At 37.6% G+C, this 288,358-nt stretch overlaps 3 protein-coding genes across 14 annotated transcripts; 2 read left to right on the forward strand and 1 right to left on the reverse strand.

Annotated features, from left to right (window-relative positions):
* Positions 1–50,652: 50,652 nt before the first annotated feature.
* On the forward strand, positions 50,653–63,662 carry LOC106092511 (protein phyllopod). The gene is made up of 2 exons (XM_013259392.2): positions 50,653–51,260; positions 62,204–63,662. Exons 1-2 carry the CDS (start codon positions 51,123–51,125, stop codon positions 63,404–63,406), a joined length of 1,341 nt encoding a protein of 446 aa, XP_013114846.2. The 5' UTR covers positions 50,653–51,122; the 3' UTR covers positions 63,407–63,662.
* A 20,289-nt stretch (positions 63,663–83,951) lies between these two features.
* LOC106091156 (dnaJ homolog subfamily B member 6) lies at positions 83,952–222,161 on the forward strand. 12 transcript variants are annotated; one of them, XM_059368694.1, is made up of 9 exons: positions 83,952–84,354; positions 85,902–86,025; positions 146,312–146,367; positions 204,202–204,440; positions 204,508–204,617; positions 204,747–204,989; positions 220,761–220,961; positions 221,044–221,335; positions 221,431–222,161. In XM_059368694.1, exons 4-9 carry the CDS (start codon positions 204,376–204,378, stop codon positions 221,534–221,536), a joined length of 1,017 nt encoding a protein of 338 aa, XP_059224677.1. In that variant the 5' UTR covers positions 83,952–84,354; positions 85,902–86,025; positions 146,312–146,367; positions 204,202–204,375; the 3' UTR covers positions 221,537–222,161. The 12 variants fall into 12 exon arrangements, with proteins under 12 accessions (XP_059224677.1, XP_059224683.1, XP_059224679.1 ...); XM_059368700.1 differs by having other exon boundaries at positions 85,973–86,025; XM_059368696.1 differs by having other exon boundaries at positions 83,952–84,327.
* Positions 222,162–245,795: 23,634 nt separating this feature from the next.
* LOC106091157 (E3 ubiquitin-protein ligase RNF25) lies at positions 245,796–255,449 on the reverse strand. Its single transcript, XM_013257592.2, has 4 exons — positions 255,341–255,449; positions 255,209–255,280; positions 254,269–255,106; positions 245,796–246,899 (listed from the first exon to the last, which is right to left on the reverse strand). The coding sequence occupies exons 1-4, from the start codon at positions 255,346–255,348 to the stop codon at positions 246,585–246,587; spliced, it is 1,233 nt and encodes a 410-aa protein (XP_013113046.1). The 5' UTR covers positions 255,349–255,449; the 3' UTR covers positions 245,796–246,584.
* Positions 255,450–288,358: the final 32,909 nt, after the last annotated feature.

A 288,358-nucleotide genomic window follows, 5' to 3' on the forward strand; every position in this document is an offset into this window, starting at 1 on the left:
CGTTGGAAATAAAAAAAATCATGTTCCTCCACGTTGCATCACAGCAGAGTGGTAAATACTTGCATGTAGGTATAGCATTCGTTCACATGAATTCCAAATACTAAAGTTCCAACTGTTCAAAAAATAATACTTTCCCATTACCGGGCTTACATATAAAACTGACTGATAGGTTTTGTGTTATCCAGATTAACTACCGTATTTTGGCGAACGTGGCATGCGTTACGTTAAGCCAAAAATAAAAGCTCGGGGAAATTTTTGACTGGCACAAGCCAGAAATGATATGTAAACTTGATAAATATTGGTAAAATTGATCGGATCGGAAAAATTGTTTGAAGGGGTAGAATTTTATCGAAATGATATCGTGAAACCTGTTGCAACAATGTTATTGGCATAAAAAACTGTTGCATGCGCCGTTGACAGGGCAGAGAAACTATAATTGAGTTCCATGAGATCAAATAGCATGAACAAAAAAAAATTAAATCAAACTGGGAAATTTTCCCCAGTTCCATTCAATATCAGCGTTCTCAAGCATCAGCCAATAAGAAAAATCGTAAAAAATATATACAATTCGACTCAGACATGAAAGTTCTATATACCTTTGCCTAATGGCAACACAATTGAAGTGGGATGGTGATCTATAGTTGACCTATAAATGAAGTGTCCCACGACGTCTTACCGAATCTAGAGAGATCCAACGTCGTTGTAGTGGCTACCTATATATCATTTATCTGTCCCTGTCCAGTTGGACTGGTGCGAAATCAACACCTAATTGAAGTAGTAACTTTCGGCATCATATAAGGTATGATCTTAAACACCAAAAAAAATTTAGGAAACCCGTTTTAGGAAGAAAGACACGATCTTGTGTGAGAGTATACCTGTTGTTAAGGGGGAAATTAATTTCGTTTACTAGTGAACTCTATCTTTTCAAATCTTTTACATGGCATACCCCAATGGGTTTCCCATTTAAGTCTTCAAGAGAATACATGTTGTTTCCTATGGGTTTGACAATGCGACATTTTATAAACTTTCGAGCGAATTTCGCATTAAAGTTTTTTCCAAAATCACTCAGGACATTGTTTCTCTTGTATACTTCCTGGCCAGGTGTAAAGCTGATTACTCGCGCTCTTGCATTGTATCTTTTTGCACTTTGTTCATAGGCTTGATGCATATTTGCCTTTATCTTTTCGCGAATAATTTCCATTTTGTCCTTTCGATTCGTTTGTGATATCTCATGATCAGTCATTGAGAGCAACTTTTTGGCCAGTTTATAATCGGAGCCATGGGTGTACATATTAAACCCGAACAAAGCGAAGAATGGAGTTACTCCAGTAGCACTATGCACCGATGTTCTTAGGGCACATTCGATCTCTGTTAGATAGAGATCCCACTCCCGATGATCTTTTTCCAGGTACGCTCTTATGGCAGCGAGGACCGATTGATTTACGCGTTCAGACGCGTTAGATTGAGGAGCATATGGAGCGGTTTGCATATGGTTTATTCCATATGTGTCGATCATATCCTTGAATGCCTTTGAAATGAATTGCGCCCCATTGTCGCTGTGTACTGTCTCCGGTACACCAAACTTTCGGAAAATATCTTCTACCAGAAACTTTACTACATTGGAAGCCGTCGCCTCCCGCATCGCTTTCAAAAAGGTAAATTTACTAAAATGATCTACAACGATAAATATGAAAGCGTTGCCGCTTTTAGATCTTGGGTATTTACCTAGGAAATCAATGTAGATTTTTTGAAACGGGCGTTCGGTTATGACTTCATTTCCGATTGTAGGCAGTGTGTGTTCGTTCACAGATTTAGTTTCTTTACATACAGTGCAGTTCGAGACGTACTGGCGAACTTGTTTTGCCATCTGGGGCCAATAATATTTCTCCTTTAATCGATAAAGTGTTTTGGCTATGCCACCATGCGCGGAAGTAGTTTTGTCATGTGCTTCTTCGATTAATATTTGGGTAAGTGATTCAGGTACCCATAATTTCCATTGAAATTCTTGACAAAAATCATCATTTGAGCTATGCCCCTTTTTTAAAATCATGTTGTCGATGATGCGTAGATCTGGTAGCTGTTCCTTGTGCCTCTCAATCTCTTCTCTCAGTGCCTTGTATTCATCACTCTCGAACTCTAGCCTCTCGAAATCGAATACCTGGTCCATTTCTATCTCGTCAGCGGTTGGCAAACGAGAAAGCATATCGGCCACTATGTTGTCCTTACCTTTACGGTGTTCAATATTGAAATTGTACCCTTGGAGTTGCAATGACCAACGAGCTAAACGGCCACTAAGGTCTTTTAGGTTCATTAGCCACTGCAAACTCGCATGATCCGTGATTACGGTAAACTCCATAAGTTCAACATAGGGCCGGAATTTTTTTATTGCCATAACTGCTGCCAGGCATTCTTTTTCGGTGACACTGTAGTTCTTTTGGCACTGATTGAGTTTTTGCGAATAAAACGCAATCGGGTGTTCATCCCCTTGGCTGTTCAATTGGAACAGTACCGCACCAATTCCATACTCCGAAGCATCACATTGTATATAAAATTGGTTTGCAAAATCGGCATGGCGCAAAACCGGGGCAGAGGTAAGAGCCTTTTTCAGATTTTCAAATGCCTCTTTGGCTTTCTCATTGATGGTAAACTTTACAGATTTCTTTAGCACATCTGTTAGGGGGGCCGAGATGGTTGCGAAGTCCTTTATGAATCTTCGGTACCAGCCAGCTGTACCAAGGAAACTTCTTACCTCTCTGGCACTTTTGGGTACTTTAATTTTTCGAATTGCCTCGATTTTCTCCGGATCGGTTCGCAAAACACCTTCCCCTATTATGAAGCCCAAATATTTTAGTTGCCGAAAACAAAACTGTGACTTTTTTAAGCCGATTGTCAACCCAGCTTTCTGTAGACATCCAGCTACCTCTCTTAGGAGCCTCAGATGCTCGTCGAAGTTGCCTGAGATGATCAGCAAGTCGTCCAAGTACACGAAGACATTCCCTTTCAATCGCTGAGGAATGACTTTGTCCATCAGACGGCATAATCTTTGTGCGGCATTGCACAAGCCAAACGGCATCACACGGAACTGGTACAATGGACGACCGGGGACCGTAAAGGCAGTATATGGCTTGCTATCTTCATCGAGCTGTATTTGCCAGAAGGCATATTTGAGGTCCACACTGCTTATATAGTGGGTCGCGTCAATACGGCTTAAAATACCATCTATATTTTGCAGTGGGTACGCGTCTTTTACTGTCAGCTTGTTAAGTTTTCGGGCATCAAGGCAAAAGCGGTTTTTGCCGGGCTTTCGTACAACGGTGGTTCGGTTGCTCCAGGGGCTTTCGCTCTCTTCAATCACGTTTAGAGCAAGCATATTATCGACCTCCTGGTAAGTTATCGCTTGTACTGCTGGAGACATCGGGTAGTGGCGATCTTTGACGGGCTCTGCGCCTTCAATCAACTTGATGGTGTGTTTTTCTAACGTTGTGCACCCTAAACCATTCTTCTCGTACGTACTGAACGCCTCTATAACCTCATTTAAACGGGTGGATTGTTCAGGTGATAATTCATGAGGGTTCAATTTATATTTCGCATCAGCGCTAGTAATTTCTTCGGTGATTTTCTCAATGTTTATTTCCGAAATACCCATTATATCGGGAGCTAATTGGAACAGACGCCAAAAATCAATCCCCAGGTATAAATTTTGCTCCAAGTCGGGGCATAGACACAAATGCATCTCTTTTGTATTCTCTTGGTATCTAACTGAGACTTTTATTTTCCCCAAAACTCGGTAGTGTTTTCCACCAGCCGCGGTAACCCTGCTCGAGAGAGGTATAATTGGAATATCTAGTTCCTCGACGATTTCCCTGCAGTTTTTACCCAAAATGCTAACCGTGGCACCAGTATCTAATAGACCTTTAACCATTTTTCCCTCAATACAAACTTCCGCGAAAACTCTAGGATCACTTGGGGCTTTCATAGCTTTAGTTATTGAATCTATTAGGAATCTCCTTTGTTGCCGCCACTCTTTGGACTTTTCCCGTAATTTGGCAATCTTCTCGGGTACTGCTCGAGTCTCAGAATTAAATATTCTTTCTCTTACTCGCTCATAGTTCTGTTTACGCTGCTCCAGTGGGACATAATGCCTCTCTTCGGGTGTAAAATTTTGTAAATTAACCTTAATACTATCCTTAACTCTACGATCTTCATTATTGTTTACAATCTCTACGACTTTATTATCTAATTCTTTTGTTCTCTGGGGTTCTCGTGCGGACGTGGTTCCCCTGTACTCCCCACGCCCTTCCTCTGGTTTCCCAGTTGGCAAACGGGGCATCTGGGAGTCACAGTGTCGGGTTTTCCACACTTATAGCAAAATAATTTTCTAAAGTCCGCTGGGCAATCCATGAATAAATGGCCTGCCTCCCGACAGTTCCAGCATGTGACACGGGTCTTCTGCTGTGGGAAACAAAGAGCCGACACATTCTCTTCTAACTCAATGGGAGTGTCTCCTTCGGACCGATCAAATCCCTGGTCACAAATCTCATTAACCTGCCTTAAGGGTCGTTGTGGCACCGGCATGGGTCTATTTTCTCGTCGTGGAAAATTTCGCTCGGCCTCAATGCATTCGATACGTAATTGTTCCACGGAGGATATCGTCATTTGATACACATGACGCTTGATATCCTCCCTGATGTTACTTTTCAAGATCTTAATCATCTCGTACTCGTATATGGGTTGCATTAAGCGCGAGCGCAATAGTCCCATTTCGTGAAAGTAAACATTTACTGCCTCATTGTGCCTCTGTTTCCTCTCAAGCAAGTCCCTTAATATGTCGAACTTCGACTGGGGTGTTTGATATTGGCTAAGCAACGCGTGTTTCAAACCGTCCCAATCGGTATTCATGTTATTCTGCCTATGGAGCCAATACCATTCTCTGGCTTGCCCAGAAACTAAAAATGAGAAATCTCTCAATACTTCAGCCCATGGTATGTCATACTGGGTTCTCATCTGCTCCAATCTGTAAATAAAATCATTCACCCTAAGATCTCTGGGATCACCGCTGAAATTGAGACCCAATTTATCAACTCTTATTCTGAGTGGCTCATTTCTAATCATAGAATACGAAGCTTGGCAATTGTCTGAAGAGGATGTTTGATTTGAGTTCCCAAACTGTATAATCGGGTAAGGATCGATATTCGACGAAGAACGCCTAGAATTATTTGGAACTCCCATGCCAACCTGCTGAGTTGTCTGGTTATTGGATACGGGTATATTCTGTATCGAGGGTGCCGATACTTGTTTGCGGACAACCTGGGACAATTCGTTCAGCCCTTTCGTCAGAGAATCTATCATCTTGCGAACATCTGCCATTTCATTTCTTACCACGTCTTTGACGTTTTCCTCAAGTGATCTCTGAATTCGCCCAGTCTCATCTAGAACCAAATCCCGAACACCTGGCGGAAAACCTTCGTCCGCGTCATTATTAGACCCTCCATTATTACTTGTGGATGGAGCTCCATTATTGTTCGTGGACGGGCCCGCCACATTCGCGTTATCTGGTTCCCTTCTTATTATGGAATTGGCTAGGTTGATGAACTGAAACCCATTCATATTAGTATTGTCTTCTGCCATTTCGTCTTCGAAGGCTAATCGCCTTTGCTTTCTTGTTCTGGTGTTATAAATGGACCTATTAAAGTCGAATGATTCGTTTCTCACTCTCTTATATTTCTTCTTAGAGCGTGTGTTATAGCTCATGACTCCAATTACCGATCAATAATGAAACTCGTAGACTTACGAGTTAATTTTTTCCCAATATTTGTTATTACTTAAAAGTTAATAAATATTCACAAAAATGTTTTACAGAACAAATATTAATTAATCACGAACATGAATTAAATTACTAATACATAAGACATAAACTACCATTTGTTAATAAAAGATACAGCAATTTTAATTTTATTTGACAATCAAAACATTAAAATATGGGGGCATTGTATTTTCAGAAGCAGTGTGGATTTCTTATGTGGTTTAATTTTCTGAATTCGGTTATAAATTACAGCGCCCTCTATTGAGGTGCATCGATGTTTTCCTAGACATTTGTATAACAAGCTAACGATGACATAAAACCAACACAAACATAACTTCACTGTCCATGACATTTATTTTTCCCTACGGGAAACAAAACAAAAGCTCCTGGCTTACGGTACTCGCAATACAACTGACTTTCGTGTAAGTCCCACGAAACGGTTATTGCACTTTCCCTAACTTGAAGTTATCTTTTGTCTATATTGATAAATAATCTATTGACTCTAAAACTATACATCAAAAAAAAACTGGACGCGTACAATACAATCGTTGTCAAGTATCTAATCAACGAGCTATTGCACGTCCCGTAGTTGAAAATTGGAGAAAATATTCTCTTTAACCTATTGAAACAAAATATTGCACTTCAAAATCACTTGCCTTAGGCAAGGTTGGATGCAATACAAAATCACAGACTGTTAAAGATTCTAAACTATTTCCTTTTGGTCTATTTCTTATCTATTTAGTATTCTATTGCTATGTGCGTCGATCTCATTGCACAGATTCCCTTAACCCGCTATCACAGTGTTCAAAGGCGTCAGAATAATCGCCATTTTACAATGCGCATCAGGTACATTCTTACTTTTAGATTGGGCGCCATCTCTGTTATGTGCGCGCTTAGTCGGCGTTCGAAATGGCTGCCGGTTAGCTGTGGAGAGACAATCAGGGCTAGGGGCCTCAACCCGCCAAATCAAACCCTGCACACAAACATCGAAAATGAGGGGGCACTGTTGTATTCACAAACTTTACTGACTCATAATTACACACAAGGGAAAACATCAACACAGAGATCTTGGTGGAAGGATCTCACGCTAGCCCACCCAACCATGGTCCAAAAAGTCCGGCACATTAGATTATGTTGGACCCCGTACACCACACCTACGAAATCACACACTTACCACATTACTCTGCCCCCCCGAATTTATAAATTTACCAACACATAACTTTTTCTACTATAAACTAAGACATCTCAAAATTTATTAAGATTTTTATGGGTTTGAAAATTAAAGATTTTAAATTTAATATTCTTTTTTTTTTTTTTTTTTTTTTTTTTTTTTTTATTTAACTTTCACTTACAATAATTAAATACACAACACAAAAAAAATAAAGAACAATACTGGTTAATTAGAAACTTTTCGGCTCACTCATTATAAGGCGAGACAAAAACGATAACCTTTATCCCTTGGCCTAAGACGCTGCTCAATTGGCGCGAATTAACAACTTGACCTATCTCCTAAAAGAGCTCTCTTAAAAGACCTTTTCTGCCCTTAGTTTGCTGCAGAATCAAATTACAACCAAAAGACCGGGAATTTAGTAATCCTCCTGGCTACCTTAAGCCTTATTATACGCAAATCCAAGTATTATTCTCTTCACACTTCTTTTTTTTTATCGTTACGCTATTTCCCATACATATTTAACACTAGATATCAATTATTTGTTTGTTTTATGATGAAAACTAATCGAATTTTTTTATTTTTTTTGTTTCCTCTCTTTTAGGTTTTTGGACGGCTGCCAGACAATATTAAAATCTCGCTTATGGGGACTTCACAGATATAGGACACAGACATAAATTGGTAAGACACAGCTTTTACCTTGATTCCGTTAACACATTGATTACAGATTGCCTTTTATTTCTTGTTTCAGGGCTGTTTATATATGGATGATCGCAGACAAAATCACACGGCTGCAGCACCTGGGTCAGGCCTCTTCAGCTCGAAGCTTACACCGCACAACCCTCTCAAGCTGAGAAATTTCGCAGCCGCCAGCAATCAGGCACAGTAAGCTCGGAAAATTGGGGCTCACTGGAGAACTTTTCCACCAATAAAAATTTCGCACTGGCCCCCTTATGCGTAGGTTGGCCAGTGCTTATCGCCACTACAGGAATCAATTTCTATTACACAGAAGAAATAACAAAAATCACCAGTCTACTTCAGATTTTACATGACATCGCCACTCACATTTAAATGTATTTACAGCAAAACACGATCAAAATAAAGTTGTTAATGATGTTCAATATTCTATTTGCCTTTACTGACACTGACAACACAGATATATTTCAATTAAATACACCGACTTTTTTCTTAAATTCACAGAACTAAGTTCGCACTATTACGTCTCCTTGGTTAATGGCTTCTCTCTCTCGCCCTGGCCAGCTTATATAGGCCCATTTTCCTCCCGCCAAATGCCAATTTTCCAAGATCGACCATTTTCCTCTAACTTTCTTTATGCCGCATTTTCATTCTTTCTCCAAAATAAACAAATTTCCTTTGCGGCCCTCTTCTCAAAGACAGGGCCGGTATTAACTATTGTGAATGCCCATTCGGAATCAACTCTGATGCCTCCCCATTTAAATAAACGGACCAACGACTTATCGGACAGATTGTCATATCTGACGGATTCCATACATATCTAAAGTCAAACACCCACTTCCATTAAACGTAATGGAAAATTAATAACGCCAAATGCGCTACGCGTTGTAGGAAAATACCTATCAAATCATTAGTCCTGGGTTCCATGAGCAAACATGTCGCTGCGAATATAAATGACATACAAATGCAATGTAATTTGTCCCGGTGTAGAAGAACTCGTCAGCGCATGATTTCGATACGTGTTGTATCGTCCAATGGTATGCGGATGATTATCATTGGAAAATTTCGGTTCTAAAGGCCTGATTCAGAACAACGTGTAACATGCCGAAGCGACATGTCGCTGCTTCCATGACCCTAGTACCAACCCTGACTTACGCCTGAGTACACGCATGTGCCGTACCATACGTTGAACACTAACTATGGCCAACCCTGTCAACCATTCATTGGACATGTGCAGCCAACCTAAGCCATTTCCGCAAAACCTCACACGCCACCACCACGACAAACCCCATACCGCTGACGAAAATTTCCATCCCATTGGATGAATATATAAAAAAAAACAAAAGGTGCCAATCATCGTCTGTTCCACCAAGGCAACAAGGTGGTGGCGTGTGTAGTGGAGACCAAAGGCGGTATCATAGAAACCCCACTCTTTGGTATTAGGCCACCCACCCCCCTTATCGGCATGACTCCCCTTCTTCTGCCTTCATGCTGTTGCCGTTCGCCCTACTGTGGCCTGCAACAAAACGTCGAGTCCGGCGAGGCATCGATGCCGAAATCGACGTGCAGGGCAATCCATCGAGCAACGTGGGGAACTCCCACACCCTGACTTGTCTCATGCCGGGCTCTACGCCGCATATGGAGGAAGGGAAAAAGGTAAGTATATTGATACCTCATCACGAATAAGAGTGTAATCGTCTCTCCTTACTTCACAGGTATGCAATAAAGGTATAAATGCCTTGACGTCGCCGTGTCTTTGTAGTCCACCTGATCATGTCCCCGTACATATATATCCAGGCACATATCGCCCATGCGAGCCTGTCGCATCACACGGCTGCCACAAAGGAATGGCTGTCCACGACGCAGGTAACCGCCAATGTGGCCTTGGTGTAATGTAAACGTCCTGTAGTACATCTAAGTATATGTGTGTTTACCCCTTTGTAAATCGTGCAAATATCAAAATAATAATATCCCGAACATGCAATATATCATGTGGTCTATTCTCCTTATCCATCCCAAACCATTCCGAATCGAATCAGACATGAATGTATTCAGGAGTATGCAAATGAATCCACTGCTTTCGTAGGGTATTTGTGATGTTAAAGACTCGTCATTAGGGGATAATAATATTAAAGCGCAGGAAGTGTCATGAAATGCCCAGCTGGCCATAAAAAGGATATGTATAAACGCATGCAAGTGCGAGTGTGTGTATGTGGAATTGCTTTGGCCAAACAGACCAATAATCGAATAAAAAAATAGCAAAGGTGGTATAATATGAAATTTGTTTGATATTGTTGTTGCCATATAAATCTTATGGAACATTTATGGCTAGCGCCCTTAGTTCAACCGCGTTGCCAGTTGACAAAAAATTGCATTACGGAAGCTACTTTCAATGGCAATTGCTAATACCAGTCGCTACAAATGGGATCTTTTGCCACCACTTTCTGTAGTTGCTCTGTTTTATCAGTAAATACGCGGTGAAACTAAAAATGAAATTATTTGTCTCTTTCCCTTTTTGGTTCAAATTGTTTGTCTGTCAGTCACAAATGTGTTGGTGTTTGCAGACTTCAATATGGTCAAAATCCCCACAAATCAACAGTGTCTGATGTAAAAAAAAACAAATGGAGACAAATCCACGTCCAGCCCGGGTTATGCATGTGCAACCAAAACAACACCGCAGCATAATCTTGAAGATCGTTGATAGTGTGGAAAATTTTTAACACAAAGACAAAATAAAAACTAGCGGGTGATAAATGAAGAAAAAGGGAATCACAGGCCATTGATCATCGCCAGACATGTCTATTTCCATTATACGGACGGCAACAAATATAAATATACATCTAGTAGGCAAGCTCTTTTAGTGTTGAAAAAACAATTACTTGATTTGAAGAAGCATTGAAGAGGGAAGCAAATGTGACTTAAACTGATCATCTGCACCGTTGGTTTATCTATTTGGTGTCGTTGTTTACTTATTTATTTTCACATTTTCTTGCTGCGGGGCTGCCAAAACGCCATGGCCGACATCAATTGAGAGAAATTGCATTCGTCCATTTAATTAGGTCATTGCCGACGTTGGATATTACAAGAAAAACACAGGTAATAATCTCCTTGAACGTACAGGCTAGCCTTCCTATCGCTGTGATAGACCATCTGATTGATGTGGCTGCGAAGTTCGTCATAATGTATAACGACGGGTAGCTTCTCGTGAATTATATCCACGAACACGACAAAAACTGTATATGTGCAACCAGGTCCTATCCGTTGGTCATGATTCCTAGTCATCAGGATGCCCGTACAAATACTTCAACAATTGGACGTCAGGCTGCAGGTAAAAAAAAAACTCGCATAGTTATAGTTGCGTAGAAGTGTGTAACATCGTGTGTGTGTCTGCCCGGTCCGACAATGCCAGCATCTGGTGCAATTAACGGTATTAACGAAATAAGGCAAAGGTGGTATACTGACACCCCACAAAGTATGTATATTAGATGGATCGTTGGAAATAAAAAAAATCATGTTCCTCCACGTTGCATCACAGCAGAGTGGTAAATACTTGCATGTAGGTATAGCATTCGTTCACATGAATTCCAAATACTAAAGTTCCAACTGTTCAAAAAATAATACTTTCCCATTACCGGGCTTACATATAAAACTGACTGATAGGTTTTGTGTTATCCAGATTAACTACCGTATTTTGGCGAACGTGGCATGCGTTACGTTAAGCCAAAAATAAAAGCTCGGGGAAATTTTTGACTGGCACAAGCCAGAAATGATATGTAAACTTGATAAATATTGGTAAAATTGATCGGATCGGAAAAATTGTTTGAAGGGGTAGAATTTTATCGAAATGATATCGTGAAACCTGTTGCAACAATGTTATTGACATAAAAAACTGTTGCATGCGCCGTTGACAGGGCAGAGAAACTATAATTGAGTTCCATGAGATCAAATAGCATGAACAAAAAAAAATTAAATCAAACTGGGAAATTTTCCCCAGTTCCATTCAATATCAGCGTTCTCAAGCATCAGCCAATAAGAAAAATCGTAAAAAATATATACAATTCGACTCAGACATGAAAGTTCTATATACCTTTGCCTAATGGCAACACAATTGAAGTGGGATGGTGATCTATAGTTGACCTATAAATGAAGTGTCCCACGACGTCTTACCGAATCTAGAGAGATCCAACGTCGTTGTAGTGGCTACCTATATATCATTTATCTGTCCCTGTCCAGTTGGACTGGTGCGAAATCAACACCTAATTGAAGTAGTAACTTTCGGCATCATATAAGGTATGATCTTAAACACCAAAAAAAATTTAGGAAACCCGTTTTAGGAAGAAAGACACGATCTTGTGTGAGAGTATACCTGTTGTTAAGGGGGAAATTAATTTCGTTTACTAGTGAACTCTATCTTTTCAAATCTTTTACATGGCATACCCCAATGGGTTTCCCATTTAAGTCTTCAAGAGAATACATGTTGTTTCCTATGGGTTTGACAATGCGACATTTTATAAACTTTCGAGCGAATTTCGCATTAAAGTTTTTTCCAAAATCACTCAGGACATTGTTTCTCTTGTATACTTCCTGGCCAGGTGTAAAGCTGATTACTCGCGCTCTTGCATTGTATCTTTTTGCACTTTGTTCATAGGCTTGATGCATATTTGCCTTTATCTTTTCGCGAATAATTTCCATTTTGTCCTTTCGATTCGTTTGTGATATCTCATGATCAGTCATTGAGAGCAACTTTTTGGCCAGTTTATAATCGGAGCCATGGGTGTACATATTAAACCCGAACAAAGCGAAGAATGGAGTTACTCCAGTAGCACTATGCACCGATGTTCTTAGGGCACATTCGATCTCTGTTAGATAGAGATCCCACTCCCGATGATCTTTTTCCAGGTACGCTCTTATGGCAGCGAGGACCGATTGATTTACGCGTTCAGACGCGTTAGATTGAGGAGCATATGGAGCGGTTTGCATATGGTTTATTCCATATGTGTCGATCATATCCTTGAATGCCTTTGAAATGAATTGCGCCCCATTGTCGCTGTGTACTGTCTCCGGTACACCAAACTTTCGGAAAATATCTTCTACCAGAAACTTTACTACATTGGAAGCCGTCGCCTCCCGCATCGCTTTCAAAAAGGTAAATTTACTAAAATGATCTACAACGATAAATATGAAAGCGTTGCCGCTTTTAGATCTTGGGTATTTACCTAGGAAATCAATGTAGATTTTTTGAAACGGGCGTTCGGTTATGACTTCATTTCCGATTGTAGGCAGTGTGTGTTCGTTCACAGATTTAGTTTCTTTACATACAGTGCAGTTCGAGACGTACTGGCGAACTTGTTTTGCCATCTGGGGCCAATAATATTTCTCCTTTAATCGATAAAGTGTTTTGGCTATGCCACCATGCGCGGAAGTAGTTTTGTCATGTGCTTCTTCGATTAATATTTGGGTAAGTGATTCAGGTACCCATAATTTCCATTGAAATTCTTGACAAAAATCATCATTTGAGCTATGCCCCTTTTTTAAAATCATGTTGTCGATGATGCGTAGATCTGGTAGCTGTTCCTTGTGCCTCTCAATCTCTTCTCTCAGTGCCTTGTATTCATCACTCTCGAACTCTAGCCTCTCGAAATCGAATACCTGGTCCATTTCTATCTCGTCAGCGGTTGGCAAACGAGAAAGCATATCGGCCACTATGTTGTCCTTACCTTTACGGTGTTCAATATTGAAATTGTACCCTTGGAGTTGCAATGACCAACGAGCTAAACGGCCACTAAGGTCTTTTAGGTTCATTAGCCACTGCAAACTCGCATGATCCGTGATTACGGTAAACTCCATAAGTTCAACATAGGGCCGGAATTTTTTTATTGCCATAACTGCTGCCAGGCATTCTTTTTCGGTGACACTGTAGTTCTTTTGGCACTGATTGAGTTTTTGCGAATAAAACGCAATCGGGTGTTCATCCCCTTGGCTGTTCAATTGGAACAGTACCGCACCAATTCCATACTCCGAAGCATCACATTGTATATAAAATTGGTTTGCAAAATCGGCATGGCGCAAAACCGGGGCAGAGGTAAGAGCCTTTTTCAGATTTTCAAATGCCTCTTTGGCTTTCTCATTGATGGTAAACTTTACAGATTTCTTTAGCACATCTGTTAGGGGGGCCGAGATGGTTGCGAAGTCCTTTATGAATCTTCGGTACCAGCCAGCTGTACCAAGGAAACTTCTTACCTCTCTGGCACTTTTGGGTACTTTAATTTTTCGAATTGCCTCGATTTTCTCCGGATCGGTTCGCAAAACACCTTCCCCTATTATGAAGCCCAAATATTTTAGTTGCCGAAAACAAAACTGTGACTTTTTTAAGCCGATTGTCAACCCAGCTTTCTGTAGACATCCAGCTACCTCTCTTAGGAGCCTCAGATGCTCGTCGAAGTTGCCTGAGATGATCAGCAAGTCGTCCAAGTACACGAAGACATTCCCTTTCAATCGCTGAGGAATGACTTTGTCCATCAGACGGCATAATCTTTGTGCGGCATTGCACAAGCCAAACGGCATCACACGGAACTGGTACAATGGACGACCGGGGACCGTAAAGGCAGTATATGGCTTGCTATCTTCATCGAGCTGTATTTGCCAGAAGGCATATTTGAGGTCCACACTGCTTATATAGTGGGTCGCGTCAATACGGCTTAAAATACCATCTATATTTTGCAGTGGGTACGCGTCTTTTACTGTCAGCTTGTTAAGTTTTCGGGCATCAAGGCAAAAGCGGTTTTTGCCGGGCTTTCGTACAACGGTGGTTCGGTTGCTCCAGGGGCTTTCGCTCTCTTCAATCACGTTTAGAGCAAGCATATTATCGACCTCCTGGTAAGTTATCGCTTGTACTGCTGGAGACATCGGGTAGTGGCGATCTTTGACGGGCTCTGCGCCTTCAATCAACTTGATGGTGTGTTTTTCTAACGTTGTGCACCCTAAACCATTCTTCTCGTACGTACTGAACGCCTCTATAACCTCATTTAAACGGGTGGATTGTTCAGGTGATAATTCATGAGGGTTCAATTTATATTTCGCATCAGCGCTAGTAATTTCTTCGGTGATTTTCTCAATGTTTATTTCCGAAATACCCATTATATCGGGAGCTAATTGGAACAGACGCCAAAAATCAATCCCCAGGTATAAATTTTGCTCCAAGTCGGGGCATAGACACAAATGCATCTCTTTTGTATTCTCTTGGTATCTAACTGAGACTTTTATTTTCCCCAAAACTCGGTAGTGTTTTCCACCAGCCGCGGTAACCCTGCTCGAGAGAGGTATAATTGGAATATCTAGTTCCTCGACGATTTCCCTGCAGTTTTTACCCAAAATGCTAACCGTGGCACCAGTATCTAATAGACCTTTAACCATTTTTCCCTCAATACAAACTTCCGCGAAAACTCTAGGATCACTTGGGGCTTTCATAGCTTTAGTTATTGAATCTATTAGGAATCTCCTTTGTTGCCGCCACTCTTTGGACTTTTCCCGTAATTTGGCAATCTTCTCGGGTACTGCTCGAGTCTCAGAATTAAATATTCTTTCTCTTACTCGCTCATAGTTCTGTTTACGCTGCTCCAGTGGGACATAATGCCTCTCTTCGGGTGTAAAATTTTGTAAATTAACCTTAATACTATCCTTAACTCTACGATCTTCATTATTGTTTACAATCTCTACGACTTTATTATCTAATTCTTTTGTTCTCTGGGGTTCTCGTGCGGACGTGGTTCCCCTGTACTCCCCACGCCCTTCCTCTGGTTTCCCAGTTGGCAAACGGGGCATCTGGGAGTCACAGTGTCGGGTTTTCCACACTTATAGCAAAATAATTTTCTAAAGTCCGCTGGGCAATCCATGAATAAATGGCCTGCCTCCCGACAGTTCCAGCATGTGACACGGGTCTTCTGCTGTGGGAAACAAAGAGCCGACACATTCTCTTCTAACTCAATGGGAGTGTCTCCTTCGGACCGATCAAATCCCTGGTCACAAATCTCATTAACCTGCCTTAAGGGTCGTTGTGGCACCGGCATGGGTCTATTTTCTCGTCGTGGAAAATTTCGCTCGGCCTCAATGCATTCGATACGTAATTGTTCCACGGAGGATATCGTCATTTGATACACATGACGCTTGATATCCTCCCTGATGTTACTTTTCAAGATCTTAATCATCTCGTACTCGTATATGGGTTGCATTAAGCGCGAGCGCAATAGTCCCATTTCGTGAAAGTAAACATTTACTGCCTCATTGTGCCTCTGTTTCCTCTCAAGCAAGTCCCTTAATATGTCGAACTTCGACTGGGGTGTTTGATATTGGCTAAGCAACGCGTGTTTCAAACCGTCCCAATCGGTATTCATGTTATTCTGCCTATGGAGCCAATACCATTCTCTGGCTTGCCCAGAAACTAAAAATGAGAAATCTCTCAATACTTCAGCCCATGGTATGTCATACTGGGTTCTCATCTGCTCCAATCTGTAAATAAAATCATTCACCCTAAGATCTCTGGGATCACCGCTGAAATTGAGACCCAATTTATCAACTCTTATTCTGAGTGGCTCATTTCTAATCATAGAATACGAAGCTTGGCAATTGTCTGAAGAGGATGTTTGATTTGAGTTCCCAAACTGTATAATCGGGTAAGGATCGATATTCGACGAAGAACGCCTAGAATTATTTGGAACTCCCATGCCAACCTGCTGAGTTGTCTGGTTATTGGATACGGGTATATTCTGTATCGAGGGTGCCGATACTTGTTTGCGGACAACCTGGGACAATTCGTTCAGCCCTTTCGTCAGAGAATCTATCATCTTGCGAACATCTGCCATTTCATTTCTTACCACGTCTTTGACGTTTTCCTCAAGTGATCTCTGAATTCGCCCAGTCTCATCTAGAACCAAATCCCGAACACCTGGCGGAAAACCTTCGTCCGCGTCATTATTAGACCCTCCATTATTACTTGTGGATGGAGCTCCATTATTGTTCGTGGACGGGCCCGCCACATTCGCGTTATCTGGTTCCCTTCTTATTATGGAATTGGCTAGGTTGATGAACTGAAACCCATTCATATTAGTATTGTCTTCTGCCATTTCGTCTTCGAAGGCTAATCGCCTTTGCTTTCTTGTTCTGGTGTTATAAATGGACCTATTAAAGTCGAATGATTCGTTTCTCACTCTCTTATATTTCTTCTTAGAGCGTGTGTTATAGCTCATGACTCCAATTACCGATCAATAATGAAACTCGTAGACTTACGAGTTAATTTTTTCCCAATATTTGTTATTACTTAAAAGTTAATAAATATTCACAAAAATGTTTTACAGAACAAATATTAATTAATCACGAACATGAATTAAATTACTAATACATAAGACATAAACTACCATTTGTTAATAAAAGATACAGCAATTTTAATTTTATTTGACAATCAAAACATTAAAATATGGGGGCATTGTATTTTCAGAAGCAGTGTGGATTTCTTATGTGGTTTAATTTTCTGAATTCGGTTATAAATTACAGCGCCCTCTATTGAGGTGCATCGATGTTTTCCTAGACATTTGTATAACAAGCTAACGATGACATAAAACCAACACAAACATAACTTCACTGTCCATGACATTTATTTTTCCCTACGGGAAACAAAACAAAAGCTCCTGGCTTACGGTACTCGCAATACAACTGACTTTCGTGTAAGTCCCACGAAACGGTTATTGCACTTTCCCTAACTTGAAGTTATCTTTTGTCTATATTGATAAATAATCTATTGACTCTAAAACTATACATCAAAAAAAAACTGGACGCGTACAATACAATCGTTGTCAAGTATCTAATCAACGAGCTATTGCACGTCCCGTAGTTGAAAATTGGAGAAAATATTCTCTTTAACCTATTGAAACAAAATATTGCACTTCAAAATCACTTGCCTTAGGCAAGGTTGGATGCAATACAAAATCACAGACTGTTAAAGATTCTAAACTATTTCCTTTTGGTCTATTTCTTATCTATTTAGTATTCTATTGCTATGTGCGTCGATCTCATTGCACAGATTCCCTTAACCCGCTATCACAGTGTTCAAAGGCGTCAGAATAATCGCCATTTTACAATGCGCATCAGGTACATTCTTACTTTTAGATTGGGCGCCATCTCTGTTATGTGCGCGCTTAGTCGGCGTTCGAAATGGCTGCCGGTTAGCTGTGGAGAGACAATCAGGGCTAGGGGCCTCAACCCGCCAAATCAAACCCTGCACACAAACATCGAAAATGAGGGGGCACTGTTGTATTCACAAACTTTACTGACTCATAATTACACACAAGGGAAAACATCAACACAGAGATCTTGGTGGAAGGATCTCACGCTAGCCCACCCAACCATGGTCCAAAAAGTCCGGCACATTAGATTATGTTGGACCCCGTACACCACACCTACGAAATCACACACTTACCACATTACTCTGCCCCCCCGAATTTATAAATTTACCAACACATAACTTTTTCTACTATAAACTAAGACATCTCAAAATTTATTAAGATTTTTATGGGTTTGAAAATTAAAGATTTTAAATTTAATATTCTTTTTTTTTTTTTTTTTTTTTTTTTTTTTTTTTATTTAACTTTCACTTACAATAATTAAATACACAACACAAAAAAAATAAAGAACAATACTGGTTAATTAGAAACTTTTCGGCTCACTCATTATAAGGCGAGACAAAAACGATAACCTTTATCCCTTGGCCTAAGACGCTGCTCAATTGGCGCGAATTAACAACTTGACCTATCTCCTAAAAGAGCTCTCTTAAAAGACCTTTTCTGCCCTTAGTTTGCTGCAGAATCAAATTACAACCAAAAGACCGGGAATTTAGTAATCCTCCTGGCTACCTTAAGCCTTATTATACGCAAATCCAAGTATTATTCTCTTCACACTTCTTTTTTTTTATCGTTACGCTATTTCCCATACATATTTAACACTAGATATCAATTATTTGTTTGTTTTATGATGAAAACTAATCGAATTTTTTTATTTTTTTTGTTTCCTCTCTTTTAGGTTTTTGGACGGCTGCCAGACAATATTAAAATCTCGCTTATGGGGACTTCACAGATATAGGACACAGACATAAATTGGTAAGACACAGCTTTTACCTTGATTCCGTTAACACATTGATTACAGATTGCCTTTTATTTCTTGTTTCAGGGCTGTTTATATATGGATGATCGCAGACAAAATCACACGGCTGCAGCACCTGGGTCAGGCCTCTTCAGCTCGAAGCTTACACCGCACAACCCTCTCAAGCTGAGAAATTTCGCAGCCGCCAGCAATCAGGCACAGTAAGCTCGGAAAATTGGGGCTCACTGGAGAACTTTTCCACCAATAAAAATTTCGCACTGGCCCCCTTATGCGTAGGTTGGCCAGTGCTTATCGCCACTACAGGAATCAATTTCTATTACACAGAAGAAATAACAAAAATCACCAGTCTACTTCAGATTTTACATGACATCGCCACTCACATTTAAATGTATTTACAGCAAAACACGATCAAAATAAAGTTGTTAATGATGTTCAATATTCTATTTGCCTTTACTGACACTGACAACACAGATATATTTCAATTAAATACACCGACTTTTTTCTTAAATTCACAGAACTAAGTTCGCACTATTACGTCTCCTTGGTTAATGGCTTCTCTCTCTCGCCCTGGCCAGCTTATATAGGCCCATTTTCCTCCCGCCAAATGCCAATTTTCCAAGATCGACCATTTTCCTCTAACTTTCTTTATGCCGCATTTTCATTCTTTCTCCAAAATAAACAAATTTCCTTTGCGGCCCTCTTCTCAAAGACAGGGCCGGTATTAACTATTGTGAATGCCCATTCGGAATCAACTCTGATGCCTCCCCATTTAAATAAACGGACCAACGACTTATCGGACAGATTGTCATATCTGACGGATTCCATACATATCTAAAGTCAAACACCCACTTCCATTAAACGTAATGGAAAATTAATAACGCCAAATGCGCTACGCGTTGTAGGAAAATACCTATCAAATCATTAGTCCTGGGTTCCATGAGCAAACATGTCGCTGCGAATATAAATGACATACAAATGCAATGTAATTTGTCCCGGTGTAGAAGAACTCGTCAGCGCATGATTTCGATACGTGTTGTATCGTCCAATGGTATGCGGATGATTATCATTGGAAAATTTCGGTTCTAAAGGCCTGATTCAGAACAACGTGTAACATGCCGAAGCGACATGTCGCTGCTTCCATGACCCTAGTACCAACCCTGACTTACGCCTGAGTACACGCATGTGCCGTACCATACGTTGAACACTAACTATGGCCAACCCTGTCAACCATTCATTGGACATGTGCAGCCAACCTAAGCCATTTCCGCAAAACCTCACACGCCACCACCACGACAAACCCCATACCGCTGACGAAAATTTCCATCCCATTGGATGAATATATAAAAAAAAACAAAAGGTGCCAATCATCGTCTGTTCCACCAAGGCAACAAGGTGGTGGCGTGTGTAGTGGAGACCAAAGGCGGTATCATAGAAACCCCACTCTTTGGTATTAGGCCACCCACCCCCCTTATCGGCATGACTCCCCTTCTTCTGCCTTCATGCTGTTGCCGTTCGCCCTACTGTGGCCTGCAACAACTGAACAGAAATAACATCAGTTTTTAGATTCAGAATATCGTTGATTCAGAATAATCTCATGTGCTTGAAGAGTGGCATAATCAAATTAATAAAAATATATTAAGTTCGGCCGTGCCGAACTTTTGATGCCCACCATCACGGATATAAAATCATCATCCTAATTTAATGTGTCTCCACTATTATATCCAAATGTTTACAGATTCGGATCATTTTTGATTTAGGTGCAGAGAAGTAACAGAAGTCACAGTTTAAGCGTAATGAGCAAAAAATTGCATCTAGCAAACTACGGACTCATGTTCAAACACTAGTGGGGTTTGAACATGGGTCCTCCCAATAAGTAAATTACCACTAATATGGTAAAAATAGTAGAAAATAGGAATTAAAAAACCAACAACATTTTAATTAAAAATAAACAAAAAAAATCTAAAAAAGAGTTTTTTTTATTTTAAGACCTTCTAAAAATGAAAAAAGTGGCCTATTGTCAGCGGTATTTTAGAAGGCATCATTAATGCACTCTTTCAACAAGACTTATATTAGTGCTAATTGTAGAAGTGAAAGGTGAAGCCCTGTTCGCCAATTACACGCCGTGTAAATTTGAAAGCGAGTGCGTATGTCTTTGCAATGCCTTCAAACTTCTTTGCAGGCTGAAACTCTGAAACGTAAACAAACAAATGCCAAATGAGCAACGAGGCAAAATTACAAATGTTTTGACTTTAACACCTTGAAAAGGCACAGAAAAAACAAAAACCTAAATTTGACCGATTAAACAAGGTATTGACTTATAAAACACTATTAAAACAAAGTGTTTATTGCTTTAATTATTTTTGACATTGAAATCGGATTTCTTTTTGTATCATGGCAAGTGATTGGTTAAGAAGACATACGTTGAATATATTTTTAATTGTACGAATTAAATTGTTATTTAATAAAACAAATTGTAACAGACACGTAGTGGCGTGGGTAGAAAAAATATCAAGGAAAACAGAAAGTGTGATTTTTATTTGTCTCTGAATTAAATATGCTTATTTTATTAAATAATAATTGTTATGTAACAACAAATAATATTGGTAAAAATGGTATTTGAGAGCAGGGGAAACTCTCAAATAAATTGGTTTATTGAGTTAATAACTGCTTTAATTAGATTTTTGAGCTTGTCATAAATACAAACTACAAAATTGTTAATCAATAATACAAATTCGTTCATAGGTCCGATTTCAGCGAACTTTTTAATTGAATGTCCACATTTCGTAAATGAACCATGTTTTTAATTTTTTCTGTGCGGGTGTCATTCTGTACTGCCATGTATAAAATAGTGTTTTAACTATTAAGGAGTCAACGCAAAGCACAACGTTCGGGTCATAGACCGATTCAGAATATACTTTACAAGAATCTTGGAGGTCATAAAAGAACCCTTTATGCAAAATTTCAGCCAAAACGGATTAGTATTCAACAGCGGTATTCACTAAACTTAATGTAGACTTGAATTAGGTTTATTTGACATATTTCTTTTACCTATTTTAAAGCTTCATTAAGCCAAAACTTTTAACTGAATAGGGTTTGTAAATAGGCTTAATCGATTCTTGTTTAGATATAGGCCCCATATAAACCGATCTCTCGATTTTATATATACTTACGGCCGTATTCACAAGGCCGTAAGTATATAAAAGATCGAGAGATCGGTTTATATGGGCGCTATATCAAAACAAGAATCGATTCAACCTATTTACAAACCCTATTCAATTAATAGTATTGGCTAAGTGGTACAAAGACGGTCGAGAACGTTTTGATGACTTGGAGCGATCCGGACGACCATCTATATAATTTAAAAATATATTTTTATACCCCCCATAGGGGTATACTAATTTCGTCATTCTATTTGTAACTCCTCGAAATATTAGTCTAAGACCCCATAAAGTATATAGATTCATGATCGTCATGACATTTTATGTCGATCTAGCCATGTCCGTCGGTCTGTCTATCGAAAGCACGCTAACTTTCGAAGGAGTAAAGCTAACCGCTTGAAATTTTGCACAAATACTTCTTATTAGTGTAGGTCGGTTGGAATTCTAGGATCTTGACTTCTTGAGCCACTAGAAGAGGCAATTCTTATCCGATTTGGCTGAAATTTTCCATGACGTGTTTTGTTATGACTTCCAACATCTGTGGTCTTGACCGATCTGGGGTCTTGACTTCTTGAGCTTCTAGAGGACGCAATTCCTACCCGATTTGGCTGAAATTTTGCACGACGTGTAAAGATATGGTTTCCAATAACTGTGCCAAAAATGGTTCAAATCGATCCATAACCTGATATAGCTGCCATAGAAACCGATCTGGGATCTTGGCTTCTTGAGCCTACAGAGGGCGTAATTAATATCAAATTTGGCTGAATTTTTGTACAACGGCTGCTCCCATGACCTTCAACATACCTGTCAAATATGGTTTAAATCGGTTTTGATACAGTTCCCATATAAACCGATCTCTCTATTTTACTTCTTGAGCCCCCAAAGGGCGCAATTCTTATTCGAATTGGCTGAAATTTTACACAATTAGGTCTTCAACATTCAATTCAATTATGGTGCGAATCGGACCATAACTTGATATAGCTCCAATATTCTTTTCTTATATCCTTTGAGATATCGGGAAAAGAACATAGGATATTCGCTTTCTATTACCAGTAGAGCACAAGAAACCCTTGTTTTTTAAATTGTGTTATATTTGTAATAGAAACAGATTCCCCTATCGTCTGCAGCCGGACAATATCCAATTGTATATATGTATAAATTTTATTTAATGGTCTTAGGCTTCTAAAAAAATAAGAATGTCTGTAGTTTCCAACATGAATCTCTCTTCTTTGTCGGCGACACAGTCTATAAAGAGCACACAGAAAAAATATAGACTTAATTATTAATAATTAAACATGATTTTCGATTTATAAAAACTCTTCAAACAGGCAAAAAACTTGAAAAATTAAAAATTCGAACCTGAACCTGGGCACACGGAGCAACAGCGAGAGCCGTTGCCGTTGTCTAGCGTTCGAAGCCATCAATACAACTTCCAACAGGTGGACAAAATCATGTGTAGTATGGAAGAAGTGTAATTTGCCACAGAAAGAATGTCTGTCATTAAAAGTACAGCTAATAGACAGGGTTGTCGAGGGTGGCTAATGTGGCAATTGAATCATAGATGCGTTTTCGCTATTAATACGATTCAAATACAACATACCAACGCACGGCCCATGAAGCCATCACACCTAATATGGTTGAAAAGTCTTCTAACCATACACGAAACGTGTGTTTCTATCTTTGGCTTTCTTTTTCTATTTGCATCTCCGATCATTGAGCTCGTCTCGAAAGAAAAAACAAACAAAAAACAAATTGATTAATTTGATGAGATGTTGGAGCATTTCCCTTGTCATTGCCCAGCTTTCGCGTCTGACAGATACCGGCACTTAGTTGGGGACACAACTTAGGGGAGTGGTATTGAAAACAATTAAGGATTTTGTAAGTAGCACGGAATTCCCAACTAAAATTTTCTTTTTCGAGGTTACGTTTTTTGTATTTAGAGCGCACAACAAGCCTATTACTGGTATAGGTATATGTCCATAGTGGCATGGGGCGGATTAATATCTGCACCATCTTTTCAACCTAACCTAAGTGATTATTTGCTTCAATAATTTTTGACAGAGAAATTCGAGTTCTTTTGAAATGATTGGAAGTGAGACAAACATTGAACATATTTTTTAATAGCTTTTCAATAGTGTACATTGTGTAAATCTGTTTCGGCAAAGAAATGCGAATGAACCAAATATATGTCTAGCTTCTATCACATACAGACACATAGTAGCGTGGCTAGACAAACAAATTCAAGAAATTGAAGAGTGATTTTCATTTATCTCTCTATAAAATATAATAATGATTTAAGTTAAAACAAATTTATTGGGCAATGGTGTAAAACAGAAAAAAATCAAGATGTGAACATATGTAATTACGCAAAAACTCAATGGACATTCGCTGTGTTTTATTTTAATACTATAAAGACTAGCCGGGAAGGACAAAAATCGCAAAAAAGATTTGATTTATGAAAAACATATCATTTTCATACAAATTTCATTGCAATGCACTATATAGTACTAAAATAAAACACAGCAATTGTGGAATGTTCATGTGGTTCTTGACGTGGCAAAACCCCTTTGAGAATCAATAAAATTGGCAAATTTCTCCAAAAACTGTTTTTAAAATTCTGTAGGCTACAACTTTTCTGGGGGAGATTAGACCATACACAGAGGCCTATCTACGATTATGCGTGTCCCCAATAATGAAGAGAGGCTCGCAAAAGAAATGAAATTTGTTGTTATTTTTTTAGAAGAATGAAAAAAAGATACCCTAACAAAAAGTTTTTCCAAAAAATGCAAAAAATTTCCATGATTTACATATTGTGCACTAACTTTACTTTTATTCAATCAACGAAACGTTATTTAAAGAAAGGGCAACTTTCCAATAAGTTAGTTTATTGATTTAATAATTGCTTTGATTAAATGTTTGTGCTTGTCAGTAATTCAAATTGCAAACTTGTTAATTAATAATAAAAAATACCCTGTACCACTACTGTGGTACAGGGTATTATAACTTAGTGAATTTGTTTGTAACACCTAAAAGGAAGAGAGATAGTCCCATTGATAAGTATACCGATCGACTCAGAATCACTTTCCGTGGATCACTCACCGTCCGTCTGTCTGTCCACGTTAATTTGTGTACAAAGTACAGGTCGCAGTTTTCATCCGATCGTCTTCAAATTTGGTACAGGCATGTTTTTCGATCTAGAGATTAAACTGATTGAAATTGAAAAAAATCGACTCTGATTTGGATATAGCTCAAATATAAATGTTCGTCCGATTTTCAGTAATAATGCAACAAAATGGTCATTTGTTAACCAATTATCTCGAAATCTCGGCAGGGAGGATTTCCTCTTGACTCTCGACTTAACTGGTAAATTTCATAGAAATCGGTTCAGATTTAGATTGACTCTAGAAGTTAAATCGGGTGTTTTATTTTAATACTATAAAGACTAGCCGGGAAGGACAAAAATCGCAAAAAAAGGTTTGTGCACGCAATTTATAATTAAATGGATTTTAATTTTATTTTGCCATTCACAATAGATGAGTTTGTGGGTGACTTCTAGAGTCAAAGCAAGCGCATTTATTGACCCATCTTGCCAAAATTTTTCAAAACGCTTTTTTCGACAACTGCCACAGTATCTGAGAAGTTTGATCGAAATCGGTTCCGATTAAGGTATAGCTCCCATTTATATGTTAGTCCGATTTTGAGAAATATTGCGAGAAGTGCTCATTTTTTAACCGATTCTCTCGAAGATTCTCTCGACCCAGATTTAGATATAGCTGTAATATATGTATATCCCCACATTTTCACCCCAAGAGCCACTACAAGCGCATTGTTTGACCAATCTTGCAAAAATTTTGCACAACGCTTTCCTCGACGACTATCACATTATCTGAGAAGTTTGCTCAAAATCAGTGCAGAATTAGATATAGCTCCCATATATGTATATGTTCGTCAGATTTTGGGTAATTTTTTGGTAATGTTGTCATTTGTCAGCCGTAGTTATTAGAGTTTGAACATATTTGCTCGCCGAGGTCCTTAAAAATTGGTTCAGAATCGGATATAGGTCCCACATTGTACTTTGACTTTTGCCCCCTCGTACTGGTTCATTTTTAATTTGTATTAAAATAAGAGAACTACTATGAGAAACGAAGGAATAGTAAAAACGGGCCCCCCAATGTTGACGAGCCACGCAAACGAAAAAAGGACTATGGTTTGCGGATCTGCACCTGGAATGTCCGCAATCTTTATAGAGAAAGTGCAGTATACGCGCTGGCGGATGTATTAGAGAAGTACAAGGCAGATATTACCGCCATACAGGAAGTGCGATGGACTGGGAATGTCATCACTACAACACCAAACAGTGATGAACAGCTGCCATAACACGAGGCATGAATTTGGCTGTGGATTTGTGGTTAGTCGGAGATTGAAACACCTTGTCTCCAGCTTTACTCGTTTACGGTGGGTGAGAGGCTAGCCACAATCCGCATAAAAGCCAAATTCTTCAACAAAGACAAAGACGAGCAGACCAAGGATATTTTCTACGAGCGCCAAGAGAGAGAATATAACCATGATATTAAAATCATTCTGGGAGATTTTAATGCGACGATAGGGAAGGCAGACATTTTTGGTTCAACAGTCGAAAAGTTTAGCCCCCACGAGATAACGTCCATGGTAGTAAGCAGCACCAGATTTCAACATAAAAATATTCACATAGCCACATGGCTTTCAAACGATCAAAACACGAGGAACCAAATTGATCACGTTGTGATAGATGGAAGGCATTCATCCAGCGTGTTAGATATACGATCGATCCGTGGAGCGAATATAGATTCGGATCAGCAGCATACTCAGCATACTATGTCCCGTACACAAGAAAGGAGACAAGACGGAATGTGCCAACTACAGAGGAATTAGTCTCCTCCCCATCGCATACAAGTAACTCTCGAGCTTACTGAGTGAAAAATTAAAACCTAAAGTCAATGAGATAATTGGGCCCTATCAATGCGGCTTTAGACCTGGTAAATCCACCCTGGGCCAGATATTCACACTGCGTCAAATCCTGGAAAAGACCCGAGAAGGACAAATCAACACCTACCATCTCTTTGTTGACTACAAATCCGCTTTCGTAACTGCTTTACGTTCAAAGGTATTACAAGCCATGTCTGAGTTTGGTATCCATGCAAAGATTCTGCAGGATAACACTTGCTGTTACGCGTTCCTCAGTAAGAATAGGAAAGAATCTCTCCGAACCATTTAATACCAAACGAGGTATCAGACAAGGAGACAGCCTATAATGGGATCTCTTTAATATTCTGCTGGATAAGATTATAGGAGATGCAAATGTGAATAGATATGGCACACTAATCACAAGAGAACACATGCTACTTGCATGTCGATGCCGACGACATCGACATCATAGGTCGGTCACCGGAAGTAGAACTGCTGCCTTTGAAAGAATCGAAAGAGAGTCAGTGAAACTGTGTTTGGCAGTAAATGGAGATACGACGAAATGGATGGTTTCAACTCCCAAAACACCTTGTACAACCGAGCGGATAAAGAACATGGAGAAAGTTTGGAACCACAACTTTGAGATAGTCAGTAATTTTATCTACCTCGGCACCGCGTATGAATATAGGCGAAGTATGAACCACGAGCTGTATGACGACGATAGCATAGTAACACGCATCAAAATACAACGGCTGCGTTGGCTAGGTCATGTTGTCAGATTGGATGAAAAAGCTCCAGCAACGAAGTCTTTTAAAGGAAAACACGGTGGTACACGCAAGCCGGGAAGACCAAAAGCCCGATGGAAAGATGAAGTGGTGGGAGACACCTTGAAACTTGTGTCAGAGATTTTAGAATGAACGCGGAAAGTCAAGGCGCTTGGAACGCTATTCTACGTTCGGCTAGTGGAACAAATGCTCTGTCATAGCCAATTAAAGTAAAGTAAAGTAAGTAAAGTAAAATAAAATAATTTGTTTATGTGTATATATTTAAAAAGAATCTTGACGTTATCTTCCGTCTTCAGCGCCAAAGTCAATATAATATATATATATATATATATATATATATATATATATATATATATATATATATATATATATATATATTTATATCAACATATTAAAGTAGGTTAGGTTAAAAAGAGGGTGCAGATATTAATGTGCTCCATGCCACTATAGACATAACCTAATCCAGTAATCGGCTTGTTGTGCGCTCTAAAATCTAAAAAGTAACCTTGAAAAAGAAAATTTTAAGTTAGGAATTCCGTGCTACTGACAAAATTCTTATTTGTTTTCGATACCACTCCCCTGAGTTGGTTCATGTATCGTATCGTGTCCCCACCTAAGTACCGGTGTCTGTTAGTCGCGAAAGCCGGGCAATGACATAGCAAATGCTCCAACGTCTTACCATCTTTTGCCGGGCTTCGGATTAATCACTGGTGTACCGTCTGACCTTTCATTCTCCCTTATTCCGCTATGGCCCGGCACCCAAACGATGCAGATTGTGACATCCTAAGAGAAGGAATTAATCTCTTTTTTACACTCCAAGACTGTTCGTGGTCTTACCGTCCTGGTTGTTATTGCCCTCATGGCCATTTTACCGTTCGTAAAGATGTTCACACTCGACATCCACCACCTCACGCTTTTCGTGGACGCCCGGATCTCTGCCTGCAGGACCGTATTGTGGTCGGGCAGTCTAAAACAGGTCTCACTCAGTCCCTGGGTTTTCAATGTAGACTCCCAGGTCCACTCCATCCCCTAGCTTTGATCCATCCTACACGGATCTTAAAGTAAAGTAATACCGTTAATAGTATTAAAGTAAGATACTATTAATAGTATTTATAAATACCACGTTTACATTCTAAATTTACCATAACAAATTAGCTTTACTTAAAAATTATCATCACCAAATGGTGATTTTATTACGAGTCGTAATAAATAAAATCACCCACTGTTGTCAACTAACAAGTAAGTTGGACAACCATTGGTGTTATAAAATAACTGATCTTGAACGCATAGACCACCAGCCGTATTCACAAAGATTTACTAATGAAGCATCAAAGTGTACAATAGTTAATAAACGATTATTGTGCAATAAACCCACTTAGGCATTTCGTATTCAAAAACCTACAATAACAGCGGAATAACTAAAGTGCGATTATATGCTTTGCTTTGGTAAACCTATGCCATTTTAGTGTTTGTGCCAAAAAATAGCCATTGCTTCTGTTTTGTGACAATCGGTTCCTGGTATTTTCAAACAGTTACTATAAAAATGGTGCAAATCACGAAGATCAAAGGCATTTGTTCTTGTCACAAGCAACTAGGATATATAGGCATGCAATTTTAAATATAAAAATATTCTTTATTATACCCACCACCAAAGGATGGGGTATATTCATTTTGTCATTCCGTTTGCAACACGTCGAAACATCCATTTCAGACCCTATAAAGTATATATATTCTTGATCAGCGTAAAGCGGTGAATGAACACATTTCGAACCGAACACTGATTTTGGTAATAAAATTCAATGATTTGCAAGCGTTGCTCGTTAGTAAGTCTATTCATGATGAAATGTCAAAGCATACTGAGCATCTTTCTCTTTGACACCATGTCTGAAATCCCACGTGATCTGTCAAATACTAATGCATGAAAATCCTAACCTCAAAAAAATCACCCTTTATTTACACTTTTAACCGTCGATCAGCAGACGGCTTTCATGACGGATAACATTTTACGTCTCTATGATGCAACAGTTCCAATACGGATTAAAAGAGCTTCGGCCAAAATAAAGCCATGGTTCAATTCAAGAGTTAAGGCGCTTATCGGGGATAGGGACTTGGTTTACAGTAGATGTAAGCGTTTCAAGTGTCCAGAGCTGAAAGAAGAATTCCTTCTTAAGCATACCCGATATACAAACGGACACGCAATTTTACAGTGATGATAATGTGCCGGCTTTCGTTTTGGATGCCCGCAGTCCTTTTGAGTTCAGATGTGTTAGCCATGAGGAAGTTTATGAGGAAGTTTATGAGGAAGTTTATGAGAGTTTTGTCCGGGTTAAGTCAAATGCAATTGGCTTGGACGGAGTTGATCCTAGATTTGTGCAAATGTTACTTCCATATATCCTACCGTACTTTACGTACCTGTTTAATTAAATTTTGAGCTCCAGTGTGTAACCTACTACAATATTTGGAAGCATGCAAAGATTTTCCTCATTCCCAAATCCAACGTTGATTATCGGCCGATATCAATTTTATGCTATCTCTCTAAGGATTTCGAGAAAGTTCTTCATGGACAGATGTCGGTATATCTTCACCCTGTTGTCAGAAAGACAGTCCGGCTTCCGTTCTGATCATAGTTGCATTACTGCATTGGTTGAAGTGGCTGAATCGATCAGAAATGACATTGATGAGAACAAAATTGGCTTTCTGGTTCTTTTGGATCACTCCAAAGCTTTCGACACGGTTGATCACCTGAATTTGTGCATGAAACTACGGAATTTTTTTAATTTCACATCAATCAACGGCAACGAGTCTGATTATGTCGTATCTGAGCGATGGACGGCAGTCTGTATGCGCAGGGAATATATTAACTTACCCCTTGTCCATACCTAAGGGGGTCTCCCAAGGCTCGATTATAGGTCCGCTTCTTTTTTCATGTCAGATTATGATGTATGCTGATGACGTGAAAATTTTTCAAAGCGGCTTTGTGGACAATGTACACAACTGCATAAGTAAACTTAACGCGGACCTATATCGCGTTTATGGCTGGGCGACTGCAAATGGTTTGTTGGTAAATCCAAGTAAGTTCAAATGTTTGGTTGTTAAAAAAAAACAAGAATTTCAAGATGCGACAACCGGATATTTACGTAAATGGTCAGAGGATTGATATTGTATCTAGTGCGAAGAATTTTTCTGGCGAAAACATACCTAGTTCATACCTAGGTTTGATATATGGTTATGAACTTTTTTCGAATTGTGATTCTTCGAGCCTCCGAAAATTGAATGTAGCTTTTAACAGCATAGTCCGTTATGTGTATGGTTTAAAAAGGAGTCAGCATATTTCACAATATGTAGATTCTCTATTTGGACTTAGTTCCAACAATCTTCTAAATACCAGATCATTAATATTTTTACATAAGATTATTGTGGAAAACAAACCCAGATATTTGTTTGAGAGACTCAGGTTTACCCAATCTGATAGAGGAAGAAAGTTAAAATCTTTTAGAAGACGGAGTCTTATGTCTGAATGACACTTTTATATTAGCAACATACGTCTTTGGAATAATCTACCACACGATATTCAATGCATCAGCAACACGATTACATTTAAAAAACGGCTTATTCAATTTTTCTCATAGTTAATTGTTGTTTCATTTCTTTAAATTTTGCTCCAAAATTTTTTTAAATTATAAATTAATTTGAGCTTTTTTTTTTAATTCCCCATTTTATACAACTGTTTTTTTAACACTTTTTATTTGTGAACACTGTTTTGTTCCACTTTTTATACCCTCCACCATAGGATAGGGGGAATACTAATTTCGTCATTCTGTTTGTAACTACTCGAAATATTCGTCTGAGACCCCATTAAGTATATATATTCTTGATTGTCGCGACATTTTATGTCGATCTAGCCATGTCCGTCCGTCTGTCTGTCGAAAGCACTCTAACTTCCGAAGGAGTAAAGCTAGCCGCTTGAAATTTTGCACAAATACTTCTTATTAGTGTAGATCGGTTGGTATTGTAAATGGGCCATATCGGTCCATGTTTTGATATATCGGTCCATGTTTTTGAGCCTCTAGAGTGCGCAATTCTTATCCGTTTAGAATGAAATTTTGCACCACGTCTTTTGTTATGATATCCAACAACTGTGCCAAGTATGGTTCAAATCGGTCCATAACGTGATATAGCTGCTATATAAACCGATCTTGGGTCTTGACTTCTTAAGCCTCTAGAGTGCGCAATTCTTATCCGATTGGAATGAAATTTCGCTCAACGTGTTATATTATGGTATCCAACAACTTTGCCAAGTATGGTTCAAATCGGTTCATAACCTGATATAGCTGTCATATAAACCGATCTTGGGTCTTGACTTCTAGAGCCTCTAGAGTGCGCAATTCATATCCGATTGGAATGAATTTTTGCACCACGTGTTTTGTTATGATATCCAACAACTGTGCCAAGTATGATTCGAAGCGGTTTATAACCTGATATAGCTGCCATATAAACCGATCTGGGATCTTGACTTCTTGAGCCTCTAGAGGTCGCAATTATTATCCGATTTGAATGCATTTTTGCACCACATGTTTTGTTATAATATCCAACAACTGTGCCAAGTATGATTTAAAGCGGTTCATAACCTGATATAGCTGCCATATAAACCGATCTGGGATCTTGACTTCTTGAGCCTTTAGAGGTCGTAATTATTATCCGATTTGGCTGAAATTTTGTACGACAGATCCTCTCATGACCATCAACATACGTGTTTATTATGGTCTGAATCGGTCTATAGCCCGATACAGCTCGATCTCTCTATTTTACTTCTTGAGCCCCCAGAGGGCGCAATTCTTATTCGAATTGGCTGACATTTTACACAGGTCTCCAACATATGATTTAATTGTGGTCTAAACCGGATCATATCTTGGTATCGCTCTAATAGCAGAGCAAATCTTTTCTTATATCATTTTTTGCCTAAGAAGAGATGCCGGGAAAAGAACTCGACAAATGCGATCCATGGTGGAGGGTATATAAGATTCGGCCCGGCCGAACTTAGCACGCTTTTACTTGTTATTTATAGTTTATTTGTTGAGAACCCACTTAATTCGGATGTACAATATTATATAACAATAAATCCACACTCTTATTATAAGATTATTATCTTGTTGTGTAGACAATAAATCCATAAATTCATATTTTTATATTTTTAGCTTATACGTTCTTTTTATATGAAATTCGACAGCTGTTCACGTGAAAAACCGAATAGAGTACTAACGCCTATATAACGACTTTAACAAATTAAATGAGTTTTTAATGAATTCAACGTATTGCAATAGATTTGCAATCAGCTGATCCACACCGTACCAAAAAGAAATGGGAGACGCCAATTAAAAAATGTTTATTTTTCCTTTTGAATATATGGGAATTTCATGGACATTTTTCAAAAATGCATGTGTGTCCTCTCCAAATTCTTTCGAATATCTGTCGTAGACACAAAAAGAAACTGTTTTTGTCATCTTTTTAAAGTTCTTTAAAAATTTGTGTTTATTAATAAAATAGTATAAAACATATTTATCTGTATATCGTTAGGACATCTCGCAAACATTCTCTTTGATTTTTCATTTATTATTTTGCGAGTGTACGCAGAACTCTGCACACAAAAAATTTTTTCAACGGCTTGTGACTCTGTAATTGCATTCTTTCTTCTGTCAGTTATCAGCTGTTACTTTTAGCTTGCTTTAGAAAAAAAGTGCGCGAAATTTTGTTTACATTTGTTTGTTTGGCGTCAATTTTAATATGGGTACCACATGTATTGAAAGAAATTCATTTAACAAACCGAATCAACGCTTGTGATATGCACCTTAAACGCAATGAATTCGATCCGTTTTTAAAACGAATCATAACTGGAGATGAAAAATGGATTGTTTACAACAACGTTAGTCGAAAACGATCATGTTCCAAGCATGGTGAACCAGCTCAAACCACTTCAAAGGCTGATATCCACCAAAAGATGGTTATGCTGTCTGTTTGATGGGATTGGAAGGGTGTGGTATATTTTGAACTGCTTCCAAGGAACCAAACGATTAATTCGGATGTTTACTGTCAACAATTGGACAAATTGAATACAGCCATCAAGGAGAAGCGATCAGAATTTGTCAATCGTAAAGGTGTCATATTCCACCAGGACAACGCTAGACCGCACACATCTTTGGTCACTCGCCAAAAACTGAGTGAGCTTGGCTGGGAACTTTTGATGCATCCACCATATATCCCTGACCTTCCACCATCAGACTACTATTTATTTCGATTTTTGCAGAACTCCTTAAATGGTAAAACTTTCGGCAATGATGAGGCTATAAAATCGCACTTGGTTCAGTTTTTTGCAGATAAAGAAGTTCTATGAGCGTGGAATACTAAATTTGCCAGGAAGTTGGCAAAAGGTTATCGAACAAAATGGCAATTATATATTTGATTAAAGTTCATTCTAAGTTTTATTAAAAATGCATTTACTTTCTTTTAAAAAATCCGCAATTACTTTTTAGGCAACCCAATATATATTGGGTTGCCCAAAAAGTTATTGCGGATTTTTCATAAAGTCGGCGTTGACCAATTTTTTCACAGCTTGTGACTCTGTAATTGCATTTTTTCTTCTGTCAGTTATCAGCTGTTACTTTTAGCTTGCTTTAGAAAAAAAGTATAAAAAAGGTATATTTGATTAAAGTTCATTCTAAATTTTATTAAAAATGCATTTACTTTCTTTTAAAAAATCCGCAATTACTTTTTGGGCAACCCAATATATATATATATATATATATAAGAGCATATCTCAGTCGGAACCGATTGCTATGAAATACACAAGTAATGTCGTAAGAAAATTCTTCCTGTCAAATTTCTAGTGAATCGGTTAACAAATGACCATTTAATAGTATTATATATGCAAATCGGACGAACATTAACATGGACATACAGACAGACAGACGGACATAGCTAAATCGAAACAGAAAGTCATTCCGAGTAGATCGGTATACTTATCAATGGGTCTATCTCTCTTCCTTCTGGGTGTTACATACAAATGCACTTATACACTGTACCACAGTAGTGGTTTAGGGTATAAAAAATACAGTACATATGAGAATACATGCCGATTAGAGCGCGCTCTATTCGTGTATGACGTGCATAAGACAAATCTTATGAATACAGAAAGTGACAGTTCATATAACATGCCTTTAGCGCCGATTGTAGATGACGTCGTTGACTAGAAAACACATTTTTTACCATTAGCTAGCGAATGCGCCAGCTTGTCAAATGAAACGACCCGTGTATTCATTAGGGTGGTTTTATCTCAAAGAGAAAAACTAGATGTCGATTTTTTTAGGCGGATGTGCATGAAATTCGGTATGGAATGTTGTATAACCCATCTAAAAGCCTAGACATGTTAAAAAGAAAAAGACCTTTAAATTGATATATAGCACGGGCAAAAGGCTTTAGCCGTTTTGGAGATATGGGTCACCGAAGTTCCTAAAGTCACCAAATACCAAAAAATTGAGATTTTCAAAACTTTGAGGCCCCAGCAGCACGTGTTATCTTAAAATCTAACAAAATGAAACATATTTAAACCACCCTAGTATTCACGTTTCTAAAGGTGTATGCCACAATATATGAAAACCATAATTTTGGAACATTTTTTTGGAATTAAAGTTGACGGTATCACTTTAGAAAGATTAAAAAACCAATGCGAAAACGAACACCAGACGAATTTGCTCATGTATAGGATGGATTTCTACCAGGTAAATACCCAACGCTTGGCTATTTATTGGGCAAATACCCAAATAAATAAATACCTTTTTTGGGTATTTAGAGTTTTAGATGGCTACCAAAATGCACTGATTTAAATTTCATCAAAATCTGATAAAATATGCTCCTTTTATGAGCTCAATACTATATGGCAGTTATATCCAATCCCATCTGAACGATATTCAACAAAAAGGTTTAGACGGGTACCCAAAAGCACCGTTTCAAATCGGATGAAAAATACTCCTTTTATCAGCTCAATACTCTATATCGGGAGATCGGTCTATATGGCAGCTATATCCAAATATGGCCCGATCTGGACCACAATGGATAGGAATGGGTAGGGATCTGCCAGAACTCACTGTGCCAAATTTCATCGAATTGGGGAATAAATGGATCTCTTATAGCCCCAATACCCTATATCGGGAGATGGGACGGTCGATCTATAGGGCAGCTATATCCAAATATAGTCCGATATGAACCATGCTTCACATAAATGGTAAGGTAGGCGTCTATCGGAACTCACTGTGCCAAATTTCATCGAAATCAGATGAAAAATGAACAATTTATTGCCTCAAGCGGCTATGGAAATGCACTAAGGAACAGAGGCAAACTTCTCACATATCATTGCCGTCCGATTCAAGTTTTAATCGAAGGGCTTAACGCGGTGCGACATCTCTTTGAAGAAAAGTTTTACATGGCATAGCAACTCACAAACGTTGCCAGCTTTAGGAGGGGAAAACCACCGCTGAAATTTTTTTTTGATGGTCTCGTCAGGATTCGAACCCAGGCGTTTAGCGTCATAGATGAACATGCTAACCTCTGCGCTAGCGGCTATATATAAATAAAAGCCGATTTTATGAGATCAGAAGGTCAAGTTTATAAACAAAAAATATGCAACCATAAACAAATGTTTGTAAAATGTTTTTATACCCAAGCAAAGTTATTAATACCCAGCTTAATGAATAAATACCCACCCGGGTATTTACCCAATTTAGCCGGTAAATACCTTTTGGGTATTTACCCATCGCCCATCGCTACTAATGTACCTTCTTTAAGAGATACATTTCTCGAGTTAAGGATTTTAAATATCTCCCTATCATGATTTATCTTGCGTATGAATTTCTTAATGAATATTTGTTTTAATTTTCTTTTATCTTTTGAATATAAAATCCGTTCATAAAGGTTTCTGAGAAATCTACTTTTTTGAGTTATATCACTCTTCAAGGACAAGAGAGAAACGGTAAGTGTTGAAGGCCAAATAAAACCAAACATCCAATATTTTAATTGTGCCTTTTGGCTGCCAGATGTCGTTATTAAAAATGTACCCAATTTTTAGTTACATTTTAGTTACAAGTAGTGGTCACAAATGTCGTTGGTCTGAATGGATCTAATCATTTTTAGCGATTTTTCTAAAATTGGATAACTATAATTTTGCATAAGCGAGCCTTTAAAGCAATATTATCATGGATTAAATTAGTCCGCAAATGTACTATAATGGAAATATAATGCAAATGACGTATCTTGTTGTATCATCATTGCCAACAGTAAATATTTGTTGCCAACATCCGGCTAATTGTGCCACAGACATCGTGGTGAGTTTGAACTATCCATGTTCTTCTATTAGCCTCTAGGTGGATCTGCTAGCTGGTATGGAACATGAAACTTCACGTACAGATGGCACTACGCGTTAAAAAGCTATTAACTCACCATGCTAGCACTTGAGTGCACAAATGGCGCTTCTTACTAAAAGTGTTACACTGCGACAATCCAAAAAAAAGGATTAGACGACATTAGATGTTGACGTCCATTATCCTTTGACTGAAATGCAGCTGATATTTGATAGAACATCTATGATTTAAAAAGACCTTTGGAAGGCCATTCGGGCAAACGCCATGGGAAGCTCGGCCGCTTATTTCATAAATTTCATTTAGCAGTTTGTTCTATTTGCCTATGGAAGAAATTTTATTTTCCACGCCGGTTGATATTGAAATAGTTGCCGTTAAGATCCGAATGAGACTCGACAATATTTATCACTTGTTCATATATGAAACATATTTAATTTATTATTCATGTCTGCCAGTTTGGCGATTTTAATCTATCAAAGGATTGAAGGTTCTAATAATACAGATTTTTTACCCACTGAAACGAATGAAAGTACATTGTATTGGTCTATTATAAAGTCTTGGTCTATAACACATTAACAAAATCCACAACATATCTTTCGGAAGACTCCTTGATCTTATATTTGTAAGTCATCCTTGCGATATATTGATTTCTCGCTAAAAACCCCATTACAACCCCTAAGGATAAATATCACCCTACTATTCAGATTCCTCTATCGTTTCTCTCAAAATGCTCTAAAAAATTCCTTCAATTACCAGAAACTGACTTATAGCGATGGAAGAATGAATTGAGGATGGAAGCAGCTCATGCCATCGCGGTATAATCGAGGCGACGATAGGAAACCTGGAAGGAAAAAAGAGGTTTCCGATCGAATAGCTGAGACGACACTCGAGTTCGAGTGCGAGGCACTGCTGCCAGCGTCACAGTCTTGAACTGACGGAACCCTAGTATTGCCGTCTGGAAGATCATGTTATACGGATGGTAGGGGACGGATGCTAGGGGACAGAGTGCGCCTGGGAGTCTACATTGAGAACGTAGGGACTGAAATCTGTTTTTGACTGCCTGACCAGGCGGAGATCCGGGCGACCACGGAGTGAGTGAGGTAGTTGGTGCTAACGCGAGGAACGCCGAGTGTGAACATCTTTACCGACAGTAAAATGGCCGTAAGGGCAATAGCAAACAGGAAGGTAAGGTCTCGAACAGTCTTGCATGTAAGATGGAGATTAAAGCTTTCTCTGAGGATGCCAAAATCCGCATCGTTTAGGTGCCGGACCAAAATGGAGTAAGGGGGACGCAATCCGATTTAAGGGCGTGGGCGACGAATGCGCATGCAACCCTGTGGTGTTTAGGTTAGGTTAGGTTGAAAGAGGGTGCAGATATTAATCCGGCCCATGCCACTATGACCATACACCTTAACCAGCAATCGGCTTGTTGTGCGCTCTAAAAACTATAAAGTAACCTCCGTGCTACTTACAAAATCCTTAATTGTTTTCAATACTACTCCCCTAAGTTGGTTCATGTCTGATATTATATCTTCACCTAAGTGCCTATATCTGTTGGACGCGAAAGCCAGGCAATGACAAAGGAAATGCTCCAACGTCTCATCATCCTCCCGCATGTCCTACACAATAGCTATACTGACCTCCTTCTTGCTTCCTTTCAGTAATAGCCTCGTCTGCATCCCCACCATAGGATTTTCGCCGTCCTACCAACCGTTTCGCTGTTCCACAATGTTGCATGCGCATTCGTCGCCCAGTCCCTTAACTCGGACTGCGTCGACCCGAAAGGCTTCGGGTTAACCAAGTATTTTGACGGCAGTCCTCTGGCATTCACCACCAAATCGTCTGCCTTTCATTTCCCCTTACTCCGTTATGGCCCGGCACCCAAACGATGCGGATTTTGGTCATCCTCAGAGAAGGCGTTAATCTCCTTCTTACACTGCAAGACTGTTCGTGTCCTTACCGTACTAATTGTTATTGCCCTTATGGCAATTTTACTGTCGGTAAAGATGTTCACACTCGACGTCCTCGCATTAGCACCACACCACTTCATGCATTCCGTGATCGCCCGGATCTCCGCATGCAGAACCGTATTATGGTCAGGCAGTCTAAAACAGATCTCAGTCCCTGGGTTCTCAATGTAAACCCCCAGACCCGCTCTGTCCACTCTCATAGCCGCAGTGGCTGCCTCACACTTAATCTGTATGTCAATGGGTCGAATATCTAGAATAGTCTCCAGTGCCCTAGTGGGTGTGGTCCTCACGCTCCGCCTATGCCAAGACAACATGTTCTCTGAACCTGTTGTATGTTCCTTATGTTGCACTTTGGTCTAAGTATTGGTCAAATCACGCTCCTGTAGAGCCTGGGAACTATCCTCGGATTCAGGCGCCATTTCGAGCCTACGGCCCGTCTACATAGTGCCCAACTTCTGTGAGCCTTCTCAGTACGCTCCTGAATGTGACACTTCCAATTCAGTTTCCTGTCCAAGATAACACCTAAGTATTTGACCTTGTCAGATATCGAAATCGTCTTATTGAGGAAACGTGGTGCGTTCGTCTTCCTCGTGAACAAACATTTCAGTCTTCTCTGGGTTAACATTGAGACCTCTGGGTCTAGCCCAGTCATATGCCATATGCAAGACCCTTGCGGACCTTCTGCATAGCTCGTCACCCGGATTGAGGCAGAGACTATTTTTACTCGTTCATTTCTGAATTGCTTTATATCGCTATTACTATTATCGCTATTAATAATTGTACACAATTTGGTTTAGTGCTGGAGAAAAGCGGAACATCGTCAGCATACATTTGCACATTACAATGCATCGGAATATCGGGTAGATCGTTTATGTATACAGAGAAAAGAAAGGAACAAAAGAAAGAGCCCTGTGGAACACCTCTCGATACATCAACTGCTGCAGATGTTATATAACCAACATTGTTATATAACCAACGGAGACAACGAAAAGTTTGTCGAGCTTCGAGATAAGAATATTATGATTAACTGTGTCAAAGGCTTTACTGTGGTCTAGTAGAACTAGAAATGATCAGAGATAGTCCGTAAGACGATTTTTTAGGTTTCCGACTGTCAAAAAGTTGTAAAAGTCGAAAACGTCGTATACTTGTATAAAACGTAGAAAAAGTCGCAAACGTCATAAACCTTAATAACTCAGTGTAAAAGTTTGATTTTTAACAAATATTATTGTCACTTATTTGTTGTATATAGAAATTTCACAATAAAAGAAATATTTTTTAATTTTTGCATTTACATTTTTCACACAATAAATTGGAAATATACGCAAATTTCAAGTCAATTTATAAAGTAACGTTTAAGGATTTTTTTTGTGAAGCAAAAAATCAATAAATTATTAGTTTTCATCAATTATATTTAGAAATTGCAATTATTTTGTATCCTTTTGCAAAATTATTTGCTTCTCCCGTTTTAATTTGCTTTTTGAAAGTTGTTGTAAACGACATATGTTAAAAATGCATGACATCTGATGAAGTGTCAAGTGAAATGGTACATGGAGTGTTAATCGTGTAAACCTACGGTAGCTTTTTCTAATTCTGAACCGATTTTTTCCAATTTCAATATTGTTCATCTCCAGGAGGAAAAAATTACTTATGCCAAAGTTTTTAGTAAATCAGATCAAAAATTCGACATATTTTCGTTCGAATTTTTTTTCTGTCAGAAACCCAGTTTTTTGGCTAGGTTTACGACGTTTTCGACGTATGTAATATACGTCGGAAATGTATGTCATATACGTCACTGTTTCTGACAGGCCATCTCTGGAAATGATACCATGTTATTATCCATATTTTGCCTCAATTCCCACGATGTAATTTTGATCGAAATCCAGATTGTCTATCAGTCAAAAGCGCTTTCAAATTTGAAAAGGTTACCACATATGATTTTTTGGGTCTCTTTGGCCAAAATGTTGCCATTTACATATAAAAAATAATATGGTTTCAAACAATTTATCAGCTGGTTACGAGCAAGTGTGAGTGTATGGGTCGTACTGAAATTCATGTATGTTTTTGTAATTTCAACCAAAGCCCACCCCTTCGTAATTAATAATGAAACACAAAACACTTTAAAAAGAGACAAATGCAGAGTTTATTTGTAAAAATAATTAGATTTTGCAGTATTTTCACTGTTCTAAGTTAAATAAGCACAACTTTCCAAAGCCCTTTGTCAGCATCTTCCACTTTTATCCAAATATTGTTGTTGTAATTGCAAGACCAAAAGCGCAACACATTCTATCACAAACCTTACTTCGTACAGATTGATTGAGTTGCTTGTTTTGAAAGAAATATTTATTTTTCTTTCGAGTATATTTACTTATATAAAAAAATACTTTCTTTTTTATGCATCCACAAACACTTTAACACCAGTGTAAATACTTGTGAGCAACATCACTAACACTAACAAACACTCAGTTACAATTAGAAGTTGGCGATCGCGTTTATTTTGCATAAGAAAGTGACTTGATGCGCAGCGACTGTGGTTGTCCTCTCAATGGGCGTCCCAAAATGTAAATTTTCCCTAGATGAAAATACAAGTATTTTCCGTTTGTTTTTTTTTTATGGAGTTTCAACGCGAAACCCGAATATAGTACCGGCCTTAACAGGTAAATCTTGCAAGGATAAGGCTCCTTCCTGGAATATTGAATCGCGCTACTGCAGTCGCCAACACTACTAGTTAATAGAGCTTCGTCTATAGCTGACACTAAATATTGCAGCCACTGCTGTCTAATGTATAGAGGCACCGCGATTGGAGTATGCGTATGACATTTGACATAGCTTTTGATTTTACTCCATATTATTATTTTAATAGGAGTATGGAGCCAATTTTAAAAGAGATACAGGAGACTGTGAAAATCTACTACATAAAACAAGTTCTGGGAACTGGTTTTCCATGTCCACCCACTTTGAGAAACCCGACTGGACCTACAAATTTACTCCCATTACTCCTGAGTACATTTTTATAGATAAATTATCGGAGACAGATGCTATGGTTGCTGATTTTGAATTTCAAATGGAATTTTATATATAATTTAAAAAAAAAACAATCTCAAAAATTTATTTTTATTTTTATTATATATATATATAAATATATATATATATTTATATATATATATATATATATATATATATATATATATATATATATATATATATATATATATATATATATATATATATATATATATATATATATATATATATATATATATATATATATATATATATATATATATATATATATATATAAATTTTAAAAATTACATTGCAGTTCGGCCTTTAAAGAAAATTTCATTAAAATGTATTGAAAATTGTCCTTTGAAAATTTTTTTTTGAAAATGCAGTTTGAAAATTAATTGAAATCTTTTTTCCGGAAAAAAATTTCAAGTGGACCTAGGTCTGAGGTCAGCATTTTGTCTCTAGGCAATATTTAACAGTTTTGCATTTAAACAAAATTTCATGGCATCTGGACAAAAATGTATTAAATTGTTGTCAACAGAAATTTTTTATTTTATGGAGGCATTATAAACTGCTAATAGGAATATGCATCAAAAATCGTATTCACAAACTTTTAATAGCCCTCCTCCTGGGCTGCAATATAGACCGATTTTGGGTTTCAGGTTTATGATTTCCTCATTTATTACCCGATTTCGATTAAATTTGGAACGACGAGTTGCAGGACGCTCCGCTGAGTTCACGAATGTTTATATCGGACCTTTTGAGCTCCTGGAGGGCGCAATTTTTATACGATTTGGCTGCATTTGTGTACATATTGTTTTGTTATGACCTCATACATTGAAAGTATGGTATAGATAAGGTTAGGTTAGGTTTAAGTGACAGTCTTCCATCAGACTCACTTAGATGTTTTCGTCCATTGTGATACCACAGGAACAGAAGAAGGAAGATGCCTTCTATTTCCTACCGTTGAACCAGCCAGATCGCTTTAAAAAGCCCAATAACTTGCGAATGTTCACATACGCTCAATCAGACAGGTTCTCAAAGAAATGAGTACCTAATGTGGAACTCCTTCTGACTGCTAGTGCGCGACACACACACAAAGGGTGTTCTATAGTCTCTTCTTCTTCGATGGCCTCACAGCTTCTGCAAAAGTTGTTGCTGGCAACCTTCAGTCTGTCAGCATGTTTTCCGATTAGACAGTGACCTGTCTCGACGGACACAATGACTGAAACGTCTGTTCTAGCCAATGACAGCAAAGCAGTAGACCTCTTCAAGTCCAGATTAGGCCACATAGTTTTGGAATGCTCACAGCCCCCTATTTGTGGCCATCTATCATTCGTTGTCCTTCGGGCCTGGTCCTGAAAACTTAGCCTACATGTCGCTAGAGGCATACCCACAGATTACAGTATCCCTGGAATGTGTAAGGTAGTTTCTTGTCTCGCAAGCTCATCCGCTTTAGAATTCCCTGGGATATATTTGTGACCCGGCGACCAGAACAGGTGAATTTAAAACTGTTCAGCCATCTCCTTGAGAGATCTGCGACAGTCGAAGGCGGTTTTTGTGTTCAGAAATATGTTCTCCAGGGATTTAATGGCTGCCAGAGAAGATATTTATGCCAATCGTCGTAATGACATTATATCTTAGCCAATCCACCACTTCATTTATTGCAAGGATCTCTGCTTGATACACACTGCAGTGATCGGATAACCTTTTCGATATGACCAATTATAGATCTTTAGAGTACACCCCAAAGCCCACCTGGTCGTTTTATTTGGAACCATCCGTATAGAAGTGTATGTAACTTCTGTTACCAGGGATATCGTTGTTCCAATCGGTTCTATCAGGAATAGTGGTACAGTAATTTTTATCGTTGTTCCAATCGGTTCTATCAGGAATAGTGGTACAGTAATTTGTATCAAAAAGCGGCAATTTTCGCAATTTCTATCAGGAATAGTGGTACAGTATTTTTTATCGTTGTTCCAATCGGTTCTATCAGGAATAGTGGTAAAGTAATTTTTAGCGACAATTTTTCGTTTTTTTAGAACCCTGGGACCATTAAGGAAAAATATGAATATTTTAAAGCAATATATTTCATGTTTTATTCGCAATTTAATCCAATGAAATAAAAAGTTTTTATTTATTCATGTGAAAAATATCAATTAATAATTTTTATTAGAACAGTAAAAACGCTATGTTATAGAAATGGCAAATTTCAAATAAATTGGTTAATGTCATAAATCCAAAATGCAAAATTGGTAATAAATAAAACAATTTCCGATTTCAGCAAAATTTTTAATTGAATGTACAAATTTCTTAATTGAACATAGTTTTTGATTTTTTTTTTTATGCAGAGAAGGTCAATGGCCTAGGCAATTTATAGGGACGCGAAGATAAAATAGGTTCGGCCTCGTCCTGACACTCGACTCCTTAATACTTCGACAAAAGCACCTGCTGACCAGATATCTGTCGCCTGGAGAGCCTGTCACAGCCTGTTAGGTGTTTGGAGTCCATTCTAAGTATACTCCCGGGCTCTAGATCTCCCGCTCCACTGGAAACAGACGCAGATCATCAGCTGCCTAATGGATACCACTATCCTATCTATCCTTGAGTGACTTAAAATTTTCTCCGAAAATAACTATACGAATTACAGAAAACTCTTGCGGAACGAAATAAAAATACGCCGGCTCCACTCAAAGGTTCAGACAAGAATCTACTGTTTGCCCATCAAAAGACAAAAAATTCAATTCAAACAATAAAAAATTATACGATCAGAGAAGGTTTGTTGAGTGAACGCCAAAACGTAAATAGGCAATTTGTAGCCTACGTGGACAAAAAAAGTCATTGCTCGAGAGATTGTTGAAAGATTAAATTTCTCAAATTTACTTAAATGTTTAACACAAAAAATGGGATTGTAAATGAACAAAATCAGTCCTGTTCAAACCGATCTACCGATCTAATTCTTGACTCCAGAAGAAGCAGTTCTAATCCGATTTGGCTGAGATTTTGTACCATGACTTCTGAAGCCACTGTATCGGAAGTCGAATATAACCTAAAATCAGTCTATAAATTGATAAAAAAAGAGTGATTTTTTTAAGCGTAGTTCTTTTAAAAATCTAATAAAACTCTAAAGTTTACATCAAATATTCAAATTTACATCTTTTTGGTGCACGCTGGTTAAGTTCTTGAACGGGCCAAATCGGACCATTGTTGGATATAGCTGTCATATCGACCGATCTGCCGATATAGGGTCTAATGCCCACAAATGCTTTATTTTTTATCTGATTTTGCTGAAATTTGAAAGAGTGGGTTATTTTAAGCTGCCATACAGACCGATCTCCCGATAAAGGGTCTGAAGACCATAAAAGCTTTATTTTTTAACCAATTTCGCTGAAATTTGAAACAGTGAGAAATTTTACACTTCCCAACATCCGATATAGCTGTCATATAGACCGGAATGCCGGTTAAGGTTCTGAAGCTCAAAAAAGCTTTGTTCATTACCCACTTTTTTATGTTTGATATACAAAATTCAACTGTGACTTATAGTTATTAGACCACTCAATGTTCGTGCGGAATTTGGGTGCAAAACTATCCAATTTTTACTGGATTGTGATGAAAGGGGTTTTACATATATTCCCGAGGTGGTGGGTTTCCAAAGTTCAGCCCGTACGAACTTAATGCCTTTTTACTTGTTAAAAATAACTTTACTTATGTATATGTTGCCCTTCTACTCCGGTTCAAATAGTCCATTCGTAAGGTCAATTGCAAATTGTGCCCATGAACGTTCCACTAAAGAACAGGGGCAAACTTCTCACATATTAATGAGTGCCGTCCTGCTTTCTAAAGGCGAGTCCAAACGGCGTCCCGCAGTGGGACACCTCTTTGGGGATAATTTTTTACATGGCATAGTACCTCACAAATGCTGCCAGCATTAGGAGGGAAAACCATCCCTGAAAAAATCTTTTTTTTTTGATGGTCTCGCCAGGATATTCGAACCCAGGCGTTCAGCGTCATAGGTGGTCATGCTAACCTCTGCGCTACGGTGGCCTACTATTGAAATTTGAAATAATAGGTTCATATTTGGATTTAGCTCCCATATATATGTTCGTCCGATTTGGACTAATATTGCAACAATGTGGTCATTTGCTAACCGATTCTCTCGAAATTTACCACGAAGGTTTTCCTTATGAATCCCGATCTTGTTATTGAGTTTCACAGAAATCGGTTGGGATTTAGATATAGCTCCCATATATGTATATCACCCGATTTTAGCTTTTTGTGCCATTTTCAGAGTTTTTCTTGACATATTTTCTTAATAACCTTTACTATGTATACTGATTTTGCTTGAAATCGGTTCAGATTTAGATATGGCTCCCACATATATTTTCATCCTATTTAGACTGGAATTATTTATTGATTTGTCAACCGATCCTCACGAAATTGGCACGAAAGTTTCTCTTATGTATTTTATAATCACTGGTTAATAATATAGAAATCGGTTTAGATTTAAATATAACTCCCATGTATATTTTCTTCCGCTTTTCACTTATACTGCAATAATTTGATGATTTGTAGACCGACCTTCAAGATATTTGACTAGAATGTTTCTCTAGCGACTCTTCGGATCACTGGTGAAGTGATCTATAGAATGAAAGCTATTGAATATGAAAACATTTTTCTAACGTTAAACTTAACTAAAAATTAAATTTTTCGTGGTTACTTTTTAGTTTTTAGAGCGCACAACAAGGCGATTACTGGCGTAGGTGTAAGCAACCTTCGAATGGTTGGCAATGGAGTTGATTATGTCAGGGGGCGATTTTGCACGAGTACTTCCTATTAGTGTAGGTCGATTGGGATTGTGGGCTATATCTATTCATGTTTTGATATACAGGGTGGCTGATGAAAGCCGCTACCAAAAAAAAATGTAATAACTTTTTTTCTATTTAATAATAATAATTTAATAATTAATTTAATTAATTAATTAATTAATTTAATTAATAATAATTTAATAATTAATTTAATAATTTAATTTAACATGAATAAAAGAAAAATGTATTCCATACACCGAAAAAAAAATGTAGCAATATTCATCATTGTAGCAATATTCATCAGCCACCCTGTAGCTACCATAAAAACCGATCCTGCATCTTGACCTCATGAGCCTCTAGAGACGCAATTCTTATCCGATTTGGCTGAAATTTTGCATGAGGTGTTTTGTTATAGCGAGAAATGTTCTGTCGGAAACTCCGAAGTATATGGCATACATTTTCGGCGTACAATACATACGTCAAAAACGTCATAAACCTAGGGAAAAACTAGTTTTTGACAGAATTGAAATATAATTAGAAAATCGTACAATTTGTTTCAACTTTTGTGAATTTATGAATATGGCAACACTGAAGCATAGGTTAGAACCAGCGTTGCCGTTTTGAGCTTTCTCTACCATATTGGGTAGCATTTACTTTCACTTTTTGGATTTGGTCGAATAGACGGCCCATTTCGATTTTGGTAGATTTTTAGCGAAATTGTATTTTTATACCCACCACCATAGATAAGCAGATATATTCATTTAGTCATTCCGTTTACATTCAGAAATTACGCAACAAATATGGTCAATATCCGACTGATTTAATGGATTGAGCGATGTTATAACCTGATTTTGCTGAAATTCGGTACTGTGAATTGCATAAGACCCCTGGATATCGAGTATGGTTAAGATCAGATCATATTTAGATATCGATTGTTGTATTAGACGCTAAAAAGGCGATGAGGTCATAAAAGCCTCCAAAATTTGAGGCAGAACAATGCCGGATATATAGCGAAGAAGATAAGGAGCCAACATGCATGACAATAATGGGGGCTAAGCGGGCTGGAAAAGTTCCCTCCAATCTGTCATTTCAAGCCCTTATTGTAGTCATGAAAATAATTTAGACAGAAAGAAGGGTGTTCGTTAAGGCTTAATTCCGCACCTACCCTCGCAATTTCGGAGAGGTCCCCTGAACATACCAAGTTACATCATATTGGTGAATAGCACCGATTTCATCTTTCGGGGATATACGTCAAGCCCATTGGCCGATCTTGGCAGCATACAATATGCACTATGAAGGGGCATACACCAAGATGAAAACATCATCCTCGTAGCCAACAAACTTTTATCCCTTCATTTTCAAATGACCTGAAAATCCCACAAATATCCAAGAACCTCAAAAAGAGTACAAAACCCGTCCTTGTGATGATTGAGCTCTAGTCACAATATTCTTTTTTGAGGCCTTTGCTAGTGGTAATAATATCCTGCACTAATTATCCTGCCCACCAACATCGTATAAACTCATTTCAGGAGAAAATTTCATGTTCACCAGAGAATCAGGCACTTGACACATGTGATGTGTGGTCCCTGGACACAATCGATACCAACGTCTACGAAGTTGGAATCAATCCCAGCCTTATTGGACTTAAGGCAGAACCACCCTGGTCTGCCGTGGAAGGTTAAAGCATTTACTTGGTAGCTATTTTACGTAGTGAAAACTATTTAAACCTTCCAACAACTGTGCCAAGTATGATCCAAATCGGTTCAAAACCTGATATCGCTGCTATATAAACAGATTTCGGATCTTGACTTCTTGAGACTTTACAGTGCGCAATTATAATTCGATAGGATTTGTCAGGTCATTACACGTATCCAATACCTGAGAACGAATACGAAATGATTTTTCACTATCCTCGTTAACACTGATCGCTACTGCTGCAATATTATCGTCGGTGCGCATTCTATGAACACGATGGGTGATAAAAACACGAATTGTTGATTCACTTGTTCGAATATGACGACCATAAAAACGTTATAACATAGGACGGACATTTTAAGGATTTGTAGTCGTTGCTCCTTATTAGTTCCCCATGATGAAATGGCAGAGTATACTGAACACTTTTCACATTTGCTGATGACGTTTGAACACTATTTTCAACCAGTGCTGCCATTTAGTTTTCAATATTCATTAATGTCTTAAAGCAATTTTTAACCAAATATTTTAAGAAATCTCGGTAGACTTCGTCGCTACAAATGAAAATATCTTTTTACAAATATATTGTTTTCCAAACATTTGTAAACTGTTGTTGATGATCAAGACATTCTATACTTTGGGCCCTTCTAAGAGTCCCAACTATTGTTTAATTCAGTGCTTATGCTATCTACTCTCACAAAGACCCACAGTTCCCTTCCGTGTCTTCTTCAATCCAAATTTGAGCGCGAAACCTCTAATTGGAGTCCTATTTCCATTTTGAGGTTTTTATGGTGGGCGGCACTCAAACACTTGCCCTAAATGTTGTTTTCTTTTTTGGGATGTAGCGACCCAGGAATGGGTCAACAATTTTTTTATCAAAGTCGAACTCTACTATTAAATACCTTGCATTTGATAGCCATATTGCTCCAATAGGAAGGCACTTCTAGATTGGGGTTGGCTTGTTGGTGGGGTTACCCCGCAGATCCTTAGGGCAAATTTGGTATACCAAATTCGTACTCTACTCTTGAATGCCGTTAATTTGATACAGAGAAGTCTTTTTGTGTGGCTTCTCTGTATCAGAGTGTGGCGCTCCCTCAGGTTAACCGATCTCAAAATTAAAATTCGTGTTTTGAATCTGATGTCTAAGAGTGCAAACAAAATTTCGGAAGACCCATTCTCGAGATATTTCGTTTTGAAAATTATTGTAAGGAGGAATGTCCACCCCCTTCGGATATAAAAAAATTAAGTATACTATTTTGAAACTCTTTATTCTCTGCCGTTTTTGAGTCCATAGGTAACATACAAACAAACTAACAAACAACCAAAGAGCCCACCACCACTTTAACATAATAGATAGTCTAATCCGTAAGATTTGTAATATCGGTTTTCTTCTACATGTAAAGCAAGTGAGGATCAATTTATGAACTCGATTCCAATTAATTCATTCTAGATATGCAAATTTGGCCATGAACATTCCATTAAGGAATAGGAGCAAACTTCTCTCATATCAATGAGTGCTGTCCGATTCAAGTTTAAACTCAATAATAATGACACAGTACCGCAGAAGTTTGCATATCCGCATGTGACTGTGAACGACTGGGTTCGAATCCTAGCGAGAACATTAAAAAAGTTCAGCACTGGTTGTCTCCTCCTAATGCTGGCAACATTTCTAAGGTACTATAAAAATGTCTCCCCAAAGACTCCGTTCGGACCCGGTTTTAAAAAGTAGGCTCCTTATCATTCAGTCTAGATATGAACGTCAACAAATTGACTCGTTCCATGTTCAATTTATGAAATTCAATTACAACCATTTCTTTTTTAACGGTGTATCTTGTTTTGCTAAGGGGAAAAGGACTAGTATTCCGCCTCTATAGAACAATACACCCTTGATAGTATATGTGTATATACATACACAACTACCTACCCAGCCATTCGCAGCAATACCTTTTGTTTTGCACTTCGTTCATGACAATGGATATTCGAGTACAATAACAACACATCCAAAATAGGTAGCCAACATAGCAGCTTGCAGTGGTTGAAAATGTGAAATAAGGTTCAATGCGAGCTACGTTTGAACGGCAGCAGCTCAACTTCATTTGTTTTTGGACCTTTAAACGTGAAGGACGTGTGCAAACCAACAGCGGTGTGTAAACGAGCGAGCGAACCGAACCCTTCCTTTGATACGACAACAACAAACTTTAGCAACGTGAAACCCTATACAATTTCTCTCACCAAGAGAGGGCGTCAAATTTAAAAGTACGAAGGCGAAAGAGAATCCTGAATGACGTAGTAAAATACACAAACTGCCATTGTGTAAGGGAACATGTGCGTGTGTGAGTTTGTCGGGTATTTTTGCGCAATTTTATTTGTGTATCCCGAGGATTGGGGATTGGTATAGAAACCACCGAGAGAAAAATAATTTTCAGGAATACAAAAGTAATTTATTTTCGCAAAACAGATTGAAAATTTTCATACGAAATAGTGAATTTGTCAAAATATACTAGCAACGGAACCGATAGTGATTAAAAAAAATCCAAGCAGAAATGTCGGAAAACTCATCAGAATATCTCAAACGCACCTGCCTCATCTGCGGCTGTCATACAAACCAGACGATAAACATCTATGAACCTCGCAGTGGACCAAACATTGTCCAGCTTATACAGGCTAAATTCAAATTCCAGGTAATTATTGGCAATACGCGAATCACAAAAATGGGATTTTATAACTTTGCTGTGAAACTTACACTTACACGAGAATAGTCCTCTTTGTTTGGGGCACACTTGACTTGAGGGAAAAATCGATACGGTACCAGGACAACCGCGTCTGTCTCTCGACATGTATGAGTCATTGTCATTTCCTTCTAACGGTAGCAGGGGTGATTGACTTTCCGAATGAAAACTTCCACCCACCAACACAATGACAGCATCTTGCCTTTTAACTCGGTCGAAATGTTGCCATAGCATTTGATTTCTTTTTGTGGTGTATGTCTGTGATAGAGATAAAATAACAAAAGCAAGTTTGTAGGTCAATAACGCTTCTAAAGGCGAAGTGTCAATCCCGTTCATCTGTGCTCCGTTCAATGCCAGCCAAATCGTCGAAGCTCATTTCAAAGTCTCTGCTACAAATAGAAGTATGCATTTGAAAGGCGTAAAGTCCTCTAACTAGGCTCTACATGGCGGCAGGATAAGTAGCTTTTTCCCAAAAAGCTTCATGCACACAAACACACTCAAGACTGCTGTGAAAACCATAAATATATTATTTCTTAATACCGGATACATTTTCAATTTCATAAAATAACAGATGTCACTTGTTCCCATGGTTCCCACATATCCAACGTTTGTAACACGACACCGCTCATTCGGCTGGGACAAAACTAACCAGCAAAACACACACACACACTCGAATCACAGCAGAATGATCGATGGTAGAACTGAATTTGTGCAAGTATCCGGGCAGTATGGTGTGGTTGCTGTTGTTGTTATTGTCGTCGACTTTGTTTTGGTATCCTTAAAAATTCAAAAATGTCGATCACATGTTTTTCATAAGCAATACATAATGGTGTTGGCAAAGTAGCTACTATACTTCACTGAAATTTGAAACTTATCGGTGTATACATACTTGTACCTCTTGTATTCCTTGTACGTACCTCTTCTCTATTTGATGCTACTCAGTTACGGTGTTTTTTGTTTCTTGTGATTGGTGCAATATGAACTCTGGAGAGCAGGTTGCATGCCTGACAATCGGCATTGCCTTGTAAAATGGAAGATAATGTAGTCAGATGTCCTCTGCCGGCAATGATGCAACTGAGGATGCATTCGGGTTTTATGGGGGTTTTGCAGGTTCTTTTATTTGTGCAGCACTAATCACGCTAGCAGCTGCTTTTCCAAAGTGGGACAGTGATGCAGGTTCTCGCCAAAAAAGTAGTAATTTTGTACAGTATGTACCACGATGGAAGTGAGTGAACAATAACACATTTTTGAGCTGAAAAGGGCTTTAGCCCATTAATGCCTGACCCATTATTCACTTTTCTATTAAGCTTAAATTTGAGCCGGGTACGCTTTGAAACGCCTACACCCAGAGAAATTAGTCTGCTGATATCAGCAAACAGTCTACTGATATTAAAATAAAAATTTTTATGTCTTGCGTTAGTCGAGCTTAAATCACCACGAGAATGTGTTGAATTTTATGAAAAGGATTGTTGACTGGCGATATTAGCCACGATGACGCACAGTGGGATGGGAAAAAAATAAGTGAAAATAAGCCTGCCATTTAGGAACGGATAGAGATATCTTCATGAAATTTTACATGGTTATAAAGCTTTACATATATAAAGCTGTTTCAAAGTTGGTCTCCTCGGCCCTACAAAATTTTGTTCGGGCTGTCAAAAGCGTATTTATGGTATGGTGGTATTTTTTATTTTTGCTGGAAAGTGCTTAAAAATCCCTACAAAAAACAAGCTGAATATATTTTATAGTGTCCAAGAAATTTGACTAAATTTTTTTTTTGAAAGCATTTCTGAACCGATTTTAATTGAGAAAGCATTTCTGAACCGATTTCAATTTTTTTAACTGATTTGGAAATCTAATAAAATTTATTATTTGTCGCGATATATGCTAAGGTCAGATTCTTCAGTCAAAATTTATGCGAGTTACAAATCAAAAAATGTGAAAACAGTTAATTTTTTGGCATTTTTTCATAAAAAAAGGTAATTTTATTGTTTCATCTCTATACAGAAAACTTGGCCCAGCACTATCAATTTTGCGTACTGCACTGTAAGGAAGACTTAATGTAGATGCGTTTTAAGTGCAATTTTTATAAATTGTGTTAACTCCAATAGGAGATCTGGTATTTTTTTAACAAAAAAACTGGGAAAACCCTTAGATTTCTCAAAACGCAAAGTTGAGACCCCCAACTTTATAACATATTTTCATTGCCCCAAGTAATAACTAATTGCAAGCAAAAAATTTTTTTCGCCATCCAAGGATTGAGAATGCCAACTTTGCAAAAATTTTTCCTCAGCGTGGGGATTTTGGGTGTTTTCATCAAGAAATATGGCCAAAACTTGTACTAATTTTTTTTAAAGATATTAATCTACAAATTTGTGAAAAATTAAAATTAGAACGATATCTTTAGTAGTTTTGGTTTTATGATATTTTCAATTTGAATTTTATTTTTCACAAAAGTGTATTTTTTGGCCTCATTTCGGGTTTTAACCAAAAATACTAAATTTAACCTTTGTTTACATGTTTTCAATTTTATTGTAGCACACCTTTCCAGAAACGTATAATTTGTATATATAAACATGTTATTATATGGGTCAAAATCGATGCACAATGTGCACAGCTCGATCATTTTGGCACTCATTTATGACAGAAAAGTTGTCTCAAAATTGTAACTGTGTACCAAGTTTGTTCATTTCTTATATGTTTGCAATATAAAATTATATTATAATTTTTTTTGGATTATCAGAGGTCAAAGACCTGTAAAAATCCATCGGTTCCTACACGCTGACAGTACAGGGTCCGAAGATAACAAAAGATGTTTGAAAATATCCTCATTCTGTCTGTCTATCTCATTCAATTAAGTCTACAAACTTGCCAGTTTCAGTCCTTCATTTTCATCCTTCTTCTTACACCACATTTCAGCCAAACCGCATGACACAACAGTATCAAAATTCAGAAACTTAGCTAATATTGTTATTTTCTGCACGCAGTTGCCGTGTAGAACCACTGTGCTAATGACAAAGTGAAACCTGAAATTCGTTTAGAGTATTGTTGTGACTGATATTTGGTTGATGCTCCAAATTTGTGCGGGTCAGTTGTTGTGGAAGAAAACAAACATTCACTGGCTAACAAATAATGAATATGCTTCAGCCACATCGATCGTCGTCTTGCAACACACAACAGCGACAGCTGTATTTGTGCCACATCCAGGAATAGCACCTTTGGTGCTGCACTTTGACTACAAAGTCGTAGTTGTTGGTGGACTTTATCACATGTCTGGTCTCTGTATGGCTGTAAACGTATTTTGCACCTGGTACACAGCCGATAACATTTACATGTTTTTAAGCCCTTTTGTCTTGTTATTGTAGAAATCCTTGTGACCCCACGGCACACGCGTCATCTGTCCTTCTTTTTAAGAGCGAATCTAACGCACATGGGTGCCGATATCCTAATTCTAAGCATGCAACAACACCAATGATTTTTACAAATGCTCAGGTAACAATTATAAATTTTTATCAGCCACTATACAACATAGCACATGCGTATGTGTGCTGCCTTCAATCTTGGCAGGCAGACTCGCTAAGCTCCCCAACATAAACAACACAATATTAGCCGGTTAGTGCGCTGCAAGAGAGCAGACTGTAGTAATTTGAAAGGGAGCCCATGCACACACGACAGCTGCTCTTATCAGTCATTGGTAAACCATGTCCGTCCCAAATGTGCTTGGTTGCCGGCTTATGTGCTGCACATTTCTGCTGCTTGCGGTAGTATCTGTTATTGGTGGTCGTCACCTGGTGGCAGGTGGTTTTGCCCAAACGAAAACCATTTATATTTTATTGATATGTAGTACATGCCATATGCCAACCAGCCACGAGACGGACGGATTCTTTTGATAATTACTCCAAATGCAACGGTCATTAACAATAGCACGAACAGACTGCAGGATCGAGGATATTGCCACATGCAACCCTTACTTTCCCAGGCCAATAGGTGGTACATTTATTTATTCACCTTCGTAATTGGTTTGTGATGTCATAAAAGAGGTCAAAAATTTTGAATACAGCGAACCCTTTCTAATCTAGACATTGACCTCTTGCAGCCAAAAATGCCAAAGTAACAAAATTTTTCGTTTTATAATCAAAATTGGTCATTTCTACCGTTTTGATTCTACAACAAAAACAACAAAGACAGTGACACGACAGTGTTTTAGCCAGAAAATGTATCGAACTAATAAAAATTGAAATATTTGTAATTTTTCTTTAAAAAAAAAGGACCACTTTGCAAAACGAACTTAGTATCTACATTAGACCGTCCCATGCTGTAAAGGAAAAAATATCGTTTCCCCAAATTAAGCAGATGCTTTCAGATGGTTATTAAACAATCCAAGCCAATTTCCGTGAAAATCGGTTGAAAAATGCAGTAGCTACGTCCTAATAAGTGTAAATCGGACGAATTGTATGTATATATGGGAGCTATATCTACATATTTGCCCAAAATTCACAGCGCCTGTCTTTGGACTAAAAAATGATGTGTGGATATTTCGTGACGATTGGGTAACAAATGCGGTCTCCTCAGCCGAATCAGGATAAAGCTCTAAGTCAAATCGTATATTTTATCACATGCACAGTAGTGTTGCAGGGTACAGTTTGTGGTTTTATAATAATATCACTTAAAAGTGCTCTAAATCCTACTTTGGACGTCATGTCGGCACGGGTTTTCTTCGTTAACCGACCGCCATAATAAAAAACCTTTTAAAAAGTTAAGGCAAAATGTGGTGTGCTATAAATGCATTGGCAAAAATATTAAGAAACGTACGTATTTTTATAAAATATTATCTACACCCAGAAAAATAAGTTTTGTGATATCAACAAATACTGTGTGCTGATTTAAAATTCAAACTTTTTAACCTTTTAAGGAAACAGTTTAAAATTTTTGAAGGAGATTCGAGACATTTCTGTATATACAAATTTACTTTTAGATACTTTTAGTTTAAAAATGTTAGTAGATATCTTGACTGCTGAAATTTAAAACAAATACAAATTTTGCCCATGAACATTCCACTAAGGAACAGGGGTAAACTTCTCACATATCAATGAGTGCAGTCGAAGAGAGAGAGAGAGATTTTCAACCTTTTAAGTAAACATTTTCTTTTGTAAAAGATATTTTATTCGACAGTAAGCATTTTTTTATCATAAATGAGAGTTTAATAATTCCTTAATTGTGCGCCATGTTATTAAAGACACTTTTAATGAAAGTAAAAATGACATTGAAGGCTAGGAGATTGACTTTTGGGGAAGGTCATATTGTATCTATGTTGAAGGCACAGAGTATCCTTAAAAATTGGAACGTCTTTAAATGTTGATTGTTTTCAAATAATGATATTAACACAAAACTTAATGTAGATTTAAAATGCGTTTATTTGAAAAATTTCCGTAATAGAACTGTCAAATAAACCTATTTTAAGGCTTCATCAAGTTTTGTGAATAAGGCCTTAAGATATTAAATTAAGACAACGAAATTTTTTCTAAAAATTATAATGGGACTGTCATCTGAGAATTAAAATGATAATCTATCAGCGATAGAAATTCGAAACGGATGGTAATGTCTGTTATTTTATAGCAACTTAAATTTGAAGACACCTTTATTTTGAATCATTGAACCTTAAATTTTCACCCAACTTTTTTTCTGTGTAAGAAATTTTCCAATGAAAATACTCTATAAACAAAATTTAAAAAATGTTTTCCTAAGACAAAATTTCGACGAAATGTTTTAAAAAGACAAAATTAAAACGAAATATCCTAAAAAATTTCTTTAAAGACAAAATTCCAATAAGTTTCAATGAATCGTCAAATCGTAGAGGGAGTAAAAAAATCGTCAAACGTTAAAGGCAGATTTTGACCAAAAAATAAAAATACGTGAAATCGTCAAAGAATGGCATTGCAAGGTCATAAATATTGATATTGAATAGAGCATTTATTTTTAATTAAAATCGTTATTATTTCTCTTATATTGTTACTATATAAAATTTGATTTTGTCTGTGGATTATGAAAGGAAAACTATTATATCTATTGAAAATAAAATAAAACCAGTAAAGAAAGGCAAAGTCGGGCGGTGCCGACTGTATAATACCCTACACCTACCCTATAAGTACAATGTGGAAGCTATATCTCATTCTGACCCATACTTTTAATGGACCTCGCCGGATGTTTTCAGATGGGTTATTAAACAAACCGTATCACATTTCGAGCAAATATGTTCAAACAAATCAAATGACAACATTATTGCAAATTACGCAAAATCTGACGACCATTTATATGGGAGCTACATCCAAATCTAGAGGCCACCGTAGCGTAGAGGTTTGTATGTCCGCCTATGACGCTGCACGCCTGGGTTCGAATCCTGGTGAGGCCATCAGAAAAAATTTTCAACGGTGGTTTTCCCCTCCTAATGCTGGCAACATTTGTGAGGTACAATTCCAAGTAAAACTCCTTATCATTGAACTTAAACTTGAATCGGACTGCTCTCATTGATATGCGAAAAGTTTGCCCCTGTTTCTTAGTAGAATGTTCATGGGCAAAATTTGCATATTTTTTACATCTAAATCTGATGAGACCACCGTAGCGCAGAGGTTAGCATGTCCGCCTATGACGCTGAACGCCTGGGTTCGAATCCTGGCGAGATCATCAGAAAAAATTTTCAGCGGTGGTTTTCCCCTCCTAATGTTGGCAACATATGTGAGGTGCTATGCCATGTAAAACTTCTCTCGAAAAAGGTGTCGCACAGCGGCACGCCGTTCGGACTCGGTTAAAAAAAGGAGGGCCCTTATCACTGAGCATAAACTTGAATCGGATTGATATGTGAGAAGTTTGTTCCTGTTCCTTAGTGGAATGTTCATGGGCAAAATTTGCAATTTTACATCTGAATCTGAACCAATGTTGACCAAATTTCTTAGATTTTGTGGTAGTCGTCGAGGAAAGCATTGTGCAAAATGTTGGCAAGATTGATCAATAAATGCACTTGCAGTGGCTGTAGAAGTGAAAATCGGGCGATATACATATATGGCAGCTATATCCGAATCTAAACCGATTTCTATGAAATTCATCTGTAATATAAGAGTCACCAGAAAATCCATTCTGCTAAATTTCTAAAGAATCAGTTAACAAATGAACACTTTATTGCAATATTTCTCAAAATCGGACGAACATATATATGGGAGCTATATCCAAATCAGATCCAATTTTTTCCAATTTCAATAGGCTTCGTCTCTAGGCCAAAAAACATACCTGTACCAAATATTAAGGCGATCGGACGAAAATTGCATCCTGTACTTCGTACACAAATTAGCATTGATAGACGGACAGACAGACAGACGAGCATGGCTAAATCGAATCAGAAAGTGATTCTGAGTCGATCGGGGTCTATCTCTCTTCCTGCATTAAGTTATAATACCCTGTTACACCACCACTGTGGTACAGGGTATAAAAAATGTAAACTTATTGTTTTAATTTAGAATAATCATGGTTACACTCAAAGAACAAAGTCTTCCGATAACAAAAAACACTGTCTGCTGACTGGCCGTTGTTAATTTTGCTGAAATTTCGCAATAGTTGTGCTGTTATAGCAAAATGTTTCTAATTTTAGAATGGCATTCTGACTGCTAAGAAAGCTTTGATTTGCTAAAAATGAATTTCACGCATATAAATGAGTTCTGTCCGATTCAAGTTTAAGCTTAATTATAAGAGAACTCCTTTTTATAGTCGAGTCCGAACTGCGTGCCGCAAAAAGTATAACCACAGCTGAAACGGACATGCTAACCTGTGCGCAACTGGACATCACAGTGCATTTAAACAGACAATTGGATTTGACTAATTGACTAAAAATATAAAAAGTAGTACTGGAAATGGGAGAGTGTGCCGCATTAAATACTATTTCGTACTTTCTTTACGGATTAAGCTAGAGCTCTGGAATTTTGCATGTAGGAACAACTAGGAAATATATGTTGGGTGACAAAATGAATTTTTTACAATTCGTACTATTCGGTACCATAAAGTAATAAATAGTACTAAGTACTTTATCTACTTTTACAGTGAACGGAGACCAAATTAAACAATTTGGAAATAATGATATATGATGATATAATGATATATGATACGTTGTGCTAAGTACGAAATTCTGTAATCGTACCACGCATAATAAAATTTGGCATATAGGTACATCGCAGTATGTACCAGGCGACTGGACGTTTTTGTTTTAATTCGTCTGTTAGTGCACTAAAGCGTACAAAATAGTACTTTCTTTACAGACTGAGGTATATACCGCACAGAAAAAATATGGACCTAAATTTTACCGTTTGAACATGGTATTGACTTATACAAACTTTTCAAACATAGTGTTAATTGCTTAAATTATTTTTTAAGTTAAACATATTTTTAATTATACGAATTAATTTCTTAATTGAACCATGTTCTTAGCTTTTTCTGTGCGGGCAACAAGAAGGATTTTTTGAAATTTGTACATAAGGGTACTAAAACGTACAAGTTTGTACTATCATTGCGTATTGAGCTAGAGGTCTGAAATTTGGGAAACAGGTACACCTTGAAAGTATATATCTGGTGACTGGGAAATTTTTTTAATTTATACATTCAATTACTAAAAAGTACAAAATGGTATTTTCTTTAGGGATTAGGCTAGAGCTTTAAAATTTCGGGCACAGGTTCCTCTTAAGAGTATATACCGGGCGACTTGACGAATTTTTTGAAATTCGTACAATTAAACGTATTAAATGGTACTTTCATTACAATTTAAGCTTTACTTACTTACTATATCCGACTAGAAGATTTTTTTTTCGTATATTAGGTACTAAAACGTACAAAATGGTACTTTCTTTGCGAATTGAGCTAAAGCTTTGATATTTGGGATACGGGTACACCTTGATAGTATATATCGAGCAACTAGAAAATTTTTTTTAAAAATTAGTACATATAGGTACTAAAACATACAAAATGACTAATTCCTTAGGAATTGAGCAACAGCTTTCAAAATTGAGATACAGTTACTCCTTAACAGAATATATGTAGCGAGCGCCAAGAATTTTGTTTTGAAAAAAGTACATCGAACTACTATATCTTGCGAATTGGTACTTTCTTTATGGATGTGTATGCGTATCGGTAATGTCTTCTATGCTTGGACAAATTATGTTTCCAAGTCTTCTTCTGAGTAGACTTCCGAATTTTGGCCAGTTGGGTTTCAACTTATTACGAAAGCTTATCGGATTCGGCGCTGTTCGTGCTATTCTAAACCTAATGGTCTGAAAAGGAATGCTCCATGGAGACCCTCCAATCCTGGACCTCATCGATTAGATTCTCCGAACATATTGTCACATCTAAAACTTCCTGCTTAATCAGACGTGGCGGTGTCGGGGAGTCGAAAGGCAGATAAAGTGATGTCCGGTATGCTCTACCGTCAAATGCCGACAAATAACGCAGGTCCTCGGCCGAATGTACCAGTATAAGCATAGAATAATTGGTAGTTAAAATGTTTCAGTCCAGAAACTTTGTTCCGGGTCGTCCATGGCTCCTCAATTAAGGCAATATGATTTTCTCCATCAGAACGTGAGAGCTTGCCAGGAAATACTACCCAGATTGGCCTAAAACCTACATACAGCCCAGTGCAAAACGATCCCCGGATTCAATTTATTGAACCTCTCAAAGTCTCCTTTTTTACCCAAACTTACTTTACGCGAAATGCGGCCCAGATTACTCCAATAGTCTCATTTATTTCCTGATATGATTTCAGCACCCAAAAAAATAATCAGCAAACACTGTCTGCTGATATTAAACAAAATGTTTAAACTTTTGATTTGAAACTTGTTAACATCTATTGAATTTTTTTTTTCTGTCAATTTTAGGCGTACATTTTTTGTTTAAAAGCATAATTATGATTGGTTATTTTTTCTGCTGTTTTTAAAATCAAAAAAAATTGCAAATTGTAGAAAATTGGAAAACAATTCTTGCACTATTTACCCTTAAATTATAATATAAGGCGAAACATTTAATTTTTAAAGTATTTCTGATGTTGTTAGGCCATTTTCAAATTTGTACCGTCTGAAAACAGCAAAAAACTGTTTTAGCAAAAACTTACTGCTGTCCCATTTTCATCAGAATGCTTAACCAAGATGTAGCACGAACAAATAAAGCGGGTTTTTCTGTAGCGTTCTTTGATAATTTTGATGATACCAACAAACGTTGTATGCTGATTTTAAATTAAAAATTTTCAATTGCTTAAGGAAGACTAAAACGTTTGCTGCTTACTTTTGAGCGTGCACTGTTTGTTAAAGAGCATATATGTGAATTTAGTAGTAATTTTGTATACTATTACTAAAAATAGTTAATTAATGATCAAATTGTAGAAATTTAAATTTTTTGCTGGTTTAGCAAAAAATTACTGCTGTCCCATTTCCAGTAGAAGTTCTGTTGTTGCACCAAACCTCTTTGTTGCTTTTACTAACACATTTCTTTGGGTGTGGCTTATATGAATTAAGCTAGAGTCGGGATAGAGTGAATTAATTATTGCAAAGCCTTTTCACACAATACAGGACCAAAAGCATTCATTTTATTACGAAATTTATAATTTTTTATTAAAATGATTTTTTTCCGTAATTTCCTCTACATGAAAAAGAAAATGGGAGCTTAAAGTGGCATTCACTGAATCGAGTATTCGATTTATACGGGTAATATTATATCAAAGTTCATTGTGAGTTTAGTTCAGGTGTATTTTATAAAAACCTTTCTACCGTACATTTTCAATTCTGTTAATTACATCTTTTTGGGCGGTTAGTGTTCGATCTGTTTTTCAAAACTACAAGTATGATGTATTAATTCTATCTCCTCTTTTGTTACAGCCTTTAAATGAGGACAAATATCTATGCTTCAGTTGCAACAATTGGCTCATCAATTGGCATTCGCTGCAGGCTTTAAATAGCAATGATGCCGAAAGTCCTTCGGGTACCTTTCGATCCCATTTAAATAGCGGCAATGTCATGCAAGACGAAAAGAGTTCCGGTTCCAAAAAGCACGTGGCCGTATACCGACCAATCGCTCGCGTTAGCCCCCAAAACGTAGCGAGCCCACAACAACATGAAGAAACTAGTGGTGGTCCAGCTTTGCAAACATTCGCAACAGCTTCTGCTGACGCAGTCGCAGCAGGCGAAACGCAAATGGAGGTGGATTTAAACAAACTCAGTCAGAAAATAAACTTTAATAAGCGGCATTTTCGAGCACAATTGGGAGGTTTTAGACGAGGCCGACTGCAACATAAGACCATGCAGTTGTGTGCTTGTGGAAAATTAATTGTTATCCGCCGTCGATCAACCAAGCACTTCAAACCCAGGGAGGCAGCAGCAAAGTGTAGCAAATGCAGGGAACTAACACGGATTAAGTCTAGCTATATGCGCAGCATTGTCCAAGTCGAACGGGAGCTGGCATTGCGGGAAGCTCCACTCCTTTGCACAACGCGAAGCCTAGCATCTGCCACTGACAGCAGCACGATAACAGAAAACCAATACTCCACTCCAACTCAAACAAATGAGGATGTGAATGACCAACAGCAACGTCTCTATTTGCCAAAACCATTGGTGGACGGCAAAGTGGTTGCCATGTTAAGGCGCTTAGGAACCCATTTGTCTCGTGAGTCTCCCAGCGGAAGCGGAAACAATATCACCGCCACAGAACGTTTACCACAAATTATGAGTCCTACAAAGTCAACGTCGTTCATGTGGCAGCGATCCCTTGAGGACGATGAAATTTTGCTAAACTTTGATGCGAGCATATCGGAAGTTCTACCCTCGTTGGTAGATCAAATTACGCATGTGAATTCCATTGCAGCAAGAAAGAGGCTAACGTTTCAAGTTTCAGAGACTGCGGAAGTAGTCGACCTGTGCGAAGAAGATGATGTACAAGAGGAGGCCAAAGAAGTTGAGGACAATATTGCTCATGCGGAAGATTATTGTACGACAGAGTGCAAAGATTGTGCACATCGCTCACAATACAAAGATTTGGCATCTACTTTCAACTTGCCCAAAGGACTATCAATAACACTCGCTTAAAGAACGTCGTCAGTTAAATCAATCGGAAACAATTGAATCAATCAATTTATCCAAGCGAACAACCAAAAATGAAAGCAACACAAATTTAGTAAAATTTAGAGTCTTATAATACGTCCTACAATCAACTTACTCCAACCCGATCCCAGTTCACATTGAATACGTTCGTTTGCTCTCCCAATTCACTTAAGTCAGACTGAGGATTCCAATGCCATGTTATAATGTATTTGTTTGTAAATTTATTTAGTTCAATTTGTTATGTATATACATATCTGGATACTTGCAACCCAAGCCAGTACTCTAGTCCATTTACCCTAAGTTGTATATAATTTAGATTACATTATTTAGTTTGTCATTGCCACATGCAAAGCTCACCTTGTCATCTGTAAACTAAAGTTAGAACTCAATTCAGAGAATATAAAATTAATTACAATAAGAAATAAAACAAAATGTTATTTGAAAATCATGTTTAGTTTGCGGCTTACTATTACTTATCGGGGTATCACACACAAACAATTTTCTAAGATTGTTGTAAAAGCGCAAAATTTGGGCCCAACTTTTGCCAATGGCTCTCTTGCAGGTGTATAGGCCAAGAGTTGCCTTTCTTGCCCTTTCCAAAATTTTGGATTTGAAGTTCAATTTCCTGCCCAGCAAAACACCCAGGTATTTTGCCCTTTCTGCAAGTGGCCTTATATCGAAAAATTTTAATTCCCTGGAATGTGTTATGTAGTTCCTCGTCTGCTCGGCAGGTTTGCAACTCCACCACTTAGAATCTCCCCTTCACTTACTACAGTTGTCGGCCAGGTTAGGTTATATTGAAGAAAGGTTGCGGATTCTATTCGCCCTATGCCACAACGGACAAAAACCTGGGCCATTAATCTGCTAAATGTGTGCCCGAAGAGGTCTATATCAGGCATTCAATGCAGCTCACAAAATCTTTAATCGTTTTCCATTCTATGCCACTAAGCTAGCATCCGCACTCCAGTGCCGGAGTCTGTAAGCTGCGAAAGCCGGGCATAGACATAAAAAATGTTCCACCCCATGTCAGTAGCAGCACCTATTTTGCATAAGTGTGCCCTATATGACGCTTAATGAAAACGAAAGCCATACTGACCTCCTTCCTGCCGCCTCTAGTAGTAGCCTCGTCTTCGCTCGCTCCAGATCCCCCCATAGGGATTTCGACGTCCTATCAACCGTTCCACAGTGATACATGCGCGTTCATTGCCCACGCCCTTAATTCGGATCGGGCGGGTCTATCTTCATAAAACTTAGCAAATACACCCAGAGAAAAGTTGATACCAAACGCACTCATTTCAGTACCATACGGTATTGATAGTAAAGCAACACCATATCGTACAAAAACAATACCGGATGGTATGGATGAAACATAAAATGATTAGTACCGTTTGGTACTAGCCTTATTACAGAATTGGAATTGGTTTTAATACCTATCTGTTGTTAGTTTTTGCACCAGACTGTTATTGGTTATAGTACCAAACCGTTATTGATTATTGCACCCCCAAATGAACCAAAGAAAACCATTGAAAATAATTTTAATCTAATTTTATTTCGATTATTTACGTTAGGTTAGGTTTAGACGTTTTCGTCCATTGTGATACCATAGGCACAGAAGAAGGAAGATGCCTTCTAGTTCCTACCGTTGAACCATCCAGATCGCTTTAAAAAGCTCAATAACTTGCGAATGTTCAAATCCGCTAAGTTAGACAGGTTCTCAACGAAATGAGAACCTAAAGTGGAACTCCTTCTGACTGCGAATGTGGGACACACACATAGAAGGTGTTCGGTAGTCTCTTCTTCTTCGATGTTCTCACAGTCGGTCAGTGTGCCCATGGTATCCGTAGCCGCCACATGACCAATGAGAAAGCTCCATTAACCTCACGGCAGTGATTGCTGCAATTTATCTAGTCACAATGTCCAGAGGCATAAGATGTAGCATTTAATTCAGTGCATCAGATGGTGTCGTCCTCAGTGCGGCTTTGATGCACAAACAAGCCATCCTGTGGATCCGGTTAAGTATTGAGTAGTAGGTGAACTTTTGAAGCGCTATCCACTAGACCACAACACCATATAGCATTGTAAGTCTGACAACTGCTGCAGTATATACCCAATGCATAACACACGGTCTAAACGCCCAACTTTTGCCAATGGCTCTCTTGCAGGTGTATAGGCCAAAATTTGCCTTTCTTGCCCTTTCCAAAATGTTGCATTTGAAGTTAAATTTCCAAGCCTGAGGTAATGCATCTTTTAGTAAGTATGTTGTTAACAAACTTTTTAAAGGTAGAGTTGATGCCTAGAAACTCCAACTCCTTCATGATTGACGTCGGTTTTACATTATTCGGAATGAAAATGACCTTCGTGTTCCTCCATCCCATGGGTATATATAATATTCTGATACAAGCAGAGTATATCTTCCTAAGCCAGGGAACCAGTCTATCAAACATAGCTTGTAATTCAATCGGTGATACATGATCAGGCGACTAAAAGAAGTCGAAACTTCTTATCGCCCTAAGAGTTTTCGGCTCAGACAAAATTTCCCCAATAACCTCCGACGAATGCATACGAGTGACAACCTCTTCTAGCACCACGTTGTCCGTTGGGGAATTTCCCGGGAAATGTATTTCAATGAGAAGTTCTAATGTTTTCTAATTAGACATTGTCCATACACACTCTGACTTTTAAATATACCCCACCGTAATAGGTCTCGAGGACAGAATCTTCCTTAGTCTAGTAGCCTTAGATGAATTCCACCCAGGATCCCAATCGTGTGGTGCTCTTGTGGCTTTTGCTCTGTTGAAGAGTTTTCTGCAGGCCTTCCTTAGTGGTCTAACGAAGGCCTGCAGACCCCCCAGCTCTGGGGACCACCATGGCGGACGCTATTTGCCCTTGGCACTAAAACATGCTGACACAAGCGAGTCATTCAGGGATTTACTGATCCGTTTGACCATTTTGTCTATATCCTCCGTAGTTTCCACTTCCTTTTCTGGCCTAGAAGGGATAGTCGTGCAGAATTTGTGCAGATTTTTATCCCAATCAGCCTTTCCTCTGTTAAGACGAGGGACCATTTCTGCAGTATTTTCTCTAAGGCCGTGCAGGCATTGTAATAATTTAATTTTTTAAATAACATTTAACTCATCTTTGTTTAGAAACACCGTTGTTTGCTACTTTGCCGCTTGTTTCAACTTTTTTTCTTATTTAAGGTTTATAGATTTCCCTTAAAATGTTGGTAAAGGTGTTTTTTCAATTATTTTTAAATTGTGTATGCATACCACTTTTTTTGCAAAAATTAATGAATAAATGAATCCATTGCCAAACCAAGTGAAAACTTTTCCAATATAAATAAAACATTTTCTAACTTATATGAAACTTTTTCCATTTCAAATAATTTTGCTTTCCAAATTGAATGAAACCAAATTCGTTATTTTATAATATATAAAATATATTCAAAATGCTGTACTTTACATTGTTGTCGGTGAAGAATGAGTGCTGTACTCTTAAAAAAATGTCTTCAACATTGCTATGAAATATTTTTTTTTCGAAATTGAGTTGTAACCTAACAACAAAATCCTAACTTTTGTATTGCTATGAACAGCTAGTTTCGAACAATTTATTGTAAAATTAATATTTTTCTTAGTACCTTCTAAAAATTTGATCAAGGGAGCAGCTTTTAAATTGAAGGAGATGAGTGACTAGGGTATTAGCTTAGGAAGTTGGCAGCCTGATAAAGGATACATATTTAACAAGCGACTATTATAACGATGATCAAAGAACTATTATAACGATGATCAGAGAAGCTGTGGTCATCCAACACATCCCAGTCGCACATTCTTCAGCTCACTCCTTTCGTTCGCATCCGAACTTCCCTATATCTGGTAGTGTGCATTAGCATCACTTCCTACAATGAGGCTCTCCTTCCCTACGGAAGCGGTTTCAACCAGCGACGTAAGATTTGATGGCGGCATCTCTGAATCGTGTGCTATATATGTGGAAGCCAGCCAGTAATGAGACTTGTTTATTTCAAGGCTGCCAACTACTAAATCTTCAGTGCTTAGCGACGGAAGAAAAACATTTAGACTACTCTTTGCAAAAATACAGGCTCTGTGTCTCCCATTCCCCGTACCATTGAGTAGTTTATATCCCGGAATTCTTAGAACCACGTCAAACCCACCTGCCATCAGAAGGATCTTTAGTGCCGCCGAAGCGGCCTTATAACGGTGTAGATTTATCTGTAGAAACCGGACCAAAGTCAGGATTCAGAACTACCACCACTGTTGTGTTAGCCTCGTCTTCTGATTCCACCAGGAGTTCATCCTCAAAAGATTCGTTAGATTTTGTCATGATGAACTTCCGTACGCATCCAGGAGCAGGTGAGAACCACTCTTCCTCAGGACACTGGACACATGCGGTGTCGACGATTCCTCCTTAGATGCTTCACTAGCTGCTGCTGTCGAAGTACTTTTTGAGTTCCGTCCTTTCTCGCTGGCGAATGCCTTGTGCCCAATCCAACCGGATGGCCCACCCACACAGGGCTTGTCGGGTCCTGTTTCGATGCCTTGTCCTCCTATTTCGATCGTGGCAGGAGACTTTTCAGTCTCCTGCAATCCTCTAGACATTAGCGATGTGGTCGATTGTTCCTCAGGCAAGTGTTCAGCAACAACTGCTGAGTCTGCGAGACAGCCGGAGTTAAGTACGAATACTGCATGTCTCCGGTCACCATCAGCCTCATCCAATCTACCAATCTTCCAGTCGGTGGATGAAAGATGGAGATTGCATTCCCCTAGTTTTCCAAGTATCGATTCCGGATCTGAGGGAATCCTTGGAATCCAAGCATGCACTATTGGTCGAGAAGGAATATCATCCTTCTTGACTAAATCTAGTGCTGAACCTAGCCAGATCTCACCAATCTATTTTAATGCACAATGATACATTTAAATTGAGCACTGATCCCCGAAGGCAATTAGTCTGTATCGCCCCCGATACCAGCCTGCATCGTCACAAACTGGAGGAGAACTAAGAAATTCCGCAAGGACATCGGAGTATACAGATGACCGTCCATTGACTATTCCACTCCAATTATTCCTAGGTATGCAGCCCTGTTCTTCTCCCTTGACATCAGCGACATAAGCAAAGGTTGGTGGACCCTTCTTACTATTATTCGCCCTAGTTCTTTTAGGCATGGGATGCCCTCTAGGTGGCCACATCCTTTTGGCTGACTGCGGTGCAGTTTCTGAATCTAGACGTGTAGTCTTTGGGGTAGCCTGTGCAGCGAAATCCCAAGCCCAATTTAGGGAGTCTCTCTCTCTCTCTCTCTTAGTCTTAGGATCATTCGCACCAAGCCTGAAAGCGATGCGTCTTCTATTATTCCAACCCCTTAAAGAGCGTGTTGGTTTGCCGGGGAAGGCCGATGGTCTAGGCAAATTATAGGCATGCGAACAAGGAATAGGTTCGGCCTTGTCCTTCAGACCCGAACCAGGTATCTTCGTCAAAAGCCCCTACTAACCATTCGTCTGTCGGCTAGTGGAGCCTGGAGTAGCCGCTCCACCAGTTGAGGTTTCAATAGCAGACAACATGCTAAGACTTTGTTACCACCACCGCCGCTGTTGGGTCTTTGGAGTCCATTCTAAGCCTACTCCCGGGCTCTAGATCTACAGCTCCACTGGAAACAGACGCAGATCATCAACCGCCTAATGGATACCTCTATCGCGGCTATCCTTGAGTGACTTAAATTTTTATTCCAAAAATAATGACCTATTACGAGTAACAGAAAAATTCTTGCGGAGTGAAATAACAAAACGTACGCACTCAATGGCTCAAACAATTTTTTATGTTGCTAATTACAAAAAGTAATGATACACCGTGATCAACCTCAATTCTATGTATTCAACAATTGATTACATATCCATTCGTTTCCACACAAGAGACTATATTTTTTTTTGATGTAGAATGTCTTTAGAATTTTTACTATTTCCATTTTCACCCCTTTCCGGTATTGGAGCATGTTTTACGCACTCAAACTGCATTAAAACATTTTATTCATTTGTCTAACAAATATTTTATAATTTTAATATAATATTTTATAATATTCTAAGTATAAAGCTTAACAACACTTCTGGCGCGATGACAAGAATACAAATGTGACGCCGTTAATTCTTAATAGCCTCCTTTGTCTGGTATTGAATTGACACCAAATGGTATTAAAAATCTTTGCCAATGACGCGAACAAAATAATACCAGGTGGTATTACCAAAGTACAGTAATTTTTCTATCATGTAGAGATGTAGAAAGGGAAAATTTCATAAACTTATCTGATATATATGGTTTACAGTATTTAATGATATTACGATGGCGCCATTACAGTGAGGCCCCGAATTTGGGACTCTTTTCAATTATGGTCGATTTTTGAAAATATTATCCACATGCACTCAAAAAATAAAACGTTTTTTTACGACAGACAAAATACTTTCAATACGAGGGTTTTCGTTTACGGTAACTGTGTAAGTTTCGCTTCAGAGGCCCCACCAGCATCGCACAATACATTGCACCGAAGACTGCCAAGTACGGTATAAATATTGGGTTGCCCAAAAAGTAATTACGGATTTTTCATATAGTCGGCGTTGACAAATTTTTTCACAGCTTGTGACTCTGTAATTGCATTCTTTCTTCTGTCAGTTATCAGCTGGTACTTTTAGCTTGCTTTAGAAAAAAAGTGTAAAAAAAGTATATTTGATTAAAGTTCATTCTAAGTTTTATTAAAAATGCATTTACTTTCTTTTAAAAAATCTGCAATTTCTTACCAATATATGGTGGTGGTGCGACTCAAAATCATTTTATCCTGTCAAAGGAATGATTTACTCTGGGAAATTGCCTGACCAGGCACGAGAGTCGAATCAAGGGCTTCAACATTCGGAGAAGTATTTTAATACAGGGCGCACAATTTGGCGCGTACTTTGATCAGAAAGAAAACAAGACAACATGATTAAGCCAATAAAAAGAAGTGCCAGACGGCTGTCATTCCTACTGATGCTGACAAAACAATTGGCACTGCCAAACATAGAGGAACGAGTGTTGAACAACCGTATATCCAAGGATGTGATACGCAATGGAAGCATTTGATGTAAAGGTGAGAAATAACAATTCTAGTGTTCAAAAGCAGAAAAACTACATAATTTTGTTCTTTGTAGATATTGTCAAGACCGTCAGCAGGATCTGCAGCGTCTAGAACGGGCAGACTGTCATGTCGACTATGGCGTTCTGCGAACGGACGGCAGCGGAAAACAAGGGCCTATTGCCATTCCTGTAACAATCCAGTTTGTGCAGAGCATTCAAAACTTATGCATCGATGCTACACCTGCACAGATAATATGTTGGATGAGGGACAATCTACACAACAATAGTATTAAGGCTTTTTTTGATATAATACTCGTAAAAAATTAACAATGTTATACATAACAGTTTTTTTCTTATATTCATTTTACATGCACAACTAGTAAATAATAATAAATCAAAATAAAAAAATGCGTTTTTATATAAAATTCCATACAAAAAGTACAAAGACCCTGTGGACCTTGTACTTTGTATAAGAGAAACGGACGATTCAACCTTCGGAGGGTTAGGTGACCACCATGTTTTCCAAATTTAAACATTATAGAATGAATAAAGTAGGGACTGTTTGTCATGTAAATTTTTCAAGTCGGAAAAACAGTCTTCTTTAAAAAAATAACTCTTTGAGGGAAAAACAGTCTTGGTTCAGCGTAAAAGCCGATTGTCTAAGGAAGTTACAAGTTCTTATATCAAACAGGATAACGCAATGAATCCTTAAGCAGGATAATATGGAATATGTTGAAAAAACTCGTTATCAATTTAGAATACTATAAAAATATTTAAATTTAACTTTCATATCTATTCTAAATTAATTTAGGATGTTCTATTCAAATGACCGAAAAATTTTACTTAAATTTAGGAATTTGCCTTGTTGTATTATCTGAAATTTAATATTGAATTTTGAATTGAGTAGATGCTATTCAAGTGAGTGGCAGTGCACCTGTTTGGATTTGGGGTGCAATTTCCTGGAGAAAAACTTCATACCTCCTATTACAATAACAATTTTATTGGAATTAAGCATATGAAGGCAGATTTTTTAAGAAAATCAAAAATATCTGTACTATTTTGGATCGCCTTCTTTTACAATATATAGAACATAACTATCCATTAAATATTTTCTATGGCAATTAAAGAGATTTTAATAAAATACCATCCTCGGAAAAGGTTCATATATGTCACTTGACTCACAGTATAACAATATAATTGCCTTATTTTGAATCCCGTAAGATCTTTATCGGTCTATAAATTCGCTCAGAGGATTTAGAGTTATTTAAGCTTGGATATTCCCGATATTCTCATGGGGATTTCGGGAGTTGGAAGCCCCCCAAGGTGTTGGTTGGTGGTTGTGTAGACCCCCGGAAACCTGTTGCCGAAAGTGGGTATCAATTCCACCCAGTGATTTAAAGATATATATATATATATCAGATTCGTGTTCTACTCTAAAGTGTCTTTGATTTGAGCCTCATATTGCAATGGTCAGCAAATACGTCCCATTGGCTGTGTTATGGGGGTGGGATAGCCCCTATAAATTCTTTTTCCCGAATTTTGAATTTCGTGCTCTACTCACAAATGTATGTCCGATTTAGGGGTGTTTTGGGGGATGGAATGGTTCTCCAGCCACATAGCCCAGAAAAGATATCAGCAAAATTTTATATCAAATTAGTTTTCTAATCTCAAATACCTTTCATTTGAGCCCCTTATTGCAAAAGGAAGGGGTGGACCCCCAAAAATGTGGCTCCGAAAGTGGGTATCAATTTCATTTGAGCCCCATATGTCCATGGTCGGTAAATAGGTCCGATTTAGGGATGTTTTGGGGAGTGGGGTGGTCCCCCAAACACTTAGCCCTGAAAAATATCGGCATCGTGCTATACTCTCAAATATTTTTTATTTAAACCCCATATTACCATTGGTTTAGGGGGGCCAAACACTTGGTTGGATATCAAATTTGTTTTTTTTTGCGTAGGATAGTGGGTGAGCAATTGGCCTCCGACACATCCTTTTATTTGAATACAAAACATTCTCTGTCGTCCTACTTGACAGTTTGGCGTTGTTTTTATTGGGAGGAGAGTGTCGGACACACTGACGCTAAGACCCAAAAGACAATTTATTTGTATCCCTTATTGTCGCAATCTATATGTCCTGCTGAACGGCAGAACGACCGGACATGACCGAGATACTTGAATCCTTATATCAACATTAGATTCGAACTCCACTGACATAGACCTTGGGACGGCCTTGGTTTTGGGGCGGCCCCCTTGACAATTACACCCAATTTTTGTTAGTTTTTTTTTATTTATGGATTTATTGTCTACGCAACAAGATAATATCTTATAATTAGAGTATAGATTTATTGTTATATAATACATCCGACTAAAGTAGGTTCTTACTAAATAAGCTAGGTTACAATAAATAAAAAGTGAAACAAAACAGTGTTTACAAATAAGTGTTAAAAAAAACAGCCGTATGTAATTGGGAATTTAAAAAAAAGCGCAAATAAAAAATAAATACAAAAACAAAATAATTTAAAAAAAAAATTTAAAGAAATTAAATATCAGTTAACTATGAGAAAAATTTAATAAGCCGTTTTTTAAATGTAATCGTGTTGCTGATGCATTGAATATCGTGTGGTAGATTATTCCAAAGACGCAAGTTGCTAATATAACATTGTCGTTCAGACATAAGACTACGTCTTCAAAAAGGTATTAACTTTCTTCCTCTATCAGATTGGGCAAACCTCAGTCTCTCAAACAAATATCTGGGTTTCTTTTCCACAATATTCTTATGTAAAAATATTAATGATCTGGTATTTAGAAGATTGTTGAAACTAAAATAGAGAATCTACATATTGTGAAACATGCTGACTCCTTCTTAAACTATACACATAACGGACTATGCTGTTAAAAGATACATTCAATTTTCGGAGGCTCGAAGAATCACAATTCGAAAAAAGTTCACAACCATATATCAAACCTGGAACTAGGAATGTTTTCGGCAGAAGAATTCGGATATTTATGGGTGTAAAAGAGTGTGTGATCCACAAAGCATGAAGCTTTGCATAAGTCTGCAATGTTAGCATAATAGAACCATTTACGTAAATATCCGGTTGTCGCATGTTGAAATTCTTGTTTTTGTGAACAACCAAACATTTAGACTAACTTGGACTTAACAACAAACCATGTGCATTCGCCCAGTCACAAATGCGGTTGATACAAAATCAATATTTGTCATCTGCCGAGCGTAGGCAGATCGCTCTTTACGATTGAAATGTGATTCGCACTAGAGTCTCCTAGACGATTATGGCCAGATAGTAGCCCACCATATCGGGCTTGTAAGCAGCCCTTGCCGGCTGCCCTCTACATTGATACTGAAGAATCTGGATTTAACTGGAGTTGTAAGTAGTAAGGTACTACTACTGTCCTCAACCTGTCTTTGAACACTCTTATAGTTCCCGATGCCTGGAAAATGGGCAGAGTGATCCCTCTACTGAAGTCCGGATCCTTTCCAGTGTCAAAGACGCTTGAGGCGTTACTTCTCCCGAGCCTCGTAGGAGAATTGCCATTCGCCGAGCATCAACATGGATTTGGAAGTCGGCATAGCACAACAACTGCTCTGCATGCCATCACCGCACACATTTGCTGTGGCTTCAATCAGCCCAGTCCTTGTGATAGGACGGTCCTCGTGGCACTGGATCTATCGAAGGCATTCGACAAATAGATCGGCATTCAGCCATGCCAAACTATTTGAGGACATCGCCAACACGTCCCTTCAGCCAGGCCTGAAACGCTGGGTTGCGAATTATCTTTGTGATCGCTAGTCATTTGTGGAATTTAGCGATAAGAATTCGGGTGATATCTCCGGCAATGTTTAACCTCTACCTATCCTCAATTCCACCCCCTCCATACGGCAAGGAGATCGTATCATATGCGTACGATTATACGAATCCCCACCCCCACCCATTGTTGACATCTGCGATAGATTGAACGTCTACCTCAACGAACTTGCCTAATATTTTGCTGTAAGAAATCTAAAGATATCTGCCACCAAATCTTCAGCCACATTGTTCACTACACATACGCCTGAGGTGAATGTCGAGCTGACTGTGATGGTCGATGGAGTAATGATTCGACCACCAAGTGTCCTAAAATTCTGGGTGTCAAATTTGACAGTTCTTTCACATTCTCCCCAAATGCCACAGCAATTTGCGATAAAGTCAAAAATAGAAACAAAGTCCTCAAGTCACTTGCCGGCAGCACTTGGGGTGCAGACAAAGATCCTACTAGTGCTAAGACATAGATTACTATTGTCGGCGTTGACAAATTTTTTCACAGCTTGTGACTCTGTAATTGCATTCTTTCTTCTGTCAGTTATCAGCTGTTACTTTTAGCTTGCTTTAGAAAAAAAGTGTAAAAAAAGTATATTTGATTAAAGTTCATTCTAAGTTTTACTAAAAATGCATTTACTTTCTTTTAAAAAATCCGAAATTTTTTTTGGGCAACCCAATACATGCTGTCTAAGCAATACCTCTTGTGCCGTTATCGCAGAGACCATGCAAATCACCATCTTATGGATAGATATCCACCGCCCAGAAGCCTTAAGGTAAATCTACATAATCTAGAGCGTGAGGTCCAGCGCTACAAGAGAGAACATCTAGATCAAGCTGCATATCAAGCAGGTCTAGACAACATTCATGCAGACACGGTAGCAGATGTGGTAAATAGCTACCGGGTGAATGTAGTCCTTGGAGTGCGACCGACTCCCACCTGAAGAAATTGACCTCCCCGTCAAACCAGAGTGGTTCAGGCTCAATTACTTTTCGGCAGATGTAGCCGCCTCAACTCCTGCAGTGCAAGGATTGATGCCGACGTGCAAGATGTATGTTTCCGATTGTGTCCAGGGACCACACGACACACGTCACCTTTTTAACTGTCCAGCCAGACCCACTCGACTCAGACCTAGATCACTCTGGACGCACACCATCTTAGTCGCAGAGTTCCTGGATCTTGACACACAACAGACGACGATAGAACATAAAAAACTGCTACAACAACATGTTTTTGATGTAGAATGTCCAATGTCCTTGAAATTTGTACTATTTGCATTTGCATCGAGTATTTAAACTGGTTTTTACGCAATTAAATTGCATTCAAACATTTTATTTATTTGTTTAACAAATATTTTACAATGGCGTCGATACTTTAAGACTAGACAGAGTTCTTGGAATTCATAACAAAACACTACATGCTCAATTTCACCCAATTCAGACAAAAATTGCGGCTTGTAAGGGCTCAAGAAGTCAAATCGGGAGATTGGTTTATATGGGGGCTATATCAGGTTATAGACCGATTCGGACCATACAAGGCACAGAACAGAACACCACATGCAAAATGTCAGCCCAATCGGACAAAAATTGCGGCTTGTAAGGGCAAAAGAAGTCAAATCGGGAAATCGGTTTTAATGGGAGCTATATCAGGTTATAGACCGACTTGGACCGTACTTGGCACATTTGTTGAAGTCATAACAGAACACCGCATGCAAAATTTCAGCAAAATCGGACAAAAGTTGCAGCTTCCAGGGGCTCAAGAAGTCAAGTCGGGAGATCGGTATATATGGGAGCTATATCTAAATCTGAACCGATATGGCCCCTTTGAAAACCACAATGACTTACATCAGTATTAAGTATCTGTGCAAAATTTCAAGCGGCTACCTTTACGAGTTCGACCGCTATCGTGATTTCGACAGACTGACGAACGAACATGTCTAGATCGACTAAGAGCGTCGAGACGATCAAGATTATATATACTTTATGGGGTCATAGACGAATATTTCGAGGTGTTACACCCCCATGCGATGCATGGTGGAGGGTATGTAAGATTCGGCCCGGGCGAACTTAGCACGCTCTTACATGTTAGTTTTTAGAGCGCACAACAAGCCGATTACTGGCTTAGGTGTATGTCCATAGTGGCATGGGGCATATATAATATCTGCACCCTCTTCTCAACCTAACCTAACTCTTTAAATGCAATATAAAAATTTTTTTAATGTGTCTCGATTCTCAGATATTCATAGAACATGGGACATTAGCTATTATGTTTTTGGCAACACTGATTTAAACAGCTCACGCAAGTTTCGTGTTTAGCTTTACTGTCAAACATCTTCAGTTTGGTCTTTAATTTAACCATGAATCTTCTTACAAACAAATAACGCTTGCAAATTATTGGATTTTTATCAAAATGCATGCTCTGTTAAAAAACATTAGAAAGTTCTTGTGTTCTGTTGTACGTAAATTAGCAGAATTGTCGATTTTGGAGTGAAGATGAGCCAGAAGCATTGCAAGAGCTACTAATGCATCCAGAAAATTCACAGTTTGGTGCGGTTCATGGGCTGGTGGCATCATTGGACCGTACTTCTTCAAAGATGATGCGAATTGTAACGTAACCGTGAATGGTGAGCGCTACCGTTATATAATTATAGTCCAAAATTGGACTAAGCGGATGGACCATTAGAAGCGCATAAAATTAAATTGTATGTACCGTACTCTCGATTCAAATAAAGCTTTCATGAATTTTTCTGAATTTTAGGCGTTTTTTTTTTTTGAAAAACTTTCCTATAACTCCTAAAAAATTACCCTTTATAATATATTATGCTTAATAAATCAAATTTTCTAGACGGTCTGATCGGGACATTGAAAAAAATTCTACTTAGAAGAAATTCTGACTCAATTTTTCCATGGATGATATTCATTACAAAATTAGCATCCAACATAGTTTTCGGCTTGACAATGTAGATAGTTTAATCAGGCCCAGTCTAAACTCACCCATGTCCTCGGAGAAAAAAAAGGAATTGCTTTTGACAGATTCGATCAGATAAGAGTGAAGAGTATAGTAGGGATCTCAAAGTATAGGTCCGTATTCAAGGTTGCAACATACTATAAATAAATTTTTTGTCAGAGTGTATAAATTTTTTGTCAGAGAGTATCATTAAATTGTCTGCTCCAACGTTTCATAAATCCAAGGGCGCCGAAAGCTTTACAACTGCCATAGAGATATGGTTACGAAAGTTTAAACGTGGATCCATAAGTAACACATGGTCTTAAAATGAATCGAGTGATTCAAGCTCAACAGATCCGATAAAATAATTTGTATTTAAATTTCATTATTATTCATTTGGAATTATTTAGTTGCATAACGTTAATATCGCACCATTCATAAAAGAGACCAAGATCGGAGTGGAGATAATACTGATCAGCTGAGTAATTAAAAGACCTAAAGGTTTTCACATCATCGGCAAACATCGAAATATTAGTATGCTATATTATGTGAGGTAAATCACTCACCCTTCGACGATTGAGTCATCCTTTGCCTTTATACGAAGTACAAGGTCCACAGGGTCCTTGTACTTTTTATGGATTGTTATTTGAAAACGCCAGTTTTTTAATTCTTATCTATCGGAGTGGAGATAATACTGATCAGCTAAGTAATTAAAAGACCTAAAGGTTTTCACATCATCGGCAAATATCGAAATATTAGTATGCTATATTATGTGAGGTAAATCACTCACCCTTCGACGATTGAATCATCCTTTGCCTTTATACGAAGTACAAGGTCCACAGGGTCCTTGTACTTTTTTTGGATTGTTATTTGAAAACGCAATTTTTTTTTAATTCTCTTCTTATACGCTCCACTATAAGATGGGGTATACTAATTTCGTCATTCTGTTTTAACTCCTCGAAATATTCGTCTAAGACCCCATAAAGTATATATATTCTTGATCATCATGACATTTTAAGTCGATCTAGCCATGTCAGTCTGTCTGTCGAAAGCACCCTAACTTTCGAAGAAATAAAGCTAGCCGCTTAAAATTTTGCACAAATACTTCTTAATAGTGTAGGTCGGTTGGGATTGCAAATGGGCTATATCGGTCCATGTTTTTATACAGCTGCCATATAAACCTATCTTGAATCTTCACTTCTTGAGCCATTACAGGGCACAATTCTTATATTATTTGGCTGAAATTTTGCATGAGGTGTTTTATTATGACATCCAACAAAGGTGCTGGGTATGGTTGAAATCGGTTCATAATCTGATATAGCTGTCATAAAACCTATCTGTTGTCTTGACTTCTTGAGGGTCTAGAAGGCGCAATTCCTATCCGATTTGGCTGAAATTTTGCACGACGTATTAAGTTATGACTTTCAACATCTGTGCTAAGTATGAATTAAATCGGTCCATAACATTATATAGCTGCCATATAAACCGATTTTGAATCTTGACTTCTTGAGCCACTAGAGGGCGTAATCCTCATCCGATTGGGCTGAAATTTTGCATGTTTTGTTATAACTTCTAACAATTGTGTCAAATATGCTTCAAATCGATCCATAACCTGAAATAGCTGCCATTTAAACCGATCGGGGGTCTTGACTTCTCGAGCCTCTAGAGGGCGTACTTATTATCCGATATGGCTAAAATTTTGTACGGCTTCTTCCATGACCTTCAACATACGTGTCAAATATGATCGGAATCGGTCCATAGCCTGATACAGCTCCCAGATAAACCGATCTCTCTATTTTACTTCTTGATCCCCTAAAGGTCGCAATTCTTACTCGAGTTGGCTGAAATTTTACACAATGACTTTTACTAGGGTCTCCAACATTTAATTTAATTATGGTCAGAATCGGACCATAACTTGATATAGCTCCAATATTAAATGAAGTCTTTTTTTATCCTTTGTTTGCCTGAAAAGAGATATATGGAAAAGAACTCGACAAATGCGATCTGTGGTGGAGAGTATATAAGATTCGGTCCGGCCAAACTTACCACACTTTCACTTGTTTTGATTTATTATTATTTTCTAATTATACATGTATAATGAATGTTAGAAAAATAATTTGTATATACAACATTATTTATGTTTTTATTAGTTTTATATGAAAAAAAGCCTACAAAACTATTGTTGTGTAGATTGTCCCTCGTCCAACATATTATCTGTGCAGGTGTAGCATCGATGCATAAGTGTTAAATCCCTCCAAACATTTGGAAGTGACTTTCTCATTCCCTCCCAGAATAGTCACTTTTTAGGTCCTTTTGTATGATAGTTTGTAGATATTTCAAGATTTACAACAACAAAATACATTACCGTCGGAATTCTATCATTCAAGTTTCGCTAATTAGTTTCTCATTAACAACTGTTATTGTTTCAAATTTAAAAATAGATTTTTTGTCGTTTTTTTAAACTCTAACTCAAAAAACCCCACACAAGTGAATATATGTTTACTTAGCCTCCTGTAAAGAAGAAAAGCGGGTAGCACAGAGGGAAAGCATACGCCTCACAATCGTAAGGTTGGCTGTTCAAATCCCAGTCAGGGAAAATCTTTGCAAATAAAATCTTCCACTTTAAACTCGATTTGAAAAAGACATAAATTAGAAAGAGAAATAAAAATATGGCTCACTCTAACTGGTAAAAAAAAAACACCAGGCCAAAAAAAAAATATTTATTTTTATTAATGACGTTGATAATCGAATTTTAAACTTTTTTTAGTCCCTATTTAGTCACTCATGGGTATATATCGCCAAGTGGCACGTTTTCTCCCGTACCGAGACACTAATTAGTGTAAAAAATTATATCGCCTGAGATTGTTTTCAACTTCCTTGAGTGCAGATTTAGTAACTCGCACGATAGAAAATGTTTGGAGGGATGCTCTGCACAAACTGAATTGTTACAGGCACTTATTTTCCGCTGCTTTCCGCACTCAGAACGGCATAAACGACAAATTTAGGTCTTTATTTTTTTGTGTGGAAATGGCCATCGTCTGTCACTTCTTTTTATTGGCTTCATATCGTTGTATGAAATAAATGCAGCTAATGCAGCGATGTTCACCATATTATAAAACATGGCGAATGGCCAGTGTTTTGTTGAGCGCTTGCATGTATATGTGCCAAGCAACTAGTCCATTGCATCAACGCCCGTTTTGTTGGCGTTGTAATCCAAAATAGCAAACGGCTTGTTCTTTTTAGTTTGCATGTCCACACAGCAAATATTATGTTGTATTGATAGCAAAATTACCGCTTTGTTCTTCTTGGGCACATATCGCCTTCATTGAAGCCGAACAATGTGCTGGACGCGTGTGATTCTTTTGAAATTCCCGAGGCACACATGTCTTATTCGAGATCACTGTTCCAACATTTGCGGGTTTCTTTCTGATAAAAGTACGCGCCAAATCCAAATAACTCTCCGAAAGTTGGAGTACATTCTGCCCTTGATTCACCTCTCGTGACTGGTCAGGCAATTTCCCAGAGTAATTCATTTCTTTGACAGGATGAAATGATTTTGAGTCGCACAACCACCATAACTTTATACCGTACTTGGAAGGCTTCAATGGAATGTATTGTGGGAAGCGGGAGCGGCTTTTGTATGGGAATCACTGCTCATCAAGTTAGACTGCAACATTTGCCATATATTATCAATAGCAGCAGTTTTGCTGTTGATTAGTCGCTGCTGTCGCGTATTTCCTTCGTCGAATCTAATGCATTGTTTTATGCACTTCATACGATCTAATGATAATGCAGCTTTATATATTGGACAGCGCGTTGGGCCCCATAATTCTTCAAGAGGTTCACTATTAGATATAGTGAGTCTAGCATACAAAATAATAGCAAAAATGCATCGAATTCTTTCAAAGTGATTGGTTTCCATTCCTTTATGTTAGTTGAATTTGCCAAATTCCATTCAGCGTTCACTTCCCTGCCGTGATTCGCGTATTATGATGTATGCCATGTCTACGGTGATGAGCGAGCGGAATATGGTAAAGGGATCATATGTGGTCCCAACTGGTCCCGGAAAACAAGCCAAAAGACAGTGCATTTATATACGATTTCTTGAAATTTCAGTACAAGGTTCCTTTTCACACGTCCCCCTATTAAACAGATTTAAATCTCAATAGAAACTAAACGATTTTTAACGATTGTAGATAAAATCTCCTTGGAATACAGGTGGGGGTCGGGTATACTTCCCCTCCATCAAGGAGTAATTTCAGTTTGAAAATGAAAAAGGACCCCCTTCTCCCAAAATAAAATCGCGCCGAGATGGCTACCTTGGGGAAAGCCGGAAGAAACAATGATGGTATTAGATATCGCATTACCAAATTTCACATTTTATGTACGGCCAATCAGATATAAACGCAGCCATTTTAACACAGAATTACTGAAACCATATAAACCTTATTTCATCATCAGAAGTATATGATTAACCATATCGAACGCTTTGCTGTACTCCGTGTATACGATATCAATCTGTCTATTGCATCGTTGACAAGACATGTAAATTCCAACAGATTTGTTGGAAGTGACATGTCAACTCTTAAGATCAGTTTTATTAAATTGATGCAAATACAATAACTCCGAGTCGTAAATTCCTTTTCCAATAATTTTTCTTCGAACTTCACATTAAATCCCAAAGTCCAAGTGACAAAATTAGCTCCCATTTTCAAAAAATATTTTCCTTAGATTGATCTTTGCAGTTTTCATTTACCGAACTCTCTTTACTTTTGGAACCGAAATTTCAAAGTGGCGTACTATTTTGTTACTCCTTGGTTAAGTAAGATATAAAATAATGATAATAAAGTTAAAAATACATATGGTGGGCTACAGATTCTCCGATGGAGGTTTAGCTATCTCCGGGACCACTTTAATTTGTGGCCGATTTGCCACAAATTTTGTACGTAAGGTATACATATCCTCTTCAACTATGTCGGGTTCCCAATGATTCGGCCCAAGTCAGCAAACGGCTTATTGTGCGCTCTAAATATTAAAAAGTAACGAAAAACAAAATATAAGTTCTACTAAAAAATCTTTAATTCTTTTCCTTAAAAAAATCTTTAATTCTCTTCCCTTTTCCCGGTGTCGGGCAATGGCATAGGAAATGCTCATCATCTTTCCCGTATGCCCTACACCGGTTTTGTAAAAGTGAGCTCCTAGTCCTATATGCCCCGTTATGATACCGAAAGCTATACTGACCTACTTCTTACTTGCTCTCAGTAATAGCCTCGTCTCTTCATGATCCGGATATCCCGCCCTCGCTCGGACTGCGCCGATCCGAAAGGGTTCGGGTTAACCAAGTTTATTGACGAAAGTCCTTCACTGCAAAATCGCAAAGAAGATCTCCGATCATTGAGATCGTCTCGAAAGAGAAACAAACAGAAAATTGAAAATTTAAACGATCTTGGACCTAACGGGAGAAGGACAATGCACTGACATATCCTAAACGAAATTTTCGTTACCGATACCGTTATCGGAAATTTCGCTTGCAGATACGCAGCTCAAATGAACTTTTCTTTGCGTAACACGGTGACCTAGTATTCATTTTTTCTTGCAATTACGAAAGAAAATGTATTTTTTATTAGGTCCATGCAACATGAAATAAAGTCATTTGCAAATACAACCGGTAATTTAAGTACTTTGTACTTTATTAGTCAAAAATGATTCAAAATTGGCCAAAATGATAAATTGATGTTTGTTGCCATCTTGTAGACTATACAACTATTTTTCAGAGGAGCCATAAAGGTAAAATTTTTTTCGCGAAGGGCACTATCTTTCAACGAGTTTTGATTGTGTGTTTGTATTATAGTTAAGAACCGTGGCGAAACAATTAAAGGTGGTCTCATTTGTACAACAGCCACAAATCATATGGTGCAATCCGCCATCTTGTTATCAAGCTGATCGACGTTTTGCCATATGTGTACACGTGTTCGTACATGAGCAGAGAACATGCAAGAAAGAAGATAGAAAAACAAGTTATAGCGAAATTAACACTTTTCATTAATATTTTCCGCTAATTTTTTTATATGGAGTTTCACCACGAAAACTGAATATAGTATCAATCTTTATGCGGAATATTTCGTCAAGATTGCCATGATATGTTTTTCATAAATAAGTGTGGCCACCTGCAGAAATACCTCTATTGTGAATGGCGTAAAAAAATGAAAACCAATTATTTATAAAACTGCGTGCATATATTTTAATAAACTGACTTCTTTCGCACACATGTTTTGCAAAATTGATATATAAATTTTAAAAATATTTTCCCTCATTTCTTCGTTTTGCTTTGACAAATTGGCAAATGGCATTACAACCTTATGGCAAACAAAGCGACTTGTACTGGAAACATTTTTGCGTTTTTTTTTCTGCACTTGACGACTTGACTATCCAGTTCTAAAACATATCAAATGCGGCGAAAACAATTAGAAACGCTCCAAATAGGACCTGGCATGTTTAAAGCACTCCATTTCGAGTTATTTTAGTAATTTGCTCTTTGTGTCTTCAAAGTCGACTGTTTGACTTTTTTATTCAGTGAAAGTCGACTTCCACTTTTCGACTATTTTGCACAAAAAGTCGATAAATCGATTTTTTATTGTTAATTATTTATTTTGACCGAATAACTTGTTAGTTTCGGGATGTTTGTTAATTGTTCATTGGAATCGGTTCGGTTGCAATTGCTCTTCAATAGTGGCATTGAAAAGAACCATAATATATAAGTCAATCGTCGTTGAATTAAAACAACAAAGTAAATGTTGCCAATACGAGCTAAATCTAAAAGCGTTTTCCATTTGTTTATAAACAAATGTCTGACCTGAACAACAGCAACCGAGTGTCAATGTGAAACAAAGAAACGCGAGTGTTAAATTGAACTGCTTTGTGGACAGACGGGTTTTAAGTTGGCTTACCTTTTATAGAAAGACCGGAAGTCGATGAAATGTATTATTTGTCTGCCAAAATTGATGCTTCGCCCAATTTATTCTATTCTATGCAAAAAGAGTATGCTAGTGATTTGATCATAATTATGTATGTGTTGCTATCGATAACAAACAAGCATAAATCAACAATTACCAATAAATGTTTTAAATTATGCGACAAAATAAGAGACTTGGAACAAACTTACAATACTTTCTAAATTTTATGAAGTGGGACAATTTAGCACGATTTTATACATTTTATTGTGTCGATTAAAAATATATTTTGTGCTCTCCTTCCACATCATCCCCCAATTTCAATGCTTGCATTATACCATTTACTCATTTTGTTTACTGCGAATAAGTGCTGCCAGATGACTTTGAATCTGGCTATTATTCTCAATAAAAAAGGCTATCACACTATATGTTTTCTTATTATGATATGTCACTTTATCATTGTTGTTGTTGTAGCTGTGTGTAATATACTGAGGCGGCAGCTCTTGCCGATGAAGAACTTAATCCGGTACGTACACCCGGCTGCCATTGGGATTGTTTATGTATCATTGGTTGTTGTTGTTGTAGCAGTGTGTTGTACACTGAGGCGGCAGCCCTTGCCGGTGAAGAAATCCATCGGGTCAATCCGGTACGTACAACCGTCTGCCATTGGATTGATCATTGGTTGTTGTAGCAGTGTGTTATGCACTGAGGCGGCAGCCCTTGTCGATGAAGAACTCCATCGGGTCAATCCGGTACGTACAACGGCTGCCATGGGATTGATGTATCATTGGTGTGTCAAAATTGTTAATTTACATACGATTTATCATTTTTGCTATCAAATTAGTATATGTTATATTTGTATGGCATAACCTAAAAATGTTAGAGCGCACAACAACGCGATTACTGGTGTAACACTATGGGTGTATGCCCATAGTGTCAAGAGACGGATTAATATCCGCACCCTCCTTTCAACCTAACCTAAAAATGTAACAACAGCCCATATTTATTTCGGGGAGCCCAGGGGCCTTTGCCCCAACAACGGTATTCTGATTTGTGTTTCGGGGTTCAACCCACATCTTCACACCACATTTCCGCGAAATCGGAGATGCGCCCTTTAAAGTGAAGTTTTGCCTATGCTAGCTCTCATGCACTCTCCAGCTCTCTTCTTTCTTTTTTTTTCAGCTGGCAAATAAATTACGCGAACAACTTTCAGTAACTATTTGTGCATATTTGCACAATTTTTTGAGTACACGAACAACCTCAATACTACTCATTCAAAAATGGTGAAAAATATGTCAAATGCCAACAATTGCTTTGTTTTATCTGTTCTGACGATAGACAAGCCGTGAAGGGCAAATATAAACAGCGAAAAAACTTTCCAGTGCAAGTCTTTATATTGTAACGCCGTTTATAAGCACTGAGATTCATTTGAAAAAAAGAGTTCATTGTGCATAAGCTGGCATTTCGGCTGTCGTCCCAGTTTTGATTAAGTTTCTTAAATCTGGCAACATTTGTTTGTTTCCTTATTTTTTGGCATTGTAACTTTGTTACTGCTTCCCTCCTTTTCGTGGAGTTATTTCTGATAAGAAACAGTGAAAACAAATCGCGTCTGATTGAACATCGGCTTATTAGAATATTATTTTCTATTTGTGTAATCTTCAGAATAATAGGTCATCTGCAAAGAAATAAATAATTACATTTGTGTGCATTCCTAAATAACTCCAAATCAACAGTTCATATTTTAGAGAAATTCTACAAAAGGATATCGACAGCGATTCATTGAAGGGTGAGTATATTTTCATGTGTACTTAAGAATCCTCGTTTAAAACAATTTTCCTGTAATTTCTCATATCATGCCATATACATTTTTATGAATTCCAAAGATACAGATATCGGATGGTACAACCATGATTCACTGTGTGAATTGTAAATAAAACAAAAGTTGTTCAGAATAGACTCATCAATTGCGAGTAAAATCGAAGGTAAAATTTTTTGGGGGCTGTAAATTTATGTACTTTGTTCGTTTTGGCCTACTTTCAATTCACCGCGCAAATGTGGCGTTGTCTTTTGCTGAAGCTGAGGTGGCATGATATCGAACTGTTAATGTGAGTCCTGAATGGTCATTTTAACGTCAGTTCTTTGACGGCGAGGCGGACTTGCAAGGAATATGACGATAAGGTGTCGGATATGATATTTTGTGCCACTGTCCTGCAATTTTCGAGTAGAATACTCAGAATAAAAGCTGAACCTCTTTCCTTGCCTGCATTCCCCCCAGGCACTTAGTTTCCTCTTCATGCTGGAGTTCCGTATAAGTCTGAATTATTACTATACTATGGTCATACCGGTGAGAGATTGTCCTTTGTTTAATCGATTCTGCTGTTTTGCGTCTTACAACGTGTATCTCTGTTTTTCTTTTTTCTTCTCTTCTACCATCTTCTAGGGCAATCATAATGCTCTCCTTGCGAAGCGGCTAGCAAACTGGGTTGCCAATCCGTGCCTTGCAGCCTAACATAACCAAATGCCTTAAGACCTAAATCAATAAAAAGTATTTGAATGAGAAGTTTCGGCAAAAAGACGGACAAAACCAACAAATCAACAATGGTCGGAGCTTTAGCCGTTTATCGCGTTCGCCACTTACATTATATAATAACTCTACCCGACACAAAATTTCTAAATAATTACATTTTAATCATACTTGCCAATAATACAACGAAGGCATTCAGAGTCATGCTTACCGAGCGCAATGGTAAATTCCGCTCCCTTAACGCGTAGAGCCAATCCGCTATGAAACTGAATTTCTGGGTTCGAATCTTGTCGAGAAATTTAGAAAAAAATTTTGCGATGATCTAATGATGATCCTAATGCTGCCGATAATTGTGAGGCATTATTAAGCCATGTGGAAACTTGGCTTAATAAAGCTGAAAGAGCTGTCACCATGCGCCGCGGTACAGTATTTTTTTGGCGGCTTAGACAATTTGTACTCCACACACCTGGGATATCGGGCATTGTATTAAGGAAAATTTTTATCCTCAGCGCAGTATCCACAATGTCCGGGGATCTAAAGTATAGCATTAAATTCAGTGCATCATATGATGTCGTCCTCAATGCGGCGGTGAAACACGAACAAGCGCAGTTCACGATGCCACACTCTCCACAAACCCTCATGTTCTTTGCGCTTTCAGTAAACAAAACATTATCTCATTCCACGGTGACAGGTGTTAAGTTTCCCTTACTCAAAAGAACAACTTCAATCTTGGAGGAATTAAGAAGTTGTACGAAGTGCTTAATTTCAATTGGAGATTTAACGTGAGCTCTTTAGAACTTTGTTAAAGAGTTTAACCTTTAAAATTTACTTATCCACAATTTTAGAATTTTTGATACTATATTTTGAATTGGTGCCTTACCAAAAGACGACAAGAAGGTAGATTTCTATTATGCAGCTACCTAAAAATATCAATCCAATGCCTATAGAAGAATAATATGGCAAATACATTTAGACGGAAAAGTTAAAAATAGTAGTTATGTCTTCGCACGGATAGGATCTGTGTATACTTATGAAGGTGGTCCACGTGAGGATACTGCCTGTCGCAGTTCAAAGAGCGGCTCTCTGACAGATCTGAATATTATTCCACTGCGTGCAGAACTAGCTACAGACCGGTCAATTGCTTTGTACATGATGAACAAGTTTTCTTTGTCAGCCAAGTACTGCCGGGAAGTGAATTGAGGACCTTGTTTCTACTTTTGGCCCCATTGCAAATTGCAGTTGCCTCATTGCAAATTGCAAATTGCTGTTGAATGTGGGAAGCATGTGTAAGAGCTGTCAAATTTGACAACAAGTATTTTGAGATACTTGATGGTCGGAATCGTTACTCCATCGCTTTTCACATTCAGCTCGTTGGTCGCTCACAAGTATTTGTAGTGAACAATGTGGCTGTATCATACGATCTCTATGCCGTCCAGAGGGGGTGGAATTAGAGCTGGCAAACTATCGATAATCGCAATATTCGATATTTTCGATAGTTTTAATAATAAAAATCGATAGTATCGATACTATCGTTAATTTCCCAACTCCTATATTTCAAGCGAAAATGAGAACTAAAAATCAGGAGTTCGATTTATATAGAAGCAATGTAATGCAAAGACCAATAAAAACCAATGTTTTTAAAGTTAGTTGGAAGTCATGGGAGAAATCATTGTGCAATATGCTAGTCTAATCGGATAAAAGATACATTTAGTATCACATTGCTTATTTTGGCTTAAGTTTGCAAAATATTAACTTTTGCAATAGTATTCATCGGAAAAATATCAATTGATATTCTGTCAAAAAATTAAATATCGATAGTGCCATCGATATTTTAGAAGCTCTAGGTGGAATATATGATGGGTAGAAGTGAAACAGTGCCGAAGATATAACCTCGCCTTGGGATCTCCCTGTTTCACTCTCCGGTATTTCGATTTCTTATCCCTAAATTCCACAAAGGACTGGCGACCATAGATAATTCGTGACCTAGCTTTTCAGACCTGGCTGGAAGAACGTATTCGTAATTTCATTAAAATAGTTTGCCATGGCTCTCAAATGGCTTCGAAAGGTCCAGTCCCACGAGGAGCTCCTGGGCTGAGTGATGGCATGTAAAGCAGGGGCCGAATTATCGCATACGTGAACAAGTAAAATCGTTCCAAATAAAAATAAAAAAAATCGACGCAAATCTTTTTTTACAAAATATTTCAATTTTGACTCTATAGAGCATTTCTCTGTGCTATGGTAAAATGCTGTATGTCGCTGGAAATGATCGCTAGTGTGAGTATCAATGCAGAGAGCTATCTTTGCTGCGATAGCTGCGTTGTTTTTTATAGTTTACATTATTTTTTCGTCCAACTGTCAACAGCCAATTAAGCAATTGACAAATACCCAACAATTTTAAATTGTTTCACATCACAGGTTCATTGACCTTCGCATCTAAAGCAGACATTTTTAACAAAACGATTTGCTATTGTGTTTGATATTTTGTAGGCTATTATGTGGGTGTTGGATAGGTCTAAAAGCATGTAAGTTTCCATCCAACTCAAATATTAAACAGTGTCTATAATTTTTTTAATTTTGTGTTGTAAGTTAAATTTCTACCATGTGATGTCGCTTTGCGCTTGAATGAAAAAAAGAGCCCAGGATCCTGTTTCTATTTTGACATAAAATCGTGAAGAAGAAAGTGAAAGCTGTCCACGGAGGCGCCAATCTCATGACACCACCGACAGATATCATCACTCCTAAGGCCAAAAACACCACATATGTATACTTAATTTATTGTCCCCTTTAATAATTCCGCTAACTACACTCAGATGTGCTTTCTCTTTTAACAACAGACTATTTATGTTCGATTGCGAACGATCGTCTCATAGGTTCTTTGTTTGTTTACATTCGTCCGTTGAATTCCAGCTAGTTAACCATGTATCCTTGTAGAGCTCCTTAATTCCATGAACATTTTTGGATAGTGGTAGCGCACACAAGAGCAAGGTTTACACTCGATCTAAAAAGGATGTCCACCATCTCGTTTACTAAAATATCATTATCAGCCCAATTCTGAAAACTCCCTGGGAATAAACTTCCATATTCTGATTGAATGGGGAGAACAAATATTTGGGAGAGTAAATTTCGAAGAAAAAATTTTAATAAGCTCCAACAAAGAAGCCTTTTGAAGACAAACACGTTGGTACACGCAAAACGGGACGACCAAAAGCCCGATGGAAACATCGAGTGGGGGATACACCTCGAAACTTGGTGTCAGAGATTAAAAAATGGTCGCAGAAGATCAAGGCGTTTGGAACGCTATTCTACGTTCGGCTAGTGGAACAAAAGTTCTTTCATAGCCAATTAAAGTAGGTAAAGTAAGAAATTTATTACGAATTTTAAAAACTGCTGTTTTGCTTCAGCTGTTGTATTTTTGGAAAACATTTGATTGTTATTTTTTGGAATATAAAACACAGATTGGAAATATACACAAAAATAATTTGTGTTATTTGTTACAAAACTTTTTAAGTGTTGTTTTTGTAACATTTGTCCTGCTTTTGTTGTTATTGTTATCGTAGCCACATTTTCATGTGGAGGTGGCGATCCCTGTCAAGCATGCGCACGCATTAAAAGTGCAACTCTGCAAACAGATACCGGCACTTAGGTGGAGACACTATACCAGACATTAACCAACTTAGGGGAGTGGCATGGAAAACAGTTAGGGATTTTGGAATTCCTAACTTAGATTTTCTTTTTCGAGGCTACTTTTTTTATATTTAGAGCGCACAGCAAGCCGATTACTGGCTTAGGTGTATGTCCATAGTGGCATGGGCGGATTAATATCTGCACCCTCTTTCAACCTAACCTAACTCTGCAAACAAATCTCACAAAAGCAACGCTCAAAGATTGACGGATTTTCAATTTTGACGATTGAACTCGAACGCCATTCTGTGTTGCCATACGTGAAGTAGTCTTTTTAAGCGTCAAGTTTGAAATTGTTCAACCTTTGCGCTTTGCTTTTGTGGAATTTGTTGGCAGAGTTGCATTTTAATGGGCGCGTATAGTCAAAGTTAAAAATTGTTTAACTTTTGCGCGTTGCTTTTGTGGGATTTGTGTGCAGATTTGCATTTTTAATGAATTTTTGATGCGTGCGCGTAGTATGTTACGCCACCTTAAATGTAGTAAAACTTGTCAGCTGTTGGTTTTGGCTTATGAATACACATACAAATTATTACCGAAAGTCTGTAGTCCGTAACCGGAATGTAGAATTCAGTAAAAACAAAATTTTACGTTCCGTTTTCGTGCCAGCTAATAAAATTTGAAGTTTGAATAAATTTCAAAACCAAAAATGTATATTTAGAAAACTCCTATACTCCTATTCTATGATTTCTCTGCGAAATTTATTAAAATTTATTGTTAATAGTGTACTAGAACCCACGAAATTGGGGGCCGCCATAGTGTCCAGAACGGAACATTGGCCGTACTGTCTCCTCCAGCATGCCAAATTCCCTCAGCCTAAGCGCAAACTCGGGTGTATCCCCATGCGGCTCAAAGCGGTGACTTTCGACCCATCTCCTCGTTGTAAAATGCCTTCTAAATATTCAGGACGGCCGCCATCGCGTACTTCTTCAGTAAGAGAGACGTTTCGACTTCTCGCATCACAGCGTGGAGAGCTGTCTTCTCCGACTTGCCCTTAAGGCATACATTTATGCCCTTTAGGAATGCCTGTAGTTATCCGACGTCAGACCGTCCCTCACCTACAAGTCTTTTTTTGCTAATAAAATTTTTTTGTTTGAAATGTGAAATGCTTAATTTTGCGTATATCAATTTTTCCTTAATACCTGTTATAACTTCAACATGAACATTCCATTAAGGAACTGGGGCAAACTTCTCACATATCTCTGAGTGATGTCCTTTTTATAACCGAGTACGGACAGTGTGCCCCATGGCATAGTACCTCACAAATGTCGCCACCATTGGAAGGGGATAATCAGCACTTTATCAGGTCAATTCGGCTGCATTAATTGTCTAAACAGTGCAGACTTCTTTATTAACAAATCGATCGGCTAGACTCACGGCAACCTCCAGTGATCTTGTCGCAGAAGTGTCCATAGCCCCATGAATCTCAAGGCAACTCTATTAACTCTGTCTAGATCACGGACATGTGCCACTTTATCAAACAAAGCAAGACAGCCATACGTCAAAACTGCCCTTACCATTGCGGTTGGCACAAATACTAGAAAAAATGAGCTGGTGCTATTCACTAGAAAAAGGACTTGGCACGGATGACAGTCTGGAACTTTGAGCTCCGATCCGCGTGCTGTTCATCGCCATCCCGGGCGAATCGAATGGAGAGTCTCAGTGAGAGGCCGTGCGGCACCGTCTCTTGCTTACTGAGTGCCTATGATGCTCGATATGATAAGGCGAGTTATAGGCATCTTTAAATAGCCAGTGACCATAATGTTCCCGCGGCGACGGTTCTATGGACCAGAAAAAGATGATGTACGTACAAAGGTTTGAGGAGTATCGTTATGGAGTAAGGGATTCACATAAGTAAGCAAGTGTTTGGCGTACCTCTGGGCCAAAGCCCTCTCAGTACACTGAAGGCCCTGGCTGCGGAACATGTGAAGTCAAGCCTTGTCGGAAGATGCTAGGAGCGATTCGGACGTCTGGGAGATGCAGAAAGATATTGGTGGGTCCAGTCCATCAGGAGGTGTCGAGGATGGAGGCGGTTGATGAACTGCTCAAGTTTGGATCGCAGATGGAATCAGGGAGTGCTGCGGTCTAGATTCTCGAAGACGATGTCGTAGACTCTCGTGGGGCAATTATGACTAGCCACTGCGATGTCAGGTCGCTGATATCGTGATAGGCTCGGGGCGATTTCTGCAGGATCTGTGAGGATGAGGAGGAGTTGGAGACGGTCGGGCATCCGCTGTATCAATTTTTTCATCTCTATATAGGTCGAACGCAATGGACCAAAGGTCCCCGAGTGTAAGGACTGGAAACTACAGTTGCAAAGCGAGTGACCTTTAACCTTATTATTTTAACACCTTACAAATGTTAGTTTTATTTTGTTAATATGAAAAGGGTATTTTGTTGCTGTGAATTTGAAATGAGATTAGCTGCGTAGCGGTGGAAACGATGAATGTGTGAGACCTTTGCATTTACATAATTAATTTGAATTGGCTCATAAAGTTTAGTTGCATTTGCAAAAACTGCAGCGTTTTTTCGACATTTTGCAATGAAATTAAAATTTTGTGTTCGTTTTCAAAAAATGTAACCCACCACCGGTTGTAGTTTTCATTTGTAATGATGTTGCCTACAGAGGGTGAAAACCTGTTGCATTTTCTACACCGTGCCAAGTCTACGGTGTATTATTTCATATGCACCTACACCAAAATAACGGCGTGTCATGATTACAATAGGAGACAATTATAATAGAAGACAAAATTTGTTGAATGTTTGGAGAAAAGCTGCAAAATATTAAACCCGGCACGAGATAGCTGTGATCACAACACAGACTGGAACATTAAGGTTCGATCTAGAAGCTTAGCTGCAAGCTACCGGGCCCGTCGACAGGTTGCGAATAGTGGAATACTTCATACGGTGTAGCTGCAACGGCAGTCGCGGACAATCAGCGGTTTCAAGCGGAGTGAGAGGCCGGGCGGCATCGGCCCTTGCACAAATACTGAGTGCCTATGATGCTCAATATGAAAAGGCGAGTTATTGGCGCCTTTAAATAACCAATGGTCACCTTGTTCCCGTGTCGATTTGTCCTTTGGACCGGAACGACGATAGCCACCTCCACATGAAAATGTGCCTACTGCAATAACAAAATATAAAAAAGAAATATAAAAAATGGAAAAAGTGAACGCGTTTTATTTAGCTAACGGCATCCGAAGACTAGGATGCAATTTTTACAGTATTAATTGGTCGAAATGACAATATGTGGACTTATGGGCATGTTCGACTGAAAATGAAAAAAGTGTAATATTATGAGAGGGTTGGGGTGACATTACAAAAATATTTGTTAAATGTTTGCCTTTCGAGCAATTTTTATTGAATTTTTTTTTTTTAGAAAAAATTCCATGAAGATTTTGGTTCAAAAAAATGTTAATATGTTTGTTCTTTAAAGAAAATTTCATTAAAATTTTAACTTTAAAAAATAATTATTGAAATTTGTCTTTAGAAAAAGTTTAACAAAATGTTGTCGTTTGAAAAGTTGTTATTGAAAATGGTTAACATCTTTCTTTTAGAAAAAATAATATAGAGGAGCCGAGGTTAGAGCAATATTTTGTCTTTACGCAATATTTTATTGAAATTTTTTCTTTAGAAAAAATATCATTAAAATGTTGTGAAGAAAAAGAAAAAAATGTCTTTGAAGACAATAATTCATACAAAAGTTTATTATATTGTTGGAATTGTTATCAGATTAGAAAAATGGGGTTTGTTTTTGTCCCTTTTTAGAATAGAAAAACAAACAAAAAAGACTATAAAATGGTTTAGGCAAATTGAAGTGTAGTAAAATGCATTAAGATTTCATTGATATTGGGTTGCCCAAAAAGTAATTGCGGATTTTTCATATAGTTGGCGTTGACAAATTTTTTCACAGCTTGTGACTCTGTAATTGCATTCTTTCTTCTGTCAGTTATCAGCTGTTACTTTTAGTTTGATTAAATTTCATTCTAAGTTTTATTAAAAATGCATTTACTTACTTTCAAAAAATCTGCAATTACTTTTTGGGCAACCCAATATTTTGTCTTTAAAAAATAATTTCGAAGTTTAGGGCCTACCTGGGCAAAAGTTTGTCTTTAGCGAATTTTTTACTGAAATTTAGGCTTCATATTCACAAAATTTATTGCAGCTTTATAGTAGTTTTATTTTACAAATTTATTTTAAATAACTGTCAAATGAATCTACTTTAACGGTGTAATATGTTTTGAGGGCTTTTTTTTAGGTTTTATTATAAGAAAAAATTTATAAATAAAATTTTGTCTTTAGAAGAAATTGTAATGACATTTTGTTTTTTAAAAAAAATATTTTGGAGGGGTCCGGCCCTGGCTGAAGTATTGTTATCAGACAATGCTACGCTGAAATTTTGTCTTCAGAAAAAAAAATTGGTCGAAATGACAACATATGAATATATGAACATATTCGATTGAAATGCAAAAAGTCTTACACTGTGAGAGGGTTAGGGTGACATATGCAAAATGTTGTCCCGTTTAAGTGTAACATTAGTGCAAAATTTTTTTTCAGAATCGAAATCATCATTAGTCATAACATGATGAGTCGATCTAGCCGCGTCTTTCCACCTTTCGAAAGCACTCTAACTTTCGAATGAGAACACCTAGCTGTTCGAAAATTTGTACAAATAATCGTAACTTATATGTTAAGATATATCTTCCGCGTAGCGTTTGATATGACAACATCCATGGCAAGTTTGGTCAAAATCGACCTATAATCCAATAGAGATACGTGCAAATCTGCCTATAAACTCGTTTAATGAATTTGATTATTGCAGAACCTTACTCGCTTTTACTTGCTAGTTTTGAGAATGTCTTCCCGTATGTCAAGTTACTGCTCGCCCTTTCCCCCCAAGTTTCGTTTCGCCATATGGGCCGCTTGTTTTGGCAATTTTTAAGCTTATTTGTCTTTTGTAGGGGATATATCGGATGTTTGCTGGGGATATATCGGATGTTTGTTTTATGAACTGCTTTGCTGTTGTTTGGTAAATGGACAAATTTGTGTCTTTAATTCCTACTTGGGCTGAAGGTCTCTTCTAATCGAGTATCGCTGACAGCGTTTATTCGTTCTTGAGACTCGTGTAGTGATTGTTTTATTGCAGTTTGAGGTTAAAATTGTCTGGTAGAGAATTGTTTTATTACAATATATATTTCACGTTTCTTTTTTTATCGTATTATGCTTAAAATGCAATAAAAAAATTGTGCTTTTTGTACATACATTAGAGTGGTTAACATATGTGTGTAGTAACAATTCTCATATCGATATGATTTAAATTTTTTCCCTTTGACTTTTCTCCCAAAAAACTGTCAAAACACACTATAAAGAAAATGATGGCGAAAAAAAAGCGAACACATTCCGTAGAAGTAGGACTAAGTTCCATGAGTAAAAAGTAGCGCTGCGTCTGCTTCATTGCTGTTTTCTTTATTGTGTATTGCTGTTTGACTTTTGTTTGTGGTCTAGCAAAGCATAGAGTTTGACGGATTTCGCAATAATTAAATACACATTTTCGTTGCGAATGAGGTCAGTCCTAGACTATAACCATAGAAACTTCACCATTAAGCCTAGTACTGACTTTATGCTATATTAAATTATTGCGAAATCCAAGCGTCTTCATTCTTCACCAGACACACAAACAAAAGTCATAAGACAACACACACTCAAATAAAACAACAGCATTGCAGCAGAGTTGATTGATGCTAGCGATATATTGCTAACGATAATTGAAGCGAAATTTATACCGACGCAGTACTGACCTAACAGACAAAAAAATACTTAAAAATAAAAATTCAACGGAGTACGGCCGGGATTCGAAACTGTGCACACGGAGCAACAGCGAGAACCGTAGCCGTTGTCTAGCGTTCAAAGCCATAAATACAACTTCCAAAAGATACACAGAATCATGCGTATGCCATGGAAGTAGTGTAATTGTGTAGACATGAAATCTGCCATTACACAAACACATGCCTTGAGCTAACGGACAGAGGCGAGGAGCGTGGTAAATTTGGTGTTTATATCATAGAGTCGTTTTCGTAATAAAGTGGATATAAATACAACAAACCAGCGTACGACCCTTGAAGCCTACACACATAATATGGTCCATGAGTTATTTTAACCAAATGACGAAACGCATCCCATAGTGGTTGGTGTGTATTTCGATCTCCGGCTTTCCATTTCCATTGCAAAAAAGAATCCCGATTATTGTGCTCGTCTCGAAAGAGAAACAAACAAAAATTGAAAAATTAAAGACCTTCGCCCTCCTAATAGGCAAAAAATATTTCAATTTTTTTTATCTTTTTAATTTTGCCGATGCTTGTCGTTTATTTTGTAATTTGCAAAAGAATTTGAGGATCGATTTCAATTTTTAACTGATTCGGATTCTAATACCTTATTTACGATGAACATTCCATTAATAAGCAGGGGGTACTTCTCTGATTCGGATAGCCTATAAAATTTCCGATATTTTTGAAGCAATAATGTCACTGCCAGATACTTCAGTCAAAAGTTATGCAAGTGAAATAAAATTTTTGGCATCGGACCATAAATGTGCCGATTGCAGTTCGTATATAATTTTGTAGGAACGAGGTTTGGACCTCCCAGGGCCCTGAAACGTTCAACCTAATCTGATCAGCACCACAGTTTCAATCCCATGGCAGCCGGTTGTACGTATTGACCCGATGAAGTTCTTCATCGGCAAGGACAGCCGCCTCAGTGTATACCACACTGCTACAACAACAACAACAATTTCGTGAAAATATCTATCCGTTTAAAAATCGCTCAATTTTTTTCCACAAAATTTTTGTTTCATCCCATTGTGCGACGTACGCGCATGTGTGACCAAAGATTTTTTTAATTTCTTTCGATGCTCTATTCGCAATGCTTGCCATCGGTGTCATAGTTGCTGGAAGGTGGTTCGCAAATAAACCAGTCTAGCAGAGATGGGATTTGGCGAGAATACTCATACAGGCATTTATTCAGCAATTCTCTGTTCTGAAACTCATTATTTGTCATGGCTGGCCGAGTGCTGCCTGCTTAGTCGAGTTGACTCGAGCGCGACTGGTTCATTCTTTGTTTCTAATCTTCGACTTGTCTAATGGGCAGCGTTTTGCTGTTTTTGTGGTAAATCGTGAACCGGCCATTATCGACAGATTACCGAGGGAGTGTGTTACTGTGCCACAAACATCGGTGGTGTCATTGCTTCTGTAGTCATTGCTAATAAGGTAGATTTTTAAAAAGCGAATTGAAATAAAAAGGCAATTTACTCTTTGTTTTTGCTAGCAGTATAGTTTTTGTGTAGGTAGGTGATCAAAGAGCGGGAGTTGTTATATGGCGATGGCTGGCGGTATTTTTTTACCAATTGCATGACGAAATCAAAATCTTTGAATGTCATATACCGATTCGCAAAAATACTATAGATATATTTTTGGCGATATTTCTTTCAACGGCAATGCTAAACAGTTTTGGGGGTTTGTTCCGGTCCGAAAGATGAAAAAAGTCGACGTTCTTTCAAAAAAAAAATAATAATAAACCTTGCACTGACTTGGTCCTTTTCGCTGGTATTGGTTGGAACTTACGAACATTCTGATTGTTTTAGTTTTAGCCAGGGCTGCAGAGTGTTGCATTGCATGCTCGATTCCTACACCGGAATTTTTTGGCTTGAGTTCGGCCACTTAAGTTTCTCTTATACCCACCACTATTGAATGAGTAGAAATATTCGACTCTTGATTGTTGTACAAACCAACGACGATTTAGCGAAGCCCGCGTGGCTGTATGTCTGCCTGTCTGTTGTAGTCGCACTTTCTTTAAACTGTTGTTATCCGCTAAAATTTCTTGTTTCTTGTTTTTTTGTTCAATGGCAGTTTAAGTTCATAGATGGGCTTTATAAGCCGGTCTTAGGGAGTACCATCTAAATTTCATAAAAGGCGCCCTTTTTAGCAGACTTCACTGCAATTTGATATAGAAAGCTGGCATCATAATTTTTACGGAAGATCAGTTTATATAAAGTTGTTATTGTTGTAGCAGTGTGTTGTGTTCTACCTCTCGTCTGCTTGGTTCTGTTGAATATCCAGATCCCGGAAATCTGATCTGGGTCTGAGACGAATGCGTCTGGCTGGATAGTTAAACAGGTGACACATCCTGCCCGTTGGCATCCATCGTTGCTCTGTAGGAGTTGAGGCTGCTGCATCTGGCGGATCGTAATTGGGCAAAAACTACTCTTGTTTGACAGGGGTTGTCGCCGTTCGACAGATCAACGAGGGAGTGTGTTACTGTTCCACAAACATCGGTGGTGTAGTTGCTTTTGTAGTCATTGCCAATAATTTAAAAAGCATTTCGACAGATCTAAATATTATTCCACTGCGTGTTACATAACTTAAGAGACCACATTAGCGCTGCACAATTTACCACAGTCCTTCCAATTCCTTTATTAGTACCCCAAGTGCTGTCGGCAAGTGACTGGATGACCTTGTTTCTATTGTACTTTTGACTCAAGTTCTATTGTACTTTTGGTCAAGTTCGTTGACTTAGACGTTTAAACTATCGTTTAGCAGTTCGTTATTCGCCTCACGCGTATTTGTAGTGAACAATGTGGCTGAAGATTTGGTGGCAGATATCCTGAGAACTCTTGCATAAAAATAAGCGGCAAATGGGTGGGAGGCCCGATGCAATGCTCGTACAATATGATACGATCTCTATGCCGTCTGGATGGAGTGGAATATAGGATGGTTAGGTTTAAGTGGAAGTCTGCTCAGACTCACTTAGACGTTTTCGTCCATTTTGGACAGAAGAAGGAATATGCCTTCTAGTTCCTAATCAGGCAGGTTTTCAAAGAAATGAGAACCTAAAGAGGAACTGCTTCTGACTGCCAGTGCGGGACACACACAGAAGGTGTTCTACAGTCTCTTCTTCTTCGTTGCCCTCACAACTTCTGCAAAAGTCGTTGCTGGGAACCTTCAGTCTGTCAGTATGTTTTCCGATTAGACAGTGATCTGTCATGACGGACACAATGACTGAGAGGTCTGTTATAGCCAGTGACAGCAAAGCGGTACACCTCTTCAAGTCTAGATTAGGCCACCTAGTTTTGGAATGCTCGCTGCCCCCTCTTGGTAACCATCTATCATTCGTTATCCTTCGGGCGTGATCCTGAAAACTTAGCTTACATGTCGCTAGAGGCATACCCACAAATAGTGAACAATGTGTCTGACGATTTAGTGGCAGATATCTTGAGAACTCTTGCAGAAAAATAAGCGGCAAATTCGTTGATGTGGATGTTTAAAGTATTGCAGATGTCATCAATGAGTCGGGGGCCTGATCGTACAATCGTCCGCATATGATAGATCTCTATGCCGTCTGGAGGGGTGGAGTAGAGGATATGTAGAGGTTAAACAGTACCGAAGATATCACCCCGCTTTGGGGAACTCCCTGTTTCACTCTACGGTATTTCGACTACTTGTCCCTAAATTCCACTAATGACTAGCGACCACACAGGGACGTGTTGGTGATGTCCTCAAATAATTTGGCAAAGCTGACCATGTCGAATTTTGTTTCAGAGGTCCAGTGCCGCAAGGACCGTCCTATCACATGGCCTGGGCTGGTTGAAGCCTCCTACGAGACACGGGAGGTGTAGTCCCTCAAACAACGACTCCGTCTTACTCGGGTCCTTCCAAGGCTTCAGTAGCGGGATCACTCTGCATGTCTTCCTGATATCGGGTACTATAAGAGTGTTCAAAGACAGAATGAGGACAGTGGTGAGGTACTCGATAGATCCAGACATTCGTAACTTAATTTAGCCTAAACTGGTAGCTAAGTTACATTGCTCCAAGTGTTGCAGCCGCAAATTCCGTTTATGTTCGTTAACTACCCTGTTTATTTCCAGATTCAACTCGCTGACTCTGGTGTTATATAGGGTAGTTGGTGTGGGCTTTGTTACTGTATGTAACAGATTACTCATTCAGTCAAATCGAATAAAAAATATATAACTTTATAGGGTTGCAAATCCATATTCGGAGGTGAGGATTGACAGCTGTATGATTTTTGTTTTTATTAACAGCTCATTATATTGGTAACACCAAACGCATTTACTTCAAGTGTAGATGTATGATTGCATTATATTTGGCTGGAAAAACACAACCGTCTATTGTTGGCGAACTCAAGCACCTCAAAATGAAAAAATGTTTTTGTATTGCACTATAAATCAGTAAAATTATACGGCAGCATTGCCAGACGTCATGGTGGTGGTAAAAAAACTGCAACAACAATTGGTTCGGGGTCAGAAGGCTAACGACTATTCCATGAAAAAATGTAAAATATATTGAAAAACAAGCTCAATGTAAAGCCTTACGAGATCCGCGAAAACGAAATTATTTTTATTTTATTTGGGGTAAAAATTGATAGTCGGGTTTTTGTTTAAAAAAATCATATATTGTAATAACAAAACAAAGGTATGCATTATTCCATCGTAAGCCTCTATTATTATACATTCAACTACAGGATGGGAGTGTTCCAACTTCGTCATTCCGTCTAAGTACCCATTGTATTTTTATTTGTTTTTAGTTTCACATACAACAAGATTGATAAAAATTGTTACACAAGTTGTCTTAAAAAATAAATAAAATTGCGTTACAAATAAAACCCTAGTGTTTATATAGGAAAATATAGGAAAATTAAATAATTGAGAAAGTAACTAAATTGCTTTACATAAGTGGTTAACTTAAAAATAGAAAAAAGAAGTAAAAGCGTGCTAAGTTCGCCGGGCCAACTCTTATATACCCTCCAGGTTGGATCGAATTTGCCAAGTTCTATGTACGCCATCTCTTTGTAAGCAAACATATGATAATGGATAAGAATTGCTATGCTTTTGGAGCTATATAGGCCGATTCAAGTCGTACCTGGTTGGATGTTGGAGACTAGATTAGAAGCCATTGTGCAAATTTTCAGCAAAATCAGACAAGAACTACGTTTTCTAGGGACTTTAGAATTATAATCGGGAGATCGGTTTAAATGGGATCTGTTTTAGGTTTTGGCACGTGAATTGGAGGTCATAGGAGAAAAGAATGTGCAAAATTTCAGCCAAATCGGATAATAATTGCGCCCTCCAGAGGCTCAAGAAGTATAATCGGGAGATCGGTTTATATGGGAGCTTTATCAACTTCATGCAAAATTTGAGCCGAATTGGATACAAATTGAGTCCTCTAGAGGCTCAAGAAATCAAGATCCGAGATCGGTTTATATGGAAGGTATATCAAGAAATGGACCGATATGGCCCTTTTACAATTCCAACCGACCTACACTAATAGGAAGTATCTGTGCAAAATTTCAAGCGCTTAGCTTTGCTCCTTCGTAAGTTAGTGTGCTTTCGATACACAGACGGACGGACTTGAAATGTCATGAAGATTATTAATATATGGGGTCTTACAACAATTTTTCGTTGCAAGAATATCAGAAACAAATTTTTAGCGGTGGTTATGCCCTCCTAATGCTGGCCACATTTGTGAGGTACTATGCCATGTAAGAATTTCTCCCCAAAGAGGTGTTGCACTGCGCCACGTTGTTCGGACTCGACCATTGATTTGTGAGATGTTTTACCATGTTCTTTAGTGGAATGTCCATGGGCATATTTGCATTTTTACAAAAGAACTGACGAAGTCAGTATACCCCCATTCTATGGTGGAGGGTATACAAAATATTAAAAATGTATATATTCTGAATAGTAGTGGATAGTTTGCCCCTGTTCCTTAGGGGAATGTTCATAGGCAAAATTTGCAATATTCTGGATTGTCATGGTATTGTAAGTCAATCTAGTCTGTCAATATGTCCGTCTGTAACGCTAACTTTCAAACAAGTTAAGCAGCAGCTCGATATTTAGCATAAATAATTCCCATTGCTTTCTAAAGCCTCTAAAGGGAGTTATTCTTATCCGATTTGGCTGAAATTGCGCGCTGTCATATGTTATGACCTTCAAGATCTATATCAAGTTTGATCCGAATCGGTCCATAATTTGGTATTGCCTCCATATTAACTTTTGAGATTTTTATATATTTGTTATCCAAATGTAAGGCTGCATAAAAACACTAACCGAGCATAGAATTTGACAACCGCTATCCATGGTAGAGGGTATATAAATTTAGGTTCATCCGAAATACAGACCCATTACCTTGTTTTTTTCTTACATTCGTGCCAAGTATGGTCCAAATCGGCCAAAACCTGACAATAAGTGATCGTGGCTTCCACGGTTAAGCACAATCATATCGTTGGATTTGGATGTCACTTACGAATCACATGACCCACGAGTGACAATTCAAGGCACGGGCACACCTCTACATTACACTGTATTACGCTCTTTAAAGGCGCTATTACACGGCATGTAGATGTTTTATGACATGTCACTTTTTGTATTCACATGTAATTGAAAATGATTGTCAAAATTGTCAATTTACTTACGATTCATCACTTTTGCCCTCACACCTGTATGTTATTTTTGAATGACACAACCTAAAAATTTGAGCAAAAGCTTACAAATTTTTAAAATTGTGGGAAATCTGGTTAACTCATATAATTGTGAAAACAATTTAATTTGGGATTGCTTTCATTCGACTGACAACAAAAACAGCTGATTTCTTTATGATTTTATCAGAAGGAATAGAGCACGCTGTAATCGAAAAAATTACATGTGCTATTTTGAAAAGTGATTTTCATATGTTAGTTTCGTTTGTATCACACAACATGTACAACTCAACATGTGCTAAATTTAACATGTCATACGACAACTACATGCCGTGTAATAGAGCCTTAAGTTGCTATTTGCTGGCTGGCTGGGTCTCCTACGTATTTTGTGTGATATGGTTTTCTTCTATGTGCATATTTCTCTTGTTGACGATCTTTTAAATGTGTATTTTGTATCGTTGAATCATCTGCAATGTCGTTTTTCTTTTTCAAACAGGTTAACTGTGATGTTTTTTTGCCTTTTATGAGGTTTGTGTTGTTGTTGGACTTATTAAGTTAACTGGCGAAATTATGGTTGCCAAGCGTCAATTATTTGAAAATGGTTTCATTGTTGTTGTTTGTTGTTATCGCATTTTTGTACCGGTCTTTCCCACGAACATCCCTAAGATGAGAGTAGAAACTTATTTTTGAACCTGTTCTTAAAATTAGACATTGTCAGGGATGACTTTTGGGAAATAAAATCTTATGTGTGATGTTTAAAAATTAGTTTTATTTGGATGACGTCCGAACAGTTTGAATGCGATACCTAGACTTGCAAATTTCAAACTGATCATGTCAACGAGAAACAAAAAGGAATTTGTAATAAAAAGGGAATATGTAAATAGAAATTAATATTAATCAGGAGGTAAGGGGTGGTCCGTGGCAACATTATTCGGAATCTGAAGAAATCAAGAAACGGACACACTATGATAATTTCGGGAATTACCAAGTCAAGATGAATAAATATTTATTAGTAAACATAGAAAGCGTAAAAAACTACACTCAACGAAATTTGTTATTGAAAAAAGTAGAAATGTTTTCTAGCAGTTATTGTCTGCTGAAAATGGGAAAGCAAATATTACTGCGGTTCCAGCAAACATAGTGCTGCTGTTTTAGCAAACATTTCGTACAGCTATTTCAGCGAACAAAATGTGCTGTTTTAAAATACAAAAATCTGAAAAAGTATTAAGGCCTGGTTACGTTCTCATACCGAAAATGTAGGAAAACCTGTCAGGTGTTTTGTTTTGGCTTATGTTGAATACACATACAAATGATTACCGAACGTCTATCGACCGTAACCGGAAAGTAGAATTCAGTAAAAACAAAATTTTACGTTCCGTTTTCGTGTCAGCTGACAAAATTTTAAGATTGAACAAATTTAAAAACCAAAAATTTACATATAGAAAACTGTTTTTTCCTATTCTATGATTTCTCTGTGGAATCTATCACAATTTATTGTTAATAGTTAAGGTTTGGGTTGAATGGATAGCCCACCATGAAGAGGTGAGTTCACTCGGTGGCCAGTCTGACCTGGGGTGAAAAGAAAATGAAAAATATGTGCTAAAGAGTAATAAGATCGATTAGCTCATACGGCGCCGTCGTATGCGGTAATCCACTATGTCGTGAAACAGAAGTCTATTCCACACATTACGCCAAGAACTTACCTCCCTTTCCAGAATTTTCTTTGCGGCTATCGTTTTGGCACAGGGCTCTGCCCGAAAGAACATACACTCGTCCGTCAGTCTCACCGACCTACCAATATTTTGTGAGTCGGAGTATGGCCTCAATCCAGTCCCTGTTTCCATCTTGGAGCAATCTATTAAGACCGAGAAGTCATTCTCTTCATATACAGGATTCGCTTCTCATTCCTCCCTCCTGGGAAAACGAATCCTGAAAACACCCCATCATTGAGGCGTATCCCTTATATACAGGATTCGCTTCTTTTTCCTCCCTCCCAGGAAAACGAATCCTGAAACACCCCACACTTGAGGCGTTCCCCTTATCTCCGAAGTCTGCGCCCTGTCACGCAGCATATTCACTCAGGGAGAAACTCAGTTGGACCCCGTGCTGTTCAGGAAGGTGACTGTCGACTCATCTCCTCGTTATTAAATGCGCTCTCAATATTCGGGAAAGTCACCATCACGTACTCCTTTAGTCGGCTCTTGGCTCTTTACATTTACGGTACATTTATTGTAAATTTACGAGAGCATAACAAGTACATTACTGCTGAACTGACAAACAATTTTTTGATTTTTGTTTTATTTTGTGTTATTATTATACCCTCCACCGTAGGATATTCATTCTGTTTGTAACTTCTCGAAATATTCGTCTAAGACCCCATATAGTATATATATTCTTGATCGTCATGACATTTTAAGTCGAACTAGCCATGTCCGTCAGTCTGTCTGTCGAAAGCACGCGAACTTTCGAAGGAGTAAAGCTAGCCGCTTGAAAGTTTGCACAAATACTTCTTATTAGTGTAGATCGGTAGGGATTGTAAATGGGCTATATCCGTCCACGTTTTGATATAGCTGCCATATAAACCGATCTGGGATATTGTCTTCTTGAGCCGCTAGAGGGCGCAATTCTTATCCCATTTGACTGAAATTTTCAATAATGTGTTTTATTATGACTTCCAACAACTGTGCTGAGTATGGTTGAAATCGGTCCATAGCCTGATATAGCTGGCATATAAACCGATCTGGGATATTGACTTCTTGAGCCACTAGAGGACGCAATTATTGTCCGATTTGGCTGAAATTTTGCATGAGCTGTTTTGTTATGACTTTCAACAACAGTGCTAAGAATAGTTCAAATCGATCCATAACCTGATATAGCTGCCATATAAACCGATCTGGGGTCTTGACTTCTTGAGCCTCTATAGGGAGCAATTCACGACGTGTTTTGTTACGACTTCCAACAACTGTATTAAGAATGGTTCAAATCGGTCCATAACCTGATATAGCTGACATATAAACCGATTTGGGGTCTTGACTTCTTAAGCCAATAGAGGGCGCAATTATTATCCCATTTAGCTGAAATTTTGCATGAGGTGTTTTGTTATGACATTCAACAACTGTGCTAAGAATAGTTCAAATCGGTCCACAACCTGATATAGCTGCCATATAAACCGATATGGGATCTTGACTTCTTAAGCCTCTGAAAGGCGCAAGTATTATCCGATTTGGCTGAAATTTTGTACAACGGCTTCTCCCATGACTTTTAACAGTTTATAGCCTAATACAGCTCCCCTATAAACCGATCTCCCTAATTTACTTCTTCAGCCCCTTAAGTGCGCAATTCTTACTAGATTTGGCTGAAAATTTACACAATATTCTTTTATGTTTTCTTTGCCTAAAAAGAGATACCGTGGAAAGAGCTCGTCAAATGCGATCCATGGTGGAGTTTATATAAGATTCGGCTTTTACTTGTTTATGTTAGCTTTTCTGAGGGGTCATGTGTTTTTATTACATTTTTTCCAAAGAAAGTCGAGCTAAAGAAAATGAGAAATAATGTTTAAAGAGAAGATTTTCATTTGCAAAAAAAAAGAAATTATCTGCTCAACATATTCTTTATAAACATGACATCGCACCCATTGAAGTTCATTTCGAAAGATGTTTAAATTTTCTAGTCAATTTAATTCCCCCTTATCTTTGTGCCTAAACTTTAATCGGACTGCACTCGTTGATACGAGAGAAGTATCGCCTACTTCTCAATGGAATGCTTATGGGGAATATAGTAGTTTAGTTAATGTACACATGACTGTCGATGCTACTTATTTCCATATCATATGGAATTTAAATTTCCATTTGCCCACTGGTCAACATCTCAGTCGTGAAACTTCCTTAAATCTACCTGTGCCCAACATTTATACCATTATTGGCCTATCTGTGTATGTATGTGCGCAAATGCATTGACTACAGCCCCTTGTTGTCCCTTGATAGTAAGCACAACAACAATAGCGACACATCACTTATATGCAGTGCAACAAATAAATGTTGTCCCTTGATTTCTATCCCCTGCGGTTGGATGTTATTTTTATTATTGCAATTTTCTATTGAAACACAATAACAGCAGCATCGCTTGAACGTTTTTTTGTTTCGCAGACCACGCATGATTGGTGGAAAGTTGTGCTCTTATTTATCTTATGTTGACTATGACGACCGGTCATGTGTTGTCATTATTTTAGGTATTTTTTCTGGCTGCGAAGAGGCAAGAAAATTAAAATCTTCGATTTCATATTATTACCTCCACCATAGGATGTGTGTATACTTACTTCGTCATTCCGTTTGCAACACATCGAAATATTGGTCTAAGCCACCATAAAGTATATATACATATTCTTTATCACCTTGACCATGTCCGTCCGCGCGACTGTCTTTCTGTGGAAAGCACACTAATTTTCGAATGGCTAAAGCTAGCCGTTGAAATTTTACACAAATACTTCCTAAAGTGTTGTTCGGTTGGGATTGTAAATAGGCCATATCGGTTCATGTTTTGATATAGCTCTTCCACTTAACGAAATTTGCTATTCAAAACAGCAAAAATGTTTGTTAAACCAACACTTTTTTGTTAGCTGAAAAAGGGAAAGCAGACATTACGGCTGTTTAAGCAGACATAGTGCTGCTGTTTTAGCAAAAATTTGGTATTGTTATCGCAACTAACTAAATCTGTTGTTCGAAACACAAAAAATTTTAATTATAAATATATGCTGAAATGAAAGAATTTGTTGCTTTTTATTTTATGCTATGGTTAGCATTTTATGTGTTTTGCTTACTTTGGGCGTTTCTTACGATGGGATTCAAGCCAATGACATCACAAATTATGTTGGTAGAGAAGCTTATAATTTGAGGGATATTACTGAAAGGAAAGTACCTGATCAACAGACGGCCAATGGTATTCGTTTCGAAAGATAGCGAAAAATCTCTCGTCGATTTTATTGCTGTGCTAATGCCCACACTGGTGGCCAATGGCTTCGTATCTCATTTCTACTTATATCGATATTATATTAAAAACCATATGGAATGAATGAACTTCCTTTAATCTGGCTGTGATAAATATTTCGCATCTCAAAGAAAAAATATCCTGTATCTTTGAATAGGTTCTACCTATTACGAAAAAAATTTAAAGCCTTTTTGTAGGCAAGAAATGGACTCCACGGACCCAACAGCTGCGGTGGTGGCGTCAGACCGTAGCGTATTGTCCTCCCCTTCTATAGGTGTGGGTGCCTTGACACCTGTAGTCGAGAGTAATGCTTCAAACGCACAACTAGTCAGAATAATTAATGAGGAAGAGACGGATAAACCAGAGGGATGCACAGTACGTCCCCAGCCATTAAGTAAAGGCGGTCGTCGCAGTCGAATCGAGAGATGAGGGCAGCGGGATGACGGCAGAAGTGAGCGATGGTGCAGGATGCTGGAAGGTACACTTCTACGGAAGCTGGAAAACAATCAGATCTCCCGAAGATCATAACACTGCCAAAATGCTGAAGAAGAAAAAGAGCTCCCCGCTTTCAAGTACTGTGGGAAAATCAAGCCGGCCATCCCGCAATGGAGACTCCAGACAATGTCCTGGCATACAGCCTGCAGGTCGGCAACATCTGCCGCATCGTAATTGAGCCAGAACTAATCTGGTTTGCAGGTGGAGGTCAATTTCTTCAGGTGGGAAGCGGTCGTTCTCCAAGGACCACTTTTACCCGGTAGGTATTCACCGCATCTGCTACCGTATCTGCATGAATGTTGTCTCGACCCGCTTGACTTCAGGTAGATCCCAATTCTTCATTATCAGCATAGAGATTCCTTCGGGGCCCAACGCCTTGGATAATTTGGCGCCACACACACAGAAAACAGATTCGTTGTCTCAACCAATTTTTTTGCCAACCGAATGCTACTAAGGTTCATAAACAGTTCGGTAGCGACAACCAATGTTGAAATTGAGGATATTGCCCTATATTTGTTATTGGTACCAAAAATAATGCTATGTGGAAACAGACTTTTGTTATTAAAAGAGCAGACTTTTGACATATTTTTTATTTATGTTTATTTAAAGAATCCCAATATGTAAATATGCAAGAAGACGATAGCTTTTATACAATAGATAGAGAAATATCCAGCTAGGAAAATTGCTTTCGAGTATCTTGGAACAATTATAAAAAAATAGACTAGGCCAACATGATGAAACAGATGCATCACAGATTTTAATCAACAGCTGAACTATACAGGATTATCCAATAAACTAGTGAGGTTCTCGTAAATAAGATGTGCGCGAATTGAACCACAGACTTCTAAAACTTTTGCGTAGTATAATTATTTAAGTCCATGCGGGACAGTTACTTTTGCACTAATAAATACTACCATACTTTACACAGAGAAGAAATAACTTTTCTTTCTAAGCTTTTGCGAATGTAAATGACAATAACACATTCGGTTAAGATAACTGATTGGTTGCAGTAGTAACAAACAGAAATTATCTGCATATGACTAAAATCGTGGTCGAACTAATTCTTTGTTTGTGCTCCGTTAGGAATTTTCAAATAATAAGTAGTTGATACAACAACTAGAGGCAAAACAAATTTATTTTTAATGCAAATGATTGGCACAACCAACCAGCAGATTGATTATGAACATCTTCATTTGATGCTCTCAATTGTATCGCAATCATGTTAACTACTGAGCTAAGAAAATGACTGATATTTGGTGCTGACAAATAAAAATTATTTTCCATTATCATTAATTTATACTTATAATCGAATTCCAATCAATGATTTCTCTGGATGCAGATTACATTCGTAATCTCGTCCACGGCAAATTGTGTTGGCGCCGAGACCACGGATACAACGAATGGCTCTCCTCCTAGCGTTGTCACTCTCGGGATGCTCAATAAATTGACGGTTGAACAACCTGACTCATCTCTTTTGGTAAGTCACATATACTACTCCAAAAGTGGCTGAGGTCCTGTCATCCCTTCTTCCGAGGTTCGAGAGCGTGTAAACAGTAGACCACATCTCGCCTAAACCGGTACCTAAGTAACATTGCTTCAAGTGTTATAGGCAAAAAATCCGCTTATGTTCGTTGACTTGGATATTCGACCGGCTGGTATAAAGCGAGCGGCTGCTGAGTTAGTGATGTCTCGGAATTTTTTCTCGGCAACTAGCACATTTGAGAGGGGTGTCCGAGCAAGACCAAGACGTGTAACAATATTGATCTTAAATTAAAGTCGTTTAATAGTGAAGACATAAACATTTTGTAAAAAGAATCTGTTTGGCTCCAAAAACAAAACATTCCAAGAGAACTTGTAGCTTGATCAAATGAGTAGTTAAGGGAAGCGTACGAACCTGTCACTGAAATTTAAAGTTTAGCGCCTGAGTGTCAAGTGGATATGTAGCTTGATAATAGCAATATGGGACGAAAATGAAAGGTTTTTGAAGGAATCGGATGACTAGTTTAGGATAAGCCATAATTAAATACAAGAATGTAAACCCAGAAGACCCTTTGAGCCTAGGAAATATTTAGTCCCTAACCTTGCAGGAAACAGTTTAAAATTTTTAACTTTTGAACAATATTGAGATTCCATTGCAGGATATTGTCCGGCTCTAGACCATTGTTTAATGCTTTCTATTCAAAGAATAGTGTTGTTGCTAGAAGCATTTGACTGGTTTCCCGTATCGCTATTTCATTTTCGACCAAGAAAAATCATCAGCGAGAATGTCAAATGGATCATGGTGCTTTGCAACCATTCCAACTAGAGTAAGTTGTTAAGCACACATCTGAATTTGAAGAGGGCTCTTTAAGACGACTTGATTCATAAGCACAATAGAAAACAAATCAAATCTTACTTCCCTCATTCAAATCCAACTTATCCAACGATGCCAATAGCAGCCAACACAAACATCTTTTGTAAAACTCTTTTGTTAACGCATTTTCCACATATGCATGTATACTTTTGGTACTTTTAGACACACATTTTTTGTTTAAAAGCATTGATATGGTTTTACTAAATTTTGCGATAGAATAAAATAAAACTGTGTTCTGTAAAAAATAAAATGAAAATATAAGATGTAAAATACAACATCTTAAAGTATTTTTGACATTTTAAGGGTACATCCAACTTGCAAAAACTTACTGCTGTATCATTTCCACCTGGACTTTCTGTTGTTACACCAAATTTTTTTTTGTTAATTTTACTAAAAAATTTATATGAGTGGAACTTTTTTGCAATATTGTACACAAACTTTCAACGGCAAGATGCAACCGTAAAACCTGGAAGTTTAGATAACAAATATGAGGAAAATTTTTTTCTGTATATTGTATCAAAAAACTTGTATATTGCATCTTATCTTTTAATACTCTCCACCATAGAAAGGGGTATACTAATTTCCTTATTCCGTTTGAAACACCTCGAAATATGCGTCTAAGACCCCATAAAGTATATACAGTAATCAAATAAATCTACGTACACTTCATTTATTCAACAAAAAACCAACTAAAAATGCTGATGATATAAAATTTTTTAATATGACTATTTCTACTTTGCCGAATCTGTGTAGGGCCGGTTGTGTACCACGTTGACTACACAACTCTTAGGGTTGTCGCCATCTTTCTTAGTAAATGTGGGTCAAAAGAGGTAATTTTTGTTTCGGAAAATAATAATAAAATGTGAGAAAAACTAAAGAGGCTTTGGTAAAAATGGAAAAACATATTAGCAGTAAATTTTGCTGCTATTGTTGCAGTAGTTTTGCTATTACAGCAGTAGTTCTGCTATTCCAGCCGTAGTTCTGCTATTACAGCAGTGGTTCTGCTATTATAGCAATAGTTCTGCAATTTCAGAGCAGCAGTCTTATTGCTGAAAAGTCGGTTGTTTGCTGAAAATGACTGCTGCTTGATTATGAAGGGGGTGTAAGAAAAAAAAAAATATAAAATAAAAATGTAACTGTGTGTCTCAGTGGATGTTTATACTTACCACTGATTGTATACTTTCCACAATCTTTTTTTCTTTAAATTTAGAAACAAAAGACCATGCCAGTCATGTACACATTAGTAGAGCAATAACAATGAATGGTTCAGGTAGCTCCTTTTCAAATAAGTTAAGTTAGGTTTTAAGTGAAAGTCTGTCATCAGACTCACTTAGAGAAGGAAGATGCCTTCTAGTTCCTAGCGTTGAATCATCCAGATCGCTTTAAAAAGCCCAACAACTTGCGAATGTTCACATCCGCTAAATCAGACAGGTTCTCAAAAAAATGAGAACCTAAAGTGGAACTCCTTCTGACTGCCAGTGCAGGACACACACACAGAAGGTGTTCTATAGTCTCTTTCTCTTTTTCGATGTCCTCACATCTTCTGCAAAAGTCGTTGCTGGCAACCTTCAGTCTGTCAGTATGTTTTCCGATTGGACAGTGACCTGTCATGACGGACACAATTCCTGAGACGTATGTTCTACTCAGTGACAGCAAAACGGTAGATCTCTCCACGTCTAGATTAAGCCACATAGTTTTGGAATGCTCACATCCCCCTCTTTATGACCATCTATCATTCGTTGCTCTTCGGACCTGATCCTGAAAATTTAGCTTACATGTCTCTAGAGGCATACAACAAACAATGATTGGTACATTTTAATTTTGTACTTGTAAGTAATAAAAAACACTACGTGCAAAATTTAAGCCGGTAGCAATTGCGGTTTACAATGGCTCAAGATGTCAAATCAGGAGATAGTATTATTCGATTTATATGGGAGCTATTAGTTTATAAACCGATTTGGATTGTTAGAAATCGTAAAAGAACACTACACGGATAAAAACTGCAGTTTCTATGGGTTTAGAAAGCAAGTCGAAAGACCAATATATATGGGAGCTATATCGAAATCTTAACCAATATGGCGCATTTTCCAAGTGGGCCAAAATTTTAAGATATAGCTTAATTCTTTCGACCACTATCATGGTTTCGACAGACGGACGAAAATTAATAGATCGACTTATTATGTCCATACCTTAAATAGTTGGAAACCTTCTCAGCTTTAGTACGATGGACTAACGCTTATGCCTCCTAATGGACTAAAACCTAAGTCTATCATCAATCAAGTCCATCTTGAAAAATACGTTTCTATAGCAAACATTAGTATAGGTGAATATGATTTCTATTAAACCACATCATATCTGGGGGTATTGGCAAGTTCTAAACATAATAAAAATTCGTATACCCAAGAAAAATAATTTTGAAGCTTGCTGACGGAATTTCCCCCAGAAAATCCCCAATTTTAACCTTTCCCCCTCAAAATCCCCGTACCCCAAATGAGAAAATGTTTTCCCCAATCACGAAATTTCGCCTAATCTGACAACACTGCTATTCAGCCATCTTGTTGAGAGATCTGCGACAGTCAAAGGCGGTTTTTGTGTTCAGAAATACGTTCTCCATGGTTTTAATGGCTGCCTGGCTGTCTGAGAAGATATTATCCATATCGTCGTTATGACGTTATATCTTACCCATTCCGCCACTTCCTTAATTACAAGTATCTACGCTTGATACACACTGCAGTGGTCCGGTAACCTTTTCGATATGACCAGTTCTAGATCTTAAGAGTACACCCCAAAGCCTATCTTATCGTCTTGTTTGGAACCATCCCTATATAAGTCTATGTAACTTCTATTACAAGGTATATCGTAGTTCTAATCGGTTCTACCAGGAATTATGGTACAGTACATTTTATAAAAAAAGGGACTCAGGTAGGGTGTAATCCACAATGCCTGGAACATCGGACATTGTAACAAGGATAACACAGTGTCCGTAGCCGCCACGTGACCAAAGAGAAAGCTCCTTTATTCTGTACAGTAATATTTTACAAATTAAAATTATCTCTTTCAACAAAATTTCTAAAAAAAATTAATAAAGAATTCAAAATAAGTAACAGGCAAACATGAAACATAGCATAAAGCAGCAGATTTTGTTTACTGATTAATCTGACCGAAATGTTTGCAGCAGCTCTATGTTTGCCGAAACAGCATTAGTGTCTGCTTTCCCATTTTCAGCAGACAAAACTGCTGTTTTAGCTAACATTTTTGCTGTTTTGAATAACAAATTTAGTTGAGTGTAAACAAGAGTTTGAGTTTTTTTTGATTTTTAGGTTTTGTCATGGAACTGAATACACTTAAAAAATTTAAAATGGTAACCCCATTTTAGACCACTACCATTTCTTGTGGTGCAATTGCATTGAAACTTTACATATAAAGGTAAGTATTGAGTTCGTTCCTTTGGAAAATATTCACAAAGCATTGTTTCCCTTATTGTAGAGATGCTCAAAATAGCGTTTTTTGCTATAAAAAGCTTTAAAGGCAACCCTTCCATCATTTCTTGTACCAACATCATTTATTTTGATAAGTAGTATTGTTTGCGTAGTTTAATCACAAAAAATAAAAGTGGAAAGCCATATTTGCTAAAACTTGAACGAAAATGTTACGAAAATTCCTTTTTTTCTAATTTGGCCCAAGTTCAAAAACGTCTCGTTTGCGTTTTTAATGAATACCAAATTTCCACTCTGCGAGGAACTTAGCACCATGCATAAGAACCTTTTCCCAGTACTTTTTCACTATTTTTATTGTGAAAACTGAACTTAATACCCACCTTGATAAGCTTTCGGTTCCATGATAAATAAAAACTGAACTCCATGGTTTTATGTAGTATAGTTCCCGCGAAAAGGATAAGCTAAATTTTATATAATTCCTTAGTCAAATTTTTCCTTTCCTTTATTAAAGTGCAATTTTTTAAAGTCAAAGTAATCCGCAAAAAATTGGATTTTCAATATAAGTTTGTAATATACAGCCAATACAAACATGTAAATGTTCGCCAAGTCACTAATACGAAAACGCAACACTTGTCCAAAATGGGTTAATAAAATCATAAATTGCGTTTGTTTATATTATTCAGACGCTTACTGTATAGAAGTTGATTTGGACCAAAACGTTTCGTTTCACTTTTTAAACGCCTTTATAGCGACGACTGTAATCGGATATGTACTGAAACGTGACAAATACTTGAAATCTTAACAAAGGTCTATCTGCATGGCTTAATCGAACGACGACGATAGCAGCAATGATCATTGTTTACGAATATGTATGGCTGGTTCTGTTGCACAAGCGCGTTACAACGAAAGCTGCAGCTGAAGCAGGCATTCATATTTTCAATTTTTTTCAGTAGTTGCCAACATAATGTATTTAAACGATTAACCGGACTATGTACTGGATTCGCATAACAGCACTGAAAATGTTTGAGTTTTCAAATCTAAAAAAAGTGTGCATACAATATATCAAAGTGTTTCCGAGGGTAAAATATTTTGCAAATGAAAAAGGCAAAGCAGAACCAAAAATTTGCTAGGGGTTTAATGTCTACTTGGTCGCCCCGGTAGCTGTGTCGGTAGCCTGCTCGGATTGACAGTATGGGAGTGGTGGGTTCGATTTCCATCAGAAGCCTTGTCTATCGCTACTGTGTTATCACAATGGACTAAAATAGTGTCAGTAAGCCTGTTTGAAAATGTAGACCGCCATTCTAACTCATCTAATCTAAAGGTCTACTTGACCAAACTTATTGTTATTAGAACTTTTACTTTAAGTCAATAAAGTAATCAGCTGTCTGTTTGTTTTCTCATGCATTTGGCTGTTCATGGAATTTGTAGGGTGATCATTAAGTGAAGCTTACTAAAATCTCAAATGCTTAAAATATCGCCCTGTAAACAAAGCAAACCGAAAATTTTCCTTAGGATATGTCAGTATTTTTTGTATGGCAACGAAAATGATGCTACAGCTGTTCAGTTTCAGTCTAAAAGCCCGGCATGGGATTATTATGAGTATCATACAGGCAGGAACTTTGAGATTCGATCTGTGTTGTGTTTATCGTTGTAACGCTCAGCTCAGCTTGGAGGTACCGGGCGAATCCACAGATTGCGGGTAGTGAAATGCTCCATACGGAGAAGCTGCAACTGCAGTCACGGACAATCAGCGATATCGAGTGTAGTGTCGTCTCAGTGAGTGTTCGTGCGGCACCGGCTCTTGCTAAAATACTAAATTGCCTATGGCACTCGATGTGACAAGGCGAGTTATTGCCGCCTTAAAATAACCAATGGGCACAACGTGTACCTGAAGCTGGATGAAGATCGCTACCTCCACATACAAATGTTGTTTAATTTTGTCGAAAGACATAAATTCAATCAAAATTGCTTTCATGACACTAAATCCGGATTTATGTTCGTTTCGAGATTTAAGTGTTAAATCCTGTGTTTTTTATAAAAAAAATCCCATTTTTGCAGGATTTATTTTTAAATCCAATCCCGGTTTCATGACTGCATAATCGATAAAAGTACTGAAATATGCAACTGTTTTCAAGAAATGCATGTACGCTTGTGTATGTCACTTAAATCCCCAAAAACGCAGTGTAAACGGACAGGATTTGTTTTTGGATTTAGTTAAATCCGGATCATTAAAATTTCAATGTAAACTTGCTATGAGATTTCAAATATTTCCCTGAGGAACAATTTTCACGAAAAGTTTCAAGTTAAGAAGAGACGAAGAAAAGTTTCAAGACATTGAATAATTTATAGTTAAAACTTACAAGCACTATTTACGTTTTATATACCCTACATCATCACTGTGGTACAGGGTTTTATAACTTTGTACATTTGTTTGCAACGCTAAGAAGGAGAAGAGCTAGACCCATTGATAAGTATACCAAACTGTCCATGTATTCTTGTGAATAAAATACAGATCTCATTTACTGTCCGATTGTCCCAAAATATTTCACAAGCCCCTTGTTTGATTCAAGGACGAACTCTAATGATTTTGAAAAAAATGGGATCAGATTAAGATATAGCTCCCATATATATCTTTCATCCGATATAGCATTTTAGGGCTGTAGTAGCCAAAACTTTGGTCCGATCTTTACAAAATTTTGGATAAGATGTTTTCTTTGACGATTACGTGTGCAAATTTTCATAAAAATCGGATTTCAGATCAGATTTCATATAGCTTCCATATATATCTTTCATCGGTTATGGCCTTTTAAAGCTTAAAAATCATACATGGATCTATTCGATATTTCAATAGGTATATAAAGGTATATTTGAGCTGTCACAATTAAATAGTTATTTATCGTACTGGCATTGCCAAATGTGAAAAATGTTCAAATTGCACTCAGCGGTTTCAGTTTTGTTTCAGTGTATTTTGTACTTTTAACAATGGTGGCTTGGACGGCAATCGCGTAAAAAGGCTATACTATTATATTTTTTATTTGGGACACACTACCCGTTCGGTTAACAAAGTCACATAGTGTCAGGTATGAGCAGCAATTGCAAGCGTCATTCAGTCTGTCGCGAGTTTTGCTTGCCACTTAGTGTATTCATTTGTTTGTATGAATAAGCACAATCAACTGCACATGCAAGAAATTTTAATGGCAAAATTGGTAATTTCTTAGAGTTTACAACTTCATTTTCACAAAGGTCGAGAGTTGCCATTTTCGGTTCAAATTAAATTAAAAAAATAATACAATTTTTAACATATGAAACCAGAGAAAATGCATTGTAATAAAAACTGCAGTATGCTACGGATAAACGCACATCTTATTGGGTTATCCAAAAAGTAATTGCTGATTTTTCATATAGTCGGCGTTGACAAATTTTAAGCAAATTTTAAGCATTAATCGAATTGGATCGTCATGTAACTGAGCGTGAGATAGGAGAGAAGTTAAATATACCAAAATCAACAGTTCATTATCACATAAAAAGTCTTGGACTGGTGAAAAAGCTTGATATTTGGGTACCACATGTATTGAAAGAAATTCATTTAACAACCCGAATCAACGCTTGTGCACTTTATGCACATATATGCACCTTAAACGCAATGAATTCGATCCGTTTTTAAAATGAATCGTAACTGGAGATGAAAAATGGATTGTTTACAATAACGTTAGTCGAAAACGATCATGGTCCAAGCATGGTGAACCAGCTCAAACCACTTCAAAGGCTGATATCCACCAAAAGAAGGTTATGCTGTCTGTTTGGTGGGATTGGAAGGGTGTGGTATATTTTGAGCTGCTTCCAAGGAACCAAACGATTAATTCGGATGTTTATTGTCAACAATTGTACAAATTGAATACAGCCATCAAGGAGAAGCGGACAGAATTGGTCAATCGTAAAGGTGTCATATTCCACCAGGACAATGCTACACCGCACACATCTTTGATCACTAGGTGAGCTTGGCTGGGAACTTTTGATGCATCCACCATATAGCCCTGACCTTGCACCATCAGACTACCATTTATTTCGATCTTTGCAGAACTCCTTAAATGGTTAAACTTTCGGCAATGATGAGGCTACAAAATCGCACTTGGTTATGTTTTTTGCAGATAAAGGCCAGAAGTTCTGTGAGCGTGGAATACTAAATTTGCCAGGAAAATGGCAAAAGGTTATCGAACAAAATTACAATTATATATTTGATTAAAGTTCATTCTAAGTTTTATTAAAAATGCATTTAATTTTTTTTTAAAAATCCACAATTACTTTTTAGGCAACCCAATATATATAAAAATCAATTTGTGTTTGTTTGTAGGTTTGTTTGTGTGTTTCTTATAAACTCAGAAACGGCTGAACCGATTTTCTTGAAATTTTCACAGATGGTGCATAATGACCCTGTGGTGAAAATAGGGTACTACATTTTTTGATGTTTGAAGGGGGGCGGACCCTCCCCCTTACCCTAATTTTCAGAAACGCCAGATTTCGGAGATGGGTGGTGCGATGAAAGCGAAATTTTGTGTGCTCTCATATAGTACCCTAAAAATAAAAATATAAATTTCGGATGAGGTACCTAGGGGGGCTGCGAGGGGACCATGTAACTGATATCAACTTTAAGAGCCAACTGTCTAGCGGACGTCCCACCATCATAACAACCCCCAAATAGGACGTATTTGGTCACCAAGACAATTTGGGTCTTAAAGAGAGTTGAACTAAATATCCATAGTTTTTAGGGCCAATACCCCAAACCGGACATATTTGCTGACTTTTGCAATAAGAAGTTTAAATGTGATTAGAAAACAAATTTGATATCCAATTTTGAGGCCAATGGCAATATGGGGTTCAAATAAATGATATATAGATATATGAGAATAGAGCACGTTGCTGATATATTTTCAGGGCTTAGAATTTGGGGGACCACCCCACTCCCCAAAACACCCCTAAGTCTGGCATATTTACGACCATGACAATGTGGGGCAGAAATGAAATGTATTGGGGTGCATAGCAAGAATTGATACCCATTTTCGGAACCAATTTTCTGGGGGTCTACCCCTTTCCCAAAATACCCCACAAACAGCATTTTTTTTCTGACCATCGCAATATGGTCAAAATAAAAGTATTTGGGAGTAGAATACGAATGTAGGACCATATATTTAGGGCATCACCCCTTTCCCAAAACACCCCCAAAGGGAAAAAATTTTTCGGGCATGCCAATATATGGCTCAAATGAACGGTATATGAGATTAGAAAACTAATTTGATAATCTATTTTGGGGCCATGTGTTTAAGGGGCGCCTCATCCTGTAAACTCCTCTTAAGCCAATGGCAATATGGGGTTTAAACAAATGGTATTTGAGAGAAAAGCACGATGCTGATATTTTTTCAGGGCCTAGTATCTGGGGGACCACCTCACCCGGAAACACCACTAAATCAGACATCATGAGAATATCGGGCTGGAAGGAATATTTTAAGAATGGTGTACACCTTACATCCAAACTTAAATTCGTAGACCAATAAAGATCATATGGGATTCAGATAAAGGCACATATTTTGTTAAACTGTTAGTCAAGCGATATACTATATTCGTAGCATGGTATTTCACTAAAAGCTTTTCAATTGTCGAAAATAAATATTCCAAGGAAACTTTTGTTCCATATAAAGTATAAGAAGGCGCAGCGGAGCGGGCCCGGGTCAGCTAGTATTGTATGACAAAAAAAAAAACATTTTTAAAAATAGTTTTCAAAACTCCAGGTCTTTTATTAGATCCTTCATTGCAAAATGATTTGATATAAGAAACAATACTTATAAGAAACAAATGTATACAAAGAAATAATTTCCAAGCATCGAAACTGAAAATTCAGCTTTGAAAAATTTCCTAAAAGAACATATAATAACTCCATAAAAAACCCAAAAAACATGTACAGACGTAAAATTCGTTGTCATGTGGATATTTTCGTGTAGCAGTGATGGGACTCCAGCACATTTGTACAGTACTTACAACCCCACGGGCTTATGCTGTGTACGTACACAAAAATGTGTGTGTGTCTATGTTTGTCCTGCGCTGCAATAGAGCATGAACTTTGAGCTTCGATCTATCGCCGTCTTGGGTAGCTTAGCTTAGAGCTACCGGGCGCGAGTTATTATTGGCGCCTTTAAAAAACCAGTGACCAGCCATCATGTTTCCTTGGTGATCGGCCCTGTGGCCTAGAATTGAATTTCTCACCTGTAGTAGCTTGACGAAGTTCGCTATCTCTACTTGTATGTATCTATTACTGCAACACCAACCTCTCTTATAATTCGATAAGGTTCTATTGTCAAGTGTTTTATCGCATTGTGAAGACAAAAAAGTACTACTCATATAAAAAAAAAACATCTTACATCTTTATGTGTCTATTTAAAAAACTAAGAACACTCATAGAAAAAGGTCTGCTAAAAATAGCAAATACTGTCTGCTTACTTACAGTAGATCTGCAATTACAGCAGTAGTTCTGTGATTTCAGAACAGCAGGTTGACTGCTGAAAGTCTGTTGTCTGCTGAACATTACTGCTGCTTAATTTATGATGGAAAAAAATTTTATGAAAGACAAAATTTTGGGAAAGAAATTGAGAAAGAGGTTCCGGTCACACACCCACACTGCACCCGCTGAGTTTATCCTTTCATTGTGTATTGCGCATGCTGTTTGTAAAAGACTTTTGAGTAAAGGCGTATGTGCGCTGCGTTTAATGACATAATAAAAAGGGTCAGCGTTATTGAAACAATACTCAATGCACATCAGGCATAAACATCAAGTAGGTATGAAGCATTTATGCGGTATTTGCCTGTTTAAAATACCTTTTCACTGTTGTTGTTCTACTTTATTGAACACGAGAGATGGATTGTTGTTTTTGTGTTAAAAGGCAAAATATCAGAAAAACCAAAATAAATGGGTTACGTTGCAGAAACGGAGAGCAATAAGGGACAATAGGTAGGTGAACCAAAAGAATTTTTGGCACAAGCTGATTTAAGGAAATTTTTGGAATGAAATTTTGAATAGTATGTGTCTCTCAAAGGTAGACCAAAAAAAAATTGACACAGCCAGATTTAAAGAAGTTTTTGATTGAGATATTTACCAAATAAGCAGAATACGTAAATAAGCAGAGAGATACCAGTCGAAATCGACTAAGCGGATGGTCCATGAAATAATCTTCAAACATTAAATTATATGGACCGTACTATCTAATCACATAAAGATTTTTTTAACATTCCTATAGCTCTTAAAAAATCACCCTTTAGTTAGTTTATATTAAAATAGGATAATTAATATATTCATGGAGCTGGGTTTCCAAAGTTCGGTACGGCTGAACTTAATGCGTTTTTACTTGTTTTTTAAAATTTGAAAAGTAAAGTCTGATGATCTATTTATATAGAAGCAATAGACACGGATTTAGGGCATACTTGGTATGGATGTTGAAGATTATGGGAGAAATCATCATGCAAAATCTCGGTCAAATCTAATCTCTAAATCTAATATATCACATTATAGGGCACGTTGTGTATAAGAAGAAAATTTATAAATAAATAGTCAATTTAAAAGTAGAGGAGCGTGGAGCGGAGCAGTGCGAAAAAAAATGGTGGAGCGGAAACATTTTTGCTGAAGCGGGAGAGGAAAAAAAGTTACCCGCACCGGTCCCTGGGTGCAATAGTCAAAGATTTATACTATACTTGACATGGATGTTGGAGGTTATAGGAGAAATAGTTATGCAAAATTTCTTACATATCAAAAATAATTGAGCCCTCTAGAGCGAGGTCGAATTTTAGTTAGCGGTCAAAGAAGAAATTGTGGAAAATGTTACCCAAATCGGATAAGAATTGCGCCCTCTGGGGGCTCAAGAAGTACAATCGGGAGATCGGTTTATATGGGGGCTGAAACGGTTATGGACCGATTGAGACTATAGGTTAGGTCAGACTTAAAAGACGGTGCAGATATTAATCTGCCCCATGCCACTATAGACATACACCTAAGGCGGTAATCGGCTTGTGAGCTCTAAAAACTAAAAAGTAACCCCGAAAAGAAAATATATGTTAGGAATTCCGTGCTACTTACAAAATCCTTAATTGTTTTCCATGTTAAGCCCCTAAGTTGGCTAATGTCTGGTATTGTGTTCCCATCTAAGTGACGGCATCTGTTAGACGCGAAAACCGGTCAATGACAAAGGAAATGCTCCAACTTGAGACTATACAAAAATGTGGGAGGTCATAAAAGAAGCCGGTTTGCAAAATTTCAGCCAAATCGGATAAGAATTGCGCCTTCTAGGAGATCGGTTTAAAAGGAGATCGGTTTAAATGGGGATTCATAAGGATATGGTATGATATATGGTGATCTAGAATACATTTATTCGCAATTGAATATTGCTTGATGTTGTAAACGTAATGGCAAAATTAATGTATGATTTCATATGGCACGGTGTGAATGAGAAGAATATTTTAAAACAATTACTCAATCTAAATGTAAAGAAGCGGGAGTTGAGCGGAACAATTTTGGCCGGATTTTGGAAATATCACGAACAGCGGCAGCTTCGAGGATATTGCGGATAACAAACTTCTAAATGGCAATATCTTTGGGCACACAACGAGTAGTGAACAGCGTTTACAAGGCCTCTATTACGCTTGCAGCGGCCTCTATTACGACTCTTCTTGGTTATTTTGTCAGTTTCCTTGGGTCAGAAACCTGCCACTATGGTAGCTTGTTCTCCTGCTGAAAAGAACAACTTCTGTTTTAGACGGATTTTCGCCAAGGCTTTCGGTAGTATATATGAAGTATATCGTTAAGAGTGCTTGGAACATCGCAATAGCATACGCGACCACTTTTACACATTTTTATTCCAGAGACAATAATATATTGTTAATGACTATATTCGAAAGTAGAGGATATTCCTTAGTCTAGAGGCCTCAGATGTATCATTCACGGAGTTGCAGCATTCCAGCCAGGATTTGTTTTGAGCCTATCTCAGCTCGCCTTTATATATTCTTAAAGACGTCCCAATCGTGTGGTGCTCTTGTGGCTTTCGCCCTATTAAAGAGTTTTCTGTAGCTCTTTCTTAGACAAACCAGCTCTGGTGTCCACCACGGCGGTCGCTGTTTGCCCCTTAGCTTGGCTCTAGGACATCCTTACACATGCGATCTTCACATATCTTCAGTCACGTAGAAGGACTTTTAGAGCCTCTGAAGTGGCCTTAAAATTGTGGAGATTTATCTGCAGAAACCGGTCCATAGTCAGGATTCAGAATTTTCACCATTGGTGCGTTAGCCCTGTCTTCTGAGTTTTCTTACGGATTCAGAGGCAATTGTAAAAGCAGTGGAACCACTCTCCTTCAGGACACTGGACTCATGCGGTGTGGCTAATACCTACTTAGATGCTTCACTGTCGAAGTACCTGTTGAGTACCGTCCTTCCCCGCCGGAAAGACGGGTGAAATAAAGGCAACATCGGCCATCGCCGACTTTGGGATGTTGCAAAGGATCTGATTGGTTTGAACTTGGCAATATCCAGGCTTATCTTGGTCTTTCTTCGCCTCAAATGTAATTACAAACCTCTCCGCGGTGTCACCTGAGTAGCTATCTTTAACACCCGTTAAAGGTAAAGTGCTAAAATGGTCCACGAGTTCACCCGTAGAACGATAAAAAGATAGTATATCAACGTAATGGCCCACACCATGGAAAGAGCCGCAACATTCGTACTTTGGTTCCAATAAGCCTCTCTCAAGGAACCCATCCTCATATATTGGACAATAGTACAAGTACACCGTATAACAACTTCTACAAGAAAGGCATATGAGAACAAACAGTACTGTTCAGCATTGTTCATAGATATCTCCCAAGCATTCGACAAGGTTTGGCATGAAGCATTAAAATACAAAGTACGTTGATTGTTATCAGCCTATATCCATGAGTTGTGAGCGAGTTATCTTTCAAATAGGTCATTTTCATTCATCCAGAGGTACTGACTCATGTATCGAAAATACAAATGCCGACGTTCCACAAGAAAGCATATTGGGACCTATTCTATACGTTTTATATACTGCAGACATGCCTACTACAGACTCAACGATCACTTTGACTTTTGCAGATATCACTGCCTTTATTAGCTTTCATTCATTAATTGCGTCTAAAGAGTTACAAATACACATTCGAAAGTCAGAACCATGACTCCGGAAATGGAGAATTGTTGTGAACGCTAGTAAGTGTACCCATGTAACTTTTACTCTCAACAGAGAATCAAGCCCCCCAATAGTAATATTCAACTTTACGATACCCCAAAGTGATAATGTAAGTATCTGGGAATGCAGTTATGGACACCTAACTTGGACTGATCATATTAATGCTAACTTCACCAATTGAAACAAGCCAACTGCATTGGCTTAGTGGTCACTACGCAACTTGAATGTAGTTTTGCTATAATGATCTGCCACTCTATGAAGTATCGTCGGAGCCCCATGGTACGTCAGGAACGCTAATATTCATAAAGATGTAAAAGTCAAACCGGTAAAGAAGGAAATCAATATTTACCCTTAATGCTACATAAGTAAATTAATGTCTCACACCAATGCTCTTACTCGAGATCTTCTGAACTTTGAAAGACATTGAATCTTGAATAAAATTTGCTACAGAAAATGTTAAAAATGAAATAATGTTATGAATAATTGTAAATCCAAAATTATTCTATGTAAATATAAACAGGTTATTTACATTGGTAAAGCTCTTTAGAATTAAATTAATTTCAAATTTTAAACTTATTGTTATTTTAATTTATGAAAGATTCAATAATCATATTACTTATTATGCAGCCAAAAAACGCTGCATACAGAGCAACATTACAGTCAGTAGCAACGCGCCAGGAAAAGGAGAGACACGCCGTGAGTTTTAACGAATCGAGATGTTGGGAAACCAGAATAAAGTCTGAAAATTCTACTAAATAATTAAACTTCAAACCGATGCACGGTGGGTATTTGGGCCTCGTAATGGCTCTTAATTGATTTTTTAAATTTCCGATATAGCAATCGATTTTTGATTTACGACAAAATTCAATGACGATTATCGATTACGATTGCTCCAAAATGAAGCTTTTTAAAGAACAAAACGGAAAATTGCATAAACTAAATTAAAAAAAAAAAATAGTTTAAGTCAAAGAGTTTAGCCTTCAACTTCAGGTATTCAGCAACCTGCAAAAATTATTTTACTTTACAATTGCATCTCGGAATGATTTTTTCCAAATTGATCCAAAAATGATAAAATTTGCACACATATTGCACAATTAAAAAAATTAGAAAAAATCCGTTCTGAGATATTTTAAATTATGTAGTTCTAGCTGTGTTCGTTTTCGTTAAAATTATAACAAATTGCAACATTTTTAGTTTTTATTGATGTTCGACACGTGTTTTTTTTGCTCGCCATATACAGCGGTCAAAAAAAGTATTCATCATTAGCAAAATTGATAATAAATTCACTTATTTTGGGTAATTGAAGAAAATTTAAAGTAAACAAATAATGCAGTTTTATGCAATAGTTTATTTTTCGTAATATGTTTTAAAATAAATTCAAAAAATAAATTTAATTAGCGCAAAAAATGCAATTTTTATATAATAACACCAAAAACAGAACAAAAAAAGTATTCATCATTGATGTGCTATCATCGAAGTCAAATTCAAATATTATTTGGGAATCCCCCTTTTCTGTTTTATTTAGTAAAGGAGGCTTTGCCCTTGACAACAAATATTTAATTTCATTGAAAATATAGTTTTTGTCAAAATGGGTCGTAAGCAAAACGAGGTTTCTGATGAGGTAAAAGTTTTGATAATAAAACACCACAGGAATGGTTTAACTCAAAAAACTATCAGTGAAATATTAAATAGACCACGATCTACTATACAATCCATCATCAGAAAGTGGACAGAAACGAAAACTGTTGACAATAAACCAAGATCTGGTCGACCAAAAGCACTTTCAGTTGGAGATGTGCGTTGGCTAGTGCGGCAAGTTCAGAAAACTCCGAAGACAAATGCGACCATTCTTCGTAAAAACACTATGGAATATTTAGGGAAGGAAGTTACTACACAAACAATTCGAAATACACTCAAAAGGCATAGTTACAGAGGAAGAACTGCACGTAAGAAGCCCTTTATAAATAAAATAAACCGAGTGAAAAGGCTAAACTTCGCAAAAATGTATGTAAAACAGCCCGAATCATTTTGGAAAACAGTCATTTTTGCATACGAGAGCAAGTTTAATCTTTTTGGGTGCGATGGAAAGGTCATAGTGTACAGAAAACCAAATACAGAGCTTGAAGAACGAAACACAGTTGCTACTGTAAAACATGGTGGAGGTGGTTTAATGGTTTGGGGGTGTATGGCGGCTTCAGGAGCGGGAAATCTTGAAATTATTAATGGAGGAATGGATCATAAGTATTACATTGACATTTTAAAGAGGAATTTAAAAGATAGTGCTGTAAAACTTGGGCTTGGTAATAACTTTCAATATTATCAAGATAATGACCCCAAACATTCTGCTTTAAATACCAAGATGTGGATGCTGTATAACTACCCCAAAGTCATTAAAACTCCTCCTCAAAGTCCCGACTTGAACCCAATTGAACATCTTTGGGAACATCTCGAACGCAAATTGAGAACGCGCAATTTTTCGAGCAAGAGTCAAATGCAACAGGTGATAATGGAGGAATGGACTAATATAGACCAAAATATAACCGCTAAATTAGTCCAATCGATGTCAAACCGTTTAAAAGAAGTTATAAGACGCGGTGGTCGAATAACAAAGTATTAATTTTTTTAAATTATGTTATTTATTTTTTTGTTTTTTTGCAATGATGAATACTTTTTTTGTTTAATTTTTTGTGTTCAGCTGTAAAATGGCCCTTTTTGTTCCAATAAATACTATTTTTTTCTTTAAAAACAATGAAATTGTGTACATATATATCACACAAGCACTACTGCATCATTAGTTTAATATGTTTTTATTCCAATTGTCTTTTGTAGACTTATTAAAAAAAAAACATTGAATGATGAATACTTTTTTTGACCGCATATAAAAAAATATGTATTACTGAGCTATATCTAAATCTAATCCCACGTTGTTTTGTACATATGCTAAATTTTGTAAAGATCGTACCAAAACTATGTCGATTTCAGCCATAAAAATGTATATCGGGTCAAAAATATATATGGGAGCTATATCTAAATGTATATCGATTTTGATGAAACTTGACAGAAGTATTAAGACACCAAATAGTATATATGTATGGTATATATGATAGTGTGATAAGGATATGAAAATAACACTTTCCCCAGAACCAATCCCGGATGATAATATCGAATGTGTACCATCTAGTCAGAACGAGCTATACCCAGCAGCTACCAGAGAGAAAAGCAATAAGGCGGGAAGAACACAACCGATAATTGGAACTTTAGCATACTATATCCCATACACAAGAAAGGGGACAATACAGACCATCGTATACAAGTTATCGAGAAGGACAAATCAAACACCTACCATCTTCTCGTTGAATACAAAGCCGACTTCAGAGGCCACTGTGGCGCAAAAGTTTTGACGCCGAACGCCTTCGTTAAAATCCCGACTCAAACATCAGGAAACCATTTTCAACTGTGGTTATATCCTTATAAATGCTGGCGACATTTGTAAGGTATCCAGCCATGTCAACAAACTTCTTTACACAGAAAAAATGTTTGAATTAAATAATTAATTGAATCAATAATTTTTTATTTGGATCGTTATTGAAAGTTAGGCAATTTTCAATTAAAAAATTAATTGATTCAATCATTTTTAATTGAATCTTAAAAAAATTACATATTAAAAATATGATATACAATTTTATCTTTTGCAATTAAAAAATAACGGCGTAGACCACTCGCTTTTTTTGTCACCCAATTCGTTCGCCAATTTATTGACAACAGCATATTTTATAGAGGGGAAAACACAAACAATTTTAGTGTTCTAGGCAGTAAGTTTTTTCAATCATTTTTTAATGGAAGCGGACCCTACAGCACTGTTATGAGTATCCGTCTGGCCGCTCAAAACTTCGATAAATACTTTCTGTATATAGAAGATATAACTTCCTCACAAACAGTTTTTTTTAATAACCTATTTAAATTTCTGGACGCAATTCTAATCTTATTAATGATCAAAATATGCATATTAACGGCATAACGGTTTCATTAGCATCGATCTAATTAAAACATATTCTAGATAAATATTCCTGAAGTTATTGGGCATCTACTCATTCTTTTCTAATTCGGGAAACAATATTTTCCGTTTCATTTTCGGAAGAACCCCCGGAGGTGTCTTGTTTCTAAGGAGTGACCATAAACCAAACATAAACCTTCGTGTTCCAGGAGTTTTCCAGGAGTTTTACATATATGATCCATGTTTCATCGAAATATACAGCGGGCTTTTCGCAACATTTTTAATTACATTTTTATTGATGCAATTAAAATATTTACTGGATATTTCGAAAATGTCAATAATTTTTTTAATTGGATCAATTAAACAATTAATAGAACTTCAAAAATGTTCAATCCTTATTATAATTGAAAATACAATTTTTTCAGTTGACAATTTTTTCAATCACCTTTCTCAAAAACTTTGTTTGATTTTATCATTTTCGCAATTGCTGTGTAGCTAAACGTATCAATATACAACGGTTCCGTTATCCAGGTCATGTTGTCAGAATTAATGCAGAAGCTTTGGCGAAGAAGTCTTTAGAAGACGAACACGGTAGTACACAAAACCGGGAGGACCCAAACTGCAATGGTGTGAACAAGTGAAGAAAAATATCTCGAAACTGGGTGTCAGAGATTGGAGAAGGAGCGCAGAAGATCGAGGCGCTTGTATATCTATTCAACGTCCGGCTAGAGGAATAAATATTCTGCAATGACCAACTTAGTAAAGTAAAGGCGATGACCTATAAACAAAGTGGATTGTTTAAAAAATGATATGTTGGGTGGCCGCAGTATTAAGCGAATAATGCAGAGTTGCGGACATCTTTTAATCTATTCATAGAAAGATGTTTAAATGCATGTTTTAACTTGGAAGTTTTTTGGTGTTAAACATTTATCAAGCCTGCCTAGTGGTACCATGTTTTTGTTTTATCGATAAGGTATTTTTATTTTTATAAAGCCACGTTGAGCCTGGTTGGAGATTAGTGCAGTTATCATTTTAAATGTCACTATTTCCTAAAATCTTCTGGAAGATCTGCCACAGCTAGATCCGCATAGACTGTTTGTATCCAATCGCATGGATTTTGTTTGTATCTATTTTCTCTTTCAAGCATTTTTTCATGCACGTGTGCAAAATTTATTTCTGGTTATGGTTGTAATGAATGACCATTGCTTTGTGGTGAATAACTTTAGGACTGGAACTTTTTCAAACAAGTTTTTGTAAGAAACGAGCAGAATCTAATCTGAAAAGTCAAAATCATTGAAATCGATCTATGACGGTTGGGTTTAATATTTATGATAACTTAGAAGAAAAAAATCAATGGTGGCACATAATAACATGAACGAAAAATCTACCTTTTGCCCAGACCACGAGAAAAACCAAAAATCTTTCGTTTACAAAGTGTCACCATATTTGCTCGTATGAAACTTTCTATTTCCCATTAGGAATATTAACTGAACATACATGTGTCAAAATCATGATGTAATCACACGGTTTAATGAACATTTTTCTGCTTTCGAATATTAGGGAAGTCCATCGTGACAATGAGATGCCATGAGTTTGTGATCTTGATATGCTAAAGTTTCATACTCGGGATGTTCCATATCTCAAATGGTGCGAGCCCTCCATAAAAGAGGATTCCGCCTTGTATTTAACGGCGGTCAATCTATCAGTTGCTTTTGTTTTAGTTTTTCGTTCTTATTTTGCCATTTTGTTTGAGATGTCTTGGTTAGTAATACAATTTCTTTGATGATTGTTTGGATCATTCAGCAAGTGGGTTATGATGTTTTCTATGGGTTTATTTTGCGATGTTAACTTAACTCGGTTTGCCTCGAGGGGCATTTTTAATTGAAGCAACAATTAATTGATGGATTTAATTGGGACGATAAGTAAATACAAACGGCACATACGCTCCCAGGAGGTTTCTTGTTATGAACCTGTTTTTATACCCTTCACCATAGAATGGGGGTATACTAATTTCGTCATTCCGTTTATAACACCTTGAAATATTCGTGTAAGACACCGTAAAGTATATATATATTCTTGATCGTCATAATATTTTAAGTCTATCTAACCATGCCCATCCGTTCGTCAATCTGTCGAAAGCACGATAAATTTCGGTATTACTTCCAATTATAGTTCAAATCGGTTCATAACCTGATATAGCTGCCATATAAACCGATCTTCCAATTAGATTTGTAGAGCTTCTAGAGTGCGCAATTCTTATTCGATTTGGCTTCAATTTTGCACGTTACGTTTCGTTATGACTTCCAACTTCTGTACCAAGTATGGTTTAGATTGATCTATAACCTGATATGGCTGCTATATAAATCGATCTCCCGATTTAACTTCTTGAACTTTTAATAAGCACTTTTACTAACCTGTCCAAAATTGGTCTGAATAGGTTCATACCCTGAAAAAGCTCCCCTGTAAACCGGTCTCCCAATTTCACTTCTTGAGCCTTTGGAGGACATAATTCTTATCCGATTTGGCTGAAATTTTACACCGTAACTGTTTTTATAAGCTCATAATAATTCTTATCTGATTTGGCTGCATTTTCGAACAGTGAATTTTTCTATGACCTTACCTATACGTGCAAAGTTTGGTCCGAATCGGTTTAAACCTGATATAGCTCCAATATAAACCGATCTCCCGATTTTACTTCTTGGCCCTTTAGAGGGCGTAATTCTTATCCGATTTGGTTGAAATTTTACACTATGCCGTCTACTATGTTGTCTAACATGCAAGCCAAGTATTGCCCGAATCGGGTCATAATATAGCTTCGGGCAAAGAACTTGACAAATGCGATCCATGGTGGAGGGTATATAATATTCGGCCCGGCCGAATTTAGCACGCTTTTACTTGTTTTTATTCCATTTCATGTCTCAGTTTATGTTATATTCGTAAAACACAATTCAATGGAAGAGAAAGGTTTGCTTTGTTCGTTATCATGTCGTTTAAATGCCTTAACATGTATGTAATTTCTGGTCCATTTAGGCTCATCACGTTTCAGCTATGAGCTGTAAAAATAGATGCTGTAAAAAGAACTTTGGTAATATGTGCACTTTAAGGTCGGTCATATTGAATGTTTAGTAAATTTTTGACAGCTGTTTTGCGTTTGATTTTACTGCGATATTTCCTTATTCAAAAAAAATGGATAAAGAACTAGCAAAAAATTTTGTGTGAAAAACAAAATTTAGTGCACTGACCCATTCCTAATGTTGACTGTTGCATATGGCGAAGTAAGCTTGGACAAAAGCTACTTTTATCGGATAGATATACAGCGGTCAAAAAAAGTATTCATCATTAGCAAAATTGATAATAAATTCATTTATTTTGGGTAATTGAAGAAAATTTAAAGTAAACAAATAATGCAGTTTTATGCAATAGTTTATTTTTCGTAATATGTTTTAAAATAAATTCAAAAAATAAATTTAATTAGCGCAAAAAATGCAATTTTATATATGTAGACATTAATAAATGTAATAAGAAAAATAAACTTTTTTTAATCTATCCATGTGTGTGGAAAACTAGAATATTTTCAGCCGAAACAAACTATATGCTTACAAATAATTTATACCTTTCTAGAAGCACAGTAGTTCCACTCTTTGAACGAAGTTTATCATCAGTAATTCCTGAATCATGTTTCGCACTTCATTTCGTCTATACAGTGATTGTCCAATTTGACGTATACCAATCCGGTGGATTTTTCTATTTGAAAAATTTTAGAGAGCATGGTAAGGGCTAAATAATATGGCCAGTATGTTCGGAAAATCTAATCGATGAGGTTTAGGATTGGAAGTTCTCCATGGAACGCTTCTTCTCTGAAGAAGAAGATAATTTAGTCTGTCCAATCATAGAAGACATTGTGTGACAGGATTACGACAGCAATAGTGGAGTCTTTTGAAAATAGTTGTCCTCTTCGAGAAAGAAAATCAGCCCAAGAAATACCCTTGATGACCGGGGAGATTCGCAACATTGCGAATGAATTCCGCAGACTTTTTAACAGAGTACGACGTAAAAAGCGTTGGGTTATTGGGAAGTGTATTACACACGGCTCAAAGAATACAGTACGATTATTAGAGCGACAAAACGTGCCTGCTAAAAGCTTTTCTGCAATAGTGCTGCCAAGACGAAAAAGATTCTCTCAGAAACCCATGCCCATACTGAAACGTTAGTAGACGACAAGGGAGTGAGAGCAGAGACAACGGAGGACATGTTGAGGCTTTTGATAAAAACGCATTTTCCACAGAATACGACGGGACTCACGGAAACACCAGAATCTTAAAATAATGAGGTCGATCGAAGTCTTATCATTACAGATTTAACTGTAAATAATGCCTCCAGTATCTTCGAACCATTTAAATCACCTGATGAAATATTTCCAGAGTTACTACAGAAGGAGGCGGACATGTGGTCACTATTTTCACTATTGGCGCCCCATCTGGCCACTATTTTCACAGCAATTTTTCGTTTGCCTAGGACTTGCAAATACTTTGCAAGCCTGTCAGAAGGCAAGGGTTGTATTTATACCCAAAGCCCAGCAAGGCAAATTGTGCGACACCAAAGGCCTTACGTCCTTTCTATTCAAAACCATGAAACGTATTGTGAATATCACGATAAAGAGTAGGACATCCAGCGAACTGTTCAAATACAAACAGAATACCTACACTCAACCAAATTTGTTACTCAAAACAGCGAAAATGTTTGCTAAAACAGCAGTTTTTGTCTGTTGAAAATGGGAAAAGACATTACTGCTGTTTAATCAAACATAGGTCTGCTGTATAAGTAAACATTTCTTACTGCAATTTCAACTAACAAAATCTACCGTTTTGAGTGCACAAGTCTTCTGAAAAAAAATTGTATGCTACTTTTTATGGTTGTCTGTTACTTGTTTTGATTACTTTAGGCATTTTTTAGATTTTATTTTAGAAATTTTATTGGAAGAGTTGATTTTAATATGTGGAATATTGCTGTAAAGAAGCTACCTGATCCATCCATTGGTATACATTTCGAAATGTGGCTAAGCTAGCTCGCATTTTTTTTATTGCTCAACTTATGTGCACATGACTGGCATGGTCTTTTGTATTTAAATTTAAAGAAAAAAATTATGGAAGTATCCATTCAGTGGTGATTATAATTATCCACTGAGACACAATATTTTTCTATTTTTTCCTCTTACATCCCATTCATAATTAAGCAGCAAACAACAGACTTTCCAGCTGTAAGCCTGCTGCTCTAAAATTGCAGTACTACTGCTGTAATAGCAGAACTACTGCTACAATAGCAGCAAAATTAACTACAATACTAATATTCAGCAGACAGTGTTTGCTGTTTTCAGAAAACTTTTCTAGAGTGTAGAGTGATAACTTTTTGAGTTCTTTTCTCAAAAATTATTTTGTGTTGCACGAATGAATGAAGTTTCGCCTATTAATGACTAAAATAAAATTTATTTCATTAAAATATTAAAAAATTTCGCGCACAAATCCCTGTAAAAAGACATTTTTGTAGAATTTTTTAAAGTATTTCGTGTGTGAGATTTTTTTATTGAATCACCTTATATTTTAAATTTTTCTCTTATTTTAAATAAAAATCCATCAAAAGTTATGACTTATGTACATGATAAGTATTAACTAAATTGGTCTATAAGCTGATATAGCTTCTATACCCCATTAGTCTTCTGCGGGTTCGTAAAGCATCAATTTTTGCTCATTTGGCGGATCTCGGTTATTCTCTTAACTATATGTCCATAATTTCGTTTGCTTGTCCTTAATTGACGTTTTAAACCATTAAAATTAAAGAGTGAGTTAAAATAAAACAGTTTTTGAACCAAGAATAAAATTTCAAAAAATCCATTTCCAAATCCAAAAATGAACATTTTAAAGCTCTTTTTAAGTTGTGGTCTGTCCAGACCACGCACTATGGGCCAAATTACCGATAACTCAATGTTCAAGTTGTTTAAAATTGACAAAATTATACGCCAATCAATCACAAACATTCCACGGATCTTCGAAATCGAATCTACATTGATTGATTTGGTCAGGTAGAACAGCTGTAAGAAGTCAAGCCCAACATATGTTTTAGTGGGTGCATACTTAGCATTACCACGTTTTTATTTGCATTATCGAACAGGTTATACATTTGCGTTCGTGTCAACTAATTACACAAAAATTAGTGTTTTTCATTGAGAAGGGTAGGTATTAACTTTTTTATATTATTATATTTTCATGAACTGTGCTTATTTGTTCCATGAACTGGAACTTCGGATTCAATCAAGTTTCTTTTTCATAAATTACTATGATGTCTTGTGATTATTTTCCGATAAGAATCATCTGCTATAACCTATAACTTTATGAGATATTGCATTATTTCGGGAACAAAGTCAGTGCCCAGACAAGAAATTTATATAATACGGTGTAAGTCAAATTGAGAGATTTTATATTGAAGCTATATCAGGTTATGAACCGATTTACACCATACTTGGTGCAGGTGTTAGAGGTCGTACGAGAAGTCGTTGTGCAAAATTTCACGCTCAATAAGTACAATCGGGAGATTTATCGATTTATATGGGAGCTATATCAGGTTATGGGCTGATCCTGACCATACTCGGAGCAGATATTAAACGTCATACGAGAAGTCGTGCAAGATTGTAGCCTAATCGGATAAAAGTTGCACCGTCTAGGGATAAATATAATCGGGATCGATTTATAAGGGAACCACGGTTAATAAGGGAACATATATTGGAGGTCGTAGGAAAAGTCAATGTGCAAAATTATGGCCAAACCGGATAACACTTGCACCATTTAGGGACTCAAGAAGTCAAATAGATCGATCGATTTATGTGGGGATCAGGGGGGCCAAAATGATTTTGTCTAAAGAAAAAATTTTAATTATATTTATTATAAACCAAAAATTACAGTAACATTTTTTTAAATGACAAATATTATTTACAATATTCTACGAAGACAGTATTTTGCTGAGGCCAGTCATAAAAATTTTTCTTAGACTAAATTCTAATGAATTTTTTTTAACGACTAAAATTCAGCGAAAAACTCTAACCTAACCTCGATATATTTTTTTAAAGCCAAAATTTAATTTAAATGTTGCATTTTGCGACACTACATTTTGCATAAACATTTTAAAGTCTTTTTATCATGCTTATCTGTCCCAAACAACATTTTCCTAAAATTTTTTCTATAGCAAATTTCAACAAATATTTTTAAAGACAAAATTTTATATATTCATAATTTAGACAATTTATATTGTATATATTCCCCAATAAGACGATTTCGATATCTGACAATGTCAAATAGGTGTGATCTTGGAAAAACATTTAATTGAAAGTGTCACATTCAGGAGCCTACTGAGAAGGCTCGCAGATGTTGGGCACTATGTAGACGGGCCGTAGGCTCGAAATGGGGCCTGAATCCGAGGATAGTCCACTGGCTCTACTGGATCATGATTAGACCAATACTTACTTACGCCTCAGTAGTTTGATGGACTGCTATGGAGAAAAAGTGCAACATAAGGACCATACAACAGGTTCAGAGAACATGTTGTCTTCGCATAGGCAGAGCGATAAGGACCACGCCCCCAGGGCACTGGAGACTATTCTAGTCTGGGATTGACGGAACCCTAGTATTGTCATCTGGAAGATCATGTTATATGGATGGATCAAAGCTAGAGGATAGAGTGGGCCTGGGGTATACATTGAGAACCCAGGGTCTGAGATCTGTTTTAGACTGCCTTACCATAATTCGGTCCTGCAGGCGGTGATCCGGGCGATCACGGAATGCGTGAAGTGGTGTGGTGCTGACCGACAGTAAAATTGCCATAAGGGCAATAACATATAAATAACCAGGACGGTAAGGTCACGAACCGTCAGCAGTGTAAGGAGATTAATGCCTTCTCTGAGGATGGCAAAATCCGCATCGTTTGGGTGGTGGGCCATATCGGAGCAAGGGGAAATGAAAGGGCAGATTATTTGGCGGTGAATGCAAGAGGACTGCGGTCAGTAAACTTGGTTAACCCAAAGCCTTTCGGGTCGATGCAGTCCGAGTTAAGGGAGTGGGCAACGAATGCGCATGCAACATTGTGAAATAGCGAAACGATCGGTAGAACGGCGAAAATCCTATTGGGGGATCCAGATCATGAGAAGACGAGGCTATTACAGAAAGGAAGTAAGAAGGAGGTTAGTATAGATATTGGTATCATAACGTGACAAATGGGACTACGAACTCACTTATGTAAAATCGGTGCGGCAAGTGATAGCATATATTGTTTCCTTTGTCATTGCCCGGCTTTCGCGTCCAACAGATACCGGCACTTAGGTGGAGACACAATGGCACCCATAAACCAACTTAGGGGAGTGGTATTGAAAACAATTAAGGATTTTGTAAGTAGCACGGAATTCCTAACTTAAAATTTTCTTTTTAGAAGTTACTTTATAGTTTTTAAAGTGCACAACAAGCCGATTACTGTCTCAGGTGTATGTCCATAGTGGCATGGGCGGACTAATATCTGCACCCTCTATTCAATCTAATTTTAATTTCATTTAGATTGCATTGCAGGTTATTTTCTGACTATAGACCATTTCGTTCAATGGTTTCTATTTAAAGAATAGCACAGCAAAGAACTTTTAAAATATTTAATATTGAAAATTTTTGAAAAAAAAAATCTTTTTCCTAAGCCCCTTTACCGAAGAAAGCCGGATTTAATAATTTTAGCATAAAATCGCACCTGCTGTCGGAAAAAGTAGAATTGTTACCATAAATTTATTTTTTAAATAAAGAAACCATCAAATGCAACTATAGATTAAAATGGATTCCAGAAATTTCACTCCTAGGAATTTTGAGAAATTTTTTTTCTGATTTTTGGTATTTAAAAAAATTGCCGGCTTTCGATTTTTCCCCAAAACATGACGGGAAAAATTGTTGTAACTGGTTTCAGTCTTTCCTAACTCGAGCTAGGATAGCTCTATTCATGGGTATTTTTCGCCGTTAATGATTTAATGCAATTTTTTTAAAGACTGAATCGCAATGGATTTTTTAAAAGAAAGTAAATGCATTTTTAATAGAACTTAGAATGAACTTTAATCAAATATACTTTTTTTACACTTTTTTTCTAAAGCAAGCTAAAAGTAACAGCTGATAACGGACAGAAGAAAGAATGCAATTACAGAGTCACAAGCTGTGAAAAAATTTGTCAACGCCGACTATATGAAAAATCCGCAATTACTTTTTGGGCAACCCAATAATTTTTTTAAATGATACAATTTTTGTGATTTTTTTTAAACGAGAAGTTATTAAAAGTTATTTTAAGCCAAATTTTCCTGCAAAAAAAAAATTTATAAAATTGTTTCAAAGCATTGTTTCTTAGATAATTCTATATGAATTTTCTCTTAATTCTTGTTTTATTATTATTTTAAATAAAATGTTATCTGTAGAAAAACTTTTCCAAACAAAAATTAGGAATATTTAGTAATAAATTATTTGAATTACATCAGCAATGAAATGATAAATGTTAAGGACTCCGAAACACAATCTTATAACCCTGAAATGATTACCCAGATTAATTTCGTTGATACGGAGCTCATAGTGATTAAGAGACGAAAAGTCTAGTAGAAATTTGTTAGTTTTGTTGGCTTTGGGACACAGTGAAATTTTGAATTTGAGCACAGTGAAATATTATTTAAAACATTTTAAAATTTACTTTTTGAATTTTTGATTTTCTTCCAAGAAAACCTTTTTACAATGAAAAGATTTTGCGAATAATGATTTCCTTATGTGTTATGTACGAAAATCTTTAATGAAATTTGACGAGTCAAATTGCATGTTCTCGAATACCCAGGTTTTTCACGATTACTTTTTTGAAAAACTACAAAAATATCACTGACAACATAATACTTTTATTAAAATGTTATCATAAATGATGGGACTTCCCCAATGAATAAAATCAGAAAGTCTTTTTGCTTCCAAATCTATTATCAATAAAAATTAATCGTAAAAAATATTAATTTTCACTATGAAACACGAACCAATATTAGTGAGGAAATGTGTTAAAATAATATTAGGCCGAAATTTACAGCAGTAGTACAGTACCAACGACTTTCAAAATCTGTGTCAAGTATGATCTGATTCGTTCTGCAAATGCAAATTTTGCCCATGAATATTCCACTAAGGAACAGGGGCAAACTTCTCAGATATCATTGAGTGCAGTCGGATTAAAGTTTAAGCTTAATGATAATGGGCCTACACATCACACACATCCCCATGTACATCAGTACATGGGGAAAACCACCGCTGAAAATTTTTTTCTGATGGTCACGCCAGGATTCGAACCCAGGCGTTCAGCGTCATAGGCGGACATGCTAACCACTGCGCTACGGAGGCCTCCTCTGAATCGTTATATATACTGATATAAGACTCCTTAAATATCGATAGCCCGATATGACGCAATCAAACCCCGATTTGATTGTTGCAAAATAATTCAAATACGAACTGTATTAATAAAGGTAAATTTTTACCGGAATGCATGATGTGGGTACCCAAGATTCGGCTCGGCCGAATTTAGCACGCTTTTACTTGTTTTTCTTTTGTTAAGAGGTTATGATTTAGATGCGTTTGAAGTGAAATTTAAACAATATTTTTTTGTAAAAAAATTGGAAAACCCGCTCGAGTTCTCAAAACGCAAAGCTCATACCTCATATTTGGGTTGTTGTTGTTTTACTTTATATCTTCCCTAAACTCATGCAAAATATTCGTGGATCCAAACAAAAATTGTAGCCTCCACAATCTTTGCTCGAAATGTGTATTTTGGGTTCTTTCTTCCTTTGTTGTTTAAGGAATCTTTACTCTGCAAAAGAAAAGAAATAAAGAAAATTCATTTGTTTTTTTTTTAAAAATTTTTTAATTTGAATTTCTTTTTCAGAAAATTGGAATTTCTTTTTTACATATTCATACCTCTGACATACCGATCTGGATCACATTCAAAAAAATAGTTGGAGAGGTTTACGAAAACTCACTGTTTCAAATTTCATCGAGATCGGATGAAAAATGCTCCTTTTATGGGTTCAATACTCTACACATGAAGGATATGTTGGGTGTGCGTACAACCCAAACACAAACACAAAGAGTAATAGTAAACTCAAATTCATGACTACTTTCCAAGAATAGGGATAACATAACAGAAGCAAACGACGATACTGTTTGTTCTAAAAATAGACAATGATGTTTGTTTGCCTTTAGCCGCGCACGTTATAAAAAAGTTTTTGGCTGAGTTGGTTGCACATCTGACTTGCAAACGAGAGATCCCATGTTCGGTTCAAACCCCACTGGCGGCAAAAGGTAAATGTAGAACTAATATGGAAAAACAGAAAAAAAAGAGTTTAATAAAAGACCAACAACATTTAAATGCAAAGTAAAAATAAGCAAAAAACCGAGACATTTTTCTTGTAATTTAAGTGTAATTATAAGTGCTAATAGTAGAAGTGATAGGTGATGCCCTCTTCGCCAATGACACGCCGTGTAAATTTGAAAGCGAGCGCGTATGTCTTTGGAATGCCTCCAGACTTCTCTGCAGGCATTATAAAAAGCCTGCTGCACACCTCTTTCCGCCACTGGGATGAAATACAAAAAGAGATTTTGTAAGTAGCACGGAATTCCAGAATTCGATTTTTTTCGAGGTAACTTTTTAGTATTTAGAGCGCAAAACAAGCCGATTACTGGCCAAGGTGTACGTCGTAGTGGCATCGGCCGGATTTAACACCGCACCCTGTTTTCAACCTAACATAACCAAACATTTTTTTGTATTTCCGGTCAAAAAAAGTATTTTTATCTTTTGAGAAAAGTTGCTTAAACACCTTAACTATTACTTTTTGTTTTATAAAGAGGACAAAATATGTCAACTTAAACGGGTGTCATATGTATCAAAATTATGGCAAATTGCTCCTAATTCTCACGCAAAGCCCAGACCCCCTTTTGGGTCAATGTTTTTTTTTTTTTTACTTCATATTTCCGCTAAACACATACAAACAATGTTTGCACCATACAATATTTGTAGCATCCACAGCCAATTTACTAAAAAATGCCGATTTTGAAATCATCTTTGACGGAAATGGGTAATTTGGCGATTTTTGTGAAGAAAATCGACAAAATTTATTTTTTTTTTGTTTTCTAAGGATACTTTCCAGAAAGAGTTTTTTAAAATATATCTCTTCGTTGCTTCCTTAAATTTTTTTTATCTGTATTTTTTTTTCAGATAATTGTAGCTTTAACTCAAACTCAACTAGTTTTTTTCGATTCTATCCCATTGTGCAACGTCCCATTGAGATCATCAATGTTACCCGCCATATGCTCTACAGCTTCTACCATTCCCAAATTATAGCACCATGCGTTTAGTCACCGAAAACTTGCAGATGATCGTTGAAGCTGCTGAATCCGAAAGAATGATCATGAAGTTGTTTAGTGTGCTTTTGCCATTATTGGATTATAAACTGCCCTTGTATGAGGGGGTGTGTACGTTATTTTGTTTATAAATAAATGCGCACAAATCACGGCTCTGTGAATCACCCCCTTGTAGCAGTTTCTTAAAATGCGATTGTAAAGCGTAGCCCAAGCTTAGGCATTGGTGCTTGTGTGTTGTGCTTGTTCGCTTTTCGTTAGGTAAATCCAACTGAAAAGACGTGGGTAAAAGCAGTTTTAAACACTCGCACCATATTTGAGACCAGCTAGATGTATCTACCAACCATTCTCTGCGCCGAAATGTTTTGTATGTCCATCCCTGCGGACACTGAGCTAAGAGCAATAGTCATTTCAAGTTTATTCGTCTAGTCTTTAGAATGTGGAACCTTTTATACCTTCAGTTGCAGTATAAGTTCATTCCATTCCAATTTCTGGTGTCAATTTCATATAATATTGGAAACCTTTTGACGCATATTGTGATCAGAAGATCACAAGAAATTTATTTTTGCCATATGTGGCGGGTATTCCTTTTCGAAAGAAACTGCTGTTGTTAGCTTGTGGGATCAACCTTAGCTTTCATAAGGTTTTCTCTACGAGTTCTAAGTACATTTATGACAAATGAGCACGCTATAAACTATAGGTCGGTAGACGGAAGGCCAGAAAACTCTAAAGTGCTAATGGGGGGTTCTAACCAAGCCATAAACGCCCACTAATGGTGTGTTGTCTGTGAGCTTCTCATACAGCTCGACTCCCTCCTCTTTGGGAGACAAATAATGTAAAATACATGAATTCAATGGCCAGTCGTACATTTAAAGACATTTGCGAATAAAGCTGACAGGAATCCTATATCAGCATGTCTTCAGTATCGAATTGATTTTTTTCTCATTTCTATCTCAATAGATATGCAGCCAAAAAATTAAATATCGATAGTACCATCGATATATTGCCAGCTCTATTGTAGACTGCCTCTTAAACCTAACACAACCTAACGAACAGGCACGCACCCCCAAAAAATGGGGGTTATAAAATCTTTATGTTACATTGTATTATATGTAAGGGAGCAATATATTCCTGATCCTCTTGACATTCTATATCGATTTAGACGTGTCTGTCGGTCAGTGCAAATCCGGATGGTATTTGACGGATAAAGCAATCCACTTGATTTTTCGCACAGATGCTTCTTATAGTAGTGTGTTGCAGATTGCAAATAGGCCAAAGTGATTAGCCCCTGATTTGCCTTTTTGAATTCAGAATGTGAATTACGTTTACGTTACAAGCCCCCAACACCGGCGCTCAATATAGCCGGGAGATGTCCATAAGAAGAAAAAAGCCTCTTATAACCTGATTGGACTTCATGAGCCCAAGAAGACATTCAGCATGTGCTTTCTTCAAAATAATCCTCAGCATGATTGCTGTAATAATGTTCAAAATTTTCGCATAATACTAGGTATTGAGTTTTTGGTCCGGACGAACTTAGCGCTTTACTTGTTAAGTTTCATATGTTCGTTGAACAAGCGAATGGCCAGCTAATCATCGAAATCAATGAGAGAATCACTTGCGTGTTGTTGGAAAGACACCCACAAGATGCGATGATAATGACGATGGCGATGATGCTGTTGATATTGATGTTTATGGGTTGCTTTTTTTCACTGCTAAATTGAAAAGATTTATTTAAATATAGAATATCTCTTTTGAATTTTGATAAAGAAACAACAATTCAACAGTAGCTGACAAAACACTTTTCATCCTTCTGTTTTGTCCTTATAAATTAATCCATACACGTCTGGAAACCGATTTCTTCGTGTGACTTTGATGAAACTTTAAATGCGTTCGTATGTTTGCCATTTAACAACTAAAATTGGTTATTAGGTGTCGGAAAAAGCCTACGTTTTTACTGGCAACAAAATCAGTGCATTTTTTGTAATATTTATCGCCTAATGAGTTGACCACGTGAATGAATATCGCTAGAATGGATAGAAATGGAGGCCAACGTAGCAAGCAAAGATGATTTCAAAATCGCCATTTTTTATAGTAAATTGACCAAAGGGTGATCTTGGCTTACAGGGCGAACATCTCACATATCAATGAGTGCAGTTCGATTCAAGTTTTAAGCTCAATGATAAGGGGCCTCCTTTTTATAGCCAAGTTCGAACGGCGTGTCGCAGTGCGACACCTCTTTGGAGAGAAGTTTTACATGGGATAGTACCTCAGAAATGTTGCCAGCATTAGGAAGGGAGAACCACAGCGGAAAATTTTTTCTGTTGGTCTCGCCAGGATTCGAACCCAGGCGTTCAGCGTCATAGGCGGACATGCTAACCTCTGCGCTACGGTAGCCCCTGTTCCTTAGTGCAATGTTCATGGGCAAAATTTGTATTTTTTGTTATTGTGATCTTGGCTTTTCGTGAGAACTCGCAGCAATTTTCCAATTTTTTTTGATAAAAAATTGCCTATTTTGTAGTACATAGAACATCCGGTTAAATTGACATATGTAGTTCAAATTTTACTTAAAACACATCTTTAAAATACCTCTCTTTGCAAGCAACTTTTTAAAATAGCGACTAAGCGAGGATTTTTGAGCACTATGCAGCAAAAAGCAATTTTAAAAATCGGACCACAAATGATTTGGCAGCCCGAACCAGTTTTCGAAATGCCGGAGTGAGCCCCAGTCAAGAGGCGCTCATTAACATCTGAGCTCTAACCATTTAAAATTCTCATGACGTTCTCAAACGTCAGATTTTTTACAAGTTTTTTCGATTCTATCCCACTGTATGTCTGCCGTCCTAAAGTCCAAAGCTTGTTCATTTGTGGTATATGGGCCTATTGTATTGCATTGTTTGGTTTTTTGAGCCAGGGCCCGCTCTGCTGCGTTTTCATTGCAATATAAGGAGCAAATTTTTACCATGAAAATTTATATTCTACTATTTAAGAGCATTTTGTAAAATACCACACTGCGAGATTTCAAGAATTTGGAGTAGGGTCATCGCAACAAACATTAGTTCTCAGATTTAAATATCATATTAGAATTCGTTTCCTAAATTCCTTTCACTTGGTATCCCCATTGTCATAACTATGATGTTTTCCTATTCTTGTCCCATTTGAGTCGGTAAATACGTCCGTTTTGGGTATGGGCGGCCACCCAAACATTTAGACCTATTGACATAGTAAATATGTCACTTTTGGTGGTGTTCTTGGAATCGGTTTGCCACTCAGATATTTGGCTTTTAAGTAGATATAAAATTCTTATACTATTCTCAAGTATTTCTTATTTGATTCCCATATTTAGATGGCCTGTTTGGAGGGTGTTTTGCGGATCTTAGCGACAAGGTTGGTGCCAAACGAAATCGCGATCTAGGAAACAAGTCAAATGCTATTACAAGCAAACACATTTTCTCTGCCTATCTTTAAAAAAGGGTTTTTTGTTTTTATACCCACGACCGAAGGATTTTGTCATTCCGTTTGCAACACATCGAAATATACATTTCCGACCCTATAAAGTATATATATTCTTGGTCGTCGTAAATATCTAAGACGATTTAGCCATGTCCGTCTGTCTGTTGAACTCACGCTACAGTCTTTAAAAATAGAGATATTTAGCTGAAACTTTGCTCAGATTCATTTTGTTCATAGGCAGGTTAATTTCGAAGATGGGTTATAATGGACTATATCTTGATCTGCCGATTAAAAATCTAAGCCCATAAAAGCCACATTTATTATCCGATTTTGCTAAAAATCGTGTCCTATATGGTTCAGATCGGTCTAAATTTGGATATAGCTACCAAAAAACAATATTATGTTCTACAAAATTGAACAGTGACTTGTATTTATTAATGTCCGTGCCGAGTTTGGTCCAAATCGGAACATATTTCGATATAGATGCTATGATTGCAAACGTTATAAATTTTTCATCGGATTAAGACAAAAGGTGGTTTACATAGGTGGTGGGTATCCAAAGTTCAACCCGGCCGAACTTAATGCCTCTTTACTTGTTCTATTTGTAATAGAAACAGAGAAGCCTACGGTCTGCAGCCGATAATATCCGATTGTATGAATAGTATTTTTTCTTAAACAATTCGCTTTATAAAAAAGGGTGTAAAAGTTAAAAGTAAGAGTGAAATAGAGTATGAATCTTATCTTAACATTTAGTCAAAAAACCCAAACGGACAAAATAGGACACCAATGAAAGGTTTTTGTAGAAGAGTACAAATTTGTAATTACATTTGAGGTGAAATCGACACGCAAATAACTTCCACACACGTTGTATCTTTAGGATTTGGATTTGAAAGTAGAGGTAAGGTTGTAGGTGAGTGGATGGAGGCAATAAATTGGTAATTTGTCATTCGATTTCGATGATGAAATTTGGCACAATGAGTTCTGGTAGACACCTACCCATTTCTCTGAAGTGTGGTTCAGATCGATTTATTTATATTTGGATATAGCTGCCCTATAGACCGACCGCCCGATCTCCTGATATAGGGTATTGAGGCCATAAGAGATCCATTTATTACCCGAATTCAATGAAATCTGGCATAGTGTGTTCTGGTAGACCTCTTCCTATTTCTGTGAAATGTGGTCCAGTCTAACTAAATCCGTTTTAATGAGATCAGAAGGTCAGGTTTATAAACAAAGAATACGAAGCGTTGGGTATTTACCCGGTAGAAACCCATCTCTATACACAGATAATGATAAAAATGTGCATACCTAAAAATCAGATTCAGATTTTTACAACCTTACTAAACATATCAGTTTCTTAATTCCTATGCTATTGCTCATTAGAAATTAACTACATTATTAATCTTGTGGTTTCTTTATTATGCTTACAATATTATTTATAAGTGCTTGCTTTGGAAAGCACTCTCCTTTATCGCATAATAATACCCCAGAATCCATTCTTCACAGAATTGTTTAATTAAATTTCTATGAATTTGTTTTCCCGGTTTCTACATTAGCATTCCAATGGTTGCTGCTTTTAATATTCTTTTACCTGGCCCACGTCCTATGCCAGCGCTCGTTTTGTTTGTGTCATTATTGATATTTTTCTACTTAAAACATCCGCACACGATCGCTAGCCAACACTGACTATTACTCAATGAAACAAAGCTCAGGCGCTGACACTTCCTGCCAAATAGAAGAGACAGAAGAGATAAACAAAGCAAACGAATCATTTCTTGATGTAACAACGCTTCTTTTACTGTAAACAAAACATATTTGACTTAAAAGAATTTTGATATTCCACGTCAACGTGAATAATTTAAGATAAACTTTAAAAGTGGGAGGAAATGTTAGACTGCCACAAAAAAAAAATACTACAATACTAACCTAATAATTTGTTTGTGGCAAAGATATTCCAAACGTTATAATTTTTCTTGTAGATTTATATATATTTATGTGTTTATCTTATTGCAGATTTCCCAATACTACATTCAGAATAATGGAGAAGATCTTTAACGGATTTTAATGAGGTATGTACGAAAGTAAATGTAGTATTCAATCGATATCTTGAATAGCTTACAGACAGGGATGTCCACCCCTATACGCTAGAGTTGAAAGCCAGTCACAGGTATTTATTCTTATTCTCTTTTTTTTTTGCCCACCAACATAGTATGGGGGTACACTAATTTCGAAATCGAAAAAAAACTAGTAATAAATATGCCTTATAAGAACGGGGAGAGATTTCTCTTTGAAATTTGGAATGGTTAGAGCTGAGGTGCTAGCGACATCGTTCGCCATTTCAAGGCCCAATGTCCTCAATTGGCCCACCTCGATATTTCTATATTTTGTTCGGGCTGCCAAATCGTTGTGTCCCGATTTCCAAACTGCTAGCAATTTTGATCTAGACCTGCTTCGCATTTTGCAATTTTACATTCCCCTGGAATGTGTAAGGTAGTTCCTAGTCTCGCAAGCTCATCTGCTTTACAAATCCATGGGATATCTTTGTGGCCAGAGCAGGTAAATTTTGAACTTTTCAACCATCTCGTTGAGCGATCGCGACAGTCGAGTGCGGTTTTTGAATTCAGAAATACATTGGGATGGCTGTCTGTGAAGATATTTATGTGAGTTATTACATTATATCTAAGCCAATATCCCACATATTTAATCGCAAGGATCTTCACTTGATACACTTTACAGTGGTCGGGTAATCATCTCGATATGACCAAGCTTAGTTCATCAGAGTACACCCCAAAGCCCAGTTTGGAAACATCCTTACAAAAATCTAATCTAAAAAAAAATGTATAACCCATCTGATAACATCTGCCGAGTTCCATCGAAATTGGTTCACACATTGTACTTATAGGGTAGGTGAAGGGTATTATACAGTCGGCACCGCCCGACTTTTGCCCTTCCTTACTGGTTTCATATTATAATACTAAAATACTTTCTTTTAACTTTTGGTTTTAACTATTAAAATCAAGTTACAGTTCTATTCGATTGCTCCTGAGCTCACGAGCGGATTTCGAACAGCTGACACTCGAATATGCACTCGTTAAAGAATGCCATAATCTCGAATTTCGATAGTGCTTATTCGATAACGTTTGCGGTAATGCCAAAACAAAAGTTTTCGACCAATTTTACTCGTTCACATATGCGGTCATTCGGCCCTTGGTACTAAAAATTTCTTCGCCAGGTGTAAGGGTGGATTGTGCATTAATCAATGGAAGGAGGGGCTTTTAACAGTGTGCGGACCGACACACTGATCCAATCCTTAGATTAGAACCGGGTGGACCCGGTCCTTAGAGACTGGATAAACCATATGCTTAGGAACAGGTAGATAAATTGTTCGTCCCATGGCATAAATGAACTGAATTGGAAGTGTGACATTCAGGAGCGTACTGAGAAGGCTCACAGATGTTGGGCACTATGTAGACGGGCCGCAGGCTCGAAATGGGGCCTGTATCCGAGGATAGTCCACTGGCTCTACTGGAGCGTGATTAGACCAATACTTACTTACGCCTCCGTAGTTTTATGGACTGCTATGGAGAAAAAGTGCAACATAAAGACCATGCAACAGGTTCAGAGAACATGTTGTCTTGGCATAAGCGGAGCGATGAGGACCACGCCCTCTGGGGCACTGGAGATTATTCTAGATATCCGACCCAGTGGCATACAGATTGAGTGTGAGGCAGCCACTGCGGCTATGAGACTTAAGGCGATCGGAGAATGGATTGAGGATGGGAGCAGCTCATACCATCGCGGAATATTCGAGGCGACGATAGGAAATCTGGAAGGAAGGGAAGAGGTTTCCGATCGGATGCCTGAGATGAACCTTGAAGTCGAGTGCGAGGCACTGCTGCCAGAGGCACAGTCTTGGATTGACGGAACCCTAGTATTGCCATTTGAAAGATCATGCTACAGGGATGGATCAAAGCTAGAGGACAGAGTGGGCCTGGGGGTTTGCATTGAGAACCTAAGGACTGAGATCTGTTTTAGACTGCTTGACCATAATACGGCTGCTTGACCATAATACTGCAGGCGGAGATTCGGGCGATCACGGAATGCGTGAGTGGTGTGGTGCTAACGCGAGGGCGTCGAGTGTGAACATCTTTACCGACAGTAAAATTGCCATAAGGGCAATAACAACCAGGACGATAAGGTTACGAACAATCTTGTAGTGTAAGAAGGAGACGAACGCCTTCTCTGACAATGGGAAAATCCGCATCGTTTGGGTGCCGGGCCATAACGGAGTAAGGGGAAAAAAAGGGCAGACGATTTGGCGGTGAAAGCCAGAGGACAGCCGTCAATAAAATTGGTTAACCCGAAGCCTTTTGGGTCGAGTTCCGAATGAAGGAAGTGGGCGACGAATGCGCATGCAACATTGTGGAACAACGAAACGGTCGGTAGGACGTCGAAAATCCTATGGGGGGATCAGCAAGCAAGAAGGAGGTCAGTATATTTATATCATATGTAGGGCATGCGGGGAAGAAGATGAGACGTTTGAGCATTTCTTTTGTCATTGCCCGGCTTTCGCGTCCAACTGATACCGGCACTTAGGTGGAGACACAATATCAGAAATGAACCAACTTAGGGGAGTGGTATTGAAAACAATTAAGGATTTTGTAAGTAGCACGGAATTTCTAACTTAAAATTTTCTTTTAAGAGGTTACGTTATAGCTTTTAGATCGCACAACAAGCCGATTACTGGCTTAGGTGTATGTCCATAGTGGCATGGGGCGGATTAATGTCTGCATCCTCTTTTCAACCTAAGCCAAAAGTCCGTCAACTTTGAAGTGTCATATTTTCTTAAAAAATATCAGACATAACTATGAGTAACATATTTGGCATCTTTGAAAAGTAAAAATTTTGTTTTTGCAACCTGTTTTCTTAATTTACGCCACTGTGCGAAATGTCCCTTATTCCTTAATAAATGTTCGGGGGCAAATTTACAAAACATTTACTCAATAGTTCTTTTTCTTTGGTAGTTTTCATTTAAGATTGCCTGTTTATTCCAATGGACCCGTCTAGTTCCAATAAGCCGTGGAAGAAGACATCCAAAAGGTGTGATGTGCCGTAAGCAAGGCGGCGCTGAGGCTCATCCACGTAAACATGATTATTGCTCTATTTTTTTTTTTTTTTTTTGAAAAATTTTCAAGTTTGCTATGCGTTGTTTTGATTGTACCCTACCCGCCTTGGCGGCATTTCTCACAAGTCCCAAATACTTACGTGCGATTTGTTTATTTTTAACACCACTTGTGATTATTGGCTAAAAATAATACCAGATGAAATATAATTTTTTTCGCTGCTATTGTTGCCACGATTCCTGGCGATGATGGGTTGGTTGCTCTTGCCATTTGGGAGAACGATTTTGTTTTAAGATTTCTTCTTGCTTTTCATCAACACAATGTTAAAAATATATTATCGTGTTTGTATACTTGTCGATTGCGCTAAAAATACATTTCCAAATTTTGCACACTACGGAATGTTGTCTTGCATAAGAAATAACGAAAAAAGGGTAGCTCACCGAAAAAATTATATAGTCTATCATGGATCGGCTCAATACTAGAAAATGATAATAAATTACCTATTGCAAATAGTTTGCGAACATAGTCAACTATAGCTGTGCTTTTCCTATTGGTAAAACCTCATTTTAATATATTGCAATTTGAAATATCTAAAAAGCAACAACTATAGATCAATTAAAAAAAAATATAATCCCCTGCAATTTACTGCTAAGCAATTGGCCCAATCTAGAGGGTTGCCGTCGTTGACCAGAACATAAGTCTCTCATCGTATCCGTCATGACACTGTCACTGTCTGATTGGAAAACATGCTGATAGACTGAAGGCTTTAGGTAACGATTTCTGCATAACCCTTAATAATAGAACATCTGCAGTGTGCCTTTTCTTCACTGACAGGAGGAAGAATTTCCAATAAATGTTCTTATTTCTTTAAGAACATGTCTGAATATGCGGATTTGAAAATTTTAAGTTTTGGCCTTTTAAAGCGATCTTAATGGTTTAACGGTTCCTGTGGTATCACAATGGACCAAAATGTCTATGTAAGTTTGATTGGTGACTGCCTCTTAACACCTAGTTAAACCTTGTGCGTGGTGTGTTGCCAATAACATTAGCAATTGTTTTCCTAATAAAATACTACAATACAAAGAACATTAATTGGTCCGCAAAACGCAAATTGGAAACTCCCCACCATGGATTACATTTATCAAGTTATTCGCATGGTTTCTCTTTACCAAAATATAATGGGAGATCAAAACAAGATTTTATATATATATATATATATTTTTTTTTTTTTTTGTATAAGAATTACTTCTTATACCTGAACAAGAAGTCATATCGTGAGATCAGTTTAAATGGAATATTATCAGGTTTTGAACCGATTCATGCGAAACGTGGTATTGATCTTAGAGGTCAAAGCAAAAATAATTTTTCCAAATTTCAACCAAATAGGATAACAATTGCGCTCAAGAAGTTATGGTTATGTGTCTATCCGGAATATTCTATACTTTAGAAGTCATAGTTCTAAATAAGTTCAAAAAGTCAAAATCGAGAAATCGAATTATATGCACACACTATCTGCTGACTGCAAGGAGTTAACTGTGCTGCTATTACAGCAGTATTTCTGCTTTTATAGCGAAATTTGCAGTTTCAGAATCACAGGCTGTTTTCTGATAAGTCTGTTGTTTTCTGAAAATGACTCCTGCCCAATTGATGGGATTGTTAGAAGTAGAGTTAACTTAAAAAAAAGAGAAATTTAAAATTTTTGAAAAGAAAATGAGAATATATGGACTGATCAAAGCCAGAAAAAATACCAGTAATAATCAAAACAGGCATAACAACAAACAAGCAAGTGGTGCTGTAGTTGTTGTGTTTTAAAGAAAAAATAGTAATAAAAAACGGGGTTAAAATAACATAACTGAGATATTAATATGACTGGGGCAAATGAAAATGTGTGTCTCAGTGGATATTTACATTCCATATTCTTTTTTTTCATATAGTATAGAAATAAGTTGCCAAGGCAGACATGCACATCAGCATCATATCACTTCTGGGATATGCAACAATAACGTGTTGCCCCTTGCTTTCTATCTACTTGATTTTTATTACTACACTCAAAGCAACAAGTTTGCTGTCTGCTGAATACTGTTAGTTCATTTTGCTGCTATTGTAGGAGTAGTACTGCAATTTCAGAGTAGCAGGCTTACTGCTGAATAGTCTGGTGTTTGCTGCAAATGTCTGCTGCTAAATATGAAGGGGATGTAAGAAGAAAAAATAGTACACATATGTAAACGTGGGTCTCAGTGGATGATTGTAATCACCATTAAATGTATATATTCCATTACCTTTTTTTCTTTAAATTTAAATTGCAAAAAATGCGAGCACGGTCAGCCACATTTCGAAATTTTTACCAATGGATGGATCAGGTAGCTTATTTACAGAAATATTCCACAAATTAAAATCGCCTCTTCCAACAAAAATTCAAAAAAATGCCTAAATTAATCAATGCAAGTAACAGGCATCCATAAAAAGTAGCATACATTTGTTTTGCAGCAGACTTGTGTACTCACTACTGCAGATTTTGTAAGTTGAATTGGCAGCAAGAAATGTTTGTTAATACAGCAGTCCTATGGTTGCTAAAAAAGCTGTAATGTTAACTCTCTGCTGCAAAAAGGCATGAGTTTCAAACAAATAAAATACGAATAGGATCTATCTGTTTCCAAACATAGCATACAACAAATATCGAAGCAATATGTTGGCCTTTTCTATATAAATAAAAATTTTGGGGGAAAGAATTCGATATGTATAATATTGTGACAAAACAAACCTCGATGGTCACCATAAATATTGGAAGGGATTCTCGGTACCCTCGACAAGAGTGCAGCAATCGAAACCATGGCCACTGATCCCTTATGGTATTTGGTGCATTTGGAACACTTGGAAAGTTACAAAAATGTTTTGTTTCAATTGAAATGAATGCAGAATTATATAAAGGCCTCCTAAAAAACACATAATAGAATTTGCTGACGAATTGTGTGGAATTTCCCATAAAACAATGATGCCTCCATGTTGAACGGCTTAAAAAATGCATATTTTAGATCAAGAAACGTACCTTTACAATAGCGGACCGCCATGGATCCAGATTTGATTCACGTTGAATATCTCTGGGGTCTAATATCTGCAAAGGCTTCTGCAAAATGCAAACCATACAGAACGCTTAAGAAGTTGAAACCGGCGATAATGACGAAATAGTGCAAAAGTGATATGGCAACCCTAAAAAATTGGGTGGGTTCTGTACCATGCATACTCCAAAATTTCCTTGTACACAAGGACAAACCAATTTCGTACTAAAAACAAAGATACATTACAATATGTTATGAAACATTTTTTAGTTATGCACATATGAAAGAGGTTTCCGATCAGATACCTGAGATGACACTTGAGGTTGAGTGCAAGTGGCACATTATTGGAACCCTAGTATTGCCGTCTAAGAGATTATGCTATACAGATGGATCAATTTACATTGAGAACCCAGATATGGAGACCTGCTTTCGACTGCCTGGCCATAATACGATTCTGCAGACAGATATCCGGGCGATCACGGAATGCGTGAGGTGGTGTGTTGTTAACTCGAGGAAGTCGAGTGTGAACGTTTTTACGGACAGTAAACAGTTTGGGAGTGTAAGAAGGAGATTAACGCCTCTGAGGATGGCACGATCAGCATCGTTTGGGTGTCTGGCCAAAGCGGAGTAAGGGAGAATTAGAAATTAGACGATTTGGCAGTGAAGGCCAGAGGACTGCCGTCAATGTTAACCCGAAGCCTTTCGGGTCAACGCAGTCCAAATTTAGGGCGTGGGCTACGAAGTCGCATATAATGCAGCGAAACGTTCGGTAGAACGGCGAAAATTCCATGGGTAGATCCGGATGATCAGAAGACAAGGCTATTACTGAAAGAAGTAAGAAGGAGGTCAGTATTGCTTTCGGTATTAAAAGGGGACACCGCAATTCGAGCTCACATATGCACAATCGGTGCAGCAAGTGATAGCATGTGGAGAATATGTTGAGACGTTGGAGCATTTCCTATGTCATTGCTCGGCATTCTCGGCTAACAGACACCGGTACTTAGGTGGGGACACAATACCAGACATGAGCCAACTTAGTGACGTGGTATGAAAAACACTTAAGGATCTTGTAGGTAGCACGGGATTCCTTACTTCGACTTTCTTCTTCGATGTTACATGTTTGTATTCAGATTGCAAAACAAGCCAATTACTGGCTTGGGTTTATGTCCATAGTGGCAAGGGCGAATTAATATCCGCACCCTCTTTTCAACCTACACATTCCGTGATCGCCCGGATCTCCAAGTGTTGCGATTTTATTCGCATTTGGTTGAGATTGAGATATAGCTTCCAGATATATAGGTTCGTCTGATTTTGAGTAATATTGCAATAACCGACCCTCGTGAAACTAACACACTATTAAGACAGGTAACATTTGTATGTAGTGAATTTTATCAAAATCTACATCTGAAAATCAGATTTGATCAGATCTGAAAATCTACATCCAAATGTGATATCTTTCGTTTTCAGCGCCATTTTCCAATCCAAAATAATTTTTATTGGATAATAAAAAATTAAAAAAATATAATTTAAATGAGATAATATTTTAATATTTAGAAATACTACGTTTACATTCTACAGTGTCTTGTTGCGTTTGGAATCGATCCATTCTATTTGTTCAGATCCTAATTTTTTCAGCTTTACACTTTTTCAGGGTAACATTTTTACAATAAATTTGTTTTACTTAAAACTTATGGTTAAATAAATTATATTTAATGTAGAGATAAAAAAACTTTCCATCAGAAATATTTAAAGCAATTAACACCTTGTTTGAAAAGTTGTAAGTCAATAGCATATTTAATCGCCCAAATGTCGGTCTATATATATTCTGCGCGGATAGAACTTTTCAAAAAATGGACGGGCAGTGCTAAATTGATTTTTTAAAAAAAATTTTCAAATTCAATTAAAAAAATTATTGAATCAATTAATATGTTTATTGAAATGGCGAACATGTCTATCCTGAACGTAATTGAAAAACAGTTCAGATTTAATTAAAAAATTATTTATACAATTAATTTTGAAATTGGAAACTCGTTTTACTATCAATTACATTTTTAATTGAAAATTTGTTAGTGATATTTTTTTTGTGTAATAAGATCAATATTTTTTGATCAAAATTTTACTTTATTCTCCAACATAGTTTTCTTCGAGGTCGATACAGCCAGCGGTTCTCTGCCATTTCCATGCCGTTTTTTTAGAACGATTTTTTTTGTCCCAAAAATAGGGTTCATCAGATCTCTCGGCAAATCTCTTTCTTTGCTGTATTTCTCCAGGTTGTTGTAGCCACATTTGTATGTGAAGGTAGCGATCCTCATCAAGATCGCAGTGTAGCCATGGTGGCAAAAAGCTTGTGACAAGGTGGAAATGGGCTACAAATTCCTCTATAAGACTTTTTAAATACATTTTTACGAGAAACACTATACTTTTATTACGAAGTTTTTCTTTTATCGTAACTATGGTACGTTTCGCTTCAGCATATCAAACGTAACCATAAACATAGTATGACCGAACTCTTTAATGGCAAAAGCGTTTCGATAGCCGAAAACGATTATTCGTTTACCGTACCAATAATTATTCTCTTGTGTCTCTCTACTTGAGAGAGAGTGACTATTTAGGCGTATAGACAAGTGATGGATAAAAAGTAATGGGCGGATGGTAAACTGATAAATTGGCAATTTTTAAAGTAAGATTCAATAAATACTATTAGAGTAACATAGGAAGCTTTTAATATAATTGTGTATCATAATATCGAAATAAATCTAAATATATTCTGGAAGAGTTTGAATGGAGACCACCGTAGCGCAGAGGTGAGCATGTCCGCCTATGACGCTGAACGCCTGGGTTCGAATCCTGGCGAGACCATCAGCAAAAATTATCAGCGGTGGTTTTCCCCTCCTAATGCTGGCGACATTTGTGAGGTATTATGCCATGTAAAACTTCTCTCATGGGCAAAATTTGCATTTGAGTTTGAATTACCAAATTAGATTTGCTTATAATTGGTAAAAATTTGGGTTAGAATTGTGTTACAACATTAAATTGAACTTGGTAGACTTTTTAATATGCATAATCCATTTTGAAATTAAAAAGAATATACATAGGAATGACGTTAAATTAATGTTCAAGTAAAGAAAAACTAGTTGAAATCCCGAATAAGATGTTCTATATATCAAGAATGAAAGGAATTATCAGTGAAAAAAAAACTTTATATTTGCCACAAAATCTTGCAAGAATTAATCGCAAAAAAAACGTACTTTTATCGTAAAAAAATACTACGAAATTTTCTTTAAAGTTAAATGAACTTTTTTTTGTGCAGCGAAAAGTGGTAAATTTCTATCCAACTTGGCTGACCCTCCCAAACCCAAATTCACCACAAAGCAGACAAGTATACCTATATACTTAATACAAAACATAATGAATGGTATTTTGAAGTAAGATCCGAGATTGACATTTTAATCTGGTGTCTGAAATATAGACCCTCGAAGAAACAAAACATGTTGCACATCATACAGCACATTAGGACTGTGGAGTATATTTTTAAAAAATGTAAATCCGGTTAGGACTTTTGGTTTTTGAATGTTGATTTTTTCTTCTATTAAAATACCCAAGCAGGAATGTGCCCCAATATCCTTCAGCTTATTGCAGTATGGTACTCGAATGAAATGTGTAGAAGAATAGATATTGACTATGCAAAGCACGCATAAAAAATTGGTTCTGTAATATATTTATGGTGATATTTTCCACCGCAGTTTTTGCAGTATGGTGCTTACAGAATAGGTATTTGAGAGCACACTACAAATAATGACAAGAGATTGTATGTGCTCAATGAAACAGGACATTTTCATATTAGCAATCTTTTGTGGAAGATAATTTAAATTATTTCATCTTGCACCAAGCATTCTGCCTGTCTCAGACCACAGTTTTATGGACAAAAAATATCTTGAAATTCTATAACTAAATTGCAAACAAACCCAGTTCTCTTATACAAATCAATTCATATATTATTTTTTTGATGTTATATATGCACTCTTGACTAAGCGATAGAAAACCTTGCGAAAATTGTCATTATGGTACCACATTTGAAAGACTACTTTCAGGATTTGGTTTATTAAGTCGTTCTTCAGATGTGTGAATAAAACTGAACACAGGACCAAACAATGTTTTAATTGTTCTCCGTTTGTCATTTAGTTGCAATATCAACTATTTTCATCATTCTTTGTTTATAATATTTGTAAAACGATCAAAGAAAGGAAACCTGTCCAAAGCAATAATTGAGTGCTATGCGATATTTTCCAACTCGGAAAATTAATTCACTTAAAGGATTTGGTACAATAGTTGTGATGTTATTGTTCGGTCTTAGTGAATGTTTTTGAGTATTTACTTAATGCCAAGTCATTAACGAATTAAAATTTACATGCTGTGCACTGAATAAAATGAATAAAAAGTAATATCTATTATTTTTATTACTCTAGGCGTCTCGCTGTCTGCTTTAGCTGACTGCCGCCATGGTATCACGATGACGTCTTGATATTCCCAAATGATTTTTTCATAGCCGTTAGATTCATTGCATTTGGAATTTCTCCAACCGAGGACAATTTGTCATTTGCACAGTGTATTCGCAGTCATACTAAAAACCTTTCCATTGTATTTGCCTATTTCGTCTCTCATAATGAGGGTTCAGCATTTTATGCACTAAAAATATGACATATAAAATCGGAAAATAGGTTAGAACAAATGAAAAATATGCACTTCCAAAATTGGGAAAGGAAACGAAAGGCTGAAAAATATAACATAACAACTAAAGCAACCTAAAGAATATTTTAAATGTTTTTTTTTTTCATTTAACACATGGACTGAAAATTCCATTTGTTAAATAATAAAAAAATTGTTCGATTCAAATTTTGCTTTATTCATAAACGTAGTAACTATTTATTACCATGTGCATTGCCTGTCGTTTTCTCAACTGTGGAGGTTGGCGTATCGCAGAGGTAAGCATGCCTGCCTACGAAGCTGAACTCCTCGAATCCTGGCGATAACTTTCAGCGGTGATTATCCCCCCTAATGCTGGCGACATTTGTTAGGTACTATACCAGGAAAATTAGTCTGCTGATGTCAACAAACACTATATGCTGATATGAAAAAAATTTTACCTTTGGAAAAAATTGGAAAATTGGAAAAAAGTGTTACACTACGCCCTTATAAGAAAAGATGAAACATACAAAAATGTTTAAGTATTTATGAAAATATACAATCGGATATTGTCCGGCGGCAGATGGTAGGGTTTTCTGTTTCTGTTACAAATAGAAGTACAAAAAATCCTTTGTTAAAGTTATGCAGAAAATGTGTTTTTGCTTTGTAATAGCATTTGACTGGTTCCCTAGATCGCGATTTCTTTTGCTACCACCAAACTTGTCAGTAGGATTAGTCAAAAATATATGTCTTCTAGGTTGAAACTATGCTCTAAAAAGTATTTTCGTTTTGTAGCGCTGCAAGAAATATATTTCTACCAAATGAAGACATCTAACTATTACAACAAAACACATTTGCCCAACTGCAAGTCGAAGCAGTCGTCGATTGCCATGAGAGTAAGTTTTCAATGTTCGCATATTGCAGCCTACACTGTTTGCGGCGTGCCGTTCCGTTCATTTCTTGTTGCTATACAAAAGGAAAATACTCTTTTTACCATTTGAAATCAGCAGAAAATGTCTGCTTGCTGTTGCTGTCTTATCAAAAAGTTACTGCTGTCCCATTTGTTACAGCAAACATTCCGCACTATGAGCGGAAATGGGAAATTGTAGGCAAAATTCAATAAAACCTACAAAAGTGATCCGATTTTGGAACAAATGCAGAAGACATATTGTATTTTTATATATATGTATAAATACCCTGTAGTGGCTCAGGGTGCAATACAGGGTGTCAAAAATAAACCATTTTTAGCATCGTTTACATTATACGACTTATAGCTTTTGACATGCAAGACCAAATTGCATGATTTGTTTCTCATGGAGATAAACAAATTGAAGTCAAAATATTGCCTTATTGTGCATTATATAGAATGATATTAGCTACCATATATATGTCGCCCGATTTGAACTAAAAATGCTTTGTTATACACATCTCTCAAAGAATCTTCAAAATTTGGCACAGATTTTTTGCTTACGACTCTTAATATAACCGTTGAATTTTATACAAATCGTTTCACATTTAGACATAACTCCCATATAGATGCACGCACGATTTTCACATAAAAGTCAATAGCTAGCAGATTAATTGATAAATATTCACGAAATTTTGCAGATTGTTTTCTTTAGCGTCTTACACTATGTGTGCTGAATTTGGTAGAAATCGGTTCAAATTTCGATCTAGCTGTCATATATATGTATCACACAAATTTCACTTATGGATCCATAACAGCAGTAGTTTTGCTGTCATAGCAAAATGTTTGCCATTTCACACCAGCAGGCTTCCTGCTAAAAAGGCTGTTGTTTGTTGAAAATGTCTGCTGCTCAATTTATGACGGAGTTGTTAGGAGGAAAGCAAAATAAAATAGAACAAATAGAATAAAATAAAACAAAATAAATGCGGTAGCTATTATTCATTGTTATTATTTTACGTTTTGGTAGTCATATTTTTGTATCAAATGCCTAATTTTAGCAATTTCTAATTAAAGTTGGAGTTTTAGGGTCCAAGAACTAAAATCACAACATAAGCGTAAATAGGCGCTTTATTTAAACATAAACGGATACAGCTCATACAAATTTTTCAAAGAACTGCTTAAACAAAAAGGATCTGTACAAAATTTTAAGTGGATACATCTCTACCCTTGCATGGTATAGTGATTTTATTTAAAGACGGACAGACCAAAACGAAAAAAATGCACAAATTCTTTTTGCTGTATAAGACTTTGCTGAAGATCTTCTACTTAAATGTTGATCAGCAGTCGGTGACGCTATGCGTTTGCAGATGAAGTATATCAAATTATTTTGGAATGTCTGAGCAAAAAAGAAAAGGGTTCCGAAAAAACATATTTTAACGCCGAAGAAGTTTCAATTTCAAGCACAAAATTTTATAAAAAAAAAACTAGATTAAGTAGAGAACAAAATAATGAAAAAAATTAATTTATATAAATTAATGTATTGAGACGTAAAATTCAAAGAATTTGTACAGTTTTGTATAAAAAATTTGGGTAATTTTCATATTAAATTTTAGGCAGGCATAAACCAAACTTACCGTCAATATGTATATATATTGATCATATTTTAGAAAAGAACGCTCAAATAAGCAATTTCATAGGCTTAATTTTGATGTATTTAGCATCAAAACACGCAGCCAAATTGTCGTGCATTTTGAAAGTTATACGATCCTTCGATATCTTAAAAGTGTTCGCTAACTCCTTTAACTTTCATTTTCGGTTTCCGCCCGTGTTCGTGCGGTTACGTTTGAAGTCAAGTCACACCTTGCCTTGTGTTTTTTGCCCAACAAATACCAATGAATCCAAATTATCACAGACTTTGAGTTTTTGGCGCAATTTATATGTTATCCAATGGACTTTTCAGCCCATGTATCAAATAAATTAATTTTTTTTTACCCACCAGCATTGGATAGGGGGACAATTAGTTCCTTCAAAACATTGCTTTCCAACCCTTCCGTCGTAAAAATCTAATACGATTGAGCAATGTCCGCGCGTATCAATTTGATACTCGTACAATATTTAAAAATGATACTATTGCCAGATCGGATCATATTTAGATATGCTGCAATGTAGAGCGATCTTTCGATTTAGCGACTTAAGTCCATAATATGAGCATTCGATTAAATTTGGAGCAGGAACTTGTTCATTAAACGAAAATCGTTATTCAAAATGGCGAAAATGTTTGCTAAAGCAACAGTTTTAATTTGCTGAAAAAGGGAAAGCAACCATGACTCCTGTTTCAGCAAATATAATGCTTCTGTCTCAGCCAACATTTCATACTGCTATTTTACCTAACAAAATCTGCTGTTTTAAATACAAAAATCTGGTAAAATATTGAAAAAAAAAATTTGCTAAATTAATTTTTTTTTGCTTTGTATCTGTTTAAAATGTGCAAAAATGTACCTAGCTGAATAGCCCGTCTTAGGCCGTATATGGCTACGAACACTACGTGCAAAATTTCAGCCAAGTCGGACAACAATTGCGGCTTCCAGGATCCTAATATGTTAAATTATATTTACACTATATACCCTTAACGTTTAAAGATGAGATGCAATTTACAAATGTTTGGAATTATAGTTTTTATTTAACTACATAATATACATTCGGTGATGACATTTTGAGTTTTTCCTCAAAAATTATTTCCTGTTGCCAGAATAAATCCACTGTCAGCTGTTTTGTTTTTATTTATGAAAACACATGCAAACGATTACCTAACGTCTGTCGACCGTAACCGGAAAATAGAATTTAGTATAAACAAAATGTAAGGTTCCGTTTTCGTGCAAGCTGTCAAAATTTGAAGTTTGAACAAATTTCAAAGCCCACATTGTGTATTATTAAAACAGCTAGACCAATTCAAGGATTGTTAATGGTTTAGGTTGAATTTGTAGCGCATCATGAAAGCATGATGCAACTCAGTCTGTATTTCCTGGTGTCATCATCAATTTATTTCTCTTAGCCCACCACGACAGTTTTCCTAGTGACCTTTCCGCTATCTCGCTGAAGTTAGGTTAGGTTAGGTGTTAGTGGCAGTCTGCCATCAGACTCACTTAGACGTTTTCGTCCGTTGTGATACCACAGGAACAGAAGAAGGAAGATGGATTGTTTCCGTCTTGACAGGTCACTGTCCAATCGGAAAACATGCTGAGACAGAAGGTTGCCAGCAACGACTTTTGCAGAAACTGTGAGGACATCCAAGAAGAAGAGACTATAGAACACCTGTGTGTGTGTCCCGCACTAGCAGTTAGAAGGAGTTCCACTTTAGGTTCTCATTTCCGATTTAGCGTATGCAAACATTCGCAAGTTATTGGACTTTTTAAAGCGATCTGGATGGTTCAACGGTAGGAACTAGAAGGCAATCTCGCTGATAGTCGACATTAATTTTCTTCGCAGTACCACTTCGTCCGCATTTGCAGTAGTACGACGTCGTCCGCCGATACGATTATACTCACGCCATCTCTCTTGAGATCCCATAAAATTTGGTTTATCACTAGGTTCCAGAGAATTGGCAAGAACGGCCCTTCTCTTGTCATCCGCTTTTTGAACACACTATCTCCGAAGTAGCAGAGAAATCGGTGTGACCTTTGGCGGTTAAAGTAACTATTGACCCAATCGCAACCTTGTGCATTTACCCTCAATATCCGGGAAGAGTGTCATCGCGTACTTCTCGATCTTGCCCCTGAGGAATGTATGGTGTGCACGATTAAAGTGACCGGCGTCAGACCTCCGTCCATAATATTGATTATTTTATGCTTGTTTTATTGCTAACGAGAGCATAACCTCGTATGTAAATAAAGGCCTTACAAATCTTTATGAAGCCTTAAAATAGGTTTATTTGACAGTTTTATAAAGAAAATATGTTAAATAAACCTATAAACCAAATCTTCATTAAGTTTTGTGAACAATACCGTAAAAAAACACTTATTTTATTAAAATATTAGAAAAGGTCACGCACGAACCGCTTTGAAATAATATTTAGTGACATTTTTTAAATCATTTTATGCGCGAGTTTTTTTTTCGAAGCTCTGATTATCTAATCTTAAATAGAAACTCATCAAAATATGATATCAGGGATACGAGGTTGTTAAAAAATGTATCACCCTAATATACAAGCTTTCATACATTTTACAATGATGGTTGCCATAAAAAACATTAATAATCTCGGAAACTGGTTCAATATTTCAGGATCGATAAATGGTCGGGAATTGCGATGGAAATCTCTACCAATGACACGTACACAGATCTTTATACATATTCGCAAACACTTTTGCTTTACAAAAACATTCAGATCTTATTTAAAATAGAGAAAAGTTGTTAGCACGTTTGCACTTGAACTTGAATATTATTCTATTTAAGTGTTAACACACAGATGCTGCATGGGGGCATGTTAAAAATAAATGTTTAAACATATGATTCTTTCGCCGGTTTTCTTGTTTCTTCACTTTTGGCAGCGTGGGAAAATGATCGAATTTTTGTCTAAGTCGTTGTAAATGTTCGAACTGTTGTTTTTAGAACTCATAAAATTTCAATTAAATCGATCGCAACATGCTCATCTATGGCATCTGCTCTTTAGACATGTTAAACATTGAAGTGCGAATTCAGTGTAATATGTACGTTGAAAATATTTAATGGTCGCAAACGTTCAACAACTTTCTTTAGCTCTTAACGCTCGGCATTCACAAGAGGAGAAGGGTAATGTCTTATTGATAAAATGCATCATAGATATACTCAAAAATACATCATGCAAATTGGAGAGATTTTGGATTTTTCACTCATCAAAATTTTCGATGTAAGCAAAAAATGCCCTTTATTGTTTCCAACAAAAGATAAACTCCCTGATCACAAAAAAGTCACAACTGACAAGAAAATCACAATCTATGAGGAGAAACCCCACTCATACAAAGCTGAATGATAAAACACTTCCTTTTCATAGCCGAGTTCCAACGTCGAGCCGCAGTGCGACACCTCTTTGGGGAGATGTGTCAAATGTTACGTGGCTTCCATGCGTGTCATAGTACCACACAAATGTCGCTGGCATTACGAGGGGATAACCACTATTGATAATTTTTTCTGTTGCTCTCGTTTTCTGTTAGTAAAAACAGCAAAAATGTTTGCTGTAACAATAGAAAATCTGCTGAAAATGAGACGGGAGTAATTTTTTGCTAACAGCAAATATTTTCTGCTGTCTTTAGATGGTAAAAAATTTAAAATGGCCTAAAAATGTAATAAATACTTAAAAAAAATGTATGTTTCATCCTCTCTTATCATTAAAGGTCATATAGTGCAGCATTTTTTTCCAATTTTCTGCAATTTGGAAATTTTTTTTAGCGATTTAAAAAAAAGCACTCAAAATAACTTTGGCAATCATATTTATGCTTTTAAACAAAAATGTTCGCCCAAAATTGCCGAAAATGTATATTAGCGTTTAGCAAATGCTTCAATGTTTAGAAGTTCACAATTTTTTTATGGTTCCATTCAAACGTTGAAAATTATTATTTAAATATCAGCAGACAATTTGTTGATATCAGCAGACTTATTTCTCTGGGTGAAGCAAGTAAAAGCTCATTAAGTTCGGCAGGGCCAAATCTTATATACCCTCCACCATGGACCCTGAAATGGCAGCCATTTCGGCCTCTAGCAGCGGAAGAAGTCCGGAGTTGTACTAAAACACCGTGGGCAAGATTTCAGTAAAATCGGACAAGAAATGCGTCGTCTAGAGGCCAAGTTGAATACTGGTATATATAGGAGCTTTATCAGGCTATGGATTAATTTAGACCATACCTAAAACAGTTGTTGAAAGTCACAACAAAACAAGAAATCAAGGCGGTAGATAAGTTTATATGGGAGCTATTGCACCATTTACAATCCCAGCCAACCTACACTTTAAAGAAGTATTTTTGCAAAAATTTAAAGTGCCAAGTTTTAGTCCTACGTTATCAAATATGGTTAGATCCATTAAAATATCAATTCGATTAAGGGTCTCAGATACACACAAAGAAAAAAGTCCTTTGAATGTAGCAAACACTATCTGCTGACTGTTAGTGGTTAATTTTGGTGCTATTTCAGCAGTAGGTTTGCTAATGCAGGAGTAGTTCTGCAATTTTGGAACTGCAGGCGTACAGTTGAAAATTCTATTGTTTGCTGAAAATGACTGCTGCTTAATTATGAAGGAGATGTTAGAAGAAAAAATAAAATACAAATGTAAATGAGTAGATGTTTATAATCACCACTGAATGTATACTTGCCTTAATCTTTTTTCTTTAAATTTGGAAACAAAAGGTCTTGCCAGTCATGTACACATTAGTAGAGGAATAACAAAAAATGCGAGCGAGCTCAGTCACATTTCGATTGTACACCAATGAATGGATCAGGTAGCTTCTTTACAGTAATATTTGACAAATTAAAATCATCTCTTCCAACAAAATTTCTAAAAAAAAAGCTTGAAGTAGTCAAAACAAGTAAGAGGCAAACATAAAAAACGGAATAGAAATTTTTTGTCAGCAGATTTTGTTTGCTGATTTAGCTGACCAAAATGTTTGCTAATACAGCAGCACTTTGTTTGCTCTTAGACACACTCACACACTGTGTGTGTATCTGAGAGAGAGAGAGAGTATGAGAGAAAGAGAAAAGTTAAGGTATATATATATATATATATATATATATATATATATATATATAAATATATATATATATATATATATATATATATATATATATATATATATATATATATATACAGCGGTCAAAAAAAGTATTCATCATTAGCAAAATTGATAATAAATTCACTTATTTTGGGTAATTGAAGAAAATTTAAAGTAAACAAATAATGCAGTTTTATGCAATAGTTTATTTTTCGGAATATATGTTTTAAAATAAATTCAAAAAATAAATTTAATTAGCGCAAAAAATGCAATTTTATATAATAACACCAAAAACAGAACAAAAAAAGTATTCATCATTGATGTGCTTTCATCAAAGTCAAATTCAAATATTATTTGGGAATCCCCCTTTTCTGTTTTATTTAGTAAAGGAGGCTTTGCCCTTGACAGCAAATATTTAATTTCATTGAAAATATAGTTTTTGTCAAAATGGGTCGTAAGCAAAACGAGGTTTCTGATGAGGTAAAAGTTTTGATAATAAAACACCACAGGAATGGTTTAACTCAAAAAACTATCAGTGAAATATTAAATAGACCACGATCTACTATACAATCCATCATCAGAAAGTGGACAGAAACGAAAACTGTTGACAATAAACCAAGATCTGGTCGACCAAAAGCACTTTCAGTTGGAGATGTGCGTTGGCTAGTGCGGCAAGTTCAGAAAACTCCGAAGACAAATGCGACCATTCTTCGTAAAAACACTATGGAATATTTAGGGAAGGAAGTTACTACACAAACAATTCGAAATACACTCAAAAGGCATAGTTACAGAGGAAGAACTGCACGTAAGAAGCCCTTTATAAATAAAATAAACCGAGTGAAAAGGCTAAACTTCGCAAAAATGTATGTAAAACAGCCCGAATCATTTTGGAAAACAGTCATTTTTGCAGACGAGAGCAAGTTTAATCTTTTTGGGTGCGATGGAAAGGTCATAGTGTACAGAAAACCAAATACAGAGCTTGAAGAACGAAACACAGTTGCTACTGTAAAACATGGTGGAGGTGGTTTAATGGTTTGGGGGTGTATGGCGGCTTCAGGAGCGGGAAATCTTGAAATTATTAATGGAGTAATGGATCATAAGTATTACATTGACATTTTAAAGAGGAATTTAAAAGATAGTGCTGTAAAACTTGGGCTTGGTAATAACTTTCAATATTATCAAGATAATGACCCCAAACATTCTGCTTTAAATACCAAGATGTGGATGCTGTATAACTGCCCCAAAGTCATTAAAACTCCTCCTCAAAGTCCCGACTTGAACCCAATTGAATATCTTTGGGAACATCTCGAACGCAAATTGAGAACGCGCAATTTTTCGAGCAAGAGTCAAATGCAACAGGTGATAATGGAGGAATGGACTAATATAGACCAAAATATAACCGCTAAATTAGTCCAATCGATGTCAAACCGTTTAAAAGAAGTTATAAGACGCGGTGGTCGAATAACAAAGTATTAATTTTTTTAAATTATGTTTCAATTTGTGTTTGTTTGTCAGTTGGTTTGTTTGTTTGTGTGTTCCTTATAGACTCAAAAACGCCTGAACCGATTTTCTTGAAATTTTCACAGATGGTGCATAATGATCCCGTGAAAATAGGATACTACATTTTTTGATATCTGAAGGAGGAGCGGACCCTCCCCCTTACCATAATTTTCAGACACTCAAGATCTCGGAGATAGTTATGGCGATTTAAGCGAAATTTTGTGTGCTCTCTTATAGTAACCTAAAGACAAAAATTTAGTATCCAATTTTCGGATGGGGTACCTGGGCGGCCGCCCCAACCCCAAAACATACAAAATATATATATATAGACCAATCATGACAATATGCGACTCAAATGAAAGGTATTTATGATTAGGAACCGTATCTGATATCCAATTGTCGGACCAAGTGTTTGGGGGACCACCCCAACCCCAAAAACACCCCTAAATCGGACATATTTACCCACCATGGCAATATGGGACTCAAATAAAAGGTATATACGAGTAGAATACGAATTTGATATCCAAATATGGGACCAAGTTTCTGGGGGTTCGTCCCTTCCCCCAAACATGACTTATTTACTGATCATGGCAATATGGGGCTTAAATAAAAGGTATTTTAGTGTAGAATACTAATCTGATATCCAAATGTGGGACCAAGTATTTGGGAAGCCGTCCCTCCACAAAAACATCACCCAAAGAAGACAAATTTACAACCATAGCAATATGGAGCTCAAATGAGAGGTCTTTGGGAGTATAGCACGACTTTGATAACCAAATAGGACGTATTTGCTCACGAACACAATTTGTGTCTTCAAGACAGTGGAGCTCGATATTGGTAGTTTTTGGGACCCATATCCGTACCGGACATATTTGCTGACTTTTGCAATAAGGGGTTTAAATGAAAGGTATTTTATATTAGAAAACGAATTTGATATCTAATTTCGAGACCATTGCTAATAGGGGGTTTAAATAAATGATATATAGATATATGGGAAAAGAGCACGATGCTGATATTTTTTCAGGGCATAGTGTTTGGGGGACCACCCCACTCCCCAAAACACCCCTAAATCGGACATATTTACAGACCATGTCAATGTGGGGCTCATATGAAAGGTATTGGGGACTAGAGCACGAAATTGATACCCACTTTCGGGACCAATTTTCTGGGACTCAAATAAAGGTATTTGGGAGTGGAATACAGTGAGTTGTTTTAGGCCAGTCGACTTTCTTCTTCAATTTGGCCCCGATCGGTCCATATTTGGATCGATCTCTCGATTTAAGGTTTTGGCCCATAAAAGGCGCATTTATTGTCCGATGTCGCCGAAATTTGGGACAGTGAGGTAAGTTAGGCCCCTCAACATCTTTCAGCAATATGGCCCAGGTCGGTATAGATTTGGATACAGCTGCCATATCAAGACATCGGTCTCGATTTAAGGTCTTATGCTCATAAAAAGTGCATTTATTGTCCGATTTCGCCGAAATTTGGGACAGTGAGTTGTGTTAGGCCCTTTCAGATTCTTCTTCAATTTGGCTCAGATCGGTCAAAATTTGGATATAGCTGCCATATAGGCCGATCTCTCGATTTAAGGTTTTGGACCCATAAAAGGCACATTTATTTTCCGATTTCGCTAAAATTTGACATAGTGACTTATGTTAGACTTTCCGACATCCGTGTCGTATATGGTTCAGAGCGGTCTATATTTGGATATGGCTACCAAAAAAGACCAATATTTCGTTCTACAAAATTGAACAATGACTAGTAATTATTAGACCACTTAATGTCCGTGTCGAATTTGGTCCGAATCGGACTATATTATGATATAGCTGCTATGGGGGCATACATTATGCATTTTTCACCGGATTATGACGAAAGGTGGTTAACATTTATATCGAAGGTGGTGAGTATCCAAAGTTCGGCCTGGCCGAACTTTGGATACTCACTTAATGCGTTTTTACTTTATTGCAATTCCGTCATATTTAACTGCCCAACCACACCCACTCAATCCCATGGCAGCATCTTCCCTCCTTAACAAATTCAAGGGAACGATGTTGGTTTCATCGTAGCTCTCCGATGAGGATGATTCCATCAAAACACTTAAGAAACCGATAATTGCTCTTTTCTTGGTGTCTGGAAGGATACAATGTTTTACTTTTTCAAGATTTTCCAAATAATTTCGCAACTTTTGCACAATATTACCAATAAACAACGGCTGCCAGTAACCATTACGCGAACGGCTGCCAGTAACCATTACCGACTTTCCCAAGATTCGGAAGATTAGGATATGCAAAGATCCTAATATTAAAACATCAGGCAGTGCAGTAACGGGAAACTCAATGCGGCCTAAGGAACAGGGAGCAGACGATGAGATCATCACCCACTCCCAAGAAGGGCAAGGTCCATATTGGCTTAATTCCGGAGCCATGGACCCGGAACAAAGTTTCTGGAATGAACCTTATCAACTACCAATTATTCTATGCTAACACTGGTACTCGGCCGAGGGCATGCGTTTTTTTTCATAAAAATTTGATTTATATATTTTCCCCAGAGTTGTCAACGTCGGATGCAACAGTGGCGAGAGAGGGAGACGGTGGAGCATACCTGGCATCACTTTATCTGCATTTCGACTCTCCGACACCGCCACCCACGTCGGAGTTGGAAAGGCTGGTGAGGAAAGCAAAACAGTGAGGAAACGAGGTACTAATAGGGTGCGATGCGAACTCTCACCACATTTCGTGGGGTAGTACCAACTCTAATAAGCGGGGCCAAGCCCTGGTAACGACCTAATAACACTTAATATTGGTAACACCGCTACATTTGTTAATAGAATTAAGGATGAGGTTTTAGATGTGACAATATTTTCGGAAAATCTAATCGATGAGGTCCAGGATTGGAGGGTTTTCATGGAGCATTCCTTCTCACACCATGATACTTTAGGTTTAAAATAACACGGTATTGGGATGTGTATTACACACGCCCCAAGGAATACAATAAGATTACCAGAGTGACAAAACGTGCCTCCTGGAAGCTTTTCCGTGACCAGGTCTATAGCGTTAATGACGCCGCAAAAATAAAAAAGTTTCTCTCAGAAACCCATGTCCACACTGAGATTCGCAACATTGGGAAAGAAGTCCGGAGACTTTGGAACAGAGCACGTCGTAAAAAATCGGAAGTATATTGGGATGTGTATTACACCCGGCTCAAGGAATACAATAAGATTACCAGAGCGACAAAGTGTGCCTCCCGGAAGCTTTTATGTCACCAGGTCGATAGCGTTAATGACGCCGCCAAGATAAAAAGTCTCTTAAAAACCCATGTCCAAACTGAAATGTTAGTAGACAACATGGGAGTGAGAGCAGAAACAACGGAGGACATATTGAGGCTTTTGATGAAATCGCATTTTCCACAGGATACGACGGGACTAACGGAGACACCGGAATCTTAGAATAATTAGGTTGATGGAAGGTTTATCATAACGGAATTTATGGTCAAGGAACCCTTGAGGAGTTTGAACCATTTAAGCCACCCGGACCTGATGGAATATTTCCAGCGTTGCTAAAAACGCAGGCCGACTATCTAGCGCTTCATCTGGCCACTATTTTCACAGCGTGCCTAGGACTTGCATATACACCGAGAGCCTGGCAGGAGGCAATCGTGGTGTTTATACCCAAGCCCGGCAATGCGAGTTATGCGACACCAAAGGCCTACGGGCCTATAAGCCTTACGTCCTTTCTACTCAAAAGCCATGGAGCGCATTGTGGACACCATGATAAAGAGTAGGACATCCAGCGAACTGCTCAAATACAAACAGCATGCCTATGTCAAGGGAAGGTCGGTGGAGACTTCCCTGTACAAGGTTGTGTATAAAATAGAAGAATCCTTCAATGCCAAGACATACACATTGACGGTTTGCATTGACATCGAGGGGACTTTTAACAATGTGCGGGCCGACCTTAAACCAGTTCCAGGTGGATCGGGTCCTTAGAGACTGAATAAACGATATCCTAAGGAACAGGTGGATAAATTGCGGGTCCCATGGCATAAATATAAGAGAGAAAGTGACACAGGACACAATAGAAAAACCTGGAAGGAAGGGGAGAGGCTTCCGATCGGATACCTGAGACGACACTTGAGGTCAAGTAGGAGGCACTGCTGCCAGCGGCACAGTCTTGGACTGACGGAACCTTAGTAATGCGGTCTGGAAGATCATGTTACACGGATGGATCAAAGCTAGGGGAAAGAGTGGGCCTGGGGGTCTACATTGAGAACCCAAAGACTGACATCTGTTTTAGACTGCCTGACTATAATAAGGTCCTGCAGGCAGAGATCCGGGCGATCACGGAATGCGTGAGGTGGTGTGGTATGACGCGAGGACGTCAAGTGTGAACATCTTTACGGACAGTAAAATGGCCATATGGGCAATAACAACCAAGGGTGAGGTCACGAACAGTCTTGGAGTGTAAGAAGGAGATTAACGCCTTCTCTGAGGATGACACAATTCGCATCGTTTGGGTGCCGGGCCATAACGGAGTAAGGGGGAATAAAAGGGTAGACAATTTGTCAGTGAAGGCCAGATAACTGCCTTCGATAAACTTAGTTAACCCGAATGATTTCGGGTTGAAGCAGTCCGATTTAGGAGCATGTGGAACAGCAAAACCGTCAGTAGGACGGCGAAAGTCCTATGGGGTACCGGATCGTGGGATCACGAGGCTATTACTGAAAGGAAATAAGATGGAGGTCAGTATAGCTTTTGGTGTCAGAACGGGACACATAGAACTACGAGCTCACTTATTCAAAATCGGTGCTGCAAGTTATGGCATGAGGGGAAGATGATGAGACGTTGGAGCATTTCCTATGTCATTACTTGGTTTTCGCGTCTAACAGATACCGGTACTTAGGTGGGGACACGATACCAGACATGAACCAACTTGAAATTTTTCTTCGAGGTTACTTTTTAGTTTTTAGAGCGCACGACAAGCCGAATTTTGACTTAGGTGTATGTCTATAGTGGCATGGGGCAGATTAATATCTGCACCCTCTTTTCAGTCCAACCTAACCTTACATACTACAGTTTTGAAGTGTGGTTAAAAGGTTTAGAAATAATTGCAAATGGTGATCAAGAATTAGTAAAAAATTTGTTGTGAAAACATAATGAAATACGCAGACGCATTTCGATTGTTGAATATGACCTAAAGTGAAGAAATAAACTTGAAAATATAATCATGAAGAAAGAACAAAGAAATACAAAATTCCCTTTACTTTTTGTACAAACCTCGTAATTTTACTCTTCATCGTCGTAGAAAAGCACACGTGTTCTGTTACCTTTATAAAACAACTAGCGCTTTCTTCAACTCAACTGGTTGAGATAAAAAAAGACTTGATAAAGAGAGAACTAATGCAAGGCTGCCAGATGATTCATTTTTTAGTAAATAATGAATCAAAAAAAAATTAAAAAAAAATATCAGATAGAAACATGGATTCTATACAAAATTTAAACATGCTTATTTATTGTATTTGAAACCTATGGATATGGACTATCTGCTGCATACGCAGAACGAAGAGTTTTTTGAGTTGTTGACTAATATAAAGGGTGATTTTTTTAAAGCTATAGGAAAGTTTTCAAAAAAAAAACATAAAATTCAGATAAATGCATGAAATCATTATTTGAATCGATAGTACGGTCCATATAATTTAATGTTTGAAGTTTATTTCATGCAAATGTTGACTGTGACTGCGCCTTAAATGGTCCATCCGCTTCGTCCAATTTTGGCATATTCTTTCCAACATTTCGGCCGGTATCTCTCGAATTGAAGCGGGCTTTTTTGTATAGTCATGAGCTTTAACATAGCCTCACAAAAAATAGTCTAAAGGCGTTAAATCGCACGATCCAGACGGTCAGTTGACCGGTCTCCAACGTGAAATAAAATGTTCGGCGAATGTCCATTGTAACGCGTGCTATGTGGCACGGTCTTGTTTAAACCACACGTCATGCAAGTCATGCTCTTGCATTTTGGGCAAAAAAAAAGTTGGATATCACGCGGTAGCGCTCATCATTCACAGTTACGTCACGATACGCATCATTTTTGAAGCAGTACGGTCCAACGGTGCCACCAGCCCATAAACCGCATCAAACTGTGACTTTTTCTGGATGCATTGATAGCTCTTGCAATGCTTCTGACTGATCTTCACTCCAAAATCGAATCTAGTCAAAAATAAGCTTCGTCCATAAAATGGAAGAAGCGCGCGGTGAAATTTCTTAACAGAGGACGCATTTTGACAATGAAATTCAATAATTTGCAAGCGTTGTTCGTTGGTAAGACGATTCATAGTTAAATTATAGACCAAACTGAAGATGTTTGACAGTGAAATAAAATACGAAACGTGCGTGAGCTGTTTAAACCAGTGTTGCCAAAAAGATAATTGCTAAAATTCAACCCTTATATGCTACATTGGACTAAATATCGGTACTACATTAACTTTTCGCAGCAATTTTTCGCTACTTATTTTTACAACGATAGGTGTAATGGAACATTTCTTCAAAAGGATTGCCTTACATTCGTTACGTATAAACTTCTCTGGGGCGGTATTAAAAAGATACCTTACTCGATGCCTCCGTGTTGTAACCAGCATTGCGTTTTGGGTTTTTTTTTTTGAAAATTTTGGTAGAATTTAGGATGACTTCCAAAATGTTTGTTGCTTTGTATTCCACCAATATATAGTGTTTCAAAATAACGCGAAACTAAAATTTAAAATGGTAAACTATTCGAAAATGTATCGGAAAAGTATTTTTTACGGCAACACCAAACCCTCTTTTTCGATTTTGGTAGATGGTACCAAAAAAATTAAAATTAAACCTTAGAAAAAATAATTTCGGCTACGTCGCACAGTGAAAACAGGTGGCAGAAATCAACATTTTTATTTGCGCCTTTGTAAGAATTATGCGTAGAGATATTCCAGATATTTGGATTTGAAATTATGATCGTTCAAAATTGACAAATTTTCGATTTTCAAAAAAGACATGGTTCAAGAAATGTATGGAAGTTATGTCCCACATTCTTGTAATAATTCTAAAACATTTGAACGGATAAGGATATCTACACTGTATAAGCTGTATAAGCATCTGGATAATCTGAATATCGCCGTGGTATTCCAGCAAGTCCTAAAAAATGTTGAGGGAAACAAGTTAAATTTACTCCAATAAATATAATTACAAATTGACTTTTTAAAAGTTTATTATTTATTGTTAATCCAGCCTTCTTTGCTGGAGCTTCTTCATCCATTCTGACAACATGACCTAGTCAACGCAGCCGTTGTATTTTGATATGTGTAACTAATCTTCTTCTCCAGCAGGATATTAAAGAGATCACACGATAGGTTGTCTCCTTGTCTGAAACCTCGATTATTATTAAATTATTCTTTCCTATTCTTACTGAGGAACGTGTATAAGCAAGTGTCATCCTGCAGAGTCTTATTAATTTTGCAGGGATACCAAACTCAGACGTAGCTTGAAAAACGTTTGAACATAAAGGGGTATCAAAAGCGGCTTTGTAGCGGATGGTATGTGTTATATTGTCCCGGATCTTTTCTAGGATTTGGCGCAGTGTTAATATCTGGTCTAGGGTGGATTTACAAGGTCTAAAGCCGCATTAATAGGAACCAATTATCTCATGCATATCCAATCATCGGATATGCGTTCTTTTAGCCAAATTGCGCTGATAAGCTGATGCAGTTGGGTAAAATGTTGTTTCCATATCCTCAGCATGTTATCTGTGTCAGTTACTAGATTTCCTTCTTTGTCTCTGCAGGAGGATGTGCCTGCACTAAAGCCATCGGTTTGATGTTTAATTCTTTGGTAAAATTTCAGGACTTCATTCTGACTCTTGTACATCTCAATTCACACTCACGTCTTTACATTTCCTTTTTCTTTCTGCGGAATAGACGTTTCTCTCTCTCCTTTTCTCCCGATAAATCTCCTTCATCTGGCGCGTTGCTCCTGATTGCTTAGTTGCTCTATATGCCGCATTCTTGGCTTCAGTAGCATCTCGACACTCTTGGTCGTATCATGGGTTTTTTGGAGGAGGCTTTCGGTACCCAAGTACGGATTTCGGCATTTTCCATGGAGTGGGCAATAGTTTGCCACTGCGCCATTATATCATCGGAACAAGGAGTGCTTCTATCAAGCAGTCAGTCGATCAGTATGTCGGGTCAGTCGAGTGGAGTATGCCGTTGCCATTTATTGTGTCTGCAGCTTTTTAGTGTCCAGCTTCCGTGCAGTGTCAGATCGTACTTTCCTCGCCATGTTCAAACGGGTGCGAACCTTTGCTGCAACAAGATAATGATACGAATCTATATTCGCTCCACGGATCGATCGTACATCTAACATGCTGGATGAATGCCTTCCATCTATCACAACGTGATCGATTTGGTTTCTCGTGTTTTGATCGGATGACAGCCATGTGGCTTTGTGAATATTTTTATGTAGAAATCTGGTGCTACTAACTATCATGTTTTTTGCCGCGGCGAAATCTATCAGCCTCAACCCATTACTGGTCGTTATCTCGTGGAGGCTAAACTTTCCGACTGTTAAACCAAAGATGTCTTCCTTCCCTATCATCACATTAAAATCTCCCAGGACGAATTTAATATCATGAGCGGGACAGCGGTCATATTCTCTCTCTAGGCGCTCGTAGAAAATATCCTTGGTCTGCTCGTCCTTGTCTTCCGGCAGGGCATGGGCACAAACAAGGCTGATGTTGAAGAATTTGGCATTTATGCGGATTGTGGCTAGCTTGTTTCTCTTTCGAGACGAGCTCAATGATTTGATCATTTGATGATGATCGTCATTTAGTTAGAATAACTCATCGGTCATATTAGGTGTGAAGGCTTCATTCGTTTTTACTTATTTTATGTTTAACTGTTACGAGAAGGTTGCATTTTGACTTAGTTTATAATTTTGATCGGTTGAGAGGGAGTTTGGTTGGTTTTTTTGAAAAATTTTGGTCGTATTTTTTTCGTAATGACAACGCTGGTTTTAACCAGTGTTATTGCTGTGCGTCTATAGTCGGAATATCCGACCGTTTTAGAGCCCAACAACTTTTTTACGGCCTTTTGAAATTGACACTTGTTTGCGATTTTTTGCTTAAATGCGCTACTTTTTCTGCAAAATGCGACTTTTATATAATTTGCAGAAAATTGCTTTTAATTGAACGTTGAAAACTCCCAAAGCGCATTTGTCTTGTGGGTTTTTATTTACTTTTCAATGGAATTTCAGTTTCGATCTTTGTCTTTCCTGCAACTTCTTCGATTCATTCAAATTCCATTCAAAATTCTTGGTGGGTTCTTTCTCAAGACAAAGAGGTAATGGTCAAAAAGTCACATGACAGAATGTCTCGTTGTTTAGTGCTGAATTGTTCGGAGACTTTCTACTATATTTTTACCGATGACAATGGGTGGAATTCGGTTTATATTAAGATTTAACTTCACGAACATACAATACATTACCAAATTTTCATTTATAGAGCCGTAACAAGACCATTTGTCAACAAATATTTACGAAAACTGGACTTATTTTAAATCAATTTGGACTTTCTTCACAAACTCAATTAGACGTTTTCGTCCATTGTGTAACCACGGAAATAGAAGAAGGAAGATGCCTTCTTGTTCCTACCGTTGAACGATCCAGATCGCTTTAAAAAGTCCAATAACTTGCCAATGTTCACATCCGATAAATCAGATAGGTTCTTAAAGAAATGAGAACCTAAAGTGGAACTCGTTCTGACTGCTAGTGCGGGACACACACACAGAAGGTGTTCTATAGTCTCTTCTTCTTCGATGTCCCCACAGCTTCTGCAAAAGTCGTTGCTGGCAACGATTAGACAGTGACCTGTCATGACGGACACAATGACTGAGACGTCTGTTTTAACCAATGACAGCAAAGCAGTAGACCTCTTCAAGTCTATATTAGGCCACATCGTTTTGGAATGCTCACAGCCCCCTCTTTGTGACCATCTATCATTCGTTGTCCTTCGGGCCAGGTCCTGAAAACTTATCTTACATGTCGCTAGAGGCATACCCACAGATTCCAGTATCCCTGGAATGTGTCGGGTAGTTCCTAATTTCGCAAGCTCATCCGCTTTACAATTCCCTGGCATATCTCTGTGGCCCGGCACCCAGAACAGGTGAATTTTAAACTGTTCAGCGATCTTGTTGAGAGATCTGCGACAGTCGAGGGCGGTTTTTGTGTTCTTAAATACGTTCTCCAGGGATTTAATGACTGCCTGCCTGGCTGTCTGAGAAGATATTTATGCCAATCGGCCTAATGACATGTCTTAGCCATTCCACCACTTCCTTAATTGCAAGGATCTCTGCTTGATACACACTGCAGTGGTCGGGTAACTTTTTCGATATTACCAGTTCTAGATCTTTAGAGTTAACCCTAAAGCCCACCTGGTCGTTCAGTTTGGAACCATCCGTATAGAAGTCTATGTATCTTCTGTTACAGGGATATCGTAGTTCCAATCGGTTCTATCAAAAATAGTGGTGCAGTAATTTTTATCAAAAAGTGGCTCAGGTAGGGTGTAATCCACAATGCCTGGAACATCGGATATTGTGTCAGGGATAACACAGTGTCCGTAGCCGCCACATGACCAATGAGAATGTTCACTCAACCTCACGGCAGTGGTCGCTGTAATTTGGGTAGCCACAATGTCCAGAGGCCTAAGATGTATCCTTAAATTCAGTGCATCAGATGGTGTCGTCCTCAGTGCGGCTGTGATGCTCATCCTTTGCAACCGGTTAAGTATTGAGCAGTAGGGGGACTTTTGAAGCGCCGTCTACCTGGCCACAAGACGATATAGCATTATAGGTCTGACAACTGCAGTATATAACCAATGCAATACCCGCGGTCTAAACCCCCAACTTTTGCCAATGGCTCCCTTGCAGGAGTATAGGTCAAGAGTTGCCTTTCTTGCCTATTCCAAAATGTTGGATTTGAAGTTCAATTTCCTGTCCAGGAACACGCTAAGCAGCAAAAAAATTTTTTTTTTAATTTAGTTTAAAACGAAGATCAAAAAAACACGATCCATTTGCCCCATTCACAATGCAAATCGATATATATTTGAGAAATTTTTCAAGAATAAGAAACCCAGTCAACTTATTCGACATCAACAATTACTGGGATTTACCGTTACAGTTTTGGGAGCGTCTTGCTAGTTCTACAGTCCACTTTTAGAAAAATTACACCGGATATGAATCATTTAATTTTCCAACGAGTTGACCGAAAGCAGAACAGATGTGGCCAATCTGGCAACCTCATATTCAAGAGAGTCCGAAGACATGGTACTTGAAGCAGCTGTTGTTAGAGAAGAATTCAAAGCTTTTTGTTTTTGTGTGTTTGTTGATTACATAGACGGTCGCTTGTTGTCTCACCAAGCACTATTTAGTTTTGTCCGAGCATTTGCTGGAGGCGGGTGTATATTTTTGTTTGCTTGAGATGGTGAATAGGTGAATAGCTCGCTTATCGTGTGTGTGAATCAGTGAATCAATCGATTAGTGTAGTGTTCGTCCGCGTGTATACCATAACGTGTGTGATGTGCGTGTCACTGTATGTGTGGCTATACTAGACAACAAGTCACTCTCAATGTCTAAAAAGAAAACAACATACGGACGGACGAATACATGATAGTGGATAAGTGACAAATAAAAATTGAATTAGAAATAAATAGCCAAACGGAAATAGTAGTGTGTCACATTAAACTCGGTCGGTTATTGCCGCATTAACGCCTGCCAGTCGGGTGGTGTGCATGATGTTTGTTTGCAAATGTAAGCACCCGTTTTTGTTTTTGGCTAAAATCGTCTAGGAGCCTGAAATTTACAGCCTAGTTAATGTCGAATTTAATTTTTAGTTTAACATACATATGTAAGCGCGATAATCACCAAAGAAAAAATACGTAAATTGTATTCCCGCTTACTAGCACGGGAAACAAAGGAAACTCGTGGCTTCACATTAATCCGCAATAAATCATCAACGAGTTTGAAACCAATAAAAAAACATTCACTAAAGCAGATATTCATTCGCCAAGAACGGCGACGGCCAGCATCAGTACGTCATTAAATGAAGTTGCAGCGGCAGCGGCATCAAGAACAATAACAAAAAGCATACATATCTTAATGAAATGTTTGTAAGTCAATTCTAGTCACAATGTTGCGTTTGCAAATTTTCCCTTTGCTTGCTAGAATTAAAACGATTGCTTTTTGGTTTGTTCCCCAGCTTTAGAATCAATTGCGTTTTTAGGACCTAATCAGGTCTTGGATTACCGTAATTTGTGTGGCCCTGAGGTTTGGGTACATATCGCTGCAAATACATATATCTTTTAAGGCCGAGAGAGTAATTAATAACTAATAATAATAATAATAAGCCAATGTTAGCCAGCCCAATTTTTTCGCCAAAATTCATGACAACCACTTTTAGATAGATTTTGATGAAATTTTTGCAGTGTAGAGTTTCACGAATTTATCGAAGGTGTTTTCCCTTTAGAAAATTAGCTAACTTCGATAATTTGGATTTTAGCGACAAAATATTAGTGGCTTACACTCAAAAAAAGTGGCCCCATGGTTCAGTTAAAAGTAATTTGCAATGAATTTGAACTTCATATAACGTTAAAGCATTTTTTATTCTATTTTGGATTATGTTGTTACTAAAAATGGCGATATCTTATCAAATGACGGTTAGTTTAACGTTAACTTGATCAAATTAATATTTTCTTCATTCTGTACATATGTACATTATTCCCTCATAGTGTGTGACACTATGAGGGAATAAAAATATTTTGTAGACTTTGGGTTTCTGTTTGGGCCAATTTTAACTAAATCACAAGAAATAATTCGTTATTTCGAGCATATGAAAATTCCATTTGAAACTTATTGTCGGAATGAATTTTTGAAATGAATGAATTTAATATGAATGAATCTCTACAAACATATTGGAAAACCTGTGCTTAAGACAAACAAAATTCCCTATTTTCCGCTATCACTTTACTTAAACATAACATAAATAAAATAACATAAATTATGACAAATGGTGCAATTTGTAGATGAGTCGTAAACGGTTATATGGCTTAATTACATAATGCACGTTAGTTCATGATCCTTACTCACGTTTAATTAAAAATTCGTAAGGGGTTAGAAAATGAACTTTGTACAAATAAAACAAACTTTTCACTCTGAAAGGAAACCCTTCGTAACCAGAATGATATCTTAAATTAATGCAATGAAATTTGTCATTGTTATGGAACCAACATAGACAAGTTTCATTCAACCAATAGAAAATAATTAATTTTCTTCTAATAATTTTTCCTAATAATAATTTATTTTCTTTGTTCGGCTCGCACTGCATGTTTTCGTTCCTTTGCTAATTGCCCTAGGCGTTTTTTTCTGTCACTCTCTACCAATATCCTAGAAACAATTTTGCCACTGCCGTGATTTGATCTCATTATCTCATGTTTGGAGTCTCGCCCGCAAACTCTAGCCCACCGACAGTATCTTTCTTATAATCCAATAAATTAAAAAAAAGGGGAAAACAACTTTTTTTTGAGTACGAAGTACATATTTTATAAAATAATTATTAAATGAAACCATGAGATGACAATATTTATATTGAATTAATGAAAACATAATAATGAAACTGGAAAAAGTTAAAAACTCAGGTGGTGTTAGTAATTTTTCTCAAACAATTTCTTTTGAATAAGCAAGCACTTCACCATACATGGGTAAAAGCATATTATCGTCGACGATACATCTTCTTAAACTTATTACTGAATGAAATACTTAATGAAATTTGGAAATTAGTTCAATATACAGGGTGGCTGATGAAAGCCGCTACCAAAAAAAAATGTAATAACTTTTTTTCTATTTAATAATAATAATTTAATAATTAATTTAATTAATTAATTAATTAATTTAATTAATAATAATTTAATAATTAATTTAATAATTTAATTTAACATGAATTTAACATGAAATTGTAAACATTTAAGTATGTAACTTAAATGTTTACAATTTGTATTTCTCGAGTTCACAATAACATGCCCGGAAGTAAGCATTATTTAATAACTGTTAGTGTTGAACCTGATTTTAAAGTATGAAATAATAAAAAATCCTTTTGGTGGTCCGAGACTTGAAATTGGGACCTTTCGTAGCTGTTTTGAAATTATTGAATTCGTAGCGTACACATAATTCTTTAATACTTCCAAATTTAGTTAATTTGAACTTGTATTGAAGTTCAGTAATTTTTGAGTGTAGGTTCATTTGATTCTCTACTTCTCACTGTTTCTATTTGACTAAGATTTTTTAGGTCCACACTATTTTTAAGATGCCCACCGAGAAAATCGGTATATGCTCGAATTTTATTACTAGTAGAAAATCCATTGGCAAAGTATCAGTATTCTATTTGTCAACGCAGTTAAAAAAAGCAAATAAAATTGTTGCAATTTCTTCGTATTGTAAGTGTTGATGCTTACCGGAACTTGTCAATATCATTGAGCTTAATCTTGTATTGGACATCACTCATTGATATGGGAGAACTATGCCTACTGTTTCGAATACAGTGTTCATAGGCAAATTTGCAAATTTTTTGGTCAATGTCGATGAAGGGAGAAATAAGGATAATCATTATATCTAATTCTATTCTTAGCTAAAGATATAAACAAACAATTTGTATTGGTAGAAGTTATCGCTAACGGAATTTAACGCAAATTTTAAATATACCCTGTTTAATCGAAACATTAAAAGTTCCCATCCGCGATCCATACAGAAATATATTTTTTTTTTGTTTTGAGTTTAGGTTTATATACAATTTAACTTTTTTTCAAATATCTCAAAAATCTTGATTTTTTGACATGTTGTTACACTTCATTTAACCGAAACATTCATGAGATTCTCACGACTCACAAGAAAATTCACAAGAAAATCACGACTCACCAGGCACTCACGCACGGCTCACGGTTGAAAAAATATTTTTCCACAAAGCGCGTCTCGTGAGCCGTGATATTTCTCATGAGTTCTGATTAGTGCCGTGAGCATGATTTCACACACGCACGAAGAATTTTAATCCAATCACTGGCCGTGAGCATGATATCACTCGCTTGCGCACGGAAAATTTTAATTCAATCACGCGCATTCACGAATGAGGTGACTCACTCGTGATTCACGCTTGACACAAGAACTCACGACTCCGGTGCACACTTCTAGTTGCTATTTGTCAAATAATGTATTTTAATTTTTCCGGCGTCAAATCAAAGTTCGCACAACTTGCTCATTTTGTTTCGGCATTAGAAAGTAATTAAAGGAAATAAATAAGTAAATAAATAACTAAAACTAATTTCGATCGTATTAAACTTTGGATAACATCCCATTTAAAGCAAGTCACAGTTTTAAATTTCAGAAAAATCGGGTAATAATTGAGCCTTTTATGCGCTATGTACCCAAAAATGGCAAATCGGTCTATATAGCAGCTATATTTTAGTATGATTGTACGTTTGTGGGATTAAGACTCTAAATCGTCAGATCTGTTTATATGGCAGCTTTATGCAAATAAAGTCCAATCTAGCTTTGTAACAACTCATTACATTGAATTTTAAATTCTATCTTTTACCTTAAATGCCAAATATCTCAAATACTGAGATCTATTTGGATATTCTGCTTAATGATTTAGATCGCAGACTTCCTTCACTATAAGTGGGTATCCCGCATACCTCCCAATTTCTGTTCGTTATGCATTTTTTACCCTGTAACTTAATTTTTTACAATATTTTAAATGTTTGTTGATCTTTTAGTTTGTGTTAATCTTTCAAAAATAGACAACATTTTCCTAATAGTGGGTAATGCTTGGGATAGGCCAAATTTGTATGAACCTCATTGGGAATATGTGAATCATAACTTAAATTTTTGATTAAACGTATTTTTAGTGCCCAACAAGCTATTTATATACATCAATATACTAATTTATCTAATATCTGACAATAAAAATACAAAAGTTGGCCTATTGCCAGTTACTTAAGAAATATTTTTCCCATATACTAATTTCTCGCAGGGATGTATGGCATAATTTGCTACTGAAACTATTCAGTAGTACGTTTTTTTTGGCAGAAAATACTCAATTAAGAAAACAATATTCAGCCAATTCAGTGCAGGTGCATGACTTTAGGGATTGTATGAACTTTTATTTTGATGGTAAGGGATACATTTATTTCTCTGCCCATAACGCAACGGAAGAGTTGATAATCTAACTAACAAATACAAATTTGTCCATGAACATTTCACTAAGGAATAGGAGCTAACTTCTCACATATCAATGAGTGCTGTCCGATTCAAGTTTAAGCTTAATGATAAAGGACTTCCTGTTTATAGCCGAGTCCGAACGGCGTGCCGCAGAGAGAAGTTTTACATGGCATAGTACCTCACAAATGTAGCCAGCATTAGGAGGGGAAAACCACCGCTGAAATTTTTTTCTGAAGTTCTCGCCCGGATTCGAACCCAGGCGTTCAGCGTCATAGGCGGACATGCGCTACGGTGGCCTCCTTCAATCTAACTAACTGAAAAAGGTGATTGAAATAAATATCAATTAAAATTATTGCATATTTAATTAAAAAATTATTGAACGTTTTTGAAATTTCCAATTAATTTTTTAATTGATTCAATTAAAAAAATCATTGCATTTTTTAAACTTTTTCAATAAATTTTTTAATTGATCCAAGTAAAAAAAAATTATTGAAATTTTCGAAATATTCAATTAATTTTTTAATTGGATTAATTAAAAATTTAATTGAAAATATTAAAAATATTCCAATGTTATATTAAAATTGTTGCCAAAAAATCGCTGAAACATGGTTCACATATGTAAATCTCCTGGAACACGAAATTGAGAATTATGTTTGGGTCCATGACCACTCCTTAGAAATAAAACACTTAGGGGGATTTTTCCAAAAACGAAACTGAAAATATTGTTTTCCGAATCATAAAAGTAAGAGTAGCTGGGCAGTAAAAATTTTTTAATTGAAAATGACTAAAATTTCAATCACGATCGTAATTGGAAAAAGTTCAGATTCATTTAAAAAATTAATTTAAAATTGCCAAATTTTCAATCACAATGGTAATTAAAAAAAATCCTAATGTAGCCAGCATTAGGAGGGGAAAACCACCGCTGAAATTTTTTTCTGAAGTTCTCGCCAGGATTCAAACCCAGGCGTTCTGCGTCATAGGCGGACATGCGCTACGGTGGCCTCCCTCAATCTAACTAACTGAAAAAGGTGATTGAAATAAATATCAATTAAAATTATTGCATATTTAATTAAAAAATTATTGAACATTTTTGAAATTTCCAATTAATTTTTTAATTGATTCAATTAAAAAAATCATTGCATTTTTTAAACTTTTTCAATAAATTTTTTAATTGATCCAAGTAAAAAAATTATTGAAATTTTCGAAATATTCAATTAATTTTTTAATTGGATTAATTAAAAATTTAATTGAAAATATTAAAAATATTCCAATGTTATATTAAAATTGTTGCCAAAAAATCGCTGAAACATGGTTCACATATGTAAATCTCCTGGAACACGAAATTGAGAATTATGTTTGGGTCCATGACCACTCCTTAGAAATAAAACACTTAGGGGGATTTTTCCAAAAACGAAACTGAAAATATTGTTTTCCGAATCATAAAAGTAAGAGTAGCTGGGCAGTAAAAATTTTTTAATTGAAAATGACTAAAATTTCAATCACGATCGTAATTGGAAAATTTCAATCACGATCGTAATTGGAAAAAGTTCAGATTCATTTAAAAAATTAATTTAAAATTGCCAAATTTTCAATCACAATGGTAATTAAAAAAAATCCGGATTCAATTAAAAAAATGATTGATTCAATTGATGTTTTAATTAACTTTTCTACTTTAAATTAAATTTTTAATTGACAAAATTTTCTGGAAAATTTTGCATTGCTGCGCAAACAGACAAGAACTTCGTGTGCCAGAGTACTTAGACGCGAAAGGTTTCTGCACGAACAGCGTCTTTGTGCCAAGGTTCTTGCTTCTCCAAGCAACTCATCGGCTATCCCGACTCTCACCAAAGACGACCAGATATTCACTGACCCGATTGATAAGGCTAACCTGCTGGCTGACATGTTTGCGGGAAATTCTTCCACATATCTAGTTCCATGCCTCAGATATTATTTTGAACACGTGGAGTCGAAAGGGTTCTTGCAGATCTCGACGTAAATAAATCCCCAGGCCTGAATAACATATCGTCACTTGTTTTATGCAAGTGTTCTTCGAAGCTCGCTCGCCCTTTACGCAATCTTTTCAACCTTGCTTACGGTGCGGGTGTTTTCCCGACGCGATGGAACGTTGCGAACGAGAAGCCTAACCCCAAGAAGGGTGAGGCAACCAACCCTGCGAATTACCGACCAATAGCGTTATGCTCTGCGCTTTTCAAGGTTATGGAGAGCATGATTAATTACCGTCTTTTGAGATACTTAGAGACTAATGGTCTTCTTAGCGACCGACAATATGGGTTCCGCAGAAATCGCTCCACGGGTGACCTGATGGCATTCCTGTCTGAACGTTGGAGTCGCTCTATCTACCAGTAAGGTCGTGGCTCTGGATATCTCCAAGGCATTTGGTAGGGTCGGGCACGGTGCACTCCTTTGAAAGCTTGTCGCTTTTGGTGTCGGTAATAACTTCGTTTCATTTCTGAGTGAAGTCGAATGAACAGGTTAGGTTTTAATGCACGCAAAACCCAGTGCTGTTTGTTGTCTCACAAACGATTCACTGACACTTCACAATCGTCAATATCTATCGACGCTGTAGATATCAAGCTATCATAGGCTCTTGATGTTCTGGACATGATGATTCAATGTGATGTCCGTTGGTTAAAACATGTATTCGAAGTGTCGAAAGAAGCATTCAAGTGCTTGGGCTTTCTTACGCGATGTAAGAAATATTTCACTCACTCTGATCTTCTTAATATCTACACTACGTACATCAGGCATCAGGTATCAGTACATCAGGAATATAACTCGCATATATAGGCTGGGGCTCCAAAATCGTCCTTGGAGTGTCCAGAGGCGGGCGTTGGTGTTGATTGGAGATGGTAAGGTATCCAACTCTATTGTTTCCCTTGAGCATCGTCGAAATGTGGGTTATGTGGCACTGTTCTATCGATTCTTCCACGGTGTGTGTTCTTTGGAAATCAGTCTTTCGATTCCTGACTTGAGGTTGTTTGTCAAAAATACAAGATTTTCTAGAAGCGCGCACCGGTTTGTAATCGATTGGCCAGCTGATCAGACCATGCACTACCGAGAGAATTCTTTTTTTCTCAAGGACGGTTCGTATGTGGAATCGATTTCCGGCGGATGTTTTTCCCGCTACTTACTACTCCCTCTTTCCCCCCTGCTATCCTTAACTATCCTCTCCAACACAATTCACTGCATATATAGGGGCCCAACAGGGGATGGTTGATTGAAAACAAAATAGTAATAAGCCTTTTTTAAACCATTTCAGCCGGTATCGAGCAGCAAATTGAAAATGTGAGTGAAGATAAATGGGAATAGTTTTCCCCTTAAACTTTGACCACATCGCTCTGACAAATTTGAGTGTTTATAACTGTGAACTTGTCATAATGGTGTAAAGATGCATGTTTATGACACTTTAAAAGTATAGAGTCATAACAAGTGGTAAAGATGCATGTTTATGACACTTTAAAAGTGTAGAGTCATAACAAGTGGTCAGGGTAATTTTAAATAATATGATGTTTGTGACCAAAACCTTTGACTTGTGCGTAAGCTTCCAATTAGTTTTTATGGTTATTGAAATATAAGAACAACAAATTCACTAACAAGCATACACAAATTCGCCCAGATAGGTCCTTAAAATTATGTACCACCCGACCCTTCTTGAAACCCTAGAAGCTACTCATTTAGCCATTTGAATTCTTCGAAAACACTAAAATATAAACTGAGTTCAGTATGCATGATGGTGGATTCCGAAGATTCGTTCCGGCCGAACTTAGCCCGTTAAAAGATGTTAAATTAAGTATTAAATTGGGAGATCGGTATATGTATACGACAGCTATATCCTAATATAGACCGATCTGAACCAGGGCTGCGGGTCGGAGTCGAGCAATTTTGCACGGAGTCGGGAAAATTATTTCGACTCCGATTCCAGACAAAGTAGTAAAAAATGTCTCAACAAAAACAGTTAATTTTCAAGTTTTTTGCCTAGCAGGGCGAAGGTAATTAAATTTCGCAATTTTTGTTTGTTTTTCTTTCGAGACGAGCTCAATGATCGGAGATATCCTTTTGCAAATGGAAAAGGGAAGCCAGACATCGCAACACACACCAACCAGTATGGGACGCGTTTCGTCTTTGGTTAGAAAACTTTTCAACCATATTCTGTGTGACGGCTTCAGGGCCGTACGTTGGTATGTAGCATTTGTATCGTATTTATTGGGAAAACGTCCCTATGATACAAATACCACATTAATCGCGCTCGACAACCCTGTCTATTAGCTGTAATTTTCCCAATGCATGTGTTTTCGTGTAATGACCAATTTTTGTCTGCAACAATTAAACTACTTCCATGGTGCACATGATTCTGTGCATCTGTTGAAAGTCGTATTGAGGACTTCGAACGCTAGCCCACGTCTCTCGCTGTCGCTCCGTGTGCCCAGGTTCGAATCCCGGTCGAGCTCTGCCGAATTTTTTCATTTTTAAGTTTTTTGTCTGTTAGGGCGAAGGTCATTAAATTTCACAAAAATAAATTTATCGTAGAGAAACTTTCATCAAAATATTGTTTGTAGAGAAAATGTTATTAATTTTTTTCACAAAAATTTCATTGAAATTTAAAAAAAAAAGTTTTATAAAAATTTTCTCTTAAGAAAAAAATTCATTAAAATTTTGTCTAAAAAGAAACATTTCATAAAATGTTTGTCTTATTATTTTATTAGAATTTTGTTTAAAAAGCAATTTCACTAAATTTTGTCTTTAGAAAAGATCTCATTAAAATTTTGTTTTTAGAAAAGATCTCATTGAAATTTTATTTTAAGGGAAAATTAAATTTTGTCTTTAGAAAATATTAAGTAAAATATCAATAATGTTATAAGAGAAACCTTCGTGGAGAAGGATCGATTAACAAATGTCGATATTATAGCAATGTATGGGAGCTATATCCAAATCTGAATCGATTTCTTCCAATTTCAAAACAAAAAAACAGATATGAAAAATTTCATGTAGATTGCCTCATTCGTTCGAACACTATCGGGATTTCGGTTCGGTTCGGACGCACGAATATGGGTAGACTAACTTTACCCATTAACGACGAATGGGAAGAAATATAGTCAAAAATAGAACTGTCTTAGAAAGAGGTATACTAATGAAATTTGAATTTAAATGATTGAATTCCTTATAACTCAAAAAATGGAAAAAAAATTCTCAAAATTCTTACAAGTGAGATTTCTGGAACCCTCTTTAGAGTCCTGTTGCATTTATTGGTTTCTTTATTAAAAAGATAAATTAAAAGCTACAAGCAACCTACTTTTGACAGCAGATACGGTTTAATGTCAAACTAAATAATATCAACGTGTCTTCGCGAAATGGTCATAAAATATTTAGATTTTTTTTTTTTTATAAAAGCATAGTGGCTTAAAGAAAATCGATTTTTTATTTTTTGTTTTTAATTTTTAAAAATTTGTTTAAAAAGAAATGTGAAAAAAAATTAAGTCGTCGGAGTCGAGTCAAAATAGTTCGCCTCCGAAGCTCTGATCTGAACAATATATGACAAGAATGTCCAAGAGCTTAACTGTGTCAATTTAACAAAATAGGACAATAAATGCGCCTTTTCTATGTCCAAGGCTTTAAATCGGGAGATCAATCTATATCGGAGCTATATCTAAATATAGACCAATCTGGGCCATATTGAACACAAATGTCGGAGAATCTAATAAAAATACTTTAATGGTCACAAGAACTTAAATTGGGAGATCAGTACATATGACAGCTACAGTGGCACAGAAAAGTCTACATATCCCACTCAAAAAACACGTTTCACAACACGAAATTTTTTTACGTAAACGTTTTTCTGCCAAATGTCTATTGTTGCTAAAATTGTTGACCATGGTTCCCAGTACTAAAAGTAGTTGAGTAAATTTTTTTCCTAACTAAGTTAGTGCCAATTTACGTAACTGCTATTTATGAAAAAGTACGTAGACGTATCTGTGCTAGTATATATCTTTATATAGCCTGATCTTGACCATACTCGGTACGAATGTCAAGAAGACTAACACAACTCAATTTGCTAAAAAAAAAACAATTTGGATTTAAAACCTTAAATCCAAATCTAGGTCGAACTTGGCTATATGGAACTGGGATTTCGAGGGGCCAAATACAGCTCAAATTTCAGTGAAATCGGACAATAAATGCACCTATTATGGGCCCAATGCCTTAAATTGAGAGATCGGTCTATATGGCATTTATAAACCAATTAAGACCGATCTGGGCCAAATTAAAAAAGGATGTCGAGAGCCCTAACACAACTCATTGTCCCAAATTTCAGCGAAATCCGTCAATAACGGCGCCTTTAATGCGCCCAATACCTTAGGTCGAGTGATCAGTCTATATGGCAGCTATATCCAAATCTGAACCGATCCGGGCCGTAGTGAACAAAGATGTTGAGAGTCCTAAAACAACTCACTATCCCAAATTTCAGCGAAAGCGGAAAATAAATGTGGCTTTAATGGTGCTGAGACCTTAAATAGGCAAATCGGTCTATATCATGATATAGCCCCCAAAGTTTCAGCTCAATATCACTATTTTTAAAAACTGTGGCGTAATTTCAACAGACTGCAAGACGTCCGTCTTCGGTCAGACGGACATGACTAAATTGTCTTAGATTTTTACTACGTTCAAGAATATATATACTTTATAGGGTCGGGAGTGGATATTTCGATGTGTTGCAAACGGAATGACAAAATGAATACACTTTCCGTGGTGGGTATAAAAATAAAAATGTTCCATGTGGAAATTGTGTCAATAAAATTCTCATCAGCTTGTTTTCTAACACTAAACGACACCCCGTCGAAGCAAATTTAAACTAAAATTTTTTTTACTATTGTGTTCGCGGCAAATTCTAATCGTTATTCATTACAAGTTTAAAGCTGTTCCCAAGCCGCCTCCGCCAAATGAATGTCTTTAATTAACTTTGGAAACAAACATAGCAATCACTTCTGTCACACGCTAAGCAATAGTCTGTGTTTGTATTTTTAGATTCCTTTCGAAGACTGCCAGTACTTGTAATTAGTAACCCAACTGACCTTGTATCAAAGAACGGTATGTTAAACGCTTTTTTTATACCCTACACCACTACTGTGGTACAGGGTATTATAACATAGTGAATTTGTTTGTAACAGCCAGAAGTAAGAGAGATAGACCCATTGATAAGTATACCGATCGACTCAGAATCACTTTCTGATTCGATTTAGCTATGTCCATCTGTCTGTCTGTGTGTCCGTCTGTCCATGTTAATTTGTGTACAATGTACAGATCGCAATTTTCATCCGATCGTTTTGAAATTTGGCGTAGAGACGAATGCCATTGAAATTGGAATTCGGTTCAGATTTCGATTCTCACGAAATTATGCACGAGGGATTCTCTTATAAGTCTTGGTGAATTTCATAGAAATCGGTATATAGCTCTCATTCCGAGAGATCTGAAATCTGAACCCACGATTTCGTCTATGACACCTATAATATGTACGGATTTTGGCTGAAATACTACATTTTAGTTTCGAGGATTTAGCCTGCATACGCAATGTGGTGTGTGGCACCAAAAGGTCGGCTTCGCTCGAATTTATTCCGTCCTTACTTGTTTTGCTTCAATTAAACTAATTCGGTATCAAAAAATTTTAATATTTATAGGTTTTTAAACGTATTTTGTCCAATTTTTAAACTTTTAAGTTTTTTGTACTCTTTTTATACCCTCCGCCATTGGATGGGGGTATACTAATTTCGTCATTCTGTTTGTAAAACCTCGAAATATGCATCTGAGACCCCATAAAGTATTTATATTCTTGATGGTCATGTCATTTTAAGTCTGTCTGTCTAAAGCACGCTAATTTTTGAAGGAGTAAAGCTAGCCGCTTAAAAATTTGCACAAATACTTTTTATTAGTGTAGGTCGGTTGGGATTTTAAGTGGGCCAAATCGGTCCATGTTTTGATATAGCTGCCATATAAACCGATCTTGGGTATTGATTTCTTGAGCCTCTAGAGGGCGCAATTCTCGTTCGGTTAGACTGAACTTTTGCACGTGGTGTTTTGGTGTCACTTCCAACAACTGCGCTAAGTATGGTCCAAATCGGTCCATGTCTTGATATAGCTGCCATATAAGGCGATCTTGGATCTTGAATTCTTGAGCCTTTAGAGTGCGCAATTCTCGTCCAATTTGACTGAAATGTTGTACGGTGCAATGGTGTCACTTCCAACAACTGTGTTATTTATGATTCAAATCGGTTCATAATCTGCTATAGCTGCCATACAAACCGATCTGGGATCTTGACTTCTTGAGCCCCTAGAGGACACAATTCTCATCCGATTTGGAAGAAATTTTGTACAACGGCTTCTCTCATGACCTTCAACATACGTGTCTAACATGGTCTGAATCAATGATACTGCTCCCATATAAATTGATCTCCCTATTTTGCTTTTTGAGCCCCTACAAGGCGCAATTCTTATCTGAATGAACTCAAATATAACACAATGACTTCCATAATGTTCATTTATTTTTGGTCCGAATCAGACTAAAACTTGATATAACTTGAATCCATTTTTACGACAAGGTATTCATGGTATATGGATTATATACTAGTGGAAGAAATGCCCAAGGATGGCTCTTTCACACGGTATGTCACATTACGATCTTTCATTACAAGTACAATGGCCGTATCTTTGAGCGAGCATCGGCCACGATTGAATTCATTAAACCAGTTTTTACAGTGATATGGGATGGTGCTTCATGGCGCCAGAGAAAGATTTGATTGTTAATCCACGCCGAAAGTTGTAAAAAATGTTTACGAGTTAATTCAATTTATTTATAGGCGTTGTACTGCGGCACGCCGCAAAGTGGAGCATTTGACCTCAGAAGTGTCGTTTAAATCCACGGACAGTCCAATCTTTACGAAATTCGGTAAATATGACTTATGCGTAGGTGGAGAAAAAGAAATTTGTTGAGTTTGAAGCAAATCGGAGTGCTACCTGCGTAGGCGTATTTATCTGGTGGCCGCAACAACTCAGCTGAGAGAATTTTATATGTCAACTCATTTTTGTATTCACCGTACAAAAAATTAGCTTCAAAATAAATATTTTATAAATTGGGTTTGCTTCTGTTGTGGTTTTTAAACTTAGGGTATATAATGGCACGCGACTAACAACCTCATTCACTATTAGTTTCACTCAGGGAACTTAGGTCTATTGTGTCGCCCCCAAAATATTAAAAAGCCCAAAAGAACACTTATAAAATTTACGTCAGTACAATGCCAGACATTAAAATGAAGGCAGTCTGGAGAAGCTCCCTTCAATATGCCATTTAAAGCTATAGTAGTCAAGAATAGCGAAAGGACTATTTCATGAAGATAATTTAGGCTGGAAAATAGGTTTTTGTGTAGGCTTAATCCTACACCTACTCTTCCAATTTCGGAGCAGTCTCAAAATATGTGCTCAACCGTCTATGACTCCTCCTCATCCCCATAAATCAAGCGTAGGTCCGTCCATGTGGCCAACGCAAGATCAAAGTCCTGACATTGCAATGGCTTTTCAGGACATTCAGTAGTGAGAGCGGCAGCTCCATCATATCTAAGATAGGTCCCCTGAACATACCAAGTTACCTAGTTTTTTGGCAGCATGCTATATGCACTCTCAACGGCCACACACTATGATGTCAAGGTTATACTAGTAGCCAACAAACTTTAACTGGCCTTTTAAAATTACCTGAAAAGGGGTACATAACCCCTCCTTGTGTAATTGAGCTCTAATCGCAATCTTCCTATTTGAGTCATTTGTTAGCATTGACTTGGTAGCTATCTACGGCTACAATAATCTTATGGAAACTATTTAAACCTGCCATCTTGGTGGTTTTGTGGGATGTTGTTGTAACCACATTTTCATGAGGAGGTGGCGATCCTTGTCAGGCTCCTGTAGGTGAGCAACCTCGTTTCGGTCCAAAGGACCGATCGCCGCGGGAACAGGGTAGCCATAGGTTATTAAAAGACGTCAATACCCCGCCTTATCATATCGAGCATCATATGCACTCAGTATTTGTACAAGAGCCGGTGCCGCCCGGCTTTTCACTGAGACTCTCATCTCGATATCGCTGAATTTCCGCGACTGCGGTTGTAGTTAGCTCTCAGCTAATCTTTTCGTGACAGCAATGAACACCGCACAGATCGGACCTCAATGTTCCAGCCAGTTTTGTCGGTGAAGCCTCTGGAGCTAATTGCAATTTTGAACATTTTTTTAAATATGTGTTTTCCAGCTTGACACCCAAAAGTTATTAAACTTCTTTCTCAGAATTTTAAATGTCAGGGCGAAATCGAATTTTCTTCGCCCTGTTTGCAAATTTTGACATATCAGGTTCCCAAAAAAGGTTCTTTGTTGTAGCAATTCGCCTTGCTACCTGCTGTTATTTTAAAAATTTAAATTTGTTGGCATATCAATATCCAAATTAGTGATATTCTAAGGGTATGTAAGAAATAAAATAAGAAATATGAATTTATTATAAGTAATAAATCTATATATAAAAGAGTTGCGTGAAGCTAGAATCATGAAATTTTGCACGAATGTTGGTCTTGGGTCGCAGGCAAGGGATAAGTCTAGATTTGGTGATATTCGTATGTTAATGTTCTAAAAAGTACGAAATGGTACATATTTTCCCAGCGCGAACGGAAAAGGCTAGAATAATGTTATTGGGTTCAATATAAAGAGCGTCTCTGAAAAATAAGGTTTGGTAAAAAAAATTCGAAAATCGCACTGGAAGTGGGAGTAAACGTACGTCTGGTACCGCAATTGGTAATATTTGGTACTTTCTTTGTAAATCGAACTAGATCTCTGAATTTTTGAATTTAGATGCACTATGGCAACCTTAATTTGATGACTATAAGAGTTTTTGGAAATATTTACATTTAGGTACTAAAAAAAGTACCAAAAAGGTGCGAAATGGCTGATCTTTGTACAGGGCGGATGGATAGAGGTAGAATTTTGAAATTTAACTTAAAATACATCAGATGCAAAAAGATGAGGGTGAAAAAAAACAAATGGCTAGGAAATGTATGATGGGTGACTAAATAATCTATTCAAAATTCGTAGGTTTTGGTACGAAAATTGGTACCATTTGTTACTTTCTTTACAGATGGAGCTTGAGGTTTGAAATTTGGCATGCAGGTACAACTATCAAAACTATTCTGGGTGACCATGGTCTTTTAACAATTCGTACATTTTGAAACCAATATTGGTACCATTTGGTACTTTCTGCGCAAATGAAGCTAGAGGTCTTAAATTTGGCGTGTAGGTAAAACTTGAATAACTAAATGATTTTTTTACATTTCTGTTTTGTTGCCAAAATAAGTACTATTTGGTACATTCTCCATAGTTGAAGCTAGAGGTCTGAAATTTGGCATGTAGGTACAACTAAGAAACAAATAATGGAAAACTTATTTATCTATTCCAAATTCGTGTATTTTGTTACCAAAATTCGTGACATTTCGTTTATACTGTTCAAATGTAGCTTGAGGTTTGAAATTTGGCATGCTAGTCCAACTAAGAACTATATGATGGGTGAATAAACGATCTATTCACCATTCGCACATTTTGGTGCAAAAATTGGTACCATTTGGTACTTTCTTCATAGATGGAGCTAGAGATCTTACTAAATAACTATCCACTATCTAAATAATCTATCCACAACTCGTACATATTGGTACCATTTGGTACTTTCCTTACAGATTGAGCTAGAGGTCCGAAATTTGGCATGTAGGTACGATAATGAAATATATGATGGGTGACTAAATGGTCCATGCTAAAATTAAACAATTTGACTAACATTATCGCAATCTTGACAAATAATCTAACATGTGTGAAGGAATATTTTGGCCAACTAGAAAATATTTTTTATTGATATGTTTAGATACTCAGGCGTACAAAATGGCTCTTTCTTAGCGGAGTGAGCTAAAGCTCTTATTATTCGTATGCAAGTACACCTTGACTATACAGTCAAGATTATTCAAAATCGTACATTTAAGCACTTAAACGTACAAAATGGTACGTTCTTTACGAACTGAGCAAAAGCATTTCGGTACTAAAACATGCTAAATGGTGCTTTCTTTACAGAGTGATCTTAAGCTCTCAACGACCAGAAGATTTTATTTTCAAAATCATACATATAGGTACTTAAACATACAAATTGGTACTTTCTTTACGAATTAAGCTCAAGCTTAATTGGGATTCATTTATACCTTGACAATATATATTGAGCGATGAATTGTTATTCTTGTTCTCGAAGTATTGTTATTCTTGGTACTATCTTTACAAAAATTATTACAAAATTTCATAATTTTATAAACTGACTATCTAGTTTCTTCGAAGTCCAACACTAAAAAGCGGGTAACAAAAACGGGGCTAGCGAAGCGGACCATCGGGATGCTAGTTTTATATATTGGGTTGCCCAAAAAGTAATTGCGGATTTATCATATAGTCGGCGTTGACAAATTTTTTCACAGCTTGTGACTCTGTAATTGCATTCTTTCTTCTGTCAGTTATCAGCTGCTACTTTTAGCTTGCTTTAGAAAAAAAGTGTTAAAAAAGTATATTTGATAAAAGTTCATTCTAAGTTTTATTAAAAAGTTTTATCTAAGTTTTATTAAATATTAAAAATTTTATTTAAAAAATCCGCAATTACTTTTTGGGCAACCCAATTTTGGTGTCAATTAATGTTTTTCTGTTTGGTCACTCCATTGTTCAAAAAAATAGGAGCATGTATGATTTGTAATACAAAAAAAAAATTAAACAATTTTTTAATTTTAAACAAAAAAAAAGTTAAAATCATGTATAGAAAAGTCGCATTAGAGCTTTTTCAATTGTAATTAATTAATTTTTTACAATAATGTAGTAATAGTAGGACGAACAAAGCACTGTCCCAAAGAAAGGCAAGAATTACCCCAAAACTACGAAAAATTTATAGAGAAATTAAGGAAATAGTAGGATGCTTTGATCTATCTAATAGTTGCAAATGCCTCATCACATAAAAAAGTCAAACGTAAGACTTCAACTATTGATGATCGTTGTTGGTATTGTATAGCAAAGCAAATCATATCGCGTTTTCAAAAAGGGCTAGATCTGACTATAGCTTGGCCCAATATTCGCAAACCATTGATGGAATGTAGCTTATAAGAAAACTTTGAAGGCATTTTTTTAGCCTATTGAACTAGGAAAAAATTTGGATACAGCTCCGAATTTGCACTTATAGGGTAGTTGTAGGGTATTATATAGTCGGCACCGGAAAGGAATATCGGCAAGAACACTGGCAAATATTAAAAAAAATGTCATCCGCAATTTACTGTATTCGGTAAATCCGGTGCCGCCCGACCTCTCATTGAGACTCTCCGCTCGATATCCCTGATTATCCGTGACTGCCAATGCAGCCACTCCGTATGGAGCATTCCACTATCCGCAACCTGTGGACTCCCGATAGCTCGCAGCTAAGCTTTTGGTGACAGCAATTAACACCACACAGATGAGAACCCCAATGTTCCAGCCTGCAATGGTGCTCACAACTATCCCGTGCCGGGTTCCTCTTAATAGTCTTCAGTTTTAGGAATAAAAAAACAAAAATAATTTTACTATATTAGAAACATAAATGTTAGATATGCAATGTCAGGTCAATTTACAATTCACTGAAAAAAGGTTGTAGCAAAATATTTTCTGTAGCGTGCGTTACGGTTTGTTCTTTCACCAGCATTTTTATTTCAAAATTCTAATTTATTTTCTTTTCAGTAATAGCGACATTAAAAACGATTAAAATATTATGGACAAAGCTAATGGGGTGCAAAGAGGGAATTTTTTTTTAGATTTGATTATAACCCAAACTGACATTTGATTTGCGGAGTCCTCAGTCGACTGATAATTTTTCCTTTTGAGCCCATAAATGTCTCAATTTTTATCCAATTTGGATAAAAATTGCATTCAAAACACTTTGATGCCTTCCAATAGCCAAAGCAAATACGACCCTGACGGCTCCATAATTAAATATAGCCGAACCAATATCCGCTTTTGCTTTGCTTTTTTTTGGAGGCTATAAACTACTAATCAAAATTTGTCCTTAAAAAAGATTTTATTGAAAAATTCTTTAGAAAAAATTTCATTTAAATTTTGTATAAAAAAATTTCATTGAAATTTTGTGTTTAGAAAAAATCTCCCTGAAATTCTAATCTATTGAAAAAATGTCAGCGTATTTTTGTCTTAAAAAATTCTGTACATACAGCGGTCAAAAAAAGTATTCATCATTCAATGTTTTTTTTTTAATAAGTCTACAAAAGACAATTGGAATAAAAACATATTAAACTAATGATGCAGTAGTGCTTGTGTGATATATATGTACACAATTTCATTGTTTTTAAAGAAAACAAGTAAAAGCGTGCTAAGTTCGGCCGGGCCGAATCTTATATACCCTCCACCATGGATCGCATTTGTCGAGTCCTTTTTCCGGCATCTCTTCTTAGGCAAAAAAGGATATAAGAAAAGAGTTGCTCTGCTATTAAAGCGATATCAAGATATGGTCCGGTTCGGACCACAATTAAATTATATGTTGGAGACCTGTGTAAAATTTCAGCCAATTCGTATAAGAATTGCGCCCATTGGGGCACACGAAGTAAAATAGAGAGAACGATTTATATGGGATCTGTATCGGGCTATAGACCGATTCAGACCATAATAAACACGTTTGTTGATGGTCATGAGAGAATCCGTCGTACAAAATTTCAGGCATATCGGATAATAATTGCGACCTCTAGGGGTCAAGAAGTCAAGATCCCAGATCGGTTTATATGGCAGCTATATCAGGTTATGAACCGATTTGAACCTTATTTGACACAGTTGTTGAAAGTAAAAATAAAATACGTCATGCAAAATTTCAGCCAAATCGGATAGGAATTGCGGCCTCTAGAAGCTCAAGAAGTCAAATCCCCAGATCTGTTTATATGACAGCTATATCAGGTTATGGACCGATTTCAACCATACTTGGTACATTTGTTGGATATCATAACCAAATACTTTGTGCAAAAATTCATTTAAATTGGATAAGAACTGTGCCCTCTAGAGGCTCAGGAAGTCAAGACCCAAGATCGGTTTATATGGCAGCTATATCAGGTTATGGACCGATTTAAACCATACTTGGCACACTTGTTGGGTATCATAACAAAACACGTCGTGCGAAATTTCATTCTGATCGGGTAAGAATTGCGCACTCTAGAGGCTCAAGAAGTCAAGACCCAAGATCGGTTTATATGGCAGCTATATCAGGTTATGGACCGATTTGAACCATACTTAGCACAGTTGTTGCATATCATAACAAAACACGTCGTGCAAAATTTCATTCCAATCGGATAAGAATTGCGCACTCTAGAGGCTCAAGAAGTCAAGATCCAAGATCGGTTTATATGGCAGCTATATCAAAACATGGACCGATATGGCCCATTTACAATACCAACCGACTTACACTAATAAGAAGTATTTGTGCAAAATTTCAAGCGGCTAGCTTTACTCCTTCGGAAGTTAGCGTGCTTTCGACAGACAGACGGACGGACGGACGGACGGACGGACATGGCTAGATCGACATAAAATGTCGCGACGATCAAGAATATATATACTTTATGGGGTCTCAGACGAATATTTCGAGTAGTTACAAACAGAATGACGAAATTAGTATACCCCCCATCTTATGGTGGAGGGTATAAAAATAGTATTTATTGGAACAAAAAGGGCCATTTTACAGCTGAACACAAAAAATTAAACAAAAAAAGTATTCATCATTGCAAAAAAACAAAAAAATAAATAACATAATTTAAAAAAATTAATACTTTGTTATTCGACCACCGCGTCTTATAACTTCTTTTAAACGGTTTGACATCGATTGGACTAATTTAGCGGTTATATTTTGGTCTATATTAGTCCATTCCTCCATTATCACCTGTTGCATTTGACTCTTGCTCGAAAAATTGGGCGTTCTCAATTTGCGTTCGAGATGTTCCCAAAGATGTTCAATTGGGTTCAAGTCGGGACTTTGAGGAGGAGTTTTAATGACTTTGGGGCAGTTATACAGCATCCACATCTTGGTATTTAAAGCAGAATGTTTGGGGTCATTATCTTGATAATATTGAAAGTTATTACCAAGCCCAAGTTTTACAGCACTATCTTTTAAATTCCTCTTTAAAATGTCAATGTAATACTTATGATCCATTATTACTCCATTAATAATTTCAAGATTTCCCGCTCCTGAAGCCGCCATACACCCCCAAACCATTAAACCACCTCCACCATGTTTTACAGTAGCAACTGTGTTTCGTTCTTCAAGCTCTGTATTTGGTTTTCTGTACACTATGACCTTTCCATCGCACCCAAAAAGATTAAACTTGCTCTCGTCTGCAAAAATGACTGTTTTCCAAAATGATTCGGGCTGTTTTACATACATTTTTGCGAAGTTTAGCCTTTTCACTCGGTTTATTTTATTTATAAAGGGCTTCTTACGTGCAGTTCTTCCTCTGTAACTATGCCTTTTGAGTGTATTTCGAATTGTTTGTGTAGTAACTTCCTTCCCTAAATATTCCATAGTGTTTTTACGAAGAATGGTCGCATTTGTCTTCGGAGTTTTCTGAACTTGCCGCACTAGCCAACGCACATCTCCAACTGAAAGTGCTTTTGGTCGACCAGATCTTGGTTTATTGTCAACAGTTTTCGTTTCTGTCCACTTTCTGATGATGGATTGTATAGTAGATCGTGGTCTATTTAATATTTCACTGATAGTTTTTTGAGTTAAACCATTCCTGTGGTGTTTTATTATCAAAACTTTTACCTCATCAGAAACCTCGTTTTGCTTACGACCCATTTTGACAAAAACTATATTTTCAATGAAATTAAATATTTGCTGTCAAGGGCAAAGCCTCCTTTAATAAATAAAACAGAAAAGGGGGATTCCCAAATAATATTTGAATTTGACTTTGATGATAGCACATCAATGATGAATACTTTTTTTGTTCTGTTTTTGGTGTTATTATATAAAATTGCATTTTTTGCGCTAATTAAATTTATTTTTTGAATTTATTTTAAAACATATTACGAAAAATAAACTATTGCATAAAACTGCATTATTTGTTTACTTTAAATTTTCTTCAATTACCCAAAATAAGTGAATTTATTATCAATTTTGCTAATGAAGAATACTTTTTTTGACCGCTGTATCTGTACATATTTTAGGAGACATAGAGGAAATAGTTGTGCTAAGTCTAAACCGATTTCTTCTGATTTCCTTAGGCTTCGTTTCTAGGTTAAAAAAAACGCCTGTAATAAATTTTTACACGAATTAACACAGACAGACAGACACACGGACAAAGCTAAATCAAAGCAGGAAGTGCTTCTAAGTTGATCGATATACTTGTAAATGGGTCTATATCTCTTCCTTGTACGACAGTAGTGGTGTAAGGTAAAAAAATAAAAAACCTGCACCCGTTTTTTGAACAAGCTCAGTTTTCGAACAGATTGAAAGTTCGCACTCAAAAACGTGGTACGAAACATTTGTTAAGTATATATTAAAAGCTAAAATCAATCTGGACCAATTATCCGTTTGCAATAGCCAACGACCCACCTCAATAAGAAGTATCTACATATGAAAATTTTCTTACGGATAGCCTCATTCGTTCGAACGCTATCGTGTTTCGGCTGTCTGTTAAACGGATGGACGAGTTAACGAATGGGTATAAAAATATCCAAGAATAGTAATGTCATAGAAAAATTCTAACTCGAGTTAGGAAAGAGGAAATTAAATGAAATTTGAATTGGCGTAAAGGGGACGAATGAAACTAGTTTAAAAAAATTTCCCGTCATACAAGGTCATGTTAGCTTGTCGAAAGCCGGCAATTTTGTATAGCTCAAAAAATCGAAAAAAATGTGCTCAAAATTTCTAGGAGTGAGATTTCTGGAAACTGTTTTAGAGCCTTGTTGCATTTGATGGTTTCTATATTAAAACTAGAATTAATGGCGATAAGCCTACTTCTTTTGGAAGCAGGTGCGGTTTTATGTCAAAGTCATTAAAATCCACTTTTCTTCGCCAAATGGTCGAAAAATATTAAGAAAATATTTTTTGTTTGTTTGTTATAAAAGCATATTGGCTTAGGTTAGGTTTAAAAGAGGGTGGATATATTAATCCGCCCCATGCCACTATAGACATACGTCTAAGCTTTTAATAGGCTTGTTGTGCGCTTTAAAAACTAAAAAGTAGCCTTGAAAAAGAACATTTTAAGTTAAGAATTCCGTGCTACTTACAAAATCTTTAATTGTTTTTCACACCACTCCCCTAAGTTGGTTCATGTCTAGTATTGTGTCCCCACCTATATACCGGTATCTTTTAGCCGCTCAAGCCGGGCAATGACATGCTCCAACGTCACATCATCTTCCCCACATGCCCTACACATACATATTAGTTTGGGAAAGAGTTTTTTTTTAATTTTAAATTAAGAAAAATATTTTTGTTAAAAAAATGATGTGATTGGAGTCCACTTCGGTGTCGGAGTCGAAGTAGAGCAATCTTCCCGGAGTCGAGTAAAAATTGCTCGACTTCGCAGCCCTGCCTAATATATTTTTTTTTTGGAATATGAAGGAGAATTTTACACCCTTTCGAATGGTGCATAATACTTTGTTATAGCTTGAAATTTAAATTTTAATTAAACGACACTTTCGAGGTCACATTCCCCGCAGTGCGCCCTTCGGGGTCCGCTATAAAAAGGAGATCCCTTATCATTGAGCTTAAACATGAATCGGACAGCACTTATTGATATATGAGAAATTTGCCCCAGTTCCTTTCCATGAACAATGGAATAAATGTTGTTTGTCAAATTTGCGTTTGCAATATAATTTAAATAAATAATGTTGTTTTGGCAGTGTGTTGTACACTGAGGCGGCAGCCCTTGTCAATGAAGGACTCCATCGGGTCAATCCGGTACGTACAACCGGCTGCCATGGGACAATATAGTGAACTAAATAGATAAATTTTTTTCCATTTTTTTTTTCAATAAATTTCTTTTTATTAAAATGATTTATTTACCATCGTAAGTTGTGAAAACAACGTTTCGTCTTTTGTCTTTTGCCAAAGAAAAGCAAAAGTTCAACTTTGACATTAAATGTCTCAAAAAGAAATTTAAATCTAAAAATCATTGTTAGTTATCTCTTTCGGTTCACAAGTTATAGGTTTATGGCTAGTTAGAAAATATCCTGAACCAGTGTACGTGGTACCTAAATACGTGTATCAGAATCGCTTCGAGAATGTAAAGAACGCTGCCACAAGTGTATTTATTCTATCTGATAAAAATAGAATTTTGATATTTCTTGGTCGAAATTGAAATCGTCACGCCGCATGTGGTACCTACGTCACTGCGAAGAGCAAAAGAGTTTTGCAAAAGATGTTGCTATTGGTATTGTTAGATAAGTTGGATTTAAATAAAGGAAATAAGATTTTATTTATTTTCTATTGCGCTTGTGAATCAAGTCATCTTAAATAGCCCTGTTCAAATTCAGATGTGCGCTTTACAAGTCGGGATGGTATGCAGAGCAACATGGTCCATTTGACATCGTCCGCTGATAATATTTCTTGGTCGAAATTGAAATCGCGATACGGATAGCCAGTCAAATGCTTCTAGCAACAACCCACTTTTGCTGACTTTTAAATGTTTTTGCTATGCTATTCTTTGAATAGAAAGCATTAAACAATGGTCTTAAGCCGGACAATATCCTGCAATGGAATCTCAATAGAATATTATAATAAAAAACATGTAGAAGCGTGCTAGAAGCTCAAGAAGTCAAATCCCCAGATCTGTTTATATGACAGCTATATCAGGTTATGGACCGATTTCAACCATACTTGGCACAGTAGTTGAATATCATAACGAAATACCTCGTGCAAGAATTCATTCAAATCGGATAAGAATTGTGCCCTCTAGAGGCTCAAGAAGTCAAGACCCCAGATCGGTTTATATGGCAGCTATATCAGGTTATGAACCGATTTAAACCATACTTGGCATAGTTGTTGGGTATCATAACAAAACACGTCGTGCGAAATTCCATTCCATTCGGATAAGAATTGCGCCCTCTAGAGTCTCAAGAAGTCAAGACCCAAGATCGGTTTATATGGCAGCTATATCAGTTTATGTTTATGGACCGATTTAAACTATACTTGGCACAGTTGTTGGATATCATAACAAAACACGTCGTGTAAAATTTCATTCCAATCGGGTAAGAATTGCGCACTCTAGAGGCTCAAGACCCAAGATCGGTTTATATGGCAGCTATATCAGGTTATGAACCGATTTGAACTATACTTGGCACAGTTGTTGGATATCATAACAAAACACGTCGTGCAAAATTTCATCCCAATCGGATAAGAATTGCGCACTCTAGAGGCTCAAGAAGTCAAGACCCAAGATCGGTTTATATGGCAGCTATATCAAAACATGGACCGATATGGCCCATTTACAATACCAACCGACCTACACTAATAAGAAGTATTTGTGCAAAATTTCAAGCGGCTAGCTTTACTCCTTCGGAAGTTAGCGTGCTTTCGACAGACAGACGGACGGACGGACGGACGGACAGACGGACGGACGGACGGACAGACGGACGGACATGGCTTGATCGACATAAAATGTCACGACGATCATGAATATATATACTTTATGGGGTCTCAGACGAATATTTCGAGTAGTTACAAACAGAATGACGAAATTAGTATACCCCCCATCTTATGGTGGAGGGTATAAAAATTATAAGTGACTAAAAATGAAGATTTTCATTTTGTTTCGAACAGACCTCATTCAACTGCCATTAAATGGAATAACTCCCAAGGAATCTGATAAGTTCGATTTTTCTAAGCGTTAAATTATTTAAATAGAACAGAAGGTAGCATGTTACGAATTCTTCAAATATGAAGGACATTTGAGAACTATTAGATCTTCCCTTACATCAATGCAAATGCAAATTTTTCCCATAAACATTCCACTAAGGAACAGAGGCAAACTTCTCACATATCAATAAGTGCAGTCCCATTCAACTTTAAGCCCAATGATAAGGGTCCTCCTTTTTATAGCCGAGTCCGAACGGCGTGCCGCAGTGCGACACCTCTTTGGAGAGAAGTTTTACATGGCATAGTACCTCACAAATGTTGCCAGCATTTGGAGGGATGGATTTGGAAAACCACCGCTGAAATTTTTTTATTTCTGATGATCTCGCCAGGATTCGAACCCAGGCGTTCAGCGTCATAGGCGGACATGCCAACCTCTGCGCTACGGTGGCCTTACATCACAAAGAATAAAATTGTCTAATTGAGTCTGATTGCGGGCTGCCGCCATAACCTAAAGTTATTTCCACATTTTTGTCACGATATTGCAATCTTGATTTTAGCGAGTCTTCAAACTATGTTTGCAATTTTTAAAATTGTTTATACTTGTGATTTTTTTAAAGACCGAGACCAAGCCCCTCAAATTAATTTTATTTTGGGCAAAGTTGACGCTGCAATATTAACTTTATTGTATTTTACTTTCTTTATTTGCAGATTCGAAATTTGATAGAAATATTTCCCCAACAAAAGACATTTCAAGGAAGATACGACCATTACAGGTGTTGGACATCGTAGTAGCTTTGGCGAAATCCCACCAACACTTTCTGCCCCTTAACATCGTACATTGTTCAACCAGCACCGAAGTGGAAGAAGAACTAAACATTCAAAATGGTGGATTATTATAAAGTTCTAGATGTGCCTCGTTCAGCGACAGAGGCTGAAATAAAAAAAGCGTAAGAAGATCCTGCTTGCAGCGCTTTGGCGCAAAACTGGATTAATATATTTATCCGCTTTTAACAGGTATAGAAAATTAGCACTAAAATGGCATCCAGATAAAAACCCGGATAATTTGGATGAAGCGAACAAACGTTTTCGTGAATTATCGGAAGCCTATGAAGTTTTGTCCGACGGTAAGTGAAATGTGTATTCATATCCATAAGAGATTTTTCTACATATTTAAAGAAAATCCCTTATATACTTGAGAATAATATTGAAAACAAAATCTAAATATAATTGGAAACATAATGAATCTTACGAAGAACGCAAACGAAAAATCTACGATTCACGCTCGACCTTGCACAAGAGCAGTTACAGCAGTAATTCTTCGTCATACACCTCTGGGGGCAGTTACGGTGGTTCAAATGGTTATCGCTACCGCACAACCGGTGCTAAAGGCTATGGCGACTATATACCCAGTTATGGTTCATCAAAGCGTGGTAATCGCTATCAAACGTTCACCTTTAGGAATCTCTTTGAGTCCACACCATTCCAGAAATTGTTCGGTAAACAAACATTCTCAGTTCATTCTACTTGTTCGTACTAAAATGCTCAAAGCATCAACAGCATCATCTAATATAGCCACACACCCACTCGGCTATTTGTATGCAGTGGCGTGCGGCTAAAAGCGCTTTTTTTTAAATAGCTTTCTGCTCGTTGTGAAAAGTTTCAATTTGAACATTTTTTAAAAATTGCCAGTGGAAACGTTTAATCAAAATGATGTCCTTAAATATTAACAGTATGGTCAACAGTATCACCTCCATCAACGCAACCGTTCGGGTGATTCTTTAATTTGTGAAAATACAACATACAAATTGTTTCAGAATGTCATCATAACCCAAATTTTCATTGCATTTAAGTGAACAAAACTTTGTTTAATCCTGCATCCGTATGATTTTATATTTGTTTTTTCTTATCAGACACTAAATGAATGTAAATCATTTTTATTCTCTTTTGTGAGTTTTGCTGATTTATTGAAGACATAATGAGGTGGGAAAATTTAGTCAAAGAATAAAACATCAAACAGATGTCGGCCTGCGATGCCGACATACAAATTGAGCAGTTCGGGCTGTTAGTTGTTGTAGCCACATTTTCATTTGGAGGTGGCTCCTGTATGTGAGCTAACTTATTCCGGTCCAAAGGAACAATCGACGCAGGCACAAGGTGGCTATTGTTTATTTAAAGGCGCCAATAACTCGGCTTGTCATATCGAGCATTGCATATGATGCAAGAGTCGGTACCGCTCGCTGATTATCAGTGACTGACCATTGCAGCTACTGCGTATGGAGCATTCCACTATCCGCAACTTGTGGACGCGCCCGGTAGCTCGCAGCTAAGCTTCTCGTGACAGCAATGAACAGCACACAGATCGGACCTCAATGTTCCAGCCTGTGTGGTGCTCACAGCTATTCCAGACAAGTCATAATCGTAGCTTTCGTGAAAAAATTGTGTGACCTTTGCATATATGTTATAGGAAAAAATTATGTCTAAGTAGCTTATATCAAAACTACAAGAAAAAAAAACATATTATGACTTCCATGGACTGGAACTTGCGGGTCCGAAAGGATTCATTCTAGTTTCTTTTTCATATATTACTATGTTGCCTTGCAATTATTTTGCGGTATGAATCTTCTGCGTCCACCTGCAACTTTAGGAGATATTATATTTTTTTGGGAACAATGTGGGTCCTCAGACAAGAAATTTATATAATATGGTGCAAGCCAAATTGAGAGATAGAACGATTGATGCCATACTAGGCGCAGATGTTGGAGGTCATACGAGAAGTCGTTGCCCAAGATTTCAGCTTAATCGAATAAAAGTTGGGTGACATTTTAGGAATAGGGGCCCAATAAGTAAAATCGGGAGATCAGTTTATATGAGAGCTGTATAAGGGGGCTATATCCAAATCGGAATCGATATATTGGGTTGCCCAAAAAGTAATTGCGGATTTTTCATATAGTCGGCGTTGACAAATTTTTTCACAGCTTGTGACTCTGTAATTGCATTCTTTCTTCTGTCAGTTATCAGCTGCTATTTTTAGCTTGCTTTAGAAAAAAAGTGTAAAAAAAGTATTTTTGATTAAAGTTCATTCTAAGTTTTATTAAAAATGCATTTACTTTCTTTTAAAAAATCCGCAATTACTTTTTGGGCAACCCAATAGCCCATTTGCAATCTCCAATGACCTACATCTATAAGAATTATCTTTGCAAAGTTTCAAGTGGCTAGCTTTATTCGTTCGACCTCAATCGTGATTTCGGCAGACACACGGATAGACGGAAGGACATGGCTAGATCGACTTGGAATATCAAAACGATCAAGAATATATACACTTTATAGCGTCGCAGATTAACATTTTGAGATATTGCAAACGGAATGACTAGATTAGTAAACCCTTACGATAGGATGTGGGTATTAAAACCACTTTTTAAATGTGAAAAATTGAAAATTGTTGAAACTTACACAAAAAAACAAAAAAATCAGAATTTAATGTTTTGGTTCTTATTGTAGCTTTATCTATTCTCAACCAAAAACAAATATTAGCAAAAAAAAAAAAAAAATACCTAGCGCCACAAGTTTTAAGCCGCTAAATCGGCCGTTTTACCCACAGTGTGGCGCCCCGATAGCCGAGTTGGTAGCGGGCTTGGATTGCCAGAGCGGGGGTTGTGGGTTCGATTCCCACCGCTGGCCTTGGTCTGTTGCTGCTGTGGTATCAAATTGAACTAAAATTGTCTATGTGAGTCTGTTAAGGACTGTCACTCTTACATAACCTAATAGTATTGGTGTAGGGTATAAAAATCCCAAAGCAGAGCAAGTGGTATGCCAGCCGTGTTCTGCAGCCGCAAGCCAAACAAAAAACAAGAAATCAAAAGCAACAAAAGAGACCATATCAAAAGTCCCGCATATTATCTGAGATCGGTTTATATCAGGGGTGCACAAAACTTACATTTTCTTTGCGCGAGCTTGATGCTCAATTCGCACGTATTCTAATTCCCTTGGCTTCAGTCGTTGTTGATATAGCAACGAATGAACACACGCATGGATGTACGCATAATTTTTCTATCTAAAAACACTGTTTTTTCTGATTTAACTCTAGACAAGAAAGAAAGGTTATTAAATTTCCATATATTAATAATTTTTACTCACTCTCGACTTGGGAGATGTTTACTGCTCACGAAAAAGTCACGACTCAATAGTAAGTGTGTTAGTGTACGTACTTTATTTGGAGGCAAAAGAGAGCGAGAGAGTGCATGAGGGCAAGTCAAGTTTTGAGAGATTTGTAATTGAGAGCTTACAAATTTCTATTGGAGGTTTTATTTCCAGCAGAAATTTGCATCATCGAACAGCTGTTGTCTGAAAACCAGCTGTTTAATTCACTTCAAATAAATAGCAAAAAGGATTAAAGGCTGTTCTTACTCTCCTTTAAATTTTTACTAGAGACGCACGCGAAAAGAATTAGTAACACACGAGAAAACCACGATTTAGAGAACATTACGAGAAACTAGCAGCGAACGGATGAAAAAATGAAATAACGAAAAAATGAGTCGTAAGTTGTTGTGTCACGTGATTCGTAATTGACAATTACGACACCGCAATTGAAAACAATCCTTCGTGCGTGAGAGCTAACGACAATAATCACGACTCAGGAGAAAAATTCTTACATACGAGAAAGATCAACTCTCGCGAGAAAATTACGATCATGAATCACTCATAATACTTGGTAACTTATGACGTCTCAAATTATACAGTATTTAAACGTACGAATTCAAGTACAACTGATACTATCGGAAATTAATTGAAGAAAATTAAACAATTTCCGTATACACATATATACATACATAAAAAAAGAAATAGGCAAATAAGTGGTTATGCAGGGGTGATACATTCTCATACGTGTGTTAAAATACCGTATGATTGGAGTCACATACAAAATAGTTGTTTTTTGCTTCACCAAAAAATTTTTTTCGCGGGTCTCGATTTTATCGTTTATCGGGATTTTCTTGAGAGTCGTGAGTCACATAAATTACGCATAACACGACAACTAGCGTGCACAGCTATAGTCCATAGTGGCATATACTAGGGGATCAAGGAGTGAAACTGGAGGATCGATATATATGGCAGCTATATGTCCAAATATAAAAAGATGTAGCCTATCTGTAATCCCAACGTCCTACATCAATAGTATGTTTCGGTGCAAGATTAAGTGGATAGCTAAATGCGTTCGAATGCTCTTGGAATTTCAACAGATGCAAGAACTTGACTAGATCGACGTAGGGTGTCAAGACAATCAAGAACATATATTATTGTAAGGATCACAATATGGTATTTCTCGAAATTACGATCAGTATGACTGTATGATGAGTGTAACCCCATTCTAAAATGGTGTATAAAATGTGTTTCAAGTTCAAATCGTATTGTTGTTCGGTCCCTAATACCTATTTGCATACTGCAAATCTTAATTACTTGTTGTTACATTCTTGCGCGGACGTATCATTTACGTCAATGTCATTGATCAAACCAGTAACTTTGCCGCATTCCCCGTCCTGGTCGTTCGTTTGTTTTTATGTTGAACGGACTCGTTCAGAAGACGGCGATTTAAAAACATCCAATTAAGGGACGTAGCCAGGGGGTGGCTATTGAACCCGAGCCCGAAAGTTTTTGTTTATACAAAAAAAATTTCGGAAGACAAAAATTCCATAAAAATTCTCGTAAGACAAAATTTAAGTGACAACTTGACAAAATTTGGCCTAGTTGGGCCCCTTCTAAATTGTAATAAAATTATTTCTAAAGTCAATAAAATTTTTTCTAGATAAAATTTAAATGACATTTTTTCTAAATTTTTTCTGTAGAAAAAAATTCAATGAAATTCTTCTGTAGACAAAATTTCAATGAAAATTTTTTTTAAATACAAAATTTGCTTTGAAATGATATTTTTTCTAAAGACAATTTCTCAATAAAATTGTTTTCTACATAAAATTTCATTGATCTAGTAGGACAAAATTTCAGTGAAAATTTCTGTAAAAACAAAACTTTCAGTTTATTTGTAATATGATAACTTGTTATACTCGTATTTATAAGAAACTTTTGATGAAACTAAGTAGACTAGCTTGTTCCTTTAATGTTGTTTGTTTGAAAAATATAATAAAAAGAGTCAGTTTGTTGACAGAAGCTTTACAATTCAGGTGTGGGGTTCCCAAAAAAAAAAAAAATAAAAAAAAAGAAGATTCAAAAAAAAAAAAAAAAATTTTTTTTTTAAATATGGATTCACGCCCTACTCGAGAAAGAATTCTTTCAGCTTTGAAAGCTTCAAATGTGGAATTTCCAGAAACAGCGTCAATTGCACAATTGAGAACATTATATGATTCTTTGCAAGTTAACGGTGGTCCATCAAAGCAGACTGAATTGCCTTCTGGAAATGTGGTTTCTTCTGATTCTGCTGGGAATTCATCTGTAACCGTCACTACAATGTCATCCAATACTTTGAAGGAAACTCCCGTTATTAATTCCGCAACTGCCGATCCTGAAAATTTGCTTCAGTCATTTCAATGTAATGGTGAGTCCACAAATCAAACTGAATTGGTTCTTGGAACTGCCGCTTGTTTTTCTGCCGCACGGACTTCAACCGATTTAATATCTAGAAATACATTGAGTGTCGCTTTTAATAACAGCGAAATTGGCGTATCCTGTGCAAATCTTCGGCAAACACAGACTTCAGTGCCTCCTTCCGTAATTTCTTCCGTACCTTCCGTCTATAATTCTTCTGCTTCCGTTCCTGTAAATACAGTTCAAAGACAATTTCCTGGTACTTCAGGGACTGCTGCTTCTATTTCTGCCGCCCGGACTTCATCAGTTATTTCCGATTTAATGAATACAAATACATTGGGTGTCGCTTTTAACAATAGAGCAATTGGCGTGTCCTGTGATGTTCTTCCGCAAACACAAACTTCCGTACCTCCTTCCGTATCTTCTTGTGTTGTTTCTTCCGTACCCTCCGTCAATTATTCCTCAGTTTCCGTTCCTGCAAACTTACTTCGAGGACAATTTTCTAGACCTTCTGTTCCATCACAGGTAACAGACCCTTTCATTCGTTCAAGCGTTTTATCCCGTGAAGCTGATGAACTAGAGAGTGAAATTAGAGTTTTGAGATTGAAGCAAGAAATGTTGGCTCTTCGAAACCAAATTGAATCTTTAGAAAACGGTGGAAAAAAGGTTTCTACAAATATCAATTATGACGAGCTCTCTATGATGGTTCCGAAATTTTCTGGGAATGATGGACGAAATATTGAAAAATGGATAAACTCTTTTGAAAGCTACACTATAAATATGACTGACCAAGAAAAATATATGTGCTTAAGATATTTGCTGGTTGGAACTGCGCGAGAGTTCATGGAAATTCAAATTACAAAGAATATAAGGAGTTGAAGAGATCGCTCTTAGACATTTTCAAGAGAACGGTAACGCAAGAAGAAGTTTATCAAAAATTGCGTTTGCGCAAGTTGAAGCCAACAGAGCCGTGTATTGCCTATATAGTAGCAATGCAAACTATTGCAGCAGAAGGCGAAATCAACGAGCAAGAACTGGTTGACATTATAATAGACGGAATGGAAGATAAAACCAACAACATATCCATTCTATACGGATCAAACTCATTACAAGAATTGATGCATGGAATAGATAGATACGAGAAACGCAGGTCAAAAACAGTCAGTACTCATAAAGAAGGCCGTGACAATACTAAAGGCATACGATGTTTCAATTGCTCTCAATTTGGACATATGAAGAACACCTGCAATAAGCCTCGACGTCCACCGGGATCTTGTTTCCATTGTTTCCAAATGGGACATTTTTACAAGGATTGTCCTAAAAGGATGAATGTTACTGCTCCCATATTTTGTAGTAATGATATTGTAGACACAACACAAATGGTAAGTGTGGCCTTTAAATATTCTTGTGGATCCAAATATACTAATTCTGCGAATATTTCGTGTTTGATCGATTCCGGTAGCCCAATTAGTTTGGTTAAGATGTCTTTATTACCGACTGGTGTGATACGTTCGAAGAATTTAATACCAACTTCGTATGTTGGAGTTGGCAATTCCCCTTTGAAAATATATGGAAATATTTCTTGTTTAATAAAATTTAAAAAATCGTCTAAACAAATAGAATTACTTGTTGTTCCGAACGAGAGCATTCATGTTCCAATGATTCTTGGACGGAACTTTATGCATGCATTTAATGTAAAATTACTTCAAGTCAAGGAAACTACGAATGATATAGAAGTATTTGAATCCACAAGAAAAATAAATGACAATAATAATATAACCTCGGTGTCTACACCATCTACGATAAGCAATTCTTATGATAGTTCTGTGAATTCCCAAGTGATACGTACGGACGATATTGATCTAAATCCTTTGTTAAATTCATTCCAGAAGAAGACTTTAGAAGATCTTATTCATAATCGTTATATAACTCCAAAGGGAATTGATAAAAAGTCATCTGATTATAGGATGCAGATTAAATTATCTGATGATATTCCAATACACTGCTCTCCCCGTAGATTGTCGGTTCGTGATCGTGAGGAAACGCAGAAGATTGTTAGTGATTTGTTAGAAAGGAAAATAATACGTTACAGCAATTCTCCATACACGTCAGCAATTGTGTTGGTAAAGAAAAAGACAGGGGAAACGCGGATGTGTGTAGATTATCGAGCGTTAAACAAAAAGACTATTAGGGATAACTTTCCTTTACCCCTCATCGAGGACTGTATTGAGAGCATATCAGGCAAAAAATGGTTTAGCCTCATGGATTTGAAGGATGGATTTTTCAACATAGAAATGCATAATGATTCAATTCCATACACTTCATTTGTAACCCCATTTGGACAGTACGAGTATTTGAAGATGCCATTTGGTTTAAAGAATGCTCCAGCAAACTTTCAACGCTTTATAAATGGTATATTTCGCGACTTAATAGAGGACCATAGAGTGGTTATATATATGGATGACATATTGATTGCATCCTCTGATTTCGATTCTCATGTTCAGACATTGGCGGTTGTACTTGGACGTGCTTTTGAGTACGGATTAGGTATCAAGTTAACTAAATGTAAATTTGGTTATCAGAGTTTAGCGTATTTAGGATACTTAATCAGCCCAAAAGGTATACGGCCGACAGAAAATCACTTGCGAGCTGTGAAACAAATACCAATGCCAAGGAATCATAGGGAATTACAAACTTGTCTTGGGTTGTTTTCCTACTTTAGGAAATTCGTTCCGTCATTCTCAAATATTGCAAGGCCATTGTTAGATTTACTTCGTAAAGAGAAAAAATTCGTTTTCTCTGAAGAATGTGTAAAGGCCTTTAGTGAATTAAAGTCTCGTTTACTTCGGGCCCCAGTATTAGCTATCTATAACCCTAAAAGCGATACGGAGTTACATTGCGATGCAAGTTCTCATGGATTCGGAGCAATATTGATGCAGCGTCAGGATGATAAAAAGTTCCACCCCGTAGCATTTTTTTCAAAGGCTACAACCAATGCAGAATCGAGATATCATAGCTTCGAACTGGAAACACTCGCAATTATTTACGCGTTGCGCCGGTTTCGTGTGTATTTAGAAGGATTACATTTTACCATAGTCACAGATTGCAATTCACTTACAATGACCTTGAACAAGAGACAAGTTAATCCTCGGATATCCCGCTGGGCATTGGAACTAGAGAACTATGACTATTCTATCAAACACAGGAAGGGTTCTTCTATGGGTCATGTGGATATGTTAAGCAGATGTATAGAAAAGGAAATATCCCCTCATGTGGGATGTAACATGATTTGCTCTGTAGATTCGAATCAACTCGATGTCCAAATTCAACTGACCCAAGCTAGAGATCCTGTTATTAAGGACTTATGTAAACGTTTGGAAAAGGAAGAGATATGTGATTTTGACCTAATAGACGGTCTCTTATTTAAGAAAGTGGGTGCAACCGTTTGTTTATATGTCCCAAAGGAAATGGAAGATAATGTGATAAGAATGATACATGAGAAGCTTGGACACCTGGGGACAGATAAATGTTATTATAAGATTCGAGAGAATTTTTGGTTCCCAGACATGCGCAATAAGATAGATAGCTTCATTAAGAATTGTATAAAATGTATCATTTATGCTGCTCCAGCTAGAATAAACCAACAGAACATGTACAGCATTCCAAAGGTGGCGGAGCCATTCGATACGATACACGTGGATCACTTCGGACCACTTCCATCATTAAAATCGAAAAGAAAACACATTTTAGTGGTAGTTGATTCTTTTACAAAATTTGTTCGACTTTATACTGTAAATTCGACGAGCACTAAGGAGGTTTGTTGTTCTCTCGAAAAGTATTTTAGTTATTACAGTAGACCAAGACGCCTAATCTCGGACAGAGGATCATGTTTTACGTCATTGGAGTTTTCTGAATTCATTTTGAAAAATAACATTAATCATGTTATCAACGAGGGGTGGTGGTAGATAAGCTGTCGGAATATCTAGATAAGAAAATGGGTAATGAGGAGAAACTAAATTTGAGGGATATGAGGGTTAAGGCATTGAATTCTATACAGCGATCTCAGAACTACAACGAATTATACTTTTCCAAACATCATGAACCGGCAAAACGTTACGATGAGGGTGATTATGTTGTTATTATGAATATTGACAATACAGTTGGGAAGAATAAGAAATAAAATAAGAAAAATATCGTGGTCCCTACATTATTGAAAAAGTATTAGATAATGATCGCTACGTTGTGAGAGATGTTGACAATTGTCAACTGACACAGATCCCATATAAGGGTATAATTGAAGCAAAGCGACTTCGGAAATGGTTGACACCTAGGTTATAGATTTATGTTATTGGTCACACTTATATAATATACACAATTTTTATATCATGATTGTGGGCAATCAAATTGTCAGGTTGGCCGAACTGTAATATGATAACTTGTTATACTCGTATTTATAAGAAACTTTTGATGAAACTAAGTAGACTAGCTTGTTCCTTTAATGTTGTTTGTTTGAAAAATATAATAAAAAGAGTCAGTTTGTTGACAGAAGCTTTACATATTAAAGTTTTGACAAAATGATAATGAAATTTTTCAAAAATTTCAGTCAAATTTTTTTTAAGAAAAAAATGTTTTTAAAAATAATATTTTTGAAGACAAAGTTTTAGAAAATGTTTCAAGGATTGTCCTTAAAAAGTTTTCTAAAACTTTGTCTTTTGCTTCAGAAAATTTTCTAAAATGAAAATTCAAGGAAATTTATTCTTAAAACAAAATTTTAATAAAATTTTTTCTATAAACAAAATTTTAATGAAAATTTCTCTAAAGATCAAAATGCAATACAATTTTTTTAAGGACTATATTTTTGAGATTTGGAAACAATATTTTATTATACATTTTTTTGAAGATAAAATTTTTATGAAATTTAATGAAAAAAAATGGGTTCTCAAGAAGCTAGTTTAGATTGAAAGATGGTGCGGATAACAATCTGCCCCATGCCACTATGGACATACACCTAAACCAGTAAGCACAATACTATGCGCATTAAATGCTAAAAAGTACCCTCGAAAAAGAAAATCTAAGAGAGGAATTCCGTGCTACTTACAAAATCCTTAATTGTTTACCATAACACACCCCTTAGTTGGTTCATGTCTGCGATTGTGTCTCCACCTAAGTATCGGTGTCTGTTAGCCTCGAAAACCGGACAACGACATACTCAGAAAATAATAAAAATCGGTTTCAATCACTAAACTAATTAATTCAATTAATTTTTTAATTGCAACTGCTTCAATCCCGAAAATTATAATATCAAACACAGTTTTCGAAAAAGGTGATTAAAAAATTTTTTCAATTAAAAAAATTGCATATTCAATGATTGAAACTTTTTGAAATTTTCGATTAATTTTTTAATCTGTCCAATTATAAAATTATTGAATTTTAAATTTTCAATTAATTTTTTAATTGATCCAGTTAAAACCAGTAAGGATAGACAAAAGTCGGGCGGTGCCGACTTTTAATACCCTACACCTACCCTTTAAATACAAAAGTGGGACTATATCTAATTCTGAACCAATTTTAATGGACCTTGACGGATGTATTCAGATAGGTTATTAAAACTCCTGTATCAAATTTCGAGCAAAGCAAATATGTTCAAAATGTAATAACTACGGTTGACAAATGACGGGAAGTGGGAGCTATATCTAAATCTCAACCAATCAAACTTTATAGATATTGTGGAATTCGTCGAGGAAAGCGTTGTACAAAATTTTGGGAAGATTGGTCAATTAATACGCTTGCAGTGGGTCTAGGAGTGAAAATCGGGCGATATATATTTATGTGAGCTATACCTAAATCTGAACAGATTTCTATGAAATTCATCAATAATATCGAGAGTCATAAGAAATCCTTCCTGCAAAATTTCGAGAGAATCGGTTAACTAATGACCATTTTATTGCTGTATTACTGCAAATCGGACGAACATATATGTGGGAGCTATATTCAAATCTGAACAGATTTCTATAATATTCACTTTTAATATCGAGAGTCATAAGAAAATCCTTCCTGCCAAATTTCGAGAGAATCGGTTAACAAATGACAATTTTATTGCAGTATTACTAGAGTTTATATGAACAGACAGTTGTTGTTGTTGTCTGGTTTAAAAAAGATTCAATTAAAAAAAAAATTATTGGATCGAATATATTTTAATTGAAAATGACAAACATTTCAAGTAGAATCGTAATTGAAAAAAGTTCAGATTCAATTAAAAAATTATTGAACCAATTAGTTTTTTAATTAAAAAAAAAATATCCGGATTTGTTCAATAAATGATTGATGTAATTAATTTTCTGAAAACATGCTCCAAAGTATGAATTTTCCACACATACCCTACACATGCTATCACTTGTCGCATCGATTTCGCATAAGTGAGCTCGTAGTCCTATGTGTCTCGTTATGATACCTAAAGCTGTACTAACCTTTTTCTTAGTTCCTTTCAGTAATAGCCTCGTCTTCTCACGATCCGGATCGCCACATAAGGTTTTCTCCATCCTACCGACCGTTTCGCTGTTCAACAGTGTTACATGAGCGTTGGTAGACCACGCCCTTAACTCAGACTGCGTCGATCCGAAAGGCTTCGAGTTAACTAAGTTTGTTGGCAGTCCTCTGGTCTTCAAATGCCAAATCGTCTGCTCTTTCATTGCCCCTTACTCCGCTTTGACCCGGCACCCAAACGATGCTGATCGTTTGGTACTTTCGCGAGAAACGCACATTTAACTAAATCTTCTCGAAATATAATAAAAATGTTCAAAATTTACAACTTGTGGATTTTTTTTTTTCAAGAAAATCTTTTTTTATCCTTTTTTAATTTTTATACATACAATAAATACACATGATAGCACATTAAATTAGCTCAAATTTGTTAATAGAAAAGCCTTTGTAATAGAACAATTTTGGGAATAATAAGGTATGTAGGAAAAGCTGTGGTGAAAATTGACCAGGCCAATTCCCAAAATGTTGACAAAAAATTCGAAAAATTCTGAAGTATAGATTTTTTTAAAGAGGTAAAGAGGCGTACAAAGACATGATTCTAAATATGGGCATCCATCGAAAAATAATTTTTGTCGATTAAATGGAGTTCGAAGGAATTTGAGCAGAATGAAGGTGGTTTTTTATAAAAAATGGTCAAAATTTATTTTCTTAAAATATCTAAAAGTAATATTTGCTTAACGTTTTCAGTTTGCGTAGTATTTTATGGCAATAAATAGTATTTTAAAACGATTGTCGAAATCGTGAAAATACATGTTGAAACCATATGACCAATTTGAGACAAATCAAATTATAATTAGCGCAAAATATATTTATATATAGGCCACCGTAGGGCAGGGGTTAGCATGTCCGCCTATGACGCTGAACGCCAGGGTTCGAATCGTGGCGAGACCATCAGAAAAAATTTTCAGCGGTGGTTTTCCCCTCTTAATGCTGGCAACATTTGTGAGGTACTATGAGATGTAAAACTTCTCTTCAAAGAGGTCTCGCACTGCGACACGCCGTTCGGGATCGGCTATAAAAAGGAGGCCTCTTATGATTGAGTAGTAGTAGTAGTAGTAGTATTTATTGAGTCTTTTCTTTTTCGATTACATTGGAATACTGGAATGTACTTATCGATAACAATATAATATACTAAGAACTATTGTTGTTTGGTTCTAATACACGATTATTTGTCTTATTTGCTACTTGCTTAACATGAAGTTGTGTATATGAATGAAAAATCATAACAAATGAATTTTGTAAATAGAAGACTTGCTCCCGGTCCTCACTGTCTCTAACAGAGCTTGATTGTCTGTTATGATTGAGCTTAAACTTGAATCGGACTGCACTCATTGATATGTGAGACGTTTGCCCCTGTTCCTTAGTGGAATGTTTATGGCCAAAATTTTTATTGTATTATGTATATTTATATATTATACTACCTGACCCGGGCCCGCTCCGCTGCGCCTTCTTTTATATTATATGGAACAAAAGTTTCCTTGGAATATTTATTTTCGACAATTAAAGAGCTTTTAGTGAAATACCATGCTACGCAAATTGTATATCGCTTGACTAACAATTTAACAATATAAGTGCCTTTGTCCGAATCCCATATGATCTTTATTGGTCTACGAATTTAAGTTTGGATGTAAGGTGTACTCCATTCTTAAAATACTTTATTTCAGCCCGCTACTCTCATTTAGGTGTGTTTTCGGGGGTGAGGTGGTCCCCCAGTCACTTGGTCGTGAAAGAATATCAGCATCGTGCTCTTCTTTCAAAAACCTTTATTTAAACCCCACATTGCCATTGGTTTAGGGGAGTTTACACGATGAGGCGTCCCCCCAACCACATGGCCCAAAACAGGTAATCAAATTCGTTTTCTAATCTTAAATACCAAATATTGGCATGGTCGAAAATTTTTTACCCTTTGCGGGGTGTTTTGGGGAAGGGGTGATTCTCTAAATACATGGTCCTAAATTTGGATTTCAAATTCGTATTCTACTCCCAATCACCTTTATTTGAGCCCCATTTTGCGATGGTCACTAAAAAAATTGCTGCTTGTGGGGTATTTTGGGAAAGGGGTGGACCCCCAGAAAATTGGTCCCGAAAGTGGGTATAATACTTGCTCTACCCCCAATACCTTTCATTTAAGCTCCACATTGACATCATCGGTATATATGGCCGATTTAGGGGTGTTTTGGGTATTAGGGTGGTCGCCCAAACACTAAGCCCGGAAAATATATCAGCAACGTGCTCTATTCTCATATATATATATCATTTATTTGAACCCCATGTTGTCATTGGCCTCAAAATTGGATATCAAATTCGTTTTCAAATCTCATTTAAACTCTTTATTGCAAATGTCAGCAAATATGTCCGGTTTGGGGTATTGGCCCTAAAAACTATAAATATTTAATTCCACTTTCTTTACGACTCAAATTGTCTTGATGAGCAAATACGTCCTATTTGGGTGTTGTTATGGTGGTGGGACGTCCCCTAGACAGTTGGTCCCTAATGTTGATATCAGATACGTGGTCTACTCCCAAATACCTTTAATTTTAGCCCCATATTTCCATAGTCGGCAAACGTGACCGGCTTAGGGGGTGTTTTGGGGTATGGGAGGCCATACAGTGAGTTGGCCTTGAAAATATATATCGCTTTCGTGTTCCACTCTAAAAACCCTCTTACTTACTATTTGGGTGGTGTTGTGTGGGTGGGTGGTCCCTTAGACACCTTTCCCAAATATTGATATCAGATTCGTTCTTTACTCCCAAAGACCTTTCATTTGAGCCCCATATGGCTATGGTCGTAAATTTGTCCCCTTTGGGGGATGTTATTGGGGAGAGGCGGCCCCCAAACACTTAGTCCCATATTTTGATATCAGATTCTAGTTCTACACTCAAATACTTTCATTTGAGTCCCATATTCCCATGGTCAGTGAATAAGTCCTGTGTGTGGGTGTTTTGGGGTAGGGGTCCACCCCCCAGAAACGTGGTCCCACATTTGGATATCAGATTCGTATTCTACTCGTAAATACCTTTCATTTGAGTCTGATATTGCCATGATCGGTAAATATGTCCGATTTAGGGGTGAGATACGTTTTCTTATCCTAAATACCTTTCATTTGAGTCCCATATTGTCGTGATTGGTCTAAATATATGTTTGGTAGGTTTTAGGGTGGGGCGGCCCCCCTAGGTACCCCATCCGAAATTTGGATACCAAATTTTTATTTTTAGGGTACTATATGAGAGCTTAAATCGCACCACCCATCTCCGTGATCTGGCGTTTCTGAAAATTAGGGTTAAGAGGAGGGTCCGCCCCGCTTCAGATATCAAAAAATGTAGTACTCTATTTTCACCACGGGATCATTATGCACCATCTGTGAAAATGTCAAGAAAATTGGTTCAGCCGTTTCTGAGTCTATAAGGAACACACAAACATACAAACAAACCTACCAACAAACACAAATTGATTTTTATATATAAGAGATATAATACGGAAGCCAATTCGCAGAAATTAAAAAAAGAAAAAATAAAAACTCAATATTAATATAAAAGTAAGATATCCGCACAGAATGATCTAATCGTCCTGTAAATGGTGTTTTGGCAAGCAATACAAAGTCTAGCTCTTGTTTATGACCAAATGTCACTAGAATTTGCAACAAAATTGGGAAATTGAAAGCATTAAACCACTTTTTCCAAACGTCCTTTTGGCGGCATAAAAAAGAAGGGGAAATAAATATGTTTACACATGAATGGAGCCGTTGCAATGAGAGTGTCACACCATCGTTTGTATATCATGGTGGTTGTTGGTTGTTGTCAGGGCAGCCATCATCCTTCATTTGGAAATTGGCGTTGAATGGATGCAATTTTTACAACCTTTGTTTAATATACAAAGAGCCCGAGTACCTTTTCAAATGCCTGCTTTGCTATTCAGCCTGCATCCTATTCAATTAGTGTTTAATCCCTTTTTGTCACTGAAATTGCTTGAGTTTCAAATATTTTGTTTATGTTGTGTCTCGCAAATGTAATGAACGAAGCAGACATCGTCCCAATAACAAGCTTCACCGCATACACTGTTCAATGCCAATTAACGAGATTATTATTGTATAATGTTTAATGTTGATTCGTTTGGTTTTATGTAGCCCAAATTCACTGGAGCTTAAATTAGCAAGCAATTAACAATAATTATTTTGCTTGTATCTTGTTGTTTTACAGAGAAAAAGCGTCGAGTATACGATCAGTATGGCAAAGAAGGTTTGTTGGGAGAGCGAGGACATCATCGTTCTTCAAGATATCATGGGCACGAGTTCGATGAATTTGATATAATGGGTGGATTTCCATTTGTCTTCCGGCCGCCTGAAGAAGTGTTCCGAGAATTTTTTGGAGGAAATTCGCCGTTTGCAGATCTATTTCGAGGTAAGTACATTATTCTATGAAAGTGTGACATTTTTGATTGCGGCAACACCCTGTAACCATAATCACATTTATTTGCATGCAGATGTTCACAGTTATCAACACCCTGGCAGCCGGCGTTCGAATGGTACATCGGGTAGCAGTAGTCGCTCCCATCATCATGGAGCAAACACGAAATTGGCCTCGTCATTTGCTTCCCCCATGCTCAATTACTCAATGATGGATTTTTTAGTGCCCTCGAATGGATTCACTTCGTTTTCTAGTTACAGCAGTATGTCCAATGGAGGCCGTGCCGCTAGTGCAGGCACAAATGGTGCCGTTAAGCGAACCTCAACATCTACTACCTTTGTCAATGGCAAAAAGCTTATGACAAAAAGGTGTGTATTCTCTGCAGTGAATTATTGGCACCTCCTCTCAAGTGCAATTGATACACAGTAATAAACAAAATATAACTCTTACCACCATTTTTTAGGGTCTATGAAAACGGCAAGGAGACTGTATTTTCGTACGAGAACGATGTCCTCAAATCAAAGACTGTGAACGGAGTTGCGCAGAAACTCTCTTCAATTGCAAACTGAATGCAAAGCCACACCACAAAACCAACTACCAACATTAAAAAGTCATTTTTTTTCATAGATACAAACTGAAGACCAACCCAGCCCTAATCTAGACTTCCTTTTCCACTCACCTCGTTAGCCATGGGAAGCAAATCCACTGCACAAATGCAGATAATCAACTCCTCAGAAAGCACACAAAATTCTTGTTATATATATGTTTCTATTTCTAATTTTTTTTTATATATAATTTACTTATGGTATTTTGATTTACGTACATTTCTTATATTAATTTTTATTATAATTTTAAGTATTTTATTAAAACAAATTTTGAACTGGAGCGGAGTATGGCGAAGCATTCCACTTGCTGCTAAAGTGCGGATAGTGTGGGTGGCTAATCAGCTGTTTGCTTTTACTTAAATGCCGAATCAGTTCACTGCCTAAGAAAAGGTGGACAAAATATATGAAATCGCTGCTTTGATACGTAGTAATGTATAAATTATGTACGATATCAAATTAAAATTTTGTGTTTGATTTTGTTCGTCTTTTCTTGTGGTTTCTTTAAGATTAGTCTGTAACTACAAATCTAAGATGTTCGCTAGTTTAATTATAATTTTGCTTTAATAATAAAAATAACATATACATTAAACCAACAATTTTTAATGACATAGTTAATCAAATACAACAAATGTCAAACAATGTCTGAAAAAAAGCATAAACAAAAAAAAAATAAGAATCAATTAAAAAAAGAGTCATAAAAAAGAGAAATAAAACTTAAATATTACTTACATACTTAAAAAAATTCTTGACTTATGCTTTATTTGACTTTTGCAATAATCGATTACCAAAGTAATCCCAATCCCATGGCAGTCGGTTGTACGCACCGGATTGACCCGATGGAATCTTAATCGGCAAGGGCTGCCGCCTCAGTGTATGTGTTCGTCTTTTTTCGTCATGGGAGAGGCACATCCCGGAGTGCCTTCTCCGTATGCTTCTGGTCCGTGCCGGGATTGAAAAGAAACCCGGACCCTGGTTCTGTTCCGTTTGCCAGAACCGCCTTCATCATCGGTCAGTGTCGGTGAGGTGTAACAGGTGCTTGGAGTGGGTACATTTCCGTTCTTGCTCTGGCCTAACCTCGCTACGGGAGTATAGTCATACTGGCTATGTCGCTAGGTGCTGTGCGAACATAGCCAGCAGTGGGTGACAAGCGTCGCCGTCGTCGCCTTCGGCGTCCTCGTCGTCGGACTATGTGACCCCCCCGACCTCTCCCGTACGGCAATTTATGCAACGACAGCACCCTAGCCCTACTATTGCCAGGCCAGTGTCGGGAAATGTATCGTTCTTGCAGTTAAACTGCAATGGACTGCGAGGCAAGATTGATGAGATTGTAGATTTTATGAGTCGGAAGAGCATATCGGTCGCAGCGATCCAGGAGACAAAGCTGACTAACACCTGCAGCTTGCACAGTTGTCACGGCTACAATGTGCTACGTAAGGATCGCTCAAGGAATGGAGGTGGGGGATTGGCCTTCGTTATACACCATTCCGTGCAGTATAGAACTATCTCGCCTGCGCTTGACGCTAGTGACCCATACATGGAATGTATGGGGGTAGCAGTCAGGTCTGGTACTGCCGAGATAGAGATATACAACGTGTATATACCGCCGGTTGGTAGCTGTGTCCCGATTAATGGCCAGGCCTACAGCCCCGACATAAGTGGGTTGCTATCTGGCCATAGTCGTCTGGTTCTGGGGGATTTTAATGCACATCACTCGTCATGGCATTCTCCCCTAGGTAACGACCAGCGTGGCATAGCTTTGGCAGAGCAGATAGATAGCTCCACGTTTTGCACGGTGAATGAGGATGCCCCCACTAGGATTACGAGGAGGTGCAGCAGCTCGCCAGATATCTCAATCGCATCCCCTGATCTCCTGAGTGACGTATCCTGGCAAGCCGTCATCTCTTTGGGGTCAGACCACCTCCCCATAATCCTCACCATCGACCGACCACCCGACTTCATAACCTCTGAGCGCCGGACGTTCATCAATTACAAGAAGGCCAATTGGACTGGCTTCAGAGAGTATACCAATCGCCGCTTCAATGAACTGCCACCCCCCTCTGATGTGCTTGTGGCCGAGAGGAAATTCCGAGACATCATCAACGCAGCAGCCGCTCGCTTTATACCAGCCGGTCGAATACCGCAAGTGCGACCCAATTTCCCGGCGCAAGCAGTGGTACTCGCAGACGAGCGTGATGGGATTCGTGCTATGGACCCCACTAACCCCAGAATCAGCGAGCTGAATCTGGAAATAAACAGGGTAGTCAACGAACATAAGCGGAATTTGTGGCTGGAACACTTGGAGCAATGTAACATAGGCACCGGTGCAGGCAAATTGTGGGCCACTGTTAAATCTCTCTCGAACCCCGGTAGACGGGACGATAGGACCTCAGTCACTTTTGGCGAGTTAACCGTGACTGATCCGAAGAGATGCGCCAGGTTGTTCAACCGTCAATTTATTATGCATCCCGAGAGAGACAGGGCAAGGAGGAGAGCCATTCGCCGTATTCGTGGTCTCCGAGCCGATGAACAGCCATCACAATTTACCGTGGGCGAAGTTACGAATGTCATCCGTGGCGCCAAACCTTCCAAGGCGTTGGGCCCCGACGGAATCTCTACATTGATGCTGAAGAATCTGGATTTACCTGGAGTTGAGTACCTTACCACAGTCCTTAACCTGTCATTGAACACTCTTATAGTTCCCGATGTCTGGAAAATGGGCAGAGTGATCCCGCTACTGAAGCCTGGTAAGGACCCGAGTTTGGGGGAGTCGTACAGACCGATCTCCCTTCTCTCACCAGTGGCTAAGACGCTTGAGGTATTACTCCTCCCGAGCCTCCTAGGAGAATTTCCATTCGCCGAGCATCAACACGGATTTCGGAGACTGCACAGCACAACAACAGCTTTGCATGCCATCACCACACACATTTGCCGTGGCTTCAATCAACCCAGGCCATGTGACAGGACGGTCCTCGTGGCACTGGACCTATCGAAGGCATTCGACACGGTCAGCCATGCCAAATTATTTGAGGACATCGCCAACACGTCCCTCCAGCCAGGCCTGAAACGTTGGGTCGCGAATTATCTGTGTGGCCGCCAGTCATTTGTGGAATTTAGGGATAAGAAGTCAAAACACCGTAGAGTGAAACAGGGAGTTCCCCAAGGTGGGGTGATATCTCCGGCTCTGTTTAACCTCTACCTATCCTCCATCCCACCTCCTCCAGACGGCATAGAGATTGTATCATATGCGGACGACTGTACGATCATGGCATCAGGCCCCCCACCCATTGATGACATCTGCGATAGGTTGAACGTCTACCTCAACAAGCTTGGCTCATATTTCGCTGCAAGAAATCTGAAGATATCCGCCACCAAATCTTCAGCCACACTGTTCACTATAAATACGCGTTAGGTGAATTCTGAGCTGACTGTGATGGTCGATGGAGAAATGATTCCGACCATCAAGTGTCCCAAAATACTTGGCGTCACATTTGACAGCTCCTACACTTTCTCCCCACATGCCACAGCAATCTGCAATAAAGTCAAAAGTAGAAACAAGGTCCTCAAGTCACTCGCTGGCAGCACTTGGGGTGCAGACAAAGAAACCTTGTTGACCACGTACAAAGCAATTGGCCGGTCTGTGGTAAGTTATGCAGCGCCAGTGTGGTCACGTCAACTTTGTGACACGCAGTGGAATAATATTCAGATCTGTCAGAATGCCGCCCTCCGAACTGCGACGGGCTGTCTCCTTAGTTCTCATGTGGACCACCTCCATCAGGAGACAAAGATCCTACCAGTGCGAAGACATAACTACATGCTGTCTAAGCAATACCTTCTGGGCTGTTATCGCAGAAATAATCCAAATCATCATCTTGTGGATAGATACCCATCGCCCAGAAGCCTTAAGGTTGATCTACACGATCTAGAGCGTGAGGTCCAGCGCTACAAGAGAGAACCTCTAGATCAAGCGGCATATCAAGCGGGTCTGAACAACATTCATGCAGACACGGTAGCAGACGCGTTAATTGGCTACCGGGTGAATGTAGTCCTTGGAGAACGACCGCCACCCATTGCACCCGAAGAAATCGACCTCCCCCGGCAAACCAGAGTGGTTCTGGCTCAATTACGTTCCGGCAGATGCAGCCGCCTCAATTCCCACAGAGCTAGGATTGATGCCGACGTGCAAGATGTATGTCCCGATTGTAACCAGGGACCGCACGATACACGTCACCTGTTTAACTGCCCGGCCAGACCCACTCGACTCAGACCCTGATCCCTGTGGACGCACCCCATCTTAGTCGCGGAGTTCCTGGGTCTTGACACTCAACAGAATCAAGCAGACGAAAGATAGTACACAATAAACTGCTACAACAACAACAACCAAAGTAATCCCAATCCCATGGCAGCCGGTTGTACGTACCGGATTGACCCTCAGTGTACGTGTTAGTTCTTTTTTCGTCATGGGAGCAGCACATCTCGGTGTGCCTTCTCGGCACACTTCTGGTCCGTGTCGGGAATGAAAAGAACCCCGGACCCTAGTTCTGTTAGGTTTGCCTGAACCGCCTCCATCATCGGTGTCTGTGAGCTGTAACCGGTGCATGGAATGGGTACGTTTTCGATCTTGCTCTGGCCTTACATCACTACGGGAGTATAGTCGTACTGAATACGTCGCAAGGTGCTGTGCGAACATAGGCAGCAGTGGGTCACAAGCGTCCTCGTAGTCGAACTATATGACCCCTCTGACCACTCCCGTGCGACAATATACACAACAGCAGTACCCCAGCCCCAATATTGCCAGGCCAGTGCCGGGAAGTGTATCATTTTTGCAGTTGAATTACAACGTTCTTCGAGTCAAGATCGACGAGATAATGGATTTTATGAGTCGGAAGAACTTATTGGTTGCAGTGATCCTACCTGCAGCCTGCACAGTTGTTACGGATACAGTGGTTCGTTTGTTCGTTTAAGGAATGGAGGTGAGAGATTGGCTTGTATGATAAAACATTCCGTGCAGTATAGACCCATCTCGCCTGCGCCTGGCGGTAGTGACCCAACTTGAAGTGTATGGGGATAGCGGACAGGTCTGGTACTGCCGAGATAGAGCTAAACAGAGCTATTGGTGACCCAGTTAATAGCGAGGCTTACAAGCCCGAAATAAGTGGGCTACTGTCTGGCCATAATCGCTGGCCGTCACCTGGGGCATAGCTTTTGCAGAGCACATTGGAGGCTCCACGTTTTGCACAGTGAATGAGGATTACGAGAAGGTGTAGCATCTCGCCAGGCTTTTCCATTGCATCCCCTGATCTCCTGAATGACGTATCCTAGCAAGCCGCAATTTCTTTGGGATCAGACCACCTCCCCATAATACTCACCATCGACCGACCACCCGACTTCATAACCTCTGACCACTGGACGTTAATATATCAGAAAAAGACCGATTGGGTCAGTTTCAGAGATCGTTGGCGAGAGGAAATTCCGAGACATCAATAACGCAACAGCCGCTCGCTTTATACCAGTGTGAATACCCCAAGTGCGGCTCAATTTCCCGGCGCAGGCAATGGTACTCCCAGACGAGCGTGATGGGATTCGCTGCACGGACCCCACTAACCCCAGAATCAACGAGCTAAATTTGTGGCTGGAACACTTGGAGCAATGTAACTTAGGTACCGGTTTAGGAAAGCTGTGGTCTACTGTTAAGTCACTTTCGACGTGACTGTGACTGATCCGAAAAGATGCGCCAGGTTGTTCAATCGTCAATTTAAAATCATGCCGAGAGTTACAGGGCTAGGAGGAGAGCCCTTCGTCGTATACGTGTTCTCCTAGCCGAAAGACAGCCAACACAACATACCGAAGACGAAGGCGTTGTGCCCCAACGGAATCGAGTACCTTACGACTGTCCCCAACATGGCTCTAAACACTCTTATAGTACCCGATGACTGGAAGATAGACAGAATTGTCCTACTACTAAAACCTGAAAAGTACTCTAGTAAGGGGATGTCGTACAGACAGATCTGCCTTCTCTCAGCAGTAGTCAAAGCGGTTGAGGAGCTACTCATCTCGAGCCTCGTTGGAGAATTTCCATTCGACGATCATCATGCTTTGTATGCCATCACAGCACAGATTTGCATTGGCGTCATCAACCCATCCATGTAAGATTCTCTTAGCAATGGACCTATCGAAGGCATTCGACACGGTCAGCCATGTCAAACTAAAGGGTGATTTTTTTGAGGTTAGGATTTTCATGCATTAGTATTTGACAGATCACGTGGGATTTCAGACATGGTGTCAAAGAGAAAGAAGCTCAGTATGCTTTGACATTTCATCATGAATAGACTTACTAACGAGCAACGCTTGCAAATCATTGAATTTTATTACCAAAATCAGTGTTCGGTTCGAAATGTGTTCATTCACCGTAACGTTGCGTCCAACAGCATCTTTGAAAAAATACGGTCCAATGATTCCACCAGCGTACAAACCACACCAAACAGTGCATTTTTCGGGATGCATGGGCAGTTCTTGAACGGCTTCTGGTTGCTCTTCACTCCAAATGCGGCAATTTTGCTTATTTACGTAGCCATTCAACCAGAAATGAGCCTCATCGCTGAACAAAATTTGTCAAAATTTGAACACATTTCGAACCGAACACTGATTTTGGTAATAAAATTCAATGATTTGCAAGCGTTGCTCGTTAGTAAGTCTATTCATGATGAAATGTCAAAGCATACTGAGCATCTTTCTCTTTGACACCATGTCTGAAATCCCACGTGATCTGTCAAATACTAATGCATGAAAATCCTAACCTCAAAAAAATCACCCTTTATTTGAGGACATCGCCAATACGTCGCTCAAGCCAGGCCTGAAAAGCTGGGTCGCGAATTTTCTGTGTAGTCGCCAGTCATAGAATTTAGGGATAAGAAGTCGAAGCACCGTAGAGTGAAACAGAAAATCCCCCAAGGCGGTGTGATTTCTCCGGCACTGTTTAACCTTTACCTATCCTCCATTCAACCCCATTCTATTGATACCGCTGATTGTCCGCGACTGCCGTTGCAACTACTCCATATGGAGCATTCCACTATCCACAACCTGTGGATTACCTGGAATGTGTAAAGTAGTTCCTAGTCTCAAAAGCTCGTTTGCTCTACAATTCCCTGGGATATCTCTGTGGCCCGGCTCCCAAAACAGATGAGCAGGTGTTCAGCTTTAACTGTGACAGTTGAAGGCGGTTTTTGAATTCAGAAATACATTCTCCAGGGATTTAATGGCTGTCTGAGAAGATACTTATGACAATCGCCGTTTCTACATTAGATCTATGCCATTCCACCACTTCTTTAATCGCAAAGATCTCCGCTTGATTCACACTGCAGTGGTCGGGTAACCTTCTCAATATGACCAGTCCAAGTTCTGTAGAGTACACCCCAAAGCCCATCTGGCCGTCTAGCTTGGTACAATCCATATATGTAGAAGTCTGTAACTTCTATTACCATACTGTAGTTCCAATGGGATCTATCAGAAATAGTGTTACAGTAATTTTTATCACAAAGCGGCTCAGACAGTGAGCATTACACACAGGTATTTTGCGCTTTTAATAAATGAAATATTCTCTCCCATCTTTTTAGATCTTCAGATAATCTATCTTACAGTAGTGTTGATGCCTAGAAATTCCAGCTCCTTCCTTTATATTCCTGAATCCCGTGGACCGGATTGACCCGATGGAGTCTTTCATCGACAAGGCCTGCCGCCTCAGTGTACAACACACTGCTACCACAACAACATTGTATATTCCTTGACAGCGACAGAACCCTCTATGTAGCCGACTAGGTTGTTGTTGTTTTTGTAGCAGTTTGTTGTGTTCTATCTTTCGTCTGCTTGATTCTGTTGAGTGTCAAGATACAGGAACTCTGCGACTAAGGGGGTCTGGGTCTAAGTCGAGTGGGTATGGATGGGCAGTTAAACAGGTGACGTGTATCGTGTGGTCCCTGGTCACAATCGACTATACATCTTGCATGTCGGCATCAATCCTTGCTCTATAGGAATTGAGGCGGCTGCATCTGGCGGGACGCCTTAGATGAATTAACGGCACGGTTGACATTCGTAACTTCGCCCACGGTAAATTGTGATGGCTGTCCATCGTGCCAGTGCACTGAAGCGGCCTTCTTCTGATTGATTAACGTCCGGCGCTCAGAGGTAATGAAGTCGGGTGGTCGGTCGATGGTGAGAATTATGGGGAGGTGGTCTGAACCCATAGAGATGACGGCTTGCCAGGATACGTCACTCAGGAGATCAGGGGATGCAATGGAAATGTCTGGCGAGCTGCTACACCTCCTCGTAATCCTAGTGGCGGTATCTTCATTCACCGCGTAAAACGTGGAGCCTTCAATCTGCTATGCCATCTGCAAAGTCACCTAGAATCAGACTATTATGGCCAGATAACCACTTATGTCGGGGTTATAAGCTTGTCCATTAATTGGGACACAGCTATCAACCGGCGGTATGTACAAGTTGTATAGTTCTATCTCCGCAGTACCTGACCTGATTGCTATCCCCATGCACTCCATGTAGGGGTCACTAGCGTCAGGCCAGATGGGTCTATATTGCACGGAATGATGTATCACGAAGGCCCCACCTCCATTTCATGAGCGATCCTTACGTAGCACATTATATTCGTGACAACTGTGCAAGCTGTAGGTGTTTGTCAGATTTGTCTCCTGGATCGCTGCGACCAATATGTTGGGGCTGGGATGCTGCTGTTGCGTATATTGCCGCACGGGAGAGATCGGGAGGGTCACATAGTCCGACGACGAGGACGCAGAAGGTAACGACAACGACGCTTGTGACCCACTGCTATCTTCGTTCGCATAGCACCTTGCAACAGATTCAGTTCAGGTGAAGGGCTGTTTCAGTCGACTTGCCCTTACTATATGCATGCTGTTTTCCTAATTAATTGGAGATACATTAAGAAAATTTGGTAAAACTAAAAATCAGCAATACGAGGAGACTTTTAAGTTATTTCAGTCATAATTTTTTTTCTTTCTCTGTCGATTTTTTTTGTGTTTTAAATTTTATTTGATTTATTTTCGTCAACTAATAAACAAGTTATGTCCTCCTCAAAAATGGTAATTTTAATTCTTTCCCAATATTCTCAAAAAGCAAATTCTTTGGAAAACATTCCATTCAACTAGTCTAAGATATTCTCTATTTGATTTTAAATGTCCCAGCGGCAAACGTAAATGTAGAACATCTTGCTCTCATAGAAAAAATGTGCTGACTGATAGCATTGAACAAAATTCTTTCCTATTTTAACAATTGTTAACATGGAATTTGACTCGTCAGATTTCATCAAAGTTTTTCGTACCTAACTCTCAAGGAAATCATTATTCGTAAAATCTTTTTGTAGTAAAAAGATTTCATTGGGATTCCATTGCAGGATATTGTCCGGCTTGGACCATTGTTTAATGCTTTCTATTCAAAGAAAAGTAAAAAACAGCAAAAGTACATTTATTCAATTTTTTTGACTGGTGAACCCGTATCGCGATTTCAATTTCGACCAAGGAATATTATCAGCGGGTGTCGAATTTGAAGTCGAATAGTCGAAAAGAAAGCTTCACAGAGAAACAAGTTTAGCTTTGCTAATTTTGCTGCTAAGTTGCTAGATAAGAATTGTTTCCAATTTTTATACCCTACATCGCCACTATGGTACAGGGTGTTATAACATTGTGTATTTGCTTGCAACGCTAAGAAGGAGAAGAGCTAGACCCATCGATAAGTATACCGATCGGCTTAGAATCACTTCCTGGTTCGATTTAGCTATGTCCGTCTGTCTGTCCATGTATTCTTGTGATCAAGTTACAGTTGGCATTTATTGTCATGAAATTTTGCACAAGTCTCTTTTTTGGACCAAGGACGAACGCTTTTGATTTTGAACGAAATCGGTCCAGATTTAGGTTTAGCTCCCGTATATATACAATATTTCATCTAATTTGGACTTTAAAGGCTGTTGAAACCACAATTCTGGTCCGATTTTAACAAAATTTGGCATGAGGTGTTTTATTCAACGTCCTCATATGTGTGTAAAATTTTATTAAAATCTGTTCAGATTTAGATACAGCTCCCATATATATCTTTCATCTGATGTGGCCTTTTAAGGCTATAGAAGCCACAATTTCGGTCCGATCTAAACAAAATTTGGCATGAGGTGTTTAATTCAACGTCCTCATATGTGTGTAAAATTTTATTAAAATCGGTTCAGATTTAGATACAGCTCATATATATATCTTTCATCTGATGTGGCCTTTTAAGGCTATAGAAGCCACAATTTCGATTCGATCTAAACAAAATTTGGCATGAGGTGTTTTATTCGACGTCCTCATATGTGTGTAAATGTTGATATCAGACACGTGGTCTACTCCCTAATACCTTTAATTTGAGCCCCATATTTCCATAGTCGGCAAACATGACCGGCTTGAGGGTGGGCGGCCACTCAGTGAGTTGGGCTTGAAAATATATATCGGATTCGTGTTCCACTCTAAAAACCCTCTTATTTGAGCCTCATATTGCAAATGTCAGCAAATACTTCCTATTTGGGTGGTGTTGTGGGGGTGGTGTGGCCCCATAAACACTTTTCCCAAATATTGATATCAGATTCGTGCTTTACTCCCAAAGACCTTTCATTTGAGCCCCATATGGCTATGGTCGTAAATTTGTCCCCTTTGGGGAAGGTTTTTGGGGAGAGGCTGCCCCCCAAACACTTGGTCCCCTATTTGGATATCTACTAATTCTACACTCAAATACCTTTTATTTAAGACCCATATTTCCATGGTCAGTAAATAAGTCCTGTTTGGGGGGTGTTTTGGGGAAGGGGTCCACACATGAGAGCACACAAAATTTAAATCGCACCACCCATCTCCGAGATCTGGCGTTTCTGAAAATAAGGTAAGGTAAGGGAGGGTCCACTAAAAGGCTGCGGTCACCTGGAGGGCATCCCATGCTTGAAAGAACTAGGGCGAACAACAGCAAGATGGGTCCAAGAACCTTTGCTAATGCCGCTGGAGACAGTTTTGTGATGGCAGTTGTTGACAAGGGAGAAAAACAGGGCAGCATGCCTAGGAATAATTGGAGTGGGATAGTCAATGGACTGTCATCATATCTAGAATAGTCTCCAGTGCCCTAGTGGGCGTGACCCTCATCGCTCCACCTATGACAAGGACAGACGAATGGTGCTTTTGACGAAGATACCTGGTTCGAGTCTAAGTGACAAGGCCGAACCTATTCCTTCGTCGCATGCCTATAATTTGCCTAGGCCATCGGCCTTCCCAGGCAAACCACCACGCCTTTTAAGAGGTTGTAATGATACAAGACGCATCGCTCTCAGGTTTATTGAGAGGCTTCGTGCAAATGGTCCTAAGACTCTCACTAATAGGGAGAGAGATTCCCTAAATTGGTATCGCGAATTAACTGTACAGGCTACCCCAAAGACTACTCGTCTAGATTCGGAAACTGCACCGCAGACAGCCAAAATGCTGCGGTCACCTGGAGGGCATCCCATGCTTAATAGAACTAGGGCAAACAACAGCAAGATGGGTCCAAGAACCTTTGCTAATGCCGCTGGAGACAGTTTTGTGATGGCAGTTGTCGACAAGGGAGAAGAACAGGGCGGCATACCTAGGAATAATTGGAGTGGGATAGTCAATGGACTGTCATCAGTATATTCCGATGTCCTTGCGGAATTTCCTGGGTCTCTTCCAGTTTGTGACGATGCAGGCTGGTATAGAGGCCGATAAAGACTAATTGCCTTCGGCGATCCATGCTCAATTGAAATGTATCGTTGTGCGCTAAAAAAGATTGGTGAGATCTGGCCAGGTGCTGCTCTAGATTTAATCAAGAAGGAAGATATTCCTTCTCGAGCAATGGACGCATGCTTGGATACCAAGGATTCCCTCAGATCGTGAGGCGATACTTGGAAGACTATGGGAATGTAATCCAAATCTTTCACCCACCGACTGGAAGATTGGGGGATTGGATGAGGCTGATGGTGACTGGAGAGATGCAGTATTCGTACTAAACTCCAGCTTAACAAGTCTGAAGGGGTTGTATCCTACGGATTCAACAAGTTGAAAGTGAAGGTCAATAGAAGCGGTGGGGTTGGGGAATCAGGAGACGACTCAGCAGTTGTTGCTGAACACATGCCTGAGGAACTATCGACCACATGGCTAAAGTCTGGCGGATTGCAGGAGACTGAAAATCCCCCTGCCACAATCGATACACGAGGAAATGGCATCGAAACGGGACCGAACATACCTTGTATGGGTGTGTCATCCAGTTGGATTGGGCTCAAAGTGTGTGCCAGCGGGGAAGCACGGAACTCAGAAAGTACTTCGACAGCAGCAGTTAGTGAAGCATCTATGGAGAAGTCGTCCACACCGCAAGTGTCTAGTGTCCTGAGAAAGAGTGGTTCCACAGCTTTCTCACCTGCCCCTGGATGCGTACGGAAGCTCATCATGACAAGTTCTAACGAATCTTGTGAGGATGAACTCCTGGTGGAGTCAGAAGACGAGTCTAACACAACAGTGGTAGAAGTTCTGAATCCTGACAATGGTCCGGTTTCTACAGATAAATCTCCAACATTGTAAGGCCGCTTCGGCGGCACAAAAGGTCCTCCTGATGGCTGGGGAGTTTGACGTGGTTCTTATCCAGGAACCGTGGATGTGTGGAGGATTGGTTCGTGGACTAAGAATTCCGGGATTTAAACTTCTCAAAGGTACGGGGAACGGGAGACACAGATCCTATATTGTTGCAAAGGGTAGTCCAAATATTTTTCTTCTTCCGTCGCTAAGCACTGAAGATTTAGTAGTAGACAGCCTTGAAATAAACAAGTCTCATTACTGGCTAGCTTCCCTATATATGACACACGATTCAGAGATACCGCCTTCAAACCTTAAGTCGCTGGTTGAAACTGCTTCTGTAGGGAAGAAAAGCCTCATTGTAGGTGATGTAAGTGATGCTAATGCACATCAACTGATATGGGGAAGTTCGGATGTCAACGAAAGGGGTGAGCTGCTTATTGAATATATTATAAGTTGCAATCTGGCGATTTGTAATAAAGAGGATAAACCGACCGAGAAAATACTGAAGTAGTGGTCCCTCGGCTAAACAGAAGAAAGGCGGATTGGGATAAATTTCTGGACAAATTCTGCACCACTTTCCCTTCTAGACTATAAAAGGAAATGGAAACTACGGAGGATATAGACAAAGTGGTCAAGCGGATCACGAAGGACCTGAATGACTCATTTGTATCAGCATGCCCTAGTGCTAAGCCAAAGGGGAAACAGCGACCGCCATGGTGGACCCCAGAGCTGGTAGGTCTAACGAAGGACTACAAAAAACCCTTCTACAGAGCAAAAGCCACAAGAGCACCACACGATTGGGACATCTTTAAGGCTGAGAAAATATAAGGGCGAGCTTAGAAAGGCTTAGAACAAATCGTGGGTAGAATTCTGCAGCTCCGTGGAGGATACATATGAGGCCTCTAGACTAAGGAAGATTCTGTCCTCGAGACCTATTACGGTGGGGTATATTCAGAAGTCAGAGAATGTATGGACAATGTCTAGTGAGGAAACACTAGAACTACATTTCCCGGGAAATACTTCAACGGACCACGTGGCGCCAGGAAGGTTGTGACTGATATGCCTTCGTCGGTGGCCACTAGGGAAATTGTGTCTGAGCCGAGAATCCTTTGGGCGATAAGAAGTTTCAACTTCTTTACGTCGCCAGGCCCTGATGATGTATCACCGGTTGAATTACAAGCTGTGTCTGAGAGACTGGCTCCTTGGCTTAGGGAGATATTATACTATGCTTGTATCAGAATGTCATATATACCAGTGGGATGGAGGGACACCAAGGACATCTTCATTCCGAAAGCAGGAAAACCTTACCATACGAAAGACAAACGATTTTCGTCCTATTAGTCTGTCATCCTTTATGTTGAAGACTCTTGAGAGCTTGATAGAAACATATATTAGGGCAAAGATCCCTGGGGATCGCCTGTCGCGGCAGCAGCATGCATATAGTAAAGGCAAATCCACTGAAACAGCCCTTCACGACCTAGTCGGCCACATAGAGGATTCTATCGCTGTCAAGAAATATACAATGGTAGCATTTCTTGACATTGAAGGTGCTTTCAATAATGTAGAACCGACGTCAATCATGAAGGAGTTGGAGTTTCTAGGCATCAACTCTACCGTAAGAAAGTTTATTAATAGCTTACTTACTAAAAGATGCATTACGGCAGGCTTAGGATCTGCGGATGGGTCAGTAGAGGGACACCTCAAGGAGGTGTACTCTCTCCTCTACTTTGGAATATAGCAATTAACAATACATTATTGCCTCTGAAAGAAAAATGCGTAAAAAGGTCGCGTATGCTGATGACGTGGCAATCGCGGTTAGGGGAAAGTTTCCCAGCACTCTAAGAGATATACTTCAGGAAGCTTTACGTGCAACAGCAAAGTGAGCTACCGAAAGTGGTCTGGGTATAAATCCGTACAAGACAGAAGTAGGTCTTTTCAGCAGGAGATACAAGTTGCCAACAGTGGAACCTGTCTCCTTGGGTGGAGAGAATATTCCATTTACAGAAAGCGCAAAATACATGGGTGTTTGCTGGACAGGAAATTGGACTTCAAATCCAACATTTTGGAAAGGGCAAGAAAGGCCACTCTTGCCCTATACACCTGCAAGAGAGCCATTGGCAAAAGTTGGGGTTTAGACCGCGTGTCATGCGTTGGGTATCTACTGCAGTTGTCAGACCTATAATGCTATATGGTGTTGTGGTCTGGTGGACGGTGTTTCAAAAATCCACCAAATGCTCAATACTTAACCGGATCCAAAGGATGGCTTGTTTGTGCATCACAGCCGCACTGAGGACGACACCATATGATGCACTGAATTTAATGCTTCATCTTAGGCCTCTGGACATTGTGGCTACCCAAATTGCAGCGACCACTGCCGTGAGGTTAAGGGAGCTTTCGCATTAGTCATGTGGGGGCTACGGACACTGTGTTATCCTTAATACAATATCCGATGTTCCAGGCAGCGTGGATGAGCCGCTTTTTGATAAAAATTACTGTACCACTATTCCTGACGGAACCGATTGGAACTACGATATCCCTGGTAACATGGAAGTTACATAAACTTCTATACGGATGGTTCCAAACTAAACGACCAGGTGGGCTTTGGGTGTACTCTAAAGATCTAGAACTGGTCATATCGCAAAGGTTACCCGATCACTGCAGTGTGTATCAAGCAGAGATTCATGCAATTCAGGAAGCGGTGGAATGGCAAAGATATAATATCATTACGACGATTGGCATAAATATCATCTCAGACAGCCAGGCAGCCATTTAATCCCTGGAGAACGTATTTCTGAACACAAAAACCGCCCTCGACTGTCGCAGATCTCTCAACGAACGGCTGAACAGTTCAAAATTAACCTGTTCTGGGTGCCGGGCCACAGATATATCCCAGGGAATTGTAAAGTGGACGAGCTTGCGAGATTAGGAACTAAACTACACATTCCAGGGATTCTGGAATCTGTGGAGATGCCTCTAGCAACATGTAAGCTAAGTTTTCAGGACCAGGCCCGAAGGACAACAAATGATGGATGGTCACAAAGAGGCTCACAAAGGCTGTGAGCAATCCAAAACTATGTGGCCTCATCTAGACTTGAAGAGGTCTACTGCTTTGCTTTCATTGGCTAGAACAGATGTCTCAGTCATTGTGTCCCTCATGATAGGGCACTGTCTAATCGCAAACCATGCTGACAGACTGAAGGTTGCCAGCAACGACTTTTGCAGAAACTGTGAGGACATCGAAGAAGAAGAGACTATGGAACACCTTCTGTGTGTGTGTCCCTCACTAGCAGTTAGAAGGAGTTCCACTTTAGGTTATTATTTCTTTGAAAACCTGTCTGATTTAGCGGATGTGAACATTGGCAAGTTATTGGGCTTTTTAAAGCGATCTGGATGGTTCAACGGTAGGAACTAGAAGGCATTTTCCTTCTTCTGTTCCTGTGGTATCACAATGGACGACAACGTCTAAGTGAGTCCGATGGCAAAGTGCCACTTAAACCTAACCTAATATCTTTTCGAAAACGGTTTAACAAGACTTTAAAGTTAACTTAAACTTAAATTTTTGTTTCAATTCGCCAAAAATCAAGTTCGTAAACTAAAATAAGTGGCGAACTTTACGCGCCATACCCCCACGGATGACATGGTAAAAGTTTTTTGAATGACTTTTTCAATTATATAGGATCTATGGCAAGAAAGGTACTGACTGGATTTTAGTTAAATCAGCTAATAATTGCACCATCTAGAGCTTCAAGAAGTCAATCGATATGGGATCTACATAAAGTTATGGACCTACATATTTGGATCATACATGTAAGGGATCTTGCAATTCGGAAAACAAATTCTTCTCTAGGAATTGCGCCCCCTAGAGGCTCAAGAAGACATATTGAAAGATCGAGTTAGATGGGAGCTATATCAAAACAGGGACCGATTTGGCCAATTTACAATGTCAACCGACCTACATTAATAGGAAGTATTTGTGCAAAATTTCAAGTGCCTGGCTTTACTCCTTCCCATTCGACAGACAGACGGAAGCACGGAAATGGCTAAATCGGCTTAGAATGTCAAGACGATCAAGAATTTATGTACTTTTTTGGGTCTCAGAACAATATTTCGATGAGTTGCAAACGGGTATGAAAATATGTATTTAAACGTGTTTTTATGCGTTTTTTGAGAATAGAACCCGCTTTGCTCCGGGTTCTAAAAATTTCGCTTCCGCTCCGGCACAATTAAGACTGCTCCGCTCCGAATCCCTGGTTGCAAGTAACGATTTATGTAGAAGCTGTAAGGACGTCCACCTTATATTCTCGTTTTTTGATAACTTGTCTGATTTTGCGGATGAGACCATTCGCAAGTTGTTGGGATTTTTAAAGCGATCTGATTGGTTCAACGGTAGGAACTAGAAGCCATCTTCCTTCTCCTGTTCTTGTGTTATCACAATGGACGATAACGCCTAAGTGAGTCTGATGGCAGAGTGCCATTTAAACCTAACTGCAGGAGTTTGACGATCTTCGCCATGAAAATGTGGCCACAACAACAACAATAACCGATTTCTATGAAATTCACTAGCGATTAGAAGAGTCATAAGAGAAAACATCGTGCCTTATTTCGCGGTTGAAAAATGACGATATTATTGCAGTATTAGTTCAAATCGGACGAACATATATATAGGAGCTATTTATATCCTGATAGGCTTCGTCTCTAAGCCAAAAAAGATGACTGCAATAAATTTGTTCACAAATTAACATGGACAGAAAGAAAGACAGACAGACGGACGGACAGACAGACACACAAACAGACGGACGGACATAGCTAAGTCGAATCAAAAAGTGATTCTGAGTCGAACAGTACGCTTGTTAACGGATCTATCTCTCTTCTTTGTACAACAGTAGTAGTGTAGTTTGAAAGCCTATACTCAGAAACGTACTACGAAATAATTTTTTAAGTTTTTTTTTTATAGTCTAGTATTATAAATTAAAATCAATCTGGACCAAATGATCCATTTGCAACGGTCAACGATCCACATCAATAAGAAGCATCTACGAAAAATTGCATGCGGAAAGCTTCATTCTATCGAACGCAATCGTGATTTCGGCTATTAACTCATTAACGATGAATGAGTAGAAAAATACCCAAGAATAGAACTGTTTTAGAAAAATTGTAGGTCGACTTAAGAAAGAGATATTCTAATGAAATTTGGATTGGCGTAAAGTAGACGAGTGAAACTAGTTAAAAACAAGTAAAAAGGTAAAAAGTTCGGCCGGGCCAAACTTTTTTTACCTACCATCAGAAATATATATATATTGGGTTGCCCAAAAAGTAATTGCGGATTTTTCATATAGTCGGCGTTGACAAATTTTTTCGCAGCTTGTGAATCTGTAATTGCATTCTTTCTTCTGCCAGTTATCAGCTGTTACTTTTAGCTTGTTTTAGAAAAAAAGTGCAAAAAAAGTATATTTGATTAAAGTTCATTCTAAGTTTTATTAAAAATGCATTGACTTTCTTTTAAAAAATCCGCAATTACTTTTTGGGCAACCCAATATATTAACCAAAGTTCGTCATAATACAATAAAAAATTCATAATTTCTGAACCCACAAGTGTCTAACATAACTCATTGTAACAGATTTATCGGTTAAAAAATCGGTGTATGTATATGACAGCTATATCCAAATATAACCCGATCTGAACCATATTGAACACGAATTTCGAAGAGCCTAACATAGCCCACTGTGTCAAATTAATAAACGTGCTTTTTGCTTTGTAATAAACGTGATAAACGTGCTTTTTGCTTTGTCCCAAGAACTTGAATCGGGAGATCGGTATATATTGTATGATAGCTATATCCAAATCGGTTTTTATGGCAGTTATGCCGAAATATAGACCGGTCTAAACAATACTCGGTACAAATGTCGAGGGGCCTAACGCAATTCATTGTGCATAATTTCAGCAAATCGATCAAAAGATTCACCTTTTTTGGGAGATCGGTATATATGGCGAAATATATATATCTGCGAAATCGGACAATAAATGCGCCTATCCAAATCCGGACCGATCTGAGCCGTATTAAACAAGGATATCGAGAGTCCTAACACAACTCACTGTCCCAAATTTCAGCGAAATCGTATAATAAATGTGACTTTAATGGACCTAAGACTTTAAAACCGCAGATCGGTCCATATGGGGGTTATATTCAGATATAGTCCAATATAGCGCATTCTCAAACCTAATCTGCCTACGGACAAAAAAAAGAATCTGTGCATAGTTTCAGCTCAATATATTTATTAAAGGCTTAATCTATACTTAAATATTGTAGCGTGATTTCAACTGACAGACGGACATAGCTCGATCGTCTTCGATTTTTACGACGATGAAGAATATATATTCTTTATAGGATCGGAAATGGATATTTCGATGTGTTGCAAACGGAATGACAAAATCAATATACTCCTATCCATCGGTGGTGGTATTAAACAAATAAATGAATGGCGATGAGCCTACTACCTTTGAAAGCAGAAGTCATAGAAGTCATTAACTTTTCTTCACTAAATGGCCATAAATTTTTTTATAAAATTAATTTTTTTTTTAAATTTTGTTACAAATATTTAAAAAAATTAAGTGTTAGGAGTCGACTCCGGAGTAGAATGAAAATTATCAACACTGGAACCACTAATTGTAACATAAGGTTGTCGCAAAAATTCAACATCCTTCTCAGTGAAGTTTATTCCCTTTTTGCGTATGTTCAATGTTTTTAAATCGGTTTAAAAAATTATCTTGGGAACTAGTACGAAAAACACAACTAAAAGTCGGCATAGAAAAGTTTACCATAGAAACTATAAGAGGAAAAGCGACCTATAATTCTGCAAGAGTATGGTGAAAACCCCCTTAAACCATATAACTCAAATAGTCAAAAACGGTGGATGGGATGTATATGTATATTCTACGGAAGGGCTTAGACTTGGCATATACGGTAATATTCTACATTACATCCCAAAATATAGGAATAAAACAAACCTTAGCACATTGGAAGTACATAGAATGCTGAGGCCGAATAACCGCATACGTGATCGAGTGCGCTTTCGAATCGAATGAAGTTTCATCTCGTTTTTGATGGATGTTACGCCCTTTTTATAAACATTTTAATGTCAAATTTTTTATTAATTATAATCGACTTAAATATTTGCGTTCTTAAATTTCAAAAAATCTCTTTTTATAAAGAAATATATTATTCACAATAGAGAGATTTCGAATCTTTTTACCAGTTCACGTATGCGGTAATTCGGCCCCTGTTCTTTTATAATAACTGCCAATTCACTTTGTTGGGTTTGTCCGTCACTTTATGAAGGAAATGCTTTGTATATTCCTGCCTCCCAGATATGAATGTACTAAATCCGGATTTATGGCCTTTTCGAGATTTAAGTGCTAAATACTGTGTTTTTTGCAGGATTTATTTTTAAGTCCCAAATAAACCTGATTTTCTGGGTGAATAATCGATAGAAGTACCAAAATATGCAACTGTTTTCAAGCATTGTGTACGCAAGTTCGCTTGTGCATGTCACAAATACAAATTTTGCCCAATCCCATGGCAGCCGGTTGTACGTACCGGATTGACCCGATGGAATCTTCATCGGCAAGGGCTGCCGCCTCAGTGTACGTGTTCGTCTTTTTTCGTCATGGGAGAGGCACATCCCGGAGTGCCTTCTCCGTATGCTTTTGGTCCGTGCCGGGATTGAAAAGAACCCCGGACCCTGGTTCTGTTCCGTTTGCCAGAACCGCCTTCATCATCGGTCAGTGTCGGTGAGGTGTAACAGGTGCTTGGAGTGGGTACATTTCCGTTCTTGCTCTGGCCTAACTTCGCTACGGGAGTATAGTCATACTGGCTATGTCGCTAGGTGCTGTGCGAACACAGCCAGCAGTGGGTCACAAGCGTCGCCGTCGTCGCCTTCGGCGTCCTCGTCGTCGGACTATGTGACCCCCCCGACCTCTCCCGTACGGCAATTTATGCAAAGACAGCACCCTAGCCCTACTATTGCCAGGCCAGTGTCGGGAAATGTATCGTTCCTGCAGTTAAACTGCAATGGACTGCGAGGCAAGATTGATGAGATTGTGGATTTTATGAGTCGGAAGAGCATATCGGTCGCAGCGATCCAGGAGACAAAGCTGACTAACACCTGCAGCTTGCACAGTTGTCACGGCTACAATGTGCTACGTAAGGATCGCTCAAGGAATGGAGGTGGGGGATTGGCCTTCGTTATACACCATTCCGTGCAGTATAGACCTATCTCGCCTGCGCTTGACGCTAGTGACCCATACATGGAATGTATGGGGGTAGCAGTCAAGTCTGGTACTGCCGAGATAGAGATATACAACGTGTATATACCGCCGGTTGGCAGCTGTGTCCCGATTAATGGCCAGGCCTACAGCCCCGACATAAGTGGGTTGCTATCTGGCCATAGTCGTCTGGTTCTGGGGGATTTCAATGCACATCACTCGTCATGGCATTCTCCCCTAGGCAACGACCAGCGTGGCATAGCTTTGGCAGAGCAGATAGATAGCTCCACGTTTTGCACGGTGAATGAGGATGCCCCCACTAGGATTACGAGGAGGTGCAGCAGCTCGCCAGACATCTCAATCGCATCCCCTGATCTCCTGAGTGACGTATCCTGGCAAGCCGTCATCTCTTTGGGGTCAGACCACCTCCCCATAATCCTCACCATCGACCGACCACCCGACTTCATAACCTCTGAGCGCCGAACGTTCATCAACTATAAGAAGGCCAATTGGACTGGCTTCAGAGAGTATACCAATCGCCGCTTCAATGAACTGCCACCCCCCTCTGATGTGCTTGTGGCCGAGAGGAAATTCCGAGACATCATCAACGCAGCAGCCGCTCGCTTTATACCAGCCGGTCGAATACCGCAAGTGCGACCCAATTTCCCGGCGTAAGCAGTGGTACTCGCAGACGAGCGTGATGGGATTCGTGCTATGGACCCCGCTAACCCCAGAATCAGCGAGCTGAATCTGGAAATAAACAGGGTAGTCAACGAACATAAGCGGAATTTGTGGCTGGAACACTTGGAGCAATGTAACTTAGGCACCGGTGCAGGCAAATTGTGGGCCACTGTTAAGTCTCTCTCGAACCCCGGTAGACGGGACGACAGGACCTCAGTCACTTTTGGCGAGTTAACCGTGACTGATCCGAAGAGATGCGCCAGGTTGTTCAACCGTCAATTTATCATGCATCCCGAGAGAGACAGGGCAAGGAGGAGAGCCATTCGCCGTATTCGTGGTCTCCGAGCCGATGAACAGCCATCACAATTTACCGTGGGCGAAGTTACGAATGTCATCCGTGGCGCCAAATCTTCCAAGGCGTTGGGCCCCGACGGAATCTCTACATTGATGCTGAAGAATCTGGATTTACCTGGAGTTGAGTACCTTACCACTGTCCTTAACCTGTCATTGAACACTCTTATAGTTCCCGATGTCTGGAAAATGGGCAGAGTGATCCCGCTACTGAAGCCTGGTAAAGACCCGAGTTTGGGGGAGTCGTACAGACCGATCTCCCTTCTCTCACCAGTGGCTAAGACGCTTGAGGTATTACTCCTCCCGAGCCTCGTAGGAGAATTTCCATTCGCCGAGCATCAACACGGATTTCGGAGACTGCACAGCACAACAACAGCTTTGCATGCCATCACCACACACATTTGCCGTGGCTTCAATCAACCCAGGCCATGTGATAGGACGGTCCTCGTGGCATTGGACCTATCGAAGGCATTCGACACGGTCAGCCATGCCAAATTATTTGAGGACATCGCCAACACGTCCCTCCAGCCAGGCCTTAAACGTTGGGTCGCGAATTATCTGTGTGGCCGCCAGTCATTTGTGGAATTTAGGGATAAGAAGTCAAAACACCGTAGAGTGAAACAGGGAGTTCCCCAAGGCGGGGTGATATCTCCGGCTCTGTTTAACCTCTACCTTTCCTCCATCCCACCTCCTCCAGACGGCATAGAGATCGTATCATATGCGGACGACTGTACGATCCTGGCATCAGGCCCCCCACCCATTGATGACATCTGCGATAGGTTGAACGTCTACCTCAACGAGCTTGGCTCATATTTCGCTGCAAGAAATCTGAAGATATCCGCCACCAAATCTTCAGCCACACTGTTCACTACAAATACGCGTGAGGTGAATTCTGAGCTGACTGTGATGGTCGATGGAGAATTGATTCCGACCATCAAGTGTCCCAAAATACTTGGCGTCACATTTGACAGCTCCTACACTTTCTCCCCACATGCCACAGCAATCTGCAATAAAGTCAAAAGTAGAAACAAGGTCCTCAAGTCACTCGCTGGCAGCACTTGGGGTGCAGACAAAGAAACCTTGTTGACCACGTACAAAGCAATTGGCCGGTCTGTGGTAAGTTATGCAGCGCCAGTGTGGTCACGTCAGCTTTGTGACACGCAGTGGAATAATATTCAGATCTGTCAGAATGCCGCCCTCCGAACTGCGACGGGCTGCCTCCTTAGTTCTCATGTGGACCACCTCCACCAGGAGACAAAGATCCTACCAGTGCGAAGACATAACTACATGCTGTCTAAGCAATACCTTCTGGGCTGTTATCGCAGAAATCATCCAAATCATCATCTTGTGGATAGATACCCACCGCCCAGAAGCCTTAAGGTAGATCTACATGATCTAGAGCGTGAGGTCCAGCGCTATAAGAGAGAACCTCTAGATCAAGCGGCATATCAAGCGGGTCTGAACAACATTCATGCAGACACGGTAGCAGACGCGTTAACTGGCTACCGGGTGAATGTAGTCCTTGGAGTACGACCGCCACCCATTGCACCCGAAGAAATCGACCTCCCCCGGCAAACCAGAGTGATTCTGGCTCAATTACGTTCCGGCAGATGCAGCCGCCTCAATTCCCACAGAGCTAGGATTGATGCCGACGTGCAAGATGTATGTCCCGACTGTAACCAGGGACCGCACGATACACGTCACCTGTTTAACTGCCCGGCCAGACCCACTCGACTCAGACCCAGATCCCTGTGGACGCACCCCATCTTAGTCGCGGAGTTCCTGGGTCTTGACACTCAACAGAATCAAGCAGACGAAAGATAGTACACAATAAACTGCTACAACAACAACAAATTTTGCCCATAAACATTCTGCTATGGAACAAGGGCAAACTTCTCACATATCAGTGAGTGCAGTCCGATACAAGTTTAAGCTCAATGATAAGGGGCCTCCTTTTTATAGCCGATTTCGAACGGCGTGACGCAGTTCGACACCTCTTTGGAGAGAAGTTTTACATGGCATAGTACCTCACAAATGTTGCCAGCATTAGGAGGGGAAAACCACAGCTGAAAATTTTTTCTGACGGTCTCGCCAGGATTCGAATCCAGGCGTTCAGCGTCATAGGCGGACATGCTAACCTCTTCGCTACGGTGTCCTCCGTGTATGCCACTTAGATCCCAAAAACGCAGTGCAAAGGGACAAGATTTGTTTTTGGGTTTAGTAAAATCCAAGTCATAAAATGTTCAATGTAAACATGTTTTACGCTTCGCAGGGGTTTTATCAACCAATACATCAGAAGTTGTGCACAAAGAAATTTATCTTGATTTATGGTTTGGTTTTTATTCAAATATATTTCTTATTATTTTTGACACAGTAATTCGAACGTACTACATTTATTACATCATTGTAAGGAAATAATAAAATATCTTCATTTGTATTATTGAAGTTCGTTTGTATGTATTAAAAATTATGTATTTGATGAATGGAGTATTCTTGTGCTTGTGACAGACCCGTCACATACTACTAATTATGTTAATTCCAAGTCAAAATGTACTTGCTTTGAGTACTTCACTCTATATCAGTATCCAAACGAGTAAAGTTTAACAAGATTCCGCATTGATATTTTTAAGTGTCTACCTTCTTTACAGCTTTCAGTCAGCATAGAGTTAAAAAATATACAAAAATGTCTTATAATAATAATTAAAGAGAAACTATACAAAGTGTTGCTAAATAATTAGAACTAAAACTATTCACACACGTCCAGCGATATTGCAGCTTAGTGTTGCTTACCACAGAATAGGTAAACATTGATGGACGTGTTGGTTTTATGTGTGAGGCGTGTGATGTTTCTTAAAGTAGGCGTTAATAAATAAAGCTATGATAAAATAAATAATCAATATGGATCTAACTAAAAAATAGAATAACAAAAATATTGTCATTTAATTAATGATGCAACAACAAAAATAAATATTTTTGTGTTTTCTTTTGGAGTAGTATATTAGCAAAATTGTAATGGCAACTGAACTGAAGAAGGTAGCAGCAAAAGCAGCATCTTGGTAAAAATCTCAGTATTGCGATCTATGTGATTATAGAGAGCCCATCGTCACCTGGAATGGCCGTGCCCGGCAGCATGCGCCTTTCCCTGCTTATGGTGTGATTGCACATTTTGAGAAGCACTGGAATGGCTATGAGAGTTTCCGGCAGCAGCTGCTGATGTAGAAGTCGATGGAATGTGATTGTGTTCAAAGCGTTCACGATCCCGTTGCGATTGATGCTGATGATGGTGGTAATTGTGATGGCGCCTGCCACCTCTAAAATGTCTTCGCCCGTGGTGATAATTATTATTAGTCGGGTCGTCGCGTTGAGTCTGTTGCACAACTGGTGCAAAAGTTGTTTTTACACTCGAACCGTTAGCATCCTGCAAAAAGTAATAAGCAACTTTAAATTAATAAGAATTATGAATACTTAATTGCTAAAGATTGGCAAATTTGTATTACATTATAACCTCACAAGTGTCGGCAATCAGTGATGCCAACAATTTACCAGCAAATAGCGTAACAAAAATTGTAAAGGGCAAAAATGAGTAGAATTTAAGATTTTTGGAAAATTTATCAAAAAGGTGCATAATTTTAACAAAAAATTTTACAATCGCTACGGATATACGAAATGATGCAAACTAATAGCGCTTTGCCATCGACTTTCTTCGCTTTGATTGTTCCTCTCAAAAATGCTGGCCACAATTGTGGTGTTGTCAGCCATTTAGGACTTTTCTACGGAGAGTTGTGGTTTAGCAGCACGGCATTTGGACTCGGCATGAAGTGGTCCCTGATCATTGGCCTATAACTTTAACCGGACTTTATTCATTGATATGAAAAAAGTTTCTCATTTAGTGCTTTTTTTTCGTTTGTGCACAAGGTGGTACTTTTTGGGTTTTGGTGTCCTTAAAAGCACCAATTCTTGTGCGAAAAGCACAAAGTTGGCATCCCTGCCAGCAACACAAGAAGGACATAAAAACGGGATAAAGAGATTTTTCGGCAACCACTTTGTTTTGTGAAATTAAAACAAATAATTACGATTAAACCACAACACTTAGATAATTTGTGGTGTTAATGGAAAAGTGGAGGTCGGGCTATGCGAGTTTTTTGGTGAAACAAATGTAACTACAGATACAGTGTAGAAAGCCATCACCACCACGTACTCCAGGAAATAGTTGTTAGTGTGAAGGCATATTAAAGCAAAGATAAAAAGAAAATGTGGCATAGTAACAGTAGCCTTAACATCACAAGTTGTGGGCCATCACCAGAAGTGTGTTTGTGCTTTTGGTTACACGACGACGGGGATTTCGGCTAAATACTTATACTAAATTTCCCACAATCCCATGGCAGCCGGTTGTACGCACCGGATTGAACCGATAGAACACTTTTCGGCAAGGGCTGCCGCCTCATTGTACGTGTTCGTCTTTTTTTGTCATGTGAGAGGCACATGCCGGAGTGCCTTCTCCGCACGATTCTGGTCCGTGCCGGGGTTGAAAAGAACCCCGGACCATGGTTCTGTTTGGTTTGCCTGAACCGCCTCCATCATCGGTGTCTGTGTAGGTGAGCTGTAACCGGTGCATGGAGTGGGTACATTTCCGTTCTTGCTCTGGCCTCACTTCACTACGGCAGTATAGTCATACTGGATACTGCCGAGATAGGGCTATACAACGTGTACATACCGCCGGTTGGTAGCTGTGTCCCTATTAATGGCCAAGCTTACCACCCCGACATAAGTGGGTTATTATCTGGACATAATCGTCTGGTTCTAGGGGACTTTAATGCGCATCACACTTCATGGCATTCTGCCCTAGGCTCTACGTTTTGCACGGTGAATAAGGATGTCCCCATTAGGATTACATTACGAGAAGGTGCAGCAGCTCGCCAGACATTTCCATTTCATCCCCTGATCTCCTGAGTGACGTATCCTGCCAAGCCGTCATCTCTTTGGGGTCAGACCACCTCCCCATAATTCTCACCATCAACCGACCACCCGACTTCACAACCTCTGAGCGCCGGACGTTTATCAATCAGAAGAAGGCCGATTGGACTGGCTTCATAGAGTATACCAATCGCCGCTTTAGAGAACTCCCACCCCCTTCGGATGTGCTAGTGTCCGAGAGGAAATTCCGAGACATCATTAACGCAGCAGCCGCTCGATTTATACCAGCCGATCGTATACCCCAAGTGCAGCCCAATTTCCCGGCGCAGACAGTAGTACTCGCGGACGAGCGTGATGGGATTCATTGTATGGACCCCACCAAACCCGGAATCAGCGAGCTGAATCTGGAAATAAACAGAGTAGTCAACGAACATAAGTGGAATTTGTGGCTGGAACACTTGGAGCAATGTAACTTAGGCACCGTTGTAGGCAAGCTGTGGTCTACTGTTAATTCACTCTCGAACCCCGGGATGACAGGACCTCAGTCACTTTTGGCGAAATAACCGTGACTGATCCGAGATCCGAGATGAGCCAGGTTGTTCAACCGTCAATTTATTGTGCATCCTGAGAGTGACAGGGCAAGGAGGAGAGCCATTCGCCGTATTCGTGGTCTCCGAGCCGATTAACAGCCACCACAATTTACCTTGGGCGAAGTTACGAATGTCACCCGTGGCGCCAAATCATCTAAGGCGTTGGACCCCGACGGAATCTCTACATTGATGTTAAAGAATCTGAATTCAGCTAGAGTTGAGTACCTTACTACTGTCCTCAACCTATCTTTGACCACTCTTATAGTTCCCAATGTCTGGAAAATCGGCAGAGTGATCCCGCTACTGCCTGGAAAGGAACCGAGTGTGTGAGAGTCGCACAGACCGATCTCTCTTCTCTCACCAGTAGCAAAGACGCTTGAGGTATTACTTCTCCCGAGCCTCGTAAGAGGATTTCCATTCGCCGAGCATCAACATGGATTTCGAAGACTGCATAGCGCAACAACTGCTTTGCATGCCATCACCGCACACATTTGCCGTGGCTTCAATCAGCCCAGGCCAATGTGATACAACGGTTCTCGTGGGACTGGATCTATCGAAGGCATTCGACACTGTCATCCATGCCAAATTATTTGAGGACATCGCCAACACGTCCCTCCAGCCTGGCCTGAAACGCTGGGTCGCGAATTATCTGTGTGTTCGCCAGTCATTTGTGGAATTTAGGAATACGAATTCGAAGCACCGTAGAGTGAAACAGGGAGTTCCCCAAGGTGGGGTGATATATTCGGTACTGTTTAACTTATACTTATCCTCCATTCCACCCCCTCCAGACGGCATAGAGATCGTATCATATGCGGACGATTGTACGATCATGGCATCAGGCCCCCACCCATTGTTGACATCTGCGATAGGTTGAACGTCTACCTCAAAAACCTTGCCTCATATTTCGCTGCAAGAAATCTGAAGATATCAGCCACATTGTTCACTACAAATACGCGTAAGGTGAATACTGAGCTGACTGTGATGGTCGATGGAGAAATTATTCTGACCATCAAGTGTGCCAAAATACTTGACGTCACATTTGACAGCTCTTACACATTCTCCCCACATGCCACAGCAATAGAAACAAGGTCCACAAGTCACTTGCTGGAAGCACATGGGGTGCAGACAAAGAAACCTTGTTGACCACGTACAAAGCAATTGGCCGGTCTGCGGTAAGTTAACTTAATGTCAACTTTATGATACGCAGTGGAACAATATTTAGATCTGTCAGAATGCCGCCCTCCGAACTGCGACGGGTTGTCTCCTCAGTTCTCATGTGGACCACCTCCATCAGGTGACAAAAATCCTACCAGTGCGAAGACATAACTACATGCTGTCTAAGCAATGCCTTTTGAGCTGTTATCGCAGAGACCATCCAAATCATCATCTTGTGGATAGATATCCACCGCCCAGAAGCCTTAAGGTAAATCTACATGATCTAGAGCTTGAGGTTCAGCGCTAAAGAGAGAACCTCTAGATCAAGCGGCATATGAAGCAGGTCTAGACAACATTCATGCAGATACGGTACAGTTGCGGTAAGTGGCTACCGGGTGAATGTAGTTCTTGGGGAACGACCGCCTCCCATTGCACCTGAAGAAATTGACCTCCCCCGGCAAACCAGAGTATTTCTGGGTCAATTACCTTCCGGCAGATGCAGCCGCCTCAACTCCTACAGAGCAAGGATTGATGCCGACGTGTAAGATGTATGTCCTAATTGTAACCAGGGACCACACGATAAACGTCACCTGTTTAACTGCCCAGTCAGACCCACTCGACTCAGACCCAGATCCCTGTGGAGGCACCCCATCTTAGTCGCAGAGTTTCTGGGTCTTGACACGCAACAGAATTAAGCAGACGAAAGATAGAACACAATAAACTGCTACGACGACAAATGCACAAAGATTCAACACTTTGTAAGTTCTTCACTGAGTCCACGAAACGACTTCAAGTCTAGGAACGCATACATATCAAGCACGGCGAACTTCCAATTGACTAAGTGTCCGATATTTTACATATTTGATTGTATATTTTTATTCTATATAAATTACCATGCCGCTCTCAACTGTACCCTGAATTGTAGAACATAAGAGTCTATGGTGAACTAAACTCCCTTGTTAAGAGCTATATGAGTGATTCAGCAACGTACTTAGCAGAAGTAAAGCGATAAGCATATCCTCTCTCTCTCTCATTTTTAAGTTTATATTTATAAATGCAAACATTCACTTAAACCAACAAAAAACTAATTGGTTGTTTTACTTTAATTTTTACTTTTGGGAAACATTTTTCATATCTCAACTCTTAATATTACCCCACATTCCCTTGAGGTGTAAGATTAATCCACCTATTATGAGATGCAGACTGGGTACCTATTACGAGCTGCAGATATATTCATAAAGAGATAAATCTTAACCTTACCTTATCTTAATGTGTCCCAAAAAAGAATCCGTGCTCTGAATACAGGAACAAAACTCTTAATTGAAAACGTCAATAATGTCATGCCAGAAATAATTAATAACGTCCCCGTTTTGCACTTATTATAGTCAAACTCATCTATCAACAGCATTGTAGTGTAGTACTACACTGATAAGAATTTTTTTTAGTCAAAAATAATAATTTTAAAAATTAAATGTTTTAAGCATTTTTTAATTCAATCTGACACTTGTTTCAATAAAAACTTTTTTTTTGAAAAACATTTTTATAAAGGTCTTTGAATGTTTAAATATAATTTAGCTCAACTCCGACACAACAAGGCTTAAGGCCTGCTTATGCTCTAGTAAATGTACCATAAATGTAGAAGAGCGTGTCAGTTGTTTTGTTTTGCCTTATAAATACAGATGCAAACGATTGCCGTTTGTCGACCGTTACCGGAAAGTAGAATTTAGTAAAAACAAAATTTTACGTTTCGTTTTCGTGTCAAACTTCAAAATTTGAAGTTTGAACCAATTTCAAAACCAAATATGTGTATTAAGTAAACTGCTGGTCCTATTCTGTGATTTCTATGCGTATTTTTTTAAAAATTTATTGTTGTTGTTGTTGTTGTAGCAGTTTATTGTGTACTATCTTTCGTCTGCTTGACTCTGTTGAGTGTCAAGACCCAGGAACTCCGCGACTAAGATGGGGTGCGTCCACAGGGATCAGGGTCTGAGTCGAGTGGGTCTGGCCGGGCAGTTAAACAGGTGACGTGTATCGTGCGGTCCCTGGTTACAATCGGGACATACATCTTGCACGTCGGCATCAATCCTAGCTCTGTGGGAATTGAGGCGGCTGCATCTGCCGGAACGTAATTGAGCCAGAACCACTCTGGTTTGCCGGGGGAGGTCGATTTCTTCGGGTGCAATGGGTGGCGGTCGTTCTCCAAGGACTACATTCACCCGGTAGCCAATTAACGCGTCTGCTACCGTGTCTGCATGAATGTTGTTCAGACCCGCTTGATATGCCGCTTGATCTAGAGGTTCTCTCTTGTAGCGCTGGACCTCACGCTCTAGATCGTGTAGATCAACCTTAAGGCTTCTGGGCGGTGGGTATCTATCCACAAGATGATGATTTGGATGATTTCTGCGATAACAGCCCAGAAGGTATTGCTTAGACAGCATGTAGTTATGTCTTCGCACTGGTAGGATCTTTGTCTCCTGATGGAGGTGGTCCACATGAGAACTAAGGAGACAGCCCGTCGCAGTTCGGAGGGCGGCATTCTGACAGATCTGAATATTATTCCACTGCGTGTCACAAAGTTGACGTGACCACACTGGCGCTGCATAACTTACCCAGACCGGCCAATTGCTTTGTACGTGGTCAACAAGGTTTCTTTGTCTGCACCCCAAGTGCTGCCAGCGAGTGACTTGAGGACCTTGTTTCTACTTTTGACTTTATTGCAGATTGCTGTGGCATGTGGGGAGAAAGTGTAGGAGCTGTCAAATGTGACGCCAAGTATTTTGGGACACTTGATGGTCGGAATCATTTCTCCATCGACCATCACAGTCAGCTCAGAATTCACCTCGGGAGGAGTAATGCCTCAAGCGTCTTAGCCACTGGTGAGAGAAGGGAGATCGGTCTGTACGACTCCCCCAAACTCGGGTCCTTACCAGGCTTCAGTAGCGGGATCACTCTGCCCATTTTCCAGACATCGGGAACTATAAGAGTGTTCAATGACAGGTTAAGGACTGTGGTAAGGTACTCAACTCCAGGTAAATCCAGATTCTTCAGCATCAATGTAGAGATTCCGTCGGGGCCCAACGCCTTGGAAGGTTTGGCGCCACGGATGACATTCGTAACTTCGCTCACGGTAAATTGTGATGGCTGTTCATCGGCTCGGAATGAATGGATCGAATGAATGATTTGCCCACCATGAAAAGGTCAGTTCACTCGGAGGCCAATCTGGTCCATTGTTATACCCTAGTGAGAAAAAAGGTACTCCAAAAAGAAAAGAAAAGGTGCGATATATGTATGTATGTGAAAATATAAGAACAAATTACAAGAGAGTCGGGATCCAGAGTCTATTTAAGGATTTCAAGCACTCCGAAACGAGCTTTGTCCTCACTGTCCTCGAACCCAAGGTCTTGACCCCATAGTATCCACAAACTGTCCACAAAAATCCTGATTTTCACAGACTGTGAACCCCTCCCCAGAGTTTATTTTACGGCTATAGTTTCGGCACAGACCTTGGAACGTACATCCGTCCTGCAGAGTAAACCCCAATTCATTCCATGACTCAATGGAGCTATCAGTGAAGACCGTCCAAAGACAAGAGTCTAAAAATTGTTACTTATATTTTCGTTTGAACAGAATCAGCTCTATCTTTCCTGGTTTCGTTCTCAATCGATTTTTCGTAGCCCATCTCGACAGTTACATTTCCACGAACTCGCTGATCGTCGACAGTTTGCCTCGTATCAGTAGTACGACGTCGTCCGCATATGAGATCATTCTTACCCCATCCCAGTTGAGATCCATCAGATTTTCATTTAGCACTAGTTTCCAGATAATCGGAAACCCGCCTTCTGAACACATTATATATGAAGTCCTCGTTGAGGCGTGCATGTTGTGACCTTGAGGTATACATGAAGTTCTCTGGCGTCAGTCCCTTTCTCACCTTCAGGTCATAAACATAATAGTCTTTAAAATTTATGGTATACTTGGAATAAGTATTCTACATTTACGAAAGCATAACAAGACCTTTATTATATTAAATAAACCATTCGAAATATCAAACAACTCAAAATATCAAACAAATACCCTCTAATATGGTTTTGTTTTCCTATCGTAATACACAGATGGTAGAGTACATACCTTTTGTTGATTTTCCGATAACTGTGCAGTTTCCAGAGTAGCAGATCCACTACTACAACATCCGCTTAGATCTACATTTATATTGCTGGCACTGCATTCAGAACTTTCCGCACTTGCAGCCTCCTCCTGCTTACGTTGCAGGCGACTGCGCATTTCCTGTTCAGTCTCTATGGATATAATAGCACCTCCTTCGGCTTCCGAATCTATAATCGCACCACGACTTTTTTGATGCAAAAACAATGAAGACATTCGATTTTGTAACTCGCGTAACTCAGGCGATGGTTGGAAATCGGGAGCATTTTCCAAATCAGATGGTGGCATAGCGCATCGCAAGCTATCACTTTCATCCGTTATATTCTCTCGACACACTGGGCAGTGAGCCTGGAAAGGTTTCGCAACTTTCTGCTGCCAAGCCGGTAGTTTATTATACTCCTCTTGATAATTGCGACGCAAGGCATTCAAATGACGTCCCAGACAGTAGCTGTGCAAATAATGGAAGCAATCTGTTCGAGTAAACTCATCACCATCGCAAAATCCATATAGGCAAACAACACATTGCCCGCTAGGCAAGTTGCTGCCAGTCAAATGTTCGCGAACCACTTCAATCAGATCGAAGACAACTGGAAACCCCACCGAGTCCTTTAATTTACTATCTATAGCTGATTTTATTTCAGTAAGACGCAAGTCATCTAATCCACGTGGACGAATTAGTTTATACTCTGGGCTAGTGTCCGGGTATCCAGGTGTAGGCAGCACTTGCAAAGTAACACACACATATTGCTGGTCTGTATCCTCGCCAACCAACGGAAACACAACAGTTTCTATCAACTTAGGGAAACTTTCAAAAAAAAAAAAAATAATATTTAAAGTGCCCATATATAAAAACAATTTTTAACAGAAATTTTAATATATATATATATATATATATAAATATATATACCTTTTCTCGTCGCGTTCGACGAGAACATCGTCCATCAGAATAGCTTCTAAAGACTCCACTTCGTCAAACAAACTGCACAAAAATATACTGAATAATAAAATTTTTCGATTAAATAAAACACGCTTAACTTACGCATCCATATTTTAAGTTATTTATTTTATTCACAATAAATAATTAAAAATAATGTAAAAAACTCCAGAGCAAAAAACAAGTCCTTCTTACGAGTATAAATCAATAAATCAGGGTGCGAACATGCGAATGTATATATCAGGGTTCACTTAAGAAGGATAAGTCCCTTGGTAGAATTAAGAAGGTAAGAACCATGGTTGAAGTAGCAACACTTATCCAACAACAACGAAATCAACTATACAACCCTGTGGTCATGGTGGCGCAAATTCCCACTAGGCTGTCAAATTTCTGGACACTTCATAATTGACATTCTAGTTTTTATTTGCATGATCATATGTAGCAGTCACAAGATCAAAAGATTTATGATTAAAAACGTGTAAATTATGAATAAAAACAATTAAAATGTGAAACAATAGACAAATGTCAAATGCATGGTACAATTAAGAGGTAGTGTCATTGGCAAAACAACAAAAAATTTTCCCAACGAAACTACCTTGAGTAGCAAATGCCGTAATTTAAAATGTTGAACTGGTCTTAAAAATAAACTTTGTTTTAGAACTTATCTTCATCAAATGTGTTTTATATTTGTATTTTCATCATTATAACACTGTTTTGTTGCTTATGTGTGGAATATCGGATCAAAAAGAATTTTTTAAGATTGTAGAATAAAATATCAATTGTGTTATCGAGCCTTTGATATTTAGATTTACTACAAAATCGCATGACCTCACCTTATAAGTGAATCCTGGAAAAACGAAAAATAGAACATACAAGAATGATGCCGGCAATGGTTTCAAGTGTTGTCACTTTGATTTTTTGTCATTTTCCTTACTATAAGCAGAGTGCTACTTTTCCGCATATTTTTAGCCAATGTTACGGCGGCGTTTTTTATAAGGAGTTTGACAGCTTTCCGCTTGAAAAGCTTAACAGAATACTCAGCTTAACCCGACAACAGGATTCACTCAATAAGGTTAAGCCAAGCGATCAGCCGACATACAATTTTTTGAATTTTCGTCATTAAGACTAGTAGTGACTTCGACTTTTCACACGAATAACTATTGGGTTGCCCAAAAAGTAATTGAGGTTTTTTTTAAAAGAAAGTAAATGCATTTTTAATAAAACTTGAATGAACTTTAATGAATGAATGAACTTTAATCAAATGTACTTTTTTTCTAAAGGAAGCTAAAAGTTACAGCTGGTAACTGACAGAAGAAAGAATGCAATTACAGAGTCACAAGCTGTGAAAAAATTTGTCAACGCCGACTATATGAAAAATCCGCAATTACTTTTTGGGCAACCCAATATAAAATTGGTGATGAAGATAACGTACAATGGTACTGAGTTCTATAAGAAAATAGTAGCGATATGTCGCTGCAATTTTAATTACAAATGTAATTAAATGCTCGCGAAATGCGCCAAATCAAGCATGCTTCATACTGTTGTCTTTGTTGCTGTTTGACTTTTGTTTGTGTTCAGACAAAGAAAAGAGTGCGCCGAATTTTACAATAATTTATTAGGCATTTTCGCTGTAAATGAAGTCAGTACTGGGCTTTAAGTTTGTCAAACTTGTTATTGTTTAGGTTTGTCTTACTTGATGGCAATGTGCGGTTGTTCATATTCAAATTCAAATTGAATTAATAAAATACACAAACTTGAAACATTTCAAGCCGTATTTAGAAAAGATGTTAAATAAAAAGAAAAAATAATGCGTGGATCATGGCGAAACAATTAAAGGTGGTCGCATTTGTACAACAACCACAAATCATATGGTGCAATCCGCCATCTTATCATCAAGCTGATAGACGTTTTGCCAACATACACGAAAAAATTTGGGTGCGTGTGTGTATACGTGTTCGTACATGAGCAGAGAATATGCGAGAAAGAAGATAACAACAAAGCGAATACAAACAAAAATCTGTCATCCTTATACCGTCAAAGCTGGCCGGCTGTTAACAGCTGTTTGGAAGAGAACACCATTTTAAATCCGCCTTGTGAGTGGATGTGTAATATGCTGAATTTTGTAAAAGAAAAAATATATTCTGACATTTTTTAACGTTCACAAAGGCAGATTTTGACAATCTTAATGATGTTCATGGTGCATATCCATTTTATGTTTTTGTAAGTGACTTAACCTTCTATTAGTGAATCCTGAGCATCAACGAAATCAACTTTACAATCCCGCGGGGATGGTGGCGCAAATTCCCACTAGCCAGCCAATTTTCTGGACACTTCCTTATTGACATTCTAGTTTTTTGTCCATTATCGCGTGTAGCGGCATGGTTGGATTGAGAAGGTTGTCTCACTTGCTTAACAACAATGAAATCAACGATACAATCCTGTGGCGATGGTGGCGCAAATTCCCACTAGGCTGTACAATTTCATGACACTTCCTAATTGACATTCCAGTTTTTAATTGCATTTCCATATGTAGCAGCCATAAGATCAAAAGATTTATGATTATAAACGTGTAAATTATCAATCAGGATTCACTCAACAAAGTTAAGCCATGCGATCAGCCAACATAAAATTTTTTGAATTTTTGTCATTAAGCTTGTCAAACTTACCATTGTTTACGTTTTTCTTATTTGCTTGCAATGTGCGTTTGTTCAAATTCAAATTGAATTATTAAAATACACAAAATTGAAACATTTCAAGCCATATTTGGAAAAGATGTGAAATAAATGGAAAAAATAATGCATGGATGTGGAATATACTGAATTTTGTAAGAGGACAAATTTTTACTGACACTTGTGAACATTCACAATAGGCAGATTTTAACAATCCTAATGATGTTTATGGGGCCTATGCACTTGTTGTTTTTGTAAATGACTTAACCTTCTATTAGTGAATCCTGATTCTAATTAAAACTATTAAAATGTGAAAAAATTTTAAAATCCAAACCGTGCATTTGATGTTCTAGTCGGATTTGGATACAACTCTGGAATTGGGCAATTCCATCAGATGGGCAATTGAGCTAACCTTCTTCAGTGAACTCTGTGTAGCAAGATGCACTTATAAGGTGAGGTCATGCGAACAGCTGAATACAATTTGTTTTATATTTGTTTTGATTTTGCAATAAATATAAATGTCAAAATTGATAACATAGCTGTAATTTTTGTCTAAAATGCAAAAGATGTTCTATTTGACCGATATTCCACAAGTAATGCTATGTATATATTGACTTGTTTTGCTTAAATGGTTTTGGGCAGTATTCACAGAAGGTTAAGCACAGCGATCAATCGACTTACGATTTTTTTAATTTTTGGTAGTACTTAGCATTGAGGATGTCAACTTATTCTCTTTTTACATTCATTCTTTGTTTACATTTTCTCCAAATTGATGAAATTTTCAATCGGCAGATTTGACACCCTTAATGATGTTCATGGGGCTTATCCCCTTTATGTTTTCGCAGGTGACCTTACCTTCTATTAGTGACCCCTGGGTTTTGAGAAACATCTGAACCGTTCACATCAGTTGAAATGTTTTGCAAATTTAATTTTTTTCATACTCCAATTTAAATTTTATGCTAGCTTATTATAAAGATCTGGTTTCTCTTGCTATGTTTGCAAAATTTTTGTTTATTTTAGAAATTTTGTAGGTAGAAATTTGATTTTTATTTTTTGACATTATTCATTTATTTAGCACAATTTAGGTAGCTATTTGGGCTCACATGCTTTGAATGACTTGTTTTGTGGCAAACGAGTCGTTTTGCCCATATAAACTGTAAAGGAAGAACGAGTCGTTTTCAGAGCACTATAAAGGGAAAACGAGTCGTTTGCTCAAAACAGCTTTGGTCTGAACATAGTCAGGATTCACTGAATAAGGTTACGCCAAGCGATCAGCTGACATATTTTTTTAATTTTGACAGTAGTCGACATTGAGCATGTCAACGTGCTCTTTGTTTGCATTCTCCCATTCGTTGTTTGTCTACATGTGTCATTTATGTAAACTTGAATCTGAATTTGCATTGCTAATCGTTTTAAATTTCGAAATAAAAAATGTAAAAATCTAAAAAAAATTTCCCCTTTTTTATAAAAATACTAGCTGGATAGGCCCGCGCCGCTGCGCCTTCTTTAACTCTCTAATACCTTTTTAGGGTGGGGACACTTCGCCCTGAATGTGGATATCGTATTGTAGCCTATGTCCGCCTATGACGCTGAACGCCTGCCTTCGAATCCTAGCGGAACTTCGGACAAAATTCGAAGCTGTGGATATTCCCTCTTAATGCTGGCGACATTTGCGAGGTACCATGCCATGCATGGTCATATAAAAAATTCTCGCCAAAGAGGTTTCGCACTGCGGCACGCCGCCAGACTCGGCTATAAAAAAGGTCCCTTATCGTTGATAAACTTAACTTGAATCGGAAAGCACTCATTGATGTTTGAAATGTTTGCCCCTGCTAGGTTCCTAGTCAAATTTTTACTCTACTCCCAAATACCTTTCTTTCTAGTCCCATATTACCGTATTGGTAAATATTTCTGGTTTAGCGGGTATTTCGGGGTTGGTCACTTGGCCATTAAAGTAAGATTCGAGCCCAACTTTCAGAAACATTTCATATGAGTCCCATAATGGCATGATCGGGAAATAGTTGTGTTTGACGGTGGACCCCAGGGTCTTTGTCCCGAAAATGAATATAAATGTCCCGAAAATCAATAAATTTCCACCCCAAATAGCTTTTATATAATAGGGAGGTATTTTGGGGTGGGGTGGCTCCTCAAACACATGGGCTATGCGGCACCCGTCCCCAACAATAGAAACCATGTTTTTTTGGTGACTGTTGGAGTGTAACAAATTTTGAACGAATCACATTACCAATCTTCGAGATATTTTTACTTTTAAAATTAGGATAATGAGAAGTGCTTTTTAGGGGAGACATTTCGACTCAAATATGGATATCAAATTCGTGTCCACTCCCAAATAAATTTACTTTGAGCCCCATATTGTCATGGTCGGTAAGTAAAGGGTGATTTTTTTGAGGTTAGGATTTTCATGCATTAGTATTTGACAGATCACGTGGGATTTCAGACATGGTGTCAAAGAGAAAGATGCTCAGTATGCTTTGACATTTCATCATGAATAGACTTACTAACGAGCAACGCTTGCAAATCATTGAATTTTATTACCAAAATCAGTGTTCGGTTCGAAATGTGTTCAAATTTTGACAAATTTTGTTCAGCGATGAGGCTCATTTCTGGTTGAATGGCTACGTAAATAAGCAAAATTGCCGCATTTGGAGTGAAGAGCAACCAGAAGCCGTTCAAGAACTGCCCATGCATCCCGAAAAATGCACTGTTTGGTGTGGTTTGTACGCTGGTGGAATCATTGGACCGTATTTTTTCAAAGATGCTGTTGGACGCAACGTTACGGTGAATGAACACATTTCGAACCGAACACTGATTTTGGTAATAAAATTCAATGATTTGCAAGCGTTGCTCGTTAGTAAGTCTATTCATGATGAAATGTCAAAGCATACTGAGCATCTTTCTCTTTGACACCATGTCTGAAATCCCACGTGATCTGTCAAATACTAATGCATGAAAATCCTAACCTCAAAAAAATCACCCTTTATGAACCGTTTGGAGGGTGTCTTTGGGGCTGGGCGGCCACCGGCACTTTACCTTAAAAATTCAAATTCGTTCTTTACTCCCAAATACCGTTGATTTGAGCTCCATATTTCTATAGTCGGAAATAAAGTTCAGTTGAGGGGTTTTAGGGCGTACCCCCCCCAAAAAAAAGGAAATAGGAATAGGAAATAGGAGGAAAAGAGCCACCTTGATCTACTCCCAAATATATTTCATTTGAATCCCATATAGCCATGGTCGGCTGATATGCCCATTTCGGGTATTTGGGGGTGGGGAGACCTCCCATTACTTGGACGTAATTTTTTATGCCATATTTGTAATCTACTGCCGGATACTTTTTATTTGAGTCCCATACTGATAGGAACGTCGAATATATGTGTTTAGAGAAGTTTTGGGGTTGGGGCGGCCCGCTGGAACTTGGACCCAAAATTTAAAACGATGTTCATTTTCTAGTCTCCAATACCTTTAATTTGATACCCATATTGTGCCTATCAGTCCACTTTTGGTTTTGTGTGGCGTTTTTGTTGTAAGGGGGAGGGTCCGCCGCCATCCGATATCTAAAAATTATATAACCTATGTTTCCTTTTTTTAATTCTACGGAATAAACAAGCAAACCGAGTCTCATATAGTCATGATGGATCATATGCCCATTTGGGAGGTTTTCGGTGGGTGGGATGACCCCCTATACTTCGATCTGATTTTGTATGCCAGATTCGTAATCTACTCCCGAATACCTTTCATTTAAGCCCCATATTGTTATGGAAGAACAGTTTGTCTGCTTTTAGAAATTTTGGGGTTAGGGCGACTTCCTGGGTACTTGGACCCAATTTTTAATACCATATTTGTATTCTACTTTTCAATACCTTTCATTTGATATCTAGATTGTCTTTTTCGGTCCACTTGTGATTTTGGGTGGTATTTTTGGGGTTACGGGGAGAGTCCGCTCCTTTCCGATATCAACAAGTTATAAAGCATATTTTTCTTCCTGACCATATTCGTAATCTACTCCCGAATACTTTTCATTTGAGTCCCGTATTGTCATGCTCGTCCAATGAACCCTAATTTAGGGGTTTTGGAGTTGGGGCGGACAAGTACTCTTAATTTGGAAATTTCTGTCTAATTTAAGTTGAAAATGTATTCCAAATTTCTTGGGGATTTTCTAATCTCAAATACCTGTTATTTAAACCTCATACTACAATGGTCACTAAAATTTGGACCCCCAGAGACTTGGTCCCAAACATTTAAGGCAATTTCGTGCTCTACTCCCAAAGACCTTTAATTTAAGATACATATTGCCATGGTCGGTAAATATATCCTATTTGAGGGGTTTTTGGGGGTGGGCTGACCCACGAAACACTTAGTTCCACAATTGGATATCAGATTCGTTTCTACTCTCAAATACCTTCAAATTGATTCCCATATTGTAGTGATTGGTCTAAAAACCCGTTTGGCAGGTTTTGGGAATTTGTAGCCCTCCTAGGCACCCCACCCCAGATTTTGATACCAAAATTTTGTTTTTATTCGTCCGTTTAAACGGAGATCCCAAAAAAGATTAAAAAGAAACAAGTAAGGAATGCCAAAAATCGGACTGTTCGGACTTTATAATTCCGAACACCTACTCTATAAACGAAATTGGGCAATAAGCTGTCTAATTCTGTACCAATTTTAATGGACTTTGGCAAAGGTTTGTAGATGTGTTATAATACAATACGTACCAAATTACGAGCAAATACAGGTTTTCGGCTCTATAAGTGTAAATGAGACGATGTATTTTTGGGGGCTATTTCTTAATCCAAAGTGATTTTAATAACATTCACTAAAAATGTCAGCAGATCATGTTATATGCTAATTTTTGTGAGAACCCTTTTGAAATATAACGATTTCCAGTCGACAAATTTATATCGGTAGCGCAAATCGAACATAGTAGCATAGCCAGCAGTGGGTCACAAGCGTCGTCGTCGTCGGACTATGTGACCCCCCAATATACGCAACGGCAGCATCCCAGCCCAAATATTGCCAGGCCAGTGCCGGGAAATGTAACATTTTTGCAAATAAACTGCAACGGTCTCCGTGGCAAGATCGATGCGATTGAGGGTTTCATTAGTCGGAAAGATATATAGGTCGCAAGGATGAAGGAGACAAAGCTGACCAGCACCTGCAGCTTGCGCAGTTGTCACGGATTCATAAGGATAGCTCAAGGAATGGAGGTGGGGAATTGGCCTTCGTGATACACCATTCCGTACAATATAGATCCACACGCCTGTGCCTGGCGCTAGTGAACCCTACATGGAGTGCATGGGGATAGCTGTCAGCAGTTGGCAGTACCGCAAGATAGTGCTATACAACGTGTACATACCACCGGTTGGTAGCTGTGACCTGATTAACGGCCAAGCTTACAGCCCCGACATAAGTGGGTTACTATCTGGCCATATTCGTCTGGTTCTAGGGGACTGCGCTTTACACTTCATGGCATTCTCCCCTAGGGAACGACCAGCGTGGCATTGCTTTACCAGAGCAGATTGAAGGCTGCACGTTTTGCACTTTAGTAGGGGCATCCTCATTCCACTCAGTGAATGAGGATGCCCCCACTAGAATTACGATGTGTTGCAGCAGCTCGCCAGACATTTCCATTGCATCCCCTGATCTCCTGAGTTACTTATCCTGGCAAGCCGTCATCTCTTTGAGGGTTAGACCACCTCCCCATAATTCTCATCTTGGACCGACCACCCAACTTCATAAACTCGGAGCGCCGGATGTTTATCAATCACAAGAGGACCGATTGGGCTAGTTTCAGAGAGTATACCAATCGCCGCTTCAGTGAAATTCTGAGACATCATTAACGCAGCAGCCGCTCGATTTACACCAGCCGGTCGAATACCCCAAGTGCGGCCCAATTTCCCGCCGCAAGCAGTGGTACTCACCGACGAGCGTGATGGGATTCGTGGTATGGACCCCACTAACCCCAGAGTCAGCGAGCTGAATCTGGAAATAAACAGGGTAGTCAACGAACATAAGCGGAATTTGTGGCTGGAACCCTTGTAGCAATGTAACTTAGGCACCGGTGTAGGCATGCTGTGGTCTACTGTAAAATCACTTTTGAACTCCTGTAGACGGGATGACAGGACCTCAGTCACTTTTGGCGAAATAACCGTGACTGATCCTATGAGATGCGCCAGGTTGTTCAGCCATCAATTTATTGTGCATCCCGAGAGTGACAGGGCAAGGAGGAGAGTCATTCGCCGTATTCATGGTCTCCGAGCTGATGAACAGCTACCAAAATTTACCGTAGGCGAAGTTACGAATGTGATCCGTGGCGCCAAATACTCTGAGTCGTTGGACTCCGACGGAATCCCTACATTGATGTCGAAGAATCTGGATTCACCTGTAGTTAAGTACCTTACTACTGTCCTCCACCTGTCTTTGAACACTCTTATAGTTCCCGATGTCTGGGGGGTGTCGTACACCGCACACATTTGCCTTGCCTTCAATCAGCCCAGGCCATGTGATAGGACGGTCCTCGTAGCAGTGGATCGAAGGCAGTCGACACTGTCAGCCATGCCAAATTATTTGAGGACATCACCACCACGTCCCTCCAGCCAGGCTTGAAACGCTGAGTCGCGAATTATCTGTGTAGTCGCCAGTCATTTGTGGAATAAAGGGATAAGAAATCGAAGCACCGTAGAGTGAAACATTGAGTTCCGCAAGGTGGGGTGATATCTGCGGCACTGTTTAACCTCTACTTATCCTCCATTCCACCCCCTCCAGACGGCATAGAGATCGTATCATATGCGGACGATTGTACGATCATGGCAGTAGGCCCCCCACCCATTGTTGACATTTGCGATAGGTTGAACGTCTACTTCAACGAACTTGCCTCATTTTGAATTTTGCATTTTGAAAAATTTTTGGGGCTGCCAAATCTTCATTTGTGAACCGATTTTCAAAATACTTTTTTGCTGAATAATGCTCAAAAATCCCTACAAAAACTCCGCTTCAGGTATACAACATCTATATTGGTTTCGGATATTATTTTTGAAAATTATGCCGAGATTGTCTTCGTATTTTGGTATTACAAGGCATTAGTGGTTCAATTTTCATTTTGATGCATGATTTGGCTTGGTGACAAATGAATTTGCTGCAGTATTCGTCAACATCCGATCTCTCATTTAAAAGTTATACAGTGTGGAAGTAAAGAACTGTGAAAAAGTGGATTTTTCAGTCAAAAATATATTTTAATTGATAAGTCTTAATTGAAAAAAGTTGTCAATAAAAATATCTTTTTCTTTTGCAAAGGACTTATTTTAGATGCGTTTAAAGTGAAGTGAAAACCCTCTCAATTTCTCAAAATGCAAAGCACAGATCCACCATTCGGGCTTATGCTTTTTGCTTCATATGTCCCTTAAATACATGCAAAAATTTGTTGGCACTTAACGATATTTGTAGCATCCGCAGCAAATTTACTAAAAATGCTGAGTTTGGAACCCGAAATGGGTATTTTGGGGATTTTTGTAAAAAAAAATTCAGGCAAAATTTATTTTACTTGCAAAAAGCGAAAAGAATTATTAAGATATCTCTACTCTATTTTTTTCAATTTGTATTTTCTGATACAGATTAAAACAAGTAAGGACGGGCTAAAGTCGGGCAAAGCCAACCTCTTGATGCCTAACACTACATGAGGCATGTACGCTAACTCGTGAAAAATAAAATTTTCTTACATTTGAAATGAAGAATTTCGACCAAACTCCGTACAAATAATGGGAGTCATAGAGCAAATCACTGTTAAACATTTTTAGAAAATTGGATTATAAATGCGAATGCAAAGACTTTAAAATTGAAAATCGGGAGATACGTGTATATGGGAGCTATATCTTAATCTGATCTGGGAGATATATCTTAATCTGAACCGATTGAATGAAATTCAACAGTGATCCGAAGCGTCATAAGAGAAATCTTCTTGCTAAATTTCGTAAGGATCGGTTCACAAATCACCAAGTTATTGCAGTATAATTTGAAATCAGATGAAAATAAATTAGTAGATTTCATAGAAATTTACACAATCGTCGTTGAAAATTAATAGATTTTATAGAAATTTACACAAATTATCTTGTAATTTAGCTTAGTTTACCTATTTTTATATTTCATATAATTAATTTAAGAAGTTCTATGCTTGAGGGTAGTGCCTATTGTAATTTTATTGGATGGGCTCTTATAGGGATTTCAAATTACAAAATTCAGAGAATAAAAAAATATATGTACGGGAGTTATATCTAAATCTAATCTGATTTCAACCAAAATCGATACACATAGTAAAGTCAGAAAGGCCGAATCTTGGGAACCTACTACCATGGATTCAGCTAAAAATGTATACAAAATTAATTTAGTTGAAGGGCATAATTTTATTTTACATACCAAAATTCTGCCAAACCAACAAAAATTAAAGCTTCTAGGAACCGAACAAGGATGATCGAGAGATGTAAACCGGACATGGGAGCAATATCAGGTTATAAAAAGATTTGAACCGTATTTGGCACAGTTATTCCAAGCTCCTCGATCTTCTGCGCTAATACTAAAATCTCTGACACCAAGCTTCGAGGTGTCTCCCACTACTTGATATTTCCGTCGGACTTTTGGTCGTCCCGGTTTGCATGTAACATCATGATCGCCTTCAAAAGTCTTTTATGTTATAGATTATTCATCCATTCTGACAACGTGACCCAGCCATGTTTCAGTTCGTGATTCGTACGATACATATATTATCATTAACGCAAACTGGAATTTGCGAAGAATCTTTTTCTTAAACACTCCAAGCACTTTCTCGTCCGCTTTCGCAAGTACCCATGCCTCGGAACCATATAACAACACGGGTAGTATCAGTGTCTTTTATAGTGTAATCTTCGTCTGTTGAGATTCGGCCTTGTTTCTAAACTCAAGGTGTGGTTCCCAACTTTCTTTATCTGATAGGTTGTACAAAGGGTTTTAGGAGTTAATACCATCCAATTTGTTTTATCTCCATCAACCGCCAGACCAATTTGCACTGATTCTCTTTCGATTCTTTAAAAGGCTGCAGTTACTACTTCCGGTGACCGATCTTTGATATCGATTTCTTCGGCATAGGCGAGCAGCATGTGTTGTCTTGTAAGAAGTGTGCCATATCTTTTCACAACTGCATCTCGTATAATCTTTCCCAACACTATATTAAAGAGATCACATAATAAGCTGTCTCCTTGTCTGGAACCTCGTTTGGTATTGAATGGTTCGGAGAGATTCTTTCTTCTTCTTACTGAGAACCGTGTTTTAGAAAGTGTCATTCTGCAGTCTTTTAATCTTTAGGTTTTAATTTTTCACACAGAGCGCTCGAGAGTATTTTGTATGCGATGGAGAGGAGACTTATTCCTCTTTAGGTGGCACATTCCGTCTTGTCTCTTTTTTGTGTACGGGACATAGTATGGTGAGGTTTCAATCATCGGGTATGTGTTCTTGTAACCAGATCGCGCAGACGAGCTGATGCATACGCCTTATCAGCGTGGTCCGGTCTTAAATAGTTCAGCGGCTAATCCGTCCGCTCCTGCTGCCTTGTTGTTCTTCCGTCGGCTCCCAGTTACTTGGATCTCATTTTGACTAGGAGGTAAACATTCTATACCATAATCATATATTGGTTCTGCGATATCCTTTTTTCCGCCATCGTCGGACTCTAGTAGCTGGGTAAAATGTTCTTTCCATATCCTCAGCACACAAACTGTGTTAGTTACCAGATTTCCTTTTTTTGTCTCTGCAGGAGGAAGTGCCTGCATCAAACCCATCGGCTTGATGTTTAATTCTTTGGTAGAATTTCGCTTACACTCACGTCTTTCCATTTCCGTGGACGACGCTTCTCCTCTTTCCTTTTCTCCCGATACCTCTCCTTCATCTGGCGCGTTGCTACTGATTGCAAGGTCGCTCTGTACGCCGCATTCTTGGTTTCAGTAGCATTTCGAAACTCTTGGTCGTACCATGGGTTTTTGGGGGAGGCTTTCGGTACCCAAGTACAGTTTCGCTGCGTTTTCCATCCAGCTTCGCTGCATTTTCCATCCAGCTTCGCTGCATTCCAGCTTAGGTGCAGTGTCGGATCGTACGTTTCTCGCAACACAAAGACGGGTGCGAACCTTTACTGCAAAGGTAATGATCCGAATCAATCCCTCGATCGTACATCAAACACGCTGGTTGAATCCCTTCCATCTATCACATCATGCACTTTTTGGTTTCTCGTGCTTTGATCAGGTGGCTGCCAGGTGGCCGTGTGAATCCTTCGATGTGCGAATGTGGTGCTGCTAACTACCATGTTCTTTGCCGTGGCGAAGTCTATTTGCCTCAATCCATTATCGAAAGTTTCTTCGTGTAGAATAAATTTTCCGACTGTTGGTCTAAATATATTTTCCTTCCCTATTTTCGCATTAAAATCTCCCAGAAGGATTTTAATATCATGTGCGGGACAGCGGTCATATTCCTTTCTAGGCGCTCGTAGAAAATATCCTTGGTCCTTTTGTCCTTGTCTTTCGTCAGGGCATGGGCACAAATAAGGCTGATGTTGAAGAATTTATGCGGAATGTGGCTAGCCTCTCATCCACCGAAGTAAACCTGGAGACAAGTAGTTTCATTCTCCGACTTACCATAAATCCACATCCAAATTCATGGCTCGTCTCATGGCAGCTATAATAAAGGGCGTCACCGCACGGTGTTGTTGTGGAGCCCTTCCCGAGCCATCGCACTTCCTGTATGGCGGTAATGTCTCCCCGGAACTTCTCTATTACATCCGCCAGTGCGTACACTGCACCTTCTCTAAAAAGAGTGCTAACCTTCCAGGCGCAGATACGCAAATCATGTTCCTTAAAACGTGTACGGGGGTCGGCAACATAGGGGGATCCGTTTTTAATCTTCTTCGTTTTTTCGAAGTAATCTCTTCAAATTTTTCTCGACGTCCCAACCTATATTTCTATTGTTCCGTAGGAGAACTCGTGGCACATTTTAGCTTACTACCTTTAATAGATGTTAAAGGTAGCTACCCAGATGACACCGCGGGAGGTTAATGTCCAAATTTGAGATGAAGGAAGACCAATATAAGCCTGTATTTAACCTATTCTGAAAATTTAGTAAGAAATGTTTTATTAGTAAAATATTAACATTTCTTTTCTACTAATTTAACTTAAAAATTAAAGCAGGCTGCTACAACGATTTATTTATATGTATTCCACATCACCAACTGATTATATTGTAATACTTTCCACAATAGAGTCCGTCTTTGTGTGCTTTTTTGTTTTTTTAAGCGCTCTTATGACTGTTTTTTTTTCAACCAATCCATCATTTTTTACCAATTGCCAAAAAACCAAAACACATACAACAGTAAAAAAATCAACATATCCAAACATCCTAAACTCTAGACCTGAGATGTGCGCTTACCCTCATAAAGGGACACACAAATTTGCCTCACCCTTTTTCTTTTTGAAACATAAACAACAATCACCGTAACGCAGAGATTAGCATGTCCGCCTGAGGAACTTTGCGATGTAAAAACTTCTCCCCAAAGAGGTGTCGCACTGCGGCACGCCGTTCGGACTCGGCTATAAAAAAGAGGCCCCTTTATCGGGAGATCGGTCTATATAGTAGCTATATCCAAGTATGGTCCGATTTAGCCCGTTAAATAATTTAACCAGCGTACATCAAAAAGACGAATCCGGGAGGCCTAAAACTACTCACTGTTTAAAATTTCAGCACATATATATATATATATATATATATATATATATATATATATATATATATATATATATATATATATATATATTTATATATATATGGCCTACTTTAAAGAACAAGAAAAAAAGATTTTCGAAAAAAATTCACATGTATAGGGGTTTACATATCCATAAAAAAAAGATCTGCATAAAATCGCAATATAATTATTCAAACTTTAATAATCTTTATTTGAAATATCTGCCCACTAGGTTAAGTAACAATTGGCATACAAACAATACACGAAGTATGATTTTTGGCATCCACTTTAAAAAAAGCGCCAAAAATCAAAATGGGGCAAAAACGGGCAAAACTTTCTTGAACATACGTATAGTCGAGGATCCCCTCAATTATAAAACCCGGGATACGAAACTGGGTTTGCTTGAATATAAAATATAAAAATTTTAAAGTCGCAAGAAATTTATTATTTTACAATATGAAAAACTAAGATTTCCACTGAAGCAAAATTTAGACAAATAGTTCGCTGTCCGAAACAGATAGGTTTAAAGTTTCAAGGTCATATGACTTATAGTTTTGCCAAAAAAATATTTACAAAAATTATACAAAATTATGTTAGTTTGAATAACCAAAAAAAGTGTATGTCCATGACCCTACTTCAACTAGGTTATATGTCCAAAGGCAAATTTTTTCTGGAATATTTAAGAGAATTTTATACCCTTTCGAATGGTGCATAACACTTGAAATTTATTTTGAATTAAACGACACTTTTGAGGTCAAATACCCCACAGTGCGACGTGCCGCAGAGCGACACCTCTTTGGGGATACGTTTTTACATGGTAAAGTACCTCGCAAATGTCGCCATGATTAGGAAGGGATTAATTAAGTAATTACATAAATTGATTACTAAATAAATAAACAAATAAAAAAAAAGAATACTTATATAAAAATGAAAATGTAATGGACGAATGAAGTATCATGTAGAATCTTGTTAAAAATTTGGATATTTTTCATAAAAGACGCCATGAAAAATAGATGGGAACTACCGTCAAGTCTTTAAATTTGACAAAAACAAATTGTTATTCGTTAGTAAACTAAAAAAAATAATTACAATTCATTTCACTTAATTCACCTTTTAAATGATAATCAATTATAAAATCATCAAAAATTTTTAGGAAATTTTTATACCCATTGTAAGTATATGAAGTAATGGCAATTTCCTTCAAAATAGGATATGTTCCCGTAATTTAGCAAATTTTCATAACAGAAGAGAAAATTTTCATAAAACGCAATTGTATACCAATTTTGGGTAAATTGTTTACCACATAATACGATACCCTTCTTTTCAGTGTGATAAATTTGACCGGTTGTCGTAGTGTTGTAGGGTAGTGTTATAGGGTATAACAAGAAATTGATTTACATTTTCTGAAATAAAAATAAAAAAAGGTGTTACTTAAAGCAAAATAAGTCTCCGTCCTTAAAAGAAAACCTCTTGGTTTGCAAATAAGTTTGTTGCAATTTTCATAAAGCGCAATTGTATACCAATTTTGGGTAAATTTTTTACCACATAATACTATAGCCTTCTTTTCAGTGTGATAAATTTGATCGGTTGTTGTAGGTTGTAGGGTATTGTTGTAGGGTATAAAAAGAAATTGATTTCCATTTTCTGAAATCAAAAAAAACAGTGTTACTTAAAACAAAAGAAGTCTCTAATCTTAAAAGAAAACCTCTTGGTTTGCAAATAAGTTTGTTGCAATTTAAAGCGCTCTTCCTGCAGCGTAATTAAATTTAATCTGCATTAGTCAAGCAGTAGAAATTGCTAACTCTTAACAAGTAAATAAGTTTATTATTTTAAGGTTGTTCTATGCTCGCTATTCGCGAACATTTTTCGGGATTACTTTTTGTTGAGGCCACCGTAGCGCTGAGGTTAGCATGTCCCCCTATGACGCTGAACGCCTGGGTTCGAATCCTGGCGCGACCATCAGAAAACATTTTCAGCGATGGCCATCCCCTCCTATTTCTTTTCATTTCTTTGGACTCCTATTTGTTTGGTTTGGGGTGTATTTTGGGATTGAGGTGACCAACCAAACACTTGGCCCTTAAAGTAACTAATAATATAAACATAGTGTTATACTCGTAAATACTTTTTATATGAGCCTCATATTACTATAGTCGGTAAATAAGTCCTGTTTCATTGATTGATTGATCTATATATCCATTTGACGGGGAATGACCTTTGGTGGTAGGATGGTATCTCAGACATTTGTCCCAAATATGGGTGTCATATTCGTGATCTACTTTCAAATACCGTTAATTTGAGTCTAAAATTGCCATGGTCGATAGCTATGTGTGGTTTGGAGGCCGTCTTGGGGCTAGGGCTGGGGCTAGCACTCCGCCACTTTACTTAAAAATATTTATCAAATTCGTTCTTTACTCCCAAAAACCTTTCATTTGAGCCCCATATTTACATGTTCAGGAAATAAGTTCAGTTTAGGAGGTGCTTTGGGGCTTACCCACAAACACTTGGACCCAAAACTGGATTCCTTTTCTACTCTCAAATTCCTTTAACTTGAGTCCCATATTGTCATGATGGGTCAAATAATCTATTTGAGGTCTTTTGAGGAGATTAAGCGCCACACTTTAACATTAATTAATTGTCCTTTTCCTAATCTTCTCCCAAATTGTTATAATTTGATTCCCATATAGCCGTGGCGGTTAATATGCCCATTTAGCGGTTTTTTGGGGTGGGTTAACCTCCCATTACATGGATTTTTTTGCCATATTCATAATCTACTCCCGAATACCTTTCTCTTGAGTCCCATATTGAAATGAACGTGCTATATGTCTATTTGAGGGCGGCCCGTTGGGTACTTAGACACAAATTTTTATGTGATATTCGTATTCTACTTTCCAATACCTTTGATACCCATATTGTTCCGATCGGTTCACCTTTGATAAGGACAAGGGTCCGCCCCCTTCCAATATAACAAAATTATATGGCTTATGTTTCCTTCCAGACCAACCTACACAATCTGTGAAAATTACAAGGTAATCGGTTCAGCTGATTTTGAGTCTATACGGAACCAAACATACAAACAAACATACGAACAAGCAAACAAATTGATTTTTAAATAAAAGATTCTACTCACTGTTTAAAATGTCAGCAAAATCGGATGAAAAATTAAGTTTTTATGGGCATTAGACCTTTTATCAGATAATCGGTCTATATAGTAGCTATATCCAAGTATGGTCCGATTTAGCCCGTTAAATAATTTAACCAGCGTACATCAAAAAGACGAATCCGGGAGGCCTAAAACTACTCACTGTTTAAAATTTCAGCACATATATATATATATATATATATATATATATATATATATATATATATATATATATATATATATATATATATATATATATATATATATATATATATATATATATATATATATATATATATATATATATATATATATATATATATATTTATATATATATGGCCTACTTTAAAGAACAAGAAAAAAAGATTTTCGAAAAAAATTCACATGTATAGGGGTTTACATATCCATAAAAAACAGATCTGCATAAAATCGCAATATAATTATTCAAACTTTAATAATCTTTATTTGAAATATCTGCCCACTAGGTTAAGTAACAATTGGCATACAAACAATACACGAAGTATGATTTTTGGCATCCACTTTAAAAAAAGCGCCAAAAATCAAAATGGGGCAAAAACGGGCAAAACTTTCTTGAACATACGTATAGTCGAGGATCCCCTCAATTATAAAACCCGGGATACGAAACTGGGTTTGCTTGAATATAAAATATAAAAATTTTAAAGTCGCAAGAAATTTATTATTTTACAATATGAAAAACTAAGATTTCCACTGAAGCAAAATTTAGACAAATAGTTCGCTGTCCGAAACAGATAGGTTTAAAGTTTCAAGGTCATATGACTTATAGTTTTGCCAAAAAAATATTTACAAAAATTATACAAAATTATGTTAGTTTGAATAACCAAAAAAAGTGTATGTCCATGACCCTACTTCAACTAGGTTATATGTCCAAAGGCAAATTTTTTCTGGAATATTTAAGAGAATTTTATACCCTTTCGAATGGTGCATAACACTTGAAATTTATTTTGAATTAAACGACACTTTTGAGGTCAAATACCCCACAGTGCGACGTGCCGCAGAGCGACACCTCTTTGGGGATACGTTTTTACATGGTAAAGTACCTCGCAAATGTCGCCATGATTAGGAAGGGATTAATTAAGTAATTACATAAATTGATTACTAAATAAATAAACAAATAAAAAAAAAGAATACTTATATAAAAATGAAAATGTAATGGACGAATGAAGTATCATGTAGAATCTTGTTAAAAATTTGGATATTTTTCATAAAAGACGCCATGAAAAATAGATGGGAACTACCGTCAAGTCTTTAAATTTGACAAAAACAAATTGTTATTCGTTAGTAAACTAAAAAAAATAATTACAATTCATTTCACTTAATTCACCTTTTAAATGATAATCAATTATAAAATCATCAAAAATTTTTAGGAAATTTTTATACCCATTGTAAGTATATGAAGTAATGGCAATTTCCTTCAAAATAGGATATGTTCCCGTAATTTAGCAAATTTTCATAACAGAAGAGAAAATTTTCATAAAACGCAATTGTATACCAATTTTGGGTAAATTGTTTACCACATAATACGATACCCTTCTTTTCAGTGTGATAAATTTGACCGGTTGTCGTAGTGTTGTAGGGTAGTGTTATAGGGTATAACAAGAAATTGATTTACATTTTCTGAAATAAAAATAAAAAAAGGTGTTACTTAAAGCAAAATAAGTCTTCGTCCTTAAAAGAAAACCTCTTGGTTTGCAAATAAGTTTGTTGCAATTTTCATAAAGCGCAATTGTATACCAATTTTGGGTAAATTTTTTACCACATAATACTATAGCCTTCTTTTCAGTGTGATAAATTTGATCGGTTGTTGTAGGTTGTAGGGTATTGTTGTAGGGTATAAAAAGAAATTGATTTCCATTTTCTGAAATCAAAAAAAAACAGTGTTACTTAAAACAAAAGAAGTCTCTAACCTTAAAAGAAAACCTCTTGGTTTGCAAATAAGTTTGTTGCAATTTAAAGCGCTCTTCCTGCAGCGTAATTAAATTTAATCTGCATTAGTCAAGCAGTAGAAATTGCTAACTCTTAACAAGTAAATAAGTTTATTATTTTAAGGTTGTTCTATGCTCGCTATTCGCGAACATTTTTCGGGATTACTTTTTGTTGAGGCCACCGTAGCGCTGAGGTTAGCATGTCCCCCTATGACGCTGAACGCCTGGGTTCGAATCCTGGCGCGACCATTAGAAAACATTTTCAGCGATGGCCATCCCCTCCTATTTCTTTTCATTTCTTTGGACTCCTATTTGTTTGGTTTGGGGTGTATTTTGGGATTGAGGTGACCAACCAAACACTTGGCCCTTAAAGTAACTAATAATATAAACATAGTGTTATACTCGTAAATACTTTTTATATGAGCCTCATATTACTATAGTCGGTAAATAAGTCCTGTTTCATTGATTGATTGATCTATATATCCATTTGACGGGGAATGACCTTTGGTGGTAGGATGGTATCTCAGACATTTGTCCCAAATATGGGTGTCATATTCGTGATCTACTTTCAAATACCGTTAATTTGAGTCTAAAATTGCCATGGTCGATAGCTATGTGTGGTTTGGAGGCCGTCTTGGGGCTAGGGCTGGGGCTAGCACTCCGCCACTTTACTTAAAAATATTTATCAAATTCGTTCTTTACTCCCAAAAACCTTTCATTTGAGCCCCATATTTACATGTTCAGGAAATAAGTTCAGTTTAGGAGGTGCTTTGGGGCTTACCCACAAACACTTGGACCCAAAACTGGATTCCTTTTCTACTCTCAAATTCCTTTAACTTGAGTCCCATATTGTCATGATGGGTCAAATAATCTATTTGAGGTCTTTTGAGGAGATTAAGCGCCACACTTTAACATTAATTAATTGTCCTTTTCCTAATCTTCTCCCAAATTGTTATAATTTGATTCCCATATAGCCGTGGCGGTTAATATGCCCATTTAGCGGTTTTTTGGGGTGGGTTAACCTCCCATTACATGGATTTTTTTGCCATATTCATAATCTACTCCCGAATACCTTTCTCTTGAGTCCCATATTGAAATGAACGTGCTATATGTCTATTTGAGGGCGGCCCGTTGGGTACTTAGACACAAATTTTTATGTGATATTCGTATTCTACTTTCCAATACCTTTGATACCCATATTGTTCCGATCGGTTCACCTTTGATAAGGACAAGGGTCCGCCCCCTTCCAATATAACAAAATTATATGGCTTATGTTTCCTTCCAGACCAACCTACACAATCTGTGAAAATTACAAGGTAATCGGTTCAGCTGATTTTGAGTCTATACGGAACCAAACATACAAACAAACATACGAACAAGCAAACAAATTGATTTTTAAATAAAAGATTCTACTCACTGTTTAAAATGTCAGCAAAATCGGATGAAAAATTAAGTTTTTATGGGCATTAGACCTTTTATCAGATAATCGGTCTATATAGTAGCTATATCCAAGTATGGTCCGATTTAGCCCGTTAAATAATTTAACCAGCGTACATCAAAAAGACGAATCCGGGAGGCCTAAAACTACTCACTGTTTAAAATTTCAGCACATATATATATATATATATATATATATATATATATATATATATATATATATATATATATATATATATATATATATATATTTATATATATATGGCCTACTTTAAAGAACAAGAAAAAAAGATTTTCGAAAAAAATTCACATGTATAGGGGTTTACATATCCATAAAAAAAAGATCTGCATAAAATCGCAATATAATTATTCAAACTTTAATAATCTTTATTTGAAATATCTGCCCACTAGGTTAAGTAACAATTGGCATACAAACAATACACGAAGTATGATTTTTGGCATCCACTTTAAAAAAAGCGCCAAAAATCAAAATGGGGCAAAAACGGGCAAAACTTTCTTGAACATACGTATAGTCGAGGATCCCCTCAATTATAAAACCCGGGATACGAAACTGGGTTTGCTTGAATATAAAATATAAAAATTTTAAAGTCGCAAGAAATTTATTATTTTACAATATGAAAAACTAAGATTTCCACTGAAGCAAAATTTAGACAAATAGTTCGCTGTCCGAAACAGATAGGTTTAAAGTTTCAAGGTCATATGACTTATAGTTTTGCCAAAAAAATATTTACAAAAATTATACAAAATTATGTTAGTTTGAATAACCAAAAAAAGTGTATGTCCATGACCCTACTTCAACTAGGTTATATGTCCAAAGGCAAATTTTTTCTGGAATATTTAAGAGAATTTTATACCCTTTCGAATGGTGCATAACACTTGAAATTTATTTTGAATTAAACGACACTTTTGAGGTCAAATACCCCACAGTGCGACGTGCCGCAGAGCGACACCTCTTTGGGGATACGTTTTTACATGGTAAAGTACCTCGCAAATGTCGCCATGATTAGGAAGGGATTAATTAAGTAATTACATAAATTGATTACTAAATAAATAAACAAATAAAAAAAAAGAATACTTATATAAAAATGAAAATGTAATGGACGAATGAAGTATCATGTAGAATCTTGTTAAAAATTTGGATATTTTTCATAAAAGACGCCATGAAAAATAGATGGGAACTACCGTCAAGTCTTTAAATTTGACAAAAACAAATTGTTATTCGTTAGTAAACTAAAAAAAATAATTACAATTCATTTCACTTAATTCACCTTTTAAATGATAATCAATTATAAAATCATCAAAAATTTTTAGGAAATTTTTATACCCATTGTAAGTATATGAAGTAATGGCAATTTCCTTCAAAATAGGATATGTTCCCGTAATTTAGCAAATTTTCATAACAGAAGAGAAAATTTTCATAAAACGCAATTGTATACCAATTTTGGGTAAATTGTTTACCACATAATACGATACCCTTCTTTTCAGTGTGATAAATTTGACCGGTTGTCGTAGTGTTGTAGGGTAGTGTTATAGGGTATAACAAGAAATTGATTTACATTTTCTGAAATAAAAATAAAAAAAGGTGTTACTTAAAGCAAAATAAGTCTTCGTCCTTAAAAGAAAACCTCTTGGTTTGCAAATAAGTTTGTTGCAATTTTCATAAAGCGCAATTGTATACCAATTTTGGGTAAATTTTTTACCACATAATACTATAGCCTTCTTTTCAGTGTGATAAATTTGATCGGTTGTTGTAGGTTGTAGGGTATTGTTGTAGGGTATAAAAAGAAATTGATTTCCATTTTCTGAAATCAAAAAAAAAAACAGTGTTACTTAAAACAAAAGAAGTCTCTAACCTTAAAAGAAAACCTCTTGGTTTGCAAATAAGTTTGTTGCAATTTAAAGCGCTCTTCCTGCAGCGTAATTAAATTTAATCTGCATTAGTCAAGCAGTAGAAATTGCTAACTCTTAACAAGTAAATAAGTTTATTATTTTAAGGTTGTTCTATGCTCGCTATTCGCGAACATTTTTCGGGATTACTTTTTGTTGAGGCCACCGTAGCGCTGAGGTTAGCATGTCCCCCTATGACGCTGAACGCCTGGGTTCGAATCCTGGCGCGACCATCAGAAAACATTTTCAGCGATGGCCATCCCCTCCTATTTCTTTTCATTTCTTTGGACTCCTATTTGTTTGGTTTGGGGTGTATTTTGGGATTGAGGTGACCAACCAAACACTTGGCCCTTAAAGTAACTAATAATATAAACATAGTGTTATACTCGTAAATACTTTTTATATGAGCCTCATATTACTATAGTCGGTAAATAAGTCCTGTTTCATTGATTGATTGATCTATATATCCATTTGACGGGGAATGACCTTTGGTGGTAGGATGGTATCTCAGACATTTGTCCCAAATATGGGTGTCATATTCGTGATCTACTTTCAAATACCGTTAATTTGAGTCTAAAATTGCCATGGTCGATAGCTATGTGTGGTTTGGAGGCCGTCTTGGGGCTAGGGCTGGGGCTAGCACTCCGCCACTTTACTTAAAAATATTTATCAAATTCGTTCTTTACTCCCAAAAACCTTTCATTTGAGCCCCATATTTACATGTTCAGGAAATAAGTTCAGTTTAGGAGGTGCTTTGGGGCTTACCCACAAACACTTGGACCCAAAACTGGATTCCTTTTCTACTCTCAAATTCCTTTAACTTGAGTCCCATATTGTCATGATGGGTCAAATAATCTATTTGAGGTCTTTTGAGGAGATTAAGCGCCACACTTTAACATTAATTAATTGTCCTTTTCCTAATCTTCTCCCAAATTGTTATAATTTGATTCCCATATAGCCGTGGCGGTTAATATGCCCATTTAGCGGTTTTTTGGGGTGGGTTAACCTCCCATTACATGGATTTTTTTGCCATATTCATAATCTACTCCCGAATACCTTTCTCTTGAGTCCCATATTGAAATGAACGTGCTATATGTCTATTTGAGGGCGGCCCGTTGGGTACTTAGACACAAATTTTTATGTGATATTCGTATTCTACTTTCCAATACCTTTGATACCCATATTGTTCCGATCGGTTCACCTTTGATAAGGACAAGGGTCCGCCCCCTTCCAATATAACAAAATTATATGGCTTATGTTTCCTTCCAGACCAACCTACACAATCTGTGAAAATTACAAGGTAATCGGTTCAGCTGATTTTGAGTCTATACGGAACCAAACATACAAACAAACATACGAACAAGCAAACAAATTGATTTTTAAATAAAAGATTCTACTCACTGTTTAAAATGTCAGCAAAATCGGATGAAAAATTAAGTTTTTATGGGCATTAGACCTTTTATCAGATAATCGGTCTATATAGTAGCTATATCCAAGTATGGTCCGATTTAGCCCGTTAAATAATTTAACCAGCGTACATCAAAAAGACGAATCCGGGAGGCCTAAAACTACTCACTGTTTAAAATTTCAGCACATATATATATATATATATATATATATATATATATATATATATATATATATATATATATATATATATATATATATATATATATATATATATATATATATATATATATATATATATATATATATATATATATATATATATATATATATATATATATATATATATATATATATATATATATATATATATATATATATATATTTATATATATATGGCCTACTTTAAAGAACAAGAAAAAAAGATTTTCGAAAAAAATTCACATGTATAGGGGTTTACATATCCATAAAAAAAAGATCTGCATAAAATCGCAATATAATTATTCAAACTTTAATAATCTTTATTTGAAATATCTGCCCACTAGGTTAAGTAACAATTGGCATACAAACAATACACGAAGTATGATTTTTGGCATCCACTTTAAAAAAAGCGCCAAAAATCAAAATGGGGCAAAAACGGGCAAAACTTTCTTGAACATACGTATAGTCGAGGATCCCCTCAATTATAAAACCCGGGATACGAAACTGGGTTTGCTTGAATATAAAATATAAAAATTTTAAAGTCGCAAGAAATTTATTATTTTACAATATGAACAACTAAGATTTCCACTGAAGCAAAATTTAGACAAATAGTTCGCTGTCCGAAACAGATAGGTTTAAAGTTTCAAGGTCATATGACTTATAGTTTTGCCAAAAAAATATTTACAAAAATTATACAAAATTATGTTAGTTTGAATAACCAAAAAAAGTGTATGTCCATGACCCTACTTCAACTAGGTTATATGTCCAAAGGCAAATTTTTTCTGGAATATTTAAGAGAATTTTATACCCTTTCGAATGGTGCATAACACTTGAAATTTATTTTGAATTAAACGACACTTTTGAGGTCAAATACCCCACAGTGCGACGTGCCGCAGAGCGACACCTCTTTGGGGATACGTTTTTACATGGTAAAGTACCTCGCAAATGTCGCCATGATTAGGAAGGGATTAATTAAGTAATTACATAAATTGATTACTAAATAAATAAACAAATAAAAAAAAAGAATACTTATATAAAAATGAAAATGTAATGGACGAATGAAGTATCATGTAGAATCTTGTTAAAAATTTGGATATTTTTCATAAAAGACGCCATGAAAAATAGATGGGAACTACCGTCAAGTCTTTAAATTTGACAAAAACAAATTGTTATTCGTTAGTAAACTAAAAAAAATAATTACAATTCATTTCACTTAATTCACCTTTTAAATGATAATCAATTATAAAATCATCAAAAATTTTTAGGAAATTTTTATACCCATTGTAAGTATATGAAGTAATGGCAATTTCCTTCAAAATAGGATATGTTCCCGTAATTTAGCAAATTTTCATAACAGAAGAGAAAATTTTCATAAAACGCAATTGTATACCAATTTTGGGTAAATTGTTTACCACATAATACGATACCCTTCTTTTCAGTGTGATAAATTTGACCGGTTGTCGTAGTGTTGTAGGGTAGTGTTATAGGGTATAACAAGGAATTGATTTACATTTTCTGAAATAAAAATAAAAAAAGGTGTTACTTAAAGCAAAATAAGTCTCCGTCCTTAAAAGAAAACCTCTTGGTTTGCAAATAAGTTTGTTGCAATTTTCATAAAGCGCAATTGTATACCAATTTTGGGTAAATTTTTTACCACATAATACTATAGCCTTCTTTTCAGTGTGATAAATTTGATCGGTTGTTGTAGGTTGTAGGGTATTGTTGTAGGGTATAAAAAGAAATTGATTTCCATTTTCTGAAATCAAAAAAAACAGTGTTACTTAAAACAAAAGAAGTCTCTAACCTTAAAAGAAAACCTCTTGGTTTGCAAATAAGTTTGTTGCAATTTAAAGCGCTCTTCCTGCAGCGTAATTAAATTTAATCTGCATTAGTCAAGCAGTAGAAATTGCTAACTCTTAACAAGTAAATAAGTTTATTATTTTAAGGTTGTTCTATGCTCGCTATTCGCGAACATTTTTCGGGATTACTTTTTGTTGAGGCCACCGTAGCGCTGAGGTTAGCATGTCCCCCTATGACGCTGAACGCCTGGGTTCGAATCCTGGCGCGACCATCAGAAAACATTTTCAGCGATGGCCATCCCCTCCTATTTCTTTTCATTTCTTTGGACTCCTATTTGTTTGGTTTGGGGTGTATTTTGGGATTGAGGTGACCAACCAAACACTTGGCCCTTAAAGTAACTAATAATATAAACATAGTGTTATACTCGTAAATACTTTTTATATGAGCCTCATATTACTATAGTCGGTAAATAAGTCCTGTTTCATTGATTGATTGATCTATATATCCATTTGACGGGGAATGACCTTTGGTGGTAGGATGGTATCTCAGACATTTGTCCCAAATATGGGTGTCATATTCGTGATCTACTTTCAAATACCGTTAATTTGAGTCTAAAATTGCCATGGTCGATAGCTATGTGTGGTTTGGAGGCCGTCTTGGGGCTAGGGCTGGGGCTAGCACTCCGCCACTTTACTTAAAAATATTTATCAAATTCGTTCTTTACTCCCAAAAACCTTTCATTTGAGCCCCATATTTACATGTTCAGGAAATAAGTTCAGTTTAGGAGGTGCTTTGGGGCTTACCCACAAACACTTGGACCCAAAACTGGATTCCTTTTCTACTCTCAAATTCCTTTAACTTGAGTCCCATATTGTCATGATGGGTCAAATAATCTATTTGAGGTCTTTTGAGGAGATTAAGCGCCACACTTTAACATTAATTAATTGTCCTTTTCCTAATCTTCTCCCAAATTGTTATAATTTGATTCCCATATAGCCGTGGCGGTTAATATGCCCATTTAGCGGTTTTTTGGGGTGGGTTAACCTCCCATTACATGGATTTTTTTGCCATATTCATAATCTACTCCCGAATACCTTTCTCTTGAGTCCCATATTGAATTGAACGTGCTATATGTCTATTTGAGGGCGGCCCGTTGGGTACTTAGACACAAATTTTTATGTGATATTCGTATTCTACTTTCCAATACCTTTGATACCCATATTGTTCCGATCGGTTCACCTTTGATAAGGACAAGGGTCCGCCCCCTTCCAATATAACAAAATTATATGGCTTATGTTTCCTTCCAGACCAACCTACACAATCTGTGAAAATTACAAGGTAATCGGTTCAGCTGATTTTGAGTCTATACGGAACCAAACATACAAACAAACATACGAACAAGCAAACAAATTGATTTTTAAATAAAAGATTCTACTCACTGTTTAAAATGTCAGCAAAATCGGATGAAAAATTAAGTTTTTATGGGCATTAGACCTTTTATCAGATAATCGGTCTATATAGTAGCTATATCCAAGTATGGTCCGATTTAGCCCGTTAAATAATTTAACCAGCGTACATCAAAAAGACGAATCCGGGAGGCCTAAAACTACTCACTGTTTAAAATTTCAGCACATATATATATATATATATATATATATATATATATATATATATATATATATATATTTATATATATATGGCCTACTTTAAAGAACAAGAAAAAAAGATTTTCGAAAAAAATTCACATGTATAGGGGTTTACATATCCATAAAAAAAAGATCTGCATAAAATCGCAATATAATTATTCAAACTTTAATAATCTTTATTTGAAATATCTGCCCACTAGGTTAAGTAACAATTGGCATACAAACAATACACGAAGTATGATTTTTGGCATCCACTTTAAAAAAAGCGCCAAAAATCAAAATGGGGCAAAAACGGGCAAAACTTTCTTGAACATACGTATAGTCGAGGATCCCCTCAATTATAAAACCCGGGATACGAAACTGGGTTTGCTTGAATATAAAATATAAAAATTTTAAAGTCGCAAGAAATTTATTATTTTACAATATGAAAAACTAAGATTTCCACTGAAGCAAAATTTAGACAAATAGTTCGCTGTCCGAAACAGATAGGTTTAAAGTTTCAAGGTCATATGACTTATAGTTTTGCCAAAAAAATATTTACAAAAATTATACAAAATTATGTTAGTTTGAATAACCAAAAAAAGTGTATGTCCATGACCCTACTTCAACTAGGTTATATGTCCAAAGGCAAATTTTTTCTGGAATATTTAAGAGAATTTTATACCCTTTCGAATGGTGCATAACACTTGAAATTTATTTTGAATTAAACGACACTTTTGAGGTCAAATACCCCACAGTGCGACGTGCCGCAGAGCGACACCTCTTTGGGGATACGTTTTTACATGGTAAAGTACCTCGCAAATGTCGCCATGATTAGGAAGGGATTAATTAAGTAATTACATAAATTGATTACTAAATAAATAAACAAATAAAAAAAAAGAATACTTATATAAAAATGAAAATGTAATGGACGAATGAAGTATCATGTAGAATCTTGTTAAAAATTTGGATATTTTTCATAAAAGACGCCATGAAAAATAGATGGGAACTACCGTCAAGTCTTTAAATTTGACAAAAACAAATTGTTATTCGTTAGTAAACTAAAAAAAATAATTACAATTCATTTCACTTAATTCACCTTTTAAATGATAATCAATTATAAAATCATCAAAAATTTTTAGGAAATTTTTATACCCATTGTAAGTATATGAAGTAATGGCAATTTCCTTCAAAATAGGATATGTTCCCGTAATTTAGCAAATTTTCATAACAGAAGAGAAAATTTTCATAAAACGCAATTGTATACCAATTTTGGGTAAATTGTTTACCACATAATACGATACCCTTCTTTTCAGTGTGATAAATTTGACCGGTTGTCGTAGTGTTGTAGGGTAGTGTTATAGGGTATAACAAGAAATTGATTTACATTTTCTGAAATAAAAATAAAAAAAGGTGTTACTTAAAGCAAAATAAGTCTTCGTCCTTAAAAGAAAACCTCTTGGTTTGCAAATAAGTTTGTTGCAATTTTCATAAAGCGCAATTGTATACCAATTTTGGGTAAATTTTTTACCACATAATACTATAGCCTTCTTTTCAGTGTGATAAATTTGATCGGTTGTTGTAGGTTGTAGGGTATTGTTGTAGGGTATAAAAAGAAATTGATTTCCATTTTCTGAAATCAAAAAAAAAACAGTGTTACTTAAAACAAAAGAAGTCTCTAACCTTAAAAGAAAACCTCTTGGTTTGCAAATAAGTTTGTTGCAATTTAAAGCGCTCTTCCTGCAGCGTAATTAAATTTAATCTGCATTAGTCAAGCAGTAGAAATTGCTAACTCTTAACAAGTAAATAAGTTTATTATTTTAAGGTTGTTCTATGCTCGCTATTCGCGAACATTTTTCGGGATTACTTTTTGTTGAGGCCACCGTAGCGCTGAGGTTAGCATGTCCCCCTATGACGCTGAACGCCTGGGTTCGAATCCTGGCGCGACCATCAGAAAACATTTTCAGCGATGGCCATCCCCTCCTATTTCTTTTCATTTCTTTGGACTCCTATTTGTTTGGTTTGGGGTGTATTTTGGGATTGAGGTGACCAACCAAACACTTGGCCCTTAAAGTAACTAATAATATAAACATAGTGTTATACTCGTAAATACTTTTTATATGAGCCTCATATTACTATAGTCGGTAAATAAGTCCTGTTTCATTGATTGATTGATCTATATATCCATTTGACGGGGAATGACCTTTGGTGGTAGGATGGTATCTCAGACATTTGTCCCAAATATGGGTGTCATATTCGTGATCTACTTTCAAATACCGTTAATTTGAGTCTAAAATTGCCATGGTCGATAGCTATGTGTGGTTTGGAGGCCGTCTTGGGGCTAGGGCTGGGGCTAGCACTCCGCCACTTTACTTAAAAATATTTATCAAATTCGTTCTTTACTCCCAAAAACCTTTCATTTGAGCCCCATATTTACATGTTCAGGAAATAAGTTCAGTTTAGGAGGTGCTTTGGGGCTTACCCACAAACACTTGGACCCAAAACTGGATTCCTTTTCTACTCTCAAATTCCTTTAACTTGAGTCCCATATTGTCATGATGGGTCAAATAATCTATTTGAGGTCTTTTGAGGAGATTAAGCGCCACACTTTAACATTAATTAATTGTCCTTTTCCTAATCTTCTCCCAAATTGTTATAATTTGATTCCCATATAGCCGTGGCGGTTAATATGCCCATTTAGCGGTTTTTTGGGGTGGGTTAACCTCCCATTACATGGATTTTTTTGCCATATTCATAATCTACTCCCGAATACCTTTCTCTTGAGTCCCATATTGAAATGAACGTGCTATATGTCTATTTGAGGGCGGCCCGTTGGGTACTTAGACACAAATTTTTATGTGATATTCGTATTCTACTTTCCAATACCTTTGATACCCATATTGTTCCGATCGGTTCACCTTTGATAAGGACAAGGGTCCGCCCCCTTCCAATATAACAAAATTATATGGCTTATGTTTCCTTCCAGACCAACCTACACAATCTGTGAAAATTACAAGGTAATCGGTTCAGCTGATTTTGAGTCTATACGGAACCAAACATACAAACAATCATACGAACAAGCAAACAAATTGATTTTTAAATAAAAGATTCTACTCACTGTTTAAAATGTCAGCAAAATCGGATGAAAAATTAAGTTTTTATGGGCATTAGACCTTTTATCAGATAATCGGTCTATATAGTAGCTATATCCAAGTATGGTCCGATTTAGCCCGTTAAATAATTTAACCAGCGTACATCAAAAAGACGAATCCGGGAGGCCTAAAACTACTCACTGTTTAAAATTTCAGCACATATATATATATATATATATATATATATATATATATATATATATATATATATATATATATATATATATATATATATATATATATATATATATATATATATATATATATATATATATATATATATATATATATTTATATATATATGGCCTACTTTAAAGAACAAGAAAAAAAGATTTTCGAAAAAAATTCACATGTATAGGGGTTTACATATCCATAAAAAAAAGATCTGCATAAAATCGCAATATAATTATTCAAACTTTAATAATCTTTATTTGAAATATCTGCCCACTAGGTTAAGTAACAATTGGCATACAAACAATACACGAAGTATGATTTTTGGCATCCACTTTAAAAAAAGCGCCAAAAATCAAAATGGGGCAAAAACGGGCAAAACTTTCTTGAACATACGTATAGTCGAGGATCCCCTCAATTATAAAACCCGGGATACGAAACTGGGTTTGCTTGAATATAAAATATAAAAATTTTAAAGTCGCAAGAAATTTATTATTTTACAATATGAAAAACTAAGATTTCCACTGAAGCAAAATTTAGACAAATAGTTCGCTGTCCGAAACAGATAGGTTTAAAGTTTCAAGGTCATATGACTTATAGTTTTGCCAAAAAAATATTTACAAAAATTATACAAAATTATGTTAGTTTGAATAACCAAAAAAAGTGTATGTCCATGACCCTACTTCAACTAGGTTATATGTCCAAAGGCAAATTTTTTCTGGAATATTTAAGAGAATTTTATACCCTTTCGAATGGTGCATAACACTTGAAATTTATTTTGAATTAAACGACACTTTTGAGGTCAAATACCCCACAGTGCGACGTGCCGCAGAGCGACACCTCTTTGGGGATACGTTTTTACATGGTAAAGTACCTCGCAAATGTCGCCATGATTAGGAAGGGATTAATTAAGTAATTACATAAATTGATTACTAAATAAATAAACAAATAAAAAAAAAGAATACTTATATAAAAATGAAAATGTAATGGACGAATGAAGTATCATGTAGAATCTTGTTAAAAATTTGGATATTTTTCATAAAAGACGCCATGAAAAATAGATGGGAACTACCGTCAAGTCTTTAAATTTGACAAAAACAAATTGTTATTCGTTAGTAAACTAAAAAAAATAATTACAATTCATTTCACTTAATTCACCTTTTAAATGATAATCAATTATAAAATCATCAAAAATTTTTAGGAAATTTTTATACCCATTGTAAGTATATGAAGTAATGGCAATTTCCTTCAAAATAGGATATGTTCCCGTAATTTAGCAAATTTTCATAACAGAAGAGAAAATTTTCATAAAACGCAATTGTATACCAATTTTGGGTAAATTGTTTACCACATAATACGATACCCTTCTTTTCAGTGTGATAAATTTGACCGGTTGTCGTAGTGTTGTAGGGTAGTGTTATAGGGTATAACAAGAAATTGATTTACATTTTCTGAAATAAAAATAAAAAAAGGTGTTACTTAAAGCAAAATAAGTCTTCGTCCTTAAAAGAAAACCTCTTGGTTTGCAAATAAGTTTGTTGCAATTTTCATAAAGCGCAATTGTATACCAATTTTGGGTAAATTTTTTACCACATAATACTATAGCCTTCTTTTCAGTGTGATAAATTTGATCGGTTGTTGTAGGTTGTAGGGTATTGTTGTAGGGTATAAAAAGAAATTGATTTCCATTTTCTGAAATCAAAAAAAAAACAGTGTTACTTAAAACAAAAGAAGTCTCTAACCTTAAAAGAAAACCTCTTGGTTTGCAAATAAGTTTGTTGCAATTTAAAGCGCTCTTCCTGCAGCGTAATTAAATTTAATCTGCATTAGTCAAGCAGTAGAAATTGCTAACTCTTAACAAGTAAATAAGTTTATTATTTTAAGGTTGT

Source organism: Stomoxys calcitrans, chromosome 5, assembly GCF_963082655.1.
Source record: "Stomoxys calcitrans chromosome 5, idStoCalc2.1, whole genome shotgun sequence".
NCBI lineage: Eukaryota > Metazoa > Arthropoda > Insecta > Diptera > Muscidae > Stomoxys > Stomoxys calcitrans.

Excerpts from the sequence above, each read along its gene's own strand:
- LOC106091156 (XM_059368694.1), top strand. The coding sequence starts at position 204,376 with ATGGTGGATTATTATAAAGTTCTAGATGTGCCTCGTTCAGCGACAGAG. Across the intron at positions 220,962-221,043 it reads GTTTGCAGATCTATTTCGAG|ATGTTCACAGTTATCAACAC; the intron begins GTAAGTACATTA and ends ATTTGCATGCAG. Across the intron at positions 221,336-221,430 it reads AAAAAGCTTATGACAAAAAG|GGTCTATGAAAACGGCAAGG; the intron begins GTGTGTATTCTC and ends ACCATTTTTTAG.
- LOC106091157 (XM_013257592.2), bottom strand. Across the intron at positions 255,107-255,208 it reads GTCGAACGCGACGAGAAAAG|TTTCCCTAAGTTGATAGAAA; the intron begins GTATATATATTT and ends TTTTTTTGAAAG. Across the intron at positions 246,900-254,268 it reads TATCGGAAAATCAACAAAAG|GATGCTAACGGTTCGAGTGT; the intron begins GTATGTACTCTA and ends TACTTTTTGCAG.
- LOC106092511 (XM_013259392.2), top strand. The coding sequence starts at position 51,123 with ATGTCGGAAAACTCATCAGAATATCTCAAACGCACCTGCCTCATCTGC. Across the intron at positions 51,261-62,203 it reads AGGCTAAATTCAAATTCCAG|CCTTTAAATGAGGACAAATA; the intron begins GTAATTATTGGC and ends CTTTTGTTACAG.